Here is a 288,358-nt window from a genome sequence, read left to right as displayed (position 1 = left end):
CACTTTAAATATGTCCTCCCACTCCCTTCTGGCTTGCAAAGTTTCTGCTGAAAGATCAGCTGTTAACCTTATGGGGATTCCCTTGTATGCTATTTGTTGTTTTTACCTTGCTGCTTTTAATATTTTTCTTTGTATTTAATTTTGATATTTTGCTTAATATTTGTCTTGGCATGTTTCTCTTTGGATTTATCCTATGTGGAACTCTCTGCACTTCCTGGACTTGATTGACTATTTCCTTTTCCATATTAGGGAAGTTTGCAACTATAATATCTTCAAATATTTTCTTAGTCCCTTTCTTTTTCTTTTCTTCTTCTGGGACCCATGTAATTTGAATGTTGGTGTATTTAATGTTGTCTCAGAGCTCTCTGAAACTGGTATCAAGTCTTTTCATTCTTTTTTCTTTATTCTGTTCTGTAGTAGTTATTTCCACTGTTTTATCTTCCATGTCACTTATCCGTTCTTCCGCCTCTGCTATTGATTCCCTCCAGAAAATTTTTAATTTCATTTCTTGTGTTGTTCATCATTGTCTGCTTGCTTTTTAGTTCTTCTAGGTCTTTATTAGATGTTTCTTGTATTTTCTCCATTCTATTTCCAAGATTTTGGATCATCTTTAGTATCATTACTCTGAATTCATTTTCAGTTAGACTGTCTATTTTCTCTTCATTTGGTCTGGTGGGTTTTGCCCTGCCCCTTCATCTGTTGTCTGCTTCTCTGTCTTCTCATTTTGCTTATCTTACTGTGTATGGGGGTATCCTTTACACAGGCTGCACATGTGTAGTTCCTGTTGTTTTTGGTGTCTGCCCCCAGTGGGTAACGTTAGTTCAGTGGGTTGTGTAAGCTTTCTGGTGGAGGTGACTGTTGCCTGTGTTTTGGTGGATGAGGCTGGAATTTGTCTTTCTGGTGGGCAGGACCACGTCTGGTGGTGTGTTTTGGTGTATCTGTGAATTTATTATGATTTTAGGCAGCCTCTCTGCTAATGAGTGGGGTTGTGTTCCTGTCTTGCTAGTTGTTTGGCATGGGTGTCCAGCACTGCAGCTTGCTGGTCCATGAGTGGAGCTGGGTCTTACCGTCGAGACGGAGATCACTGGGAGAGCTCTCGCTGTTTGATATCACATAGGGCTGGGAGGTCTCTGGTGGTCCAATGTCCTGAACTTGGCTCTCTCATCTCAGAGGCTCAGGCCTGACACCTGGCCGGAGCACCAAGACCCTGTCAGCCACAAGGCTCAGGAGAAAAGGGAAAGAAAGAAAGGAAGGAAGAAAGAAAATAAAGTTATTAAAATAAAAAATTTAAAAAAATATTAAAATATAAATTTTAAAAAGTAATTAGAAAAAGAAGAGAGCAACGGAACCAATAAACAAATCCACCAATGATAACACGTGTTAAAAACTATACTAAGATAACCATAAATATCAGAAACTAGTCAGTCACATACAGCAAAGCCGAAGCATACAGTTGCTCCCAAAGTCCACCTCCTCAATTTGGGCTGATTCGTTGTCTATTCAGGTTTTCCACAGATGCAGGTACATCAAGTTGATTGTGGAGATTTAATCCGCTGCTCCTGAGGCTGCTGGGAGAGACCTCCCCCTCTCCTCTTTGTTCGCACAGCTCCCAGGGTTCAGCTTTGGATCTGGCCCCGTCTCTGCATGTAGGTCGCCCGAGGGCGTCCGCTCTTCGCTCAGACAGGACGGGGTTAAAGGAGCCGCTGATTCCGGGGCTCTGGCTCCCTCAAGCCGTGGGGAGGGAGGGGTACGGATGCGGGGCGAGCCTGCGGTGCCAGAGGCGGCGTGACGCTGCACCGGCCCGAGGCGCGCCGCGCGTTTTCCTGGGGAAGTTGTCCCTGGATCCCGGGACCCTGGCGGTGGCGGGCTGCACAGGCTCCCGGGAGGGGAGGTGTGGACAGTGACCTGGGCTCGCACCCAGGCTTCTTGGAGGCGGCGGCAGCGGCCTTAGCATCTCATGCCCGTCGCTGGGGTCCGCGCTGATAGCCACGGCTCACGCCCGTCTCTGGAGCTCCTTTAAGAGGCGCTCTGAATCCCCTCTCCTCGCGCACCAGGAAACAATGGTCTCTTGCCTCTTAGGCAAGTCCAGACTTTTTCCCAGACTCTCTCCCTGCTAGCTGAGGCGCACCAGCCTCCTTCAGGCTGTGTTCACGCAGCCAAACCCAGTCCTCTCTCCGGGATCTCCCTTCGCAGGTTTTTAAATAAGCAGAACCTCAGTGGTCAACTTCTATGACTTTAGAGTTAGATCTGGAATTAAATCCTAGCCCAGCTTTACCCATAAATAAGTATGCAGTCTTGTAAAATTAGCTACACTTGCTGAATCCAAGTTCCCTCATCTATGAAATGAAGACAATAAAAATTCCTATCTTGTTAGATACTGTGGGAAGCCAGTAATAGCATAAACATAAAGAGCTTATCAGGGGCTTGAAAAACAGAAATAGTTATCACTAAATAGCTACTATTTCCACCATCATCACGATTTTCATTATTACACTAGATTTACCACACCACTTTACAATGTGCTGAAATTTGTTAATTAAGATAGTAGTTCCATCTTAAGTAGAACTAAATGTACTCCAAAATCCTTTCATGCAGTGACAGTTCAGTGTTGAGTGCACTTGGATGCAGGTAGGACACTTCAAAAATACTGCCACCTAGGGCCACCTCCAGAAATTCTGAGCTAAGTCCTCTAGGGTGTGGACCAAGTGTGTAATAAGCTCCCAGGCGATTCTAAAATACCACTAGGGTTGCGGACTGCTGCTTAAGATCTTTGGAGTCTAAGTGATCTAGTGTGAGGTAGTTTGATGTTGTCTGACATATATATTTATTATATATATATATATGTATATATGTGTATACATATGCCTAGGCTATCTGAGAGAAGTCAAAATGCTCAAAATCAAGTCCCATTAAGAGGATCATAAGATATGGGCAACAAATCTAAAAAAGAGGGCATTTATGTATACATATAACTGATGCACTTTGCTGAACAGCAGAAAGTAACACAACATTGTAAATCAACCACACTCCAATAAAAATTAATTTAAAATAAAAGAGGATCATGCACAGCTCAGGTAGACTTCCACGGCCATTCTCTCTACTTTAGTAAAGAGAATACATAGACGTTTTCATTATCAGCAAAGAACCTCTCATGTCTAATGTGAGCTAAAATACCAGTGAGTTCCATTCGTGTCTTGTGAATAGAGGTAAAATGAATTAGCACTCTAAAGGACTAGCATCCTGAGGTCAGTCGAGACCATGCTACTCAGGAAAAAGAGTAGCGTTATCTTCTCTCTCAGCTACTTATCTCTAAGTGTGTTACATATTAAGGATGGATATTTAAAAAGAAAGGGTCTTGCAGCTCTACTCTACCTATTCCACCAGCATGAGCCGAATCACCAAGTACCGCTGTGCTTCATATGTTCTCTTCTTATTCCACTTGATGAATGTAAGACATTTCTGCTCAGAATGCAGTTAGGGGTAATAAATAAAGGTCTTTACAAACATCCCAGTCATTTTAAAGCTCCCCCTAATTACAACAGCAACATAATTAAATACAAATTTTAAAAACATACAGCAGAGCAGCAAAAGTATTACTCTAGGACCTTCCTGGCCTGTTCCTAACTTTATGGCTCATTAACTCTACTTGTGGTTTTTTTCACATAAACATAATTTGAAGTGCTTCTCTGTGATTGACTCCGTGGGCTGTGACCACACTCGCCTCTGCTCACCCCATGTGCATGGAAGAGAACAGCAAAGAGTTGACAAAGGAAATGTTTCAACTGTTTCCTTCAGCTCTCTTTAAAAAGTATCCAAGTGTACTGTTAGAAGGAAGATGTAAGCAGTTCACGAAGCTCCTGTGCTCTCAAGTATGTTTTTTAACTGTTAGTGCTTTTCAAAGTCTAGCTTTTGAGTTTTACAGATTCAAGGACAATACTATATCATAGCTACTGAAGGGTCTGAATAATAAAAATAAGTGAATTTTATTCCATTCCATATAAATGGGTATAAATACACAGATATATATTTCTTTCTGGAATTTTATTCTCATATATATACATATATATCTAATATATACTTTACAGAGAGATATATAGATATAATTCCTTCCTGGAATTAGAGCCAGGCTATCTATTAAGAAGGAACTGAAATAAAAGTGTGGACAGGAAAACCTGAAGTGATTTCTCATGTGAGCAAACATCAGAGAAGACGGTGCATGAAGTGGGAAAAGGTACCAGGAATTCAGGATTGGGCCTGGGTTAGTGATAGTGAATTCTCCAGAAGACCATTGACATTAACAAAGGTACCCATCAATATGTTTTTCTTGTGTTTCATTAAAAACAAAACATCTTGGGATTAACAATGGATAGATAGGTAGATAGATATAGATGCATATATATAATATATATGTACATGTGTATATATATATATTATATATATATTATATATATATATACATATGACAGGTAAAAATGGTTGGTGGGTGCGAGATCGATATTGTTTCTTAGGCGTTCCTGACAAACTCTTCAGGCTGTTACACTGCTGAATCATCATTTTGGACTCCTCAGATGACAAGAGCAGCACCACGGCTCCCTGCGGACAAGATGAGGACATGTAGTGGAAGGGGTGTCACTGAGCCCTGAATCCATTTCCCTCCTGCTGACTTTCACGGGGCTTGACGTGAGGCTTGCAGGCCTCCAAGGCTCTCCTCTTGAGACACAAATACTCGGGTAAAGAAATGGAAAAGGAAGCAGGAGCAAAAGGGAGGATACACATCTCCTTATCCAACTTCCTGCAGATTGAAGCATGGAAACTCAGTGCCCACGTGTCACTCACGGGAAAATACAGTTGCCTCTCTGGACCTTGAACATTCAAAGTCGCTGGCAGCTGTGGCCATGCACTGCGCTTTCTCATATCCGTACACTGCAGTTTACCTTAACCACATCTTCGTTTCCTGTAGTCCCATCCATCTTCCTAGGACTCTCTTCCTAGCTCTGCTTTGCTAAGTCTCAGCTCTACTTACCTCCTGGAAGGAGGAATCCCTGAATCCTTCCCTCCTCCTGTATGAGCATCTTCCCTGTCCCTCCCAGTCTGAGGTCAGTCACTTTTGCCGTCTCTTTCTTTCAAATGTGGGCCCTTCAAAGGCAGAGACAACATTTTTCCTGCTCAGGCTATAGAACTATTCATGCTTAAAACAGCAACATTATACCTGCTGTGCTGCGTAGATCACAGTAGGTGATGCCACTGAAGTTTTACAACAAGCCTGTGCGTCTCGTGCTCAATTTTCATGGGGAAAATTCAACCCTGCCTCCGAGTGTATGGTCTCTGCTGGGAGGCATCGTAGACCTGGGCTCACATGCACCTTTCCCAGCTACGCTTCACTGAAGGACGTGTGATGGAAACCACGGGGAGGGTGTGAGTGCATTTAGCTGATGTTGGCGATGTGGGGGCGGTTTGATCTTTCCCAGTGCCCTCAATTATCTCAGATGCTGTATCCCTTTCGCAAGATAACTTTTGTTCACAGTGATCCTTTTCAAATGTAGGTTTCCTCCTGAAAATACTTCCTCTAGTGTGCGGAATATGAATTCTTTCAAGAAATGAAGGGCAGCTTAAAATTTGCAACGTGCCTTTCCTGAAAAGAATTCCCATAGATTTTAACTGTGCTGCTGCAAATCCATAAAATGTGAGTCTGTGTGTTTTGCTTTTGAAGCTCTGGTGCTCTCACTTATAGAGATGTCTTTGCCTCCAGTGCTCTCTGCTTATTGAAACTCAGGCAGAGGACCCCGAGTTCCCTGGCAGAGACAAGGCTGACGTCTCATCTCACTTGCTGCTGAGCTCACACTCAGCGTGTAGTGGAGACTCACAGAGAAACCAAGGAGGTGTGTAACAGCCTGGCATTGTCTTGGCGTGAGACTTGACTGGGTGAGAGGAGGTAGGGGACTTGAATTCTCTCTACATAAATGTGAAAGCTCATTTCTTAGTTTTCCTGCACCGACCCCTACACCCAAAACATTGCATAGAATGATAAAGACTGTCAGTTCTTCATAAGTACATTTTAACTGATTGTTAGTCGAATGATAGGATTGCATTCAGCAACCGTAGGAACTGGTTCAATGAGGGTCGTGTGACCAAAGCCAGGCCAGGAAGTCCTCCCGCTGACTTCTGCTGCGAATATTCGGAAATAACCGTTCTCCTTGTGCTGGGGCTCACTCACTTTAGAGAATGTAAGCTCAGAATTGCTGACAGACATGGATGCTATGCTCGGATAAGGTCTGCGGGAGAAGAATCTAACCCGCAGGAACAGTAATGACGGTAGCTGAGTGCCCAGAGCCATTGAACTTCTACCTCAGACGTCTCAGTTTCTTGGTTTAAAACATTTCCTGTTTTGTTTAAGCGCAGTTGAGTTGTTTAATGTCATTTGCAACTAAAAGAGTCCTGACTAACACACTTTTGTTACACATCCCTCTTTTGAACCAAGATAAAGCAACTGTAATTGGTCTCTAGTTCAGTTATTCTGCACCTTGGACTTGGTGTAGAAGCTATGTCCTGATTTCTCACTGGGGATTTGGACTTGCACCCAAGTTACTGGTTTCCATAGTTAAGTATATCCTGAAGAGTTTATTTTATTCTAGGCAGTTTCTCGAAATGCAAAACTCCACTCTTCTGGCTGCCCTATTCCTATGAAAGAGGAGTATATGCTAACACATCCCAAGGGCTCTGGGACTATATTTTCATAATCAATTGATGTCATAGCTATAGAGTCTTAGAGATATGTGTTCTGAGTTCTCTCTGTCTTCGCTCTCTCTCCCTCCTTCTCTTTCTCCCTCTGCCGATTGTGAAGGGTGCCTTAGCTTTCTAATACACAAATGCTCTAATTGTACTGCTAATGCTGCAGGTATAGCACCTGAGCATGTAGTCTCTTTCCCTTACACATATATGAGGGCACACTCCCTTCAGTAACCCTGACACAGAAAAATAAAATAAAATAAAAGGCATACAGACTGAAAAGAAAAGAAAAAAAAAAAAGCTGTTCTTATTTGCAGAAGGTATGATCGTCTATGTAGAAAATCTCAAGGAACGAAAAAACTAAAATTACTCCTGGTACTAATAAGTGAGTTTTGCAAGGTCTCAGGATACAAAACCAACACACAAAGATCAGGCACATTACGATACGCTAACAGTGAACATGAGATCCTCTCTCTGTCCGCCCATTCCTGGTACATTTCTGTGTCCTCATCTCTTTATTAAGACACCAGTCAGATTGGATTAGGGCTCGCCTGACAACTTCATTTTAACTTTATCACCTATTTAAAGGCCTTGTCTTCAAATATAGTCACATTCTTAGACACGGGGAGTTAGGGCTTCAACATGTGAACTGGGAGGAATACGATTCAGCTCACATTAGTCATCAGGGCAAAACAAACTAAAAGCACAATGAATATTCTAAGAAAGTAGTTCTCAAATGTTTTCAACAAAACACACACACACACACACACACACACACACAAATGGTAACTATGTGATGTGATGGATATGTTAATTTGCTTGATTTTGGTTATTATTTCAAAATATATATATATTGATAGATAGCTATCTCAAAACATCATGTTGTACACCTGAAACATATACAATTTTTATTTATCATTCATACCTCAGAAAGCTGGGGAAAGATCTCCAATGATATATTATTATACACCTATGAAGATGGCTAATGAAACAGTACCTACACCAAATACTGCATGGTGAAGATGCTAATACATTGCTGGTGGGAATATAAAATGGCACATCCACTCTGGGAAACAGCTTGGCAGTTTTTCTTATTGTCGTTTGACTAAGCATGCTGCTACCATATGACCCAGTCATTGCATACTTGGGCTTTTGTGCCAGAGAACTGAAAATGTATGGCCGTACAAAAACCCATACGCGAATATTCGTAACGGTTTAGTCATAACGGCCAAGAAGGGAAACAGCGCACGTGTCCTTAAACAGGTGAATGGTTAAACAGACTCCAGTGCAGCTACACCCTGGAACACCACTCAGCAGTAAAACAGCAGACTGTTGATGTCTGTGACAACCCGACTGCATCTCCTGGGAATTGTGCCGAGCGGATAAAACCAAGCCTAAACGGACTGTAAGTAAGTTTTCATTCATACAACGTTTGAAATGACAAAGCTGTGGAAATCCATTGCCAGGACGAAAGAGGGAGGTAAGAGTGAGAAAGAAGTGGGCGTAGCTGTGAAAGGGCAACCAGAAGAATCCTCATGGAGATGGAAGTGTTCCCGATCTTGACCATGTCCATGGCCACATCCTGGTTGTGATTCCGTGTAAGAGTTTCCAAGATGTTACCCTTGGAGAAATCTATGGAGAAGGTAGAAGGGATCTCTTTATATTATTTCTTACAGCCACATGTGAGATTGCAGATATCTCAAAATTAAAAGTTTAGGGGGCTTCCCTGGTGGCACAGTGGTTAGGAATCCACCTGCTAATGCAGGGGACACGGGTTCGAGCCCAGGTCCGGGAAGATCCCACATGCCGTGGAGCAACTAAGCCACATCTCCTGAGCCTGTGCTCTAGAGCCCACGAGCCACAACTACTGAGCCCGCGTGTTACAACTACTGAAGCCTGCACGCCTAGAGATCATGCAACAAGAGAAGCCACCGCAGTGAGAAGCCCGCGCACCGCAACACAGAGTAGTCCCCTCTCACCGCAACTAGAGAAAGCCCGCGAGTAGCAACAAAGACCCAACGCAGCCAAAAATAAATAAATAAATAAATAAAATAAATTTTAAAAAGTTTAGTAGAATATTCTTGCAAATAAAAAGAACTACTAAAGAATATATTTCATCAAGGAAGAAATTGACCCCAAATAGAAGAGAGTATTTTGAAATATTTCAGAAATAATTTTTAGCAAGAAAAGTATATACTTATCAACTATGAATTTGAAAATAAAAATTTTGCTGTGGAGGAATTTTGGAGATTATTTAAACACTTTTTCACCAATCACAAAAATAATCACCACTTAGAGTAAATAATTTTACCAAGATCACACAGCGAAGAGGCTGCCAAGTGGGACGAGGTCTGCTAACTGCCTCACCAGAGTTCTTTCTATTGTTCCACACTGCTGGATCTAGTTGAACTTGAAAAATTAACCATTGCTAAATCTAGTTAAGAAAGCATTTTTTCAATTAGCTGATTGCCTAGATAGTGGATTTGTCTGAATCAAGCCTGAGATATTTTGATGGAGATCAGGGAAATTAAAACAGAAATTCCACAGTCTGCCTGGTGGGGGACCTGATGGGAGGTGTTGAGGAACGTACAGGTAAAGGGCAGATGCCACGGTAAGGGCCTTGGGGAGTCACTGGCACGAGGTGCCGAGGACCCCGAAGGCACGTGGCTCCATGGCAGGAGAAAGCCCCTCCTTCCCTGGGGCTTCAGCCCCCTCCATCCTGAAATGAGGGACTTGATTGAGATCTCAATTCTTGACATATTTTCTTGTTTCACACTAACGTATCTTACTTTTCCACTGCAGACTCCAGGGAGAGGAGGGAGAGGACAAAGGAAAGAGGAGAAGGCAGTCCCACAGCTGTTACCTGAAGGGAGCAGTAGATCCAAAAAAGGAAAAGGAGAAATAAACTTTACCTGCCTGTGAATTGATGGTGAGTGAATGTTGACCTCTATAGGCTTTGACGTAAGGTAAAGTTCTTATAATTTTACTAACCTCTCCCGAGTAAAAAAATTATACAGACCTACCTCTACCAGGTATAGGGAAAGCTAAGATCCTTATGGTCTCTACAAAGGATGCAATGCCCACATTCTGTGGAGTAGAATGTTCTGGGATTTATACATAAGCTCCAAACTTGGAGGTGTACTTGAGTAGAAATTTGGCATATATGGGATCTGCACAACCTTGGATTTGAACACAGGTAGGATTTGTACATAAGCTCCAAACTTAAGAAAGACTAGCCTCCGTTCTTTCTCCTCTCATAGTTGCTATTTCATAACTCTTGTTGGTGGGCAGTTTATTTCTGCTCATTTTTCCTTATCAGGACCTTGATCTTAAATAAATGGAGAATAGTCTGTTACTCAGAGGAACACAAACACACATGCACACATGATTAAGAAGTATTTACTTCTAAAATCTTTTATTTACTAAATGTGCTGTTTCAAACATTTAATGAACACATAAATTGAGGATGTACGAACAAAAGATTGAAGAAGCTGATTAATATTTATCCATTTATCCATTCATGAGAACCAGCTCAGGAGTCCATATTAAGAGCATGGTAGGGTGAAATTAATTTTAAATACAAGGAAACTAAGACCTAAAGAGGCTAAATACATTTATTAGTAGTAGTATTATAAGCAGAAAGTAAGGGGTAAAGCCAAGTCTTGAACACTTGACCACCTGTTCCCAAGACCACCTCCTTCCACTCTGCCGTGATGCTTTCATAACACACACTGAATAAGTGTCTCATGTGTAGGCTCTGTCATATCAAATTACCTCTCTCCTACTTCAGCTATTATCTGAGCAATACAAACAAAATTCCTTGACTCTTATTTTCTCTGAACAAGATGTAAGTGGATAGGTTACAGAGATGAAAAAGGAGTTTAAAAATTACCTTCACTCTGTACTTTCACTTGCTGTATATGCATTGCAAAATGATATTTTGTGACATAATTATCTGTTTCATGATTGGCTTTTCGAGCATTAAAATTCTTTTAAAATATAGCCTTGTTCATTATCTTTGAATTAAGAATAAGTTTTCCATACCTTTTTTCCATTATCTATCCTTTAATATCAATCAATAAAAAAACTCAACCATTAATATATTCCTCTTATAAGAAAATAATGACAAATCTTTAAGTGGTTCATTAAATGAACATATAATGCTCTTTTTCACTGTTTCTTCTCATTTTGGAATACGTTACGTATAAAATGCATTTAAATGGTCAGTTTTATTGATTATGCAGTATTTACACTTGAGGGAAGTGATGGATTTCGTCATGGTGACTGTGACTCGTTCACGGAACAAAGTTTAGTGGCAGGTAAATGGGTATATAGCACTTTAGGGGGGGAAACAAGCAGGTTAAGAACCATAGAGGAAAGAGGAAATTTGAGTCATATTTTGTGGGCCAAAGTTTGACTTGAAGTTACCCAGTCCCCTGAGAGCCAGCTGAGTTGTACCTGTACTCAGACCTGTAGGTAACTTTATGGATTAAAACAAAATAGTCCTGTGAGGATGAGGGGGGCAGAAATCCCTTGATAAATATTTGCTATTCGGGTAAATTTTTCGAGCTTTGGATAACCATCCTCAGAACGCTCTGTCTCGTCTCCCACATTGTGAGGTTGAGCTTGGCACAACTTTTCCTCTCCACACGTATATTCACTGTACTCAAATCTTTTCTGGAACTTTCCTACCACCATGGCGATGCACAGGCTCTCCTCCCCGGCCCTGCCTGAAATCCTCTCCCTCCTCGTCTCCACTCATCTTCCAAAACAAGCTCAGACTGTTCTTGTCTCTCTCTTCTCTCAACTCACCATCACTCTTTACATCTGTCGCCTAATGAATGCAGACACTGGATTTTAGTGGGTTTTGTGTGTTTCCACACTGATCTCTTTAGAATTCTGTCAATTCTTCAAGAAAAAGAGCTATTTTTTTTCTTCTTTCCAACATCCGCAAGCACCTAGTGGAGGATCAGTTATTTTAAGTAGAATTTAATTTTTAGATTGTAGATTAAGACTCTGATCTTATTCTGCCCTGACACAGAAGTACCCACCACCCTATTCCCTTGTTCATTTTAGTCGGCCTTAAGGAGACCTCCTCCTGCCCTCTGAAGCTTAACCATCTCTAGGTAGGAGAAAATGGAAACCCCAAGCTATGTGCACTTGGCCGGAATGCTGAGGACTCCAGGAGAGCCACAGCAGGACACGACTTATCTGGTTACGCCACACGAAAGCCAAGAATATCATTTGGCGGCCTGAGTCTTTGAGTGGGTGTGTTCTTATCTAACACAGGGTGACCAGCTGGGTGATCTCATCAGCCCTTGGGTCTAGCTTATCTTCTAAGACAGTCAGAGCCCCTTAAACATCATCAGTTCACAGCTTAAAAATGATCTAGCAGGAAAGAAAATACTCCAAAAAAACGTTCCTTGTTGCTTTTAGTAAGAGTTACATAGAGTCTGTGAGGGAGGATTCGGCAAAGGAGGAGCACTTCGTGCCCTGTGATTAATGTGGTTTTTGTTGGTGGTGTTTTTGTTGTTGACACACAGATCAGGAGGGATTCGTGTCCAGAGAATGACAAATGCAAAGGCCAACCATTTTCTGCACTTCTATCATATTCACTTACACATTCTTTTCATAAACACACTAGAGGTTATGTTTGAAAGAGATCATTGAATGCAACCATTTATATCTCTCTTAGACTATTCACAGGGGCTGGTTTTAAATGTTTTGCTCTTATTTCAGAAGCCTTTAGAAAATAAATTAGAATGCCACAGAGTTAGAAGGAGCCACAGAGTTCATCTGACTTAAACTTCCTCTCAAAAATGAAGGTGTAGGTTAAAAATGATTGATTACAATATAAAATCCTTTCTTCTGAAAGTGGTGGAGAAAACTGCAGAGATGGAAATGCACGTGCATATTTTCTCTAATGCAAAAATCTCCAATGTGTAATTCACATAATAACTCGATTGCATGTTATAAACTTAGATGCCACCTGAAAAGCTGTTTTTATTTACTTATTCAATTTTTTTTCTTGGAAAGGCATTTTATCTTAAATATACCAGTATGTACATGTCAATCCCAAACTCCCAGTCTATACCTGCCCCCACACCCTTCCCCACTGATAACCATAAGTTCTTTCTCTAAGTCTATGAGTCTGTTTCTGTTTGTAAATAAGTTCATTTGGATCATTCTTTAATATTCCGCATATAAGCGATATACAATATTTGTCTTCCTCTGTCTGACTTACTTCATTTACTATGATACCTAGAGATTATCGTACTGAAAGACTGTTAAGGGAAAAAAAAAGCAAAATGAACCATTGAATGCAGCAAATAATTTTCTTCATTGATTTAATTTTTAATCTGTTAGTTAAAGAGAAATCCAAGAACACTTCCGTGAGGCACATTTTGGATGATCAACTTGAAGTTAGAAATAAAGGGATGGAAACTAATACTGAACATCTATGAATTAGACTATGTCCTGGATGCTTTTATATACATTACCTTATCAGGCATAAAGGATTCATGTAAATACAAAGGAATGTGGGTTTCTTTCTATAATGTTTATCTGTAGTCTGTATATTTTATAACCCAGATTAAATAGTCAAACGGAGGTTTTCCAATCTCACTTTGTTTAATATGGAAATTAGTGGCAGCTTCTAAATATTTTATTTTCAATAGCTTATTAATATTATATTACCTACAATTTGCTTTACAGCCACTATTTTATAAGGAAATGAGGTAGAAAAAAATTTTCCTCCTTTATAAGCTACCTTGTTTAGACTACAGATCTTCTCATAAAAAATCTATTCCAACTAATTGTGTATTGTTTACATTAAGAATTTGTACTGATTATACAAGAGAAAACTTTGTATATGAAATAATCAGTGTTTGATACAGCTTGGGCTCAGAAACAGGAGTGATTTCAATATTCATACATGGAATAGGAATGGAATGGAATGGAATAGGAACCCCAGGACATGGCAATGCTGCACCCGTGCTGAACCAACACTCTCCAGCCCTACAAACCGGTGTAGCTCTCAGCCATATGTACTCAGAGCTGTGTCACCATTGTGTTCTTATATGCAACACGCATGTCCCGTGTACTCTTGTATACCAATTGCTTTGTTAAATGCTATGGATGCAAATTAAATCAAGGTAAACATAATTTCTGGGCTTTGAGAATTTACAGTATAATAGAAAATGAGTAAGAATTTGGGTGAAAAGTAGCTAAAATAATTGCTCTAATGGAAGTAGGTGCATATGCAGGATGGTGGACCTGAGAGGCTTCATGGAGGATGCAGTGCTTGGACTTCAGTGAGGGTTCACGCTATCACCATCACCACAAACACCTCTCATTCCTGCTTTAATTTAGGTAGTCCTCCTTAAGTCTGTGCAGAAGGCATCAAGACACCATCCTGAGAATATAAGGGTTGCATCTTGTGTAGCTTGACTTTCCTGGATGCATCTGGCCTCCCTGAGCTAACTACCTTTGCCTTTTCCTTCCTGCCGAATTGACACCTCCCGTATACCTGTTCCCTTGCCTCACTTGAGCCTCTGCAGAACATCCCTGCCTATTCACTCAAGTACTCCTTCTCACAAGGGCCAGATTTGAACCTCGACTGGGTTCTGAATCAACTCCGCAGTATTTCCTGGGCAGGCAGTTTTTCAGGGCCCCAAACTTCATCTCATGTCAGTGTCAGCTTCTGCAATTAGGCAGTTTAGGCTGACATCACTGCTGTTCTCTGATTCAATGAAAGGAATAGGTCTCACATCTGTCTAAGTCAGCTATTCTTGTTCTCAAAACACAAGAGAGAAATAATTTTGCTTATTCAATAACATGCATCCTGTGTACAGTACAGGGCTATTCAGAGAGGTCCTTTCTCTTGACCCTGGAGGTTCTGGAGGAAGATACTTCCTGTGATTAGATGGTGTAGGTGTGAGGGCATATTTTAAATGACTGAAGCCAGGAAGCTGCTGATAGGGGGTCCGATTTCTTCATGGATATCAAGATATGTTCCCGATGGAACTCTGACTAGAAGACAATGGCTCATCTCCCAAACTGAGACATCTTGGGGAAAATAAACAGCCTTTGCATTAGACAGGGAGTATGGAAATTAAAAGGCAGGTCAGTGGCTAAACAGTTTCTCTGTGTGGACAGTGGAATCTCTGAAGTGTCTGTAAGGAGTAGATAGCCATCGTGCGTGCCCTGTAAGCACATTGCAGACTGAAAGTCAGCAAGTTAACACAAAGGGATCATTATTAATGTTCTTTACAGAACTTATTTATTTTGATCCTAGCTATATTCCTAGGAAACAGGTATTTTTTAAATACATATATTTTTAATTTTATTATTATTTTTTAAATTTTTATTTTATATTAGAGTTGATTAACAATGTGTTAGCTTCAGGTATACAGCAAGGTGATTTAGTTATACATATGCATGTATCTATTCTGTTTCAAATCTTTTTCCTAATTAGGTTATTACAGAGTATTGAGCAGACACAGGTATTATAAATGCATTTTTAAAGATTTAAAAAACAGAGGAAAGGAAACAAATTATTTGATGTTATAAATATATACACTACATATCATATATACATGCTATTTATAGTGTATATGTAGCGTATACATATAGTATGTGTGTGTACATATGCATAGTGTACATATGTGTATACATACACACACAAACTCACGTGGCTGGTATATGCTGAAAGGGCAGCATTTATCTGTTTAACTGAAGGTCTGTCAGAACCTTTCAGCACAGCACAAATTACACCAAAGGCCCCAGCAGCCCTGAAATGTTTGGCACAGAAATGATGGTGTATTTTGCACTCTTTTCTTCTATCTACTTGGGAACTGTTCCTAATAATCAAGATGTTAAAAGAACACTTTAAGTTGCCCTAATCTTAGAAAATATTTGATAGGGGTGTTTATTTTGAAATGTACGATATTCTTTAAAATTATAGATGATTTATGCCATTTGCTCACCTCATCGGAAAGAACACTACTCCCAGGAAAGGGAATTGATGCTCTATTTTCCATTCTGCTTCCTTAGACCACCTCTTGCGTCTATGCACAGGAACGCTGGGCCCCTTTTACTCCTTTTCTGTCTCTGAGATTCTGAGCGTTCCCACCCTCTGGCTGCCCATTTTCAGAGCCAGCACCCACTGAGTCTGCATGTAGTATTTGCAAGCAGCTGTCTTTCTCCTTTATCTTGCTGAGGGTCTGCGCCCAGCAGCACCGTCCTACTTCTCGGATCGTCTTTCACTGCCATCTCCTCGCTAATGGATATCAATATATGCTACACATATCAGTTAAATACATCATCCTGTTAAAAAGATGTGATGTTGCTGGAAAGACGGCCAGCTGTGTGCGAGGTCGAAAGATGGCCCCATCTGTTATTTTTTTAAAATCCTTCTTTATTACCCAATAGGGAGATTCTCAAGTGCCAGCCTCTACCTCACTTAACTATAGATATTTATTTCTAATAGCGTCTTCATTTAGACACTCAAAAACACCCTTAACTCACAATTCCAAACGGTAAATCTTAACAACCTGTCAAAATACCTCCTTTTCCAATTAGATCGTGGCTCTACCACCCATTGCTGTCACTCAAATCAGAAGTCTCTCTTCCTAATGTGTTCCTAAAGGCCCTCCCTTCTCTCACCTTTTAATAATTTCATTGTAGCCTCCCACCAAAAGAATTCATGAGTTTTATTCTACTGTTTAACCTCATTTACTTATCAGGTCTGCTCTTCTGTACTTTTTGCCTCATGTCATCAAAGGCCAGTCAACAACATTCCCAGTTTCCTTTTTTTTTTTTTTTTTGCACAGGAGTTGCTGTTAAAAATATTAAATTGAACATACACATCTCTTCTACCTAAAAACGTCTTGATTCCTCGTTGCTCACAGTATAAAGTTTAAACTCCTAAAAAAAGCGTACAGGCCCTAATTTGCACATGTATCTCTAGCCACTCTCTCCTCTGAATATCTTATTCTTCATCCATCTACAGTGAAAAGCTCCTTTCCTAGAAAATGGATAGCGCTTGACCATCTCCGGAAGGAAGGAGACTTAGCAGAATTCTAGACATGGGGCCACTAAGTAAGTGTTTATGAAGGTAAATGGTGTATTGGAATTCTCCACCACACCAGCTGCCCTTGACCTCTCTCTCCCAAATTCACGCTGACTGGGGGCTTCGGACCCTGAAGCCGGCAGAGTGAAAGAAGCTCTCTGTGCACCTCTGAACAGGTGCTGGCCATTGATCCCTGTGGCCGGTGACGCCTGGTCTCTCATGAATGCAATGGGCTGACGTGGTAAAACAGCCAAGGGAGGAGAGGCTGCGAAGGCAGGTGTTCAGAGCCCCCCCTGTGCGCCTGGGAGAGTCATCTCGCCTTTCCTCGAGCACCGGGGGCCACTGAGGCCAGTAGTGACACTAACGAAACCCACATAGGCTCAGGGACTCAGCGGTACGTAAGTGGTGCTACAACCACCCTATGCTTGAAATCAATGGAAGTTGAACATAAACCCTGGAATCACCACCGAGGTTATTATAAGTCCTGGAGAAGTCTTAACTACTCATTCTCTTCCTGATTCCTAAAATGAACTTGGCGGTTATAATGCTCATCTCACGGAGTGGCCATGAGGGTTACCAGATAATGCCCAGCACACGGTAATCATGCAATAGATGCAAAAGACTGCTGCTTTGAAACATGATTTTCTCAGGCCCTTGCGTATGTATATGTATAACTGATTCACTTTGCTGTACGGCAAAAACGAACACAACATTATAAAGTAACTCTACTCTAATAAAAAATAATGAAAAAATAAATATTTTTTAAAGGAAAATATAATAGAATAAAAGCTTATTTTCCAGGAATGTTAACATGAACATCATATTTTAAGAGCCAAATTTAAGCTATTGAATCCAATAACCATTTAGTTAATGTGCATATTTTCAGAGACCCACATCGGAAGACACAAATTAGATTCAGTAAAACATATCTAAGAGTATTTATATATAAACTTGCATTAATAAGTTATCTTACATGCCAGAAAGTTAATTTTAATGTGTTTCCACAAATTTAACAGTAATTCAGAATTTTTTTAAAACACTTAGTCTGTTTTTTAAAGAAGCCAGTACAAAAAAAAAAAAAAAAATAGGTTTAGAGTTAGAAAAATCTACTAAAGTTAAAAAAATTTAACTCTACTCCTTATAAATATGTGTTTAGTCAAATAATTTAACTCATTTTAAAACTGGGATAAGAATGCATTCATCACTGAATAACTCTGGAAACAAAAAATTTGCCTGGGAATTCCAAAAGTGAGTATTGTCCATTTTCCACCCATTCTGAATTACAGTTCTCAAACAGCTATTTATAGGTTTTTTCTGGAGAAAGAGTCTAGACATATTTTGTAGAAAAACAATAGCGTAGGCTTGGGCAGTGGTAACTCTTAGCAGATACCCAAAATTTCAATAGAAATGTAACTAAAAAAAAAAAAAAAGTCTCTTCCGGATTTCAATATTTACTGTTTAATTTTATCTGTAATCATTTTGATCCCTTAGAACATATCTTTCTATTGTTTAGTTACCAAATTTTAACGTTGTTTCAGGTAAGAACACAAAACCAAATTGATTTCTCCTTATCTCTCCCACTGTGAGGATATTGACAAAAATCACTGGCGGTAAAAATTTCTCAGACGGAGTTTCATCTTCCCATGTGTTTTGGCATGTTGGAGAGTGAACATTCTACACGGCTGTATGAAGGGTGCTTTAGCTCGTTAGTCAGACTGCCCTGACATAAACCAAATTATCTTAGTTCAAAACAAAACAACAGCAATGAAAGAGAAACGAAACAAAAGCTCTTCATCAAGTGTCTGTAACCTGGACCGATTACTTGAGCTCTCTCTGTGCGTTGGTTTTTTTCCTCAGTGCTTCTGTCTTAGGTTGTCCTAGAACTAAAGGAGTTCATTTCAAAGTGCTTAAAGGAGCTCATGACACCAAATCAGCATTTAATAAGTTTGAGCTAAAATACCAATTTGAGAGACATCAATTGAGAGATATTGCTTTTATTTAAGGTTTGCTTTTGTCTTCTTTTTAGCAGTTTTCCATTAGAGGTGTTTTTTAACTGTGAGAGATAAACTAATAAGTAAGCTGATGGTGAGGGTGGAGTTTAGGCTCCAGATGAGAAAGGAGAAGAGGTCTAGGCTTCTATTTGCTATTTTAGGAACACATATGTAGATACTTGCTATCATAGAAATGTTATTTGTATTTGATGGATAAACACCCTAAACACACAGAGGCTTGGAGGGTGAGTAGCATAGGGGACAGATGTAGAATTTAAGTCCAAGTTTTATGATGTTAGGTCAAGTTTTCTTTTACCCTTGACCATGGCTGCCTCTATATACATGACTCTCTTAATCTGTGCATGTATTGCATATTATTTTCTACCTATATAGGTATATTTTGGTGATGAAAAGTTTACTATTCAGCAGGCCACAATGTGCACAATTTAATTCAGGTAAAAAAAATACAAAGTAATAAATAACAACATATTAATTAATATGATATACCAGAGGGAAAACTTTAAAAATTCTTGAGATGTAATAGAGTGGATGAGCTTTCTACTTTTATTTTCTAGTACTTGCATGCATTTTAGATACGGGAATTACATATGTTCTAAAAATATCATTAGCCATGGGTGTTCTTACTTGTATGCATTGTGTTATATTAGTAAGTAGCTTAAATCACGTCAACATGCAAAATCATGTCTATCCAGTTAGCTACATGATCCCTTCTATTAAAATGTCTAAAGACACATTAGTGATATATTTGATTCTGCATCCTCCATTCCCCATGTCAAATGACAGACATATCATTGACGTGCTCTCTGAAAGCCTGCTTCTTTCTTTTTTTTTAAACATCTTTATTGGAGTATCATTGCTTTACAATGGTGTGTTAGTTTCTGCTTTATAACAAAGTGAATCAGTTATACATATACACATGTTCCCATATCTCTTCCCTCTTGCGTCTCCCTCCCTCCCACTCTCCCTATCCCAGCCCTCTAGGTGGTCACAAAGCACTGAGCTGATCTCCCTGTGCTATGTGGCTGCTTCCCACTAGCTATCCACCCTACGTTTGGTAGTGTATATATGTCCATGCCACTCTCTGTTTGTCACAGCCTACCCTTCCCCCTCCCCGTATCCTCAAGTCTACTCTCTAGCAGGTCTGTGTCTCCATTCCTGTCTTACCCCTAGGTTCTTCATGACCTTTTTTTTTTTCCTTAGGTTCCATATATATGTGTTAGCGTACGGTATTTGTTTTTCTCTTTCTGACTTACTTCACTCTGTATGACAGACTCTAGAGACCTAAGGAAGCAGGCACTGCATCAAGGCAGTGGAGAAGCATACTCTCTCTTTACTTCCTCCAATCAAGAAAAGGTAAGAAGATCAAGATGTAAGGGAAATTGATAGGGAATCTCTCTGGTGATGCTGAAAATAATCTGAAGTTAACCTTTTGGCAGGCTCACATTTTTGCATGATTCACTCTCCCTTGTTGAAGCATGCTCAGAAATGAAAGGTTCATGATATTAGACAGAGTAATACTTTCATGGTGCAGATCATACTTCACTCCAATTTAAAACTCAGCCAAAGGCTGCTCAAATAGAGGTGGGCTTGAAAACGAACATCTCTCTCAAATGGAAAGTAAAATAAATCTGATTTTAAGTTGGAGACACAGACATTGGTTCGAAAATTAATCCCTAGTTGCTTTTCCAAAGAGACAGATTTAGGTGAATCAAAACATGCTCAGCTTTTACAAAACTTGGTCTCGGGTAAAATGAATTGTCTTAAAACAGGTCCTAGCCCTGAATTTTTTTTCTTGTCTATTTCTTTCAGGTATTAGATTTGGAAAGTCCTTGTACAGAACTGACAATGAAATTGTATATTGAAACCTAGTACCTGAATGGGTTTCTAAGAATGGCAATGCCGTAGACGATATAAATGCATAGCAGTTATTTACTACACACACAAATATGATTGTGTTTCATAACATTTTATCCTGGAGATGATGCTTACCTGTGTAAAGTGTGGAAGCCAGATCCAAAATTTAAGTCATATTTCCAAGAATGAAAACAAAGCCCTGACAAAGATAAGCAGCCCAGTGGATCTGGTTATACTAGCCGCCAAATGGCCTGATTCTAACTGGGTCATTAGGTTGCACTGAACAGCCACCAATCACAGAGTGGTCCCCAGACACCAATTCAAAAGCTACAAAAAAGGTCAAGTCAGTATCCAGCTACGGATACAGATTAAATGACACCCAATCTTATACCTGGATGGTTTACTTTGTAAACATAACAATATTTAACTTTACCATCTTTTCCAACCGGAGGGGCCACAACAGTGAGAAGCCCGCGTACCGCAAAACAAAACAAAACAAAACAAAACAAAACAAAAAAAATCACAGACTCTTGCTATCTTCCCAAATTTTGTAGATTATTTTGAACAGGTATTTCCTCACTTGCTGTTTTTCCTTAGGACCATTTCCAGACCCTTTGGGTGGTTGTTTTTAGAGCATTTTTTGTCAGTTTTACTAGAGAGCGGGTCAGTGTAGTTCCTCATGCTGTCATGCTGGACCTTGATTTGCTGGCCACTGTTGCTTGGAGGACCCCAGGGACACACCCCTCCACCATCGTTGTTTTCCTGCAGCCTCTGGGGAAAGCCGCACTGGGCACTTTATTTGCATGAGAGAGAAGACGTTTCAGTAGTAGTTACGGTCAGTTCATCTGACTTTGTAAGAATGTTTCCTAAGCAGCAGCCTGCCTTTATATATAGCAAAACAGCATTAACTGAGTGGCTCATTTCTCATAGCTCCGGACAGCCCCAGGGCTCAGCCACTATGTTTTAATACTGCTCTGCAGATAATGATCTTCATTTTGGCAGAGCCTTAAAATGACCTTGATGTTTACAACAGCAGGAAAAAAAATGGTGAGATGGCTGATGGCATTAAAACCAACAATTAATGGCAAAGAAGAAAGAATTCCCTCTTCTTTTCATGTACACATATTCTTTAGTAAAAGTAAAAATTCATAATCCCTTACTTAAAAAAATGTATGCTACTTTCAACTTCTCATCTCAATATATTTTACAACACTGGAAAGAGTGTTTTCCAGATTTTAAACACATAAATGATGCTCCTTTTTTGAAAATTGAAGTTGAACATACAGAGCTAGAAAAATATAATTTAAAATAAAGTATTATATGTAGATTGTGCAAAATAGGATATTCATTTCATAACTTTAAAGCAAGGCTTTTTAAACCGCCTTAAAAGCCTCCCTTAAAGATTAAAAAATAAATTTTCAAGTATTTCTTTAGAGTTTCTATTTAACTTTCTAATTTTATTTTTTATCCAATAAAAGAGATTCTTAAAACTACCCATAAATTACCGCAGGAAGGCAAAACCACCATTGACCATATAAATCAAGCGAGGATGAAATCACGTTTGGTTATTCATAACAAGTTTTGGCTGTGCATTATCCACAATGGAACTAACATACACTTTGACTTTTTTTCTGGTGTAATTTATAGAAATGTGTTCTTTTTATGACTTCCATAGCTTTTATTCTTTATTTTCTATTGATTATAAGTCAGCCCAGTTTGCCTTGGGATACGCAGTTAGCGATGATTCAGATTCAGGCCTGCCACCGCTGTATTTAGCTAATGTAAAGAAAATAAAACAGATGACTGTCAAGTACTACTGGGAAAGCACCAGCTAACCTTGGCTAATTATGCTTGTTTATGATGTATTGTGGTTTTGATAATAAAAGCCATTAACTAATGCCCACTCAGCTGCGATCACCATATATAACGGAACACATCTCAGAAAAGCTTGCACTCTCTCTACGCAGGTCATGTCCTAGAAATTAGTACAGCTGGAAGAACAAACCCCTTTTTGTAAACTCAATAGGTCATAGATACCTATTTATAAAAATACTAACTGTATATTATAGATTATATAGGTTGCATATGGAGAGATTATATAGAATATATAAAATTCATAGAATATGCTATAAACATTTTTTAAATCTAGCTCTGCAGTATCTCAAGAGCTTGAAAAATCAAGATCAACAATGTTAAGGTAAGAAAAGGTAGAGAGAGAATCTGTAACTATATTATCAGTTATGGTAGAATTTGGGGCATTAATTGCCCTAGCCATCACCATTCTGAAGAGTTCAGGAGACAAGTCAGTAATATCAGAATCTCTTTTGATCCTTTCTCTTATGTGAATAGATGAACATTATTAATAATTTCACTCACATAAATACAAATAAAACAACTCACTGTTATTGCAAAAGGAAAATGGAATCAGTAATGTAGTCCAGAGCTATTTGAGTTTTTCTCCATTTAAGAGATTATTTTTTAAAAAAACTGGTACTATACAAAGACACCTGAACAATTTATGGCCCCTATTTTCATAATGAAACTTCATGTGACTCTCCTAAACAACAAATACAAATATAGGAAAAAATTATGCAAAAAATGTGCATCTCACCTTCATGCAGATTAATAAAATATTGGAAAGAGCCTATGGTTCCAACTGTATGAGAATGACTAAGTATATTTTGATGTTTCCATTTACTGGAGTAATGTGGAGAAATTTTAAAATAATATTTATAAAGAGTTTACAGTTGCAGAGAAAATATATATGGTATATGTATGGAAAAGTGCAGAAACACAAATCTTTAGACAAATTGATAACTGTCTAAGCACTAATGTTATAGAAATACAAGAAAGAAATATTTGCCTTTGAGTAGTGAGTTATGGATAATTATTTTTGTCCCTTTCTGTGCTTTTCTGTGTCTTGAGAGATTTCAAAATGAGTATATATACCTTTTGAAGGGGGGGTGGTTATAAGGATTTTGTAATTCCGATTAGGACATAACAAGCCATTTGTTCTAATTTAGAGAGCCGCTTAAAGTCAGGGAAATCAAAGTGCTGCATATGGTTCAATTCATTTCAGTCCCTCAGCTGTCCCTCATGTACAATTACAGCTACAGTGTGGGGCCGTGCATTGCATGGGTACCACAAACTATAAACTAAGAAAAATAAAGGAGGGTAGGAATGGAAAATAAAGTATGGGAAGAGAGTTGCCCTTTTATAGCATTGTGGAGAAGGCTCTTACTGAAGGCATATATCCTATGGAAGACAATTCCAGACAGGAAAACAAAGTCAAGTGCCCTGGTGTGAGAGCAAACTAAATGCAGGAACAGAGGGGATCCAGGGCAGGACGGGTTAGGTCTAGTTGGAGTCTGGGAGCAGAGCTGAGAGTAGGATAGCCTTCTGTGGAAGAACAGATTTTTGAGTTAATTCCTATAAAAATGAGCGGATTTACAAAACATACACACACACACACACACACACACACAGAGAGAGAGAGAGAGAGAGAGAGAGAGAGAGAGAGAGGGGAGGGGGTGGGTGTTCCAGGTAGGGGGTGCAGCACACACAAAGGCGTGGGGCGGGGTGCAGCACACACAAAGGCGTGGCGCAGGATGCAGGCGGACCTGAAGAAGCAGTCTTTGCGTGTGGCTGGGTTGTAGGGTCTGTGCAGGAAGGAGGAGAGGAAAATAGGGGGAGTGTGGCTTTAACCAGGAAGCTGAGAGTTCACCCTATAGGCAGTGGGAAAGCACTGAAGACCCATAAGACCACAGGCAGCAGCGTACATGATGTTGAGATCTGCTTCGGGAAGCAAGGAGAGGCAGATTCTCAGGTCAGTTTCACAGTAATACAGAGAAAGGTAAGAGAAGAATGGTAATAAGGGCCAAAGCCGGGTAGCACAGGAAAGGATCTGAGAGTCATTAATGAAATGCAACTTACAGCTCTGAGCAATCAAGTGAATACTCAAACACTGAGAATGAAGGAGAGGATGTAGTTCAGGAAAAGAGGGAGCTCCGCGGGAATCTGAAGTATATGTCTAAGTTCGTCTGGAGACCCAGTGAGCCTGAGTTATTTTTCCCTAAGGTGTGAGGGTCAGAAGGCAGAGCCCACTGGGGGTGTCTCACGTAAGAGCATCGCCCATAAAGCTGGGACTCTTTGTGAGGACAATCAAAAGTAAACTTCCGGGCTTCCCTGGGGGCGCAGTTGTTGCGAGTCCGCCTGCCGATGCGGGGGACACGGGTTCGAGCCCCGGTCCGGGAGGATCCCACATGCCGCGGAGCGGCTGGGCCCGTGAGCCGTGGCCGCTGCGCCTGCGCGTCCGGAGCCTGTGCTCCGCAGCGGGAGAGGCCACAGCGGTGAGAGGCCTGCGTACCGCAAAAAAAAAAAAAAAAAAAAATTACTGGAATGATATAACAATAGTAAGTGTGCGTGTGTCTAATACTATATCTTTAAGGATATGGTAGATACTACTATATCTATATTATATTCATCTATTTATCATCTATCATCTGTCTATCCATAGGCCGACAGAAATGCAATGAACCTAGAAGTATAATTAATTCAATTCTGCACGTGGAAACCAATTGGGGAAAATAGGCATTTTCCATCCTTACTGCCCCGAGACCGGACGGTAAGGAGATGTGCCCTGAGAGAAGGCACATCTAGTGAGAGCAGGGGGTCAAGACCCACAGGGTTCAGGAGAACTTCCCTGGTAAAGGAGAAGGGAGTGAAATGCTCTTAAAAAATGGAAAGAAAGTCAGTGAGGTCAGAGAAAAGCACCCACCACTGGGGGTGCTATGGGAGAACCCAGGCTCTCCTTCCCAGGGCTGCAGCTCTGTCTCTGCTCTAGCTGCCCCCCATGCCTGGACCCAAAGGGGGCCCCCCTTCCTGACCTTGGCCCTCCCCACGGGTAGGCTGGTTCTGCCTCTTCTTTGGTGCTGGCTTGCATCTGGGGACGTCTTGGACCGGGCAGTGTCCACCCTCCTTTGACAGAAACACAACCCATTGTACCACCAGGACAAGGTCCATCTCGCCTCCTCAGGGACAGACAGCTTTGCATCTGACCTTCCCCAGAAGCAGCAAAGGCGTTTCCAGTCTCCGGGCCTGGACGTCTTCCTGCCCCTCCCCAGCCGCGAAGGAGCCTCGTGACTTCTGGAAGGCGTCGGATCCGAGTCCCCCTTCTCAGCAGCAGCCGATCAGCACCTGCACGCCTGCGCCACCAGGGGGTGCACCTGAGTGAAGCCCGCCCTGGGTCTGGGGTCCCAAGTTCTCAGCGCTGTGACCTCGGCCCACGCTGGGCACCTCAGGCCCCTGAGGATGTGTTGGCTGCTTTCATGGATCGGTTTCCCTGACTTGCTGTAGGAGTTGCTGAAGGCAAACAGGGTCCTGCACCCCGTCTGTCCGCGGTGAGGCTTGTCAGCTCCGCAGTGGACTAAGGTTGTCTGCTGTCCTGGATTAGATTGTTCTTACTCTGTGGGCGTGAGCCACGTTTCCTGGCTGTTTTCTACAGCCGGATCCTCCCTAGACGTTTATTAAAGGAAACTTTTCAGACATCAGGTCCCTCATTCCTCATTCATAAATTCAGATTCTTTGTATTAAACACATCTGAACATCAAGACCAATTCTGTGCTGAAACAGGCTGTTTCCTGAGAGAATTACTGACCTCCTACGGTGTTCTATGCTCCCTCAGAAGACCTGGAGATGCCTGGATGTCACCAGGACCCAGAAATATTCTCAAGCCCACCTTCTAAGAGGTCCCCAGTTATGAACTGCCCTCTTTGCTCCCGTTCCTGGGGGGTGAGGGTGGAGTTGGGGGCGAAGGGCAGCATTTTCTTCGGTGCAAAAGGGAGAAATCTTATAAACGCTCAGGTTCTTTTGACTCAGAATCCAGGGTGGCCGTGTCATCTGCTGAGGCCTATACTGAGTCAAAAGTCACTTCGTTCATAATAACTCACATGCATTGACACACCTGGTTGTGTCAGGCTCCCCACAAACGTTTTCTCGGCTGCAAGGAAGGCAGAGTTACAGCGACTCTTCTGAGACGCAAGGGTGTCAGGATTTGCACACGGATGTCTCTGCCCAGACGCTCGCACCTGGTAAAGCCGCCCTCACTCGCTGCCCTGCCTTACGACAGGGGCACCCAATCTGGGGACTGAAGTGGGTAAGGGGCAGGGCTGAAGCCCAGCTGGGTCCATCTAAGCCATTGCCAGTAAAAGCTGGCACCCCTGCCTCCACAAAAACCCTGCCTTTCCTAAAAATCGTAAAGAAAGAAAATGAAGCAGGTTGTGTTTTTCTTATAAAAACAAATAAATGGCCACAGATAAAAGGCTTTAAGCTCTGCACTTAAAAGCTAAGGGGAGGGAAAGGTTATATTTTTTCATAGTCATGTGTCCCCATGGTAACGTGAAAAATCCTTTCTACTCTGCAAACCACCCTTGTGCTATCAAGACTCCCCAAGAAATGTTTGCCTGTTTGCAATCGTAGGTTAAAGGAAAATAGACCTATATATACAATGCTTTCGGAATGTTTACATTTGAGAGCTTTTATTCTAGGAAAATCAACTGTTATCTTGCTCCCTGCTATCTCTGTCTCAAGGGGAGATAAAGGGGCTGCTACAAACCAGCTCGGGGCCAGATGATTAACATCTGGAGGGCACTGGGCTGTAAGAGGCCTGATGGCTGCAGGGCTGGTGTTTGTCAGCTTCGGGTGTTTGCCCTGGAGAACCGTGTGCTGCGTCTCCAGTGTTAAAAATGAAAGCACCAACTTGGATGACACACAGAAAACGGGATTGCAAGAATTCCGGGAATTATTGGGAACATAAAGGAAAAGGTGCATTTGAGAGAGACGTCCCTTTTTTCAGCAAGTGTCAGCAGTCCTGTGCAGCCCAGACTCATTCTTTAGAAGTCCTAACAATCATGTTGTCTACAAATACGTAGAAGCTAACATAGCCGGCAAGGAATGGATACAGAGGTATTACTTTTGGCTTACTTAAAACAGTCTCCTGTTTTAAGACAGGAGTTTAAGACACAGTTTCAACTGTGTCTATCTTTGTGTACCTTATAAACCAACAATATATTTAAAAAAAAAAAAAAGAGTCAAGGGAGAATCTTCCCATGAACTGTAAAGTCCTGATGGTTAAATCTTTCTAACCTCTATCAGGGCTGTGCATTAAATAAATAATAGCATAAAGCAATAAAGAGAGGAAAGGGAGGCGTATACAGTCAAGACCACACTCTTCCTAAGACGTGCCTGCAAATGAATCGCCCTCTTTGTGACCCCACAGACTCCACATGCAGAGGACCTGATGTGGATCATGAAACAACATCATGAAAACCCCAAAGTCTCAGGCTGCTCCCTGTGTATCTTCCGATAGCCAGAACTCGGCATGTTACCCAGGAGGTGGTGGTTCCTTGGTCATCGTAAACGGTAGTACAAAAAGAATTAAAAGCAGCAAATGAGAAACGCAAGACACACACCCCGAGTGGATTTTGGTAACAGGCCCATCATATGAAAGGGAGGAAATTACAATCTCAGGTCCCGGGCTCTCTGCAGACATTACGCATTTAACTTGAGCAGCCCCGTGCGAAGAGAATCATCGGCCCTTTTATCAAAACGAGGAAACCGGGGGTCAGAATGGTCAGGCGACACGGGACCCAAGGTGAGTGACAAGAAGAAGGGGGTCGGCTGCAGAGGTGAAGACACACAGACGTGCTTCTGGCCAGCGCACAGAGGACCCTCTGAACGCGAGAATGTGCGGAGGAGAGCTGGAACATCAGCTGAGTTTGAATCGTGGCTCGTTCGCTTACTGACTGGGATTTCCAAAAGTTAAACAACCTGTGTTTTCTAGGCTCTCCGTTAAAATAGAGAAAGTATTATTTACCTCAGAGGGTGTTCAGTAAATGAGGTACAAAGTGTCTGCTTGATACATTGGGACAAAGACAGTACTTAATAAATAGTAAGCATTAGTCACTTGCTCAAGTTATTATGATCACAGGGGTGCCATCTAATCCACAGGTGAACCAATCTACGGAATGGGGGATGTGGTGCAGTGACTAGTTTTAGTGCAGATCTTCACAAGAAAGGCATCTGTGTTGTATAATATTTGTAATGAACATTGTAAAATAACTCCCCAAATTCTAAATGTAATAAAACCTCTGCAAGTCTACTCTGTCAATGGACGTGCAAATGTTCCCTTGTTTCCTGGTCTGAGTCCAGGCTGGTCATGAGACCAGATGTTTCTATGAGTATATTTTATCGTGATGACACTCCAGAACCAAATGTCATATTTGACACTTGAGTCATCCCTTGGGAAGGATGGGTTTCCAGGACACAGTGGGATGGAAGGAAACCTTACTTCCACTGGCTCATCTTTCCTACCTGTATACATCACAGAGCACCTAGTTAATAAGTTTTACACACTAGATTATTCTCTGTTAATTAACAGAGAAATGTAACAATATTACCATGTCCTCAGTAAGAGCGTGGCAGAATCCAGATTTCTTCCACTCACTCTTTGTTCAGGTTTTGTTAGGGTCCCACTGTAGACAACAACAGCCTAAAACCCCAACTGACCAGTAAGACTTTTTAATTACAGATTTATAGCCCCCGTTATTCATTTTATGCTTTAACCTAAATGGAGATTGTGAGCTTGTATATTTAACATGTAAGTATATGTATGTGTAAAATGTATTGGTGGATGGATGAATGAATAGTTAAAATCTAGAATTTATGTTTTTTCTTTACAATCTAAGTAAACTGAGACTAAACGTTAAATGATTCAGGTCAAGAGACCAGATAGACTGTTATAGAAAAATCAATTTAAGAATACTAGGTCATAATGATAGTACATGTATTTATTTTTAAAATAAATGTACGTAAATTACATGGTGTGAACCAAAGATTTTTTTTTAACCAATAAAGTTACATGAAGTTTGGAGATAGTTGCCTAAAGAGATGGGCAACATTCCATACTGATCCAGAATATTCCATAATGATCCAGAATATTCCATAATGATCCAGAGTAATTTGCAAATGGCTCAGGTCACCCTAAAGCCTTATTCAACTCAGCATTCCTAGCATTGAGCATCACATCTAGGAAGAATGGCTGTTTAAAAATTAATTATCAAATGTTAAAATAAAATAGGTACAGTTACATGATAAATATTTGCAATAGTTTATATTTTCTTTTTAAAAAAGATACTTGAGGAGAGCAAAATTACTATTCTAGATTGTCAGTAAAATGAAAACTGAAATGACTTTAATAAAAAGAGGCAGGTATTAAGTCTTCCAAAACCTATGTATATATTTATATAAACAACATAAAATATTGTCACTAGGTTCAACAGTTAAAACTTTATCAAGCATAGTTTTGTATCTTCTTTCTTTTTTCTCTTACAGTCATTATTTAACATCAAAATCATGTTTAAGTAATTACTTATTTTAATTAGGCAATGAAATATATTTATACTTTTTAACTACAAATTCTTAATTGGCATATTAATCAAAAGATGAATAATTTACAAGTTCAGTAAGGGATTTGAATTATTCTAAAAGAGGCCTTGTCCATAAGGAGCCTGGAAAGTTTATCAATTTTTTGAGTAGTTCCTGGGCATCTAACCAAGAGTACCACTAACTATTCAAAGGGCTATGAAGAAAAATGAGAGTAAGCATTTCAATGGATCAAGGGCATTTAGAACATCACCCAAGCTCACTCTCTGATATCTCGCTTGGCTCTGTCTGAAATCCAAAGCAAAAAGGAGAAGCAATTATCCCCTGCTTATCCTTGAAACCATGACCCAGCAGCACCCTGAGACAGTGAGATAGATGGTCATCTACCTCTACCAATGTACACCACGTTTAAGAAGACCAGTTTAAGAAATCCAAAGCAAGAAGGAGAAGCAATTATCCCCCGCTTATCCTTGAAACCATGACCCAGCAGCACCCTGAGATGGTGAGATAGATGGTCATTTACCTCTACCCAATGTACACTGCGTTTAAGAAGACAGGGGTTGCGCTCAAAATGAAGTTCGTTCATTTAGTGCCTGTGAAAGCTCACTCATAAGAGCTGAGGACAGATGTGGCTGAGATTTAAGACAGGATGTTTTCCCTGTGGTCCAGTGTCAAACTCTGCAGGGCCTTACAAGCCGGTAGGACAGCTTCTCATCCTCAGACGTGTTTTTCTATCCTTAACAGAGTAAAGCATCCCAAACAATGTATACGCAGTTAAACAGTAGCATGCACGCCATGACTGTGTGTATGAGAGAGTGTGCGTGTGTGCATGTGTGTGAGCTGAAGGAGAGATCTTTTCCAGTGAAGTATTATATTTAGAAGCACAAAAATTAACGTAGAACAGGTTGATTTTGGACTGAACTGAGGGTCCAGCCATACCTCACCTTACAGAGCCACACTGTGATTGGTACTGTGACGTTCAAATAAGCAGCACGTTTGACCCACATAAGTGGTGGGTGCATCTTTGTCCTGGTTCTAGACCTCGCTCAGGTATTCAGAACGGACACCCGCTGACTTTAGAGGACTACTAGCCTTAGAACCAAGGTCACTTAGAACCAACAAAGGCGCACTCAGCAGAAATTCTTATCCTGAAAATGGCAAGAATTCTTAAAAGTTGAGGCTGTGCTTGGGGTCAAAGTCACATCGTGAGGCCCTTGGATGACCCCACTAGCCGCTGCCCATTGAATTCTCCCACAGAGACAGGCTTCTTAGTGGTTCACACAGTGTGCTGCCCGGCAGACGTGAAGCCCAGCCGGTCCTGGTCTCCACAAGGCCAATGAACTGATGGCACGGGGTCTGGCTCTGTCTTCCTGCAGGACAGCTGAGACTGGTGACCCGCTGTGACAACTGCTGGAGTTTCTAAGAGAACCCTGCTTTGCTCATCCAGCCCAAGTTTGTTTAGAGCCAGAGTCCTGAGTTTCTCTCCTCATTTTGTCACCACATGAATTTTTTTTTGAATTACTGAATTTTATTTATTTTTTATACAGCAGGTTCTTATGAGTTATCCATTTTATACATGTTAGTGTCTACATGTCAATCCCAGTCTCCCAGTGCATCCCACCCCCACCCCCCCGCCACTTTCCCCCCTTGGTGTCCATACATTTGTTCCACATGAATGATTTGTGCTCTGTGCTCCTTGCCCTTGGACTTGGGAAGAAAACCCAAAGGAACTCTTCCTTCTCCCCTGTGCGAAACCCTGTGGCTGATGTTGACTTTCTGCTCTTCCTTCAGCCTGGCTTTAAAGATGCAGCTCCTCGGGTCTCCCTGGTGGCACAGTGGTTGAGAATCTGCCTGCCGTCGCAGGGGACACGGGTTCATGCCCCGGTCCGGGAAGATCCCACATGCCACGGAGCGGCTGGGCCTGTGAGCCATGGCCGCTGAGCCTGCACGTCCGGAACCTGTGCTCCACAACGGGAGAGGCCATGACAATGAGAGGCCCGCGTACTGGAAAAAAAAAAAAAAAATGCAGCTCCTTTCTTACTTTCCTGTCCACACTCACTAAGAACACAAGCAGGGGGCCTCCTCTCCATGACCTGGAGGAAAACGCGGAGTCACAGAGGAAAACATTCTTGGGACTGTGCCCTCATGATGAACCAATGTGATGTCTACACACACCACACACACTCCACACACACCACAGACACACACCACACACAAACACAGGCACACACACACCAAAACCACCACACACACCATGCACACATCACACATACCACACACACACACACACACACACACACACACACACACACACACACACACCAGACACAAACTCTCTAGGAGATTTTTAGCCTTATGTTATTGATTCAGCTCTCATGGTGGGGTTGTCAAAGCGAATCTCCTTATGTGTGACATGAGAATCGGAAGCTCCTGCCCTTCCTCCTTGGATGTAAGACTCAAGTGTTCCAGAAGTTCTCATCAAGGAAACGTTCCACTCCTGAACTCTTCGAATACTCTCTGGATGTTTTGGGGGAATGTTCTCAGCAATTTTCCTTTAAAAGTTCTACAGATGGCCCATCTCTCAATTCATTTTGGTGTTTTCTATCCTAGTGCCTCAGTCAAAGTTGGTAATCTAGCATCCTGTGACAAATGTTGTGGGAAATGCACAAGTGGTAATGGAAGGGCCCAGGAGGGGCTGCTGCTGGAGATAACGTCTCCTGCTTTCTGAATTGTTCTCTTCCGAGATGCTAAGAAACATCTTGCTCCAGATGTGAAACATGGTAGAGGAGTAAGCGCACTCAACTTGCTACCACCAGAAACTTCCTTTTTCAAAGAATGTTCATTAATGTACGCTGTCACATCAAAACAAAAGATGACCCTCAGATATTTTGGACACAGGAATCAGCAAAGAGAAACTCAATTAATTCATTAAGATTTTAGTGTTGAGTGTATTTGATTGCATTTCTTAGAAAACAGACGGACACTATGACTCAGTGAAACTCGATCTCTTTATTCATGGGAGAGACTCACATAAATTTTAGGGCAAGTAAGATAAATAAATACAAATTTACGGGCTTGAGGCAAAACATTAAGTGTTTTCAGTATAGGAAAAAAAATAAGTTATTACATGAAGGAGACCCAATTTTGGCACTCCACTACAGAATGACATCTGTTTAACATGCATTATGTTGGTGACAGAATAGACAAACTATAATATATAGCAATTTAACCAAACATGTAAAGCAACATAAATCATTGTCTTTTACTTGCAAAACTCAAGCCAGAACAGGCTATAGCCAGATACATCTGCCATTTTTCTTAACCAACATATTTATGAGACCTGATTTCCATTGTGATGATGTATTTGATTTCTATTCTGTGATTTGGAATAGATCATAATAATATCCTCAGTCATTGTTTACATAACAAAATGCTGTCTCCACAGTTAATTTTAGGGAAGAGTAAACATGAAATCTACATTCCAAATCCAGGGAAAAACTTCCAACTCAAAAAAAAAAAAATTCTGAGTGATTCAGAAATATTTGGTCATTTAAAGTATGTCTAAATGCCTTTTAAATACTATAGTGGCTCCAAAAAACTTTAATAACAAAGGGTTCTCTAGACCTTGCCTTTTCTGACCTCTCACTCTTGGGCCTTCTAGGGAAATAATTATCCTCCTCACCTTGCTAACTTACATCTTGTATGTTCTGATCTCTCCTGAAGGGTGGAGAAGATAGGAACCCAGGCAAGCACAGCGGGCAAGTGATCGAGAAGTGTGGTTCTGCATAGCCCCTTGGAATATCCTGGTAAAATTTCTTTCTGTCTGCCTACCGTATTTCCATCTGATCTCTGATGTGCTCTGCTCCCCTTCTCGGTCTGTATAGGGCAGGAAAAGAAAAAAGTTCCAAAGTTAGACTCTGTAGGTTTCTTATTTAGTCCTGACAACAAACTGGTACTGTGACCCTCAGGTATTGGGGGAGTGTGACTTGGGGTAGGAGGTAATTGTTATTAGCGCATTTTGAAGATGAGGTCCCTGAAAGTCCTCTCTAGGTACATCGTTCAGCAAAAGAGGAAAATCTGGTTGCCGATAAATATTGGCCAAATTTTCTACTTCAAGTACAAATTTAAATATCCTTTTGATGAGCCTTACATATTTAAATTAAAAAATATGTACCTTGGGGAAAATGCATTTAATATTTTAGGGACAGAATACTTCCTACTTATATATTCATCACTTACCACTTGGGGGGGGATCACTTTTATGAGTATTCTTAGGATTTGATCTAATTTTTAAACCAAGAATCTAATACAAAGAAATACAGTGAATTCAGTAATCATTAAGGAAAAGTAAATGAAAACCTCCCTGACGGCAAATACGCTTTTCAAAGAGTAGGTCTTAACTATATTTTAGAGACCATGAGAATGACAAGCATTTGGTGTGATTACGGGGAATATTTTTTAAATGTTTTCATCTACATAATTTCATGGTTTTCAGAGTCCTATGGCATAGGTTGAGGTAGATTTTTATATTTCCTCTTTCATGTGTAGGTAATGAAAGTTCAGAGGGGTAAAGTGACTTGCCATGGTCACACAGCAAGTAAAAGTTACAGCTGGGACCTGAACCAAAGTCCTGAGATCCTAAGGAATCTGCTTTTTCCCTCTAAGACACTGTTCCCAGACTATAGCACACCCTGTAAGAAGGAAGGAGAGATGGTTGCAAAGGAAAGAATCAGTTGAATTAGAGATTAGTTCTCAGATCCTTGAAATTTGTAAAGCTTTCTGATTCTTGGTGTTTATTAATTTGTCGGGGAAGAAGCACTTTCGTGCACTGAAGGCAGGTGTAGAGACTATTACAACATCTGCAAAATTCCCTTTGGACAAAGTTATTAACTGTAACATTTATACCCCCTTCTTACCTAGAAGTTGAACTCTTAGAACTTATCTTGGGGATTTACTCACTTGCATTCTCAATGAGACATGTCCAAAAATGTTCATTGCAGATTTACTGTAATTGAAAAAGAGTGGGAAAAACCTAAATATCCTTTAGCAAAAGTCAATTGCAATAAATTATACTGTATCTATTCAGGAGATTTAGTGAAAATGAACTAGGTGGACCTATGTGTTTTTAAAGAACTATACCCAGCACGCAGTCCTACATGAAAAAATATTTAGGCAACAAGATTTGTAGAATAATCTCATTTGTGCAAAAATATATATATAATCCATGAATCTGTCTGTATATTATTTTATGCCCAGTAGCTTAATATGAGTGCAAATGCTCTGCTCATATTTCCAGATCCTCTCTGTCCCTTCCTCCACTCTGAGCTTTGGCCTGGGAGGATGACCTGTGTGGAGGGGGGCCCTGCCCTCTGACTTCCAGGTGTGTTTGGCCACAGGGGATGTCCTGCAAGAGATGGGAGGGATGACGGGGTGGGATCGGGGAGGTCAGGATGTTTGTTTCTCCAGCTTCCCTGACCAACAATGCTGTTCCTCTCCGTGTTCCCGCCCTCTGCCCCTTGAGCCTTGGGGGCTGTTCCAACCTGTCTGGTTTTCTTATATCCCCCCCCCCCGAGACCTTTGCAGACAGACCCTGTATTAAATCCTCCTTGGAGGACCCTAGTTTAAGGGTTCCATTTGTTTCCTGCTGAGAATCTGACTGCAACTATATATTTAGCTCTCTATGTGGGTTTATATTCATACACCTGTGCTTTATAGTGGGGGGCATTGTGTCCCCCCAAAAGATATTGTTCATGTCCTAGACCTCAAAACCTGTGAATGTGATCTTACTTGGAAAACAGTCTTTGCAGATGTTATTAAATTAAGTATCTGGAGATCAGCTCCTCCTAGGTTTAGGGTGTACCCTAAATCCAATGACTGGTGCCCTTATAATAGAAAAGCAGAGAGAGATCTGAGCCACACAAAGATGGGGAGATGGCCATGTGAACAACAGAGACGGGGGTGTGGCCATGAACCAAGACACACCTGGAGCCACCAGAATCTGGAAGAGGAGAGGAAGCAGCTTCCTCTCCGGCCTCCGGAGAGAAAGCGGCCCTGCTGAAATCTTGATTACAGACTTCTGGCCTCCAGAACTGGGAGAGAATAAATATATCTTATTTTAAGTCATTCTGCTTGTGGTAATTAATGTATGGAAGCTATAGAAAATGAATATGTACCTAGATTTGTCAACACTTATATATTTTTAATATAAGCATAGAACATTTCTAGAAACATAGTTAGCACTTGCTATGTAGTTTTCCTCTGAGAATGGAAGCTGTCTGTTCTTCATTGTGTGTATATGTGCGTGCTTAGAATGTGTTTACTTTGATAATTTATAATAAAAATACACTAGAAAAAAAAAGAATTAGAGCCTAAACTCCCCTTGGAAAAGTGTTCATTGGATGTCAGCTGCAGCGCTCAATAGAATGAGGGAGTCTTCTCACGGCACTGAGAATCCCCTTTCCTGCCCACAGTGTGAGTGAGGTGTGAGCACAGGATAGAAAATGCATGACTTGCTTCTTTCCTTTCTTTCTTTGTTTTTAAACATCTTTATTGGAGTATAATTGCTTTTCAATTATGTGTCAGTTTCTGCTGTATAACAAAGTGAATCAGCTATAATTTATGTACATCCCCATATTTCTTCTTTTTTGTGTCTCCCTCCCACTCCCCCTATCCCACTCCTCTAGGTGGACACAAAGCACTGAGCTGATCTCCCTGTGCTATGCGGCTGCTTCCCACTAGCTATCGATTTAACATTTGGTAGTATATATATGTCCATGCCACTCTCTCACTTCATCTCATCTTACACTTCCCACTCCCCATGTCCTCAAGTCCATTCTCTACTTCTGCGTCTTTATTCCTGCCCTGCCCCTATGTTCTTTGGAACCTTTTTTTTTTTTTTTTTTAGATTTTATATATGTGTGTGTGTGAGTGTGTGTGTGTGTGTGTGTTAGCAGATGGTATTTGTTTTTCTCTTTCTGACTTACTTCACTCTGTATGACAGACTCTAGGTCCATCCACCTCACTACAAATAACTCAATTTTGTTTCTTTTTATGGCTGAGTAATATTCCATTGTATATACATGCCATATCTTCTTTATCCATTCATCTGTCAATGGACACTTAGGTTGCTTCCATGTCTGGGCTACTGTAAATAGAGCTGCAATGAACATTGTGGTACATGACACTTTTTGAATTATGATTTTCTCAGGGTGTATGCCCAGTAGTGGGATTGCTGGGTCATATGGTAGTTCTATTTTTAGTTTTTTCATGAACCTCCATACTGTTCTCCATAGTGGCTGTATCAATTTACATTCCCACCAACAGTGCAAGAGGGTTCCCTTTTCTCCACACCCTCTCCAGCATTTATTGTTTGTAGATTTTTTGATGATGGCCGTTCTGACTGATGTGAGGTGATACCTCATTGTAGTTTTTGATTTGCATTTCTCTAATGATTAGTGATGTTGAGCATCCTTTCATGTGTTTGTTGGCAATCTGTATATCTTTGGAGAAATGTCTATTTAGGTTCTCTACCCATTTTTGGATTGGGTTGTTTGTTTTTTTGACATTGAGCTGCATAAGCTGCTTGTATATTTTGGAGATTAATCCTTTGTCAGTTGTTTCATTTGCAAATATTTTCTCATTCTGAGGGTTGTCTTGCTGTATGGTTATGGTTTCCTTTGCTGTGCATAAGCTTTGAAGTTTCATTAGGTCCCATTTTTTACTTTTGTTTTTATTTCCATTTCTCTAGGAGGTGGGTCAAAAAGGATCTTCCCGTGATTTATGTCATGGAGTGTTCTGCCTATGTTTTTCTCTAAGAGTTTTATAGGTCTGGCCTTACATTTAGGTATTTAATCCATTTTGAGTTTACTTTTGTATATGGTGTTAGGGAGTGTTCTAATTTCTTTCTTTTACATATAGCTGTCCAGTTTTCCCAGCACCAGTTATTGAAGAGGCTGTCTTTTCTCCATTGTATGTTCTTCCCTCCTTTATAAAATATAAGGTACCATATGTGCATACGTTTGTCTCTGGGCTTTCTATCCTGTTCCATTGATCTATATTTCTGATTTTGTGCCAGTAACCATACTGTCTTGATTACTGTACCTTTGTAGTTGAGTCTGAAGTCTGGGATTCCTCTAGCTCTGTTTTTCTTTTGTTCTAGTTCTGTGAAAAATTCCATTGGTAGTTTGACAGGGATAGCATTGAATCTGTAGATTGCTTTGGGTAGTATAGTCATTTTCACCATGTTGATTCTTCCAATCCAAGAGTATGTTATATCTCTCCATCTGTTTGTATAATCTTTAATTTCTTTCATCAGTGTCCTAGAGTTTTCTGCATACAGGTCTTTTGTCTCCTTAGGTAGGTTTATTGTTAGGGATTTTATTCTTTTTCTTGCAATGGTAAATGGGAGTGTTTTCTTTCCAATTTTTCACCATTAGTGTATAGGAATACAAGAGATTTCTGTGCATTAATTTTGTATCCTGCTATTTTACCAAATTCATTGATTAACTCTAGTAGTATTCTGGCAGCATCTTTAGGATTCTCTATATATAGTATCATGTCATCTGGAAACAGTGACAATTTTGCTTCCTCCTTTCCAGTTTGGATTCCTTTTATTTCTTTTTCTGCTCTGATCAGAAAAGTGATCAGAAAAGATACTTGATATGATTTCAATTTTCTTAAATTTACCAAGGCTTGATTTGTGACCCAAGATATGATCTATCCTGGAGAATGTTCCATGAGCACTTGAGAAGAATGTGTATTCTGTTGTTTTTGGATGGAATGTCCTATAAATATCAATTAAGTCCATCTTGTTTAATGTATCATTTAAGGCGTGTGTTTCCTTATTTATTTTCCTTTTGGATGATCAGTCCATTGGTGAAAGTGGGGTGTCAAAGTCCCCTACTATTATTGTGTTACTGTCAATTTCCTCTTTTATGGCTGTTAGCATTTGCCTTATGTATTGAGGTACTCCTATGTTGGGTGCAAACATATTTATAATTTTTATATCTTCTTCTTGGATTGATCCCTTGATCATTATGTAGTGTCCTTCTTTGTCTCTTGCAATAGTCTTTATTTTAAAGTCTGTTTTGTCTGTTAAGAGAATTGCTACTCCAGTTTTCTTTTGATTTCCATTTTCAAGGAGTATGTTTTTCCATCCCCTCACCTTCAGTCTGTATGTGTCCCTAGGTCTGAAGTGGGTATCTTATAGACAGCAAATATAAGGGTCTTGTTTTTGTATCCATTCAGTCAGTCTATGTCTTTTAGTTGTAGCATTTAAACCATTTACATTTAAGGTAATTATAGATATGTATGTTCCTATTCCCATTTTCTTAATTGTTTTGGGCTTCTTATTGTAGGTCTTCTCCTTCTCTTGTGTTTCCTGCCTAAAGAAGTTCCTTTAGCATTTATTGTAAAGCTGGTTTAGTGGTGCTGAAATCTTTTAGCTTTTGCTTGTCTGTAATGTTTTAATTTCTCCATCGAATCTGAATGAGATCCCTGCTGGGTAGAGTAATCTTAGTTGTAGGTTTTTCCCTTTCATCACTTTAATATGTCCTGCAACTACCTTCTGGCTTGCAGAGTTTCTGCTGAAAGATCAGCTATTAACCTTATGGGGATGAGGATTCTCTTGTGTATTATTTGTTGCTTTTGCCTTGCTGCTTTTAATATTTTTTCTTTGAATTTATTTTTTGTTACTTTGATTAATATGTGTCTTGACATGTTTCTCCTTGAATTTATCCTGTATAGGACTCTCTGTGCTTCCTGGACATGATTGACTATTTCCTTTCCCATATTAGGGAAATTTTCAACTATAATCTCTTTAAGTATTTTCTCAGTCCTTTTTTTTTTTTTTTTCTCTTCTTCCTTTGGGACCCCTTAATTCGAATGTTGGTGCATTTAATGTTGTCCCAGAGTTCTCTGAGACTGTCTTCAGTTCTTTTCATTCTTTTTTCTTTATTCTGCTCTGCAGTAGGTATTTCCACTATTTTATCTTCCAGGTCATGCATCGATTCTTCTGCCTGAGTTATTCTGCTATTGATTCCTTCTAGAGAATTTTTAATTTCATTTACTGTAAAGTTCATCATTGTTTGTTTGCTCTTAATTCTTCTAGGTCCTTGTTAAACATTTCTTGTATTTTCACCATTCTATTTCCAAGATTTTGGATCATCTTTATTATCATTACTCTGAATTCTTTTCAGGTAGACTGCCTATTTCCTCTTCATTTGTTTGGTCTGATGAGTTTTTACCTTGCTCCTTCATCTGCTTTGTATTTCTCTGTCTTCTCATTTTGCTTAATTTATTGTGTTTGGGGTCTCCATTTGACAGGCTGAAGATTTGTAATTCCTGTTGGTTTTGTTGTCTGGTCCCAGTGGATAAGGTTGGTCCAGTGGATTGTGTAGGCTTTGTGGTGGAGGGTACTGGTGAATGTGTTCTGGTGGATGAGGCTGGATCTTGTCTTTCTGGTGGGCAGGACCACATCTAGTCGTGTGTTTTGGGGTATCTGTGAACTTATTATGATTTTAGGCAGCCTCTCTACTAATGGGTGGTTTTGTGTTCCTGTCTTGCTAGTTGTTTTGCATGTGGTGTCTGGCACTGGAGCTTGCTGGTAGTTGAGTGGAGCTGGGTCTTAGCATTGAGATGGATATCTCTGGGAGATGTTTTGCTGTTTGATATTATGTGGGACCGGGAGGTCTCTGGTGAACCAATGTCCTGAACTGGGCTCTCCTACCTCAGAAATTCAGGCCTGAAACCCGGCCAGAGCACAAAGACCATGTCAGCCACATGGCTCAGAAGAAAAGGGAGAAAAAGAAAGAGAGAAAGAAATAATAGATAAAATAAAATAAAGTTATTAAAAAAGAGAAAGTATTAAAAATAAAAAAGTAATTAAAAAAAGAGAGAGAAAGGAAGAAAAGAACAACCAAACCAAAAAACAAATCCACCAATGATAATAAGCACTGAAAACTATACTAAAAAAAAAAGATAGCCAGAGCCCTAGGACTAATGGCAAAAGCAAAACTATACACACAATAATCACAGAAAGAAGCCTACACATACACATACACACATACACACTCACAAAAAGAGAAAAAGGAATAAAAAAATATATAGATTTACATATATAAAATTTAAAAAGAAGAGAGCAACCAAATCAAAAAACAAATCTACCAACGATAATTAGCTCTAAATACTAAACTAAGATAAACATAAAAACGGAAACATATTAGATGCAGAAAGCCAACCCCAAGGCTACAGTTGCTCCCAAGTCCACTGCCTCAGTTTGGGCTGATTCGCTGTCTATTCAATATTCCACAGATGCAGGTACATCATGTTGATTGTGGAGCTTTAATCAGCTGCTCCTGAGGCTGCTGGGAGAGATTTCCCTTTCTCTTCTTTGTTCCCATAGCTCCCGGGGTTCAGCTTTGGATCTGGCCCCGCCTCTGCGTGTAGGTCGCCTGAGGGCATGTGTTCTTTGCTCAGACAGGACGGGGTTAAAGGAGCAGCTGATTCGGGGACTCTGGCCGGGGAGAGGGAGGGGCACGGATGCGGGACGAGCCCGCGGCGGCAGAGGCCGGCGTGACGCTGCACCAGCCTGAGGCGCGCATGCGTTCTCCCCGGGAAGCTGTCCCTGGATCCCGGGACCCTGGCGGTGGCGGGCTGCACGGGCTCCCAGAAGGGGCGGTGTGGACAGTGATGTGTGCTCGCACACAGGCTTCTTGGTGGCGGCAGCAGCAGCCTTAGCATCTCATGCCTGTCTCTGGGGTCCACGCTGATCACCACGGCTCATGCTGTTCTCTGGAGCTCCTTTAAGCGGTGCCCTTAAACCCCTCTCCTCTTGCACCCTGAAACAATGGTCTCTTGCCTCTTTGGCAGCTCCAGACTCTTTCTTGGACTCCCTCCCGGCCAGCTGTGGCGCACTAACCCCTTCAGGCTGTGTTCCCGCCGCCAACCCCAGTCCTCTCCCGGCTTCCATCCGAAGCCCGAGCCTCAGCTTCCGGCCCCGCCCGCCCCGGCGGGTGAGCAGACGAGCCTCTCGGGCTGGTGAGTTCCGGTCGGCACCGATCCTCTGTGTGGGAATCTCCCCGCTTTGCCCTCCGCACCCTGTGGCTGCGCTCTCCTCCGCGGCTCTGAAGCTTCCCCCTCCGCCACCCGCAGTCTCCGCCCGCGAAGGGGCTTCTAGTGTGTGGACACCTTTCCTCCTTCACGGCTCCCTCCCACGGGTGCAGGTCCCGTCCCTATTCTTTTGTCTCTGTTTATTCTCTTTTCTTTTGCCCTACCCAGGTACATGGAGAGGTTCTTGCCTTTTGGGAGGTCTGAGGTCTTCTGCCAGCGTTCAGTAGCTGTTCTGTAGGAGTTGTTCCACGTGTAGATGTATTTCTGATGTATTTTGGGGGAGGAAGGCGAGCTCCATGTCTCACTCCTCCGCCATCTTGAAGGCTCCCCATAGGTTCTAAAGAATCTAAGATTCTTTAGATCTTTGAAGACATAGGATTTTATAGGCACCGCAGAAAGCCAATTTTGCTCTGCATTTCTCAGTGTGTGGGCCGCTGGCCCGTGGGGCAGTGGCTCCTCCAGCTGGGAAGCTGCTGCTTGCACTTGGGCCGCAGCAGCGGTGCCACCGGGGCTGCTCTGGGGCTTCACCTTCTTTCCTTTCTTACGTGTGATATTTTCAGGGCAACTCTTCTCAGATCTTCAGGAATATGGGTCCAAAGAACCTGGTTCAGGGCTTGCAGTAAGAAAGTTCTACTAACTACATTCTTAGAAATATCTACATTTTTAACTAAAAGAAACAAAAGGCAGATTGTTCATGTAGTGACATATCAAAAAAGTAGATTATGAACCATTAGCTGCATTAAACAATCCAGTATGAGGTTGTGTTTCTCTGTTATTGTCCCCCATTTTTATTCTAAATCAGTGCAAGCCTCGGAGTTATTGAAGAATCAGTATTCATTGCCTTGTGGCTTTGTATGTATGATGGGTCTTCTTCACAAAAAAAGTCCTGGTGTGCAATTTTGCAGCAGACTATAATTTAAGGAGCAATAAAATGAAGTCCAACATTTTTATAAAAAACGAGCACTGTTGTGTTCAACAGGAAATAGCTCTGGCACATTGTAGACACTTCTGTTTACTTACATGTAATAGACAGCCAATTTCAAGTAGAAGAAAAATGTCGTACAGAAAGAGAATTGCACAACAAAAATGCTTTTTGTCCACTTGCCTGAAAATAGTGCTAACATCCCTAGCCACTTAATCTTCCCCATGCATCCTCTTTCTTTCAAAAAAGCATTTTTTACATATTTATTTCACATTCTTCTAAAGAAAAAGACTCATTTCAGTCTATTTTGAAAGGAAATTTACTTTGTGCTGGTGGTGCAAAGATGAGGATATGGTGGGTATAGGTTTAAATGCATCATTGAATTGGAGATCATTAAGGAAACAGTGGTTAGAACGTTAGGGAAACACAATCCATTCCTGTAAAATTCCCAAACATGGGATTGAAGAGAGAAAAAGATCAATCCACTGGGTGTTCTTCTCAGCCTTATGTTAAATAACGTCTTTGATATCTTTTCACTAAGCTGATTTTTTTTTTTTTTTTTTTTTTTTGCGATACGCAGGCTTCTCACTGTTGTGGCCTCTCCCGTTGGGGAGCGCAGGCTCCGGATGCACTGGCTCAGCGGCCCTGGCTCACGGGCCCAGCCGCTCCCCGGCATGTGGGATCTTCCCGGACCAGGGCACGAACCCGTGTCCCCTGCATCGGCAGGCGGGTTCTCAACCACTGCGCCACCAGGGAAGCCCTGAGCTGATTATTTTTTGCTTGATGGTTGTTTCTTTGTTTTGTTTTAATCATTCAATTGAATCGATGTTGATTTGGTTCATTCATTCCTTCACTGTTTTCTTTTTTAATCACCTGTGTTTTCTGGTTCTTCTGCCAGACACTGAGGAAACAATAGTGAGGGAGGATGAGCAACATATCATGCTGTCTTTGCCAAGGAATTTCTGAAATGCCCTGTCCTGCTGCACCAATTACAGAATAAATGGGACCTTAGCACCAGCTCCTCAACCTCCAAAAGATCTTTCTGTGTCATAGTCCCAGGCCCACGGGTCTTTAACCTGCAGGCAAAGTAAGCCTCACTTTTTTTTGTTCACGTAAGGATCGTAGACTCCTCAGCCACAGTGAAACTCCTGCTAGTGATATAATAGGAACTGCCCCTACTCTAGGCTTGTCTTGTTTTAATAAACTTTAAAAAAAAATTAGAACAGTTTTAAGTTTCTAGGAAAATAATGAAAATAATATAGAGATTTTGCCCATGCCCTGCACCCATTTTTTCCCATTATTAATGCCTTACATTAGTAATGGTGCATTTGTCACAATTAATAGAAAGCCAATGTTGATATATTGTTATTTACTAAAGTCCAGAGTTTATACATGTTTCCCGACTTTTACCTAATGCGCTTTTTTCTGTTTCAGGATTCCACACTACAGGTAGCTGTTATGTCTCCTTAGGCTCTTTAGACTGTGTAAAGTTCTCAGATGTTCCTGTTTTTGATGACTTTAACAGTTGTGAGGTGTACCAGCCAAGTATTTTGCAGAATGTCGCTGAATTGGGATTTGTCTGATATTTTTGTTATGCTTAGATTGAGATTATAATTTGCGGGGAAGGAAGACCACAGAGGTAAAGTGCCTGCCTTTCTCATCACGTCACATCCAGGGTACATGTTATCCACACGACTCACCACTGATGATGTTGGTCCTTATCACCTGGTGGAGATGGTGCATCTCTCATCTCCCTCATGGAAGATGTGCCATATGCATTGAGAAACTCTGACTGGAGAAGGCTGGTGATTTTCTACAGAGGAAACACTTTCTTCACTTTTCATTGTTTGCTTTGGCTAAGACTGAAAGTACCCCTTGGAGACTCTCTTAACATTTAAGTTTGGAAAATTCAAATAGCACATTGAGAATAAGCAGAAAACTAGCCTGGTCTATTTTTCAGAACAGTAACAGCATTGAAAGATGTCTACAGGTATATTACTGAAAGTTGGCTTTTCAATGCATTCTCTTCTACAATTATTTTACTCTTAATAAAAAGGGGAAATGATTTTATATCAAAATAATATGTAATGAAAGATTTGTGATCATTATGTAAATATAATAAGAGAAAATAATACCAGTGAGTATTTTTCCCAACTTTGCTTATATTTATTTGCTAAATATAGGTATCAATTTGACCAAATATTTTTTTCTCTAAATAAAACCATGAAGTGGAAAACCTCATTTACTAAATTAGATTGCAGTCACATTACAATCAGGGTATAATCATATTGTGATGTAATATGTAGCAGAAGATATAACATATAAACTTTAGTTGCATATTTTATTGGACCATTGATTTAAGTATACTTTCATCTTACTAATGACATAGTGTTGTTTGGAAAGAACCTCAAAATAATTGTACATTGTCCTTTCCCATATTTAATGGTAAAGGGATTGTTACAGTAAAATCTCATGAAGAAAACATCTCTCTTAAATATCAGCTGCGGGCTTCCCTGGTGGCGCAGTGGTTGGGAGTCCGCCTGCCGATGCAGGGGACACGGGTTCGTGCCCCGGTCCGGGAGGATCCCGCGTGCCGCGGAGCGGCTGGGCCCGTGAGCCGTGGCCGCTGGGCCTGCGCGTCCGGAGCCTGTGCTCCGTCCGCAACGGGAGAGGCCACAACGGTGAGAGGCCCGCATACCACAGAAAAAAAAAAAAAAAAAAAATATCAGCTGCTTTGAGATATACAACAATGTCGCTATGACATTTAATTAAAATCTGGGCACATTCTACTAAGACTAAAGCTGTCAGAAGTGAATTTAAAAAGCTAGTTACCTATTTATTAGGCAGACATTTGATACTGAGGTGGAAATTTGAAGCAATGTCTTATCACCCATTAAGGATGTTATTATCCCTATTTGCCAGAACAAAGACTTTCCTCCATTCCCTACAACAAAATGAGCCTTGGGCATCAGTATGTCCCACAACCAGGTTGAGAAATCAGAACCAGGAGGGCTGACAGGACCCTCACACCAGCAGTAAAGGCAATGTCATAAGAGCTATCAACATGGTTTCAAGACATACCTGTGTATCAGTATTTCACTTCATTAACGCCAAATAGTATTCCATTGCATGGATATATCATATTTTGTTTATCCTTTCACCAGTTGATGGAAATTTGGATGGTTTCCACTTTTTAGTTATTATGAATAATGATGCAATAAGTATTTGTGTACGAGTCTTTTGTGGACATGTATCTTCACTCAGTAGATTCTTGAAGTAGACTTGCTGTGACTTGTCAAATTTTTAGGAAACTGTTTCCAAAGTGGCAAAACCATTTTACATTCCACCAGAAATGTTTGAGGCTTCCAATCTTTTCAACAACACTTGATATTGTTTTACTTTTTTCTTATAGCCATTCCAATAGGTGTGGAGGCAACTTACTGTGGTTTTAAATTTCCCTAATGACTGTTGATGTTGAGCACATTTTCATACCAAGTTTTTTGTCCAATTTTTATTTTTGTTGTTTGTCTTCTTTCAAATGAGTTGTTAGCATTATTTATATATTCTTCATATGAGGCTTTTATCTGATATATTATATGCCTATTAAGTCTCCCAGGGCTGCTGTAACACAGTACCACAAAATGAGTGGCTTAAACAACAAATGTATTGTCCCCCAGTTCTGTAAACTGGAAGTCTAAAATCAAAATGTCTACAAGGTTGGCTTCATCTGAGGGCTGCAAGGGAGAATCATTTCCCAACTTCTCTCCTTGGCTTGCAAATGACCATCTTCTCCCTGTGTCTCTTCACATTGTCTTCCCTCTGTGTGTCCATGTCAAGACGTCCCCTTTTTATATGAACATCAGTCATAATGGATTAGAGACTGCTCTCATGACCTCACTTTAACTAGATTAGCCCTCTAAGGATCCTATCTCCAAATAAGGTCACATTCTGAAGCATTGGAGCAATTAATACATTGCATATGAATTTGGGGTAACATGATTCAATCCATAACAATATTCAAGTGTTTTCTCCCAGTTTTCTATGGTCTGAATATTAGTTTCCCCTGAAAATTTATATGTTAAATCTAACCCCTAATGTGATGGTATTAGGAAGTGGGACATTTGGGTGGTGAGTATTTCACAAGGGTGGAGCCCTCAAAGGAATTTTTTCCTTTATAAAAGAGACTCCAGAGAGCTCCTTCACCCCTTCCACCATGTGAAGTTACAGTGACAGTGACAAGGGCAGTGGGTTCTCACCAGATACAGGACCTGCTGGGCTCTTGATCTTAGACTTCCCAGCCTGCAGGACTGTGCGAAATAAAATCTGTTGTTTAAGCCACCCAGTCTCTGGAATTTTGTTATAGCAGCCCAAATGGATTAAGATAAAGTATATGGCCTATTTTTCATTATTTTAATGGAATCTTTTAAACTGCAAAAGTTTTATTTTTAATTTTAATAAAGCCCAATTAATCATTTCTATGCTTCTTGCTTTTGATATCTGGTCTAAGAAGATTTCTGCTTAATTCAAGGTCATGAAAATTTTCTCCTATATTTTCTTCTACAAGTTTATATTTTGAGTTCATATGTTTAGATGTATGATCCTTTTTGAGTTACTTCTGTTAATGAGGTGAGATAAAAACTAAGTTTATCATTTGTAGATGTATTCTTGATGTATCTGTGGGGAAAGGTGAACTCCAGGTTCTCCTATTCCACCATCTTGACCCTGTACCTAAGTCAGAAAGAGAAAGACAAATATCATATGATATCACTTATATGTGGAATCTAAGAAAATAAGGGTACAAATGAACTTATCTACAAAACAGAAATAGAATTACAAATGTAGCAACTAAACTTATGGTTACCAGGGGGTAAGGAGTGGGAAAGGATAAATTGAAAGATTGGGATTAACATAAACACACTACTATATATAAAATAAATAACTAATAAGGATCTACTGTATAGCACAGGGGACTCTACTCAATATTCTATAATGGCCTATGTGGGAAAATAATCTAAAAAATAGTGGATATATGTATATGTACAACTGATTCACTTTGCTGTACACCTGAAACTAACACAACATTGTAAATCAACTATACTCCAATAAAAAATACAAAAAAAATTATTTCTTTTCTTAAAAGATATCTAATTTTCCCAGCACAATTTTCCAAAAAAGTATGCTTTATTTCTTTGGACTGTTTTGGCACCTTTGTCAGAAATCAATTGACCTTAAATGCAAGGGTTTATTTCTGGATGTTCAATTCTCTTCCATGGATCCATATGCTGATCTTCACGACAGTGGGACACTGTCTTGGTTACTGTAGGTTTATAACATATTTGAAACTGGGTAGGACATGTTCCATGACTGTATTTTTCTTTTTAATAATTGTTTTGGATATTTAATTCCTTTGCATGTTCATACAGATTTTAGGAACAGCGTTTTAATTTATTTACTTTTTTAAATAGTAGGATTTTTAAAGATATTGACTCTGTAGCTCTTTTTGGGAAGAACTACCATTCTATTAATATTGTGTCCTCTGATTCATAATCATAGATATTTTCTCCTTTTATTTTGTTCAGTTTGAAATTCCTCTTCCATGATGTTTTGTAATTTTTAATGTAGGAAGCTTGCTCTCTCTCTGCAAGATTTATCCCTAAATATTTTCTTCTTCATTATCTTACTGTGAAAGGACTTTCTTATTGAGATAGTCATGTGTTTTGTTTTATATCAGACTCCATTTATGTGATATATTATATTGACTAATTTCTAGATGTTAAACTAACCTTGCATTCCAAAGGTAAATTCCATTTGATCATGGTATATAACCTTTCTTATGCTGCTGATTTTTCTTTGTTAATATTTTGTTAGAGAATTTTGTGTCTATGTTTATGAAGGATATTGTTCTATAATATTTTTTCTCATGATCTCTTTGTATGAGGGTAATGCTGGCATCAAAGAATGAATTTGGAAATGTTTTTTACATTTTCTATAATCTGTAAAATTTTGTGAAGAATTGGCATTATTTCTTCCTTAAATATTTGATATAATATGCCAGTGAAACCATTCAGCTTTTTGGGAGGGGAGGGATTTTTAACTACTATTTTATTTTTTTCTGTGTTAATTATATATTCATAAAATTAAATTCTCCTTGAGTGACTTTTAGCAATTTGTAGAAATCTATCCATTTAATCTAAGTTGTCTCATTTGTTGATATAAAGTTTTTGACACTATCTCATTATTATTATTTTAATTCCTGATTTTAGTCATTTGTTTCTCCTACTTTTTCTTGACTAGTTAAAGGTCTTTCAACTTTGTTGATTATTCCAAATATCAACTTTTGGTTGAATTGGTTTTCTTTATTATTTTACCTTTTGCATTTTATTGATTTTTATTTTATCTTTATTATATACTCCCTTCTACTTATTTTGGATTCAGTTTGCTTTTTCTTTTGAACTTTCTTAAGATTGAATACTAAAAAGATATAAATTTTCATCTAAGCATTATTTTACCTGCTTCTCCTATATTTTGATATATTGTGGGGTTTTTTTCATTTATAAGTACTTTTTAAATTTCTTTCATAATTTTTTAATTTAACCCATGGATTATTTAGAATTAATATTTAATTTTCATATATCTGCAGCATTCCAATATTTTTTTCACTTATGGATCACTAAATTTAATTATGATCAGAGAAAACACTTTGTAGAACTTCAATCTTTTTAAATTTATTAAAACTTCTTTTGTGGCCCAGTATATGGTATACCATGGAAACTATTTAATGTATATTTCACCGTAGTGTGCATCATACTATCATTGGGAAGGATATCCTAGAAATGTCAATTAATTCAATTTGATTGATTGTATTGTCCAAGACTTCTAAATTTTGCTTTGTTTTGGTTTGGTTTGGTTTTTTTTGTTTGTTTTTAATTTTATTTATTTTTTCATACAGCAGGTTCTTATTATTTATCAATTTTATACATATTAGTGTATATATATCAATCCCAATCTCCCAATTCATCCCACAACCGTCACCCCCACACCCCTGCTTTCCCCCCTTGGTGTCCAACTATTGTTTTCTACATCTGTGTCTATTTCTCCCTTGCAAACGAGTTCATCTGTAACATTTTTCTAGATTCCACATATGTGTGTTAATATATGATATTTGTTTTTCTCTTTCTGACTTACTTCACTCTGTATGACAGTCTCTAGGTCCATCCACGTCTCTACATATGACAAAATTTCGTTCCTTTTTATGGCTGATTAATATTCCATTTGATATACGTACCACATTTTCTAATCCATTCATCTGTTGATGAGCATTTAGGTTGCTTCCATGACCTGGTTATTGTAAATAGTGCTGCAACGAACATTGAGGTACATGACGCTTTTTGAATTATGGTTTTCTCAAGGTATATGCCCATTACTGGGATTGCTGGGTCATATGGTAATTCTATCTTTAGTTTTTTAAGGAACCTCCATACTTTCTCCACAGTGGCTTTATCAGTTTACATCCCCACCAACAGTGCAAGAGGGTTCCCTTTTCTCCACACCCTCTCTAACATTTGTTGTTTCTAGATTTTCTGATGATGCCCATTCTAACCAGGGTGACGTGACATCTCATTGTAGTTTTGGTTTTCATTTCTCTAAGAATTAGTGATGTTGAACAGCTTTTCATGTGCCTCTTGGCCATCTGTGTATCCTCTTTGGAGAAATGTCTATTTAGGTCTTCTGTCCATTTGTTGCTTGGGTTGTTTTTTTTTTTTTTTTTTTTTTTTTTTTTTTTTTTTTTAATATTGAGCTGCATGAGTTGCTTATATATTTTGGAGATTAATCCTTTTTCTGGTGACTTGTCTGCAAATATTTTCTCCCAACTGTAGGTTGTCTTTTCGTCTTGTTTATAGTTTCCTTTGCTGTGCAAAAGCTTCAAGTTTTATTAGGTCCCATTTGTTTATTTTTATTTTTATTTCCATTACTGTAGGAGGTGGTTCAAAAAAGATCTTGCTGTGCTTTATGTCTATGTGTGTTCTTCCTATCTTTTCCTCTAAGAGTTTTATAGTGGCCAGTCTTACATTTAGGTCTTTAATCTAATTTGAGTTTATTTTTGTGTATGGTGTTAGGGAGTGTTTTAATTTCATTCTTTTACATGTAGCTGTCCAGTTTTCGTAGCACCACTTATTGAAGAGACTGTCTTTTCTCCATTATATATCCTTGCCTCATTTGTCATAGATTAGTTGACCAGAGGTACGTTGGTTTATCTCTGGGTTTACTATCATATTCAGTTGACCTATATTTCTGTTTTTGTTCTAGTACCATATTGTCTTTATTACTGTAGCTTTGTAGTATAGTCTGAAGTCAGGGAGTCTGATTCCTCCTGCTCTATTTTTCTCACTCAAGATTGCTTTGGCTATTCGGGGTCTTTTATGGCTCCATAAAATTTTTAAGATTTTTTGTTCTGTAAAAATTACATTGGTAATTTGTTGGGGATTCCATTGAATCTGTAGATTGCTTTGGGTAGTATAGTCATTTTCACAATATTGATTGTTCCAATCCAAGAACATGGTATATCTCTCCATCTGTCTGTGTCATCTTTGATTTCTTTCATCAGTGTCATAGTTTTCTGAGTACAAGTCTTTTACCTCCTTAGGTAGGTTTATTCCTAGCTATTTTATTCTTTTTGTTGCAATGGTGGGATTGTTTCCTTAATTTCTCTTTCTGATCTTTCATTCTTAGTGTATAGGAATGCAAGAGATTTCTGTGCATTAATTTTGTATCCTGCAACTTTACCAAATTCATTTATTACCTCTAGTAGTTTTCTGGTGGCATCTTTAGGATTCTCTATGTATACTATCATGTCATCTGCAAACAGTGATGGTTTTACTTCTTCTTTTCCAATTTGGATTCCTTTTATTTCTTCTTCTCTGATTTCCATGGCTAGTACTTCCAAAACAATGTTAAATAATAGTGGTGAGAGTGGACATCCTTGCTTTCTTCCTGATCGTAGAGGAAATGCTTTCAGTTTTTCACCATTGAGAATGATGTTTTCTGTGGGTTTGTCATATAGGGCCTTTATTATGGTGAGGTAGGTTCCCTCTATGCCCACTTTCTGGAGAGTTTTTGTTTGTTTGTTTTTTTGTTTTTGTGGTACGCGGGCCTCTCACTGTTGTGGCCTCTCCCATTGCGGAGCACAGGCTCCGGATGCGCAGGCTCAGTGGCCATGGCTCACGGGCCCAGCCGCTCCGCGGCATGTGGGATCTTCCCAGACCGGGGCATGAACCCGTGTCCCCTGCATTGGCAGGAGGATTCTCAACCACTGTGCCACAGCAAAGCCCTGGAGAGTTTTTAATCGTAAATTGGAGTTGGATTTTGTCAAAAGCGTTTTCTGCATCTATTGAGATGATCATATGATGTTTGTTTTTCAATTTGTTAATATGGTGTATCACATTGATTGATTTGCATATATTGAAGAATCCTTATATCCTTGGGATAAATCCCACTTGATCATGGTGCATGATCCTTTTAATGTGTTGTTAGATTCTGTTTGCTAGTAGTTTGTTGAGGATTTTTGCATCTATGTTCATCAGTGATATTAGTCTGTAATTTTCTTTTTTTGTAGTATGTTTGACTGATTTTGGTATCAGGGTGATGGTGGCCTTGTAGAATGAATTTGGGAGTGTTCTTTCCTCTGCAATTTTTTGGAAGGGTTTGAGAAGGATGGCTGTTAGCTCTTCTCTAAATGTTTGGTAGAATTCACTTGTGAAGCCCTCTGGTCCTGGACTTTTGTTTGTTGGAAGATTTTTAATCACAGTTTCAATTTCATTACTTGTGATTGGTCTGTTCATATTTTCTATTTCTTCCTGGTTCAGTCTTGGAATGTTATACCTTTCTAAGAATTTGTCCATTTCTTCCAGGTTGTCCATTTTATTGGCATATAGTTGCTTGTAGTAATCTCTTATGAGGCTTTGTATTTCTGTGGTGTCTGCTGTAACTTTTCCTTTTTCATTTCTAATTTTATTGATTTGAGTCCTCTCATCTTTTTCTTGATGACTCTGGCTAAAGGTTTATCAATTTTGTTTATCTTTTTGAAGAACCAGCTTAGAGATTTATTGATCTTTGATATCATTTTCTTTGTTTCTATTTCATTTATTTCTGCTCTGATATTTATGATTTCTTTCTTTCTAGTAATTTTGGGTTTTGTTTGTTCTTTCTCTAGTTCCTTTAGGTGTAAGGTTAGATTTTTTAATTGAGATTTTTCTTTTTTCTTGAGGTAGCACTGTATTGTTATAAACTTCCCTCTTAGAACTGCTTTTGCTGCATCCAATAGGGTTTGGATCATCTTGTTTTCATTTTCAGTTGTCTCTAGGTACTTTTTAATTTCCTCTTTGATTTCTTCAGTGATTTCTTGGTTATTTAGTAGTGTATTGTTTAGCCTCCATGTGTTGGGTTTTTTACATTTTTTTCCCTCTAGTTTATTTCTACTCTCATAGCTTTGTGGTCAGAAAAGGTGCTTGATATGATTTCAATTTTCTTAAATGTACCAAGGCTTGATTTTCCCAAGATGTGATCTATCCTAGAGAATGTTCCATGTGCACTTGAGAAGACTCAAGTCATTGCCAGACTCCCAGGTTGGGAAGCCTGATGGAGACTCAGAACCTTCACTACAGTGGGTGGACTTCTGTGGTATAATTGTTCTCCAGTTTGTGAGTCACCCACCCAGTGTTTATGGGATTTTATTTTATTGTGATTTCTCCCCTCCTACTGTCTCATTGCAGCTTTTCCTGTTTCTTTGGATGTGGGGTATATTTTTTGGTGAGTTCCAGTGTCTTCCTTTTGATGATTGTTCAGCAGCTAGTTATGATTCTGCTGCTCTCACAAGAGGGAGTGAGCACAGGTCCTTCTACTCCGCCATCTTGAACCAATCAAGACTTCTAAATTTATCACAATATACTTCAGCATCATACACATGTAATTCTGGTAAAATATAGCAACTTTGTTCCAGTATATCTTCTTTTGATTCCCCTCTCCTTTTTTTGTTATTGTCATAGAAGTTCTTAATATCTACATATGTCAAAAAATCAGCATTACAGTGTTTAATTATTCTCTTATGTAATCTTAATACTTGTAAAGAAAGCAAAGGAAGAAATGAATAAAATGTATTATATATATTTTATAATATATCACATATTTATAATGTATTTTATAATAAAAGACTCTCTCTTATTTTTTTTTCTTTTCTTGTTTTTACTTTTAAGCCTGATTTCCTAGGAGTTGCCCCTGTTTCTGCAAAGCTTAGTGTTCAGCCAAAGATGTCAAAGGTTGTGCTCAAAAATCCTGAACCAGTAAGGTTTCCACTCTCTGCTAATGAATCTGTGAATGGGTTAGGGAGCACATTATGAATACATAAATAAGTCATCACATTTATACATAAATAAATGAAGCCTCAGAGATTTTTGAAAGTTACCAAAGTCATATAGTTACCAATTGAAATAGTCTGCATTAAATTCCAATTTCTTAAAACTTTGGAGTTGGAGACTATAAAGAGATACACACTGATAAATTAAATCCTTCCCACTTAGCTTGAGTTATTCCTTCCCCATGGTACAGGAAAAAATGAATGTCAAATTTCAGAATGACAAGATAAAATATTGAAAAATATTCAGTGAAAGTGATTTCTAGAATAAAATGAATATAGATTATGACAATTGCAACAATGTGAAAAGAAAGTAAGCCAGAGAGATATTTTTCTATTAGAGTTGCAAGTTCATATGCATATATGTGTGTATGTATGTATCTATACATATGCAAAATACATTCATTGTTTGCTTATGTAATTTATATCTAATTAATTCCAAGATAAAAGTATTTTAACATGTTAAAATTACAATAAATTATTTAAAAATACACTAAAACATCATATTAAATACTTCTCATTGCACTAAGTAAGAATTTTTTTTTTACCGAAGTAACTTTAGAGGTTAAGTTAGAAAATTGAAATTAAAAAGTAGAATTATGAATTGTTGGCTTTCTTTCCATAAATGCACAACTGATAATAAACATAGAAACAAAATGTCAGTCATGACAATTAGTCTAAAACTAATTGTGTGTGTGTGGTGTGTATATAAGAGAGACAGAAAGGGAGAGAAAGAGAATTTTTCCAAAACTCATGATCAAAGAATTCAAGGTTTATAAATTAACTTTCCAATTTTAAATGTACCCAGAAGCTAACAAGCAGTGCAAGCTACTGAGTATACAGTTCTAGCACATCATGTTCTAAATGAAGAGTATTTCAATCAGGTCTGGGATGTCTTTTCTATTAAACTTGTGCCTTAGATAAAGCTAATTTCTTCACTATTTCTTTCTTTACTTTCAGATATTTAGTACATGTAAAAATTAGCTATAATTTCCTTTTGACACACATATGTGTCCTAGAAGTAGATTATTTTACATTTGTCCTGTTCTTTAAAAAATATAATTACTTATGAAGATCACAAAGAAAAAAAAAGTCCATGAAATTAGTCATTTGGAAATAAATCTAGCAGAGAGAAACTATCTCCAAGAATAAAATATATGTCCTGCTGATCACAATAGTAAATGCACAAACTCATTCAGGTCTTAACAAAGCTTATTATTTCAGCAGTTTGAAAGGTCCACTAACTTTGGATTTTTTAAGTATTTCATGAACAACTATCCTGAAAAAGAAGCAAATAAAAAATCATCAGTAACTTGTTCATTCCTTTGTCTGTTTTTCACTTGTGCTAAATGATTTGTGTGTCAAAATATATTCATGATATTTAAATAGTTCATTTTCTCTATAGTTACTTCCTGCTTTGCCTTATCTATGTCCACACTATTCCCTAAAGTCCACAGACATAAGTAAAACCATTTACTTGCCCCCTTCAAAGGTGTTCTGCTGAAGAATCTCAAATCTACATGTGTATGTCCTACTAAGGCACCTGGAGTGGAGAAAAACAATGCCCAGTGGGGTCAGGCAAAAGACTAACTTCATAAACAGCAGCTGGTGAAATGTATTAGGAGGGTTATAAGACAGGTATATACTTATTTTCACATTTTAACAGTTTATCTGCTTTCTATGTTTTCTTTGCTATTAAATTCCAGAACAGAAAGAAGTGGCTTCTCCAAATGTCTCTCTTCTCTCAGGCTAACATGGAAGAATATAAATATTTTGAGTTATACCATGGCTGGAAAATCTTGTTAAATGTATAAAATAAATGCACTGTTAAGTCACAGTGGCTGCATTTGTTTAAATCAAACTTCATTTGAAAAGAACTGCACCTGAAAGGAGAATATATAGATCAAGTTGTTGCCTACTCATATTTAAAGTAGCTGAGTTGTAGACCTCAAATAGAGTTTTGGATGGGAACATAGCTAGGTCCTGCCACCTAGGAGCACTTCTGGGTGCTGCAATGATATATAGGAGCCTGAGGATGACCAGAAAGTCCGCATAAATGTGTTTCAAGCAAACGGATTGCTTTTCTACCAGGTGTTGTTATTAATGCAGAATCTAAATATATACCTGTCTCTTGAGACAGATTAGGAACATTCACAGGAACTATGATCCAGTACAGAAGTGCTTCTCAGATTTTAATATACATGCAGAACACCTGGGGTTCTTGTTAAAATGCAGATACTCATTCAGTAAGTCTGGCATGTGGCCTGAGAGTTTACATTTCTAACAGGTTCTTAGCTGATGTTAATGCTGCTGGTCAGCTGGCAACACTTTGAGTAGCAAGAATGTAAAATATTACAAAGGTTTTCCATAGTAATTCGTCTATGAAATCCGGTATCCATAGGGTTAAAAAAATGCACACTAAAGAATTTTGTTACCCCCAGTCTGTGAAATGGATGCATATCTACAAGATTTGTTACAAAGTTAACTATGCCAAATTAAGTTGTTTTTTTCAATAATGCTGTTATAAAAAAGACAAATTTCTTGGGAGGAAAAGAAAGACTTCTTACATGTAAGGAAATACAGCAGAATTTTAGGAAAGACATTCAAAATTTTCATTTAATCTAAAAAAAATCAGAAATGATAAAATATTTGCAATTTTATGCAATGTCTTAACCATAGTCAATATATTAATAACATGGCACTTTCTAATAAACAACTGAAAATATCCCACCAGTAAAGAAATATCGGGTATAGGGATTATGGTGCTATGGAAACACTGAAAAAACTCGACAAAATATATAAAAGAATTGTTTTTAGATATTGGACAAGAAGCAATGCTAGACTGTAATTCCTGAGATAAGAGAAATTAATGATGTGAGACAAAGAATTGTCCCAGCTTTCTGCCTGCAGGAAATTTCTGGGCAGGGCTTGAGGAATGAGGAGTCCCAGCAGAGACTCATCTTCTCACTGATGCAGAATTAGGAGAGCAGTGAGGCTGTGGAACTTGGAATCTGTATGGCCAATATCAAAGAGAACAGAACTACAGAGAAAAGAAAAGACTCCATAAATTTGCATAAGGTTCTTATGGTGCCTTGGACTAAATACTGTCCTGCTCCCACATAGAGTAAAACTTCACAAGACCAGGCAAAGGGCCACTGCTGAGTGGGTGTCGGGAGAAGATGTTAGACATTGTCACAATCAAACCCAGAGACTGTGTTGAATAGACAAAGTCAGTAGATATTCCAGAATGGCCTGGAGAAAAAGCTACTGAAGAACTTCTCCAGCAGACCTGAAAAACAAAACTGAAAGGACTAAGTTGATCTGAAAGGACCTTCTAAATAAACTTTAAATCTTTAAAGAAAGACAGTAAAATCCAATCATTCAACCATGTTGCATTCAAAATCTCAGGAAGACAACAAAAAATTCCAAATAAAATATCAGCTGAAGGTAACTCATAACTTGCAGAAATATCAATCAATAGAATCAAACTCAAAAATGAAAGAGATGATGGAATTACCAGGCAATAACTTTAAGACAGCTACTATAAATGAGTTTATTGATTTTTAGAAAATGAACATAATGAGAGATAAAATGCAGGATAAAAACTGAATGGCACTTATAGAGTTGAAATGTGTAATATTTGAAATGAAAAATAAAACAAATAAAATTAGTTACAGAATAGACACTACAAGAGAAAGAAGAGAAAGAATTTGTAAACTTGAAAGCACAGCAGTAAAAGTGAGCCAAACTGAAGAAAGAAAAAAAAGGCTGAAAAGCAAACAGAAAATGAACAAAACTTACGTGACTAGTAGAACACTATAAAAAGGTTCAACATCATTTAGTTTTCACACAAGATGAAGAAAATAGTGAGAGGGCTTCCCTGGTGGCACGGTGGTTGAGAGTCCGCCTGCCGATGCGGGGGACGCGGGTTCGTGCCCTGGTCCGGGAAGATCCCACGTGCCGTGGAACAGGTGGGCCCGTGAGCCATGGCCGCTGAGCCTGCGCGTCCGGAGCCTGTGCTTCGCAACGGGAGAGGCCACAACAGTGAGAGGCCCGCATATCACAAAAAAAAGAAAAAGAAAATAGTGAGAAAGTGACACAAAAAAATTTTGAAGAAATAATGAATGCCCAACAGTTTTTCAAAGTTCATGAACACTCTCAACACACAGATACAAGAAACAAAACAAACTCCAAACAAAATAAACACAAAGAAAGCACCAGGAAGGTATATCAAACTCAGATTGATAAAAATTAGTGATAAAGAGACAATATTTAAGAATGCCAGAAAAAAAAAAAAGATGTATATAGGTTGTATGTACAAAAGTGTATAGTGTTTATATACAGATGAAAAGCTATAGGAATAACCTTATAGCTTTCAGCAAAAGCAAATCAAGGAATAAGAAATTTGAATATAATTTTGAAGTGCTAAAAACGGATTGTCAATTAGAATTCTACATGGAGAGATGATATCTTTCAAAAATTAAAGAAGCAATATTTTTTCATTAAATCAAATGTGAGAAAACTTGTCTCCAGCAGATCTTTATTTCAGGAAGTGTTAAAGAAAGGCTTTCCAGTAAAAAAGTAAATGATACCCAAAAGACACACAGATCTACATTTAAGAATGAAGAACACAGTAACTGGGAAACAAAGGTGTACATATAGATGTAAATATATTTTCATACAAAAATATAAAACCACTTTTCAGATTTTAACTAAAAATAAATAATGCAAATTCTCACCTTAAGAAATCTGGGATGATGTTTAAGGTCAGAGCAAATAACTTTCAGAATAAGAGATGTCTCAAAAGATAATCATTAACATTTCATAATGTGAAATGGTTAATAAATTAAGAGCACATTGAAATTACAAATAACACAGATACAAAATATGTGAAGTAAAACTCATAGAATTGAAAGAAAAAATAGAAAAAAAATCACCATTACAGTAAAAGATTTCAATATTTCTCTATCAGTGATTTATAGAACAAATAGATTTTAACAAATTCTTCAAGGTACAAAAGACCTGTAAAACACTATTGACCAGCTTTACTTAATTAATATTTATAGAACACTGAACTCCAAAACAGAATAATATATATATTTTCCTATACATGGGAAAACTAACTAAGAGTTTGTACTAGGTCAGAAAACAATTCTTTCTAAATATATACAAGTTGAAATCATAAAGAAAATATTCACTGACCATAAAAATATTATATTAAAAAGTAATAAATGAATTTGGAAAAATGTCCAAGTATTTGGAAATTAAATACACACTTCTAACTAACCCATGAGATGAAAATGAATATTTAATAAAATAGAAAATATTTTGAATTGATTAGGACTCCAATGGAGTTGCAGACTGGATAAGGTAGAGAGGTAAACATGAGAACAATCACAGAGTTCTGATTCACATGTTTGAGAATATTTGTTGTGACTTGGGCTGTGGACAATAATGCAGTCCATAAAAGCAAACCTGGAAAAGTGACTTGGGGTGAGTTCAGGAGAATCTTGAAGTTAACAGTGACAAATGTGTGTTTATTCTGGAGGTGATGAGAATTATTGGTTTTAGAAGGGAGACATGTCATGGACCTTTGCAACTAAATTTCTGATATCAACAAGCACATTATTATATTATACCTTGGATGACTAATCTGTTTCCATATTAATGTTTTCCATATTTCACCAATGATTGATATGTCCATTAGTGTCTTATAGAATACCCAAATTATGCTGGTAAATAATGGCAGAGTAAAACCACAGATGAGTCTGCAGGGGTGTTTGTATCATAGGCATTAACTGATATTAGGCATGAAACAAAATAAGGATTCAAAAACCCCATCAAAGCTATAAACTAAGATAAAATCATTTGCTTCAGTGGATTCATGTTAAGAAACAAATACTTTTTATATTAAAGAATCTTTGATTAAATATGTGTTATGCTACACTTTCCATGTAATTGGACATTAATTCAGCACATTCTATATGCTAGACATTATTCCTGGCCCTGTTTATTAAGACTTAAGTTTAGATGCTTCATGGAAAAAACTTCTAAACTTTTCAGGATTTATTACTATTGTTTTCTGAGATAAGAAGTACATTGTGTGCTATGTTTAGTATATGAATAATATTGAACTGTTTATTGACTTTCATTATGTCCAGAATGTCATAAGGGAAGAATTAACATTGGAAGGATTATGTTGAGTGTTTTCCAGATTATGAATGTCTAATATCAAAAAGTTAAAATAAGTAGAGCAGGCACTATCATTTCATTTCAGAGGTCTAGAGATGGAAAATTCAGTTCTTACCATAACTTTCTGCCAAAGATTATAAATATGATTCACCTTTCTCCTTAAATCAATGTGGAATCTCTCCATCACTGTCACTATTCTCTTTCTAGCCCATTGAGATACAACTCAGTTTTAAATAGTAGAGATAAAAATACACAAAAAGAGTTTGTTGACATTGATTTTTTTTTTTTTTTTTTTCGCGGTAGGCGGGCCTCTCACTGTTGTGGCCTCTTCCGTTGCGGAGAACAGGATCCGGATGCACAGGCTCAGCAGCCATGGCTCACGGGCCCAGCCGCTCCGCGGCACGTGGGATCTTCCCGGACCATGGCACAAACCCGTGTCCCCTGCATCGGCAGATGGATTCTCAACCACTGCGCCACCAGGGAAGCCCTGTTGACATTGATTTTAACTCTGCATTTATGGGGTAAGTAAAATCATGGATAAATATATATTTAGAAACATCCCTGCTAGCATAACCCAAACACATATTAAAGAATCTCATTTGTACATTGTCAACGTAAGGACATAACTTATTAAAAGGTTTAAAACCTTACTGATCTTTCTGGGTAACAAATGTAGAGCAGATATTATATATTAAGCTCATTAATTCCAAAAAAACATCTTATTTGCATGGACTTCTGCCTTGCAATTCTCTAGCTATTGCTCTAGGAAGCATATTCCCATACAAGGTGACACTTGGGGATCCTCCCCATAATGTTAGCAGTGCTGGTGAGACCAGAAACTTAGCAGCCACCGTATCAGGGTTGGTACAGATTTTTTTTTTCATTCCATGTAATTTCCCCTCACAGTGTAAAAGAAAAAAACTCAGTATTTCAATGAACCTGATATTCTCACCAAATTAACTCCATTCTTTATCAAATGGTGATTACTCTGTGGCTAAATTACAGGAAATTCAATTATTAACTAGCAGAAAAAATAAAAACATTGTGAGGATAATTTGAGTTTGAAGTTCTTACTGGCTTCACTGTGATTTCCAAGGAGACCTGCTCACCTATGAAGGCATAAAAAGCGTTGCTCGGCCAGTCAGTCATGACCTCCCCATGCTGGAAACAGCAGAGAGAACCCCTTCCCCTGTCTGGTCTTCCTTCACCACACAGAGCTCATTGAAATGCTGTCTTCTCCAAATCATAGCTCAGATTCCCTGGCTGGGGCCATCATCCACCCAGCTCACCACAACACATGAGACAATTGCCTTTTTTAGGTTCCACATGTATCTTTTCAAATTATGGTTTTCTCTGGATATATGCTTAGGAGTGGGATTGCTGGATCATATAGTAGCTCTATTTTTAGTTTTTTAAGAAACCTTCATACTGTTCTCCATAGTGGCTGCACCAATTTACATTCTCACCTATTTACAAAACAGAAGTAGACTCACAGAGGTAGAAAACAAACTTATGGTTACCAAGGGGAAAAAGGGGAGGGATAAATTGGGAGATTGACATTGACATAAACACACTACTATGTATAAAATAGATAACTAGTAAGAACCTGCTGTATAGCACAGGGAACTCTACTCATCACTCTTGAAGACCTATATGGAAATAGAATCTAAAAAGAGTGGATATATGTATATGTATAGGTGATTTACTTTGCTGTACAGTAGAAACTAACACAACATTGTAAATCAACTATACTCCAATGAAAATTAATTTTTTAAATTGCCTTTAGTTCCCTCCTCTTTCACCCTATTTTCCTCTCTGTGGTAATTGTCTACCTCAAACGCAATGTTCATTTCTCACCTTGCCATTGAAATACATAATGTCAAACACCAATGGCCGGTAATGTTAGATTTCAGGTTACTGAATTAGCTCTCAGAAACTGCTTGGATTGATCTCCTTCAGCACTAAGGTTCTTCCTCAAGTCATTGAAATCTATGTTTAGAACCACACTAGGCTTTAGCATTTTGTTTATGTTACTAAATCATACTGGTTTTTAAGAATGTATTAAAGTCTTATGTCACACAGTACAAATTTCTCCTAAATTCAATTTCAGGAAGTAGAGCTTGGATGACAAGTGATTTGGTCTTTCGTTTCTGAATCTAAGTCTAATTGGCTATCAAATAAATTGACTTGCTTTTAAGCAAGTCAGTAAATCAAATGGTCTTAAGTGTTCAGATGTGTAAAAGTGATGACTCATAGGAGTGATGTCCCATTGCATTTGATTTAAGAAAGTGTTGATGTATAAGTATTCTCTAGTAAAGTCATGCAGTACCACTTCTGCTCAATGATGAGTCATCAATTTTAGGAAGTATCTGTGATCTCTGAATTATGGAATATAGGGAAATCTTGTTCATGGATGTTAAAACATGGATGATTTTTGTAGTTGTTCTCCATGCCAAACAACGGGATATAGTGGGACAAAATAGTATAATATTTATCAAAAGACTGGATTTCAGTCCTAGATCTGACAACAGTTTTTCATATAACCATATTAATCAGAGTTCAATATGAAAATCAAAAATATCCTAGGTACTCTTAGCAAAAAGGGTTTTATATTATAAACATAATTTAATTATAAACATAATTTATGTCTATAAATTATGTATTTACAGAATAATTGAAGAGACTTGAGTAATTGAAATTAGAAAGCCAGTGCTTGAATGATTGTTGAATGAGGTTATTATTCAAGAACAGGGCAGAGGTTCCCATTGGTTCTTAGCAAATATGAAGCAGGTGACAATTTTACTGTAAAGAATCCATCTCTACAAATGTCTATGGTTTCTTATATTTGTCTCTGGGTAATCTTTATTCTACTTCTGATACAATTCTACTTCAACTTCTTGTGACCTTCAACTAAATTATGTTAGTCACAGTGGCCATGGTTTGTTCTACATAGAAATTGAAAAGGAGAGGCAACCAAAGAAAATTGTGTGTGTGTGTGTGTGTGTGTGTGTGTGTGTGTGTGTGTGTGTGTGTGTGTAAAATATAACAAAGGATAGTGTATGGGAGAGAGAGTGCTCACTCAACGCAGTGTTTTTTGTGTTCCTGCTTCTTTTAGGCTCTTTTGATTTAGGTGGAGCCATATAACTATTTTATGGACAATGGGTTGTAAGCTGCAGTGGTGAGTTGCACTTCTAATCCAAGATACATGACAGCTGGTGGGAGTTCCCCATATTCTTTCTTCTTTTCTTGTAGCAAGTCTGGAAGCCATGTGTGCCAGGTGCTTACAGCTGGAAGAAGCCTGACAGGCAGTTGTCTTGGTGAACTGTTGACATGCATTGAACTTGGCATCAGCCAAGTGATGTATTAAACTACTGATATTTCCAGGAATGGTTTTGTTCCAACCAAACCTGGTCCTGACTAGGTCAATATTATAACTTTCCTATCTGCTACCAATCAGGAGGCGTAGCTTTCTACCATTACTACCTGTTTTAATGTGCCCTTTGCCCTCAGCCAATATTTAGGCTGAGCAGAATTTTTTATCTGGTAAGAGGGAGAAAAACTTCATTGCTGAGACATCCAAGTCTTTATTGCATTGATACTGTTCTATGAATTTTTACCATTATAAAGTACCAAGAAGTGCAGACAATTACCCCAGCAGTTTCCTTGGTTTCCAGATGTAGACTTCCTTCTCTACCTTATATAGCAGCAAATTATTTCTTTTGAAAACCAGGATCAATAATTCCAGAGAACTCAGTAATCTCCTTTTAATCTCAAAATAATGAGATGGTAGTCCTAACTTCTAGTTTAATGAGATAGTTATTGTGTCTCCTGGTGAATGTATTTTTCCTATGAGCCGTAAGATCTCTAAACAAGCAGAGCATGAAGTCACAGAAGAGGAATTATTGTTTGCAAGTGGATTATTAGGTGTAATCATGAGAGATGTTAAGTTCATTCCTGCACTTTAGTTCTGAATCCATATATCTTAGGAAGAATAAACATAACAGATTGGTCAACAGTTTAGAGCACATTAAATACCTTATGGGCATCACTCCAGACATTAAAATGCTGTTTCCAACCAGCATCATCACTGAGTCTTCACTAGTTCACTGTTCTCTAAGGACATTTACATAGGGGTGATGGAGAATGTGGTCAGCAGTGAATCTCGTGACTTCTACCTTCTACCTCCCTACTTTTGCAGTGAGATAAATCACTTGACCAGGGCAGTAACATGCGGGATAATTGGTGATGAATAAGGCATTCAGAAAGTCCACAGGTGGTAATACCATTTGAAATTCACCCCTGGAAGGAATTCCCCCCTTACCTCCCCTTGGGCTTGTGTAGTCTATAACCCTGTATTGTTTCATAAGTGCTAGCCTATTGTACAGAACTACTCATAAACTAGGCTCATTTTTTTTCAATAATCCATTCATAAAAGTATTTCCATGATATCATAAGTATGGGTTGAGAGAGAGATCTCAGTGCAGCAGAAGTCGACACAGTAGGTCTAGACATTGGTGAGAAGTCATGATGACTCAAGTCTACTCATCTATTTTAGCCCCAAAGACAGTTGAGTGCTTCCTCTTATCCTCTGAGACTTCTGGGTAAATCATCCTCTTTGAAATTAGCAAGGCTATTTGAATGGCAATAGTGACATTCTTCACTCATAACCTAAAGATAAATAGTAAAGTGTTTCTAAGGATAATGACTGTCCACCACTTACCCCACTTACCAACCTGCTTCTTAATGACTCTGTGAAAGAATGGTTATCTGTATCTCTTTGGGGTCAACAGTTGGTGGATGGGTGAATCCCACCTATTTCCTAAATGGTTTGTGTTATTACTCCACAATGAAATGAGAATATCTGGCATCTCAACCTCAAAAACAGTATGTCTCCCTAGAGTCTAGGTTTCAACCAACAACCAAGAACAAAGTGAGAACACACCCAGGTGCTTGAACTAGTGTATTAAAACTCTAATCTCTACTGAAACATCCTGTTTATGCCAATATGATCTCAAATTATGTTCCTTCTTCACTGCTGCAGAACATTTACAGCCCATCTGCACACGTGTTACCCAAGTTTCTGTGTGTGTATAGATACAGGCATAGATATGTGTATGTTTATGTATGCATCTCCATTTTATAGCCAAGGAAGTATTGATGCATTGATCTAGATATATAGATAGATTGATAGATTGATAGATAGATAGATAGGTAAAGTTTTGGTGTGTTAGCTTTCTTCTTTACTGGGTGAGAAGTTGTATTTTTGCACTGGGGTCATGCTGAGACCTCGCTGTACTTACAAGTCTGGAGACAGAAAAAGGGAGAAAAAGATATTTTTGCAAAAGGATAATTGGCATGCCTTTCATGATAACTACACCAGGTGAGGTCATCATAGGATTTGAGCAATATCAGAAAGGCCTCATTAGACATAGGAAGATGGCTGGCTTTGCTAACAAAGGGTCATCAGTGGAAGTGAGTGTGAAGAACATGCAGATTTATTTGAATCTATTAAACTGATATTATTGAGCTGAACTTGGGTTTGCTAGGCCAATGTGCAGCGAAGTCAACTTATTGACCCTGGGTTGTGGTGAAGGAAAGTACAGCATTTATTGCAGATGCCAAACAAGGAGAATGGGCAGCTAGTGCTCAAAAGACCCAAATTCCCTGATGGCTTTCAGGGAAGGGTTTTTAAAGGCAACATTAGGGGTGTGGGTTGCAGGTTGCCTCATCTGCTCCTGGACATTCTTTTGATTGGTTGGTGGTGATGAAACAGGGTCATGTTTTGGGAATCTCAATAACCAACTTTCTGGTTCCAACTGGTCTGGGGTCTATGTACTTGATGTCAGCAATTTTCATCTGGTGGGAGTCTGGTTTCTGTATAAACATCTTAGGAATATGCACCAGACATTATTATCTATGTCCTTCAGGGAGAAACTAAAGGCCTGTGACTCTGCTACATGGCTGATCTATTGTTTAAATTGTTACCAGTTTCCTGGAAACACTATTCTTTGTTTCCACATGCTCTCATTTCCCTCATCATTAACTCTTGAGCCAGCCTTTTGAGACTCAGGGGAGGCTTGAAGCAAAGCCTCTTACTTTAAGAGACAGGAGACACAGGGGTTGGGGAGCTCATATACCCAAGAGAGTCCAGAACGGTCCTGCTTGGTTTCATTGAGTCTGTTCAAATTTCCAGCTTCCCACTTGTTTTCATTCAATGCACTTGACATAATGTGCTTGTGAAATCAGTTCTGGACAAATTGATCTCTAAGCTGCCTTAGATGCTCCATGATATGTACTGTAAAATAAAGCATAAAAAGTGGAAATCATAAGGGCTTTAAACAAAAATCCACCCTTAGGCGTTCTTTGTTTAGTAAGACTATTTCATGCATCCATTTTAAAGTATTTATTTGCCACTTATTACATGTAATGAATTCTATGTAATATGCTACTTTACCAATTATTTGTAGTTTGTAGACTCTCTTATTTAGACAACTGTTGAAATATATCTCAGAATGCAGAAAATAAAAACATATCGAGGGCAGCAAAGGATTTTAGGAAAAATAATTCAATTTCAAGCAGATGAATAAAACATCAAAGTGTCACACTGGATGCAAATCACCAAACACAGCTGATAGAGTTTTCCACTTGATGATATATATCAAGAGGGCTCAGAGAAAGTGAAGTAGGGCAGAAAATTAATATTGTTGGATAATGTTGCTTTATATTAATGCATGTTTCCTTATGTAAAACTCCATATTAAAAAATGTATTTTCCATGATTTTTTCAAGAATCTTCATACAAGTGTTTGCCCTTTATTGAAATATGAATTATTTTAACATGCTTATGAAACTTAGATTAAGTTGACTTTAACATATTGGAAAGTATAATTTTACATCTTTGCACAATATTTAAAAATAAAATTTCTTCCCATTTCCTTCACCTCCCTCCCTCACCCTCCACTGGTAACAGATATTCACTTTCATGTTACAGGAATTATTCTTCCTCTAATCTTGCTTATTTCAAATGTAATGTTAGGAAACTCAACACTAAATAATAAGTTGCATGTTTAAAACCTGAAAACAAACAAGAATGTAGATTTATAATGCACATTATATTTGGATGGTCTAATTTCAGCAAAATCAAGGAATATTGTTTAGTTGGTGTACACAGGTGTTCAAAAACAAAAAATAAACAAATCCCTTTTAATGAGTGTTCCACATGCTATGTAATTCACACCTAATCTGTTAGAACCTAAAGTCGCTTAAAGAAATATTTTGAGCATTTAAAGGATATATTTAGCTAACAATCCTATTGTAATTTAAAACTTAGGACGTTGTATAATCAAAGTACTCTATGTTAGAACAGATTAGAGGCTAAACATTTTTAAAAGATAAAGGTCACCACCGCATTTTTTCTATTATGTTTTTATGTGATTAACAAACTAGTATTTCATTTCATTCCTTGAAGATCATTTGATTTAGGAAATTTATCCTTAATGATGTTTAAAATAGCATTTTTATTTTTCTTAAAGATATATTTTAATCCAATAATGTTTACTGATTTGACGATATAAGTTAAATACTCCACAATTGTATTTTGCTCTATTATGATAATAATAAAAATAGGGAAGAAAATCAAGAATGGCATTGCAGGGCTTCCCTGGTGGCGCAGTGGTTGAGAATCCGCCTGCCGATGCAGGGGTCACGGGTTCGTGCCCTGGTCCGGGAAGATCCCACATGCCGCGGAGCGACTAAGCCCGTGAGCCATGGCCGCTAGGCCTGCGCGTCCGGAGCCTGTGCTCCGCAACGGGAGAGGCCACAGCAGTGAGAGGCCCGCATACCGCAAAAAAAAAAAAAAAAAAAAAGAATGGCATTGCAGTGTTTGAAAGAATGGTCATATGTGCTAAAATAAGATGACAGTTTTTTGGTGAGAAACATAATCCTATCTATAGTGGCCTAAAATAAAAATATCAAACATATGAAATATGCCATAAATATCACCTTGAACAAATATCAGTAAATTTAAGGTGAATATAGTAAACGTTTTCAATAAATATTATAAAGTTTGAGATTATAAGGTCTTTCAGTAAATAGATCAACTTCAGGAAGCTGTATGGGATTAATGGGTTATTTTATTTATAAAGCAAAAAATAGAAAATTTGTTGAAAATAGAGCCAGAAGGGTTAATAAAATAACAGTGTTTACTAAAGTGTGTGCCAGTTTCCTTCCATGAAGATTTTTTGGTATAGCTGTTGCATGTGAGACATTTGTGTATACTGACTCTGTACAATTGGAAAAGTAAAATGTGAATAGAAAATTCACATTATTTTTTTAAACAGTCACCACACTTGGGAAAAAAAAAAATACTAAAAGTGATCTCAAAATGTCCCCTATTCTTAATGAACAGATACTAAGATCACAGACTTTCCTTCTTTTTTTTTTTTTTTTTTTTTGTGGTACGCGGGCCTCTCACTGTTGTGGCCTCTCCCGTTGCGGAGCACAGGCTCCGGACGCGCAGGCTCAGTGGCCATGGCTCACGGGCCCAGCCGCTCCGTGGCATGTGGGATCTTCCCGGACCGGGGCACGAACCCGCGTCCCCTGCATCGGCAGGCGGACTCTCAACCACTGCGCCACCAGGGAAGCCCTACCATATTATATCTTGAAGTGAAGAAACATCTTCAAATAGGGTATTAACTTCCATAAAATCCATTTGATGGAGAGAACTTTAAAAATCCACATAAATCTCAGAGTCTATGATTTAATGAAAGAGATACTAATAACTACCACTTGTACTGTTTTACAGTATGCTTACATACAGTGTATGTGTATATATATATACACACGTATTCAGTCATATATCTATTCTTTTTCAGATTATCTTCCATTATGGATTATTACAATATATTGAATATAGTTCCATGTGCTGTGCAGTAGCTCCTTGTTGTTTATCTATTTAGAACAGATATTCATACAAGATATGGAATACGGCCATAACAAAAATCTAAGGATATGGCTATTTCTTCAGGACCAAATGGCAGACAGAAGGGAGAAGCGTCTTGTAGACACTGTTAGAGCGAGCTTGGTATCCCCTCAGGATGCTCTTGGTGATGGTTTAAAAGGCAGTGAAAGAAAATTTACTGGGGACTGGAGGAGAGGGAATCGTGCTACGCAGCAGTGGAAAATTTAGCAGCAGTACGACCTGCGTTTATATGGGAAACGAAAAATATACATAGTATATGTATTTACATATCATGCATATGCTTATCTTTCCTAAATGTAACCTCGTGTAATTCTGATGATAGCTATGTACAATAAATGTCATTGCATTTTACTGATATCTAATAACAATTATGGGAAATAAATACAGCTGCATAAATGAGTACATGCCACTAAGCAGGAGTAGGAAACTAGACACACAGTCAGTAATAGTTGAGCGAGGCACTATAAGCACAGATATATCTGACTTGATGCCCATGTCTTGAACACTGTAGTAGAAATTCTACATGAATTCAAAATATATCTACAAGCTAAAATATTGGAAAAATAAAATGTGAACTAAATACTAAGGATTAAAAGAATGCTTCATAAGTGGAGTACGCATACACGTTTCTTAAAGATCTGTTGGAGACATTGGTGGCAATTGTGTTCATCAAACATGTAAATTCTACAGGATGTCCAAAGAGATTTCTCCCACAGCTTACCCAGCCCAGAATCCAAAGCAAGTGGTAGCATGCTAATAACATCTAGAAAACAGCTCGTTGCTCTGGGTTGCTACGTGCCTTAAGGCAGAAAGGAAATGGTGAAAATGAAATTGCTCGGAAGCATAAGCATTAATAAAATCATGCATTAATAAAATGCATTAGTAACATCAGGTATTTCTATAAGATGCGGCTGTGACTTCCGAAAGGACTCATTTCTAAAAAAAATTATGTCTCATTTCTGTTTATGTTTTCTCAAAAATTTTTACCCCCAGACCTATTCACATAGAGGAATGAAATAACAGCCATATTTTTCCTTGTTATTCCTTTTATTTCTCCAAGTCTCTACAAACTTGATATATTAGTAAACCCTCATTTCAGAAAATGCTGGTCAAACGTCAGGGTCCAGTACTACTGTACTCTCCCAGTTAGACTCCATTAAATCAGGAAATGGCAGGAAATTTGGGGAATAAAGTGGGATGATTACAAGTAGTCACGAAAGAAATGATGTATATTCATCGTTTTTTCAGTGAATAATGTCATGGAGCTCTGCTTCCCACTGTTAGAGAAACGAAATAAAACTCAATCACTAACTTTTACCGAATGAGAACAAGGTTTTTTGAGCTCTGAATCTCGTTCTTTACTCTCACCCAGCCAGTATGTTTTCTTTTTCTTACCTTTCAATTTCTCCCCTTCACAAATCAGAAATGTCAAAATACTGTTATAGTTTATTATCACTGAATCTGAGAAAGGCAATTGTTTAGCAAGTGCTGAAAATAACTCTCAAATATCTCTTGGTTTGACAAAACCCTTGAATCATTTTTCAAAACCTTCGCTTTCTCAGTTAGAAAAAAAAAATCTGTATTTTAAGGAAAATTTAATGTTTCTGCTTGATTTATATTTACAAGATTAAATAATATTTTGTAGGGGCCACTTGATCTAGTGAGACCCGTATTTATTTTCTATGAAGACTATTTATTTGTCTTTAAACACTGTTTACTGCCTTGAAGGAAAAGGGAGCAACGCTATGGATTTTAGCACATACACCAACCCTGAAAAATATGAATTAGTTATAAGCTGGGAAGTCTCTGCTCTAAACCTTAGTAGAAATAACTAGCAAGAGGAGGCAAGATGTATAGAGTAATTACTTAGAAAAATTAAAACAAAATAATACCATATTTTCCACTATTTAAAAGTTTGTTACCAGAAAGCTGTCTTCACTACTCACAACTTTTATTTAGCCTTAGCTGAAACTGGAAATAATTTGAAAGGCTGCCTTTGAATTTTCTTACGTAGCATGGAGCATTCTAAGTGTCTGCGCCTCTCAGTGTGTACACTTCTTACCAGCAGCGTGAGAGAATATACTTATGCCAAACAGGGACACTTATACAAATATTCTCTCAAGCCTCGTCCCCAGCCAATCATTCATTGTTTGAAACTCGAACAAAATTTTCCAGTACTATTTCCCAGGATGTGCAGAAAATGTTCCGTCTCAGGGAGAAGTGTAAGTGGAGGTCTCCAAATCTCAACGGAGCACTTCCAGCCAGGCAGGCAAGAGATTGTGTTTTATGGCATCGCAGGCAATTCTAACCCACCTGGGAGCCCAGCAGACTTCAAATCTGTGAGTGGATTCTGATACCGACCCTGACTCCTACCAGCTGTGATTTCATTTTAATAAAATTAATGAAATGAACACATTGTCTGTTCTAAAATCCAAAGCTTACCATGCAAAATATTAGTGAGGAAAAATAAATAAAAAGAGTGTCATGTGGAGCCTGTAAATCTAAAGGCAGGAGGTGGAGGCTGACAGTCACATCTGTGCAGGTGAGTGACTCTGGGATGGCGGGACGTACGTGCCCAGAATGAGGGAGCACACCAGTGTAATGCTCCTGGCCTGTCCAATAGTTGCCTCTGTGACTAGTTAGGAAGTAATGTAACACGTTTAGTTACTAGTAAGTTTAGTTACTAGTAAGTTGTAACACGTTTAGTTACTAGTAAGTTGTAACATGCTTAGTTACTAGTAAGTTTTTGCCAGACCCCAGCATTTCTGACGCCACAGACAATGTTTTATCCACTACTTCCTTCCAACTCTTGATTAGGAATGCCCTGAGGTTGAAGTACATTTTAAGCTTGGTGAAGTATAAACCTTCAACTAATGCTTGAACAAAGCTTTCTAGACTCTGTGAGGATGTTTTGCAGATATAAGCATCGGGGCTAAGGCTCATTTCAAAAACAATTGCTTAAACAATATCTTTTAAGGGAGCTCCTCTGTCACCAGGAATTTAAAATTTCATGCAAATCCTCTCTACAGCTTAAACCAATGGTGCTGAATTAAGAAAGCATTGCTTTCCTATCAGTATTATTTTATTGAATTTCTATGACTCTTTCTGTACGAGCTCAGCTGACCAATCTGGATATCACAACTTTCTCCTATAATATTTAACATGTAATACTATATATATAATATTTAATTCCGAAAGGACTATATTCAGAACCTCAAAGGTAGAAGAACTGCAGAGACTTGTTGTGCTATAGGGAGAAAAGGGAAGGTGGACTAAAATTAGACAGGAACTTTCAATTCCCACCCAAACAAAGGAAACAAAATAAACACCATACGTGTTTTATCATTTACTTCATTTTATAATTTATTTTACTTATTTTATTTTATATTTACAAATGTATTATCTTATAATTGCCAAAATAAACACAAAACATTAAATAAAGAGAATATCAATATTTACACGACATCCAGCAATATCTCTAATTCATCAACAATATTTCACTCTGTAGTTTGTTTATGAACAAATGTGTTTATAAATTTAAGGACAGCATAGCATCCTTGATTAAGATCATAGGCTCTGGGTCAGACTATTTGGATTTGAATCCAAGATCCACAATTTACTGCCTATATAATCTTAGACAATAATCTGATTTCTCTAAGCTTTGTTTCACCATCTGTCAAATGTGGATTACTGTGAGGATTTAACAGAAATAACCCACATAAAGGATATAGCTAATAACCAGATACAAGGTAAGTGATCTTATAGTTGATAATGTTACTATTAATGGTAGTATTACCATAGAATGTGTTTTGTCTTGGAAATCTGGATGGCACACTGGATAGAGGAAAAAAATGAAATGATGCAGGATTCATATTATCTTCAACAAAACAAATCTCTAAGAGCATTCTGCAGGTGAAAATGAGATGATACAGGAGCCTTTCCTCATTAGGAGTTGATGGAAAGCATATCAATTACAATCCAACCATAACACTTTTGTAACTAGAAGAGATTAGCAATCTGGGATATACCATATGAATGTAATATAAGTTCTATGAGAGACATGAGTGTCTGTTGGGTTGACTAAATACTTTTATAGACACTCAACAAATATTTTGAATTAATTACTGACCCTACACTTGAATTGAAAACATGCTCAATGCAAAGATGTTAGGTTTGACAGGATTTATTTGGTTATGACACCAATCTAGTAACAATTATTAGTGTTTATATTCTGTCTTGGGCTTCCCTGGTGGCGCAGTGGTTGAGAATCCGCCTGCCAATGCAGGGGACACGGGTTCGTGCCCCGGTCCGGGAAGATCCCACATGCTGCAGAGCGGCTGGGCCCGTGAGCCATGGCCACTGAGCCTGTGCTTCCGGAGCCTGCGCTCCGCAACGGGAGAGGCCACAACAGTGAGAGGCCCGCATACCGAAAAAAATAAATAAATAAATAAATAAATATATTCTGTCTTAGTTTGTGTAGATGCAAACTAAATATAGTGATTAAAATGGCTGAAGATTAAAAGATTGAAAGTTGTATTTCCTCAAAATCCTAAACCAGAGTCACCATACGACCCTGCAGCTCCACTGCTAGACCAAGAGAAATGTAAATGCATGTCCCCAAAAAACTGTATGCAATCGGTGATAGTATCTAGTAACAACCCACATACCTGTCAACTGATGAATTAATAAACAAAAGATAGTGTGTATGTGTGTGTGTATATACATACATATATATATAGTGTGTGTGTATATATGTGTATGTGCATATATATATATATATATATATATATATATATATATATATATATACACACACAATGAAATAATACCTGGCAATATAAAAGGATGAATAATTGACAACATAATTTTAATTTACAACATGGATGACCTTGCAAACATGATACTAAGTGAAAGAAGCCACAGCCATAACGAACCACATATTACATTACTCTCTTTATATGAAATACCCAGAATAGGCAAATTTCTAGAGACCAGTAATGGTTACCTAGCATTTTGGTGGAGGGAACAAGAAGTGACCACTAAAAGTTTTAAGCTTGATAAAATTGTTCTAAAATTAGATTACTGTGATTAAATTTAGGTTTAAAATTTACTAAAGTATATAAAATCTGCCTTATAAAAATTAACTTTATAGATTTCCTAAAACCCATTGAAATGCATACTTTAAATGGGTGAATTTTATAGTAAATAAATTGTATCTTGATTAAATTGTTTTTGAAAAGGAAAGTTAAAAGCATGTAAAAGTGTACCTTCAAAATCTGTGAAGCAGAAATGGACAGAGTAAAAAAGAGAAATTGGAAAATCCATCATGCCAGAGGTTCTTATAAATCTCTCAGTAATTGATGGAATGGAATAATGCAAAAAAACAGGAAGATATAGCAGACCTGAAACAATTTGATTTACAGTCTCATTATAACAAGTGTACACATTAACAAACCAAACGGTTGGAGAGGATGCTTTCTTCAGAGAACACAAGAAACATTTACGGAAATGGACTGATTATTAAGGCGTAAAGCAACTTTTAAAAGTCACTATCATTCAAAACATACTTCAAACAAATAGCTACTTTTAAAATAAATAATGTAGGGCTTCCCTGGTGGCGCAGTGGTTGAGAGTCCGCCTGCCGATGCAGGGGACGCGGGTTCGTGCCCCGGTCCGGGAAGATCCCACATGCCGCGGAGCGGCTGGGCCCGTGAGCCGTGGCCGCTGAGCCTGTGCGTCCGGAGCCTGTGCTCCTCAACGGGAGAGGCCGCAACAGTGAGAGGCCCACGTACCAACAAACAAACAAACAAAAATAATAATAATGTAAACATTTGTTAGTGTACATCAGGCTACATGGAGGGCTCTTTAGACTCAAGTTTCTGTCCCCTCCACCATAGATTCTGATTCAGTCAGTATAAGGTGAGTCCCAGTACATTTCCAGCAAGTTCCCACGTGATGCTACGTTGCTGGTCAAGGGAACACGTTTTAAGAATCACAGCTTTAAGCTATACACTCAGAGACTTAACAGCACACTTCTAAATAACATGTATTATATGTGAAAGAATAATTAAAATGATAAAATACTTAAAATTAAATAATAATAAAGGTGATACCTACCAAAATCAGCTGGGTGGATGTAGCAGATAAAGAGGGTCTTATGAGGATATTTAAAGGACCCGTGCTTATGCTGGGGGATAAGAGAGGCTGCAAACTAATAGGACAAGTATTCAGTACAGGAAGTAAGTAATATAGCAACAGAGTAAACTCAGAGATGTAGGAGAAAGGACATAGTAAGTATGAAAGCAGAGATTCATAAAATAGAAAACAAAGATGAAATTCGGAGGATTCACAATACTACATTCGTTGTTTTGAAAGTGTAATAAAATTGATAAACCTCTAGCAATGCCAGTCGAAAAACGAAAAGAGAAAATGTGCAAATAACTAATATTACAAATGAAAATGAGTAATTATCATTATATGTAATAAAGACTAAAAAGATAATGTATTCTAAACTGCATGCATTTATTTTCTTGCAAAATCATCAAGTATTTGCTCAGGTTCCTAATTCAGACAGGAAATAAAATGACATCTTTATTTGAATGGAAAAAAATCATATTTAGTTCTATATGTTGATTTGTCATGGCATGCACTTCTAAGCAGAGACATTTTTCTGAATTGTTGAAATGCATTCTATATCCTACATATGAATTTCTTTACTTTGCAGTATTATATGAGTTAAAGTGTTATTATAGAAGATTGGATGTATACAGATGTAAAGAGAATTTCTCATCATTTCTAAAATGAGGTATACTAGTAGTCAGCCCTTATCCAAATTGTTACTTTAAAAGTCTATCTAAAAGTTTCTCCCAATGAGCTCAGTCATTTTCATGATCATAATTTATCTCTGAGCATCATATATTAAAACAAGATTCTTGGCACCCTGTGCAACTAGGCTTAATTTTTAAAATACCTCATTAATCTGCAGTAATGAGATATAATGAATATTTATGGAATAATAAATATACAGATAATGGTTTTATTTGTAATTATTAATTTTCCATGATGTGTCACTGATAAACCAATCCTCTAAGCTGAAACCAAGAAATGGCAAAGTGAAAAGCATATAAAGTAATGCTTTATAACCACCTCCTAAGATTGCAACACAGTGTAAAAGATAATATGTTTTCTGCAAATGAAAGTGTACTGTATAATTCACTGATACACTGCAGGGAACTAAGTAATTTTCTCTGCACTCACAGTTTATTACTTTTAAATATCATTGCTCCCTCCTTCCTCTCCCATTTCATCCATAAGGTGGAAAAACAATGTCTTTCTTCAGCAGAACCCGTTGTCTTCACTTTTAGACCTTGGATTAAAGACCATTTGGATTGCAGATCAAAGAAAAGGGCATGTCTGAAAATCTTCAGCATGTTCTATTGAGAGGTCTGAGAAGGGATTTCGGTCTAGTTCACCATCAGCTACTCAATGGTCTGAGAGCATTCTGCTGGGGTCACTGCACCTTCTCAGTAGCTGTAGCACCATGCATGGTCACTGGGCAGCTTTCACTGTGCACTTTCTTCATAGTACCTTCATTTGCCTCAAAACACTCCCACCAGTTTACTACAGAAAAGCAAATTTAAACATGCTGGACATCTGAACATTTTCCTGGTTGATGAGTCATGAGGATAATTCCTTCTTACATGCCGAGGTCTTAAACCTATTAGCAGTTTAAAACGGACTAACATTTCAGCCCTATTCAACTTAATCGTACCCTCAAGTGCAGTTTATTGTTCTAACCAATCATTGGGGTCAGGGTTAGAACTCTCAAAAATCTGTAGTAAGATGCTGTAAAATTGTGATCTTCAGGACATAAACTTTTTGTTATAATAAGAACATTTTCACGTAAGTCAAAAAGATCTGAACTACCAGTTGTAAATCGGAGATACTTTTACATTGATTTTTAACTTTGCAAAGTAAGGAATCTATAGGTTAATTTATTTTTATTTCTGATCAGGAAAATGTAAAACAATTGGAAGGGACTTAGTGTCAATTTTGAAATATTACTGTAGTAGAGTTAAAGCTTCGTAAAGTTATTTTTTGCAGTATGATTAAATAATTAAACTGCCCTTATATTTTATAATAAAGAGATTAAAATATTGATTTAATTTAGACATTGACATAAATTGTCAAAGCTGGAATTTTAAAGTTAGTTTAATACCCAGTAAAAAGATAGAATTTTGGCAGAGAGCACAGAAAACAATGAAGAGGATGGAATGAAGGAGAAGGTATCAATCCAGAAGAAGGCAAGATACAAAACAGGAAGAAAATTAGAACAAAAAGAAAATTAATTAAATTAAATAGGATTAACTTATTCATTTATTATAATCTATGCACATGAACTAAATCTTCCTGTTTAAAAAAAAAAAAAAGAGTTTGGTAGACATACCTAAACATATGAAGAAGAAGAAGAAGAGGGAAAGAGGAAGAAGAAGGGATGAATTAAAGGTATACAGGGCAAATGCAAATAATCGCAAAACAAACAAACTGATATATCTATTTAGTAACTAGCACTTTGGACTTTGCAGTAGATAAACCACATGCAGATAAACAGGAAAATTTCCTCAGGATAAATGCTTCAGTAACACAGGCAGATATAACAATAATAACCTTGTAAGCACTCATAAAATATATCTTTTTATCACCAGGTAGAAAATATAAGAAAAGAGAGCATTTATAACCACAAAAAAGGTTGAAAAATAAGAATAAAATTTAATATGTAAAACTATCATGATGGAAATATAAATGTATCTGAAAAAAAACACAAGAATAAGCTAAAACAAATGGCAAGCTATCTCACATAACATATAAGAATGTAGGTTAAAATTATAAGGAAGTGAGATTTCCAGTGTCAAAGAGAAAAGCAGATGTAGACATAACATCAGAGAAGTTAAGAAAATATCCTGCAATGTTGTGTTGGAGTTTAAATATGGCTATAAGTTCAGGTTCTTTCATAAAAAGTAACTTTCTAGCTCTCTCTACCAGAAGGCCCTGAAAGAAATAAACCTTAGAAGCAGTGAGACACAGTGGAATCTAAATTATTGTTTCTAAATACCATTTTCCAACAAAGGAAGTAAGAAACACTTGGAGAAATTCTGGGACAAGAAAGGGCAAAGTTAGCCTGAAATGACTTGTGCAAGAAAACAACAAGGTCCCCAAGACCAAGGAGGGTACATGTAGAAGACAGAGAAGTTAGGTCGAAATTCCTCTTATTGGCCAAATATGGGATAATTACAGCATGAAAAATGAATGTTCACTGTAGTTTATTGTACCATATTGAATCAATAAAAACCCATGTGTCCATAGTGATGTGAGCTTGGTGTGGGGTGGAGGGAGTACATCATCATTTGGCATCATTATTGGTGACATATAAAAGTTTTTCCTGCTTCTTTAGGCAGACCCAGTAGTTCTTTCTCACTGCATGAGAAGTCTCTCTTTTTACAAAGAACAATTTAATAAATGTGGAAGGAAATAGAAAACACCATGTTTCAACCCCAAAGAAAGTAATTGACTCAGTCAAGCATCATCAATCATTAATGGATACTAAAGTCATACACTGAAGTTACGTTGGGGAGGATATTTCCAAAGTGCCAAAGGTCAGTTCCAGTAATCACGGGTTAATTGGAAAGGAAGAACAACAACAACAAAAAAGCAAGAACCAATGCAGCAATGCAACCTTGACCAGTATCGAACTCAGCTTAGTAAACAGTGAGACATCCAAAAACATGTGCTTTGAAATGTGGTACAATTTCACATGCACAGCATTGTCCGCTTAGAGCATTAGTTTCCTAGGGCTGCCTTGACAAAATGCCATAAACAGCTTTGCTTCAATGCCTGGAATCAAGATGCCAGCAAGGGCAGGCTCCTTCTGACACCTATCAGACCACCCTTTCTTCTCTCTTTCTAGCTCTGGGGGCTACTGGCAGTTCTTAGCATCCCCTGGTTTGAAGCTGCCTCCCTGAAATCTCTGATTTAACATCACTTGGCTTCCCCTGTGCGTCTTTGTCTTCACATGGCCATCCTTTTATAAGGACACCAGCCATATGGAATGTGGGCTCACCCTGCTTCGTATGACCTGATCTTAACCAATCGCATATGCGAGGACCCTTTTTCCAAGTAATGGTACATTCCTAAGCACCGGGGCTTAGAACTTTAACATACCTTTTTGGGGGGACACTCTTCAACCCATACCACTAATGAAGTATTCTTGCCCAACCCGCTAACTTGATCCTAACCAAATAACCTAACTTCAAGTTTATAGGAAATAGAGGGGTTAGAGAAATACCCACAAAAACACTCAAACTCAGGGTTAGATATTCTGTAAGACAGTGGGTCTGGGCTCTTCAAACTACAATAGCATGCAAAAATAATTATAATTATAAATAAAAATGGGAGATGTTCTAAGTTTAGTCTCTAAAGAGAAATAACAATCAAATGCAACAAATGAAATTTAGACTCTTGTTTATAAATATAAAAGCAGGCATGACATATATTTTTGTGTAATTGGAAACATTTGAATACAGCCTGGATATTGTACATTGTAAAATAATCATTCTTAGTATTCTACGGTTTAAGAATAATAATGGGGTAACTGTAGGTAGTCATTTTATTTTTAGGTATTGGCTGTCATGATGTATATAATTTGATTTCAAATGTTTCAGCAAAAAAGAAATAAAATATATACAAATAGATCAATAGGCAGAACAAATAGGGCCAAATATTTTGAGTTGAAATCATAGGCAACTTTGTTGGCTTATTCATTGGACGCTTTCCTCAACTTTTCTCTCTGTTTTTAAGTTGGAGAAAAAAGTAATCATGATTTTAATGCATATGAAATGGATTTATGCTACAGGTAATGTACCTCTGACTGTAACACTAACAATTATGTGAGGGAAACACTTCTCTGTCCTATCCTGCATCGCCAGTTGCCCTGGTGACTCCCAAGAATATTTAACCTCAGGTTCAGAAATTACAGTCCTGAAGACATTTTTGGAGTTTGTTTAAGGATTATGAAATAATTTAAGACAAAAATCCTGATATATGTGTTTTTATTCTAAAAGTTAAGGAGAGTAGGCCTATTGCAGTTTAACCTCCTGCTGTTGGAAAGGTCTGTCTCCTTTAATCCATGATCTTATTTAATTCTAACAATTTAGAGTGAGGTTGATATGCTTTTTCATGCAGGAGAAACTTGAAACAGAGAATTTAAGTGAGATGCCAATGTTCACCACCTAGGAAATGATAGACATGTTCACCATTTTTGAAATCCTGAACCCTCTGGTTCCAAAGCCTCTGACATTTCTCGGATTTGTGCTGTGCAGCGACTGTCCTGCCATCTTTCTCTCCATTGTCACCACCTGCTACTTCCTTCTGTCTTTCTTCCCTTCATGTATTTCTGAGTCTCATTTTGTATTTACACCTTTCTGTGTTAAAATAATGAAACAAAAGTCAGTCCTACTATTTTGTTAGCATGATTCATGTATTTATATAGATTGAGTAATTTAATTCCCATCTTTTATTTTGTAAATTTTATGTACAGATTTGATTTTTTCATAGTTTTAACTAGATTTTCATGATACTTTGTGCATTTGTTTGTGACTGAATTTTGGTGGTGTTAGTGTCATTACCTAGCACCCTGATTTTTTAATATAACCAGGGTTTCACTATATGTCCTTTTCAACTGAAGTATGACATTTCATTAATATATTACAGTATAGTCATCCATTTCTAACTGTACATAAGATGAGGACAGATCCCATACATGGACATGTCTTAAATAAATGGGTTGCTGTATTTTAGAATTATAAAGATTTTTCATTATTGGAAAGTGTAGTGGGGGCCTTCTGCAGACTGTTTAAAACCAAAACCACCATGACACAGTTTTTATAGTGTCTGTATATTTGTGATGTAATGGTCTTGTAAAGGTTTTTACTGAAAAGTATCATTAGCCAGTCTTTCTTACTGACAATAAATTATTAATAAAAAAATATATTTCCCCTCAATCTTTCTCTCTTAACCCAAGATGGGGTCATCTGAATACACTACTATTTCTTGATACCTCAGCAGACATACCTGTCACTTCACCTAAGCATTGCAAGACACACAGACATAGCTACATATGTATGAAATGTTATTTGCATCACCAATAAGTAAGTGTATAATTATTTGCATAGAACCTGTTTTAAGGGAATGACAGATGCTAAAAACATATGGGCATAGGGTTACATTCAATGACTTTTACAGCTCAGTCATCTGGCCTATTCAGTAGACACCCTCCAAGCCAGGACTTTGAATTCACACAAATGTGGTCAAAGGCATGTGGAATTAGTCTTGCATAGGAAGGCAAAGTTGTCAAGAAGGAAGGAGCCGTAGATCTCTAAACACTCTCAAGATTGATAAAATCATGTATTGTTAGTGACAACCCTAGATTAAAAGAGGACACGTGACAGATTTCAGAACTTCTAGTTCTGAGAAGCAGAAACCCTGGCCCTGTGTGTGCAGATTTGCTTCACATACCCACCATCCATCTACATGATGTTCACATTTGTTACACGAACAGACATTTCGAATATCTTCTCTGTAGATGTCATATCAATAAGTGCTGTGGGGCATAAGGGAAGGACCCCACTCTCAGAGAATGTTAGCCATTGTTTAATTAATACAAATTTATTGAGCTTCTATGGTATTTTGCTACGAGTCCTAGCAAAAACCAGATGTGAATCACAGCATAAATTTCAGCATGTTTTTAATCTCTTCAAGCCTTAGTATGCTCATTAATCAAGCAGGAATAGAAGCAACACTGATGTCATGCAGTTGTCTTGAAGACTATATGACAGAGTTGTATGCAAAGCCTGTCGCAAAGCACCTGGCTGATCAGAAGGTTTCACTCGATGTCTCAGAAGGTAGCGAAGAAGAATGTGATGATGCCAATGATGAGCAGGAGGAGGAGGCTGGAATGGTCGTGACCTATAGACTCCACCATGTTCAGTGTTCCTTGTAGTGACGTTTGCATAGTCCAGTGATGATGATGATTGTTCCATGAGATACAAGGAAGAAGAGGCTACTATGGAACCAATTTCAAAACAGTGTCTGAAGCAGATGTGGTCAGGAAAGTTTTCCTGGAGAAAGTGACCCTGGGGCTAAATTTTCAAGGCTGGGTATAAATTAAGTTAGGTAAATTTATGTCAAGAGAAGATGTTTGGGCTAAAGGTGTGTGTCCTCCCAAAACCATATGCTGAAGCCTTAACCCTCAATGTGATGGTATTTAGAGGTGGAGCCTTTGGGAGGGCTTTGATGGGCCCCTCATGATGGGATTAGTGCCCTTATAAGTAGAGGCGCAAAAGAGCTTGCTTCCTCTCTCTCCCCCTGCCATGTGAGGGCACAGGCAGAAGGTGGCTATCTTTAAACCAGGAAAACAGCCTCCCCGAACATTGGATCTGTGGTACCCTGGTCTTGGACTTCCCACCTCCAGAATTCTGAGAAATGAACTTCTGCTCTTTCAGCCACTCAGTGTGTGATACCTCAATTTATCACACTTCTCTTTATAATTTTTTGCAGATTTTTTACGAATTGAAGGATTGTGGTAACACTGAGCTAAATCTATTGCAGCCATTTTTCCAAAAAAACGTTTGCTCACTTCATGTCTTTGTGTTATATTTTGGTAATTTTCCAAATATTTCACACTTTTTCATTATTATTGTTTTATCTGTTATGGTGATCGGTGATCAGCAATCTTTGATGTTACTGTGGTAATTGTTTTGGGACACCACAAACCTTGCTCATATAAGATGGTGAATTAATTGATAAATGTGTGTATTCTGACTGCTCCATCACTAGCCATTCCCCTGTCTCTCTCTCCTCAAGCCTCCTTACTCTCTGAGACACAAAAAAATTGAAATTAGGCCAGTTAATAACCCAAAGTGTTCAAGTGAAAGAAAAAGTCCAACATCTCACACTTTAAATCAAAAGCTAGAAATAGTTAAGCGTAGCGAGGAAGGCATGCCAAAAACCGACGGGTCAAAAGCTGGCATCTTGTACCAAACAGCTGATTTGTGAGTGCAAAGGAAAAGTCCTTGAAGGACATGAAAAGTGCCATTTCAGTGAACATCGGAAGGGTAAGAAAGCAAAACAAACTTATTGCTGAGATGGAGAAAGTTTGAGTGGTCTGGATGGAAGATGAAACCAGCCACAACATTCACTGAAGCAAATGTCTAATCCAGAGAAGGCCTAACTCTCTTCAATTCTGTGAGGACTGAGAGAGGTGAGGAAGCTGCAGAAGAAAATGTTTGAAGCTAGCAGAGGTTGGTTCACAAGGTTTAAGGAAAGAAGCCATCTTTATAACATAAACGTGCAAGGTGAAGCAGTAAGTGCTGGTATAGAAGCTGCATCAAGTTCTCCAGAAGATCCTGCTAAAATAATCAATTAAGGTAGCTACACTAAATGACATATTTTCCATGTAGACAAAACAGCATTCTATTGGAAGAAGATGCCATCTAGAACTTTCATAATTAGAGAGGAGGAGTCAATGCCTGGCTTCAAAGCTTCAAAGGACAGGCTGACTCTCTATTTAGGGGTTAATGCAGCTGCTGAATTTCAGTTAAAGCCAATGCTCTTTTACCATTATGAAAATTTTAGGGTCCATAAGAATTATGCTCAATCTACTCTGCTTGTGCTCTCTAAATGGAACAACAAAGCCTGGATGATAGCACACCTGTTTACAAGATGGTTTACTGAATATTTTAAGCCCACTGTTGAAACCTACTGCTCAGAAAAGAAGAAGTTCCTTTCAGAATATTACTGCTCTTTGACAACGCACCTGGTCACCCAAGAGCTCTGATGGAGAAGTACAACGGTAGTAATGTTGTTTTCATGCCTGCTAATACAACAGCCATTCTGCAGCCCATGGATCAAGGAGTAATTTCAACTTTCAAATCTTTTTTATTTAAGGAATACATTTCATAAGGCTATAGCTGACATAGACAGTGATTCCTCTGATGGATCTGGGCAAAGTAAACAGAAAACCTTCCAGAAAGTATTCACCATTCTAGATGCCATTAAGGACATTCATGATTTATGGGAAGAGGTCAACATACCAACATTCACAGGAGTTTGGAAGAAGTTGATTCCAACCCTCATGGATGAATATGAGGGGTTCAGGACTTCAGTGGAGGAAGTAACTGCAGGTGTGGTGGAAGTAGCAACAGAACTAGAATTAGAAGTGGGACCTGAAGATGTGACTGAATTGCTGTAATCTTAGGATAAAACTTGAAAGGATGAGGAGTTGTTCTTATGGATGAGAAAGTATGTCTTTGGGATGAATCTACTCCTGGCGAAGACACTAAGAATATTGTTGAAATGACAACAAAGAATTGAGGATGTTATAAAAACTTAGCTGACAAAGTATCAGCAAGGTTTGAGGGGACTGACTCCAATTTTGAAAGAAATTCTGCTGTGGGTAAAATTCTATCAAACAGCATTACACGCTAATGAGAAACCATTCATGAAAGGAAATCAATTAGTGGGGCAAACTTCATTGTTGTCTTATTTGAAGAAATTGCCACAATGACCTCAATCTTCAACAACCACCACCCTGATCTGTCAGCAGCCATGGACATGGAGGCAAGACCCTCTACCAGCAAAAAGATTATGATTCTCTGAAGGCTCAAGTGATAGTTAGCATTTTTTAGCAATAAAGTATTTTTAAATTAAGGTATGTACATTTTTTGATATGCTATTGACACTTAACAGACTATGGTATAGTATAAACATAACTTTCATATGCACTGACTCAACAAAGTGAGTCAACATTGTATGATTCACTTTATTGCAGTATTTCCTTTATGGTAGTGGTCTAGAACAAAACTTGCAGTATCTCTGAGGTGTGCTTAGATTCTGTTGTAGCAGCCTGAGCAAACTGAGATAGAAGGTATGCCAGGACAATGGCTCAACTCACCCATGCATATGACTGGAGGTGAAAAATTTAAAAAATATACTTTTTGAAAGTGACCTAAGAAGCAGCTAATGATAATAAAGTTATACACTTACATAATAGAAACTATGGTTTAGATCTGGAGGATCACCCTCTGCTAAGCTAAACAGCTCAAGCTAGGTTGAAATATGAGATAGTCATGGAAGGACACATGTCAAAAATGAAAATTACAGAATGTTTTGATTCCTTTAACTTTTATTTATTCCCATAGTCTCAGACAATTTGTGTGAGGTGTACTGTTGCCACTGCACTATAATGTCTTTGAGTTGGGTGCATCTTTTTTACTGTCTCCTATTTGTTTATTATCATGGACATGTTAGAGATATAGTAGCAGGATACAATGAATATCACCGCAAAACACACAACAAAACTGACCATATAGGCAACGGTAGTCTCATTGTTCTTAGCTCTGACAGTGAAGGCACAGCCTCTTTTGCAGGCAACATTACCACATGGGTGATGGTTATAGGGAGTGACGAGGTAGGAATTATAGACCGACCAAGGAACTTCTCAAAAAAGCAGCACCCTTTGCTTTGGCAGAAAACAGCTAAAGTGAAAGACAAAGAGGATTGTTACAGTTGAGCGGTCCGGTCCTATAACAGAAACGTTGGCTTTTCAATTCATTTCGTAATCAAAGAGGTCGGTCACCTCTTTGTTTCCAAGACATGAAGGTCTCCTTTGGCTGACAAACTCCTACAAAATCATAATAAAATAAGAAACCTTTCCAGGCTGGAGAAAGGCTAAAAAAGTGAAGTGAGCTGGACATTTTGATAAGTTATAATTTTACAGCAGATGGGGAAAGCCATCACCTCCAGATAACTCTTAGCCATGTGCTGTCCTAGGAGTTCTATCAAGAGCTCATGTGAAAATAGCTACATTTCCCAAAGTAAAAATTAAAGCAACTTCTTTGCAAAAAGAGCAAATGTTGAAATAAGGGGTTTACCCCTAAAGTGCCACACCACCAACAACCTTGGTGGATATTGTATAACAAGATTTTCAGGGATAGTAAACATTTGATTCAGTTGCATTTCCACAGTCATGGTGTCTGTATTCTGATGTCCAGTTTGAAGCTGCAATATTTAACATTACACATCCATTCTGCTTGCCTAAAAAAAGAAAATTACAAAAAACTACATGCGTGAGTGAATTTATTCAGTAAGCAAGTGTGTTGAGATTGATCCTATTTCACTTGTGAACCACCTGGTGTATTTGAGGGATTTGGCTCACATTCCACACACGGTGATTTTATATGCACAGGAACTCTCTTAAGCTCTGTAAGGCTCACCGTGAGCAGATGAAGATGATTTATATGTTCCTTTGTGATAGTAAGACGATAGGTCAGAGAACTTCAGAGCTCAATGAATGCTGCAAATTTAAGAGACAGTAGAAGCCTCCACATATGTAGACTAAACCACATGTGATGGGTAATTTTATGTGTCAGTTTGACTGGGCCACTGCACCCAGATAGTCTTGGCCAAATATGTTCCTGTGAAGGTTTTCTTTTTAGACAAAATTAACATTTAAATATGTAGACTTTGAATAAAGTAGATTGCCCTTCCTAAGGTTAGTGGGACTCATCTATTCAGTTGAAGCTCTTAACAGAACTAAGATTGACCTCCCCCGAAGAGAAGAGAAAATGGAATCCTCTCAGCAGACAGCATTTGGAATCCTCAAACTGGGACATCAACTTTTCCCTGGATCTTTTTTTTTTTTTTTTAACATCTTTATTGGAGTATAACTACTTTACAATGGTGTGTTAGTTTCTGCTGTATAACAAAGTGAATCAGCTATACATATACATATGTTCCCATATCTCCTCCCTCTTGAGTCTCCCTCCCACCCTTCCTATCCCACCCCTCTAGATGATCACAGAGCATGGAGCTGACCTCCCTGTGCTATGCGGCTGCTTCTCGCTAGATGTCTATTTTAGTCCCCAGGATCACGTGAGCCAATCCCTTAAAGTAAATCTCTCTCTCCCTCCTCTCACTCTCTCTCCCTCTCCCTCTCCCTCTGTCTCTCTCTGTCTCTCTGTCTCTATAAGCATAGATAGAAAGACAGGTAGGTAGATAGGTAGATATCCTACTGTATCCTATTGGTTCTGTTTCTCTGGAGAAGCCTGACTAGTACATCACGCACCCTATTTGGTTAAAGGAGTGGAAAGAGAAGCATTTTTGATAAGTATATTTAGACCAAACCCTCTCCTGTTGGACGCCAGTGACCAGAGATACGTTCATATTTGTCTTTGACACACAGGAGAAAGTTTCATTCAAGCTGGGTCCTGTTAGGGGTCTCCTTGCTTGCAGTGTTCACAATTCCATTTGCACAGACAACCTCCTTGTCCGTGTCACCCTCCCCACTGTTGTTGGAGAAGCTTGAGCTTTAGAGAAAACAAACAAAGCAAGACGGACAGCTGCCGCTGGAGGCGCTCAGGCATCATTCTGGGGGCCATTTGAAGTAGGTGCTGCATGTTGGAAACAAACTGCCCTGGCCTGAAGTTACCAAGAATTTCTTTTTAAAGCCAATATTTCTGAATTTACCTCAGAGCCTGGTGGATCGGCCCTGAGGATAACACAAAGAACATTGTTTTCAAAACCCCCAGCCTAGCTTCTTATAGTCACATCTACACCTACTGAAAAGGTTCCACACTTGAGTTAAGAGTGCCTGGGGCCATGGCTAATTCCACAAATTCCAGCAAAATTCTATAAACCTGCATTTCTCCAACCTCTGAGCCTGGGAGACTGTCTTACTTATTTCGAGTGAATATAAAGGGAAATCTGTATTTAAAAGTGCATTTTTTTAAAAAAGTTAGAAAGCTCAGTCTTTACATTCCTTACTAATTTTATTGAAGGGTATGTTGGTGATATGATTAGAATTATGGCTCTAGAGAGGGCTGGACAATGAGAGCTAAGAGGAACAGAAGGATACGTATTTGAGCTAGACAACACCATCTCTGCCACTTCCGAAGGTTGCCTGAGTTTGCCCATATGGGCCCATCCAGTCAGCAGCATTATTTGGGGGAGGAAGCATGTGCTTGGGGTCCAATAGCCATGGGTTCAATTCCTTTACTGCCACTCACAGCCATATGATTAATTAAGACAAGGTATTGAAATTGAGCAGGACCCTGTGGGGTTCTTGTGTATAGAAGCCTTTCTGTCCTCCTTTTCTTATTTGTAGGGAATAGATTCCAGCCTCCATGACCTTCCCTGAGTTCCAAAGGGCAGATTGAAACAGTTGCTAATGAGGGAAGGCAGGGGATGGGGGAGGATGCAGAGAGAAGGGAGGAGACCACCTGAGGCCAGATTAAAGGAGTGCAGACCCTGCACACACCCTGATCCTTATTGGTAACTCTGCCCTTGAACCATTGCTATAAAACTTCTCACCAAATCCTCCCGGGTTGGGACACACAGATTTTGAGGCATAAGTCCTCTCTTTCCCCCTTCGCCTGGCAAAGGAATAGAGCTATTCTTTTTTACTTCACCCAAAACTCTTGTCTCCGAGATTCGATTCGGCACCAGTGCACAGAGACTGAGTTTTTGGCATCAGTATCTAGAGCCTTGAGACATAGATTTTTTTCTTTTACAAAATGGGGTTAATAATTCCTACATTAGAGGGTAGTGTGCTTATGAGTTGGATGAGAAAATGTGTGTCTGTGACACTGAATTGTCAAGAAATATTAGAATCTTTCCACTGTATTTCCTGGGGGTGTAGGTCTTGAATAATAGACAACTCGATCAATCGTCTAATTTCCTGTTTATCAGGGAAACTTTATTCACACAATGATCTGGAGAAGGATGTAAGGTAGATTTATCACCGTAGAGAAGTAGAAACAGAGATATTCTACCCGATGAAAGTAAGCTGATTAGTTACAGAGGTACCAGGTCCGCATGATTCTTCCTCTATAAGGCTCTGCCTTTTACACCATAGGCACTAAAATCTCTTAGTACACGCAAAGCACAAGGCAGGTACTCCGTAAGATTGCTTATTAATAACTCATCCTTGCACAGAACTCTCCCATTTAAAACATGGGGTTCGGACCCATGACCCTCAGAACAACCCCTGAAACAGGTGTGATTGCTGTGGATTCTGTTCGTTTCCTTCCCAGTAGCTGTGACCACCCTGCTCTCATTACTTTCTTTTAGTTTCTGCAGCTGTGTGTTTCCTGGTAGGCTAAGGTAACCAGATTCCCCAGGGGTAAATCTTGATTAGTTTAAACCTGTAGTGACAAAACCATTCCCTTCCTGTGGTCACTTAAGCATTGAGTATATGATGCAATTCTGGTGTCTTAGTATAGTCTATTCAGGTGGCTACAGCAAAATACCCAAGACTAGGTAACATAAACAACAGAAAGTTATTTATCACAATTCTGGTTGTTGGAAGTCCAAGATCAGGTGACAACATGGTTGCGTTAGGGCCGTCTTCTGGGTCTCAGACTTGGTGAGTCCTTACATGGCTGAAAGTATGAGAGAGCTGTATGGGGTCTCTTTCATAAGGGCACTAATCCCATAAAGAAGGGTTCTACCCTCATGACCTAATCACCTCCCCAAAGCCCCATCCTTTGGCACTTTCACATTGGGGGTTAAGTTTCCACATATAAATGGGGTGCTGCACAAATATTCACACCAAAGTGTCTGGTCAATAGCAAATTAGATCAAATTGCTGGCAACGAAAGAGGAGATGCTGATTCCTAGAACGTTTTGCTGACCCTGCAGAAAACACACAAGGGACATCCTCTCTTCTTGTCTTCAGGTATTGCTGGGTGAGAATTAGTTTCCAGGAGGTGCTGCAGCCATATTGTAGCAGTGAGAGAAAAACTTGAGGATAAAAAGAAAAACATGGAGGATGGCGGAGAAAAAAAAGACAGAACTCTGAAAATGCTACTGAGCCACTGAATTCACCAACCCTAGAATCCAGCTGTACTGGGGAGCCTAGCTATGTAAGGTCACATTTCCTATAACAAAATTCCCATCTTTTTAAGTCACTTCTAGTTTCTGATTGGGTCAGGAAAATTGTCTATCACATCCACCATTCAGCATTCATTCTGAAAACATGAATTAAGCACCAGATGTGTGTCAGATGTGGAGCTAGATGCCAGGAAGTATGAAAATAGCATGTAATCCATATCCTAAAAGAATGCCTTGGGGTTTTGTGTGTGTTTTACTGTGTGACTGCTGTGTGCCAGGAGCAGTGCCCTAAACTTCTGACTGGCCTCCATATCTGTAACCATTACCACCCACAATCAGCCCCTCACACTGTTGGTTGAATCATCTTTTCAACGATTTAGGTTCCATCATGTCCACCTGATATAAAAAATTTGCTCCCCCAATTTATCCAGCATCAGAATCCCATGACGGACTTGTTAAAACACACATTAGTGACCCCACCTCCCAAATCCCTGATTCAGCAGGTCTGAGGCGGAGCCTGAGAATTTTCATTTCTAATAAGTTACCAGATCATCCTGATGCTACTGGTCTAGGGACAACATTTCAATGACTACTGATCGATAGGATCAAGTCCATATCATTTAGCAAAACATACTTGTCCCTGACCCCATGGGTCAAGCTTCTGTGTGTTTTCATATATATATCACTCCGGCTAGAATAGGTTTTCCAGCTTACACAAAAACTGATTTTTTTCCCTAGCCTTTTATAAAGTCCCAGATAAAGCATATTTTATTTAGTGTAGATTTCTCATTCTCTTTAATCGTATATACATATTTGTGGTTAATTAATAGGCCCTTCTGTATGTTCTCTTGTTATTTTTTTTACAGTTTCCATATGGCTTTGCTATGCTATTTTGCTGTTTGGCTTCATCACTTGTGAGTAAGCTGGATAAGAAACCCAGCTTATTCACCGCATTAAAAACAGGCATTTATTTAGGATATGAATCATGCAATCTATTTTTGAACCTCTATATCTAGATGCAGTCTATGACACATAGTCTGGCTTAATGTTTGTGAAATGTATGGTAAATTGTGTAAGCGATAGACAAGAGTGCCTTCACTTTAAATTCTGTTTGAAGATATAACTGAAATGTTGAAATATAGTTTAGAGATATATTTTTAATAATAATAGACCACAAAATTGTTGACGGTAGGGTAAATCTAATAACTGATCAGGAAACAAAAGGAATTAGTCTCTCCAAGCAGTATCAAAAACATCGAATTTAACATAAAAGCCTTTCTTTTACTTAATTCACAATATCTTTTTTAGCAGAGATTTTCATTGTAAAGGTCACCCAAAAGAATTTCAAATAAGCTATTTTACTTTATTCTCCCAGAACTGTTCAATAAGAATGTGGAATTTGTTAAAACAAGATAACTTTTTTATTCACAGTTCTTTTTTTTTTCCCCAAGGAATTAATAGTCTCCAAAAGTCAATGAGTTCCATGAATTTTATTAATACAAGTTGTGCTAGATTGCCAAATAAATGCACATATTTGTCTATTTTGTTATATTTCAATCTAACAAAATATGTTATCATTTAATTACAGTTGACCCTTGGACAACAAGGGATTGAACTGGGTAAATTCACTTCCTCAAGGATTTTTTTCAATAAGTACAAAATACAGTACTACATGATCCAGGATTGGTTGAATCCCCGGATGCAGAACCACAGATACAAAGGGCCAACTGTGAAGAAAGACAAGCTCGCACTGGGAGAATATATTTGCAAATCACCTATCTGACAAAGTTCTTGTATTCATAATACATTAAAATATCTTTAAAGTTGACAATAAACCAACAGTAAAATGGGGGAAACAGTACTAACTTCATCAAAGAGGATATAAGTTTAAAAATAAACATGGGAAGGGTGTTTAACATTATTAACCATTAGGGAAATAGGCATTAAAATATAATCAAATACTACTATCCACCTATTAAAATGGCTAAAATTTTTTTAAAAAAGAAAGAAAGAAAGAAAAGAAAAAAACAACCTGATAATACCAACTACTGGTGGAGATTTCAAGCAACGTTTAACTCCCACAACTGCTGATGGGAATTTAAAGGTATTCTGGACTAATTTTTCAATTTTGTAAAATGTTAAAGTTTCACCATATGACAAAGCAATTCCTCTCCAAGGAGAAATGAATACTTATGTTCACTCAGAAATACCTATACATAAATTATGAAGAAAGCCATATGATTTCATATATAGGATATTCTTTAAGTAGCAAAATTATAGAAATGGATAACATGCCATTGGTTGCCAAAGCTTATGACTGGGGAAAGCTTAACTACAAAGGGTCAGCATGAGGAGATTTTTGGAGTATTTGAACTATAGTACATTCTGTTTGTGGTTATGGTTCCAGGTGTGTAGGTTGTAATACTCATAGAATTGTACTGAAACAAACAAATCATATATGAAATTATTCATGAATATATACACATATATGCATTTTGTATAGTTAGTAAATAATACTTCAGTAAAATTGTTCAATAAAACTCTTTGAGGCTATAGGAGAGCAACTAGAAATACAAATGCCAGGACCAGGGCTTCTGAAAAAAAGGAACCAAAGAGCGTTACATCAGACAAAGCAAAAATGGTAGAAACCAAGGAAAAAAGAGACAATCTTAAATGTAGCCCTAGGGGGGGAGACAAACGCAAATCTTTGAATGAACAAAAATAAGATGGACAGATGAATTTTTACGGGAAGGATGAAAGATCAAAAAAAGGAAAAGGTTTAAAGTGATGGAAAAAATGTAACTATCAATCTAAAATTCTCTACCCAGTAAAAATCACTCTTAAAAATGCAGATGAGGGAGATCCCTGGTGGTCTAGAGGTTAGAACTCCAGGCTTTCACTGCTGTGGTCCAGGTTCAATCCCTGGTTGGCGAAGTGAGATCTCGCAAGCCATGCAGCGTGGCCAAAAAGACAAAACAAAACAAAAAATCAGGATGAAACAGAAACATTTTGTATAAACACAAACTGAAAAAAAATATGTATCACGACCAGAATCTTAGAACAATAAATACTAGAGAGAAGTCTTCAGTCAGGAGGACAGTGTCTTGAAGAGAATACTTAAGAAGTAAAGAGCAATAGAATGGGAAAGTAATTAGGTAACTAGTGATATCTTTAGGAGTTTAAAATATGTGGAACTAAAATACATGGCAAGATTAACATGAAAATGTAATGGGACTAGGGAATTCTAATGTCCTAGTAAATATTATTAGAATGAAAGAGAAAAACTAATTGGCATTACATTGTAGTAAGGTAATGATGCATACTTCCATCAGTTAAGTAACACTTAGATGAACAGGAATGAGTGACCTGTGGTCTGTTCCTGCTAGTGAAATCACTGGAACATACAATGTTTGAAATCATGTTCTCAATAGCATGTATTATTTATATATATATATATATATATATATATATATATATATATATATATATACTAATATAGTCAGGTATAGAAAGTATCTGCTTTGCATGAGATAAATATAACTTCTGAAGTCATGGAGAACAATTTTAAGAGTTGATGGGTGGGAAGGGAGGTGGCCAGGATGGCAGAGAAGGGAGACCCTGAACTCACCCCCTCCAATGGACACACCAAGATTACAACTACTCACAGAGAAATTATCTATGAGAACGACATGAAAACTAGCAGAAAAGAATTTCCACAACTGAAAACATAAAGAAGGAACCACAATGAGAAGAGTAGGAGGGGCAGAGATGTGGTATAGTCAGTCAGGACCAACATGCAGGGTCGGTGACCTACAATCAGGAAGAATGTCACCGTCATAGAGGTCCTCCCCAAGGACTGAGGGGTCTGAGCATCAGGTCAGGCTCCCTAGCCTGGGGGTCCTGTACCTAGAAGACAAACCCTCAAAACTTCTGGCTTTGAAAACCAGTGGGGCTTATGTTCAGGAAAGCCAAAAAGATATAGGAAACAGAGACTCCTAGTGTAAAGGGTGTGCAAAAAATCTTACATGCTTTGAGTCCCAGCACAGAAGCAATAGCCTGGAAGGAACTTGGGTCAGACCCACTTGCTGATCTTGGAGAACCTTCTGGAGAGACAGGAGGCAACTGGGACCCCCCTAAGGATGGAGACACCAGTGACAGCCATGTCTGGGAGCTTGTCCTACTGCAACCGCATGGGTGTGGGCAAGGGCCATTTTAGAGCCTTCCCTCTTTTTTCTTGTAAAATTCTGGCTGAATTTAATCATACGAACTAGTGAAGTAAGTTCATATGTCTAATTAAAATAAGTTGTTCATTTAATGCCAGTTCACCTTTTAGTTCTCATTGCTACAACTCTCTATGATCCGGATAGCTCTATCAGTATGCTTAGTGAACTTTACCCCTGCGTGTTTGTGTCGCTCAGCTGTCACTGCCACACACTGCTTTTTCCTGAGTTACCCCCTGTGTCCGTGTGCAGCATCTTCATGAGTTAATGACACCTGTTTGAAGCACAAGCCATGCTTCTTACATTTTCAAATACCCTGTTATGCCTGGCTCAGTGTTTTATGAATAAAATATTCTGTATTAATATTTGCTGAAAGATTCTAAAATAATAACTTATTATCGGGTTTTAAAAGCCATGATATCATTTGGAATTTCATTAGAAAAATTAAGTGGGTTCATTTCAGGAATGGAGTTGGATAAGACTCACTCTCTTGGGTTCTGTACAGTTCTACGAATTTTCACTTTTAATGTCCAAGGGTCAAAACTTTTGACAAGTTTCTGAGCCTATGCTTTTCTATTCTCTGGTTTCCTCATTTAACATTTGTTCAGATTAATGCTCAAATGGCTTTTGAAATATTCTAATTATACATATGCCATGACCTTCCACAATTCCTGCCTTATCCTTGTGTGGGGTAAGGGAAGATGTGTGTAGTAAGGATCTAGCCTAAAGCACATTTCAACCCATGGTAGGAAGAGGGAATTGGCAATTAACATACATTCTAATTCATTCACTAAATTCTCTAAATTTAGCAAAGGAAGAATTAAAGCAAATTTCAGTGACATATGGGAGAGCGAGAGAATTCAAGAACCCACAGTTTGTCAACACAGAGCAAACTCTTGAGTCTCCAAGATTTGTTTCTTTCCTTCTCCTGCCTGGTCTGCCTTTTCCCCGAAGTATTGTTGGCAAATTCCTTCAAATCCGTTCAGACATACCTGAAATAGCACTGCTTCTCCAGATTCTACATAGAGGCTCTACAGTTTGCACCCAGCAGAATTAATTGCTCTCTCACTTGTGCTTTTTGCCCCATTGCGTATATTTCTAATATAGCGTCCAACACATTGTGATATTTTCATGTACTAGCTCATTATTATTTCCACAATCCAGCGAACTATCCCTAAAGACAGGAACCCTGGCTCAGTGTAGTGTCCTTGGCACTACACCATCCCTAGGCACCATCCCTAGATCATCATGTGTGTCAGCAAATGCTTGTTGGATAGACATTTTACTCCTTTGAGGAAATTCTTATATGCTCAATTCTACTTCCTTCTCAGGCATTCTCTGACACTGTAAGGTGTTTTTAGGAAGAGGGAAGCTTGGCTTTTAAGTACTTTAACACAGTTTATGATATACTACTCCTTGGATATCCACAGTAATAGCTACGCTTGCTGATCCAGATGATTTAAGGGAGTAGAGAATAAGAGAGTACAGATCAAACCAAATTCACATCTGTTCTTCATCCACAAGATGCTTTATCCAAACCTGATCAGCTCCCAAACTATTTTTGCCTACACTCACAAAAGCCACGTACATGTATTTGAAAGTTTTTCCAGATAATCACTGGTGCATAGGATTCTGTCATTATTTTAAAATGTGGTACCAGTGGATGTAAATTTCATAAGTAAATTTATAATTTTCTTTTTAACGTGTCACTGAGGACAAGGTTGTTCACCTTGTCACCTTTGTAAAATGACAAAATCAGCGAGTGTTACTTCTATGATTAAGCATTTAAAAATCAAGAGATCCTTAGGTGAAAGTTAATAATCCTTTTTTACAACATTAAAAAGGAAGTGAGGTGTATTAGAGACAATAATTGTAGGATTGGAAATCAGGAATGTGGATCCTTGACCTAATTCTTCTCTAACTCTGAGATCTTGGTCAATTCTTTTGACCTCTGTGGATTTCAGCTTTTCCATCTACATTACTGGCTTTCTCTCTACACATATGGTACATATTTGGTGAGCATTCTTTCTTCACCAGGCAGGTTGGACCTGTGCCACAGTGGATACTGATATGAATCCACCAGAGATCTTGCTCTCCAGACACAACATGGCAGATGAAGCCTGCATGTAAGTTACTACATAGCTACTATGAATGTTAGTAAATGCTACAGACCAGTGCAGATGACATGCTGGAGGGGTTCAGGGAAGGGAAGACTTTCTCCTTCTAGGGACAGAGGAAAAGGACAAGTTCTATAGGTGAGCTTTTTGAGAAATTAGAACGTTACACTAGATAATCTCACAAGTTCATTCCAACTCACAGATCCAATTCAGTGGACTCCTGGAAAATCTCAAATCAAGACTGCCCAATGGGCAAGTCTAAGCTGAGATAGTTAGTCTTTGAATAATGGCATCCATTTCTTCAATTTTCAACCCCTCCCACTTTTGGAAAGCACGCTAAAAGGATTGTCACTTGTTTACAATTCTTGAACATAGGGATAAATAAGTACTGTCTTTGTTTTCTCAGGTGATAAAATGGAGCAAGCCCAGTTGAAGAAACATACTGTATTTGTGGATACAACTGTGTCACTGAGTTCATGCAGATGGAATAGGCAATTTATTTGCAAAAGAATATGGGGAATGCCTTTATGTAATTTTATCTTTCAGGGAATCTTTACACTTAGGTCATTTTAGGGGAGTTCATTAACATACTTCCTCTGTTTCTTCTCATAAAACTGTAAGCTCTAATTTCACACATGTCTGATGAAAATATCTTCAGCATTAGCATAGAGGAAAAAAAATCACTACAGGGAATCTGGTTTTAGATGTAAACTTGTAGATCATACTTAGTGGATTGTGGGCACTTAATGTAAGTTAACAAGTGGGGATATTGGAAAAGGTAGGCCACAAGTTTTGCTGTGAACTAACAAGGTTTCAGGAATGTCAGAGGATCTAGCATAGGTGCAGGCAGGTACAGTTGCTGTCCACTGCCTAGAAATACTACACAGCAAGTAGCTATAAGATCTGGTTAAGTCACATACAGAAAATTTAAAAGATATTAAAGACTGATGATTAATAATACAACATAACAATGCCTTTGGCATTTAGTTATGATTCTTTAAATTATTTGTTACCTGTTATACCTAATGAAGACTTTTGTAAAAACCCATAAATGAACACTAATTTGTTTGCTTGAAGGGTTTAAGTCAGCTTAAGCTAGAAATTGAAAAGCATTATTTCACCCTGACATGCACAATTTTTTTTAATGTGGTCCCCCATTTTTTTTAAAGTGATTTTTCACTCTACTGGTGCCTCACCGTCACCACCAACATCCTATTCTTCAAGGCCAATCTCTTGAAGGAAATTTGATATCTGGTGTTATGACCACTTCACATCCTGTCAAATCCTGATTCTGTTCCAGGCTGCTTTGCCCTGCACTTGAGTGTAACTGTGGAGAGGCTACCAATGCCCTTCTGCTCCTAACTCAATGACTTTTTGTAAGCCCTCCAACTCTCTAACCTCTGTGCACTTCTGTCCTCATTGGCTCAGTTCCTCCTCAGGAAGTGCTCTCTTTCTTCCCTTTGTTTGACATAATGTCTCCTGTTTTCCTTCCTGAAGAGACTCACTCTGTTAGATCTTTCCTCCTCTCACAAATGTCTGTCGTGTACTTCATTCTCTTCTATTTGTCTTAATTCCATTCTGATCCCTAACTCAGCAACCACATTATTTCTCCCCTGAACTACTGTAGAAACTTCCATGTAGATAAAAATGAAGAAGCCTAGAAAAACATAAAACTTGAGCAAAAAACTAAGGCATTAAGTATGCCTTCCAAGTGTGATGAGGAAAGCTAGCTGGTTTTCATCCTCTCTTCCAAACACATAATGGGTAACAGAGGAAATCTGATAATATCCATAGCTAAGTCCAGCAGCTCACATTCAGGACAAGGTTGATGCAGATCTGCAATCTATAAAGCAGGGAAAGGTGCTTTTGGAGCCTCTGACTCATTCTGTTTAAGACTGAAACAAGAACCATGGTCTCTAGAGTTTCTCTCTAATTCTAAAATAATATCATATTTTCCAAAAACAAACAAACAGAAAAGTAGAGGGAGAAAATGTTGAAAGAAGCCAGAAGGAAATAATACCATTTTAAATAAAAAAATAACTGTTTTGGGTAACAATAGTAACAATGTATTGGGTGGTTTTATAAGAGAAATAATTGTGTAAGAGAAATAGAAACATATGACAGCAATATTACAAGGTATGGGAGGGAGTAATTAGGAATACTCTGTTATAAAATATAAAAACATGAAGCAATATAGTGTTTTTTGAAGATGGATTCAAATTGTTAAAACGTTAAATTTCAAACTCTAGAACAGCCACTAAAATGTTTTTAAAAGAAGTACAATTGTTATGTTAAGGAATGAAGATAAAATCGAATCATATAAAATGCTAAGTTAAAATCAGAGAAGGCAGAAAATGAGAGGTGTGGAAGAAAACACCACAGAACAGATGGAAAACATGCACAAACATGGTAGCTATTAACTCAGATATACTAATAATCACTTTAAATATAAATTGTCTAAGTACACTAATTAAAAGACAGATTTTTCAGAGTGGACAAAGCAACAGGAACCAACTATGTGTTGTCCCTAAGAAATCTATTGTAAATGTAAAGATGCAAATAGGTTAAACTAAAGGGAAGGAAAAAAATATACATGCTAACTGACCCAAAGGAAGTTGAAATAGTTATATTAACCTTAGACAAAACAGACTTCAGAATAGGAAAATTTATCAGGGATAATCAGTTGCATTATGTAATGATAAAGAGGAAAAATTTCCAAGAGGACATAATACTAAAAATGTAAGCACCTAACACCAGAGACAAGAAATGTAAAACAAAAAAAGTGGTAGTAGAACGTCGAGGACAAATAGAGAAAGACACTATTGTAGTTGTAGACTTCAACATTTCTCTATATTAGTAATTGATCTATGAATCATTCAGAAAATAAAGATATGGTTGGCCTGAAAAACAAAACTGATCAACTCAATCTAATTGATATTTATGGAATACAGCATCCATTAATGCAGAATGCACAATCTTTTCAAGTTTACACAAAACATTCACCAAGATAAGCCAAAGTTTGGTCCATAAACATACTTTAAATTTTAAGAAAGAGAAATCATACAAAATATGTTCTAAGATCCACTTGAAATTAAATTAGAAATCAATGACAGAAAGATAGATGAAATAACCCCAAATATTTGTAGATTAAAGAATATATCTCTAAATAATACATGAGTGAAAGAAGTTTCAAAATAAATTTTTAAATATTTTAAAATAAAAAAATTATAAACATTTTGGAGTTGCAGCAAAACAGTGCATTGAGGGAAATTTATAGCATCTTTGAAAAAAAAAAAAAGAGAAAAGAGAAAACAGATCCATACGGTTTCACTAGTCAATTATAGTAGAAGTTATTTAAAGAAGTATTGATACTAATTCTCCATAATATTTTCCTGAAACTATAAATAGATGTAACAATTTTTAGCACATTATCATTACCTTAATAATAAACCAAGCTATATACATTACAGGAAAGGAAAACTACTGACCAAATATCTCAAGAACATAACTAATTGAATCTAAAAATATATACAGATACTTCTACATCACAACAAATTTGGACTTATTCCAGATATTCAAGGTTTACTCAATATTTGAAAATCAATCAATGTAATCCAATACATCAACAGGCTAAAGAAGAAACATCACAGGATCATATCAATTGATCCAAAGGAAAGCATTTGCCAAAACACAACATCCATTCGTGATCTCATCAAACTAAAAATAAAGGGTAATATCCTAAACTTAACAAGGAACATCTATTAAAAACCTGTAGTCAACATCATGTTTACTGGTGAGAAACTGGACTATCTCTTCCTAATTTTGGGAATAAGGCAAGAATGTTCTTTCTCATCACATAGTTGCAACATCTCACCAGAAGTCCTATCTAGTGCAGTAAGGCAAGAAAGAGAAATTAAGGAAGTACAAAAAATCCCAAGAAAACCCAAAATGGGGGATATGCAAATGGACATAGTAGCCCCAATTGTCAAAGCTAGAACGCCTTGAGCAACCATGTAAATAGTTTGTATTATAATCCAGAGTATAAAATAAATATACATGAGTTAATACTAACATAAATAAATCATTAAATAAGTAAAAAAAAAAAAAATGGGAAAGAAGGGAAAAATCTCCTGTGTAGAACAAGCACAGCTAATTTATATGGCTACTTCACCATCAAGGAATTGGAACCCCTATTCCTTACATGTGGACTGTGCATAGTGACTTCATTCCAAAGAGTGCAGTATGGAAAGGGGGGAATAAAGAGTAACTTTACAGTGGAGGAAGCTGATATACCTCACTCAGCCATGTCATCAATATTAACAGTGATAATCGTGTTGACAGAGTGTACCTTTGATATTCCATGATTTAAAAAGGTACTTTATCTATGTGGTCTTCCTCCTCAAACCCCATTATTGGAGTCTAACCATGAGAAAAACATCAGACAAATTCCAAAAAGGACATTCTACAGAATATCGGACAAGTGTTCCCCAAAGCTATCAAGATCATCCAAAACAAGGGAGATCTGAGAAACTGAACAACAAAGGAGAGCCTAAGTAGACATGACAACTAAATGTAATGTGGTGTCCTGGATGAGCTCCTGGGACAGAAGAAGTACAATGGTGAAAGCATAAGAAGTCTGGTAAAATATGGACTTCAGTTAATAATAATGTATCAATATTGGGTCATTCGTTGTGTCAAATGTACAATACAGATGCAGGATGTTAACACCAGGGGTTATTAACTGGTGCTGGGATTGTGGGGCCTCTATAAGCTTTTTGCAAATTTTCTATGAATCTAATACTGTGGCCCTTCAGAGCACTGGAAAAAAACTGATCATTAATAAATGATGTTGTATCAATTGTATTTCCTTACATTTAACAACAACAGCAGCAAAAATCATCTTGGCCTTTACTTCACACAATACACAAAAATATATTCCAGTGGGATGGAAAATCTAAACATAAAAATTAAAACAGTATAGTTTTTTTAAAGGATATTATAAAAGACTATCTTCTTAACTATAGGATGGGCAAAGATTTTCTTACACAGAATGCAAAAGCACTAATCATTAAAAAGTCTTGATTTTGACTACATTAAGAAATTTTGTTTATCAAACTTCAGCGTAAAGAGCATGAAAGAACACATCACAGAGTGGGAGAAGATATTTGCACTCCACATAATGGACAAATGACTTACATCTAGAATATGTAAACAGCTCCTACAATCAATAAGAAAAATTCAGACAATCCAATAGAAAAATGCGCAAAAGGCTAGAACAGGCATTTCATAAAATAGAACATCAAAGTGGACAATAAGGAGATAAAAAAGTATTCAACCTCTTTAGTCAACAGGGAAATGCACATTGAAACCACCACGAGATACAACAAACACACAACAAAATGGCTAATATTAGAGACAATAATTGTCAGAGACTGATAATATCAAGTGTTGGCAAAGAATGTGGACCAACTAGCAGTTTCACATCTTGTTTTTGGGAGTGTAAATTGGTGCAAAGTCTTTGGAACTCTGAAAATATTTAGTACAACTGAACATCCACATATGCAATGATCCAGCATTTTTACCTCTGGGTTACCTACCCAACAGAATTGGCATTTTGTGTATGTGTACAGAGCATTGCTCATAAGAGCCCCAATTGGAAACAACTTAAATGTCCAGAGCAATAGAAGAAATGAATTGTCCTATATCTGTAAGCTTTAAGGATGACATACAGCTACATATGACATGATTTACTCTCACATACTATATTGAAAAATTAAAAAACAGACTCACAAAAATATACATACTGTAAATTTCATTTACATAAACTTTAAAAACAGGCAAAACTAATTTACAGTGTTAGAAGTCAGAATGGTGGCTGCCTGTGGGGAGGACTGATCAGCAGTGATGGCAGGGGGCTCACGGGGATTCTGGGGTGCTGGTAACACTCTAGCTCCTCATCTGGTGATGATAGCAATCGTATCGGAGTGGATCCTGATGTTTTATTGAGCAAGACACTTCTGACGTGTGCAGTTTGCTTCATGTATTAAACTCCATTTAAAATTTCATTTAAAATAACATTAAGAGAAAACCTTCCAATGTTTCTCATCACACATGAAATTAATAGTCACACTCAAGACGACAACTTCACAAGCCCTGACTCCTCTGATCACCATTTGCCTGCCTTGTGTTTGTCAATTCATTTCTGAACATCCTAACTAAGCAGCCTCCTTTCTCCTTCCATCCCCATCCCTTGGCTCTCAAAACCCTCATCCTGATTCACCTGTCAGTACCGTACTTAGCACTGGATGAAAACACGTTGCATCCTCATTTGTTCGTCGTCCCTCTTCCTCTGCCTGATGCAGGTTACAGGAGAACAGTGGCCACACCCATCCTCTCCTTGCCCCGTGGAAGTGCCGGGAGGAATTCATTGAAATTCATTTCTCTCCTCTGTGCAGAGGAGAGAAAATCCATGCCAACCAGAGCTGATGGAGACAAACTCCCACGCGGAGAGACAAGTGAGCCAGGCGTACAGGGATAAGTGAGATTTCATCGGTTGGGAAGTCAAAGAAGGAGCACACCAAGGTGAGAGTTCCACATGGACAGAACGGTGCCTGTGTGGGACTGGTGTCTGCATAGCCATGTGCTAAGGAGCGGTGAGCATGGGGCTCGGAGCCCGCACATCCTTGCTCAGAGAGGAAACGTTAACAGACGTCCTCAAAGGACCCGGTAATGACGGAGTCATTACACATCTTATAGGGAATTTGTCAAAACGGGATTCCAAAATTCTGACTTTAAAATGCTCAGGAAGGAAAATCTAAAGTCTCTACTGGAAACCCAAGAACACTTGAACGAGACTGTGAAAATCCTCCTCATTTCACCCATTTATGATAAAGTGGGGAAGAGGGCTCACCGCCACCGCAGGCTCCTCTCCAGCCCGAGGGACCCAGGGAGCTTATTTCATTTTCTGTGCCTGTAAGCACGCTGCCACTTCTATAGCGTCCTGTTTATGAGAAGATAGCTGTAAGCCATTTATAAATAAGCCTGACTCTAAAAAGCTACGTAGTTTAGAAAGTAGTCTATTTTTTTTCTTACATTAGAAAGGAATGCTGGTGCTATTTAATGGTTGGGTGCCCTAGCAAACCAGAGTCGTAAAAATATTACCAATTATCCTCACTTCAGGTGGCATGAGGAAGTCTGAAGACTTTTAATGCCCATGACTCCAGAATGCCAAGTGTGGGTAACACATTAAAAGCTATTTTTAAGTGAAGGACAAAAGGTAAACCAATACGTCTGGAGTCTTATAATCCTAGGTAAATGGCAATTATGACTATAAGCGATCAGAAATTTGAAACAAGCCTTTTTGCTTTCAGCACATAAAAATTCTATATGAATTACTTATTTTGATAATATAATCCTAATTTCTCTTTTATTAATAAAAATCATTCATAATTCTGATAAAGTAACACCGTATAATAGATCATGATTTCTTCTGAAGGCTGTTAAGAAAAACACAGATATGGTTTTACTGATTTTATTCCACAGTTCTGTGTGTATTACCTTAAATATTGCAGGAAGCTGGCCATTTAAGCATAACTCTACATTTTTTTCTCTTTATCATATCTTTGCCAGACTATTACAGCATACTATTTAGTTACCGTCACAAAACTTCCTGAAAAAAAAAAAAAAAAAAAACTCTTACCATGCAAGCTACATGACAGATCATGGAATGTGTTACTTTTTGGTGGCTTCTCAGGCTCCAGTTTTATCATCAGAATTCATAAATAGAAGCCAGAAGTTAGGTAGTCATGGAAAATGAAGTAGAGTCCTCTGCTAACTTCTGTTTGCTATATTCTTAGTCAGATAATTGTAAAATAAAATAAAATGATAGTTTTTCCCTCAAGTTGAGTAAAGGTTATAAACTTGACCAAGGAATTAGGAACTGGTCTCCTAAGGTTTCATACAAAGGAAGCAATGATCCATAAGCATCACTTATTTACTGAATCTGATACATCTGCACTCTGCAAACATCAATGGGTATGAAATGTAAACATATATATACACACATACACATATGCACAACTGCATGTCACTTAGAACAATGAAGTGTCCACTCATAAGCCCAAGTGTTGTAATTAGTCTCCTTTAGGTCATGCCTAGGAATGGTTATGTGAGCAGGAAAATAGGCTGAGGGCCCCCATGGCCTCTCACAGTGGGACTGAGGCTGAATCCAGAGTATAGAGGAGAGCTGAGCTGTCAAAGGGAAGCCCTGTGCCGGCTTCACCCAAGACAGAGGGTGTATCTGCCCAGAGCATTGTCCACAGATCGGACAAATGCTAGTCACGGAGTCTTACACAGGAAATGCCCCAGGAGGACCTGTGGAGCTGACTTGTGGGAAAAGATTGTCTGGAAGAAATTCAAGGAGAGAAGACCATGGAGCTGGAAGAGAGGCAGAAAAAAAATAGAAAAAAAATTGTAAAATTAGCAAATGTTCCCACTTTTTATTTGAAGAAAACATGGCTTTACCATGTGCCAGGCCAGTGCTAAGTGCTGCATATAGAGAAATGTGGGGAGAAAAATAAACAAGGACCTGTGGCATTTAGGACACAGCAAGCGTAAGACTTTGTTCAGGGAGACATCCACCAGGTCATTTGCTAAAGCTGTGGGAAACAAGAAACCGGTTTCTTCATGTATAGTACAACATAGCTCACAGACAGTGTCACTGTTTTAGCGGTAACTTTGCTCACCAACTACTGGATTTCCTAGGATACATCTCATTTTTTTAAAAATTGTATTTTTGTAAAAATTAACTCATCAATTTCAGCCACCAAAGGAATTTGCCACTTTTACTGACAAAGGGAAGCATGCCTTTAAGCTAAGTGATTTATGTGCACGCTCTAAACTGATTCTTGAAACAATCCTTTCCTAGACTCAGAGCCAGTTACCTTGCCTCCCAGAGTATTAGTTAGTGGGACAGCTAGATGAACTGAGAAGTCCCAAATATGCAACATTGTGCCACCTTACAGAATGATGACCGATATTTAGTGACATGGGAAAGGACTTGAGAAAAAATCTGAATATAAGATTATAGAAAATAACAAAACAGAAGCTAAATTATATATATAACAATTTATAAATTGTAAAACTCCTAGAAGAAGCTACTCAAAATACTAACAGTAAATTGTTAGCTTTAATGTGTTGAGAGTATAGGTTTTGTTTTATTTTCCAAAGTTTATGCACAAGAGGATATGACTTGTATTGTAAAACTATACACGTGCAAAGTGCACGCACAGACACACAGAAACACATTCACATGCAAGGACTGCTTGTTTGGGTTTTAACCTTTTATTAGACGTTATTTCACATTTACTGAAGTTTCAAGAATAGGACAAGGAAGTCTAAAACACCTTTCTTGTATATGTACATACACAGAGACACATACACACATATGCCTACTCACATACATACGTCACACATGTGTGCATGTCTCTGCACGGATATTACTTTTCTAAATCATTTGAGCATAATTTTAACCCATTGTGACCCCAGTACTGCAGTATGTATTTTCTAATAAGGATATCCTCATTCATAACCATAAAACAGTTACTATAAAACCCAGGCATTGAATATTGAAACAACAAATATTTTCTAATCTTCAATCCATTTTTAAATTTTCTTGATTATCCCAGGGATGTCCTTTTTAAAATATTTTTTATAGTATATTTTTTGTATTATACATTTTCCTGGTCTAGTATCCAGTGGTTGTTCCTCTGTATCGTCTTTAATCTGGAGCAGCAATTCACACAGGGAGCTTTTAAGTAAACACAGCAGCACATGTGGGTTTGTATAAGTTTGTCCTCTTCCAAGTAATTGCCCTAAGAAATTATACCCTTATACCAACTATGTTGCCTTTCAGTTAAAAGTTTCTAGGATTTTTCTCAGAAAATCTCTGTTTCAGTTGTCTTATTAACTACACCACGGGTCCCCAACCCACAGGCCACAGGCCTGTTAGGAACCCGGCTGCACAGCAGGAGGTGAGCAGCAGGTGAGTGAGCAAAGCTTTACCTGCCAATCCCCATCTCTCCCCATCTCTCTCCATCTCTCCCCATCTCTCTCCATCTCTCCCCATCTCTCCCCATCACTCCCCATCTCTCTCCATCTCTCCCCATCTCTCTCCATCTCTCCCCATCTCTCCCCATCTCTCTCCATCTCTCCCCATCTCTCCCCATCGCTCCCCATCTCTCCCCATCGCTCCCCATCTCTCTCCATCTCTCCCCATCACTCCCCATCTCTCTCCATCTCTCCCCATCTCTCTCCATCTCTCCCCATCTTTCCCCATCTCTCTCCACCTCTCCCCATCTCTCCCCATCGCTCTCCATCTCTCCCCATCGCTCCCCATCTCTCCCCATCGCTCCCCGTCTCTCCTCGTCACTCCCCGTCTCTTCCCATCACTCCCCATCTCTCCCCATCGCTCCCCATCTCTCCCCACCTCTCCCCGTTGCTCCCCATCGCTCCCCATGTCTCCCCATCGCTCCCCATGTCTCCCCATCGTGCTCCCTGTCACTCCATTTACCACCCCCCCACCCCATCCATGGAAAAATTGTCTTCCACAAAAACTGTCCCTGGTGCCAAAAAGGGTGGGAACCGCTGAACTACGCGACCTGACTAGGTATCATTGCCTTCAAAACTCAACTCTATTTCCTTCAGCTGTAATCACTCATCTTTTTGGCAGTCTTTGCTCAATGTCTTTTGCTGTTTCCAGAAATCATACCCATGCTTAACAACAAAAATAATTTGAAGATGTGATCTCCTTCAGACACAGAAATCATTCATTCTGATTTGAATTCCTGAAGAGGAGAAAATTATCCTGCAAAATCAGAAGAGACACAAAATGCTAGGAAACAATTCCCAAGGTGAAGCCTTTCAATTCTGTACTGTAATCTACACAAGTATATTTTCACCAGAACCTATGCATTTCTATAGAACAGACTGTGAGAAGTTGAGCACCCAAACTGTGAGACTTTAGGGTGGTAAAAAGAAAAATCCAAGAAAACAGTTCTTGTAATTCTAAATAATATTCAGGCTGATAACTTTAATTTTGCTAATACTTCCCCCAAATTTATAAATTACTCTTCCTCTTTTTTTTTTTAATTTTTAGAGACTATTTTCCTGTCTTTGTTCTTCTTTTGCTTTATCTTCTTATTCATTGTTAATTAATTTTCTCTTTCATGAAGTGTAGGATGCTTTGTAAATTTAAATATTTAGGAATAAAATTTCATATAAATAAATGATTAAGTTAATCACAATGAAAGGGAGAACTTTTCTGGCAGCTTGCTCAATGAATGAATTCGACATTAATTTAATTTCCACATCTGTAATGTGTATTCTTGGCCTGTTGCAGGCATTCTTCTGGGGAAATCTTCTGGAATACTCTATCTAGAAGCTGTCATATCATAGCTTGGCTTTGTTAAATATCTAGGCACATCTACAGCCCATTGTACAAATAAATTATATGATGTTGGAGCAACTTCCTTCTGTAGTTTTATCAGGAAATACCTCCTCTTATATTCTTCAAACTCTCTGTAGATTAGAAATCTACTAATTTTCCAGACACAGGAAAAATAATTTAAACCATATGTTCAACAAATGTTTTCCGGACTCATAATCCTTGACTTGAGACTGAGATTTATTGCTATTGAAAACTGTCCAGGGGCTATGACAGGTGATGCCAAAATGTTTGAAAAATATGACGGGCGCATGGAAGCTGAGAGAGCCCAAGAAGGTAGAGAAACACAAATGCTGGGCAAACAGAGCTGCAGATAATCCCCCTCAGTCAGGTTAATGGTTCTGGAAGTCACTGCAAAACAACAACAGGCTTTGGCTTGTCTCGACTATATTCACTTCTATTCCTGGCTCTGGCCATTCATGATCTGTTATTTTTTTCAGTGATCAGTTACTCCACCCTTTCTAGATTCAATCAATCTAGCATTTCTGTTGTTCCTTCTTTTTTATTCTTATCCATTATTCTCATCAGAGTCTGGCCCGTAGAGAGCAATGCTTACACTGTCCTGGAAGGAAGAACGTGGACCCTCAGCTCCACTCCCCCCCCTCCTCTATTGCTGGGGATATATCTGGCACAGGTCAGGTGCTTCTTTGAGATCTGTGATTATACATTTCAAGCAAGAACAATTGAAATGGTTGTGAGAGTTTTCTCCAGCAATGTTTAGCTTCTTGGTATGAGAGGATAATTAGGAGGCTTTGCATTGACAGGAAAATATGTAATCAAAGGAATGTGTAAGGAAGTTTAAGATGTTTTTAAGGGAGTGGTTTATGTTCAAACCACAAGGTCTCAGAGGGGCCAGAAAGAATGTGCAAAGGTAAGGATAATAAGCAAGTGAGGGATGAAAGCATCAGGGATTGAGGAATAATCGGAAGGTTACCCCAGCTGGAAGAATGAGTTGAAAAATGACGGATTTAAAAATGCAGATTTCTCAAAATGAACATTTCAGAAATGGCCCAGCTGCTGGTAACTGCAAGTCGGCTGTCTGACCTGAGACTGAGTTGCTGAGGTGGAACTGGGAAGGTCCAGGGAGCAGAGAAGATGGAGACACAGAAGCCTAGTGTTGGGAGATCACGTGTCACGTTGAAGCACTGCGTGAATAGGTTTTAGTTTACACCCTGCACGGCTGTACAGTTGTCCATGATACAAAGACGCCAGCCTGCTCCCCAGTTATTGCAAATGGTGGGTCTTCTGTCTAGAGGAAGAGCTAGCTTCCTCAACCATCTGAGCACAGAGGAGCAATTTTCTAATTTACACAAAGGTGATTTATAAGTTGTTTGTTTATTTAATCTTGTTTAAGTTTTATAAGTTTGACCTTACGCAAGGGTTCAGGAGGACATTACATATGAAACTGGGAGTACGTCTAAATTAAAGCATGACCTTCCACTCTTCTAGAGCTGTTGAACATCTTGTCTTAGACAATAAAACGAATATTTGCAATATTGGATATAGCCCATCATATTTAAATACATCTTACTATTTTTATAGACTTTTAGAGCAGTTTTAGGTTCACAGCGAAAGGGACCAGAAAATACAAAGTGTTCCCATACATGCACACACCCTCAGTCACTATCAACATCCTACAAGAGTGGAACGTTTATCATAAATGATGAGCCGATATCGATAAGTCATTACTAACTAAAGTCCGTGGCTTACATTGGGCTTCACTCTTGATGTTCAGTTTGGGCGAATGTGCAATGACACATGTCCACCATCACGGCATCATACAGTGATGTTTCACTGCCTTGAAGATCCTCTGTGTTCTGCCAATTCATTCCCCCCTCAGCTAGTTGTATCTTGATATAAAATAAGGAAAACAGCAAATGTTTATAAAGAATCAAGAAAATTTCCTACATTGCAAGAGCACAGTCCTCTCACCATATCACCTTGTTCCTTTTGTGGGACAGAACATGTGCTCCCAGCTCCCCTTCCAAGAGGGACCGGCTGGCTCTCAGCTCCTTCAGGGTTTTCCTCAGCTGCCCAGAGCTGCCTTGTCCAAGGCACAGGTTCACAGGGCCACCCACATCCAGGCTCTGGTTGCAGAGGGGTATAGATGGCCAAATCACTTAGGCACAACTGTGACAAGTGATGTCTGCTACAGAACTCCCAGTAGGCATGGCAAAGCCTTATGTTGCTTTCATGGATTTTCAACTTCTCTCTCTGTCTGATCCTGCTTCCCTTATTCCCTGCCAGATGTTCACCTACAATAAATATCCTAAATGCCACACTCAGTCTCCACAGCTGCTGGAGAGAATCCAACTGGTGGAACATATTGGGGTGGGGAGATTATCTCCCACTTCTCATATTTTATATTGAAGAAGCTAGGTGTCAGAAAACTTCAGTTAAAGATCAAGATTATGTGGTCAGCAAGTGGTAGAAGCATTAGTGGAAGCAGGAATCTGTGTTTCTTAAAATATCTTTAAAGGACGCCTCTCCTGGAGACCTCAGAGCTGAACAGCAAGGCCAACATGTTGATATATCTTACACCTCTCATGTCTTCCTCAGGAATTAATGGATCTTGAGGACTTTGCAGGGTCTGGAAGAGAAAAGAGAAGCAACCATGAAAGAGGTTGAAGACTTTGCATACTGTGACCCTGAGCCCCCAAAACCAAAAAGCTGATCTGAGCTCTCACCACTGTGGTGCAACCCATGGAGTGTGCATTCTTGACTTTCTGCAACACTCCATGAGAAAAAAACAAAAAAGCAAAAACCAAAACATAGATTGGAATTGCTGCTATTTCAAAGACTGGTAACTAATCCAAAGAGAGGTTGTTTTCTAGGTTAAAAATATTGTGCCACCAAGGCCTTGGAACACGGTGGTGTAGAGCTGCTGCTCTGTCTGCATTAGAGCGTTCATTTGGTTACAAAGTTAAATCAGCTGCCTAAGGAACTCATTCTGGTGTCCTTACCAAAGGTGACCGTGTAGTGGACAGAAGCTGAGCAGACCATGCTGAGTTCTTGGGACACTTTATGACCCAGGTGTTTCCTGCCTTCTCCTGCTCTGGTGATAATGGCTAAAAGTCTACTCCTGAGGACTAGGATATATCAATTCCACAAAGCATCATCGAACCCAAACTGTCTCACTTGAAATGTGTAATGCAAATCTACAAAGAGTCATTGTCACATAATAATGGTAAGTATATAAAATCAAGTCTCATACACACTCAGGACTTTATAGTTTGCAAAGCAGTTGTAATGATAATAACCTAAGCCTGGCTGAGAGCAAGACCCTATAAAATCAGCCTACACAGGTCAGGCCAAATAGATAGGCATATGGCCAAGGTAGATGATTTCTTTGGTGTAAAGAAGGTATGTTACCTGGAAATCCAAATTCTAGCATTACCAGACTTTGAAAGCTTATTTTCAATATTCTGGTAAATCCTATTGAAGTGCAAATACCTTGGAATGACTGAACACCTTAAGTCATTATATTAGCACATATAGATAGCCTATCACTGCTGAATATGATGGAGCCACACACACACACACAAACACACACACACACATCTACACACAACACACACACACACACACATTTGCTAAATCACAAAGAAGTTGCCCTAGATTAGGAAACAGTCCAACATTAATTTAACAGTGCTGTCAAAAATCTAGATCAGGAATAATTGATATCAAGATCTTGGCAGCTAGATCAGGAACGTGACCAGCTAAAACTTGGTACTCAAGATGCAAAAGCATGCAAGAGGGTTAGGACAGTAGAACAAGGAAGGTGACCCAAGACATAGATATAAACACCATTAAGTAATGGCATATAGAAATGTTTTTGTTTTCTCAGACATTGCAACAATGTTGGCAAATCTATAAATAACATTTAAGAAAAATTATAAAAAATATGTTCATGGGGTCATTTCACCTTGTGAATACCCAGGTGATCCTAACAACATGATAGCAACATGATTACAAGTATGATTTTAGTCATCTTTTATTTAGTTCCCCTCATGAAATAATAACACAGCAAAGATGAAAATAATTCTAGCCCATGATTCAACTGACAAGAGCTGAATGATTTTTTTCTAGTAAAAGTTATTTCTTATTTCTAAGTCTAACAAAATGTAAAAGAAAAAGAACCTAACTTTTTACATGTGTAAACACTTCAGTTGTGGTGTTCTCTCAATGTCTAAATGGTGATAAGCATCATAATGATGGCAATGATGATAATAAAAGATGAGACATGCCCTCTGGTGATGCTTTTTCAGGTTCCAGCTTGTAATGGGCCCTCCCCTGGCGGAGGACGTGTTATCTGAGGGATCTGTAGTGACATGCTTCACAATAGATGAGCATCTAGGCTCCTCTCATGACAACAGCCTTCTAAACTCTTTTTCATAACATATGCTTTTACATTTATCACATTATTCTTATGGGGATACTCTGTTGGAATGATAGAAAGGTGAAAGACACTTGATCCAAGGTTTCAAAGCATACTTTTCTTTGGATGTTGGCAATTTTCAAAACATTGTGTCTGCAGGAATTAAGGTTTCATATGTACAGAAGAAAATTCGATAGAATTCAGAACTAGACAGGGGCAGTTCAGAGCCCTGGAGGGAAGTGCTCTGTGTCTACAAGAACTGATGGCTTTATTTTAACTTCTGATTCAGAACCAGAGAAACAACGGATGTTGAGTCATACACTGACCCATGGGCCCGTGCTTACAGTGATGGCCACGGTGGGTGCAGTTGTGACTCTGGAGTCGAGAGCCCCCTGTAGTCACCTGTTGTCCCCAGGCACTATGATTTCAAAGAGCAGACCGACAGTGCTTGTGGCCTGACTCTTACTTTTTAGAGGTGGGTGAGATGATTGAAGTGAAGCTGCATTCAGGAAGCTCTACAGAAGCAGAAGCAGGTTAAGGAAGGTTAGAGGAATTTTTTCCTCCTCAGAAGCAGTGATTTGCTCATCCATGCAGAAGCAGAGTTTCAGCCACACCTACTCACATGTACAAGACATGGTGCACAGGTGATAAATGTACCCTGGTTCCATGGTGATAGAAAGAGAGAACTTTTTTTCTGGGGCTCCCAGGTTATTGATGGCCGTATTTAGAGAAAACCCCATCCTAACTCTTCCTGGCTCTCTTCATAGGAGGAAAAAAAATCACTGGAATAAGGAAATTTTGAAAGTGGGAAAGTGAAATTAAAAAGAAAAATAAATCTTGGCAGTAGTATAGAAGAGGATGAAAAATGTTATGCCTTAACATTTCTTTCTAATTAAAAGTAAAACAGGTGCTATGTATTAAGATGAAAAAAGTAAAACTTTAGCAGTAATACAAGTATTAAAAAGTGATAGAAGTATTGGTAAATTTAGTATAAGAATGCTAATTTTATGGACTTCTTCCTTCCACTAAGCTTGAGTAAGCCCACTGGTCAGTAAGACTTGACTAATCCTTCCAGGGGGTGATTTCTCTTCAGTTAACATGTGAGGCCAGTTCTACACTGTTTCCTTAGGAAATGTAAGCTTGACTAGCCTCTGATAAATCCAGATTTCAGGAATGGTATGGTCAAATTTCTCCGGATTAGGAGACTCCTGTAAAATTTTAGACTAGCTGGATTTTCTTCTTAGTGTCAGTTGTTTAAAAAGTTCATTTTCAGTGGACATTGCTTTATCATTGTTTCATTTTAGGCTGACAAGGGAAGTTAAGGAAAGGTCCAGGATGAAATAGCACCCAATGCTTTTGTATTTTCATGCTCTACTAATACTTATGGAATAAGAAAATTTTAAACATATAATATGCCTTGGAGATAAATCAGCTCCACAGCGCTTCTCATACAGTTTTAGAAACTGAGGCTCAAAATTTTAGGTGGCATGTGTTCCCAAGAACATGTAGGGAGGAGCAGAATCTCATCTGGAATCTCCGGCAACAGATGGCTTCTATGATGGGGACCTCCCAACATAAAGACCTTGTATGTGATCCTTCCACTGGCACATAATCCACTCACAGGGAAAAGAAGGTATGGAGCATTCTCTAAACAAATTAGCTAACAGTATTCATGTTTAATATAAATATGATACCCATTTTAATTCTAATAAGTTCATGTATTAATGAGTGAATGAATGAATGAAAACATCCTTAATGAAAATAACTGTTTAAGGTCCTAAATATATTTTAAAATAAGTTTAAGAAAACTTAACTCTAGCAAACCACAGGAAGCATAATTTTATTAGAAGGGAGTTAGGAATTTAATCATATAATTTCTTCCCAAAGTCTACATATTACCTAATGAAATAACACTCACATAAGGGTAGTTGATATGAATAAAAGAGAATGGTGAGAAGAACAGGTGTATTTCCAATATTGTACCAGATCTGGCAATACTGAAATATCCAAAATAATGAAAATATACAAAAATATATGAAAAAGTGATATATCCCCAAAGGACAAATACGTGAAAGTGTAAAACAAGAAATGAAAATAATAATACATGAAGCAAAAGCTATCAACATTATGGGTCATTTAAAATATTATTTTAGAGGTGTGTTACATAAGTTGATTTGTGATCATTATTATTAATTAGGCAATAGGTTAATGAGTGCATAAAATATGGTACATTTATTCTCACCTTCCTACCCAACCCAATATCCTCTTTTTTTTTTTTCCTAAAACCAGAACTTGTTTGGAGTACATAATATATTTACTTACTCAGTAACTCAAAACCTTCAAGTTTTCACTTTTAGACACTATTTCCACTTAATAAAAGATAAAGACCTCAAGTCTTGTAAATGGGTTAATAATAATGTACTTTTAGGTCTCCATGTTAGGTCATGGAGCAAATCTGGGGGGGAAGTTTATTCAACCGCTGTAATGCACATCACTTCCACAGGGGGTGTTCTGGTCTTCTCTTTCCTAAGGTACTTTCCTGGCTCAAACAAGATATGTTAACATTTGCATTAACAGAGATGACAAAATATTTCAAATATGTGGATTTTTTTATCACTTATCTCCATATGAACAAATTGACATATTCTGGACATGACAAGGTGCCCATTATTCTCAAAGCTAATTTTTACTATTAAAAATTAACTAGTCCACATTGATTTTTAGAATAAATCAGCTGTCATTCATCTAATCTCTCATGAATGAGATGTGTCTTTCCCTTCATTATGGTTACTTTTAGGGTTTGCTCTTTATTTTGGGTTCTCAGCAGTTTGAGCCTTATGTGCCAGTATGGGGGTGTCCATGCATTTGTCCTGCTTTAGCTGTGCTGAGCTTCCTGGATCTCTGCATCAAGACATTTCATTAGAGAATACGTAAAATTGTCATGATTTAGAGATGGCATAGCTGTATATTCAGAAAATTAAAAGGACTTGGAGGACCTTCAAGATGGCAGAGGAGTAAGACGTGGAAATCACCATCTTCCCAACAAATACATCAGAAACACATCTTCATGTGGAACAATTCCGACAGAACACCTACTGAACGCTGGCAGAAGACCTCAGACTTCCCAAAAGGCAAGAAACTCCCCCACGTACTTGGGTAGGGCAAAAGAAAAAACAGAGACAAAAGAATAGGGACAGGACCTGAACCTCTGAGAGGGAGCTGGGAAGAGGAAAAGTTTCCACAGACTAGGGAGGCCCTTCACTGATGGAGATGGGGGATGGGCGGGGGAAACTTAACAGCCACGGAGGAGAGCACAGCAACAGGGGTGCAGAGGGCAAAGCGGAGAGATTTCCACACAGAGGGTCAGTGCTGACCAGCATTCACCAGTCCCAGAGACTTGCCTGCCCACCCGCTGGGGCAGGTGGGGGCTGGGAGCTGAGGCTCTGGCTTCGGAGGTCAGACCCCAGAGAGAGGATTGGGGTTGGCTGTGTGAACACAGCCTGAAGGGGGCTAGTGCGCCACTGCTAGCCGGGAGGGAGTCCGGGAAAATGCCTGGACCTGCCTAAGAGGCAAGAGACCATAGTTTCGGGGTGCGCGAGGAGAGGGGATTCAGAGCACCGCCTAAAGGAGCTCCAGAGATGGGCGCGAGCTGCTGCTATCAGCGCGGACACCAGAGACGGGCATGAGACGCTAAGGCTGCTGCTGCAGCCACCAAGAAGCCTGTGTACAAGTATAGGTCACTATCCACACCTCCCCTCCCGGGAGCCTGTGCAACATGCCCCTGCCAGGGTCCTGTGATCCAGCGACAACTTCCCCAGGAGAACACACGGCACAACAACGGCTGTTGCAACGTCATGTTGGCCTCTGCCGCTGCAGGCTCACTCTGCACTCTGTACCCCTCCCTCCCCTGGGCCGGAGTGAGCCAGAGGCCCCTAAATAGCCACTCTTTAAACCCCTCCTGTCTGGGCAGGAACAGACGCCATCAGGCAACCTACATGCACAGGTGGCTTCTCTTGTTGTGATGCATGGGCTCTAGGTGCGCGGGCTTCAATCGTGGCTCGCGGACTCTAGAGCGCAGGCTCAGTAGTTGTGGCTCACGGGTTTTGTTGCTCCGTGGCATGTGGGATCTTCCCAGACCAGGGCTCAAACCCGTGGCCCCTGCATTAGCAGGCGGAGGATTCTTAACCACTGCGCCACCAGGTTCCTATTCACATCTTAATCACTACCAGATGCACTTTTTAAAAATGAAATGTAGGGCTTCCCTGGTGGCTCAGTGGTTGAGGGCCCGCCTGCCGATGCAGGGGACGCGGGTTCGCGCCCCGGTCCGGGAGGATCCCACGTGCCGCGGAGCGGCTGGGCCCGTGAGCCGTGGCCGCTGAGCCTGCGCGTCCGGAGCCTGTGCTCCGCACCGGGAGAGGCCACGGCAGTGAGAGGCCCGAGTACTGGAAAAAACAAAAAACAAATGTTTAAAGTCCCAACATATCCTGTCGGAATTTAGAGGAGAATTGAGAAATATTGATGTTACTTTTTAATTCTGTGCAACGTGTACATCTTAAATATCTTGTTTTACAACAAAAAATGTGATTTTTGCTTCAAGCTTATCCTATTCTTGTGACACAAACTTAAATGAATATTTCATGTAATGTGCTGTGACCATTACAGGTAAATAAGTAAATAAAAAGCGTTTGTTGCTTTTTTTAACCTTCAGCTTTTCCAGATGTTCTGAGTGGTCTCATAGAAGGCTCTTTTATTATGAATAACAGGAATCCTTACATTTAGCCACTTTATATACCCGGAAACATTTTCCTCACCTTTTCTCAGGGCCAGCAAATTAAAATAAAGGACTGTTGGTATTCCTTTATAGCTTAGAAGTATTTGATGTTTTCCCCAAATAAAATACACTAACATTTTCCTCAGTAATTCCAGATTCTTAACTCTTGTGGTTTCCCATTTGTCTTAATTTTAGATTCTCATAGTGTGCTCAGAGCTCATACTTTTTATCACACATGCATCCATGAATCCTTCAGCACCGTTTCCGCGGTGAGGACACTTTCTCTTGGTTAGAGCAGGCCAGCATGAGTCAAGGAGGTTTCGTGGTTTCTGCATAGTTTCAGCAGCTTTATCTGCTGATCCTTCCATAAAGGGGAAGCCAGCTTCAGAGCTAACATACAGCTGCGGTATGTCACTCAGCTTTTCCTTTTATATCTCCTTCCTTAGAAGAAGAATTTGTTTATTGTTTTATTCTGTAAGTTCTAGCCAGCCTGATGAGAATAATTGCCACGGAAACATGCACACAGTGAATATACCACGTTACAAAACAAGCAACGTTACGCCGAGAGCAGAAAGGACGTCTTATCCCGGCTTTTCAGGGGCACCTGGTAGCAGGTCCCCCCAACCCCCACACTTCTGATCAATCAACCCCTACTCTCCTTCACCCCATCTTCCCAATTCATTGCCAGGAGGCGTGTACCTTTCCCGGCATGCATTTCTCCCTAAACCAGGGAACTTGCCTGGCGCCAACGTATCTGATCCAAGCAATGAGGCATGAAGCTGCTCCTCGCAGGAGCTCCGAAGTGTCAGGGGCTGATGGGCATTTCATTTGTTAACTCCCAGGGGTCCTTGTGCCTCTCTGGGTTCATATAGAATTTATTTTAGGCACTCATATTTCTCATCTGTGATCTTCACACCATATGTACACAGAGAAACAGCATCCCTGTGAGAGTCCCTTGTGAAACAGAGAAGGAAGGAAACATTTCATCTCAGTTCAAAAGAAAAAAATAGGAAGTGCGATCTCTTACTCTAAAAGGTTGACTTGACTATTGTAAGGATGTTGGGAACAGAAATGGCTTTTAATCCAAAAGGTGGTTCACCATAGCATGCCTCACTCCCCCAACATAAATGAGGGAAATGGACCCTTAGAATAGAAATCATTTAAATGTATTTTCAATTAATGTTAAGTCAAAAACAAGCCTGGCTTCTATCTAAAGTAATAGTAGAATGATAGAGATGCTCCCTCAAATGCAAGCTTCAAAACTGGGTTATAAAAAAATTATGTTTGATCTAGGCAGAGCTCCCTCATTTTCTCAGTAATTAGATGCTGAGACAACTAATCATTTGTCCAGTCAGTAGAGAGCAAGCCCATCAGTTGTAGACCGCATCAAGATAACCCGTAGGATCCAAGGCTTCAAGACTTACCTTGCGAATTGAACTCACTTTGCCATCTTAATTTTTTGATTTATGATGAGCTAGCCCTCTGAAAAAGTATCTGAGGAAACTTATTTTTTTCAAATTGCTACAATTTCTATTACAGGTGATTTGTAACCAGAATTTAAAAACTTAAAGGAAAGAAAAGAAAATATCCTCCCTTTCTTAAGTATTTATTAAGTGAGACGGTATTAAGAAAAACTATATAAGTATCAGGTTCCTACTATGTGCCAGACTCTACATAAAGGTTTCTCAGATAAATCACCTACTTTAATCTTTACAACAGACCCAGAGAGCTGAGATTTAGATCTCAGTCTGCCTCTAAATATGAGATCTTTGGAAGAATTACTTCTTAACGTTCTGCAAACACATTTTTTAAGTGCCTCTGCTAGACACTCCTTTGTAACGTGAAAAGAACGTGGAATAAGATGAATAGTGTCTTACTTCTTGGACATAAAACTCAAGAACTTAAGACCAAGTTTATTAAAAATGTTAAATCTTTATCTGTTTATGGCCAGATCTTAGAAAAATGCCAGAAATACTGATTAACAATAAAAAACAAAATAATATGATTTGTGTTTATAATGGAGTGGTTGGGAGCAGAGAGAAGTTCTAACAGACATAAAAATATATTATAACAGTACTCTTGAAGTAATCATTCGGTACTAGTATATGAAAGGGGAAAGCTAGTAATAACCTAAAATAGAAAGTTCAGACAGAATCCCACATAGAAGTTAAGATTTAGTGGTTTTTTCAATGTAAAGGTGAACATACATATTATTGATAAGTGGTATTGAAAAAACACAGTAGATTCCTACAGGAAAAGTGATGAACATTTCATTGTAAATAATGAAACATGACAGAGATAAAGTTAAAAAATTTCCCTGCTAAATCCCGGAATCCCATTCCCTTAAGGAAGTTGGAATTGTATCCCAGTGTGCCCTATTTAATAGCTGTCTTGATATGCCTTAAATATATATTCTAATGTATACATGAATATGTGGATTTGACTTTCATTTATTACAATATTGTACAATACTATATGCATTATTCTACAATTTGCTTTCCCAGTTTATATGGCTATGACTTGAGGTCAATAGGTACAGAGATAATCCATCTGAAATACCTGCATGCAATTACACAGTATGAATTTTATATACATGAACACATGTTTTCCAACCCTTTCCCTACTGACAGAGAGTAAGGCTGCTGCTGTTCAGCCTCTGTACACAATGCTGTAACAAACATCCTGGTGAACGTTTCCTGACATCCTGCTGCAATAAGGTCTATAAGAGAGCTTCCCAGAACGGAAGTGCAGAGTCAAAAAATCTGTGTGTTTTCCACTTTAATAGTTGTTCACTTGAAGGAGCTAGTCCTCAGGGAATAAAATGGAACCTCATGATCTTCATGGATTTTTGCTTTGTTTCTTAATATCTTTGTGAGTACCAAGGGCAGAATCAACCCTTTCTTTATACTGATTTCTTTACAAACACCAGAATGCAGTAGCTATTTCTACTACTATACTGTATAAATACTATGCTTTCACCTTCATTGCTTATTATCCCCTCTGGGTCAATCACTGAAATAAATTTACTTTTAAAACTTACAACATGCCTATTGAGATTTCCAAATTTTAAATGTCCAATGTTACACAGCCAGTAAGGAGAAAAACCAATGTCAAGGTCCAGTCTTCCTTGATATACGGCTGCTCCTGTGAAAACGGGTCAACATGGAAACAAGCCCTCATATGGTCCCTCCCTGAAACAAAACTTCATCTCACACACACAAAAGATCCACAAAGTTTCCCTGAATGATGATGAGAAGGAACGCCTAATGCACGGAGTGACAGACAAGCACCATTGACAGAAGAAGCCAGATGTGAGAAGCCCCGGAGGAGAAGCAGAGGTCGCCCCTTCCCAGGCAGACAGCGGCGGTGTGACTGCAGAGCTGGTAGGAGAGAGAGCTCGAGAGGTGAAGAGGGAAACTGGGATGAGGCTGGGCAGGATTTTGCAGAAGCTGCTAAGGTTTGTACAATGAATCTTCTGACTGACCTCACTCTGTAGGACAGACTCCAGGTCCATCCACCTCACTACAAATAACTCAGTTTCGTTCCTTTTCATGGCTGAGTAATATTCCATTGTATATATGTACCACATCTTCTTTATCCATTCATCTGTCAGTGTCATTCGTCTGACACTTAGGTTGCTTCCATGTCCTGGATATTGTAAATAGAGCAGCAATGAACATTGTGGTTCATGACTCTTTTTGAGTTATGGTTTTCTCAGGGTATATGCCCAGTAGTGGGATTGCTGGGTCGTATGGTAGCTCTCTTTTTAGTTTTTTAAGGACCCTCCATACTGTTCTCCATAGTGGCTGTATCAATTTACATTCCCACCAACAGTGCAAGAGGGTTCCCTTTTCTCCACACCCCCTAGAGTCTGTCATACAGAGTGAAGTTAAGTCAGAAAGAGAAAAACAAATACCGTATGCTGACACATATATATGGAATCTAAGAAAAAAATAAAAGGGCATGAAAAACCTAGGGGTAAGATGGGAATAAAGACACAGACCTGCTAGAGAATGGACTTGAGGACGTGGGGAGGGGGAAGGGTTAAACTGGGACGAAGTGAGAGAGTAGCACTGACATATATATACTACCAAATGTAAGACAGCTAGTGGGAAGCAGCCGCATAGCACAGGGAGATCAGCTCCGTGCTTTGTGACCACCTAGAGGGGTGGGATAGGGAGGGTGGGAAGGAGACGCAAGAGGGAGGGGATATGGGGATATATGTATATGTACAGCTGATTCACTTTGTTATACAGCAGAAACTAACACACCATTGCAAAGCAATTATACTCCAATAAAGATGGTAAGAAAAAATGAATCTTCGAGGAAATAAAAGCCCTGGACGGCTTTGAGCAGTGGGGTAGTGTGACTGGACGTGACTGTCTATTCTGGGGTTGTCGTCTGAAGCATGACTACAGGGCAGCGGGGCGTGCGGGCAGCGGGGGCAGGAGTTTGGGGCAGCCCAGAGGGACCTGCTGGGTGGGAGCCGCTGTGCCAGAAGAGAGCTCTGGGCACTATCAGCGTTGACATCACAGCCGAAGCCTTTCCACAAATGAGATCCTGCAGGGCGGGACTAAGGGGGCGCGAGAAATCTGTGAAGTCTGAGACGCTGTCTACCCTTAAAATCAGCAATTGTGAAGAAGAGGTTAGCAACAGTAACAGGAAAAGAGGGAAAAAGGACCGAGACAAAAGAAAACTGAACACAGAGTCAGGGAATCAGTCCCCAGCCTGAGCTGGCCTTACTCTGGTCCCTTGGAACACATTTCTCTCCTTTTGCCTCCTGGCAAACTTTAATTCATCCTTCCGGGCTTGTCCTACAAATCAGTTCCGTGAATACTTTCCTAAACCTACTCAAAGTAAATTGCTCCCTTACCTCTGCTTCTGCGCCATTTTGTACGTACATCTGCTAAAGCGATACACCTCTTATTGCATGTCCTTGTGATGTGCGTCCATTTGTATTGTTGATTGCGAGTTACCTGAAGTCAGGGGGTACTGTCTTACTTATTCCTGTGCACTCAGTCACCAAACCAGACATTCAGGAAGTTTGTACTGGTTTTGACATTTATTAAATCTCACATCCACGCTTTGTCTCAAGCACCTAATATACCCTACATCCCTGTGATCTGAGCTCTGTGATTTCCTCTGTTCTCATGATAAATGTCAGGTAACATAATATTGTCATAAAGAATGACACACACGGACACCTTTATTGGAAACGTATGTGCTTGTGATTTACTTCCCTCGGAGAAATTTAGCCACACTCTCACTTTCTTCTCCCTAAGCCTAAGTGGAGTTCTGTGTAGATTCTGTCCTCCACGCTTGGTGACACACATCCAAGAATTCCTCAGGAGGCAACTAAGGATTTACCAAACGATATCAATAGGTCATTTACAATACATGGATCAAACATCGGTCCACTAGCTCTATGTGCAACATGGGGCTAGAAAAATAGAATGTGAAAATAACTTTGTAAAAGTAAATATAAAAATAAATCTGAGTCCAGGGACATTTCCAAACAGTGAAACCTATTTAACTATGAAAACGCTTTCCCAGAAGGAGTGGACAATATAATCTTGGAGATATTTTAAAGTACTTTAAAATGAGCTTGTCCAAGCCAGAGCTGGTGAACATTCTCACCAAGTCAAGGGCAAGTGAGGCAATGGAGAACGCAGGCAGACCTCCCCGTCTGGTTTGGTCACCTCCTGTACAAACTGTAATCAAGGCAGCAAGATGCCAAGGGTGATACTGACTTCTTCCTCATCCATTATGTAAGCAGAAGAATGGAGTGTGTGAATTGGGCAAGGTGGTGATTAGAGGGAAAGAAAATAGAAGCCTGTGTTGCCAAAAGGCGAATCCACTAAGCGAAACTTACTCCCATGTCTTTAACAGAATTCCTTACTTAAAACAAAAAGAATTCTCATTTCCTTGGTTTAGGGTAGCGGTTGTAAAGGGTATGAGTGGACAGAGTGCAAAGTACCATTGGAACCTGTAACTTGACAGACGTCCACTATTTGACAAAGCTATAGTGCCCAAATTATGTTCAGATTACCCTGCACATTGCAAGTAATAAAACAGAGTAATGACTTGAGCTCTGTTATTTACTCATCTTACACTGAGTCTGAAAAGCCATAAACCTTGCACTGATAGATGTAAATCGTCTCAGCCAATTAGTTCCAATTGTCTGATAGCAAATTTGAACTCTCTGCAGTTTAATAATCAGAAAGCCTTTGAACTCAGATGGAAGTGAAGTCGGGGGAAGAAACCATGATGCTGCTTCCAAGGCGAAGTGTAACGACCAGACTGCACCCGAAGAGCAGTGTTAGAAATATAAATCTGCAACTCGGGACATCTTACCACAGACAAATGTTACAAATCAAATATAGATGGGAGGCTCTTATGTGTACTACTGGATGGTAGTAAAATTCATGCTTTAAGTAAGCACAAGTGTTTTCTCTTCCATGAATGCCTCACCTAAGTTTCTTCCAGTAGGTAGAAGATGCTGCTTGGAGAATAAACATCTTCTGCTAGTCTTAGGAGCTAGTGAAACACAAAAATAAAAGGTCTCTGTGTACATATCACAGTCCCCCAGATGTGAAGCTTCACTACGACCCTAGTGCAGATATTTTCCAGGATGTTCTGCACTGACCAAAACTGATAAATGTGTAAAATATGTAGGCTCACTTATGGATAGCTTATGTAGTCATAGCATTTTAGATGAGGAAAACATTTTAGATCTGTGTTGTTCTAAGATTCTATTTTATAAATGCAGAAAATGATGGCCTGAAGAAGTTTCAGAGTTTTAGATGGCAATGCTTAGGCTAAACCCACACCTGAATCCCAGGGTATTCTCCTTCAAAGCATATATACACTCACAGGGTTAAAAAAAATAAATAAAATTTACCCATCAATGCATTGGATTGGACTTACTAGATACGGTGAAAAACAGAAGGTGGAGAAGTAATCCCTACCCACGAAAATTATTATAGCACCTCAGTTTACAAGAACCCTAAGAGGTCATCCATTTCAACCCCCATTTTCTGTATAACTGATCCATAGGCACACACACACACGCACACACGCACACGCACACACGCACACACAGGTACATACACACACTCTCAAACAGGTACATGATGTTTAAGCGCCCCTTGATCCTCCCTGTCATCCATGAACTCGCTTATTCTGAGCAACTTCAGTGACAGGAAGTTGATTTCCTCCTGAGACAGCCTAGTCCCATTCGGGAAGCTCTAACTATTAGAAAAGTCATTTCACTGGGAGAAAAAATCGGCCTCCCTCTAGTCAGAGCACTAAACTCAAGGGCCCGGGAGAACCTTTCAACCCCATGCCTGTGACAGCCTTCACAAATCTGAAGACAGCTCTCCTGAATCACTGAAGCTTCTATTCTCCAGGGTAAACTTCTCAGATGCTTCAGGCTTCCTAAAGCATGTTAACTCTTCTCTGGATACACCCCAACTCTTCTGTGTCTGACACTGTGGCAGCCAGGAAGGAATGTAAAATGCCAGGTGAGGCTGCCCATTGGACAGTAGAGAGGGCTGATTTCATCTATCCTTCTACTGGATTGGCAGAGTGCTTGCTATGATATGGTTGCCTCAAATAGCTATTTAGTCCTATATTATTTTTAATCTGTTTCTATTATGCCATGATTGTTTGGTATTTTAGAACCAAATATAAATATATATATGGAATATATAGCATGGTATATGTATTATGGAAATACATAAAATGTGTGTGTATGACAATGTCTATATCTATACGTATAGCTATCTATAGAGGTGCAGATACAGATATGTAGATGTGGACTTTTCTTTCATTACCTCATTAAATCCTCCAAGTAATGCTGTCCCTATAAGCTTAGAGTCATCCCCCAATTCAAGTCATGCCTCTCCCACATTCACGCAAATCATGATAAGGGCTGAACAGGACAAAGACCTTCTAAGTTTCTTTATAAAATTTTATTCTAAATTCACACTGATGTATTAAAAAGTGAGCTTGTAATCCTGCAGGCATTTCCCTCCAATGAGTATTATATTTAATAATGAATTGTCGCCAGATCGCATTTTCCTATTGCTTTGGAATCTGGCACACTGTGAAAGGTTACAAATGCTGAGAAGTATTTCTGTGTCCTTCCAGGAGAAGGAGAAGCCAAAAACAGTTTTGATTTTGTGGCTTACCTTTGGCCAGGAAGAACTTGCCTGGGGAGTTGTGGAGCAGGGAAATAGGATCAAGCGTAGGAGGAGGCTCCCTTGAGGGTCCATCTACCTCTCTGCTAATGTGGGGTTGTCTTCCCTGCCTCTGTCCCAGGGTAGCACAGCCATGTGGAGCTAGAGCAGATGATGCCAGGAGCCGGGCTGTCAGACTGAAGCCGAGCCAGGGCCAGGGCAACCAGACAGGGGGACAGATGATACAAAGAGGATATGAGCAGTGAGATCTTTGATCTTGCAACTCAGGTTACTCAGATTAGGAGGAAACTCCTAGATCATCATCAAAGAAAGAAAGCACCTGAGAAAATTAATGCAGTGCTCATGGGCCAGAGGCATGAATGATGTATCAATAAAAGGAAAATAAGTTAACAAAATCTGTCAACGAGAACAAGAGCATGAAGGTTTAGTCACCTCTTTGGCAATAATTTACATGGATTGCTCTGTGTGTGTGTGTGTGTGTGTGTGTGTGTGTCTGTCTGTCTGTCTGTCTGTCTGTCTGTCTGTCTGTCTGAAAAAGAAGAAAGTGAGCCCCAAGCACTGAATCAGGAGCAGGAGTGTAATATATGAAGTTTGGACACCTGTGTCTGCCGAGATAGCCAGAATTAGTTAGAATGCTTTAAACAAGCTATTTAGTGAAATGTGAGTTTATTTAACTCATGCTGTGATTTAGTTTTTCTTTGGTAATTGCTTAGTCTCTGAAATGCCCATCTGAGAACTCTGCTTAGTAATTATCTAAAGTAATAGGAACCCAGGTGAGCCTCATGACCATCACATTCCCCTGGCAAGAGTCAGTTAGAGATGGGGACAAAACTGGTGCTCTAGCCATGGCTAGGGAATTGCCAGCCCACATCGAGAACATTCTAAACAGGCCACAGAGCAGGGAAGCAAGTGTACACATTGTACCTCAACTCCTATCTGCTGTCAATCATACTGTTGGCAGGGAGACCGACCAATGACAGAATTACCCGATTGTAGGTCTCGCTTTCAAGACACCATGCTGTCAGCTGTGAAATGGGTGCAAGCTTTGTGGACACATAGAACATCAATATGCTCAAGAAAGTACCAACTACACAGACTTTTGAAATTCTTCCCAGTCACGTAATTGTTTCAAGTGGGCTTTCCTCTCTCTCTTCGTTAAATGCCAATATGCAAAATGATTTTTCATGTGAAAAGGAAACACAGCCAATAAAATAACCCAATATTGACTTATTTGTTTGATGTTTTATTTAGGTTTGTTTTCTTTTTCTTATATAATTAAGTTTCTGCATTTCTTCAGGTGTGGTATCTAGAATATTTTGTCAAATAAATGAGTTACTGAATGAATAAATCACATTCTAATGTTTGTGTAAATGATTACTCGAGTGATCATACTGACTTCCATAAAGATAAACAGAAGTTATCAACAGATTACAACTGCCAGTCAAATACTTTACTAACCAAAAATCAAAAGGCCTTACATTTGTAAGGTAGTGTGAAGGAATTTGAAGAGTTGAAGAATAGCTCACTTTGAATTCTAACTTGCATATTTGTACAGAGTTACATATTAATTTATAAACATAGGAAAACTTGAAAATATGTGGAATTATAGATTATTAATTTTGAAAAGGGCTTTAAGGAACATGTCCTTTACATCAGTGAGAATACAGAAGACAGAGGTGTGCTGTGTTCTCCATCTCCAAGGTCATTGACTCCAAAGACAGGACTAGACACAACATTGATTCCATCCACTTCAGTTTCCTTAATTTCTGTTTTTTAATTAGAAGTGTCCTCTAATTCTTAGAAAATGTTTGCATTTTCCTCAAGAAGTTTAACCATAGACCTTCTTACACCAAAGGGAAATCTTTCCCTTTATTTCCTAACTTGTCTGAGAAAATAAAAATACCTGTTTACAAATCCTGACAGCTGGGAGATAATAAATGAATAAATGGCTTTAGACTCCTTTCTGTACTGACGAATGCACACGGGATGTGAGGCAAAGAGGCCTGAGTTTAAACTCGGACTTTCTGAGCAAAATGGATGTGACCTCAGGCCAGTGTCTGTAGCCGTGCTTGACTTCCCTTATGTATGAAACGGGGATGGTAAGAGTTCACTCACAGGGTTTTGAGGAACGATCAAATGGCATGAAGACTGTAAAAACACTTTGTAAATCGTTAGAAGGTAGACACAGATTAGGTTCTGCATCTCTCTCGCCAAACATCACATGGAGGAGGTTCATTTCAGTTCCAAGAAGAGACTCGTAACCTTCCTCGCAGGCGCCCCCAACCTTGTAAACAGCAGTTTATAAACACCCAAGTTTGCACAGGTTTTCCAAAGCAGACCCCACCATGTGACACAAATGTGGATTAATAGTGTCCCATCTAGAGAACTCAGACGGAGTACTATTAGGTGTCAGAGTAGTAATTAAATACAGCGACAAAGCAAATCAGGTCCTCTGAATGTTAACCTCATTATCGCCCTCTCAGATTCCTTGCCAAAAAGTTAACAACCGTTAAAGCTGTGCTGCTCATCCAATCAGAATATTAAAATAATCAGCCTGACCCTGACACAAACATCACGGATGGAGTTAATCCTTTGTGTTGTACATATCTAAAAGGATATGTGGAAGCTTTGGGGAAACTTGCAAAGTATTTTTCACCATTTTAATTATTTCATGTGGTTGTAGAGGCAAAATAATAAGACTTTGCTCCCCTCCCTTACTCTGCTTCTTTACTCAAAAATCATTGACAAATTCCTTTTTTTGAAACCTATTTTTCCTTCACAGATGGAGATATTGCTTCACAAATCTTGATATGAATTAAAACAAGGAAGGCTGCAAAGTTACCATGAAGCAACAAGTGTCTAAGTTTGGAAATCTCCCATTCTTGCAAAAAACATACACGTTGATGAACGCAATCTTTGCAAATAATGAATATGCTGTCCAAAATTGCATCCCTTTTCCTATTTCTGTATCTACCTGTTGTAGTCATCTTTATGCACATAGGGTACCTGGGCAAGGTGCAATTCCGCTGGAGAAAGTAATACATCATCTTGTATATCTTTGCTAATAAATCACATTGCATTCTCAGGGAGGAAAAAAATGCCCAAGTGAACAAAACACTGTTTGACAGAGGTCCTTGCCCTGGTTCTGTTATGATAGTTGCAGCTATGTCATGATCCCGTCAGCATTAATTATGCCTGAAAGATAAAACGTGGACACTCATCCACTGGGCTGTACTTCTGTGCTTACTTCCATTTATTTATCTGGCATAATCTGCATTGGTCCATGTTGACTAGAATAGAATGGTTAGCAGTTTAGCGAGCCATGGAACCCTAAAAGGAGTGAATAAATATTTTCCTTTCACGAGTACTTTTTCCTAGGAACCTTGTACCTGACTGTCCATGAACTAACATTGTAAGAATACCATATGGACAAATCATTGCTGCTTCCAATCTGTAGCAAAAGCCCGGAAAAAAAAATCCGTTCTACAACTGTTCTAGTCTACTCATGTTCATTGGCTAAATGTGCATATTTTCTGTTAATTGTGATTCTGAAGCTAGAGAGGGCTTCTTGGAGGTGACAGACAAACAGTAGGATATCATGAATATGTATGGTGTGTCTGAGAAAATAAATTAACAGGGGCCAGCCACTCTGGTGACCCACTTATGTTGACAGCAGTGAGTGTGACAGTGAAGGTCTGTATTGCATGAATTTGCAGGACAGAATTTCCTCCCGATCAACTCATTTACTTCATGCATTTGGATTATTCTCAGCACTACACAGCAGTCAGATAATTAATTACTAAATCACCAATACTGACATTAAGGAACAAGCAATACATTACTGCTGATTACCACTTAAAAGCAGAGCTGGTACAGCTACATCTCAGAATATAGGAGAGAAGGAACGGGTCTAACACATGAATTCCCTTGGGGTGCATTGATCTGGGTGTTGCTGAGAATTGGACAAGCTGGTGAAATTCCTCTCCTCATCCTGAACCGTCTCACTTCAGTTCTGAACCTTATCTTTTTAAAAATGTATAGTCATTCTAAGTGAGACATATTACCCCAGCCTGGAGCAAAAAATAGAAATTGTCTTGATAACTGTGATAAAAATAATTAGTTAATACCTAGTTATTTAGGGTCAACATACTTTGTGGCCTGAGTCACCAGAATAATTTATACAAATACCTCCCAAACATAATAGTTCTAGAGTTTAATGATATAAATTACGTTGTCACCAAATTTGTAGAATAACCAAAATTGATACCTTATTTCTTATATGCGTTTGTGATTTATAACTCTCTCTGTTATTCAGAGGGCAGAAATAATGTCTTATTTGCATTTCTACCTCTAGCATCTGGCCCAGCTCCTGGTAGCTGTAAGCCCTGAACAAATATTGGTTCTATCAACTTTATAAAATCAAGAGAATTAGGAATAAAGTATATTATTCAAACCATACACAAACTATTTGCCCACAGGAGGTGAGGTGATAGGACTAAGAACCTGCTTAGACTTTAAACTGAGACAGCTTTATGAATCACAGCTCCCAGACAAGGAACTTAGTATTTTGGAGCCTATTTTTTCCTCATCTTCTGAATCTCTGGACTGTCTTATCATCTGTACCACAGAGAGATTAATATTTGCCTGAGAGGGCAAACGCAAAAGTAAAAGTAAAATGCTAGCCTAGGGATTGGCTCATATTAAGTAATTAACACATTGTAGCTATTATTAGTAGAGCCCTAAGTATAGAAAAGAGGAAAGGATCTAACAAAATATTTGGGAGACAAAATCCTTAAAACTTTGTAATTCATGGAACGTGGGGAAAACAAGACAGGACGGAGCCAACTGTGACCATCAGCACATTGGTTTGAGACTAGATAAATGGTAATTTTACCAACCAATGTAGGGACATAAGGAAAGAAAGACATTTATGGAGAAATATAATTGGGTTGGACAAAATGTGAAGTGCTTAGAAAGAATTCAGTGGGTGAAGACTGGAGGTGAGTTGCATGTGTGTCTGCAGCCTGGGAGAAAACTCTACTCTGAAGACATATCTGAGAGACGACAACACAGGAAACAAGCATGACAGTGGCTGTAATCACAGGGGACAAGGTATACGGTAGAGGGACAGGGGCTAATTGAGAACTCTGAGCAACGCACAATTAGGAGGGTGGCTATAGACACACAAGGGTCGCTAAATAAGCAGAATGAATGGCTGCTGATATCCAATAGGAGCCAGCAGACGGTGGCAATCCAAAAGTAAGAAAGTTGAGCCTTTCAGAAAGTGGGCGGACTATGGTATCAAGTCTGTCTCACAAAATAAAGACCAAGAATCATGCGTTAGAGTTGACAATAGACCCTCAGTGACCTTGATGAGAACAGCAAGGCAGAGGTCAGATTTCAGTGGGTGGAGGTGATGGATAATAAATTGAATAGTGGACAGGTGAGAAGAGTTAGTTTAGAATGTTTGATGGAGGAATGGATAAAGAAGATGTGGTACATATACACAATGGAATATTACTCAGCCATAAAAGAGAATGAACTAATACCATTTGAAGTGACATGAATGGACCTAGAGATTGTCATACTGAGTGAAGTAAGTCAGACAAAAACAAATATCATATGATATAACTTACATGTGGAATCTAAAAAAATGGCACAAATGAACCTCTTTAAAAAACAGAAATAGAGTCACAATTGTAGAAAACAAACTTATGGTTACCAAGGGGGAAAGTGGGGAAGGGGTAAATTGGAAGATTGGGACTGACATACACACACAACTATATATAAAAAAGATAAACAACAAGGCCCTACCATATAGCACAGGGAACTATACTCAATATTCTGTAATTACCTATATGGGAAAAGAATCTAAAAAAGAGTGGGGCTTCCCTGGTGACACAGTGGTTAAGAATCCACCTGCAAATGCAGGGGACACGGGTTCGAGCCCTGGTCTGGGAAGCTCCCATATGCCACGGAACAGCTAAGCCCACGCGCCACAACTACTGAGCTTGTGCTTTGGAGCCCGTGAGCCAAAATGACTCAAGCCTGTGTGCCTAGAGCCCATGTTCCACAACAAGAGAAGCCACCGCAATGAGAAGCCCGCTAACCACAACGAGGAGAAGCCCCCGCTCGCCGCTAGTAGAGGAAGTCTGCGCGCAACAACAAAGACCCAACACAGCCAAAATAAAAAAATTAAAAAATCAAAAAGAGTTGATATATGTATATGTATAACTGACTCGCTTTGCTGTACAGCAGAAACCAACACAACATTGTAAATCAACTATACTCCAATAAAAATTAATTTTAAAAATGTTTGAACATGAAAATTGGTGAGAAACATGGGGTCAAGACTGGCGGGGGATCAGCAAAAACTTTAGGTACCACCTTTGTGACCAGGGGTGTGTTGGGTTCTACTGGACTTCAGAGAAAAAAAGGTACATGAGGGGCTAGTTTTATATGTGTTAAAAATGCTTATGGAATGCTTACAGGATGCCAGGCCCTGTGGGACAGTGACCTCCAGCCCCAAGGGCCTTTCTCATCATTCGTTTTTCTGCTCATGTTTTCCTTCATAGGCAAGCACGTTGCTCCCAGTGAGAACCGTGACTTGGGATTCCCATGTTCGGATAGTGAATGACAGTACCTCCTTTTGATAAATTTACCCTATAACCCCGGCTACATTTTAGCAAAGCATAATGAATAACGACATATAGCAGGTTCCACAGCCATGAATATATGAGAATCAGAAGCTGTGTTGAATATGGCTTAATAAATGGAGTTCTAATGGAAGTGGGCTTATAGCTGCAGCAAAGTCCACAAAATGTTGTGCAGATACTATTTTTGGTTAACTGGTTTAGTGTTGTCATTTTATCTTTGCTCTGTGACTTTGCATTGCACTGCAGTGGGATGTACATTTCCCCATATCTTTGATGTTGGGCTATGACTTATGCAATGTTACCAGCTGTGCTTTCTTTATTTATTTATTTTGTGGTACGCGGGCCTCTCGTTGTTGTGGCCTCTCCCGTTGCGGAGCACAGGCTCCGGACGCGCAGGCTCAGCGGCCATGCTTCACGGGCCCAGCCGCTCCGCCGCACGTGGGATCCTCCCGGACCGGGGCACGAACCCGCGTCCCCTGCATCGGCAGGCGGACTCTCAACCGCCGCGCCACCAGGGAAGACCGCAGCTGTGCTTTATTTATTTATTTATTTATTTTTAAATTTTTTTGTGATACGCGGGCCTCTCACTGTTGTGGCCTCTCCCGTTGCGGAGCACAGGCTCCGGACGCACAGACTCCGTGGCCATGGCTCACGGGCCCAGCCGCTCTGCCGCACGTGGGATCTTCCCGGACCGGGGCACGAACCCGTGCCCCCTGCATCGGCAGGCGGGCTCTCAACCACTGCGCCACCAGGGAAGCCCGCAGCTGTGCCTTAGATGGAAGCTTCAAGGGTGCCCTTGTGCTCTGCCATTAGAGAAACACACCCCACGTAGCTGCTAGACCAAAGAAAACAGGAGGTAGGGTAGCAGACCTGAAAGCAATCCACAGCCAGAAACAAGACCAGCTCATCCCAGGAAGACCAGGGGAGCTCCTGCAAACCCACAGCATTGAGAAAGGCGATCAATGTTTGTGTCGTAAGCCATAAAGGTTTTTGAGGGTTGATACTGTGCCATAAAAAGTGATCAGCACAGATTTAATTACATTAAGATAAAATAGGCAATGTGTTGGTGACTAAATACGACAGAAAGAAGACATATCCAAACTGCACTTACATGAACTTGGCAAAGCAGGTTGTGATGACAAAATCATTGATAAGGCATACTGATCACTGTTCGGTTTTTAAATGTGGGACATAAATTGCATTTTTTCCTAAAGGAAATAGAAGAGGTTAACTTATAGCTTCCCCTTATGCACAGTTTCACTTACCCATGGTCTGAAAATGTTAAATAGAAAATTCCAGCAATAAGCAATTCATGGATTTTAAGTTGTGCTCCATTCTGAGTAGCATGATGAAATTACATTCAGCCCCTCTCTGCTTAGCCCAGGACGGGGACCACTTCTTTGTCCAGCACACCCACTTCCTAGCCGCATGATTAATATAATTGTGGAGATGAGGGTTGGTAAGGCTCTGAAGTTGATTCAGTGAAGCCTCTCCTCGTTTGGCACCATATTCCCTCCTATAAGGTCACCAGGTATCACCCAGCCTGCCAATTTGCCACCTCCAAGGCCCTTTTAAAAAGTTCATCCTTATGTTTAAATGCAAACATGTTTCCCAGTATTCGTAACCATTTTCCACTATTTGAACTCCCACTCAGAACACTTATTTGGAAACAACAATCATGAATTCTTGGGTCTTCTTTTCTTTAAGGTAAATATTCTCAAATTTCTAAAATATTTTTGTGGCATGTCTGTATTCCCAAGCCATTGAGTTTGGTTTCTTTCCTTTCTTTCCTGTTTGCAATATCATGTGATAGTTTTTCAGATCTCCACCTTATTATAATATCTGTATTTATGTGAGGGTGGTTCACGAGTTTTCCATATGTTCTGAATAGCATAAATAAACTATGGAGTCTTTTGAGTGTGGATGTTTCTGTTCCGTAAAAGAGCCAGCTGTTTCTCCTCTGTACACTTTCCCTTGCTTTGAATCAAGTTTTAAAAAACAAAAGTAGCATTGTGTTTTCTCTTCGCTGTGTGATATACAGGGTTCTTTTTACACTTGATCTTAGCCAAAAGACCGAGAAGCGATACAGGGTTCTTTTTAAAGAATCTTTGATGGTCTTATAGTCTCTTCTTTTCTTGTATGCACACCCCACTCTTTTATAGCTGGTGACTGTGGTGTTACAGGCCTCGGAGAAAGCATGAGGGTCAATCCAGCTCTCGCCTCACAGCCACTGTGGTAGGAAACATATCTGAGGTGATTTGATGAAATTCAAGAACTATCACAATGGTATGGCCTCAAAAATTAGCCTCATAGCATGTCATCTATATAGTAAACAGATTTCGCAAGAAATGTCTGCTGTGCTGGAGTCAGGTCCTGCCGATTTGTGAGACCAGGTTGTGGAAGCTAGTTTTTAACTATTCAGGAATTTTGGAACCATTTCATAAATAGTTGGTAGATTAGCATCAGTCATGGTGGAGTATTTACACCATGGAAAGTGACAGATGCAACCATTCCAGGCCTTTTTTTCCTGCCAGAGGGGATTGGTTTACTAACTTACCACTGGTTGTTGAAATATATTTCAATAATTATAAACATCATCTTTCTCCACTAGACAATTCAACCTAATGCCCTGAAGCATCCACTGTACGTAAGGAACTGATTTCTCTCCCATGCACTAGAAAATTACTACCTATATGTCATGTTTGGAGAATTGAGAAAATAATCATTCAAAACTTTTTTTTTTTTTTTTTTTTTTGTGGTACGCGGGCCTCTCACTGTTGTGGCCTCTCCCGTTGCGGAGCACAGGCTCCGGACGCGCAGGCTCAGCGGCCACGGCTCACGGGCCCAGCTGCTCCGCGGCACGTGGGATCATCCCGGACCGGGGCACGAACCCGTGTCCCCTGCATCGGCAGGCGGACTCTCAACCACTGCGCCACCGGGGAAACCCCAAAACATTTTCTGATGGCGTTTCTTTTTTGTTTTTTGTTTAGGTAGAACCCTGGTTGAGAAAAGCTGATGGACAGGTCAAACAGAGACTATAAGCCAGTGGTTCTTAACATTGATACACGCTAGAATCACCTGGGGTTTTTTCTATTTGTTTGTTTGTTTTTTAATGAAGATGTCTAAGCCACACTCCAAACCAATAAAATCAGAATCTCTGAAGTAAGCATCAAAATCCCCAGTACTTTTGAGAACTGCAGCCAAAAACACTTTGGAAAGAAGGGATGGCAGATCTGTATGTTTTCTCAAAGGATGGAGTGGGCTGTGGGTATAGATGAGGATTCAACACATGTTGAGTAAACACTGACCACGTGACAAGCTCTATTGAATGTATTTCTGCACAGTTCTTTGGAGCAGCAATGTCTCCCTTCCTATCTCACAGCTGCGTCTCGGAATGGGAGCCCAGACTGGAATCGGAAAACGAGTCACTGGCAGGTAGAACCATCCTCATCAGCAGGGGTAGCAGTTGACGTCTCCGTGTCTCTGCAGGAGGTTCCCAGCAGCACGTCGGGTCCCAGAGCACCTCAGTCCTTCACAGCAGGTGCCTTATATGTGAATTCCTCTTCATTTCTCTTTTCTCCAGGTCTGCTTAAATTCATACTCATTCCTCATGACTCGCCTCTGGTGTCAACCTTCCAAAACTCTTTCCTACTTGGCCTCTTTTCTTCTGACTCGCTTAGAAAACGTTTGCATGGCTTTCAGGTTCCACAGTGAATATCCCGCTCATGGAATGTTCTACAGGGCTCTGTGCAAACCTTGAGGGTCAGGACTGCATTTTATCTCAGACTCTTCAGGACGGAGCCTAAGCCATCCACAGTATGTGCTCACTAGCTGTATGTTGAACAAATTAGTATTTGTTTCACTCTAAAGAGCTTATATTGATAAAGCATTTTTAGAAGGGAATATATATATATATATATATATATATATAAAACATCATTATATGTATATATTACGTCATTACACTTATGTATATACACTTATGTATACACTTATGTATACGTTTATGTATATTCATTTGATAAAGAATGTTTACTATGGTAAAGAATATTTGCTTCATTGGAAAAAGAATGTTTGCAAACCATAAGACCAAAACAATAATGACATTTTCTGACAAACGAAATTTAAAACTCTAAAATGTTTACCACAACTCTCATTAGTGCAACACTTAAATAATATAATCAGGAAAAATAAAAATTGATCCCAAAAGGGAGAATGTGTTGCCAGAAGAAAATGTGAGTCAAAAAACCTGGCGAACGTAAGTAAGTGCAAACAAACATTGACTTTACAATGTTAAAATAATAAATTAACTTTGTGGCTAAGAAAACACAGTGGAATTAAAACACTGGGCAAGGATAACATTTTAGACAAGAAAATCAATACCGTACTGAATACATTCTCTTCAAAAAAGGTTATTAAATTAAAAATGAATAATATAAAGTCTAAACAACATACAGTTGCAAGTTTTCAAAACATATTTCTACAACAGTCATGGATCAAAGGAGAAAATGAAAGTTTTTAAGTAGTAGTAATAAAGAGGGTAATGACAATACCACATATCAAACCTGTGGGATGCAGCTAATGAGGTTTATAGTGAGAAATGTATCATTATAAATGTTTCCATTAGAAGAGAAGGGCTGAAAATTGATGAGCTCAGATTACAACTCAAGGGGTTTGAAGAAGAACAGCAGTCTAAACCCCAATAAAGGTTAAAAATAATAAAGAATAGCAAACAAAGACACCGTAGTTGAAGATTCACATAGCCTAAACCTCAGCAACCCAGCTCCAAATATTTAAGGAACAGAATTCCCCACAGGGCTTTCCATGCCTCTGTTCAGGCTATTTCCTACCACCTAAAGTCCAACTAGGATCCCTACATATGACTCTATTCACATCTGTTTAAATATAAGTATTTTAGAGACAACATTTCAATATATTTATAAATGAAGACAGATTTTATTTTTTGTTATGTATTTGTGTGCGTGTGTTTGCATGACAACCTAATTTTGCAGCACTTTAAATATATTGAGGTGATTAAAGACCAGGAGTTCCATTAAGGACTAGGCTTCTGGAATCAGTCTTTGATAAGAGAGACACGATGTTTGCTCATTAGAGGACGTGACTTTCCGGCTGGGCATCATACCCTGACCTCAGGTGGAACTTGATGCCATTGTGGTCTCCCGTTGCAGGAGGTCATGGTCAGCAAGAAGTTCACGAAGAGGGTGATGAGGCTGGGGAAGCGCGGACTGTCTTGCCATCTGAATGAGCAGGGAAAGTAGGAGTGTTCAACCGTGAGGTTAACCTCATAGCTGCCTTAAGATGCAAAAGTCAGAAGGGATGGTAGGCTTTCCCTGTGGCTTCCAGGTCACAGCTGGCAGTGAGGATGGAAGTGACAGTGGGTTTATGGTAAAATTGAGGAGTTGGAGAAAGAAATAGCTCAGGTCTACACTAACCAGCTTTAAGATCATAGAAAAATTACTTAAATTAAGCCTTTGCTTCCTCTTCTTAATAAAAAGAAAATACTTATTTTGATGGCTTGTGGAGGGGTTGCATGAGATTAGACATAGGATGTTTAGCACAGAAGCAGGTACCAAGTAATGTTCCACATATTCTCCCTGAATTTCAACAAAAAAGAACCTCACAAATTTTGTTTCCGCCAGTCCAACAACATAGAATCAACTCTGAAAAACTGGTACAATCCTTGTCAATAACCAGGTTTGAGTTGCCTGTATGTTCAGTCGGTTTTTAAAGGCATTTATAACCTTGTTCAAAAAACCCTCAAGGCCTAACTTTTACAGCAAAACCATTGGAGAAATTATTGACACAAGAAACGTTTGTACTCTTCTAAACTCTTGAAATTCACTTCCTTCTTTGGCAATTTCTTACTAATTACTGCCGTTAACACCAAAGCCAAGCTAACTTCAGCAAATACTGGTCTCCGTTTAACACTCTAGACCAGGGTTTCTCCATCTTGCTGCTATTGACGTGTGGGACTGGGTGATTCTTTGCAGCGGGTCTGTCCTACGCATGTAGAATGTTTAGCAGCAGCCTGTCCTGTACCCACCAAATGCCAGGAGCCCCTCTTCCAGATGTGACAATAAAATTGTGTTTCCAGACATTACCAGGGTCTCCTCTTCCCAGGTGAAAATCATTGTTCTAGACTAGCAAGAACTCATATCGTTTTCCTTAATTCCTATCTGATATTGGGTTATACTGAGATTTTACTGAAAGTTTGGAGAAAACAAAATAACAACAGTCAAAAACGCACCATGGAATTGAGTTAATCTATTTTAAATGCACGTGGTTTATTCAAGTCCATCTTGAAGCCCCTGCAAGTTCAGGGAAGGAGACTTCTTTCATGATTCCCAGCCTAAACTTTGGAGTAGAGGCCATGTGTCCCCACCACATAGAAACATCCTCAAAACCATCCAGACTATCCCCCAATACTGGATCAAGGACCAACATGAGACAGTGTTTCCTGTCCCACTTAAAGTCGGTTTCAAATTACCATTTTTGGTAAAGAATTTTCCTAATTTCCAGTGATCAATGCCAGAACTTTCTATTGGGTTGTCCAAAAGGTTCCTTCATTTTTTAAAGTAAAAATAAAAGACACATTTTTCATTTTTACCAAGAACTTTACTGAAAAACATATTCACTGTTTTGTTCTACTACCTTCTGCCATTTTTCAGGCAACTTTATAATTCCATCTTCCCAAAACTTTTTGTCTTTTTGAGCAAAGAACTGTTCCAGGTGCCTTTTACAGTCTTCCAGGGAATTGAATTTTTTTCCATTAAGAGAATTTTGTAAAGACCGAAATAAGTGGAAATCTGAAGGTGTAATGTCTGGTGAATACAGCAGATAAATCAGAACTTCCCAGCCAAGCTGTAACAGTTTTTGCCTGGTCATCAAAGAAACGTTTGGTCTGGCGTTATCCTGATGGAAGATGATGCGTTCTCTGTTGATTAATTACGGATGCTTTTCATCGAGTGCTGCTGTCAGTTGGTCTGACTGGGAGCAGTACTTGTTGTAATTCATCATTTGGTTTTCCAGAAGGAGCTCATCATAGAGGTCTCCCTTCTAACCCCAGCACATACACAGCATCGCCTTCTTTGGATGAAGACCGGCCTTTGGTGTGGTTGGTGGTGGTTCATTTCGCTTTGCCCCACGATCTCTTCTGCTCCGCATTGTTGTACAGCATCCACTTTTCCTTCCTCATCGCAGTTTGTTTTAAAAACAGAACATTGGGGCTTCCCTGGTGGCGCAGTGGTTGAGAATCCGCCCGCCGATGCAGGGGACACGGGTTCGTGCCCCGGTCCGGGAAGATCCCACATGCCGTGGAGCGGCTGGGCCCGTGAGCCGTGGCCACTGGGCCTGCGTGCCCGGAGCCTGTGCTCTGCAACGGGAGGGCCACAACAGTGAGAGGTCCGTGTACCACAAAAACAAACAAACAAAATTAAATTAAAAAATAAAAACAGAACATTTTCATTACATTTAAGTAGAAAATCGCATGAAGAAATACGGTCAAGAAGATTCCCCACCCCCGACCCCACTTAACTTCTGTGGAACCCACAAAGCCATTAACATAACCACGCTGGCACAAATGATTTTCAGCGCTTGATTTGGATAGTTTGAGTATGTCGGCCATCTCCTGCGTGGGATAACGTTGATTGTCCTCAATTAATGTCTCGATTTGGTCGCTATCAACTTCAGCTCGTCTACCCAACCCTGGAGCATCGTCGAGCACGAAACTTCTCAAATCACTTTTGACACGTTCGAGCAGTCACAGCGCCTTCTCCATACACTGCACACATCCTTTTTTTTTTTGCATTTCAGTTGCGTTTTTACCTTTCTAAATAATAAAGCATAATACGCTGTAAATTGCTTTTTTTCTTCCACCTTCAATATTAAACTGGCTACACAAAAATTCACCAATTTTGGTAAGTTTTTTTTTTTTTTTAATGTGCGCTGATATGGCAGCTGTCACAATACAATCTAACGGAACTGTTTTGAATGAGTTATAGACAACTAAGTGCTACTGCAGCCATCTTACAAAAAAAAAAAAAAAAAAAAAAGAATGTACTTTTTGGCCAGCCTAATATTTTCCTCATAAAAATTCCCCTTTGCTCTCCTTTTTCTCTGTGACATCAATGGGACAAATACTTGTGGACATTATGCGACAAGACTCTTTATTCTTTCAAGAAGTGCGCCCTTAAAGAGTGACAGGGCTGAGGAGGAATTGTCTCCCTAGAGACCCTGTACCCCTGTACTGGCAAAAAAATGGTATATGCTGAGTCACCTTCTGAGTCTTTGCAAAAGTGTCACTTTCAAGTGTCTTCTGGTTCATATCAAGGTTTTCTTAACAGTCCAGACGAAAGTGTTTACTGTTACTGTATATGCCAGCAATCTGGGTTAACACTTTAATCATCATCACATATCTTGAATTATGAAGGTGCTAAAATTTTATGAACATGGCCCCATCCCAATACCGACATCTTGAAGCCTCTGATCGTAAGGTCCTCTGTTATCAGGTCCATCACTATGTGAGGAATGTTAAACTGATAGATAGAGACCGACTTACTTTCTTCAGAAAGTGAGTTATTTTTCACCTGTTTTTCCAAACATGGTTAATCACTTTCAGACACACTGTTGTACTGGACTGAAGGTTGTGATGTTCAATTTGGTTTCTTAGTTTATGCAGGAAATAGAACAACCAATCTAAAAATATATTTTTCCCTTTAAAAATTTTTTAAAATAATATATTTATTATATATTATTAATTATATTTTTATATAATTAATATAAATTATATATTTTAAATAATAATACATTACCTAATATAATGTGTTATTAATACATTAATATATTTAATGTTTGAAATAGCAAACACACTGAAGCCATTGGGAGCCAAGTTACTCAAACGTTTTTCAAATAAGCTGCTCAGAAGTCTTTGATCCTGTTAGCTGACAGCACAGTGGTAGCCATGGCGCTGGCCTCTTAGGACTGCATGCGGGGCGTCTGCTGCTGCACCCCATGCCCTCTGGCCTGGGAGCCTCCTTGGGAGCAGAAGTCAAACAGAGGCCCTGAAAGGGACACTTGGGCTGCATTATAAGCCTGACATTCAAGGAGAGAGAAACGTAGCCTTTCTACCATGTTGGATGACTGTTAGCCATTTGCTGAGTTAGCCAAAATTTACTCATGTTGGCCAAATCAATTCATTCAAAAAATAGTGTTTGAGAAAAGCACTCTAACCTCAAAACCTAGATCAAACAAATGGTACTGAGAAAAGAAAGTCTGGAGCCCTCCTTGCCCTCCTCCCCTCATCCACCCTCCACCCCTTGCCCTTGGCTGCCCTGTACCACTCTACACACGCCTTGCCTGAAACCTCACCCTCCCCTGCGTCCCATCCTCCCAGCACCCTGCATTCTCCTGTTCAGCATCCCTATCAAGGATTCCTGGACCTGTTTCTGCGTCTCTCAGAATCCTCTGGGACAGACTGGGAGGACCTCAACAAACCAAATCCAACCCAAAGTTAACAACTAATAACAGATGAATCTAGGAATTCGCGGTGAGAATTGCCCCTCTGTGGCAGGAGGGAGGGAAGATGCCACACACCAGGTGTGTGTGGTACTTTGAGGTACTCCACACACCAGGCATGTAGGAACACCCACCCGCCTGCACGTCCCGCACAGACAGCTCCAAGTCCACCACTAAAGCTTAAAGCGTGCCCACCCAGCAGCAGCGGAACGGAACAGCCTACGGGGGGCGGAGGCTGCAGTTTATCATTTGTCTGTAGCATCATGTCTTGAAATGCTGGGTGACGCCCTAAAGAGAGTCCGGAGGACACCCCTCAGCATGCAGGGCACCTCCAGGGCGTGTGGTCATTTGTCTTTCACCAAACAAACGCACCACAGTGCGGGCAGTGTGACAGCGGCTCTATAATTCAGCTGGCTGCTGTTTTATCACAGCTCTCAGCAGCTCTCCAATGGCTATTTCCGTATGCCTGTTTCTGACTGATAATCAAACTCAGAACAAGTCCTAGTTGGGTTTTCTAGTGATAGAGAAGTGTCCATATTAGCCTGGCAAATGTCCCACTAATGTTAAATTAAAAGTACAAACATGGAAAGCTTAAAAAACATCCTGCTTTGGTTGGGTCTTAAACATATACAGAGAACAGAATTTATGGATGTTCACATGTTCAAACAGTTTTTAAATATGGTCTGTCCCCAAACTGTAAAGTCAGCAAAAATGCCTGCCACGGGGCTGTATGTCTGACTGCTAGGAAGGTGAAAAGTAATCAGAAATTTTCAGGGAGAAAAACAAAGAAAACACTGGTTACATTTATTTATTATTTTTAACTTTTAATTTTATATTGGAGTAAAATATTTCTGAATATTTCCTAGCTGGGTGTGTTACCGTTCTTGAATCATGAATGTAATTAATCAACCTCTTGCTCTCACTGGCAGCCTCCATCTTCCATGGCAAGACATTTTTCGGAGAGAAAGCAGTTTAGGGAACTTAGAATAAAGGAAGAAACCATAAAAATTGCATCTCTCTTTGCCCTTCACTGTGCCCTTTAAAAGACTTCACTCTTGGGCTTCCCTGGTGGCGCAGTGGTCGAGAGTCCGCCCGCCGATGCAGGGGACGCGGGTTCGTGCCCCGGTCCGGGAGGATCCCACATGCCGCAGAGTGGCTGGGCCCGTGAGCCGTGGCCGCTGCGCCTGCGCGTCCGGAGCCTGTGCTCTGCAATGAGAGAGGCCATAACAGTGAGAGGCCCGCGTACCGCAAAAAAAAAAAAAAAAAAAAGATAAAAGACTTCACTCTCATAACTGTGATGCTTTAATACATTCATTTGCATACTTGTCTCCAGCAGCAGAAATTGGAAATGTTTGAAATTGTCATTGTAGCCCATGCCTATGACACTCTCTGGCCAAGAGTATGGCCTCAAAAATGTTTGCTAAAAATCGAAGGAGTAAGTGGGACACAGAGGAGTTTGGAGGCAGCAAGACTACTCCGTGTGGCATTATAAAGGTGGATACTTTTCATTATACGTTTGTCTGAACCCACAGAATGCGCAAAACCCAGAGGGACCCTAACGCAAATGGTACACTTTGGGTGACGATGGTGCGGCAATGTTGGTTCGTCAACGGTACAAATGTACCTCTGGTGGGGAGGGTGGTAATAGCGGCGGCTGTGCAGATGGGGGCAGGGGGTATAAGGGAAACCTCTGTACCTTCCTCTCAATTTTATTGTGAATCTAAAACTGCTCTTTGAAAAAACGATCTGGATAAAAACAGTTGGCAGCACTGAAAACAATTGAATTAACAACAATTAAATCAAAACACAAGTAAATTCATTTCCATAGTGAACTTTACTAAATTGTTTAAAGCCTTTGATGAAATGGATGTGTCTGTTTTTAAACTAACATCAGAAATTCCCAGGTCTAAAGGAGTCTCAGACAGCACGAGATTTAACATTCTCTTTTTACACACGCGAATTTGGGGCCCTGTGGATACTGGCGATTTGTCATTGGTCACACAGTGTGAAACTAGAACTCCTTCCTTGTTACTCTGATGCAGCGTTCTTTCCTGTATCTGTCTCATGTCCTGGACAGCAATGCAGTCAGAAAAGTAAGACGGGCCCGTGTGTGTGGACGTGTCCCCAAACATCTGTAGATCTCACCCTCAGGCCCCCCCTTGCAGCTGAGGTCCGTCTGAACAAGAAGAAAGTCCATCTTCCATCCCTTGAATGTATCAAACTCACATCCTCTTGTTGTTCACTCAAATGAGGTGTTGATTCTTCATTTACTGGAGGACGTGTCGTCACCTCTCTGACTGAAGCTTCCTCCACCGGGAATCTTTACTTCATCTTTAAGCCAAACACTTGAAAAGCCAATAGCTCTCCGCAAAGCCCTGGGGCTCTCCTGCCCCATCCTTGCTTCCCCGGTCACCCTCCCATCTCATCCTCAGAGAGAGACCAAAGCAGAGGGGGGGTGCTCCCGGGGCCTCTCCCCGCTCTGGCCGGTCTCAGACCTGGGGCTGCTACCACTTCTCTGAGGAGTCTCGGACCACAGCTCACCTCCTTCTGTGGAAATTGTAACCTTTTCTTCATACCCAGGACCCCACGATGAAGGCTTCGGGAAATGTCAGCGGTACGTGGTCTCTGTGACCCTGAGTGTTTTGTTGTTATTTTGAGCCACTGTTACAATATTTTCCTTTTGGAACCTTTGTATTTTTTAACCTGGGTATTTGTCTTTATCTCCATCACTATAATGTCTTTATAGACTGGAGAGATCCCACATATTCATTTACATAGGGCTGATTATTTGAATTATTTAAAACTGTTTTTGCAAGAGCACTGAAATATGAACAAGATCCTGGACAGCCTGGATGGATGATAAAATCACCGAACAGATTCCCACCAGCTAAAGACCAGACCCGCTCCTCTCCCCGGAAGCGTCTAGCACCATGTATTTCCATACAAGACCATAAACTACAGAGACAGATTTGTGATTGGCTCTCTACCGTTTCATTTAACATGGTTGGATGTGGCCATTGCAGACGGAGGAAACGCTATTTTGGGCTTGCTCTAGCCTTCAGTTGTATCCCGATTTCATACTTTATGATTCATTTCAACACGTGGCCTCTCAGATGTGGGTAGGCAAGCTGTGGACAGGCGGGTCACGAGGGGAATGTTAATCTGACGGGGACACAGTGTCAGAAAGCCCAGCCGTGGGCCCGCTCCGCAGGGCCGTGGCAGTCTCACGGATGAGAGGGCCTCTGAGAATGTGGGCAAAGCTACAAAATCCACTCCACCACTGCCCTGCGCACGTGGCCCGCGGAGGGTAACCAACGAACGCATGGAAGTCGGAGACTGGAAAGCTGGCTCCTCCCATGAGTGTGTGGCTCACGTAGGGCCTGAGACTTGCATCTCCCAGGCCTGGGCCCCAGGAGGAGCTCAGTGGAGTCTACTTGTCCCACGGCACCTGCAGCCCTGCCGCTCTTCTCCACGCAACCAGGCTGGCCTGTGTTCAACATGGAGAAAAGGAGAGAGTCGAGCTCTTTGAGTATTGTAATATTTCTTCACCGATAAACATAAAAAATAATGTGAGCTGCAGATGGGTTCAAGAAAGGAAATAACAAAAAGGAATCAACAAGATGTAAGAGATCCGTGAGCGGGTCAGAGCCTAGTAGGCAGCACCTGGGCCGGCCGGCTGTCACAGGAAGCTCAGACCAAGGTAATGGGCTGCAAGTGGCCCTCCTGGCGCTGTTTTGTCTGGTTTGGCCAATGTGTGTTACACGTCTGGCTTCAGTTTTTATAACAGCAAATAGATACGTCTGGGTATTTTCAAAGGTCTCTGCAGGATAGATTTAATTTGATGAGATAACTTTTATTATTACTGTTAAAAGAAACAGAAGGATATCTTTTCTTTATTCTGAATGGTGTTTAAAAGCTTTGAAAGCGCGTATGTGATTTGCCAACTTTGTCTTAAACTGCTCTCCGTACCTCATTGCATAACAAACATTGAAGAACCTAACAGTATAAATATGAAAATTAACTAAAATCTGTTTTCTATCACCAAGAAGAAACATCTTCTTCTGGGATATTTATTAAAATAGCCCAAGAAGAGGGACAAATTATATTTCAAATCACCACGACTTGAAACATGATTAGTTATTAGGAGTTCAGAGAACTGCTCTAATTAATAACTGCTTCAAGAGTGGCTCTGTACATCCCATATCCCATGTGTGAGGCACAGATTAAAAGCCTAAAGTAGCTTCGCATTTGTGATTTCTCTGTACTCGGAATACGTATTTTAAGCCACTTTCTCAATGTCCTCTAGATCGAGATCTACCTATTCATTTCCAGCATGAATTTTAAATATAGATCGTATCCCACATGCTGCTGTGTTCTGGCACACGTCTGCCTTTTTCTGGCAGCAGAGGTGTTGGCCCCAGCTGCGGCACTGACGCTGAGCTGGGTTATTGGAGAGAATCACTTGGAACTGCTTAGCTCCCTGCAGCTCCCCCGCTGAGAGAATTTTCTTATCAGCTTCTCCCACCCACATCTAATTCATGCTAATCCATTTCAGAAGATAAGCCCTGCCTGGATCAACTCTGTGAATGGAATTCATAGATGAAATCTTTATTCAAATTTTCTAAAGTTTACAAAGCAATGGGAGCACACCTGCAGAAAAAGTAAACCTCTAGAAAGGCAGAGAGAAAATAATATATCATTGAGGAAAACGTGGAAGATGGAGCTCATTTTCTGCCTGGCGGATAGTAGATGACACAGCGTTATGTCTGATGAGTAGGGAAGAGAGTGCTCTGGGCTGCTTGGCAAATGCTGGGGTTCTTAGCTGCGCTCTGTCCCACAGACTGCACGCCCATCGGGCTCTGCATTTCTCAGCGCCTGCCGTTGGCAGCCAGGAAAGTCAGTACTTCCCCGACTTTCCGCGTCCCCGTGCCCATGGAAGAATTAAGGTATTTGCATAAAGTATTTGCACCAAGTTAGCCAGGGACCTGGCTGCCCCCTGAAGAATGAGAGAATTGATACTTCTGTATCGATTAGTAATACTGATTGAAGCGATGCAATTGATTGGAGTAACTTACCCTCTCACTGCGTACCCATGTGCACACACCAAACTGTGAACCCAAGGAGTACCGTGTAAAGAATTTGTGTAGAGCCAACACACCTCCTGAGAAAATAACTGAAAATGAGCCTTCAGATTCTGAGTTTTCAAAGATGTCTTTCTGTGTGGGGAATGGTATGTGTCCATCCTGAGACTTTTAAATACAACTGTCCCAACTCACATGATTGCACCAGATTAAAATCTCAGGGCTTACCCTGTAACAGCCCTGATGATACCTGGGGACTCCGCTCTTCCCGGTGGCATCTCCCTGGTCACTGGCACCTGCCTTGATGCTACTTCAGGTCCTCATCCTCCTGGCTGCCACATACCAAAGGATACCTGTGCTCCTGGCCCTGTACCATGAACTTCAAGAACTTTATGGCATCGACTTCACAAAAGACGAAAGTAGCCTGTTCTCCCTCTTACAACTGAGGAGGCAGGTGCTGACTTGATGCCCTCAGATTTAGAGAGCTGATTGCTGGAGGCTGGTCAAACCCCAGTTCTGTTTGTTCTCCAAGCCGGTGACGCTAATTCGGTGGACTTCCACCATCTTTCTACATTGCCTCATTTGGGCAGCGGCATTGAATGGCTTGCCTCACCACTCACCTCCTATCTTTCCACTTGCCCACAAGTGAACCTTCCCTTTTGAATTCCCAGGTAGGAGGTAAGGTGAATAATCTTACATAAAATAACTTTTCTGTTGCTTCCATCTTGAGGGGACCCACAGGACTCCCTCCTCCTCACCTCAATGGGATAAGAAACAGTCAGCGATGTGTGTCTGCTCGGTTAGAGAAAGATCACCAGTGACATTAGAAAATGAGAAATGTTCAGAAACTCTAATTTGAAAAGATACATGCACCCCAGTGTTCACAGCAGCACTATTCACAAAGTCAGGACATGGAAATAACCTAAAGATCCCTAAACAGAGGAATGGACAAAGAAGATGTGGTACATATATACAATGGAATATTACTCAGCCATAAAAAAGAATGAAACACTGCCATTTGCATGAACATGGATGGACCTAGAGATTATCATACTAAGTGCAGTAAGTCAGACAGAGAAAGACAAATACCATGTGATATCACTTATACGTGGAATCTAAAATATGACACAAATGAACTTATTTACAAAACAGAAATAGACTCACAGTCATAGAAAACAAACAAGGTTACCAAAGGTTAAGGGGGTGGGGAGGGATACATTAGGAGTTTGGGACTAGCAGATATAAACTACTATATATAAAATAGTAAACAAGGAACTACTGTATAGTACAGAGAACTATATTCAATATCCTGTAATAAACCATAATGGAAAAGATTATATATATATATATATATATATATATATATATATATAAAAATAACTGAGTCACTTCACTGTACACCAGAAAGTAACAAAACATTCTAAATCAACTAACGTCAATAAAAAATTAAAAAAGAAAGAAAAAGAAAATGAGAAATGTTCTCATTGCCAGTTATTTCAAAAATTAGGAGTCTACTTTCATTCAAAAATCACTTATCAGGGACTTCTTTGGTGGTGCAGTGGTTAGGAATCTGCCTGCCAATGCAGGGGACATGGGTTCGAGCCCTGGTCTGGGAGGATCCCTTATGCTGAGGAACAGCTAATCCCGTGCACCACAACTGCTGAGCCTGCCTCTAGAGCCCATAAGCCACAACTACTGAAGCCCACGCGCCACAACTACCGAAGCCTGTGTGCCTAGAGCCCATGCTCTGCAACAAGAGAAGCCACCGCTATGAGAAGCCTGCGCACTGCAACAAAGAGTAACCCCTGCTTGCCGCAACTAGAGAAAGCCTGCGCCCAGCAACAAAGACCCAACGCAGCCAAAAATTAATTAATTATTTTTTTAAAAATGACTTATCAGGGGACCTATATACTTAAGAATGTGCTTTCCTGTATATTACTCACCAAATCCTGACTACCACCCTAAGAATATAGTATTTTGCATATTTTATGTATGAGGAAACTACATCTTAGATGCATAGATTGTTAAGCTGGTGAGGTCAGTATGTCGGAGGTGGGGATGGACAGAGATCATGGATGTGTCCCGTGTAGACAAACCACCAGACAAAGGCAAAGGGTCATGCACACTCTAAGCACTTTTTAAAGTGCATTGTTCTCAGAGATCTTATATAACAAACATTTATTGCATCAATCCGCACAGATTCTAGGTAAGCACTAACAAATACCCCAAATCCCACCATTTCTCACTCTAATTCTGGGTTAAGTTCTTTTAAAGCTTCTCTATATACGTGCACATTCTCCTAAGAAAAGGGCAAATGTTAAGACCCGAAATGTTACTGTTTCCCTTCTTCTTCCTTTCAAAAAGCACTAGAACAGTGGGTGTGCCCTGGAGGCGTGGGCTGTGGAGGGAGCCCTGAGTGTGGGCAGCCAAGAACCCCTGTCTCCTTGGGCATTTGCTCCGAGCAGAGCAGCGGCCACCTGACGTCAACTGCTTGAGGACTGCAACTGACAGTGATGTTTATATTTAGAACGAGGTCAGATCCCATGACCTTGACCAAAGCGCGTGCACTTGACTTCGAATGGTTACAACCTCTCCAAGGTGAGTTTCAGAACCCTCAAAGGTGCAGCCTCCTGCTGGGCCAGAGGTCTAGCCATGGCACCTGGGACAGGCCAGCAAATGTGCCCTTTTAAAGAAATGCAAATGCTCCTGCTGTTTTGCTTTGCCAGTCCCAAGTTTCCTGTCACTAGGTCTCTCCAGGGGGTCTCGCTCAAGTCCCTGGTGTTATTTTCCTGGCCCAGAGTCTCATCTTTTTGTCCTGGTTTCTCCTGCAAATCTGCAGAGCTGGGGATTCCTACTGACTTATACAGGGATAAATCAACTTGTTTTTTCTCCCTCAAATTCCTGTGCTTAAACCCCGTGCATATTTTCATTCAGTTAAAAGTCCATATTTTGAAAATAATTTCAAATATGGAATTCTGGAATAGCCTTATTTGGGGTTTAGAAGGAGGATACTAAAAACGATAACTCAGATTCATATTGGTGTTTCAAGAAATATCTAGTCAACAGGATCTGATAGGTAACAAAAACTAATAAGTCCCCATCACCAACACTGAATGACTTCCACTCAGGATGTACATCCTGGTGCCATATCTGGTTGTCACATCCAAGCTAGTTTCCTGTCCCCATACAGGTAGATTCTAGCATTAGAGCAGTGGCCCAGCTGTAAGTGTTGCAAAACAGAACTTACAAGTTAAAGTCAATTCAATCACTACAAGGAAATCCCCACCCCTGCTTGTGCCCCACAAGAAAACAGTGACAATTTTTTTGTGTTTTGATACGATTTTTGAAGTGTCATTTCAGCAAGGAAATAGGGTGCTGGACCAGTTTACTGCATCCCCTGGAGCTCAGTTTCAACCCAGATTGTCACGAAATTGAAGGCGCTTCAAGGTAAAACAAAATGAACCTCACCTCGGTGCAAGGCGATACATCTATGAAGTGGCAAATCAGAGGTACCAGCACCTCGACATCAGACCCCAGCACAGCCCAGTGTTCATCTGTGTCTGGGGCATCAGGGCTTTTCTTTTTTCCTTTTTAAAGAAAGAACGGGCTTCCCTGGTGGCGCAGTGGTTGAGAATCCGCCTGCCGATGCAGGAGACACGGGTTCGTTCCCTGGTCCGGGAAGATCCCACATGCCGCGGAGCAACTAAGCCCGTGAGCCGTGGCCGCTGCGCCTGTGCGTCCGGAGCCTGTGCTCCGCAACGGGAGAGGCCACAACAGTGAGAGGCCCGCATACCGCAAAAAAAAAAAAAAAAAAAAAAAAAAAAAAAAAAAAAAAGAACCACTTGATTAAAGGTAAGATTTCCTTTACTGAGGAATATTTTGTTAAATATATTTTGAAATGTATTTCAAAGTTAGCTGCGGTATGTCACTTAATTAGCAACTTCTAAAACATCACACCCTCTGAGTTGAATCCCTGAGGAAAAGATAGTGAAGGAAATGGGGATCTATCAGAAATGAGAGAACAAATCCCTTCTTGACCTACCTCTGACCAGAGGTGTAGAATTGTAGGACCTCGGAGCCAGACAGGAAGAGCCTCAGGCGTCTCTTAGCTCAGATGAGGGGGTCCTCTCAGCTCTGGGAATCTCTGTTTTTCTCCTATGCCCAGGGACCCTTATGGCAGGACATTGTTTATTTACTGAGCAAGCTGGACTTACTAAGTAATAATTTGCTTGGCATTACAATACAAATATATATATATATATATGTCTGCTAGTCAAAGCTCTTTCTTGTCCTGAGATAACCGTAGCAGTTTTGGTGATGGAGGTGCAGGAGGCCCCCTTCATGCGGGCCCTGCGTCCGCCCCAAGCACCCTGCTCACCAGTGGGCACAGGCCCTGCGCTGGGCACTGGCCCTTTGAGAGCTACCTCACCTTTCTAGGCCTCAAACTCCGTATTAGTAAAATGGCAACTCACCTGAGAATTCAGTTCACTTTTTGTGAAAACTGCTCCGTATATAATAACCTTCCTAAAAGCTAATTTCATCAGAAATGTTTTTCAGCAAAAATTTAGTAGAGAATGAGCTGTCCTGTGGCTACAGCAAGAGTCGAGATGCCCTTTCAATCTCCACGTGGAGGAAACAGGTACTGCTGGCTCCTGGGGTTCGAATTGGAGCCACCGGAGGGGGGGAAGGGTAGGGCTGAGCCATGGTCAGGTGACTCTCACGGTCTCCGCCAAGGCCTTCTCCCTGCAAGGTCCCTAAAGGAGTTTTCCAATGGAGAAAATTCCACCTTAATTTGCAAAACGCATTACAAACCCAATGTAATTTGCTTTATGTTGAGCTCTGCAGTAGGCTGGACAGCTATTGTTTTCAGATTGGACAGCTGAGAGCAGGAGGTGCCAGAGGGCAAATTGCACGTCCCAAGTCCATGGCTGGAAGGCAGCCCAGGTCATGCAGGGACACAGCCTCACTCCCAGAGCCCTCCCAGTAACTAGCTGCATGGATCGACACAGGTACCCACAGCCTCTGATATGCAGTTTCTTCAGAGCAGTACAATGACATCTAACTTATGAGGTTGTCTTGAAAATTACTACTTAATGTCTAGAAGCGCCTTCCATAATATTCATATTTGATAAACTGGTATTATATTGTTATTGTTATTATTATTTATGCCCAACTAGAACTACAACCTGAATGTCTATACTCTTAGCTTTATATTTTTTCTGATTAACATGTTGTCTACCTAGTAAATGATACTATGTCTTGGTTACACACTCTAAGTCGGTGTATTTGCATAGTTGGCTATTAAGTAGAAGAACAAAAATAATAATTAGATATATGTGTGTGTATGTGTGTATTTGTGTCTGTGTATGTGTGTGTATATGTGTGTATGTGTGTGTATTATGTATGTGTGGTCATGCGTGTATGTGGTGTGTATGTGTGTACACATGTGTGTGTGTGTGTGTGTGTAGGGAGGCTCATATTCATCGAGTCCCTGACACCAGGCATTTGCACACATGAGGTGGCTTAATCCCCATGCTATCTCCCTGACATAAAATTAATATTATCAGTATAAATGATTAAACGGACACAAGAGACATACAACCTTGCCAAATGCTACTCAGCCAGTAAGAACCTAAGTCCATGTGTTTGATACAATGTGTTTTTGGTTCACAGACTCTAATCTCAAAGTCCCCCACACACCTGGTACTTCCTGAATGCTCATGATTTGTGGAAGAAATAAATGAGCTCGGATTCAAATCCTTATCTGGCCGACTCATCTCACTGCCATTATGACTTCCTGACTCTTCCAGTAAACTCTGTCTTCAGCGGTCCTCAGTCCTGATTGTGATTCTTTTTTTTTTTGGCTGTGTTGGGTCTTTGTTTCTGCATGTGGGCTTTCTGTATTTGAGGCGAGAGGGGGCTACACTTCGTCTAGTTTTCGTTGCCGTGCACGGGCTTCTCATTTTGGTGGCTTCTCCTGTTGCGGAGCACGGGCTCTAGGCACACAGGCTTCATTAGTTGCAGCACGTGGGCTCAGTAGTTGCAGCACATGGGCCCTAGGGTGCGAGGGCTTCCGTAGTTGTGGTGCACGGGCTCAGTAGTTGTGGCTCGCGGGCTCTAGAGCGCAGGCTCATCAGTCGTGGCGCACGGGCTTAGTTGCTCTGCAGCATGTGGGATCCTCCCAGACAAGGGATTGAACCCGTGCCCCCTGCATTGGCAGGTGGATTCTTAACCACTGCGCCACCAGGGAAGTCCCATGATTGTGATTCTTAATCATTTGTGAGGTTTTTTTACGAGCCTGGCAGCACCACTCCCTAGACATACGGAATTAGACCTCCGTTTGTGGAGTTGGGCACATGCATTTTTCCTCACCAGAGATTATGATGCTTCGGCAGGGTTGATCACCCAGTGGACCTACGTGTAGAGGGAAACTTCCTCTGGGAGAGAATCCAGAATCTGTAGAAGATTCAGTTCAGTCCACTAGTTGTACACAGTTGGAATTTTATTATCCCTTTGTTTTCAATCATGAGAATTAGGCTTTTTCGTGTCATTTTGATCCTGATTAGACTACTTTGCATTTCACATTAAGTTTGTAAAATTTACTATTGGTCTTGTGGGAAGGCAATGGCTCTGCTGCTATTCGGTTTTATTCACACAAGGTGAGTGAGTTAGATTAATAACTATTTTCTCCCTTTTAGAATCCCTGGAAGAAAACAGGCAGAACAAAGACATGTTTGTCCTTGATTAAGTAAAAGCAATAAGACTTCATCATATCCAGAACAGGGCTGCATTTGCCCTTGGAAAGCTAACAACATCCAAGTGGCACAAACTAGTTCAAAGACAAATGCTTTGAAGTGATGTCTCTGCAGACTTCCAGGATGGACATCTACCCCAGGTCCTCAAATTCAGGTGTAAAACCTCTACCCTGGGGTTCTCACCTCTAAGCTGCTGTCTGAATCCCAGGGTCTCCTGAGGAAAGAGGCACCACCTGTCCTGAAATTTGAGGGCACTTTTAAGTCATGTAAGACTTCACCTGGGCAGGGGACAAAGAGAACAAGGACACTGTTTTAGCTCAAACATTTTGCTCCTGGAAAGTAGGTGGCTCTTTGAAAATAGATGTTAAACATTATGCTAAGAAATTAGAAACTCAGAAGTATGGTGAAAGCAATCATTTTTTCCCCAGAAATTCTAAAATCTGTTCCTATCCAGCCAAGTATTTTTACATAATTGAAATCTTATCGCATGTACAGAGTAAAGTACAGATGATGATAACAGATTTCCTCTATCTAAGTCTCTCACTTTGGTATCAAAAGTCAGATATTAGTTCTGACTCTACTGATAAGTTATGTGACCTTGGAAAAGCCAAAACTTCTTAGATATCACATATAAAATTACTAGATATTGTCAATGATCTTTTCTGCCACTGGTAAAATATAATTTTGTAACTGTACAATAATATGTATAATAATTTACTTATCACTAACAGCACAAATACTAAGAGAAATCTGAATGCCAGACATTAAGAACACATACAAACACAATCATTGAGAGTAAACAAATTTCGCTTAAAATGAGAGCAAAAGTCATATCTCAAATAGACTTCATACCTAGGAATTCTTTTTTTAACTCTAATAATGCCACAAGTTGTGCATTCTGTGAATACATTATTTGCAACACATATGACAGTTTAAAAAAAGATTTTTTATCTCTCCCTGAACAGTCTATTTTAAAGGGCTTTCTATTATTCTAAATGTATATTTACTTACTGTACTAGCTTTAAAAAAAACAGAGATTTTATAAAGACAATATAGGACAGATAATGCTCCCCTTCTCTGGTGGAGTAAAAATATTCCAAAACTGGCTCCTCTTGGAAAGCAATGAGAAACATAGAAAAAATGTTGATACCAACTTTTTCAGATCTCTGGAAATTAACAAAAGGCTTATAACAATCCAAGGAGTGTTTATTCAAGAAAAATTATGTTTCTTCAAACATTCTTTCTGCCTCTTCTCTCCCCTTTTTCTGGGACTGTTTCTATGTGTGTTTGCTTAGTATAGAATTTTGGTTGAGAGTATTTTACTTTCAGGACTTTAAAGATGTGGCTTCATTGTCTTCATTATTTCTAACAAGAAATCTACAGTCATCTTTATGGTTTTCTCTCTTTGCAATGCACGGTTTTTTCCTCTGGTTGATTTTAAGGTGCGGTTTTTCTCACTGGTTTTGAGCCATCTGACTATAATGTGACTCAGTGTGGTTTTTTTAATATATCTTGTCCCGGGGTTCATTGGACGTTTTGGATCTGTGGTTACAGTTTTCATCAAATTTGGAAATGTTTAGTTATTAATTATTCAAATATTTTTCTTCCTCTTCTTTTTGCCTCTTCTTCAACGACACCAATTATATGTCTATTAGGCCTCTTAGAGTTTGCCCACTACTCCCAGTTGCTAATTTCAGTTTTTCAACATTCATTTTCTCTTGTTGCTTCATTTTCGATTGTGTCTTTTGCTATGTCTTCAAGATCACTTCTTTTTTTGTCTCAAGCATCTAATCTGTTGGTAACCCCATCCACTGTATTTTTTTATCTCAAATATTATAATTTTCTGTCTAGATGTTCAATATGTTGTCGGGTTTTTTTTTTTTTTTTGTATCTCCCATATCTCTACTGAACTTGAATGTGTGGAGTACAGTTATAGTAACTGTTCAGTGTCCTTGTCTGCTCATTCCAACGTCTGTGTCAGTTCTGGGTTTTGATTGTTTCTTTCCTCATTATGTGCCATACTTTCCTGCTCCTTTGTATGCTTGGTAATTTTTGATTGGGTCCCAGAGGTTGAGTAACTTTCCTGTGCATCAGCTAAATGTGACACAGCCAGGAATTGTGCCAGAATGTATTGCCATAGTGTTACCAAACTCAGGTTCAGCTGCTTGCTGCCTGAAAGCCAATACTTGAGAGGCAAATGTTGGTAGGAAAGGAAAGGTTGCTTTTTCAGGAGGTCTGCAACCTGGAGAGAAGGTGGACTGTGTCCAAGAAAGAATTCTCAGCTTCCAATCTGGGGACACACACTTTTAAAGGGGAGTTTCAGGGGTATATAGGCAGAGGGAGGGAGCTATGTGCAGAACAGCATAGTCAGCTCTGATAGTCACCTTGAAACTGGTCACGCAGTGGTCCAATCAACATCATTTTGATTGTTTTAAGTACAATTAATCTTCAGTTTTCAAGCTTGTCTCTTATTTCTTTAAACATAGTAAACATGGTTATTTTTTATGCTTTGGCTAATCAGGCTAACACATCAAAACTTGATACGATGTTTCTCTGAGTCTTGTTTGCTTGATTCTTAATCATGGTGTCTTGTTTCCTTGTATACTAATTATCTTTGATTTGTGTTGTGATTATAGGTATAATTTGAGGGTTATAATGTCCTTTTTTTCCACAGATGATATTCACTTGCATTTATCTACCAGGTAACATTGAGCTGTGTCCTTTAATGTTGATTCTGTGTTCACATCAAAGAGATGTGAGCAGTGAAATTAAAAGTATTCTGGGAAATTTCATATTCATGAAACATTGAGGACCATTCTTCTCATACATTTCTCAGTGAGCATTTCTGAGCACTCACCCAGGACAGAATACTTGGCATTTGAAACTAGTCATCAACTACTTTCCCACCCATCTTTAGCAAAATCTATTTTAAAAAGAAGTGTGAATTTTCTATATTAAAATGTTATTATAAGGAAATGTCAGAGACTTGTAGTTTTAATTATATTTTAATTTAAGACTTGGAGATCTGATGTCCAAGATGGACACCAATAGAATTCAGGGTTTTGTGGCTGCTTTTGCTTGTTTATATTACTAAAGGGAAGTGTCCATCCACTAAAGTGAAAAGTATTTTCCACATGTGATCTTGATCAAGTTTCTTATCTACAAACAGAAGGAAGGTCCTAGAAGGCAGTGGATGCCACTTTGTGTCTCACTGTCTAGAAGAATGTCTGTATCATAGTAGATGTTTTTTTTAAAAAGAATCATTCAGAAAATAAGTATCTGGCTAGTTGAACAGCTAACTACTATACAAATGAATAAAGAACTAATTATCAAAATTCATTATAAAGTCCTACCGTGTGCCCTTACATTTCATTCTCATTGTTAACACACATTGGAAAAGCTGGCATTACAAGTAAATAAAGACACGGTCTACAGATTCACACTTACAGGTAAATATGATTGTCTAGAACTGTTGCTCCTGCCCACATGCCATGATTAGAGGTGAGATAGACGGGCAGACACTTACAGTAGATGGGGTAATGGAGGAAGCTGAGAAGAGAGTACCAACAATCGCAAGATGTCTCCTGAACATTTCAAATTCTTGCCATCCCTCAGAAGCCTTTCATAGCACTGAGGAAACTTTGTTTTTATACTAGAATGGTGGAGCATGGGTTACAGGGACACAGAGAAAATAAGTTCAGTGCAAAAATTGTTCCTGAAAACGGATCAGTCTCTCTCAGTATTAACTCATGTTTAAGGTGGTCTTAGTTCACATTAGTTTTAAGAAACATAGATTCCTCAAAGATTCTTATAATCGTGTTTTCCATTTTCCAAATGTCAACCTTAAGCACAATACTTAGTTCATGATGCTGAGTCCATCTGAGGTGAGAATAGATCTGATCTCATGTTATGTAGCCCTATGCTGGAGATTCCGAGAGTCGGTGTGGTGTTTCTGGGCCTTGATCCAAACCTCTCCCATGACTGTTGTGATGGTTCTGAGAACATCTTCACTCTTGTCAGAGACCCTGAGGTAGATGCCAGGCTGGGAGCCTTGACTGGCATAGAATCCATGGAGGAGAGCTGGGACTCTGACCTCAGTTGTGGGTCGGACATGAGCATAATGGTCCCTGGAGAACCTGAAGATCAGATTGAAGGAGAAATAACAGGACCTGGGGGAGGAGGAGCTCCTGAGTAACCGAGCCAATCAGAGCACGCGGGAAACAAGAAGAGGAAGACGGGGAAATAAAAGGAAAAAATGCATCAATAGGAACATGCTGGCTCGGCAGTGGGATCTGCTTATGAAAGCGTGATCACACAAAGCAAACATTTTCTTCCCGGACAGGGCGGGACAGATACAGTGGAAATCCATGCTCCAAAGGGGCTGCTCCTCAGAAGGAAGGCAAGTTCAGCACCACACAGCTGAGGGATGGAGCTGAGCAGCAGATACCAGAACAGAGGAAGGTGGAGCTGGGCAGAGATGTCTGAGAGACGCCCCGCTCCAGGCACCTCATTCAGTAATGGATGAGGAAAGATATTCTGCAAGGTAGACGGGGATTAGAGCATCGAGATCCAGAGTATTTCTGCAAAGATGTCCATTGTTTTCTCTGATAAATCAGTTATGTACGTAGAAATGAAAAACTAGATGCAGCCTGTAATTGGGTAACAAGTAAGAGGCAAAAGAATTTTAGACACCATTAAATATGTCTTTGCAAAGAGTCTTAAGGATGAGGGAAAATAGTTGTTATATGATATTAAGTGAATACAAACAGAACAATATATTGTATGTATAAATATGAACTTATTTTATGTTTTCCACCAGGCAATGGGCACAGATGCCACACTTAATAAAGTAATCACCATTAAAATAATAGAAAAACCTACAAAAGGCATCCTAGCTCAGACACTGAGGACTGGGAGAAAGGGCAGCAAGCTTTTTCATGCCTTATTTTGTGCTGTGTACCTGGTAAACACTCCCACATCCACTATAGGAGGGCAGGCATCGGGTGCTCAGACACTTGCTACTGGTTACGGCTCATATCCTTGTTTCTCATAAGACAATGGAAGGCCGTGCTTTTCGGGCAAACCCAGATGCTGTTGCCTCCCTGCCCACCCTCCCTTTCTACCTTCCTGAACCTAGTTCTGGGCAGCAGTGGCTAGAAAGGATTAGCAGCACAGTCGGGCAGTGAAGGAGTCTGGAGGACTGGCCCATTCACCGTCACTGGGCTGCAGGGCCTCGGGCGTGTCCAGCATCACTCTGTGCAGTTGACGGGGGTTAGAGAGCTGGTCCTTCCCCCATTGGTTTTCTTCCTTTTTCAGGAATGTGTTGCTTAACAATGTCATGGAAGGCTTTGTGGATATTGAGAGGTAGGTCCTTGGCACTGGTTGCAAAGCTGGGATGTTGTGTTTCAGAGCTGGGATTGTCATTTCTTTTGCTTGTTCCTTGGTGATTTTCCTCAAGTCCATCAAATCAAATTTCCCTTGTTGGCCGCAAGAATCATCAGGAATGACTCCTTGCCTGTGACGCATAAAGCAGCCTGGTGGAAGGGGTTCATGTGTTCAAAGCCAGCCTTGTTCGTGACCAAATACATAACGAGGAAGCTGTTCATCGTCTTGTGTTCTGCTCTCACCTGGCACAGAATTCCTCCTGCCGGGCTGAGTCCGGAATGGAGCAGAAGCTTCCGGAGCCTCCAGCTGACAGGAACACTGATATTACTACCCTCATGAATTGTTAAAGACTGAGCTGGACCAGCAGGAGCCTGAGCGTCCCCTGGGGGTCCCGGGGTGGGGCGCGTCCAGGCTGCATCCTCAGGACCCCCTCCAGCCTCTCATGGTGAAGAACCAAGAACAGCTCTCTATATGATTCTAAATTATAAATATAATTTCCTTGCCATGTGTGTGTGTAAAAACTTCTTTTTAAAATTTTGGTGTACTCTCTAAACTTTCGATAATGCCATGTATGAATTTAACAATATAAAAAATAAGTTTATAAGGCTGATCAATGTCATTTTTTAAATCCACAGGTGAACTACAACTTCCTTGAATAGAAAGAAAATAAGTTTAGCCCCCAGATTGGTTTATTGGGAATTAAATCTCATCCATTTCTTTCTATTTCTGGAATTCGGATTATCTATTTTGTCTTTATCTCTGAGCAGCTCTCATCTTGGCCTGTTTAAAGTTATCTTTGTGGTGCATGTGACATGTGACCATTGCCTAGACGCCCTTGTCCATTGTGCATAAGTGTGATGGAGAAAGGGAGAAGAGGGGGTGGTGAGGACAAGTCTGCTTTGCTCATTGACTGCCACAGTGGCAGAGCTCCCCCTCTGCACAGCCAAAGCCAAGACTAGCATTAAAGAAATTGAAAACACCATGACCTTGATTTCTAAGAGTCTTGTTTCCGTAGGAAAAGCAGTCACTGGTTCAATGTGAACTATTATTGGCCCCTTTGGCCAAGCCCAGTGCCGTGGCGCTCTTGTGACACAGCTGCACCCCTGCCAGAGCATGAAGGACTAACTGTATCCCTCTCACCTGATGCGGCATCCCGACCCACAGTGCGCCCGAGCACACACTTAGTAGGCCTTGCCATTTGCTTCTCTGTGATGGTTCTTTTTCCTGATGTGCCTCAGCGAGGTCCTCTGGGCTGTATTTTATTTCGGGGTGAGCCCCTCCATGCAGAATCATTCCCTTCGTGTTTTGATCCCATGCACTATGTAAATAAGAGAATGGCCTACGAAATCCAGCCAGAAGAAAAGAGTTGGCTAATTAAAATGCTAGCCAGTTGATTGAAATGGTTCCATTATGAGAAGACCATATTGTAAGTTCACAGGGAACAAAGCTTTAGCACAAAATGTCTTCTAAGGTTGAACATTCTGCTAAAACATGTTTGAAGTAAGCAATAAATAAACACAATCTCTGCTTCAAAAAGCTAGAAGCGGGGATTAGAAGGAAACAGATAAATGACCCCTTTGTAGAAATGATGCTTTCTCCCCTTTCACATTGACTAATTGACAGCTATGTCGGTCTTGTTTTTTCCTTTCCAGAGGGAAGAAAAGATTTGAGTTGGCTCCGATCCCATTAGCACAACTAGCTGGAGACAAGCCATCTGTCACAGCTGCTGCTCTGCTTTCACTGCCACTCTAATTGACAATGAACTCAGAGGCCTCCAATAATTGTGGCTGCCCAGTGACTTCGGCAGGTAATGCCTTCCTTTTAGGATCCATCAAGCCCCATCTGTGCCTGCTCGGCGCCTTTCTCCCGGGACTCTGCTCTCCGCGAGGCTGCAAAACTCTGCTCAAACCCAGGCTTTGCCTCATTAGGGAGGCTCTGTGGGCCTGGGGGACGGCCAGCCCAGGATGAAATCGAAAACCTCCTACAACTTGTCCTAGGATTTTAATGCCACCGCCAGGCATTCACAACATCTGCCATTCAGCCTGAGCTGTTTGAGGGAGATTTGCACCAACTGCTTTTGTTTGTACTTGTTTTATAAGAAATATTTATTTCCATGAGTTTTCTCGACCAGTGTGTTTTGGTAAATTTTCCTTACATTTTTTTTCTTTTTATGTCTGGTTGCCTTTAAGGCAGGCAGGGGGGTGGGCGGGGAACTGCATGCTCATTGGAGACTGGCCTGAACATAGCGATGAGGTCAGCAAAGACAGTGTATTTCATCAACCGGAATCACGTGCTGACTTGCACCCGGGCAAGTAGCATGGGACACAACTTGAATTCCACGCACTGGAGTTGATTTCCAGAGATATTTCCTTGAGAGTTGACGTTACAGCTTACAAACATTCCTTCTCTTGGAAAGTGTCGCTGTTGCCCCGGTGGTCCTGCTGGCATTTCTTTCCGAGCTTTGTGGTGACGCAGCAGCAGCGACCTGGCGGGAAGGCTGCCGTAACAGTGGCCAGGAAGACCAGTCCTCGGTGCCCACTGAATGGCAGGCGAGTGTTCTGTGTCTTTGCTCCCTGATCCAGGCAGAGAAGACTCCATTCACGTTTCCATTCATCTCAGCTGCTACCTGCTGCTTTCACTTGGAAAACAGAAACAAAAATAAAACCTGATTACCTGCAGCACCCCTTCAAACCATGCTCTGCTCAGTGGGCCGGAAGCATTTATTAAACAAAGATCCAGAGCGGCAGGTTCTGTACTTGCGTCTCACTGGGGAAGTGAAACGTAAGGAGGAACGTCACGTGGTCTCTGGGGCTGGCAGGCTCCATGATATGTGTATAACAACGAACAGCAAAACACAGGGCTGCCCTCGACTTTAGGCCACAGCTCCCCCATGCTGCCTGCGACGTCACACTTGGGAAGCTGGTGAAAAAGCAAAGTCCGGCTTCACTGGACCTGCTCAATCAGAACCCCTGGGAGAAGGTGCCAGGAGTGTGTGCTCTTCAGGAGCCTCTTGGGTGAGCCCCACTCGGGGAGACCAGCCAGTTCTGCAAGGGAGTGTTGGAATCAGGGTAGACTCTCAAGAGAAGGATGAAGCCTGTAGGAGCCTAAGGGGAGGACAGATCAGGCCCTCTTGGCAGGATCACACACGCTGGAGCTGCGAAGTAAGAGGAGATCGGGCTGAACTGTGGGGCGAGATTTCGATTGATTGAGACGGGGGATGAGTGTTCTAAGGCTCAGGGTCTTAGCAGGCTGACTGTGCAGGAATGGGCCTGGAGGATGGGGAAGGGTCCAGGAAGGCAGTGTGGCTACTGCCAAGTAAATAAATGGAAGGAAAATAGGCAGGCGCCCTCTGAGCAGTCGGGTATGATCCCCGATGGAGCTGGAGACCCCTCTTGACATGTCACTGAATTTAATCTGTGTACGTCAGGTTCCTCCTTTATTATAGAGACACTCTTCATTAAGCTCTCAAAACTTAGCAAAAATAACAATCAAGGAAAGGCAAACAGCTCTCGTCAGACAAGCCAGGTAGATTTCTTAGAGCAAGCGTAACGTGAACATGAGAAAAATACAACGAAAGGGAAGTTCTTGCTTTGGCTGGTCTTACTTTATTTAATTGTAAGAGGAGAGAAGTAAAATTTTAGACAGAAAGCCCCTTTGCGCTGAGATAGTAAACATCTGCTTGTTTGTTTGTTGATCCTGAAAAATGATGTGATTCCTTCCGGATCAGACCTCAGATTGAACTTGTCCTGAAACCAGGCCTGCGGATCAGGGAGGTCGCTTTCCGGCCGAGCAGGCTCTGTTGGTTTGCGGATCACGTGTCAATGAAACTCACCATCAGGACATCCTCGCACGGACGAACTCTCCCGACCCAGCTTTGTCTGCTCCTTCTGCAGCTCTGAATTCAGATGCCCGTTTTCTGGCCTCACAGGCTGCATTCTAGCGTTTACAACCAAAGGGCAATAGATGACTCCTTTCCACCAAAACACTGCTCCTTAAAATGGGCTACTCTAGGGCTCTGCTGAGTCAGGTGCCAACATCTTGGCTCTGTCAGCACCATCTCGGAACATTTGGGGATAATTTCCTCTTCAGTCCTAGTATTTTAGGTTTTACCCCCGATTTCATGATAATTAGCTCTTCTCGCTCAAGGGTCTTCCCGCCCTTGTATTTAAGCTGCAACCCTCTCCCTTAGCCAGAGCTTAGCCAAGCTGAGGGCTTGCTACTGTTAAGTTTTTCCCCCTGTAAGCCAATTCTTCCATCTCCTTAATCATTATCCTTGCAGTCTGGAACCCTTCCAATTAGTCTACATCTTTAGGAGCTCAGAAGAATCTTGGCGCTCTGAAGAGAAGCGAGGCTTTCTGTTTCTGAAACCTCCCCATAGCGCGCACGGCCCAAGACTGGTTTCTAGTTTCGTCTCTTATTCTCTCCGATATCTACCGTTCCTTATACTTTTGCCTTTTTACTCATAGACATGCATAATTTTTTAAATTGATTTTATTCAAGTATAGTTGATTTACAGTGTTTTGTTCATTTCTGCTGTCCAGCAAAGTGATTCAGTTATACACGTATCTACATTCTTCCTCATATTCTTTTCCATTATAGTTCATCACAGGATATTGAATATAGTTCTGTGTGCTCTACAGTAGGACCCTGTTGTTTATCCAAACATGCATGATTTTAATTTATTCATATAATGAGAAAATCTTGGAAGAAGCTATCTAAGCATCTGTTTCTGAGGACAATCTGTTGGGGGAGAAAGAAAAACACGTTTTTCACTGGTTCCATTCTGTCACTGGTCAAACGTCTTATGGGTGGTACGGCCTCCTATCCTTCAGCAATATCAGGGCAACCCTGGAGAAGGGGCGAGATGTGCACTGGGCTTCAGGAAGCCAGTCTGAGGAGGGCACTGTGCAGTTCTGCCTGGGTACCACCTGTCAGGGCCTGAGCTGGGACAAGAGGCTACGGCCGTGCAGGTGGGGCACCCAGGGGCACGTGCAGAGGAGTATAAGAAGTGTCTGATGCAGCCGTATTACTGTCTAACGGAGGAAACAGAAAAGCTTGATGCAGAAAGGTGAGTTCTTTGACCAGGAGACGCATGAGATGGTCTGGTAAACCCAGAGGGACAGCTAATTCAGTCTCCAGGAATCCAGGAGGAATCCCCAGCTGGAGTGAAGGCGAAATAGTGATGTGTGTGAGCCTGCATGTGTGTGCAAAGGAAAGAAGGACGGAAAGGGAGATGGGAGACATCAGAAGAGAACACTGAACCCTGCAAGGGAGAGGGGCAGCGTGTTCAAGTGCTGGAAGGCAGGAGAATCGATGCTCTTCTCCTTATTTTTTTCACAGTTTGCAAACCTTCACGGTATTAATACAAGAAAACCGGACGGGTCAAGTCAGCTGTCCTCTTTCTGGTACGCAAGTTTTCCTTTACCTCATTAGGTGCTCTAGTTCTTTTGAAACTTGGAAGCATCACGATAGTGAACATTTTTTTCTAATGTATGTAGACCCTGAGATTACAAGCGTCATTGAGGATTCTTCCCTGCTTCCTTTTTTTTCTCATCTGTAACATGAAAAATAACCTATTTGTATAAGGAAGAGCTGGTTGTATGACTGAGAAACTGAGCTCATTCCTACCTCTGGGTCTCCCTGCAGAGAACATTACCAGGGAGAGCTCAGCCACAAGCAGGAAGGAGAAACCTGAGAGGTCCCCCACTTCCCAATTTCCTTTTCCTGAGATAAATCCTGCTTCCCTGATGCATTTCTGGCACAACTGTCCTTGTCAATACCTCTCAAGTAAGATAAGTAAGATCTGATACTTGCCATTGAGTCTTTATGGTGAAGGCATCCAACTCACATTTCTTTCTTGTTGCAACAGTTTCAGGCACCAGGGAAGAGCCGGAAGGGTCTCTGCAGCACCCCTCCCCCCCCCAGGCACCTGCCCAGACACCACACCTAAGGCCAGCCACGTGACAACGTGAGGACAGATCGTGGCACTGGGGTTCATTCTGGAGGCATCCTGAATCAGTACAGAAAGCAGTACTTTTTTTCTTAATTTAGTTTTCTCCCCTGCATTCATTCATCTGCAGACACCTCTTCTAAATCAGGCATTCTGCAAATAACCTTCGTTTCTCAGGACTGGTTGACTTTCTTAACCGATGTATTTGAAATGTGGTCCCAGCATGAATGTGTGACTTCAGGTGCCGTCCTGGGGGGTCCACCCAGGTGCAATTCGCCCTGTCACTCAAGAATCAGTGGTCATTTACATTTGTTTACACTTTAAATATGTGTTTAAATCTGTATGTATATGACCTTAGGTTGTGTTTACTGTGTTATAGTCTACTTTCTCAAGTCAAGAATATTGTAAATACGTTCCCGTGTTTTTAATATCCTTTATCATGATTTTATTGACTACATAATATTCCATATTTCATCTCATGCCCACAGTATCATTTATTTAAACAGTTCCCTATTGTGCTTTACCCTGTTTAGTTTATTTTCAATGCTTCATTGGTTCACTAAAGATTTTAATATAGAGATCTTTGCTTTCATGTGAGAATATTTCCTTACATAAACAGTTTGATTTAGAATTATTGTGTCAGAGATTTCTATTTTGATATATATTTCCTAGGGTGCATTGCCCGTAAAACCCCTAGGAGGTATTTTCATATAAGAAGGATTTGTTGGACATCTGTGATTTGCAGAACACTATGCTGAGAAACATACAAACAAAATATAAGACACAAACCTACTTTTAGTAATTTATAACCCAACTAGGGAAATCTATTCATTTCCATATATGTCACATGTATACATTCACATATAAACATAATATGACATGTATATGATTTGCCCTCATTTATATCATATATAAATATATATGTTTTTCCTTCAAGTTAGAAAAAATTAAAGCATCAACAAAAAAGTCACAAATGGCCGAAGAGGCGCTCATGTTCTGTGCCTTACGTATTTCTAAGCATCCCTAGGCACCTCTCTTTCTTTGTGATTAGTAGGCCCACAATACACGGTCACGCGTGTTTATTTTACCAGCCCTTGTCTTTCATCTGTCTCGAATGCCCTGCATTCCTCTGTCCACCAGGACAGCTGTTCGTGTCTCACAAACTATCTCTTGATGCTCAGTGAAGGTTTTGCTCACCGAGGAGCCCCAATCTATAGCGTTTTTAGCCTTAGGGGGTCCTTGAATAACTTTCAGAAGGAAACTTGAATAGAAAAGAATACTTTTTTTTGCTGTACGCAGACCTCTCCCTGTTGTGGCCTCTCCCGTTGCGGAGCACAGGCTCCGGACGCGCAGGCTCAGCGGCCACGGCTCACGGGCCCAGCTGCTCCGCGGCACGTGGGATCCTCCCGGACCGGGGCACGAACCCGCGTCCCCTGCATCGGCAGGCGGACTCGCAACCACTGTGCCACCAGGGAAGCCCAAGAATGCTTTTTTATGTCCACTAGCCTCCAACTGAAATTGACATTCAGTAAATACCCCCAACAGATCCCAGGAGCTTGCACATTCTTGTGATTTGGTCCCCAGCACGGGTATGTCACAGAGATCTTAAAATGGGGTTTCTGTCCTCAAAACTGTGGTAGTCATAGGAGACACCGCTAAATCTCATTAGTTAAGTATTTAATGCATTAATAAAGCAGCCCACATATTTATTTACCACAGATTTGTTTTTTAAATATTTTGTACCTGGATTTCAATGTAATATAATCGGTTTCTTTTGAAACCCGATCATATGTGTGTGAATATGCGTACGTGTGTGAGTGTTTGTGTGTGTGTGTATTCTAAGAAGGGGTAACTAAGCTGTGCCGAATTTCCTGCACGGATCCAAGGTACACAGAAAGGCAAACAGCTCTGTCCTAAACAGCCGCCTTCCTGCCCTCCCTCTATGACGCTTCATACAGACATTCTAGCGTTGCCCATCGCGTGTTTTACTGCTGCTACCGCTGTCTTCCCTGCTAGACTGTAATGTCCTTAGGGTGGAGACAAGTATACATTTTACGTCTTGAACCCACAGTTCAGAGTCAAACGTGAATTAAGCATATGAGTGTTTATTGAACTAAACGGATGGAAGCACATCTTTAGGAAAGGCTTTGAAGTGAGATGGGGCTTATCATGGACCTTGGAAACAGAAAGGATTTGGATTAACAAGGAGCATCAAAAAGGAGATGTAAAAAAGAAAATGTCATGTAAAGACAAAGTTACAGCTTACACATAAGGTAAAAGAGGGTATAGACTAGGGTAACAGTATGCATCCTCTAATCCTGAAATTTAGCTAAAAGTGATGAGAGGAAATTAGCTCGTTGTGAATGGTCATGCATGCAAATTAATGCTTCAGTCCACATATGAAGTAGAATCAGGGCTAACTTTCACGTCTCTCTGAGCTTCATATTATTTTTTGGAAGGACAAAAAACGATACCACTAGTATATTTTTAAAAAAGACGAAAATGACAATGGTCCATAATTGCCACCTATAAAAAGCATTATTAAAATATGTTCAATGGAATAGTCTTGATCATGAAAATTGTTTGTCTTGAGCAATTATCCGGAAAATGCTGGGTTAAGATAGGAAAACAGAATTCTTTATATTAAAATCCATTAAGTCTTATTTGTGCTAAGGTTTGTGGTAAATCTCTAAGGAAGAGAGGATACACACAGCCTCATTCATGTTTACCTGAACCAGGAAGACTTTTATCCCTGGGCATCTCTCCAGGCTAGTGCTTCTTAGAATATATTTGGGCAATGCCTGCCTATACCTACTTTTTCCCCGTCTTAACATGCTAAATATGGAAGTGCGTATTTATTTATAGAATAGTGATGCTTATTCAGCCAAGGAAAATGCAGACAGTTTAAAAGCACCTCTCAGCTGTCTCTGCTGGATTTAAATCCTGCAAATCATTTCTCACTCTAGTCTCTTATCAATATTTCCTGACATGTCTTGTGGACTTTCTCTACTTAAATCTTGGGAATGAAATGACTAATAATTGGGGAATTACTGTATTCATTTCATGCAGAAGAGTGTCTGAGTTTAGTTATTAGTGGGTCATAGAGAGAGGACCACCACCCCAATCAGAGGAGGCAGCAGCTGGGTTTTCTTTGGAAACCTCCCATCTGGGTTACTTGATCTTTCAAAAGACACAGATGGGAAGGAAAATGTGAGCACTTATCACCAAGAACAGGGATCTGATTACTGGTTCTGGAGAATTCTATCTCCTAACTCCATTTTTCCTGGAGTGTAATTATAGGCTAGTTACTAAATCTTTGCTGTCATTGTCATTTTAATCTGGCAACGATTTGGTAAGGACTGTTTGAAAGAGAATGTTTGAATGACTTTTAAAATATGTCATATCTACCATGACACTGTGCTTGCGGATGAGAAATGACTTGTTTACCTTCTTCCTTAGAAGGAAACATCAGAAGCAGAAGTACATCTGAATTTAATTGTTTGGAAGCTCCATCCGAACTTTTTCGAAGGATATGTACATAGTAACACCCAATAAAATCAAAAACATAGTTTGTAAGCTCTTGGCTAAGGACTGTCTAGCAGGTGATAATCAGAGCAGCTATGATTCCAGATGGACTGATCTAATCATCTATGACAAAATGATATAGTAAGCTTAAACCAAGAGGACTCAAGAGAGAAATAGACTTCATATAGTTTATTATCCTTTATTTAAAAAAATAAATAAATAAAATAAAACTAGGTGTTCCTGCGGATCAATGACGAGGCTTTACATTATGCCTGTATTTCTATTAAGAAAAGCAAAAATGAGTAGACCAGGACAGGTATAGCTTAGATAATACCTGTGTGGTTTACATGTACCGATTGTTCTGGAAATCCCTCCCCACCCATGTGAGGATGTACAGAGGCCCAGGATTTACATAGTTTATCCTAAATTTCTTAGACTTACCCTACATCCCACTTCCTTCTTCTATTTCCTACTTCCGTAGTCTTTCCACCATTTATACGTCCAGGTAAGTCCTTCTAAACGAACATACAATTGTGTTTCTTCCATAATTTTGTGCTTCATTCTAGCCTCTGCAGAGAAGACTCAGATCCATCTGGGTTTTGATCCTGGCTTCTGTAATAAACAGCCCTGTGACAGTGAAAAATTGTCTCAAACTCTCTGAGTTTCAGTTTCATGAAACATGGGGCCAGTAATTACATCAGAGGTTGTTGTGGAGTTAAATGAGATGATACCTCTATGCTTGATAAATGGTATCTATACGTTACCCCTCCCCCCATGGCTGTGTCTCGTTATCTCCTCCCCACCTGTGTCCATGGCTTCATGCTGTGATCACGCTCCCTGCTTGGACCTCCCCCTCCCCCATCTTCCTCTGTCCACTTCTTGTGCTTCATCAGACCTTAGCTGGGCGCCTTCTCCAACCTCCCTGGAGATTTGCATCTCACCTTATCCTCTTAGGCCTCTGGGTGCCTTATGTAGCCTTTTTCACAGTTGTCCTTTTTCATTTAATCTCACGAGGCTTCAGATTCCACAAGAGGAGGTTCTGCTGTCTCAACCCCAGTGCCTAGCACGGTGCCTGGTAGACAGTAAGCCAGATAATTGGTTCCCTAAAGGGATATCTTGTAAATCTATGATTCTTTGAACGACCTTCTGAGTAAGGTCCTTCCCCAGTGTATGCTCAGACCACGCGAGAGGGCTGTCCTCTTGCTCTCTGTGCAACCCCTGCCGGACAAGTGCCTGCTTCTCCGACTCCCTATGCACGGGACTGAACATCTACATACTTGTCCCTGGCCCCAGCTCGTGACTGTTCTTATCAAAGGGGCCGTGAGGGCCCTGCCCCTCTGCTGGTTTCCCTGGTAACCGATAACCCAACCTGACATAATTCCCCCTATAACTGGCAATCTTCCCTTCCCTCCCCACCCCCGAGAGCCACGTCCTGCTCTCTGTCCACCACACAAGGTGGGCTGTCGCTCCAGGACCCTGCTTCAGACTTGTAAGCTCCTTGTGCAGTAAACCACTGAAATCTCTGTTGCTGACTCCGGACTCTCTCTTCAGTCTTAAAGCTGGGCAGGCACAGGTGGGTGCAGCACGGCACCCACCAACTCAAGCCCTTTCCTGGAGGGAAGGACTCTAGATACTATCCCTAAGCCGTTCTTCCCACCGGAGCCGTCAGTGCCTGTGGTGCCCGACGAGAGATCCGTCATGGAGGGAGTGAAATTGTTCATAAGAGAAGGAGAAAATTGGGAGCGGTTGTTGGCTCAGAGTCTTCGAGTTGATGAAGGACAGTATTTAGAAAAAACGCGTCTAGAAACGTGGCCCCAATCATGCATAGCAATCGTTTGAGTACCAGGTTGCAAACTGCGCTTTTGGGGACCATGAAACAAGGCAAAGCCGTCTACAAGAACAGGGGAGCTCAGCATAAGAAATGCATGCATCAGAAGGTGGTGGAAGGCTAAAAAAAACATGGGAAAGTCATAGATCAAAATGGCATCAGGGGGCTCCCCTGGTGGCGCAGTGGTTGAGAATCCGCCTGCCGATGCAGGGGACACGGGTTCGTGCCCCGGTCCGGGAAGATCCCACATGCTGCGGAGTGGATGGGCCCGTGAGCCATGGCCACTGGGCCTGCGCGTCCGGAGCCTGTGCTCCGCAGCGGGAGAGGCCACAACGGTGAGAGGCCAGCGTACCGCAAAAAAAAAAAAAAAAATGGCATCAGGGAATCAAGGTTGGCTAAACACCAAAAGGAGCCAAAGAAGCTGAAGATCAAAGAGCCATTAGGCCAGAATCCTCGGACGCGAGGCACCAGGAAAACTCAGAAGCCCCACTGGGACTTAGACAAGGTGTCTTGTCAAGGGCCCCCTTGTATTCTGACAAACCCACAAGCGTCCTTTCCCAGAACAGTCTCCCCCTGGCCTGGAGGCTGGAGGCTGGTGTTGGTGCGGCCACTTTGGAGGTGGCTGCAGCAAGGTTTTTGTGTTATTTCTCAAATCCCTGCATTTCCATCCTCTTAGAGTCAACACTTTTCACAGATAACAATACTGAGGCTCAGAAAGAGTATTTGATTTGCCTTAATCATTCATTTAAATCTTCAGCAAAGACATGTATTTATTGAGTTCATTCTATGCCAGAGACTGTCCTCCATCCTGCAAATACAGTGAAAAGCAAGGCAAACCTAACAGTGGACCTCATGTGTTTGGGGCCTCTATGCCGATCAACAACAGGGTGAAATTCAAGTTTAGGACTTTGGGCCTTAACACCTAAGGGCACTTTCCACACACACTGTGCCCCATCCCCACTATATTTTATATCCTTATATGATTCACTAAACCGGTAATATTCCAAATACTAATTTTCATAAATCTTGACTTTTCTGCAGGTATTTCAGAGGATTCAGATGGTTAAAAATATGTATTCTCCCTATATGAAATTGTCCAAGTTGGTGTTTAAAAGGCTTATATATTTGGGTCTCCTTTCCCTCCCTCGTACGCAGGGATACATTTCCCTGTGTATATTTGAAATGTACGTTAACCGTAATGTGAGCCAAGAGGAGTGACCCAGAGAAAAGGACCTCCAAGGCAGAGTGCAGAGATTTTTAACAGCAAGAGTTTATCTTAGTATTTTCTGAAAGTCCTATTAATGGAAAAAAACAGCTTGTCTGTGTGACAGATATCTAGGATAGCTGAGATTTATATTAAGGAGACTCTAAGTCTTGCTGAAAGAAAAAATAAATCATTTAATTCTTCTCTATATTAAAAGAAAAAAAAACTTTCAGTAAAGATTAATATTTCAAATTCAAACCAATTATAACTGTCAGTGGTTCCTATCACCCAAATGCTGCCTCAAAAGTGAGATGATTATCTGGTTGAGATTATCTGCACATTTAAATGATTATTGATTGAGCATTTGAGCCAGGCCTTAGGTAAAAATGGATCTTTGAAAACGCAGCTTGAAAATTGAATCTGTGCCATTGATTAAAGAACCTGCTAGAAACAAAATTAAGGTTTTGCTTGGTCTACTGATTTTTGACCTGAGTTCTGTGAGCCACGGATATTTCTGTCCTGAGATTTCAGCAGGGAAGTGAATGCTGTCATGAATATGCTCCCTTGTTTATACAAGAACGTAAAGCAAAATGTGCTCTTTTCCTATAATGGAGCTGGGAATGATTTTCACATGTTTCTGCAATAATATCACAGGTATTGAAATGTGTAACTAGGCAAAGTTGCACAGGTGATTTAAATGAGTAATTCTGATTGCAGGCTGTTTATTAATAAAGGTCATTATACATGGTTGATAAAAGCGATATTGTCTTTGAAATAGCCTTAAAGTTGAAAGCAGCATAAAACATCTGCGGCACTTGTATAATTTATGTGGCCCTGATTGTTGTCTAACGATGTCAATTGAAATAAACTCACATTCCAGAAATCCAGCAGCATATTCCTTTGTATAGAGTTGAGCGTAAAAGAAACAGAGAGAAAGTGCTTTTCCAGGTCCCCAGATTTCTCTGGCCCAAGAACATGAATTATTGAACAAATTTTTGAACCCATGGAAACTTCGATTTACTCACTTGTCTAGCCTGAGAAATAATGATTGTTGTTGAGCGTATTCATTGCATAATATATTGAAGAGGGTTTTTTGGGTTTTTTTTTTAACAAACAAAAACGTTTGTATATCAGAATTCTGTTAGTCCTTATTCTAATCTAATGTAATATAACTGCTTCATATTCAAGTAGTTATTTTTCCCATGGAATCCTAGTAGCTAGTGATAGAACTGCAAGGAAAATCCAAGGAGGGGAGACTGGGGACATATTCCCCCCTTGGCTGCAGCGGCGATAGCCCAGGAGGCTGAAATTCAAGGTCAGGGGGCAGTCCTGGAGGCGCTCTCCAGAGGAAATAAACTGAAATCACGCGATCTGGGAGCTGAAGCCTGCGTTTAATTCTTGTCACAGGCCATTGACCCCAGTCGGGAAGAGGGGTGGATTTGGCAACTAGGAATGAACAGTCAGTAGCAGACAGACTGGGGAAAACCTCTTGCTGTGCTCACTTCAGGAATCAAGTTCTCCCTCCACAGTGGCCTGAAAGCGGCCAAAACTGCCCACTTCCTTAGACAGCATATAGTGAGCCTGCGCACGCGTGTGTGTGTGTGTGTGTGTGTGTGTGTGTGTGTGTGTGCCAGGACTAGTTTAATGCAAGTGGACATTTGAAAAGAGGTAGGGGAATGCTGATTTCTTCCAGTGGAAGGACAGTTTCCTCTAAGAATTAAATATATATCCTCTATTCCCTTCTGTTTGGGTGAATATTTTCTGTGAAGTTATTAGACTCAATAATGTGACATGTTGTTAAGTGTATTCTCAGGGTGAGTAAGTTTTTATGACATAGCAAAAAATCCTCTTTTATTATTTTTGTATCAGGTTTGATAGTTGTGACATCTGTCCCTCAAATAATAATATATTTAAGTAGATGCTTTATAGCTAGAAAAGATCCCAGTGTTTTCAGAGACCAAAATGTATGCTCAGTGCAAAATAAAAGCAAAACGAAACCCTTCTAAGATGAATCGGTATATGAACTGCAATGTTTTTCTGCACAAATGGATCACCGAAGATCTGACAATGATTTCTAAATAGCGCTCCCAAATAACTCGTCTAGTTTTATTTTTTTTATTTTTTAAATATTATATTTATTTTATTTTATTTTATTTGGCCATGCTGCGAGGCATGTGGGACCTTAGTTCCCCAGCCAGGGATGGAACCCGTGGCCCCTGCAGTGGAAGCGCAGCGTCTTAACCGCTGGATGGCCAGGGAAGTCCTCCATCTAGTCTTAGATGTTCTACAGCGTGATAAGGTCCACAAAGTATCCTTGGTTCTCCTGAGCTGCTGTGACTCTCCGAACTTCTGCGATCACCTCAAATCCCTGGAGCTTGAGCTGGGAGATTCTGTGTCTCCCAGCACCTCAGTTCACTCAGGAGCTCACCCAAGTTTTGGGTGTGCCCTCCTTCCTCTGCAAGGGGTAAGGTCCTGAAGAAAAATTGAAGGGGAAAGCTAGCATCTGAATAGATTGCAGCGGGAAGCCTGGGGTGGCCCGAGAACTTCCTGGGTATGAGGAAGGGGGTCTCCACTCAATCCCCGTGGATACACCCTGAGCTGGCAGAGATGAGGCAGCTAAGATTATTTTCAAAGTGGAGGAACCAGAGAAATCCTGACTTGCATGGCTTTCCATGGGGCTCTGGAATTTGCACTGCTTTTCTTTTTTTATGCTAATCAAATCTTTTTAATTGAAATACAGTTGAGGTCCAATATTATGTTAGTTTTGGGTGTATTACACAGTGATTTGACATTTCCACACATTATGAAGTGATCACCACAATAAATCTAGTGTACCATCTTTAATCAAGTCTTGAGATAAGACCCAGATCAGAAAATGTTGAAATTGGAAGCAGTCCAGGTTTAGTGAAAAGATATCCAATGGAACTTGGAGAAAACTTCTAAAATGATACAAATGAACTTATTTACAAAACAGAAACAGATTCACAGACATAGAAAACAAACCTATGGTTACCAAAGGGGAAAGAGGGGAGAGAGGATAAATCAGGAGTCTGGCATTAGCATATACACACTACTTTGTATAAAGTAGGTGATCAACAAGTACCGACTGTACAGCCCAGGAAAGTCTACTCAGTATCTTGTAACAACCTATTATGGAAAAGAATCTGAAAAAGAATACATATATATATACATATGGACTGTCTTTCTAAAGACCAAGCAAAGTGACTTCCTCCCTCGCCCACAGATACATCTATTCAGGGAACACCACAGAATCTCTGACCACGAGGACCCAGAGACTTTCCAGTTTGATCACTGTATGTAAAGCAGAGGCGCACTCAGGCCCAGAGAGGGCAGGTGACTGAGGGCAGGATGGAGCCACGGGCCCCCTAACCTGGCACTCCCCACTCTCACGTGGCCCTCATTTGGATGTGTCAGTGTACAAAGAGTGGTGACGGCTAGCACCTATGGAGCGGGACAGCAGGCAGAGTCCTTAGCAGTTCTGGGGATGCTCGGTTACTTAACTCACCTAAATACCCACAACAACCCATGAGAACAAGCTTGCCGCCACCCCACTTCGGACACCAACATCGCCCGCTGCATCCAGAGTGACCAGGGTGAGTAATGTTTAAGGCAGTTTAAGCGTCAAAATCTCCTCCTAAGTCACCTTCTCTTCTACGATGCATCATTCCTTGCCCTGGCCCCTGAGTTACGGGAAGATGGAGACCCTGCCTCACCCACCTTCAAAGAGTGCAGGAAGCACAGGCCACTGCCCCGGGCTCCTGCCCTTGAGCTTTGACGTGGCCACCACACCTTTACCAGGCAATGTGGTGCCAATACTAAGATATTTACGATAGCCAAGACACCGAAACAACCCAAATGCCCATCGACAGATGACTGGTTTAAGAAGATGTGGCACACATATGTACACACAATGGAACATTACTCAGCCATAGAAAAGAATGAAATATTGCTACTTGTAGCAACATGGATGGATCCAAATATCATATCAAGTGAACTAAATCAGAGAAACTTACATGTGGAACCTAAAAAATAATACAAATGACTCTATGTACACAATAGCAATAGACTTACAGACAGAAAGCAAACTTACTGTTACCGAAGGGGAAGCGTGGAGGATAAATTAGGAGCATGGGATTCACAGATACACACTACTATACACAAAATAGATAAACAGCGAGGATTTACTATAAAGCACAGGGAACTCTATTCAGAATCTTGTAATAACATATAATGGAAAATAATCTGAAAAAAAAAAAAATATATATATATAACGGAATCACTTTGCTGTACAACTGAAACTAACACAACATCGTAAATCAACTACGCTTCAAGTGAAAAAATAAAAATCAGAGCAACAAGCAAGAGAGGTTAAGAGCAAGTGATGGTAAAAGAGTTTGATGGGAAGAGAACGCAAATCTGCGTGCCCTGAGGGCTAGCGCAGGGGCGAACTCTGATTTTAAACATCTCTCTCAGTTTCCTTAGAGCCCGATATAGATGGTTAATCTTACTGGCTTGCTGATGAATGACTTCATTAACTACTGCAGGGGGGAAATCTCCTTCTGCAGCTAGATTACAAGGCAGATATATGTAGTCCTCTGTTCTCTGTGAAATTTCTCACACTTGCAGCACTGTTATCCTATATCATATCCTCCTTATACTCATTATTGCCTTTAATGTTGTTGGGTGTCTTTGTGGCATTTCTACTGATCGTATTAACTCATTCACTCCATGCATATGCATTGAGCTTCTACTCTATTCCAGGATCTGTGGACAGAGACAAAGAAGAGAGTTCCACCCCTAGAAGTCCACTGAGTAAGATGTGTACATAAATACTTACAAAAACATCTTCTAGGCGATGGGGAAAGAACGCATGAGATTTAAAGCAATTCTAAATGCTGACCAGAAGTCGATTGCTTTTGTGGAGAAATGGGAGCTCATTCTTGGCAGAGACCAAGAGGTGAGAAATAACAGAACGTGTGAGAAGAATTAAAACGAGCTCAGTCCTCCCGGATCACAAACAGTGAGGCAAAGGAAGGCCCACGGACACCGGGGGAAAGTCAATGGGGGTCAGAAAAGGGGGAGCCTTGCTTCCTATGAGAACTTGGACTTCATCTTTTGACAGGATTAAGGACAACTGATAGCCCTGCAGTTGTGTGTTGCTTGTGTCCAGACCTTCCTCCCCATTTCACTTGAGTGAAATGCCGGTCTTGGGCGGTGAGGGTAGCATGAAGCCTCCAGAGGCTGCATCCCCACCTGGAACAGGAGAGAGCCTCTGATCTGCTCTGACATCCCCTCCCCCACTCACCAACCAGCCTTCGTGTCCAGCCTGCAGATCTTTGCCCAAAGAAAATGTTGTCAACATGGGAATCACGTTCTGGTTTCCGAAGGCTCCATCCGTCAGCGTGTGGGAGCCAATTCTGCCTGGAGAAGCTGACTTTGGGAGGCGTATTATCATAATACAAGCCAGAGATAAATATTTAACCTTTCTGACGCTGAATGATTTAACAGTTGTCTCTGCCATGTCTGAGGAAATGTGCTCCTCCAGGGCCTAATAAAAATAAGCATTGTTTCCACAGGAGTACGCAGCAATAGGAGAAATAAGGGCTTCTATTCATACTGGCTGAGTGTCTTCTGCGCCCTGGATAGGTCCCGGCAGAATCTGGAAATGAAAGGGAAATGACCACCACGTACACCCAGCCCATTAGCACTCACAGTCTTAAGGCTTGAGCTGAGGCAGCTAATTCTCCTACTACCGTATGGTTCATGGCCCAGATGTTCCTGAGGACCGTTTACAGGATCCCTTTTAGTGCATATGATAGATTAGCATCCCATTTTAATGAAGTCCATAAATAAAAGATGAGGAAATGCCAGTGTTTTGCAAACTGTGTAAGGTTAGATTTATCTCACAATCTGGCTGTAAGATTTCTGTAGCCAGCCTTTTCTTTTTCCTTCTTTGGCTTTATTTTCTGAGATGATGTTCTTGTATTGAATGTGTAAGAAAAGAGTGTCACTTTGGTTACAAAAGGTTAGTATTGAATCCATTCTTTCACGTGGCCTAAGTTTCACCTGTCACACTGGGGAAATTGATCAGCTGAGGTGATCTGTCAGAGATATAACATGCTGTCCCCTTTATATATTTAGCTGCACCCCAGTTAACTGACCATAGAAAACTATTGGCAGAAGAGCCAACTCTAGGCAAAAAAAGTGTATTTATGCCTTTCTAAGGAAGCATTCAATAAATGATTTTTATTATTGGATGCATGTTACTTCTTAGAACTCAAAAATTATTTGCAAATAGAAATTCAGTTACACAAGTGATTGGAAAACGGGGTGTCTTGGGTATTCGTACATTTAGGAGCTCCGTAAACTGGCCCATGAATTATTAGTGCTTACAGAATAGGGCATGGCCTTAAACTATTGATACCTTAAGTATAGGTTGGTCCTTGTGGTAGGTAGCTGCTGAAGGTGCCCCAGTGGTCCTCACCCACTGCTGGTCACACCCAGTGTGATCCCCTCCCCGGCAGTGGTGGGGTGCCCTTCTGAGCCGATGTTACAGCACTGGGACATGTGTCTTCTTGCTTTGGCTCCCACTTGCTCACTGAGGTGAAGCAGGGCTCATGCTGTGAGCCCCCCTGTGAGAGGTCCACTTGGCAAGGATGTGAGGGCTCTGTCCAGCATTCCCCAGGACCCGAATCCTGCCAACAGCCACCGGGCGAGCTGAGACGCAGAGCCTATCTGAGGTGAACCCTGGGAGGACTGGGACCAAGATGACACAGGTGATTTGACTGCATCCCATCCAAGCCCCCAAGTCGGGAGATCCAGCCATGTTTTCTGACCTCAGAAACTGTGACATAATAAATGTGTGTTGCTTTAAGCTACTAATTTGTTTCACAGCTATAGTTGATAGAATCGTTAACAAATTACTCTAAAGAACTTCCAAACTGACACTGTCCAAAGGTCATCCTGAAAAATATATTTCATTAATAATATACGGAACAAGGATGGAAATAGCTTATTGTTCATTAGATAGATAAAAGTTGAAGAGTTTAATATCCAAGACCCTAGATCAGAGGTCTGCAAAATATGGTCACAGCTGGCCCATATCCTGTTTTTGTAAATAAAGTTTTATTGGAACATAGCCATGAACATGTATTTGCATGTTACCCTCAGATGCTTTTGCTGGAAACCTCAGAGATAAGTTGTTGCAACAGAGATTGTATGCATTGCAAGGCCTAAACTATTTATTAAAATATCTGGCCCTTCACACACACACACACAAAATTGCTGACTCCTATTGTAGCTTAAACTTACTCAAAGAAACTTCACTCATTGCAAATGAAGAATACCATCCTATGTGTAAGCATAAAGGAAAGTCAAGCTCTGGGAACATATAATAAATGAAACATGAGCGTGTGAAATACCGTTAGTATTTAAACATCACCATTGTGATCTGGTGGTGGAAGCACGAGACCCTTTTGTTTATAATAAATAGTACCCACCAACTGGTGAAACCAGCTCCATTCTGATCATATCTGCATTCAGGAATTCTAAATGTTTTAACAGAGTGTTGCTTTGTTTCATCTCGTATTTCCAACTGAATTGCCAGCTCCTAGAAAGAAGAATTTTAGAGCAAAAATGGACCCCGTAGCTCATTAAGTCTAACATCTTCCCTTGACCAGTGAGAAAGCTGAAATCTGCATGCATCCTATGACCTACATAATAGGCTCACCACTTAGCAGTAGAAGCTGGAATAGAAGTTCTTTTTTCTCCCTTTTAATTTCCTATCTTGCTGCCATCAGAATCTGACATAGTAGTCTATAGTCTACAAAGCACACGCCTAGTCTTTTCTTCTTGCTAAATTCACTAAATACTTCAGTGCAATAGTTACTGTTAGTGCTCACCAACTGGCCATGTGCTCTTGGCTTCACAGGACCCCTTTGAGTTAAGTTGGGGCCAGGAGACTGGGGTCAGGCCAATGGGAAGTAAGCAGACACAAAGCCAGCTGCTTACAGGGTTGGCCCTCTTCACCATGCTTTTGTCCCAGGGAACTGAGGGTTCCAGGTGGCTTAACTGCAAGAGGAAGCACCTTGGGACTATTTTGCTAAGAGGAGAGCCCACAGGAGAATCCTTAACCCTGTCCAGACCAGGATATGAACAAGAAATAAACCTTTGCTGTGTTGAGACACTGATATTCCAGAGTTTGTTTGCTATTATAATTAGCCTGCTATTACTGTGATTGTGTAAAGATCAACAGTTTGGTAACCTTTTTCGATGAGAATAAAAATGGTGGAGAAAGATATAAGCCAAACAAGTACTCTGAGAAATAAAAACAAATATTACAAGGTCACTCAAGGTCATTCACTTTGCCCATAAACCAATTTGCTGCTTCTCCAAAGCCAAGTAACATACTCTCTGTGCACCAGTCTAATGACTCCACATAAGTGCCATGAAGCAATGTTTTGTAGTAGGTTTTGTTCATGCATGTATCCTCAATAGTGAAGAGTAGACACCAAAGAAATATTTGCAATAAATGAAACTAAACTTGATGATGTGATTTCCCAGCCAGTGACATCTTAAACGGTAAAGGGGAGCAAAAATATGAGTATAATAACAGGGAGCAGAGAACAAAATTAAATAAGAGAGCTCCAAGGGCACTGCAGGTGGAGTTGGCTCCACGTGTGGCACCAGCCTGTCTGCATGATTTTGTTTTAGACTAGGATAGTGGTGGATGTTACGCCAGCTCTCTCAATGATTTGTGTCTGTTTTATTTGCTCAGTTCAGGAAAAAGTGAAAAACAATTAGTCCTTGCCATCAAGGAGCTCTCAATGTAAATAGAAGAGTAGTGCTTAGGAGGTAAAATTTGGAGTGTAAAGGCAAGGAGGACACAAAGGAAAGAAAACCCAAGTCTCACTTTGAAGAATACATGTGTCTTGATGTCAAAACTAAAGAATGAGAAGAACTGCCTGGTCAGAACTGGGGGTGAAGTCACCACGGGAAGAGAGACTGAAAAATGGATCTGAACAGGTAGATGGAGACTGGAAGGCTCTGGATGGACATGTGTAGGACTTTGGATTTTCATCAGGACAATGAGGATTGACAGATGAGTTTAAAAAATATAATAGGCCATAAAACAAATGTTAGAATGCTTAACTGTGACTACAGCATAGAGGTGGGTTTCAGAGGGGTGAAAATGAAAGTTGGAAAAAAAGTAGGGTTCTAGAACAGTCAGGTAGGCTGACGACAATACAGAATTCTTTAAAGGCTGGGCAGTGAGAACAGAGACAGTTGAACTGAGTGAGCCAACCCCTAGGGCAAGAAAAACGTTGGGGAGACAGAAACAGAAGGCACAGGCATTTCCTGAATGCTCCACATGGGGCAGGTGCTGCATTAATTAACACCTACAGGGGCTGTTCCATCCAAATACTCACACTGATATGTGAGTGAGATATTCCACCAGCAACATAAGTGTGGCCAGGATTTTAAAATAAGGCACATTTAGGTCTTTAATCCATTTTGAGTTTATTTTTGTGTATGGTGTTAGGGAGTGTTCTAATTTCATTCTTTTACATGTAGCTGTCCAGTTTTCCCAGCACCACTTACTGAAGAGACTGTCTTTTCTTCATTGTATGTCATTGCCTCCTTTGTCATAGATTAGGTGACCACAGGTGCATGTGTTTATCTCTGGGCTTTCTATCCTGTTCCATTGATTTATGTTTCTGTTTTTCTGCCAGTACCATACTGTCTTGATTACTGTAGCTTTGCAGTACAGTCTAAAGTCAGGGAGCCTGATTCCTCCAGCTCTGTTTTTCTTAAAATCTCTTTGGCTATTTGGGGTCTTTCGTGTTTCCATACAAATTATACTTTTTTTTGTTCTAATTCTGTGAAAAATGCCATTAGTAATTTGATAGGGGTTGCATTGAATCTGTAGATTGCTTTGGGTAGTAAGGTCATTTTCACAATATTGATTCTTCCAATCCAGGAGCAGGGTATATCTCTCCATCTGTGTCATCTTGATTTCTTTCTTCAGTACCTTACAGTTTTCTGAATACAGGTTTTTTGCCTTCTTAGGTAGGTTTTTTCCTAGGTATTTTATTCTTTTTGTTGCAAAGGTAAATGGGATTATTTGCTTTATTTCTCTTTCTAATCTTCCATTGTTAGTGTATAGGAATGCAAGAGATCTCTGTGCATTAATTTTGTATCCTGCAACTTTATGAAACTCATTGATGAGCTCTAGTATTTTTCTGGTGGCATCTTTAGGATTTTCTATGTATAGTATCATGTCATCAGCAAACAGTGACAGTTTTACTTCTTCTTTTCCATTTTGGATTCCTTTTATTTCATTTTCTTCTCTGATTGCCATGGCTAGGACTTCCAAAACTATGTTGAATAATAGTGGCAAGAGTGAACATCCTTGTCTTGTTTACTGATCTTAGAGGAAATGCTTTCAATTTTTCACCATTGAGAATGATGTTTGCTAATTCAAAAAGAGTCATGTACCACAATGTTCATTGCAGCACTATTTACAATAGCCAGGACATGGAAGCAACCTAAGTGTCTATCGACAGATGAATGGTTAAAGAAGATGTGGCACATATATACAATGGAATATTATTCAGCCATAAAGAGGAACAAAATTGTGCCATTTGTAGAGATGTGGATGGACCTAGAGACTGTCATACAGAGTGAAGTAAGTTAGAAAGAGAACAATAAGTATCATATAATATCGCTTATATGTGAAATCTATCAGTAGAAAAATGGTACAGATGAACTTATTTGCAAAGCAGAAATACAGACACAGACCTAGAGAACAAACATATGCATACCAAGGGAGGAAGAGGGTTAGGATAAATTGGGAGATTGGGATTCACATATATATACTACTATGTAAAAAATAGATAACTAATGAGAAACTACTGTGTAGCACAGGGACCTCTACTTGATACTCTGTGCTGATCTAAACGGGAAAGAAATTCAAAAGAGAAGAGATATATGTATATCTATACCTGAGTCACTTTGCTGTACAGCAGAAACTAACACAACATTGTAAAGCAACTATACTCCAATAAGAATTAATTTTAAAAATAAATTAAAAATAAAGCTTAAAAAATGTTTAAAATAAAATAAAGGCACAATTTGTAACATAACGGTTACAGCCTGAAGCAGCCTGACTCCAAACACACAGTCCTGTGTTTAAAAGGCAAACAGGTTTCTAAAAAGCCAGTTACCTCCTTCTCCAAGGGGACTGTATCTAAGTACAGACCAAAAAATTAAAAATTAGAAATATAAAAGCAATTTATTTAAAATAAAGACAAGAATAAATAAAGGTCACTTGACAAATAATAATCATGTTATCAAATGCAGTATTTCTAAACTTTCTTCCATTCCATTAGAATTCTGCGTTCCCATCTGAGATACTCACCAGTGCTGACAGTTACTTGCCAGTGTGGTCTAACTAGCCCATGGTTATAGGGCAGCCAGATACAGCGATTTGCCCAGGAGTTCAGGATTCAGGTAATATATTAACATTACCTTTCTAGTCCTAAAAAGTGTCCCCATCTGGATAATAAATCATAGAGTCACCCCAAATCCACAGCTCCTGACTAACTAAGCTACAACTTTGCCATTTTCTCATGACTACTCCAAATACCCTCGTGGTCACCATACCCTAGCATGTTCTAGATTTCCAAGCAATGCAAAATAAAATGAAACAAGCATGCAGCAATGTGAGAGAATTCAAATTACAAGGAAAGCTGCAACCCTCTCTGCAGATGCAAACTCTAGAAATGGATAGATTTTTCTCTCTTTGTAGAAAACCGTGATAGATGAGGCAATATATGTCAGCATGATTTTTGAGATCTGCATTTTATTGGCTCCAGACCTGATCGCTAGTGTGTCGCACCCATCAACTTACAGACGTCTGCTTTCAGAGTCAGTGTGGAAGCGTTTCAAGCTCTAGCTGATGACAAAAGATGATATTACATGATAATAAATATCCTCTGTCAATTACAACAGCTATATAGGTGAGAGTACTCCATTATATCTAATGCTGATAATATTAGAACCTCAGTTTTTTCACATACTTTTGTAGAAATGAAAACTGCAGTCATAGAAGAAACGGTTTGTTGACTTTAAAAATAAAAGTTGGTTATCCTACCAGCAAAATGAATTTATTTGGGAATAACAGAGAATTGCGATTGGGAACAAACGAATAATGGCAAACCATAGGTAAGTCTGGAGAACAGAAGAGAGGCTCTGGCTTTTTCAGAGGAAAGGAGGAAATTGGGAGGCTGCGGTGCTTCTTCACTGGCTGTAGGGTGGGGAGCTGGTTGTGGCTGGGAGAGAAGGAACCCCTTCCTTTCCTTGCCCGGGGTCCATAGGCGGTGATGGGTGATGCCTGTGTGAACACTCCCCTCAAGGCTTCCCAACTCCATTTTCAACAAGGTTTCCTTTTTTCATTTTCACAGGTAGAAGGGTTTGGAAAGCTAATATGAAAAGAGTAACTTTCTCCCTAATTTAAAGAAAGAGCACTTTAAGAACGGGTCCCCATCCGTTGCATGACTGTGCTCTGTGCAGTCTGTCCAGAGCCAGGGAAAACCGTGTCCCTTCCGGAGCCATCCACGGAGTCAGGGACCGTGGACCCTCCAGGAGCACTGCTGGTGTCACACCTGCCTTCGGTCACGGTCACTCCTGATGGAACAGCATGTTCTGCTGTCGCTTTCTATCCCCTCCTTTCTTCCCCTAACTGCGCTCAACACTGATTTTTATGAAGTTTAAAAAAATTTTTACTGCTCTGTTTCCTTCCTAATTCAGGGATAAAGGACTTCTTTCCCAAGCAGGGACATGATGCCATGTGAGCTAGGAGATCTAAGATGGTCGCAGGTGAGGAGTGTTTGTGGCTCTTCAAAGCTGCCGGAACCTGGATCCTTTTCCAGCGTCTCCCACCCGTCACGAGGCTGGGGTCCTTGCCAGGATGAGTATGGTGCACAGGCCACCAGCCCACAACCAGGGAAAAGCTGACCATTCTCCCCTGGTCAACCCTCCCGGGTAAGGTCTGAAAGAAGGGAGGGTGGAAACACGTCCCGTGACCCCAAACTCATAAGCTGTGGCTTGGAGCACAAATGTCAACTTCATGTGGAGCAATACTTCCCATCTACTCCATGTAAGACCTTGAACTCAGAGGTCAAGGAAGCGCGAAAGCATGTTAGCCATTTCATTCCAAACAGTGAGTTCCAAGGAATGCTTAGGAGATTCCTCTGTCCCTGATCCCTCTGTAGGCTTGGAGACTGCAAACCAAACTGTCCTAAATCGCCAGCCGATTCTGAATTTGTTTATTCATTCACTCAACAATGATTTATTGATGACCTCTCATGCACCAGATACTATTCTGCACATGAGTTGTAAGCAACTCAGTCGAGGTGGGGTTTCTATTTGTAATGGGAAGAGAGAAAGTAATCAAAAAACAAATGAACAAGATGGTTTCAGCTGAGCTGTCTGCAAGGAAGAAAATGTGTATTGGGGTGGAGTGGGGTTTCTGGAGACAAGCTAATTTAGATGGCACTGCTGGGGAGAGAGAGGACACTGGAGAGTTTGGAAGGGGGCAGCTTGTGCAGACCCTCGGAGGCCCTGGGAAGGAGTATGGGCTTTGTTCTCAGTCACTGGTCACCCACCAGGGGGCTTTGAAGAGGAGAGGGAGGACGCTGGAGGGAAGAAAGGTGAACATGTTGTGTGTTAAGAAGGTCATTCTGAGTTGCAGAGAGCAAATTAGAAGCAGGGAGACCCATTGGGATGTGTCTATAACCGAAAACCACAGGCTAGTGGTTTATAAACCACAAGACGATTTCTCACCATTCTGGAGGTCATCCTTCCAGACACTGAAAGTAACTAGTTGTTATTTTTCACTCCAGAAAAAATTTGGTGTGGTGATCAGATGGCCTTCAAGGAAGACATCGAGTCAGAAAGGTCTGCATACAAGACTCTGAGCAAAGAGTAAAAACAAAATTGTTCAGAGAACAAAGCCTTCACTGATTATGGAAAGCTTTCTCACCGCGATACTCTCATACTCACTGCAGCTTTTGCTTTTCAAGTTCTAGCCTTCATAATTCTTGAAAAGAAAAGCCAAACCCTTGTCATTAACCAGATCCCAAGGATTCCTGAATCCTCAAAATGTGCCCCAGAATATTTGGGAGGAGCTACGCAGTTGATATATATATATATATATATATATATATATATATATATATATATATATTTTGGTGTATTAGCAGAGCTTTTGGTGACAATGTCACATGTGGATGGAAACAGGGTCTCTGGAAGGGTCTGTGGAGAGCCTGGAGTTGTTGGGATAGCTAATTGCTCACAAGTATGTGTCTCAGTAGACAGGATGTCTTAACACTACTGTTCCCTCACCTACGGATCCTGGCTTTGCTGAAGACTGGAATGTAAGAATGCCCAGAATGTCCTGGGTTTCTAAGGAAAACATGTGCAAATACATGTGTTTTGATTTTCGAATAAATCATATTCAACACCTTTCAGCATGAAGGTTTCTGACATTAATTTCATATAAGGAAGGAAATAGGCTAAAATATTCCATCTTCTCAGTAGGCTCATGAAAGTAAGACTGAATGTCTACCCAGTGGCAATCTCCTCATTAAAACAAGCAGTCTGGAGCCATTATTTTCACAGCAATGTATTAATACAAGTCCATTAAATAAACTGGGTGTTCTTTGTGAATGGGTGATGAGATTCATTTCAGATTATGAATATCATACTTACTGCTGTTTTAAGTTTAATACTCAACTTGATGGCTAATACTTCCTGCAGAAACTCATGGTGAGGGCCATTAAAAAGGGTTTTCATTTTTTCTTTTCTTCTACAATAGGTGAAATGTGACCTAATTTTTATGGGCATTACTTCTCTACTTAATAAATACTGAAAACTTAGTGAGTGTACAGAAAAACCTGTTATGTCTGACATTGTATTCAGAGTCGCTGTGATTAAAACCCCAGTGTTATTTCCATGGGTCCTGTTTGGGACTTTTAGGATTGATCTAGGTGTCAGATTAAGTAGCAGGCTGTTGGGTGTGCAGGAGATTTATTCCCTTGACATCAGAGAGAATTGGAATATGCCAGGAAGATCCTGGAAGATGAAGATAGCAGCTTGGGAGCCAAGAGGTGGTCAATCTGGGGATGCTGAGCAGAGTCGAATGGGAAAACCCAGGAGACCCAAGAGAAAGGCAGATGAGAGAGAAAATAAGCCAGGAATAATAGCCTCACCATTTAAGTAGTCCTTAAAAATCATGAAACTCAAACCACAATGAGATATTGCTTCACACCCATCAGAAATGACTGTTGTAAAAAAATGCAACCAACCAACCAAACAAACGAAAAAGTGGAGAAACCAGAACCCTTGTGCCTTTCTGGTGGGACTTTGAACTGGTGCAGCCACTGTAAATGATGGTATGAGAGTTCCTCCAAAAATTAAATATAGAATTATCATATGATCCAACAATTTCACTTCTAGGTCTTTACCCAAAAGAATTCAAAGTGAGAACTCAGATATTTGTACACCCATGTTCATAGAAGCATTATTCACAATAGACCAAAGGTGGAGACTACCCAAGGGTCCACTGACAGATGACTGGATAAGCAAAATGTGGTATATTTATACAATAGAATATTATTCAGCCATAAGTAGAGGAAATTCTGACTAGTGGATGAACCAAGGACAGATACTGTGAGTCCACTGATGTGAGATCCCTAGAGTGGTCACATACACAGAGACAGAAAGTAGGACGGTTGTTTCCAGGGTCTGGGGAGAGGAAGGAATGAGGAGTTAGTGTTTAATGGGTGCAGAGGGTCAGTTCGGCAAAAGATGAAAAAGTCCTGGACATGATGGTGGTGGTGGCCGGGCACCAGTGTCAATATACTTAATGCCACAGAACCGTACACTTTAAAATGGTCATGATGGTATACTTTGTGTTACATGTATTTTACCACCACAACAAAAAGAATCATGAAAAAGAAAAAAGATAAATACTTTCTTAGGAAAGTAGGGACCTGACATGGAGGGGCAAATCATAAAATTCTTGAAACACTCTCCTCTCCAAACCTAGATGTACTATCATTTACTAGTTTGTGTAACTTTTCACCAATTTCTTAACCTCATCAAACCTCCGTATATTTATCTGTAACATGGTGATGATAATTCTTCCATCCCAGCACCATAATGAAGATTAAGTAGGATAAGGTACGGTAGACTGTTTATTCCTGTCCCTGTCTTTCAAGTGCCCTTGCTTCCCTTTCTTTCCATTTACCACTTCTCTGGTGGCTTTACCTTCAAGTCCTTCTACAGTTTGTATTAAGGCCATCTCTGTCTGTGTCTATGTTCTTCCCTGATTCCCTGGCTTTCAGATGGCTCATCTCCATCTGGTCTGTACACTTTCTACTGTATAAGTCATGCTTTGCACACAAGAGGTGCATATATGTAATACGTGCTCAGTGAGTAGAATTTTCTGGGACCACAGATGGTGTATCTTCTCTCAGTGAATCATTCATTCTCTTCCATGGAGATTGTTATTCTTCATTCTCTAAATATTTTATTCTTTAGTTTTTAACATGAGAGTGATAAATTTTAAATATGTCCTGTAATTAATAAACATATAAATAAACACAACCTTTTAAAAACATGAGGACTATTCATACTAGGCATAATTTTTCCTCATTTTCATTGTTCAAGAAGTAATTCATAATTTCTAATCACAGAGTTTTGGGTTTATAAAGAAACGTAGAGGTACTCTGCCAACGTTTTGCAACAGGAAAGCCATTGACATTTCAGGTCCATCGGTCCAGGGCCAATGGTCCAGGTGGATTTTAGAACGGGCGGCACCCTGGCCCCCGAACACAGAATCTCCTAACCATTGTGACAAGCAGACAGCTCCAAGCATCCTAGTTTGAGAAGCATCACAAAGAGCAAGGAGGGCCAGTGTCCCACCTGGAGCACAGAGGCTATGCGAGCAGAGCTACGATTCAGACTCTGGCAGCTCCAGTCCCCACCCATGTCCTGTCCTTCAGGACTTGCTGTTTCACTGGCTGTTATCAAGGGAAATAGGATGTTTGCTCATAGTGAATCGTGCACCTCTGGGGACAATGCTGGCAGCACCCTGAATTTCACTCTGTGTCATTCGTCACTCCAGCAACTGGCACACAGAATAATGCTGGTGAGGGATGGGCGGTTCATACCACGCGCCCCGTAAGTGAACATCGGGCTCACAAACGCCAGCCCGTGCCCAGGCGTGTGTGCGTGTGCGTGTGTGTGTGTGTGTGATGTTTGTTTGCGAAAACCCTGGAGATTCTGGGAGTGGAAGGGACTGACAGAAGGCCTGGAGGAAGAGGAAGAGGAGAAGAGGAAGCACCATCGAGAGAGGGGACGGGAGAAGGAGCTGCAAAGGTGAGGACGAGGGAGGTTGGGGCGGAGGACCAGCTGGCTGTGTGCTCCTGGGGCTCTTCTAAGGCTCCACGGAACCGAAACCTCTGCAAAATCCACACTTGCAGAACCAATCGATCAGTGTGAGGATAAACAAAACTGACAAAGAATACATAACCCTAAAAAAACAGTTCCTGCTAATACTTAGTTTTCCTACGGCTTTTTAATATTAGCCTATACGTTTTTAACCAAGGGAAAGACTTGATGGGAGAGAGAATCTTGAAAAGAGACTATAAAAATTATATTAGGAGCTATTGCCACCTAAAGCTCCATCATAAATTAATGTAAATTATAACACAATGAATTCATTGAAGATGACTTAACTTATTGAATATGCACTAATATAAGCACAGTAAAAAAAAAAAAAAATCTGCGACTTTGGCTGAAAGAATGACATATCGACTGGCTCATTTTTCAGCTGATTAGAAATGACAATTATCGCAACTCTCTCCTAGAAAAGAGAGACTGTTCTCTGAAAGCTCTTTCTACAACTATAAAGCACAATATAGATGAAAGTAGCTGTTATTTTATTACCTTCAGACCAGCAGCTTCAAATACAATGCAGTGAGAGAGGCTGCTGAGAGAGACAAATAAGATACTACACATGGAACGTTTCTTAAAAGCTGACTGTTTTTCTAAGCACCATTTGGCCAGTTCTCCTAGGGTCTTACTAAAGCATTGTGAGCAGTCAGATTCCTCTGAGCTGCCCCAAAGCAGAGCCGCCACCTCGTAGAGCGGTATTTGGAGATATCAGCTGTGAAGCTGTGGGTTATTACATTCCGGATGACCACGGATAAGGATGTTTGCAATTGCGATTGTGTGAATGGGATTTAAACGAGCAAACGGCAGCCTTTATCTCAAATAGCTCTCCACATCAAAGCTGTTAAAGCAAACCACTTTCCATAAAAATGTGTTAAGAAAGTCCCCGGAGCCACAGCCCAATAGGAAGAACAAAATTTATCAGCGAAGTTGTCTGAAGAAAGGAACTGCTGTGCTCTGTGATGCCAAAGCAGAAGAAAACCAAGAAGGATTACCAATCCTCGGGGGAAGCAGCAGAGGGAATGCTTCCAGCACGGCACCTGGAGCTTCCAGAAGGACCACGCGGCCTCGTCTATGAGAACTTGCTGCAGTGATGGACAGGTTCTGTACCTGCACCGCCCAGTCGGAAGCCAGCAGACACATGTGGCCACTGACCACTTGAAATACGACTGCAGCAACCAAGGAACTCAAGTTTTCATTTTCTTGCAATTGTAACTAGTTTAAATTTCAATAGAAACACAGGGCTTGTGGAGACCATACTGGATAGAGGTCGCAGTAGCATCGGGAGACAGAAAGTATCTCCCATCAGCTGGGTATCCATGTATTCATTCAACCAAGCAGAATTCACTGGGTACAGCAGCCCCCACGTTATGTACCGGGACTCAAGCATAACAGACAAATAAACTTTTGCCCTTGGAAGTTTAAAGTCTAATAGGGAAGGAAAGCAAATACAGTACATTTTTTTCATGATAAAATGTGAATACAGAATGAAAGACATGCACAAGTCTCTGTGGAGGTAAGAGAGGTGAGTGGATGGTAGGGCCGGGGAGCAGGCTTTGCAGACAAAGGGCTGTTGCTGAGTCTTGAAAGGTGAGTAGGAGTTTATCAAATGAAGGAATCGAGATAGAGCATATTCCAGACAAAGGAAATGCTTATAGACGACTGCCAGGATAAGGCAAATAAAGCCTGTGCCGTGAACCACATTCCTCCAGTTAACTGTGCGTCTCCTGAACCTGCAGCAAATACAGACCACGATGCCCGCAGCTCACCCATCTCCCAGCCTGCAGGCTTCTCTCGAGCCCCAAAGATATTTCCACTGTTTTCAGCTGGCTTATTTGTTTACCAAGAGGTCACTCTTGTTATCCAATTCACAACCCGCTTACCTGAGGGGTTCTTGTTATACTGTGATGTAATTATAAATATCAAGGAAACCAATTGAATAGGAAGAGGAAAGATACAAATTAAGTGTGAGCAAAACCTCTGTTAAAGTTTGAGAGAAGTCTGCAAAATTTGAAGAATTACGCACTCAAACTTTGGTGCGTTCCATTTTAAAGTACCAATTCAGGAAATTATACAGAAGGCATTATGTTTGTGGTTTATCCAAGAAAATTGACACGTAACTCTGGTCAGCCAATCTTCACTCAAAGAAAAGTGTTGGGCCTTACATCAGAACATTGGTAAATGCATGTAAATGTATATCTTTTATGTTATAATATAATATTGAAGACGTTGTATCGGTTTTCTGACTCACCGTTTACTCCAATTTTTCAACTCCCTCTCTGTTTGCATAGTGTGAGGCCTCTGTTGCAGTTCAGGGTGGGAGAAGCTTAAGCTGGCAGCGGTGACGTGAAGGGGCTGAGGATGCAGTGGTACCCAGAATCTTGATGAGGGCCTAGCATTCCCTGCCGGGCCCCAGGATGCTACTGACTTAGGAGCAGAGGAGAGCAGAGGGTACGCTTTCCAAGCAGCGATCATACTGGCTTGTAAGAGGATGAAATCACAGCTACGCGAACTAAAGAAATGGTCTAAAAGTGTTGTAGAAAAGTGGACCCCAGCAGATATCCTGGTGGTCACAGGAAAGGGTAGCACAGTCTTGATGTTCAGAAACCCAGACCAGGCTGTGGTATGCTGTAGAAGGTAGAGCAGGGGCACAGCCTTCACAGACATTCAGGGGGACAGGGGCTCTGCCTTTCCAATCCACGGGGCCTGCAGATGATAAGCTTCAACTTATAACCGGAGCACAAACCCTGACTAACCCTGTGAGAAGCCGGGGACGACCATGGGTGACAACCGGCTGTTACAGAGAAAAGGGAAAGAGGGAAGGAATGGAAAAGTGACAAGGCCTGTCTACCGAGTGATCGCGGACGGTGAGTTAAGGGGTGACTCCGGAGTCTGCAAATACACATGACTTTATAAACCACTGAACTCGTTCAAACACATTTCACATGTGGATGGGAAGGCTACTTCTTCTGTGAAGTGAGGGTAAGAATGGGGTCACTTAAACATAAAAGTAGACATTTTATATTTATGTAGAGTAGACCTTTGTGGCAGGATTCCCTCTTTTTCTGTCTCAAAGTTTATAGCGCAATGTTACAACAGGGAGGAAAAATACATATATATATATATATATATATATATATATATATATATATATATATACACACACACACATATATCTTATATATACACGATGTATAAAGTTATATATATTATATAGATTTATATAGCTATATAGTTATATTTAGTTACATGTATATATTTATATTGAAATATGTTATATAATGGGTTTTTTTCCAGAATCATGCTACCCAACAGCTTCCCATCAAATGGATCAAGGACATCTGGGTCCTGGGAAAAGGATAGAAACATCCTAGAACAAAGAACTTATTGCACAGCTTTCTTTCTACATTAAAGTTGATGTGCTCAGTGTATAGCCATCAATAGTCTTGAAAGCCAAACTTTGTTAAAAGAGAAAGGTTTTTACTTCTTGTAAATTCCTAATACTTATTTTTAAACCCTGGGAACTTACCTTTGGAGAACCACAGGTCCTGGAGGGTGGGGAGGGCACGGCCAGGAAAGGATCCACTCCCTGAGGGGCCCAGGCTGGGGAAGGAGCAGGGCGCGGCCTGGGGAAGAAGCCAGGGGCTTGAAGGTGCAGTTGTGGACCTGGAAGAAGCAGGAAGCTGGAGGCACCTTCCTCGGGACGCCACTCCCAGAACAGCTGCGTTCTCAAAGCTCAGCAGCCGTGAAGGAACAGAATCCAGCATAAGAAAAGGCCCATGTGGGAAGCTAGGTGTGGAGGTGGCGGCTCTGATGTCCTCCCTGGGAGGGGATCCTCAGGGCTGTGGGACGCAATCAGATGTTTGGAAGCGTGAAGTCCACTTACTGGGCGGGTGGGTTGCAAGTTCCCACGATTTAGTCTCAGCTAAGTGAATGTTACCAGCTTTGTAATCACAGTCTGTGGCGGTCTGCCATGTCTCGGACAGACTCAGCCTGACTCAGCAGAGGAAGACTCAGCATCCTGAAAGCCCCACCCGAGAGCCGGGGCAGCAGAGGGGACTGTCTGTTTGCACCTGATCTCTAAAATCTGCACACAAGTCCGAAATACGCCCATCAGAAAAGCAGCCCGCTGTTTTTGTCCCTCACTTGGTGCACGGGCTATTAAATCTTCAGAGACAGAATCTCTTGTTAATATGCTGAGCACACCTGAGGTACGCCTAGTGCCTTTAGGTCAGAAGTTAATCACAGTTAATCTATTTTTATACAAATACTGGCATGGCTAAATTTTCAAACACTTACGTGCAATATTTATATAAACAACCAAAAATGAATCTACACAGCATCTCTAAATGTGAGGTGTATTTTTCCCAATAAATATTTTATATTGAGGCATATATATTGTGACAGGGTATAAACTAAAGTTATAATGACAGCATGTGTAAAGGATACACATACGAAATTTGGAAGATGAAGTGGGTTGTAGAATCAGTGAATATGTCAGAATGCCTTTTCTCTGTTTATAAAACACAGTAAAGATACATGACATTTTTGTTAGCCTTGATTTTTAAAAGACTAGAGCCTACATTCAGAGTTCTTGTATATTATTTTCTATAATAATCATAATTGCAAAGCTATAACATTTGAGAATATGATTTATTATATGATAAAATAAAAAGAAAGATGATTTTCATTTAAATCAAGTCCCCTTTGGGTGTCAGTGGTGGGTTCAAATTCCACTTGTTACGTGACCTTGGGGACATAATAGCTTTTCAAAGGCGCAGTGTTCTTATCAGCCAAAGGAAGATAATGAAAGCATGTACCTCATAGGTTTTTGTGAGACTAAAAAGTAACACATCACTGGCTTCCCTGGTGGCTCAGTGGTTGAGAGTCCGCCTGCCGATGCAGGGGACGCGGGTTCGTGCCCCGGTCCGGGAAGATCCCCACGTGCCGCGGAGCAGCTGGGCCCGTGAGCCGTGGCCGCTGAGCCTGTGTGTCCGGAGCCTGTGCTCCGCAACGGGAGAGGCCCCAACAGTGAGAGGCCCGCGTACCACAAAAAAAAAAAAAAAAAAAAAAAAAAAAAAAAAAAAAAAAAAGTAACACATCACATAACTATTTTGCAAAATAACTGGTACCTAATAAGAAGCTGACAGGTGTTAGTCATTATAATCATTGTTATCATTACATCGAACGGAATTATTACGTCTAAGATCATTATAAAGCATGGAAACTACGTGTTAACGATAATAGTGAAGGCCAAATCCGCGTCTTAGTTTCCAAATATTTGATATGTCACAGCAGGCCATGAGGACCCGATTTTCAAATGGACCTGGGACACCATATTATTCATGTGAACGACAAGAACTTATTAAAATTGCGTTATTACGTAAACTTCGGGATGGTGAGCTGAGCCATTCCAAAGGAGTTTTCCAGTCACCTGGCCACTAGTAAAGCATGCTCTGGAGTAGCAAAGAGTCACTCTCGAGAAGGAAACCAAAGGGTTCTCTCATTGCCTCATCCAGAAATGGTACAGGGATGTGTGGAAGGCATCCTCTGTAGCCTTGGACAGAATCACTGACATTCGCTTGGACGTCAGTGTTTGAGAAATGTATAGATGATTTTTTAATCAGAGGGGAAAATTTGCAAGAAAAGGCTCATCTGTTGAGTTCCTCCAAGCGCTATGGTCACTAAAATCGGGCCATCGGAGTTTGGTTTCAGGACCGTGACCAGTTGGTGGCCGGGGGGCGATGCAGAGACAGGGCATCAGCGCATCACGACAGGTGATGGAGAAGGACAGCTGCTGGGAGGGGGACAGACAGCCACTGCAAGGCTGGGCCTGAGTCATAGGGAGCCCAGGGGTGGGGTGGGGTGAGCCGTAATAAGTAATGTGGATGTCGGCTCAGGAAGCCCACCCTGATGGCCACAGGAGCCCTGTTTGTCACCAGGTTAGGAAGAGCCTCAGGGAGATCGAGAAAATGTCCACCTACATTCCCAAACTGGTTGACTATAAGAAAGCCATTTATCTGGGACCCACGAAATGATTGGGACACAAGAGAGAACTGTGAATCTAAACAGAGATTTACTTCATGTTACGGAACATATTTCACGGCCATTAGGCCATGTACTATGGCTAGCATGACCATCTTCTAAATTTACAATCTTGGCACATTGATGTTTTAGGCCCAAATAATTACTTATTGTGGGCCCTGATCTGTGCTCTGTGGGATATTTAACAGCATCCCTAGCCTGTACCCGCTAGATGCCAATAGCAGCCCACCCCTCTCCAGAGAGGCGAGCAAAGATGTCTTTGGATCCTGCAAATGCCTCTGGTTGCAGGGAAAATGGGGACACAAAAGAACCCCCAGCTGAGAACTACAGCTTTACAACAATGACTTTCCATCTTTGTCGGGGAGCATTTGCAGGGCAACTCATGGAGTTTGGAAAAACATCCGAGGACGTTGTGATTCCTGTCTCCACTCTTTCAGATGTTATAGAAACGGGTGATGGCAAATTTCATCGCCCACTATGACAACGCATACACCTTGGAAGTTATTCATTTAGTTTCTGTTCTCCTATAACACCATGTCAGTACATGAAGCCCACTGCACTGGGATTACTCACCTGCTAGTCTTTAGCTGTGGGTCCTGCAAAGACAGGGCTACATCTTACCCACAGTTATATGCCTGGAGCCTGGCAGAGTGCCTGGAAAATGGTATTTTCTCCATAAATATTTATTGGCTGACTGACTAAAATAACAAATGAATGAAGCAAAGGGACATAAGGAAATGTGCACTTTCTACCCAATATGAGAGAATTTACACTAAGGGCAAGGGTACAATACCAGCTCTATCACACAGTGAATTCTTCTGAAAGCAGCAAGTTTAGAGGATCAAACAATGATGCCAACGTTTACTGAAGCTGAGCTGAATAAGTAGAGCAGAGTGGCAAAAAACCTTTTGCCCAAAATGCAAGTCAATGCCTAAATCCCTAAGCCATGGGTGTGCAAAGCATGGGAGCAACAAACCCCAGACATTCAGGGTGTCTGCGCATTTATCTGCACATTCTATGTGCTTGAGAATAGCCAGGACAGAGCTCGTCTTTGTACTGTCTGTGCTAAGCCATTTGCTGCTCGGTAGAACGCGTCATTCTGGTGGACGCGGCCTTCTCTAGGCAGCTGGGCAGCCCCTGAGCCAAAAGGTTACTATCCCTCTGAAAAACGAATGGGGCATTCTCCAGTACTGTTGGAGATTATCAAATCAATCTCCATGCGCTATCAAGACTGATGCCAAGGAGAGTATAACCTGCCCGGCCCCAAAGGCTATCCTGCCCCAGGACCCATTCAGTAGGTGTTGGGCGCCAAACACAGCAAGGATAGCTTTTAAGGCACAATGAAATTTTTAGCCAAGATTAACAAAATCAAACTTTTATAAAATGGCCATCAGAGAAAAATAAATAAGCTGTGAATAAATAGAGGCTATTTATACCTTGTACTCCGGGGAGGGGCATCAGGCTACCACACCAGTTTGAGTCACGTGCTTGGATCTTTATTTTATGAATAGTGGGTATGCCCTCAAATTCTGCCGTAAATGTCACTGGGGTTATTTTAAAATGCATTTTAATTCAGCTGACATTTACACATTTTATTTTATTTTTACACAGCACACACATGAACATGCAATGATGTCACCCCCAGCCTAAAATTCCTCAGTGGTTCTTTTCATCATGAAATCTACACTTCCTACTAGCATCTCTGTGTCCTGGCTTCTGGCATCCACTCACTCCTTCTCTGTAACACAACAGGACTCTCCTATAGGGACTTCTCTGACCTTGGCAAACTCGTTCCTATAACCTTGCCTTTGCTTCTGGGATTTTCTGCCTACGACAGAAAACGTTTCCCTGAGAAATAACTATTATTCCTTCTAATTTAGTTCACCCTTTGCTTTATCCCTTTCCTGGTGCTCCCAGCTAATGAGTCTTTCTCCTCCTTCCCTCCGCACTCCTGTGTACTGTTCTCCATTATGTCTGGTATCGTAAAGCATCACGATTGTCTGATTATATCTGTTCCCCAACATTCAGTAAGACATTTGAGGGTCGGAAACGTGAACTTCAGAATGGCTATGTCCAGTGCTTGTCTCTGTACCCGACAAACAAGAGGCCCTCAGGTAGGTGAGGGAGAAATACATATATACCTCGTTCCCTTCAAAAAAAGACCACATATAAGAAATCAATATGACTTAAGCAAACAGGAATAGACTGCAAGATCATGGGAAAGAAAAACTCAAAAAATGCAGACCAGGAGCGACACGACATTTAGTATGGTGGAGCTTTATACTCGAAGGTAATCCTGTTTGTTGCCAGGGTAAAATGTTAAATTTATAATTCTTGGTTGTCTGAGAGAAAGGGAAAGTTTGTTTCTTGGAACAAGCAGGGCCTTTTCTGGCCTCGAGTTGCAAAGGACATTTCTCACTGATGGCTTCCTGGGCAGGGGGCAGGGGGCTCGGGTGCAGCCTAGAGAGAGAGCACCATTGGCCGTGAACTAGCCTTAGAAGTCATAAACCATCAAATCTGCCACAGGAAAAGTGGGAGCCGTCAGTCTCCTTCCCCTTAAAGGAGAGGTGTCAAGGAACGGTAGTGTCAAAACTATTGCCATCTGAGAGCTTTGGCCAGCAGTCCAAGCTGAAGCCAGTCCTTGCAAAAGCACTATACATCCACGTGTTTGCTGAATTCCACGGCCTTCTTAAAACTGTGACACTGAATCACATAGGCACCCACCTTTCCTGTCTATGTGTAATGTTGTCCACAAAGCCATGTGATCAAACGAATCTGTGAAAGTTCCGTAAGTACCAGAGAGAGACTTACCTGCCAAACGTGCTTCACGTTCAAGGTCAGTTTTGCCTGACTAGTAACACATTTTAGAGTGTATTTAGAATTTATAGCATGAAAGTCCTAGCTCATGTGCACTGCAGAATCTAGCTTAATTTCTCCCACATAATCTTATTGTCTCCAAGTACTCAACTCCTGTATTGAATTATTTAATCTCACCTTTTAAAGGCACCACAGGTTAACCACGCTTATTTTAACATTAGGATACAAAGATAGGAGGTGGTCCATTCAACAGCCGAGACTTCTTCACACCTCTCTCATTCAGATGCAAAACGATGGCCCGAGTTCCCAGGTTTACAAAGAAGATAAAGATTAAGGGGAAGAAGAAAAAGAGGAGGGGGAAGAAGGGGAGGTAAGCAGAAAATATGGAAAACAAGAAGGGCCTAAGAGAGAAGAGGACTGAGATCCTGGTGAAAGCAGTCACTAGACAGAAATTGTTTCAAATTGTTCCGTTCCAAGGCTTAAAAGTCATCAGAGAAGTCTTATCTCTGGTGACTCCTCAAGCTCTCCTCAGAACTGATGCCAAATTGGCACAGAATTTTTCATTTCTGCTCTTATTTGCAACGAAGCAGCTTCATTGTCAAGTGAATTCCGATTATGATTGAAGATGTGAGTGAAATGTGTAGACAGGTAATAGAGTGGAAGTTCAGTGTCCCTGTGATGTCTTAAGAAAGCTACGTTGCAACAGAATGTAGAAAACTGAGTATAACAATATAGCACATGCAGAGTGTTCATTACAGCAGCAAAGGACTAGATTTGTTAAATTATAATTGTTTTTATGTTTACAATTTCGCCAGCAAATTAAGGTTTAGTACACTAATTAGATTGTCTATTACAGTACCTGCACGTGCTATCTTTTGCTCCCTCCGCAGCTGGCAGATGGTGTAGAGCAGGTGATTCTGCCATTAGGAGCCCCAGAATTTTAGAGACAAGTATAATTGCGTGCATTGCTTTTTTTTGCTGTTCCCCTAGACATGTGTATGCACATCACAGCTTCAATATTACCGCAGTGCCTTTCTTTTGAAAACTGCTCATGTTTTTTTTTTTTTTTTCATAAAATCTACGTTGCTCATTATTCCAAAATGTTAGAACAAACCACGCTGTATAGACAATCATGTTTTGCTGTAGACCATTTCAAGGCAATTCACGATAGACGATGAAGTCTATTTTTCCTTCTCCGTCAGCTGGAGGACTGGATCTAACCGAAGTCTCTGTATGCTCACGCTGACTTCGAGAGACATCCTGCAGATTATTGAACATTTACTGACCGACCGAATTCATGGCTAACAGAACAGAAAAACGAACAGACGCCACGGAAGTGCGTGCGGATTAGCGAACTATAACTACTGCAAAGTGATAAAATCATGAAAAACGGATATAGGTGAGGGGTGGTTTAACAGAGTCAGCACTGCCTGAGTCACGCCCGGTGTTGTCAAAGCTCGCTGCAAATTCGAATCCTCCTCAGGGAAAATACGTCCTCTTGTAGATGGAGTCCTAAGCCAACGTCTTCGCACACGTGTGAAACTCTCCAAGGGCAAAGGAAGCCCAAAGGTGAGGAGGAAGCCGCGCTGCACCCTCACCTCCCCAAAGCTGCCACGGGTGTGGCCGAAAGGCTTTTCACAAGTGGTAGTGTAGTCTGCTTTTCTGTATCTTGGCAATTTGACAGAAGTCAAAACTTGTATGTGATTTTAAATGTTTCTCCTTGAATGACAGTGCAAATCATCTATAACTCGAACTAACAGAGTCAGAGTTTACATAGTTTTTACACATGAATAGAAAGTTGAGTCAAACCTTTTTAAAAAAGGAAAATGTTTTTTAAAATAGTTTTATCTATATATATAAAACAATCTGAACTCAAGGCTTGGTTCACTGAGAAAAATAAAGATCACAGCCAGGGGGCTTCCCTGGTGGCGCAGTGGTTGAGAATCCGCCTGCCGATGCGGGAGACACGGGTTCGTGCCCCGGTCCGGGAAGATCCCACATGCCGCGGAGCAACTAAGCCCGTGAGCCATGGCCGCTGGGCCTGCGCGTCCGGAGCCTGTGCTCCGCAACGGGAGAGGCCACAACAGTGAGAGGCCCGCATACCGCAAAAAAAAAAAAAAAGATCACAGCCAAATTTGTGTTTGCAAACGATGTTGACATTTTTAACCAGTCCATCTAAGAGCACAGGCCTTTGTCTTACTAGAAGCTAATTCTTAAGGCTCTTCAAATAAAGCTGTGCACCTTCCCAAAACAGGGGGGAAAGTGATGGTGAGGGCCTGAGAGACAGTTTGACGAGTGAGGTCCACAGTCTGGGCTGCATCCCATGATGGCAACTCTGACTCCTTTCCCCCTTTTGGAAAGACATAAACCAGCTGTGGGTTCAGAAGGTCAGGATTTGACTCAGTCTCTAGTTTACTACATAAACCTCATCAAGTCTATTAACCTCCAAGTTTATTCATCTGAAATAGGAGTAATCTTCGTGGCTTCATCATGATGTATGAGGATTCAGGACCAATCTCAGGTTCATGGCCTCTGTGATTGTTAAAATCTTATGCAAATATTAATTATTGTAATTATTTATATTTACGAAATTAAATATATCCTCCTTACTTACACCTGGATGAAAAGCCAAAACTTAATTTCTATCAAACTGATTTTTATTAAGTGCTGACCTAATTAAAGCAACTGCCATAACATTGAGAATGATTTGTATCCCTCAGACATGCTCATTAACCTGAATAAATGCCAGTTGGTAGGTGGGTAGGAAAATATATTTCTGTTGCAAGAGGTCTCCTGGTTCTCACCTTGTGATGAGAGACCACGATGGAGCCACATTTCCCTCCCTCACTCTTAACTCTCATTCACCAGCACTGGCGTCACCTCCAAATACACCCAACAAGAAATTGGCCACCAGGTCCATCAGGAGGTGAAATACAAGAAACATGGGAATTCCCAGCAGCACCCCATCCCTCTGGTCTGGTGCCTACAGGTTTACACTTACCGCCTGCGAATGCTTTTATTGATGAAATTAACAGGTTTTGCTACAAAGTCATTACTGGGAGAGAGGAGGATGCCTGATATATCAGTTATTTAATATTTTTAAGTTAATGTGTGTGTGTGTGTGTGTGTGTGTGTGTGTGTGTGTGTGTGTGTGTGTGGACACCCAATAACAGAACAATAGCTTGGAATGGTCCTTAGAGTCATGTATGAATTTCCCCCTCTAGTTGGTCAGATTAGAGAGTACATTAGATAGCAGCAGATGTATTTTATTATTTTGGCTTCTTCAATATCATAATTCCCACCATAATAACTTAATATATACTCGATAAGTTAACCAAACAGTCATTTTTACCCTTAATATAGTAGGGACGAAAGAAATCCGGAGGGAATAAGTGATTTGCCAAACCTAACACCATTAGCAGGGGTCTGAACAAAAACCAAATTGTCCCAAGTAGGTCTGCTTTACATCACACGTAGTACTTGCAATATGTCACATAATAGTTAAAACATGAAAGGAAGCATGAGAACAGCCAATACGTATGGAGTGCAGGCTATGTGCAGTAAGTACTTTAATCCCAAAGCTTCCTGCATCCCAAAATAAAAGGGAGAACACTGGTTCAAAAAAGAACAATGAATTAGCTGTGCCAGCTTCTTTCAGTAGCTTCAGATGAACTGAGGTCTGAGAGTGAACTTTGGACTTAATGATAAGGGGGGTTGTCAGTGACCTTGTCAGGATCTGTTTGCTGGAGCTGAGTCTTGGAGAAGGAAGCCTGAGCCAGGGGGACCCAGGAGGTCATTGATTGAGGGGGATTGCATGAGAGGCACAGGAACGTTGAAGACAGTCTGTGAAGACAAACGTTGGTTGGACACAGAGAAGCTAGGAAGACTGACATGACAAAGGCAGGCGACATCCCTTTTGCTTCTTTCTAAGAGGAATTAATCAGTAGAGACAGAGAGCAGGACAGAGAGGAGACATGAGCTGCAGGTTTATACCTGAATGGGACCAAGACGGAAGCCCCAGCAGCAGGACGGGACTTAGACAAGAAGACAGTTCATCCATCGGGTCAAGAGAGAAGCCCTTGTGTGTGGTACAAATCCAGGTAGGTTAGGGGATGTGATAGGCACATGGGTGCAGGTGGAAAGTCTCTGCAGATTGCTTGTAATTTTACAAGAATGAGGAGGAGGGAGGGGGTATCTGAGGCTTTAGGAGAGGGGAGGACAGGTGGGAAGTAGTCTCTAAGAGCCTAGAAAGTGGCTGGACTGGCCAGCCATTCTCTGTGGTCTGCAGACCCCTGGGTGCCAAGACAGCTACAGGATATCAGCAAGGTCAAAACTGTTTTCCTCAAAAAATTAATACGCTACTTGCTTTTCTCGCTATGCTTACATTTGCACTGAAGGTGCAAAAGCAACGGTGGGCAAAATAGCTGGCCAAGCAGAAAGCAAAGCAGAAGCACCAAAGTGCTCCAGCAGCCATGGCGTTCTCTGCGTCATGCCCTTGCAGCTCAGTGCGTGTGTGCGTGTGTGCGTGTGTGTGCGTGTGTGCGTGCGCACGTGGGTGCACGTGCCAGCTGCACCCAAGAGTGCCCTCAATAAGGATGCAGGTACGGTTAACTTTAATAAATGTCAGGCTTTATGTATGTGCCTCCTCTCGCCTCTGTGCGGTGAGCATAGTGCCCACATAAGGCGCTTCTACTGGATACTACGGATCGATGCTTTTCACACTTGTGTCAAGGAAAAGAACTTGTCACGCCTTTCAGCTGCTGGCTGAATTAGCTGCTTTTTTCATAGGACAGCATTTTTATTTGAAAGAATGACTGACAGAAAAACTGGTCACTCAGACTGCGGTGTTTGGCAGACATTTCCTGGAAAATAAATGAAGTGAGCCTGTCACTACAAGGCAAACGACGGACTGCATTTGTTGCCAATGATAATATTAGAACTTTTCAGTTGAAAATTAGAAATATGGCAGACTTGTATCCATTACTCTGAGCTTGACAGCTTCTCAATGCATAAAGACATTTCTATTGAGCTAGGTGGTGATAATAGCAAACGTGATTTTTTTTCCTATTATATAATGATGTGTTGACATGTGGAAAATCTGGATAATTCTGAGAACTGAAATTTTCCAAACAAAACAATGCATAATGTTAAAAAATCCTGCGTCAGTGAAAGATCCCAAGTACAAGATAGATCAGCACAACAGAGTCCAAAACGTTCACTGATGTGGGTCCAGATTCCACACTGCCACTAACTTTTAAGAAACAAACACTGTTCAAGTTACGATGTGCTATCAGAGGAAAACATACACAATCACCTGAGAAGGCTATTAAAACACTGATCTGTGCCTGAGCCTCTACTTTAACCTAACAATTTACTGCAACAAATAGATGCAGAAGGAGAGATGAGAATCCAGCTACTTTCTACTAAAACTGACTTTGACATGATTTGCAAAAATAGTTGCCACGCTTCTCAATAAGTTTCATAAGGATATGTTATCCGCACCGTGAACTTTTATTATTTGTAAAATTATTAACTATTCTAAAATTTCTCTCTTAATTACTAACAGAGTGCATATCAATAGATATAACCCACATAAACTCACCCTCTTTGCTGTCCTCAATGATATTTAAGGGCACAAGGAATTCTGAGATCAAAATTGTTGAGAACTGATAGATCATGGAAAGAACCAGACAGGGACTGATGTCTTGTTCCCAGGGTTGATGAGTTGGTCATATTTTCAAGTGTAGTTGGAACAGAAATAGAATTCGCTTCATTCATAGAGCCCATACTTAATGTCTGTATCCATCATGGTGTTTAGTTGTAAGACACAAAATTAATATCCACTAATTTGAGTGTACAAGAAATTTAGTTAGGTCACAGAATACCCCAAGATTCTGTAGAGTCAGACCTTGAAGGACAGAGACGACAAGAGGTAAGGTGCCCAGAGATGCAGGCAGGAGCCCCAGGGCTGGAATGGGCAGGAGAGGGCGTCTCTGCCTCTGCCATAAGCTGTCACTGCCGGTGCCTGGGTTTCAATGGAGACAGATCAGCCCAATTCCCGTGTCCTGCTTGCTCTGGGTGACAACTCCTAGACCAGAGCATGGGATTCATTAAGCAGGAGTCATGTACCCCCAGAAAGTCAGAAAAGTGATTATTCTGCCCTTGTTTATGGTGTGGTAGGAAATAGTCCCTGCGTCCTACTAAGAAGCAGGACCTCTTCAACACAGGGAAGGTTCAGATTTTACATTAAAAAATAAGCCCCCCATTCCTGCAAACCCCTTTCTCTGTCGTGTTCACCTCGTCCCCACACTCTACCTTCCATTAAGGTCTTGGGACTTTGTAATGTTTACACCGAAAAGAAGTCTAGTACCTCTGCTATTGGTTCTGAGATAATACAATTCATAACCAGCTTCCTGGTTAAATTCTGGGGAAAATCCAAGGAAAAGGGAAAGGAAAGGCAGAATACAGTGGAAACTGACACACTAAATTCACATTAATTATTACCTTGGGACCCTTTCTGTTCTTGTGACCCACTGTGGCCAAGCCAACCTGGGGTCACAGCCGCAGCCATTTGTCCTTGGATCTAATACATATGGAAGCATTCTTTGGTTTAATTTAACGTCCAAGTTCCAAAAGAACCAGGATCATTCATTTGTTTGTTTGGTTTTTGTTTGGTTTTCATAATAAAGTGTGAGAATGTGTGGCCAGAGAATGTGATTTTAAGGCTGAGTTCTGCTGTGGCTTTAATCTATCCACATAGGAAGATACCAAGATAGTATGTATTATTTTTTTAAGTGGCCAAATTTATAGGAAGCTTCTTCTTTAATGGAAAGGACAAAGATGATTCTGAACGGGTTATGAAGCCCTATTTAGGTATGGTATATGTTCTATAGTTTGAATGATCCAAAACACTCTCCCAAAGAATGACGAAGTTAATAAGTTAACATTTAGCATCTGTGATTTATATGGCCTTTCAGTCACAAGAGATTTTCTGTACAACGCAGACATAAACACAGACATAATTCTGGAAAGATCTTTTCATCTTTAGAACCATATCTTATTAGTTTTCTTCATTTTTTAAAGGTGCATTCCTTTTAAGAAATGATGAAAATGGCCAGAAATAAACCACCCAGAATCATGCCTTTTTTCTTAGCACCAAATCTGCGCTGAAAGATCGGGTCTCTATTGATCGGTGTGTCTTGCTGTAGAGGGGAAGGCAAAGATATTAGGTTATTTTGGGGGCGTTTGAGGCCTCCAGACACTCACATCTGTTCACGTAGTAAATCATGTTTGCCTTTTCCTAACATCTTTTTAGCACTGTACTAAAAACTTGATTTTAACATACACAGTTAGCGTTTGGGGAAAATTATTATTGTAGGAAACAAGAATGATCAAAGCTTAAGATCTCCTGTGAACAGATGAAGCAAGGGGAAATAATTTGTTTTTTTTCTAGCAGATGCTAGTGATGATGACACATAGATAGATGATAGACACATAGATGGATAGAGAGATAATAGATGGGTAGACAGTTTAGATAGACAGATGGATAGATAGACATGTGGATGATAGATGATAAATAAATAATAATACAAAAATAGACAATAGATAGATGATAGATAGAGGATGGAGAGAGAGATGACAGATAACTTACTAGGCAATATGTATGTGCTAGAAGGTAGACCATCACTGGGACAACACACTAATTGTCTCTAAGGCGACAGAGGAGAAGTCCTGCAATGATGATACAACCACATTAATTTTCACAGATCCATTAAGTTTGAGCTTTGGAAGGAATATTACAAAACCGTCTGGTCCAACCCCTTTATATTGGGAAAATGAAGATTCAAAAGTTTTAAGCCAGAGCCAAAAATAAATCCAATTCTTCTTTTTCTTTGCCATTAGATCATTCTCTCGTGCCCTCACACACACACACACACACACACACACACACACACACACACACACACACACACACAAGCACACACCACACATACTCACATGCTAAGACCACAGATGGCTAAAAAAGACAGGAGAAAATGTGTCTCAGGCAATTGGATAGTGTGTAAGGGTAATAGATCTAAATCACAGAAGCTGAAGAACAAAAGAAAGACAGAAAGTCTATCTAAATTTCTTATAATGTTTATTTTTTTATCATTTTTAAAAGCAGCATCTTGGTTTCATATAAATTGGACACCAAAATTAAAAAATAAACTTCCTCTTATCAAAATCTAAGCTTTCTAAACTAAGCTCTGTGTGTTATCCTGATAAACTGAGGCTTAGATTCTCTGTTAAATTATTTGACATTAAGCATGAACCATGCTTAAGACATTTGGTAGGGGGGAGAGGGCAGAGTACAAATCATTACTGGCAAAACTAGTGCTTTAAAGCAACAAACAAACTAGACCTTTTCTTAAGAGTACTTAAATGCTTATTCTAACTCTTTATAATAGTCACTGATGGGAAAAGCTTTTTTTTTAAAGCACAACAATATTGAGATTGAGAAATGCATGGTTCATTTATGTGCCTTCCAAAGTGCTTTTCTGTTTCAGCCATTTCATATCAAAATATGCTGCTGATCTTAGCCCACAAGCCATGTAGAATATTCATTTTTCTTTGTATCATATAAATCTTTCATTATAAACAAAAATTGTGGAAAATCACAGTATTTTTATGATTCCAAATATAGAATCTGCAGGCTTGAGAGTGGCATTAAATTTGACTGTATTCTTTTTCATAATCATGACCAAATGTTATCATTAAAAAGATTTTAAAAGACAGGATCGTTATGTACTGTCCACTGGCATGGGTTCATTTGATGGACTTTTCTGGAAAAAATAGCTGACAAGAAAGGTTCAAGATTGAACACGTCTTTTAGCCAGAGTCTTATCTACTTTTCAGACCTCTTTAAGTTAATGAAGCTTAATATAAGCATATCTGAAATATTACAATGGATTGATTTTATCACTATTTGTAGAGCTATGAAACATTATGTAGTCACAGGCAACAATTTTTAAAGCAAAGTGTTGTATCTGCACTCTTTAAAAATGTGATTCTCTTGACATACCAAAATAATGTCATTGTAGAAAGATTATGGGGTTCCTTACTAAGGTCAATATCCTCCATTGGGCTGTTTACAGCCAAGTGGTTTAAAGCATCTGCACCCTCTGCTTTCAGCGGGACTGAGCACCCCCTGGTGGATTTGCACAAGAGGTCTTGAACACTTTAGTTGTAAGTCTGGTAAGGAGGAGAAGGGAGCTTTTTCCTACTCTGCATTTAGTAAACCCCTCTAACTTGCCTACATTTTTATACTTGGCTCTGTAGATGCAAGCTGTATGACAAGACCACATAGCAATTCTCCTAAATCTGAAATCGCTGGTCTCCAAAATGAAAACTACAGACTTTTTTATTTGGGATTCGAGCCAATGTAATTTATTGGCTCACCGGTGTGAAAAACTAGCAAATTTTGTGGGCTTTGTGACACGGATTTTGGAGGGAAGGTGACGAGAGATGACTCTGAACTTGTTCAGGTTGTAAAGAAACCACCCCTGAGGCCTCTTTGTTCTGTCCCACCCTGAGACAGTCACAGGTGAGGCACAGAGGACACCGCCCTCCACCACCATTCTCCGGGATAGCAGAAAGTTTAAGGTTTGTAAAACGACCAATTTCCGTCTGCAGGTGATAAAGTGATTTATGAACTTAGATTTTTACCTCGTCTAGCCTCTTTCATAGGTGAGAAAATCCAAAGCCCAGGCAGAATACAAGATATTTCTGGTTTAGACAATCGACAGAACATGAAAAAAGTGCTCAGAGCCCTGGAATGACAACATGATTATGGGTTCCTTGCTGGATTTATCTTGATTTTATTTTCTTTTGAAAATAAAAAAATCCACAGAAGTTTCTTTGAGAATCTATAACCCACATTTCTCATTTCTCTCTAGAGAAGAACACTGATGGATTCGTGTCCACTGCAACAGAGGGGGGAAAAAAAAAAAAGTCTGCTCTGGCTTTACAATTTGGAAAAAAGGAGATCAAACACTGAAATAAGCTCACTGAAATGGTGTCTTTCGCCCCCAAAAGACCACATTTCATAAACATCAAATAGGAACACATGGTTTGCCAAGGGGACACTGCACCTGGGATCAGGGTGTTCTGTGAAATCCAGGACACTGAATGCCTCGTTCTCAGAGTCACCAGCCACCGTCCCAGGGAGGCATTTCGTTGGGACAAGAAGAAGCTTGCTCTTCAGTAAATGGGGGTGGGGGGGCGGGCATAAGAGAAAGGATTAAACAGGAGAGTCCAAAAGCTTCAGGAGGAATGCAGAGGGCTCCTCCTCCCCAAGGAAACAATCAGCTGAATTCTCAGAAACCCCGAGGCTAGGATTTGGAAGTGGGCAAGGGCGCTGCTCTGCTGTGTCTCATAAAATGAGTTTCCAAGTTAGTTTGCTTTCTTCTGCTGAGCTTTGGGCAGGTTTCATTTACTCTGAGAGAAAAGGTAAAGACTGCTGAGCTAAAAGAAGTTTGTATTAAGCAAAGACATATACTTTGCTCTTCGAGTCTATATTCCACATTGTCCAACGGAAAAGGAAAATTGAATATCTGAAAATACAATGGTATCTTCCCTTTGAAGAGCAACTGAATGCGTGATATAGCAGTCAGTGCTGAATTGAGTAGGACGCTGAAGAATTTTTTTTTAATCTATAATTTTATTATATCCCTTGGGGAAAAAGTATCACGAACGTTCTAATTTGTTAATATAAAAATATGAGAATGTGGCAGTGTTTAAGGAATAGATGCCCACAAAGTATTTTTAAAACATTAAGAGTCCAAAGAAATGAAGGATGGCATCACTGAATAAATATTTTTGAGGAAATTAAAATACATGGATTATTTCAAAATATTATTTATGAAGATATCATGGAAGAATAGAACGTAAGTGGGAAAATAAATCAAAGAAACAAAGAGTAGTTCTTAGTAATGTGTTGCAATCTTGAAAATGTGTCTTCAATGTATAAGGGTCTTAGAGACCAAGCCCTAAGACAGACGGGAAAGAGGGCTGTGGGTCTCTGCTGAGCCTGACCTGTGCTGAGTCAGCAGAAACTGGGGGGCCACCTGGCATTCTGAGCGTCCCCTCACCTCTCAGGGGTGCTCAGTCACAGTGCAGGGTGACTGCTGCCCTATTCCATTTCTCTCCCTTTTCCTTGCAGACCTTTGGAGACTTCTGAATACCTGAGGTCTATCTCCTCCTTTAGGGTCTCACGTTTCTCCAAATAACCTGCAAATCTGTCCACTACAGAAGAATTCCAACTTACATTTTTGCTTCTTCAGCTATGCCTGGATTACGTGTCCTTACATGCTCACCTATTGTTTGGGGAAGAGACATCTTCTGATACTTTCAAAAGCAGCCTAAAGAAGGATATATGTATAAAGTGTATTTATAGAGAAACATGCCTTTATGAGAAAGAAAGCCCTTTATTACTTTGCAATAAAGAAGGACTAGAGCCTCCGTTGAAGTAAAAGTAAAATACATCACAGTAACTTGCTCCCAGGCTGCACAAAGATTGGCACTGAAACTCATAAGGAAACATTGCAGCCTTCTGCATCGGGCCCCGCAAAGAGACTTTTGAGAGATCGTTTTGCTCGCTAAGTCTGACCCTACAGTGCCAAGGTGTAAGAATACATTTCCTGGAGCTCTTCACAAAAGACTTCAGATTCAGGGTGAACTAAAAATTCATCAGAGGCCCTCTCTCTCTGTCTCTCTGCACGTGACCACTTTGTGGATGTGACATAGTAGAAATGGTCTCATGGAGGTGCTGTGCTAGGGAGATGTGGCTTATTTTCAGTGAGGGAGACATGCACGGTACAAAGCGTTCTACTAGGAATCAAAGAAATCATTCTGGAAAACATTTGCCTTTTCAGAATGAGACGCAAAGGTTATGCAGAAATATAATTCTCTCAGGCTCCAGAAGAGCGCGGGGGCTGAGGCAGGTCCTCAGCAGGAGGTGACGAGGGACAGAGGAGAGTGGGGGGGAGAGGAGGCGGGTGGAAGGCAGAGCAGATGAAAAGGGTACAAACCCCTAGAACTTACAGCATGCAGAGTGAATGCCAGTGCAGACTGTGGGCTTCAGGGGATGAGGTGTCTGCATAGGTTCATCCATTGGAACTGATGTCCCGCTCGGGTGGTGCAGGGGGAGGGTGGGAATGGGGGAGGATGTGCTGGGCAACGGACAGGGGTTGCACAGGAGATATCTGTACCTTCCTCTCAACTTTGCTCCAAAAGATGCAACCTTTTGAAAAAAATAAAGGCAAGGGGAGATATGGGGGAACAAAGGAGATGGCAAAGTAGAAGCTGGAGGAACCTGTAAAGAGAACATAAATTACATTTGTCAGGGTACAGGTCTCCTAGCTCTAAAACACAGCACCGAATAGAAGTCCGAGGCCCTCCTCCAAACTTCCATCTGTCACTGACGAAAATGTCAACTGACGCCAGCTTGAACTTGGGTCGCTGACCTAGTCTCCAAACGGCACCTCAGGACTCAGCGCTCTGGTTCCTTGGAGATGAAGTTTTTCTTCATCTCCACCATGTCCTACACACTGACAGCTTTGCCCAGCAGCTGCCCACACATAGGTCCTGCTCTCAATGGGTCACTCATCATTCCTGACCAGTGAGTGGACACGCAGAGGTTCCCGGGTGGGAAGGAAGCGGCAGGCTTCTTAGACTATCAAACCCTTGAGAGCTCCAACAGGAAGACCAGCTAGCTTCTTTATTGTTTTTCCTGATTTTTTAATTTGAAGTATAGTTGATTTACAGTACTGTGTTAGTTTCAGGTATACAGTGATTCGGCTATACCTATATATATATATACCTATATATATATATATATATTCTTTTTCGGGTGCTTTCCCTTATAGGTTGTTACAAAATATTGAATATAGGTAGTTCCCTGCGCTATGCACTAGGTCCTCGTTGGTTATCTGGTTTATTTATACTGATACGTATATGCCTGCCAGCTTCTTACCATGGCATTTCCCCATTCTTTGGGCAGTTCAGGTCATAGCATAAAATAAAATAATATATAACAGTATAATGAGAATATATGACATTATTATATTATATGACAATAGGCAATATTATCATAATGCAAATACAATATCCAACATCATAATAAAATAGGAGAGCACAAGAGGCTCTCTGCGCGCACATGGATCTTGTCAAACCTCTAATCAGGTGGGTCCCTTAGAGACAAGTGCCTGCCCCTCTCACAGCCTTGGATGTTCCGCAGCTCGGCACCTGCTCAGAGCTGTGATCCTTACAGCTGTGGTGTGGCGTGTGTCAGGGGGATTGCTGTGGGTGTTACGGCTGTTCTGCCCTGGTGCCAGACTCAGTGGGAAGAATTTTAATACTCTGGGAGAGAAGGTCGGCTCCTGTGGCTGCTTGAAGAATACTGAGCCAGAGTAATAAATCTGGAATCATCCCAATTCTCATTCAGTCCACAGACCCCTGCTGGAGCTCGTCTGCATGTGTCAGACACGCCCCTTTTGATCCGCTGCGCTGCCGCCTTGTTTGTCACCCTGGAGCTGGAAGGAATGCTGATGAGTCGGACTTCCCTGCACTCTGCTTAGCAGAGCGACTTGAGAATATGCAGACAGCAGTGTGTTTTCCTCTCTGTCCCCATCCGCCTTAGGTGAGTAACCTCTGCACAGCGACCTGAGGCTTGCTTTTCTGCATCCAGGCAGGGGACAGCTTTATGTATGAGCCAAGAAGCCAGCTTCATAGAAGTTGTGAGGTAGCACCTGACGCTCAAGGCAGAAAGCTCTTCTACAACGTCCCCAAATCAGAGCTTTTCTTGCCTTTAAAATCCTTGAAGTTGTCAAATTCATGGTTTCATAGGGAAGCTCATTTGGTTTTTATAAAAATTTAAATACTAGAAAAGTCTTCTTTATATTAAACCAAAATCAGCCTCTCTCTACCTGTCCCTCTTCATACCTGCACAAGGTAAGTCTTCTAAACTTTACTCCTTCAAATATACAGAGATGAGCAAACCATTGTATTTGCTATAGTTCAAGTTAGGTCATCGTGCTGTGTCCCTCAGTGGTTTATACGTATCACAGAGACGCACAGTGATCCCTCGTAGCCAGTCCGGCCCGGAAGCAAATAGGATCGCCAAGCCTTCTTCTGGACCCCATTCTTCTTCTATCTCAGTATCTAAATATGATTTGACAATTACCGTGAGGCAGTAACTACCTCAACTTTCTAGTAGAAAGGGCAGCCACAGTGCTGCTTACACACACACACACACACACACACACACACACACACTTGCATTACCTCAACAGATGGCTGGGATGGGTGGGTGGGAGGGAGGTCCAAGAGGGAGGGGATATATGTATACGTGTAGCTGATTCACTTCGCTGTACAGCAGAAGCTAACACAACGTTGTAAAGCAACTGTATCCCATTAAAAAAAAAAAAAGAAAAAAAATCCCACCTTTAGCATATCATAGGATTGAACCACAAAACTGGAGACTGTTGTCTAGTTGAAATGTACATCTTATTCAAACGACAAAATCTCCCTTTTCTAATCTAGCTGTCTACCATCTTATTATTATTTTATAATTTAGAATCTAATGCAAACGTTTGTTAACTCAAAAGCTTTCTAGGGACAGAAAACCCCGGGGGGGGAAGGTATACAATAAAGATAGTATTGATTAGGATAAGTTAGTGATTAATGAAAAGAAGTATAATGAAAAAAGCACTGGCTTTGCAAATGATTTCCTTTGTGAACCTCCAAAATCACTTCTTTCTCTGGGCCTCATTTTCCTCTTAATAAAATCAGAATATTGAACCCATGAACTGAGCTCTTCCTTTCCGTTTTTAAATACTCTGGTTACTACAATAGCCTACATTTCAGTGGGGAAGATAAAGAACCACAGAAGAAAAAGTAACATGTGTAAGAGCTTAAAAAACTACTTGCTGGATGGATCCATGAAGACAGTGGTAGACTTCCAAGTTGCATTGAAAGTTAGCCTTCCTTTAATTATACATAAGGTATGAGGTAATCCAGTCCCTCTAGGACAATTCTCTGCATCCCTAAAATGCCATTCCTTTAATATCAATTGCCAATTGCTGAAACACTTTGGAAATTTTCTTTTTTGTCTTGGTCATAGTTTTATAAATACCCTCTCTGATAGCAAATGGCATCCCATGTGGATTTGACTGGGCAGGAAGGATAACACTTACGGAGCAAGATTGTGGATATAAATTATGTTTGGTTATTTGGCTGTAATTATTTAATAGAGTCTGAATAAGAAAAAAAAAAATTTACATGGTTTTAAGCAATGATGATGGCAGAGTTGAAACAAGTGTTTTACTCTTTAAGGGCAGGGACCGTATCTCAAACTGTACTTCCCTCCATGACATCGCGTATCATCTCAAAAGATCCAGCTTCCAAAGACATGATACTTGAGAAGTTGTCCTTTTGAATGAATACCTTTATCGGTCGGCTTCAGAAAACCTCAACTGATATACAGATCGTGACGACATTTCCTTAACGAAAAGTTGTGAATACTTTGGCAATCACAAATGAAAGCATTTGCAAAGAGAATATTTGAGTCTAGAGCTCTCTGGAATCTATGATTGCTACAAGATTATTTTCATTAGTAACCATACTTCTATTAGCGTCGGGGAGAGGGTAGAGTTTGCAGATTTGGTATCTTACTGGCATTTATGTATCTTATTAATATGTATGTGATGAACAACAAGTTCTCACATGAGATCGATGTTAGCAAGTATACGAGACTATTTTTATCAACAGCAATGTGTATAGTTAATAACATTTAAAAGAATGTTTTCTGCATAATATTGTGTTTCAGGTAAAGTGATAATAGAAAAAATAAAAGCAAAATGCCCCCCCTCAAAAAAAGAAAACCCCACATGTTTAATCTCTAGCATTCATGCAACAAAGTCAGTCGGGGAATAGAAAATGCTGACAAGCAAAGATGTTAAAATGCCAACAACAAAAACAAAAAATCATGTCTGTGATGGAGTGGCCTTCGAGGAAGTTGTGAGCTGTGTGCTTGTGTCCATTGGAGGAGAAACGGGCCCTGGAAACACCACCCTTCTCCATCCACCACACCATCTCCCCCGCAAAAGCCTTCACAACCAGAAGTTCCTGAGTGTGACACTTACTACAAGCCCTTAATGACTATTTTGTTAATGCACTGTAAAGATCCTCCCGGAACCCTGGAGCTGGGCTGAAAAGGTACCCTTCCCTGCCATTCAGCCACTGGGATGGAAAGCCCCTGTTGGAGCCCACAGGGCAACATCAGAGCCATCAAGTCCCCACTAAACCTCCCCTGGGAGACAAGGCACCAGTCTTTGTGCCCCCAAACCTCCTGCAAGGGCCAGGCCCCCCGCTAAATCCTGGCCTGGATCTGGACGTCTGAATGCGACAGGGCTGGAGCTCATTTAGGCACCTGTTTCAGGAACCCTAGCTAATATTTCCAAACACCAAACCAAAAGACCACCCTGCCCTTCTGTCTGTAGCCCAAGTTATAGAGACACATGCTAACCCAGGTGATAAACCCAGTTCATCTAAACTTCCTGACATCATTGTGGAAAGGACAACAGTACACAGGGCACAGGAAAGAGAGGGGGTGATGAGTTGTATCTTTTAGTTGCAGCAAAATAAGTTAGTAAATAAATAAATGAAAGCACAGAGATTCTTTTCCCTTAAAATTGTTTTTAAAGAGAAGATCATACTTACACAGTTTCGTGGAAATCACACTTGGGATTTTAAAGCTAAATAAAGTTGTATACTGCTTCTCAAATGTGGGAAAAAGATGGATAGAAATAAAATTTCCAAATCTTGCTACACTAAGACAATTTATCACATCCAAGCAGAAGACAAATGTGAATATAAGAAAAGCTAAAAAAATTCTCATTTGGAAATTTGTTTGAATTTATCTACTTTAAGAATATTACAAGATCTCTGACTTTTTAAGATAAGACTCTTTCCTTAAGCTATCTGTTTTGCAAATAATTTTTAGGCTTAACCTATTAAAATTATAGGATATTATTTTGTCTTGAGCTCTGCTGAAATTAAATGCAACCGCCCCCTATTTGAAATCAGTAAAAGCCAAAAAAGTAATGGGCTTCAGAAATGCCAGATTTCAGAACATAATGGGATTGAAATTGTAACAGTCATTCCCTCCTAAAAATTATTTCTGGGAAGAGCTGGATTTCTCAAGTGTTTCTTAGAAAAAAGCTGTCGATGGTAGGCCGGTTCTTTAAGGAGTTTGAGGACCGTCCCTGAGGTGAACATGTAAATTTCTAGAAGATGTTCGATGGGTCCACTCATATGTGCCTTAGTGGGCACTTACCTGAGTGCCTTTGCAGGGCACTGGCACAGACACCCTAGGGACCCAGAGGGGATGGTAGGTCCCCCTGCCTTACAGACCTTCAAATACAAGGGGTAGAAAGATACACAGAGCAACCCTTGAAGAGGCACAGTTCACTTTTTTTTTTCAAACACTTTCAAGAATGTTTTCTTCTTCTTTGTGTCTCCAGGTAGCCCTGCAGAACAGGCCAGGAAATTATTTTTGAAGGCCACTTGACAGATGAAGGCACTGAGCCAAAGCCATTATGTGCCTAAAGTCAGAGAATACACGCTGATAAACGTGGGGTCTAGACAGTGTGGCCACAGTTACAAGTCCCTTCCATGCCACGGGCTGCCTTTGACAAGTAACAGTAAAACTCCTGACTTCGGGAGGTAAGTCGGCCCTTTCCTCTGCAGGGCGAGCCTCCCGCCACCTCTAGAAGCTAACACCCTAGCGGAAGAGGCTGCTTCTCCCTTTCCCATGGTGCCACCAGCTTTCACAGGCCTGTGATAGGTCAACTCTCCAGTAAAGACACTGGTGTAGAAAACAAAACTTTCCAACAGCTTCCAACTCAAAGTGGAAGAAAAAATAACCCATCCTTTGCTCATCCCCCACCTTCCTCCGAGAGGCTTCCACGGAGCCCCCGGTTGGGGCCCCGTTCAGCTCCTCCTGCCCTGTGGTTACCACGCTGGGCTCGTGCACATGTGTGTGCGTGTGTGTTCGCATGCTTGGGGACACGTCTGTGACCTCCCACATATCAGCCTCCAAACGCTTCCTTCCCCCCACTGAGGGACCTTTGCAAATTCTGATTCAAGCAGGAAGCCTACCAGCCAGGCCGCCCAGACAAGACTTTCTATTTTTGCTCAACTCTGTTTTTACACTGGAGTCTAGGACCCACTTCTACTTCCACAGCCGTGTCCCTCAGGCCCCATAAGGAAGGCTGGGAGCAGTCATCAGATATAGGTTAGGGAATCAGAGTGACAAGTTCAAATGCAAAAGATCTCAGTTTAAATTTCAGATGTGTGTGTCTGGATGCGTGTGTATGTGGGTGTATATGTAACGTGTGTATATGTAATATATATAAAATGTGTGTACATAATATATAAAAATATTATATATAATGTAGAATTAGAGTATTATCAAAGTATAATGATAAATAATATAACTGCATTAATCATTATATATTACCTATAATTATAAAGATATAATATAAATGCATTATATAGTATATAAGTATAGTATATATTAGCTATTAGACAATTGTATTATATATTAGATACAGGATAGTTATGTGTACACGTTATAAATTTTAAATATATACACATATATACACACACATATATATTTTAAATATATGCACATTATATATACACATCATCATCTTAAATTTTAACTGAGATTCTTTGCATTTGGCTTGTTACTCTGATAATCCCATAACAGTTATAAATTACAAATACCATGGCAGCTGTCCAGTGCAAGGGTCACCTCTCTGCAGTATCTACAGCTTACTTGGTAGTCAGCAGATGTTGCTTTGTCATTCTTGGCAGTTTGCTGCGGAGTGAATTGAAACTAGCTTGAAACTATGAAAAACTGGCTGGTTAAGGAAATCATGCATCAGGAACACTAGAGAAGAGATCAGGCGATCTACACAGTTTGGGCGTAATCGCTGGTTTGGTTGGTTTTACGCTCTCTGGCAATATTCAGTCAACACCTACTGCATCTCATCTGCCCCGCTACCTGCTGCAGATCCACGCTGACATTCGGCTCCTGGCTCCAGTGGTCACGCTCTAAAGGCCCAGAAGGAAACACGACTGCAACCCAAGGAGAAAGCCCTGAAATAGCTGTATTGATGACATGTTATGAGACATTAGAGATCAGCCTTCTTGGTTTTTCAATACACATAAGAATAAATGCATTTAAGTGTCATAAATCTTGAGTTACAATAATCTTTCTCGTGAGTATACTACAAGGACTGTCTTCCCATCCGTCCAGCGAATAAGCTACTTGCCTTACGCGTGAACTTGACAGGGGGACCTGCTGAATAATGTAGCTTCGACACCACCCTCCCAACACTCAGAAAGCTGCATACCAGGCACCAGGCAGGTTGTCAGATGGACAGTAACAGAGACATGGCCCAGTCTCTCATGGAATTTAGAGTGAGAAGAGAAAACAGATCATTAAATTCGCGGTTGTAAGAAAGTACCTAAATGCTGTCATGGCAGAATCACGGGGAAATGGAGAGAAGGAGGCATATGGGCAGACATTTGTGCCTGCCTCTTGTTTTCTTTTGGACGGTGTCCTTTTCCGTAGAATAAAACCCCTTATTTTTGTGAGCAGGTGGCTCCCCCAATACTGAGCACCTCTCCAAGCCCCCCCTTGAAGACAGGCATTGTCACGTGGAGGGGTCTGTCCCCTTGGTGAGGGGGCAGAAGGCATGTGCTCAGCTCGCAGACGCCACCCGAGAGGGCGGCTCCCTGAACGGCCCCCTCCTCCCCGCAGGCCTCCGGAGTTAAACTCCGGAGCTGCCGCCGTGGCCACATTCTCAGGACGCTGCCCCACTGGGTGAACCACGAAGGCAGGGAGAGCTAAACTTGCATCTCACTTAAGCCTTGTGTTTTGGGATCTCTTTGTTACTTAGCCAGTATCCCAGCTAACACAGAGATTGGCCCTTGGAAGGAGGGTGCTTCTATAACAAAAACAAAACCGAACTAACTGACACGGATTTACTAGTTCGATTCTGGGCAGTGTAGACACGAATATCACACACAGGGAATCGGGTGTGCCCTGTGATGTTAGGGCAAAATACCAAATATCAGAATATCATATTTATCAAATCTCAACAAAATCAAACTGAAATCACTTGAAAGACTGACAATGCTACCCTAAGAAAAGGCTGGTCAAACTCAGGATGTCGGTGTCTGTTGAATGTTCCTTGCTGCTTTTAGTGACATAGCAAACGACAGAGATGTATTCAGGTTAAAACTGGGCAGTTTTCAAGTAGAGATGAAAGGGAATACGGTTCTCCTCTTTGAAATTTCTCTTCATGTAGCCAGCAGCCTAAACTGATTGGGAGATCAGAAATCAGGGTTCCTAGACAGTGTAAAAATATCACATTGGCAATTGTCTAATACCAGTTATGTCTCAGACGCTGTTCTAGGCGGTGTAGATATATACTTAAGCTTTGCAATTAGTCTTTACTTCCATGCGCTTCACCTTGATAAGAAGAATAATTTATCTTGTAAAAGTATTGTTACGTTCAAATAATGCAAACAACCCGACACAGTCCTTGGAATAGGTAGGATCTCAAAAAAATGCATGTTTTTTTGGTCCCTATATCTGGCTTTTCCAGGCTATGCCTTGCCTTTGTCCTTCCAGCATACATAAGTCCCCGTCCTGAAATCTGATATAATAGCTGAGTTCCTACTCCTGCTTCTAGAAATATCTAACTGAAACCACATGCCTCTATGCACTGGCAGCATGCGATCTATGGGTACTTCTTTGTAACTTATCCTCAATCCCTGTCTCCAAATTCTCTGTCCCCTCGTACGCACCTATGTTCTACCACTTCTAACCTCCCGACTCTATCACCTTCCTGTAATCCTTCACACTCGGCCACGTTCTCTGCATTACGTGTCTGCCTATGGGCTGTGACTTCCTTCTATCATCGAGGAAAAAAGCACCTGTTCCTCCCTTCGGGATGTGCCTAGTTTCAGCGTCCTGGGCTCTCCTGGCCAGGCTGACCCTATTCCTACAGAGTTCTTTTCTGAGACACCGACCTCAGCTCATTGTAAGCTTTTTGAACATAAAGAATATTGGCCCAGGTCCATCTGGTAACATTGCATATTGAAAGTTCTGGATTATTTGGATAACAAGTGAAGCAGAATAAATTCATCCACTACCTAGAAACATCTGGTCCCTTTTAATGAAAACCTACCACTTGGCTGTCTGGAAACAAGTCTATTTGTATCCAACAAATATCCCGAGAGTTCTTTTAATGTTTTGTTTTCTTTCCCAGCTGCAAAGCCACATAAGTAAACATGGTCTTTCATGTAATTCCCCATTGAAAATGATCTGAAACTATTTCCCAAGTTGTCTGAATAGATTCTGAATGTTCACGGGACATTTTGCATATTTGAACCAAAAACCTACACTACGTGAAATTGGTGACTGCTCTCAAAATACCGCCTTTTGACAAATGTCAAAGAAAGCACAAATCCTATAGACTGAGACCTTGAATTGTCAATAAGTCTATGTTAACTGCCTGGTTCCCTCAGTGTCCAAAAGCAAAAGGCATTAGTCTCCTTTCATGTGACCACATTTCCGGCCTTTGGTGGTGGATACAAGTTATCACATAGGACTTCCCATGCTACAGTTTCGCATTCTTATTAAATGTTACGACTTTCAAAGCATCTCCAATACCTTATCCCACTTGACTCTCTAGACAAACGTCTGAAGTAAGCCGGGCAGATAGCATCATCGCTACACCAGAGAAGCGACAACTGAAACAAGAAAGATGAAATAACTACAGCTCCTCGCTAAGATGGAGGCAGAGTTCTCTTGACCAACCCCTCTGCTCAAGGCATTTTAGCAGGTAAAATATTAGCAGAGAATAACAGTAAGTCACCGCCTTACTCTCAGACAGAGCCCTTGCATTCTTGTGAGCCAGATGTAGAGGTCAACAGGCAAATGCAGCTGGGGCAGGACATCTGCTGGGTTTGGAGATGGGCCAGCCCCCAGGTGTGAAAGGAGCCTGTGCCCCCTCCAGTCTTATCTCTTGATGCCAGATGCCATGTGAAGTCTTTCCTTGTCTTAAAAGGAGCCTGAAAACCAAAGATGGTTGTCAATTCCACCTCCCACAATAGCTTTAAAAAATGTGTCTAGAGAGGGAGAGGACATAGGACAGTCTGACAAGGAGCAGCACCAAGACCCCAGGAGCTCGTTGTAATTGGAGAAGCGATGTTCCCAGCAACCCTGACACAGTCCCCCAGTGACAATTGTCAGCAATGGTTCTGGACTGGGAGGCCCAGAAAGACAGGCAGAGCCAGAAGAAGCTCTACAAACAGGTGAGAGAAATCACAAAGGGAGAGAGAGAGAGAATAATTAAAATGCACTCTACGTGACTACAGAGCAAATTATCAGAGCAAGTTCACCATCATTTAATGCTGAGAAACCCAAAGTAAATGATCAGAAGGAACATTCACTGTAGATGGAGTTAATTCCATAGACTATGACCTTCAGGTGAATACACGTCAGATATACAGAGGGATTAAAACTCAACTTTTGCTACAAAGATAAAGATGTTCTTAAACAAAACAAGTTTAAATTACAAGATTATCTAAACCACTAGATACTAAATTACTATGTAAAAAAACCAATTACAGGGCTTCCCTGGTGGCGCAGTGGTTGAGAGTCCGCCTGCCGATGCGGGGGACGTGGGTTCGTGCCCCGGTCCGGGAGGATCCCACGTGCCGCGGAGCGGCTGGGCCCGTGAGCCATGGCCACTGAGCCTGCACGTCCGGAGCCTGTGCTCCGCAATGGGAGAGGCCACAACAGTGAGAGGCCCGCGTACCACAAAAAAAAAAAAAAAAAAAAAAAAAAAAAAAAAAAACCAATTACAAATTTGAGGAAAAAAATGCAGACATTTAATTTTTTTCGTATAGTCAATAGAGTATTAGTTTCCTGTTGGTGCACAACAAATTACCACAAACTTAGCTGCTTAAAACCACACCTTTTAACGTATAAGACAGAAGGCCAGGTGGGCTCAGCTGGTGCTCTGCTCAGGAAATCTCAGGGCAAAATCAATGCGTCGGGAAAAGCATTCATGTCCAAGCTAACTGACGGGTCTGGCAGAGCCCAGTTTCTGGTCCCCATTGGTCGGAGGTCCTGTTTACTTGCTGGCCCTCGGCCGGGGCCACTCTGTTCCTGTCGAGGCTTCCAGCCTCCTTCCCACTTGGCCTCCTCCATCCTCTATGCCAATGATGGTACAGCAAGACCCTCTCATGCCTCAAGTATCTCTCATTCCCTCTTCTGCTAACAAGCACAGGAAACTCTTGGCTTTTAAAGGGTTCAGGTAATTCCACTAGGCCCGTGCAGAAAATCTCCCTTTAGCCAAATAATTCATAACTTACATCATTTTCACAGGTTCCACCCACACTCAAAGAGGAGAGGATTTCACAAGCGTCAGGGATCATTGTGGGCCTTTCTTAGAATTCTGCATCCCACACGGGAGGCTGGAAAGAGACACTTAGGGAAATGGAAGATAGGACTAAAATCTCATTTGAGAAAGTGGCACACAGAAACCCACAATTTATTATTTTTTAAATGAATATTAGAGAAATCAAGAAAAAGTTTCGGGTTTCCCTGGTGGCGCAGTGGTTGAGAGTCCGCCTGCCGATGCAGGGGACACGGGTTCGTGCCCTGGTCTGGGAGGATCCCACGTGCCGCAGAGCGGCTGGGCCCGTGAGCCGTGGCCGCTGAGCCTGCGCGTCCGGAGCCTGTGCTCCGCAACGCGAGGGGCCACAACAGTGAGAGGCCTGCGTACCGCAAAAAGACATTCTTCCAACAATTGAAGAATGTCTCCAACATTCTTTTAATAAGAATCCCAGAAAAAAATGAAGAGAATATCAGAGAGAGAATAGAAATAACTCCTAATTTTTATAAAGAAGTCAAGAAATATATAATTATTTTTTCAGAAAGTATACACAAGTACCATAAATAAAAATAAATTACCTCCAAAGAACTACAATTAGACTGATGGCTTACTTCTTATTAGTAGTAAAAGATGTGAGTAAGTGCAAAAGAGGGCTAGTCCTCATGCAGCCAAAGACAGGTCAGCTTACACTAGTGAGTGCAATTAATGCTCATGCAAAAGTAATGGCATGTGGAAATGTCTAATTAAGGTGAACAACCATGAAAGGAATAAAAATAACACAGGAAAGGGAACTTTGATTAAAGAACTGCTGCTGAGGAGCCATGAAGCGATTGAAATATGGAACCCAACCCATGTGTATTAACGTCAGAGAGCATACTTTGACATTATCTACTTTAAATACTTAAAAAAATCATATAACTAATAAACATCATGAGGAAGGGAGTTCAAGAACAATAATATGTTTCACTACCTTATCTTTCCATCAATAGTGTCAAAAATTCAGACCTGAAATTTTTTTTTAAATGTAAGTACAAAATAAAGATATTTTCTGATATATAATGACTATGGCAGTTCCCCTTCCTTTCTTCCCCCTCCAGGACTCACACCCTCACCAGAGAGGCTGGGAAAATGACAGGTCACCATGTGGGAGAGACCATCAGGGAGAGGGTGTGGATGAAAGAACAAGAGCGAGAACATACATTGCATATACCTGTGCTCAATTCATCCTTCAAAGAAAACCATTTCTTATTGTAAAAGGCCAAAAATAAACCTCTAAACAACAATGATGTGGTAGGAAGGGATATTCGATGAGTAAAGCAAGGTCAGGAGGAAATGCCACATAACTTTAATCATAAGCACAAAATATAATTACCTGTATCAGTGATATACAGGTCCCTTTGAAAGAAGACAAGTACATCTTAAGCAGGAAAAAGATGTAGAAAACCATCAATCCAAGAGAAGGTAGTGCAAAAGAAGAAAAAATAGAAAAATAGAAAACAACGAAAAAAGACAGGAGAAATAATTCCAAATATATCAATCCATAGTAACAATAAATGTAATGGTCTTAAACTAAGCTGTTGGAAGACAGACTGTCAAATTGGATGATTGATAAAGTTAAAACACACAGAATACCAAATGGTAAGTTATGCCACGTAAATATTAGGCAAATGTAAACTGGTGTAAAAATACTAATAGTAGGAAAATTAGAATAAAATGAATCCTATGTAATAAGGCAATTATTCTAATACCCAGAATATGTACCATCATATGTTTTACCTCCCTGACACCATAATATCAAAATACATAAAGCATAAAAAAATGAATTATAATCGTAGGAGAAGATTTTAACATAGCTACATGTGAAATGAAAAGCCAAGAGAGCCAACAAAATTGGTCAGGCCAAAAAATTTAGTTCATTTGTTCTTTTCTGATTGACACAGAACCTCATGATTCTAACAGTGAGACCATTAATCAGTTAGATAAAGATGCCAACATAAACACATAGAGGATGGAACAAGTCTGAAATGAAAGCTGGTGTGGAAATGAGAAGATGCAGCCAGCCCACATGCTCTGCTTACAAGGATAAAGACACCAAGGTCTTCTGAGGGCACAGGTGTGTCCACAATTTTAGATGAAGAAGCTACATGGGGTGAAGGTCTTGTGAGGAGCAAGAAGCTGTGCCTTTTCTTTTCAATCTTAATTTTGCTTTATGTATCTTTTCATAAATTTCCATATATTTTCTCCATTGCAGATATTTTATATCCATTAACTGTATGTCTCTCCTTTAATCAATTACTATCCGGTGGTGAGAAAATCTACAAAGATTGACCATTGACCAGGCATTCTCAGTGAAACTCAGATAATCCAAATCCTGCAAACCAAGTCCTTGGACCCCAAGAGAATATAATCGGCAACAATTATAAAAGGGTTCACGATAATAGCACCACTGACAATAAGAACAAAAGCTGATCTAGCGCTTACAATGTTCCAGGCGTTCGGTCCTCACTGCAGCACCGAGACAGGGGCTATGACTGTCCGCATCTGACTGAGGACTCAGCCGAAGTTCAGGGTGGTTGGCTCACACCGCATCTCAGGGCTGAGACCTGCTGGATCTGGGACACCCCTCAGCCATACTCGCAGTGGCCACACAGCTTCTGTTTCTCGAGGATGGGATCTACAGTCCAGAGTTCACAAGGACCTGGTGCTCTGGGTTTAAGGCTCTGCTCCTGTTGTCTTGAAATCCTTAACAATTTTGTCTGTGAATCTGAGCTTTGAAAGAGAAGTTGGTTGGTCCAACAGAGCACTTACCAGGGCCTTGGGGCCTTGACTCAGGGATGTCCTACTTCCAGCCACTTCCTGGGAGGGGATCCTGGCTGCCCGATCCCAACCCCCTGACTCACTGGATCCAACCCAGCCCCCTCCCAGCCCCTGCCCAGACTCCGCTGTTTCGGGGACAGGTGGGAGCCTACTCACAGATTCAGTGGTAGCCACCCTACCCTGGGTGGCAGCCCCACTGCCTTTGGAAGGCAGCTTGGCAGGTCAGTCTCTCACCCACCCTGACCCAGCATGAAAGGCATCCCTATGCGGAGGGTACAGTCCCTTGAGGGGCACAGAGAGGAGGTCCATGCAGCCGAGCTGGGGGATGTCAGATGACCTGCTGTCATCGTGAACCCCAAGTAGCAGAGTGGAGGTCTCAGGCACCCCCAGAGTCTGCAGTCACCCCACGAAATTCCCACTCCAGAAGGAGAACAACATTAAATTATAAATAAAGAATTCCATACCAGGTAAAGAGAGAGCTACAGAGAAAAGAAAATATATTTTAGTACCTCTAGTTATAATTTTTTCTGTTTTTTTTAAACAGCCACCTCACTTTTATTTTGCACTGGGATTATTAAATGAGGTAGCCCCTCCTCTATGCTACACTACAAAAGACCTTAAAAGTCACTGGGTTTATCTCTTCTTCCACATTTTGAACAGTCCTGTCATTCAGAGCCACACTGAATGAGTCAAATCACTCTGACATACATTGGTAAGCACTTTTTCCCTGACTGTTCTCTTCTCCAGGTAAACATATTCACCTCTTAAAATGACATCATTTTTAGGTGACCATAGACAACCCATGACCATGTCTTTAGATAGAACATCTGAACCAGTTTGAGTCATACCAAGTTATTTTCACATCTATCAACAAAAGCCCTCAAGGTGTAAAAAAACTTAAGGAAAGATGGAGGAGTTCACAGGTGACTCTTCCTGGGAGGGGAAAGTCACAGATGCCAAGATTTAAACACGGATGAAAGAAAAATGTCTCCATGACACATTCTGTCCCCAGATGGAATGGGCTGCATGAGGGGGTGGTGAGCTCCGTCCTATAGGACATGCCCAGCAGAGCTGCACAATGGCTGCTGTTGAGGGATGTCTGGGAGAAGAATGTCCCGTTGGAGTTGGACTCAATGGCCTTATAGCTCTGAGGGCTAGAAATGAATGCAATTACTGTGAAATTACATTTACGTGAGTGGACATATTAAACTCGGGTGAAATATATCATCCTCCCTTTTAATCACTAACATATCTAATACTTGGAAACTGTGCTCTGTCTATATCCCAAACTGATTACGTAAAGCTTCTTCAAAGACATAGATGAACAAGAGCAAAAAAACGCTATTAAAACCTCTGCAGATCTGAGCTAAGGAGGGAGATCTACTTAGTTATGAGCAGTAGCTAAGGAAAGATCACCACAAAAAATTAAGAGAAATACACCTTGTAACCATTAAGTACTTCATAAATTCTGCTAAGTATCAACATTCTTATATTACTCCATGGTTAGTGAATTCTGGAAATAACTACTTCTCTTCTGCCCTCTCCCTCAACAACAGAAATAACCATTTCATTCTCAAACTTACAGTTTCTTAGCAAGAAGCCAAGACTACACAATACACCAAGAGAGATGGCTTTTCTGGCAACGTGTGTTTGCAATAAAAGAAAAGTTAGAAAGGAAGTCAGATCTGCATGCTTGAGATTGCTAAAATCCAGTTAATGTTGATTAATGCACAGAAATTACCCAAGATCAGTTCACTAGGGAACATTTGTAATAGAGCCAAGGTAAGTGAGATCTTTCAGGACCTACTAGATGCCAAATACACAAATTAAAATTGCTGTAGGATTCGACAATGCTGGAAATCTTTTTTTTAATTTCCACAAGAACTTTCTTTGGGAGAAAAGTACATGAAATTTTGCTAACTGGGACCCTTCCTTGAAAGCCGCCCATCATATGGCATTTCATTATTTTTATGTCTCACCATGTATGTTCCAAGGTTTGATCTGATAGAGACTTTGTGTCAATTATCATGCAAATTCCATGCACTGAAATGAACAGAGTAGCAGTAAGAGCGACACAAAGCCGTCTGTATCAAAACGTTTGAATAAACGCTAAGTATCATTAGCAGTCTCTCTCTCTTCCCAATCAATTCCCAGAACCCTGATTTCTTTTCAATCTTTCTTTGAAAATGATCTCATCCTGATCTAATGATGCTGATTCACAGACACAGTGAGGTAATGCACTTAAGGTAATGCATCATCTCGATGGCTCACACAAGTGTAAATATTAAGCAGAATTTCAGTACAGCATTAACTTTTACTGTAACAAGAAACTGAAAACTAATATTACAGTGCAGCCACCAGCACAATGCCACACTGATAAGATGGCATTAGAAAGTAAAAGAGAGGATGATTTTTCCCTCCTCCGTACTATAGGATGTCAACTAATGTTATAGTTTCTTATTTACAAGAAAAGGGAACATAACATTTTTAGGTGGTAAATTAAACTTTTTAAAATAAAAAACAACGTGTAAATCTGCATGACCCATTGACAAACTAGGCATTTTTTTTTATCCTGCCATTTTTATAAGCACAAAGAGTTTGAGTTTGTAAATAAATTGGTATTAGAAGTACATTTGAAACATCTGACTATAGAATTAGTTTTTTACTGGTCCTAGTAATAGAAGCCAGACTCTCAGAGAAGTCTCTACAATTTACAGTTGCATTCAGATTACGTTGTGTGTATTTGTGGAGCAAACTGATATTTCTATTTCAATTTTACATGTGTAACCATTATATGCAGTATGCTTTCTCAAAATATATGAACATGAGCTGTAATGGAAAGCATAGAGTCTGGGAAAGGGGGACATAAAACGTCAGAGCTCACAGGGGTCTTAGGAATTACATCCTCTAACATTGCTGTTTCATGGGGGATGAAAATAAGATGTAGAGATGGTGAACAATGGGCAATGCATTCATGTGTTTGACGCCCTCAGATACTAATTGAAGGGGTATGATTAGTGATAGGGTTATGGTGATGAATACAGTTTGCTTCTTGTCCTCAAATAGCTTTCAGCATAGCAGGAAACTCCAATATATAAACAACCAATTATACAGGAGGCAGAAGAAACAAGTGCTGTGAGGGAAGTGCCATGGGACAGCAGAGAAAAGAGCAACTCACTGCAAACGGAAGTGAGACAGAAAGTGAAGGCTCAGTGGAAACTTAGAGACTGGGTGGAATGCGGATAATGGAGGAAGACAAACAAGAAAAAGGGTAGACCAAGGGGACAGCACACACAAAACCCAGAGAAAAGATGGTGTTGGGCGTGAGTCATCATTTTGATGGAGGAGATACTGTGGATAGTAAAGTGGCCAAGAGTGAAAGTCACCAGACTGGCAGAATCTTGCCAACAAGTTTGGTTAGAAAAATCGTTGCGAGCGCAGCAGCACAGCCCGCCAGGTAGTTGGAAGTTATTTATTGGTCCAGAGAGAATTAAAATAGAGGTCTTCTGACTCTAAAGTTTTCCTTCACTACATCATATGCTTTTGCATGAATTTTTATACGATAAAATGGTTTTGTCTGTCAAACAGCAAAACAAAAAACAATAAAACAACAAGATGTAGTGGGTGCACCACCATTACAAAGAATAACATTTTGGTAAAGATACCTTTTATTTCATACCACTTTCTGGTTTACAAAGCAGGATCATGTATATTCTTTCATTTGAACTTCCTATTTTCTCTGGGAGTAGAACAAGTATTATTTTAATTGTGCAGATGAACAAATTGTGCCTCTAAGAGTTTTCTGATCTGGGACTAATAGCCAGGTCCTGTAGACCAAGTCAAGTGATCTTTCCAATATACTATATTGCTTCTCAAAAATTACATATATATATATATATTTGCATAAAGATGCATCTAAAAGGCCAGAGTGAAGTTTGAAAAGACTGGGAGCCCAGAGTTATTTGGGAGAAGAGTGTCCAGTCAGACAAGTGTTGCCTCCCCCAGCAAAAGGGTTCTCCTCTCCCCTCTCCTGGCCCTGCTTCCTGAGTCCTGGAAGCCTGGCTTTCATTCTGTTCTTTCAGCAAATGATAATTCCCCAGGGATCAGATCCAGGGGCCTTTTCCCTCTTCCCACCCTTTGATCTCTGCAGCCTTTAAAGCTGGTCATGTCATCATTTCCTCTTCCTGGAGGCTCAAACCATTCCTTCACTTCCAGAGCTGACCTAGCCTTTTTGGACCTGACTTCCCACTTCTCTGCCTTCCCTTTCATCTCCCCTGTGGGTAACACCAGCCTCTGACCAGGGCTCGCCTGTAAGTTTGACCTTCCCCAAGGATGTGAGCTTGGTTCTCTCTCTTATCATGAAAACACCCCTGGGTGAACTCATCATTCATTCATCACTCATTGGTTCATTTATTTAGTACCTACTCATTGCCATGTAAATAGCTCCTCTGTAAATTTCTACATTGACCAGGAACGAACGGAAAATGTAGCACCATTTTTTTCTTTCAAGAATAAGCTTCTCTTTGCAACCACTGAAAACAAACCCTGGGTGAGGTGGTGGAGAACTTTCTATAGTATATTTTAAAGCTTTAAAATATATACATTAAGTGTTTAAAAATATTTATAAAATAATATGTATAAAATTTTTATTTATACATATAACCTCTCAGACATCCTATTCAAACCTGTAATTCTGCACCACACCTCACACTCCCTAACTCCCTTCTCTGATTTTCTTTCTTCAGTAGAATTAATTATATTTGACATCTATGCACTGCTTGTTTATGTTATTTTGTTATTTTGTCTCTCTACCTTGGAATATAAACAACATGAGGCGGGGATTTCATCTGTTTTGTGCATTGTTATATCTCTGGTACCTTGAACTGCAACCAGTATTTTGTGGATCCTCAAGAAATATCTGTCAGATGAAAGAACAAACAAGCTTCAGGGAGTATCCACCCAGTGGAATTTTCCACCATCACAGCAGGATCAGTTTCACAAGTCATCTGTGCTGACCTCACCTGTCCTTCAGCAAATATGATGTAAGGAAGTTTATGAGAATAGATATCTCAGCGCTATGGAGGCAGCAGGAAAGGGCTGTGGTTAGGGGTCTCTGTGATGTTGGGAGTAGAAATGGTACACTGGACTCTGGGACTCTCTGACACATTCATGATCATTCCCCAAAGTGGTAATGGAAAGCCCAATGAGAATCATGCTCAGCTTCCCCTAGGTCAAGTCCACGTCAGGGCACCTAGTGATGATCTTGGATAAGTGTTTCACGAAGTATCTGGGGTTGATCATGTGTCGGGGAGGATTTCCTTCACTCCTGGGGTTCCAATCAGAGTTGTGTCTTCAAACAGCCTTGTAAGGGCGACAGCCATATTCACTATTATTCTCTGTTGTGCAGTATTTCCGTATGCCTGTGTTTAAAAAAGAACCTATTAATACCCAAAATTTCCTCAAGGGGTAGCTAAATTGTAGAGAACAAAAATTCTTCACCTCTCTACAGAGGACAAACATGGCTTCTCTTTTTTTTTTTTTTTTTTTTAATATACCAGATGCCATTTTTTCAAACGGGCATGTAGACTTAAGCCAATTGTCTGTATAGATATTATATCTTTGTTAATTCCAAATGATAACCATTTGATACAGGGGTATATAAAATTAGGTGCCTGTCTCTCTCAATCATAATGAAACACAAACTCAATTCTTGATTAAGGATTGCTTTTTTAAAAATCAGTTCTCAAATCAGATATGATAGGACCTTTATCATAGAAACTCTTGGTGTTAAACAGCTGGTCTTCTGCTGTAGCTGTCCTGGTGCCAATGAACTGTCAGGGCAAGGAGTGACTGAATGTTGGCCTCGGTTCCCTGGATCAGGGAGAAGAGGATGCACATGGGGTGCTGGAAGCCAGCCAGGCTTGACATTCACTTTCTCATCAAAGGAAGAACTGATTTATAATGGCACCCCTAATGTAAAGAACCCCAACAAGATGATCACCCTTTTCTAGGAGGTTAGAGAGACGTGATGTCTGGCTCACCCACAAATATCAATGTGTTCTTGACCTTGCTGGAGATGAAAATAAATGAGCTAACTACAGCACGGCTGGCAGGGCTGAGGGAAATGTGAGGAAGCCTGTCTCTGTGTAGACACAGAAGAAGAGAGTGGTGGCAGGACCGTGTCCAAGAAAAAGCCAAAGGGATGATTGTAGCATAGTTTAACAAAAATAGATTATACTCAATAATTTTCAAATAATTAGATATTTTTCTTAAACTCCATTTCAGAGAAACTATTAATTAAATTACATATGTGCATAAGAGGAAAAAAATAAAATTACAAAGAACCAACTCTCTCTCAGATCTCATTTTAGTTTTAATTGACCAACCAGTGTGGAATACCCCAGACACTTACATTTTGGTTGGAGAGACCTATCCCCTTTGCTCACCAGCCACTTGAAGAGAGAACAAAATGAAGGTTTCTCTAAGGTTCCTACGTGGGACTATCACCATGGTCTTCCTTCTTTTACTTTATTACTTTTTTTTTTTTTTTTTTTCCTGTAAAGAAGAAACGCTCTGAGAGAGAAATAGGGAGGGAATGTGAGAAGAGAGAAGAGCATGCCAACAGCGCGAGGGAAGACAGGACGCAGTTCACTTCTTTCTGTCAGCGGTCAGGGGTGAGGTTTGGGGAGCACTGAGAGAGTGTTAAAGTCAAGACCCACGAGTGTCTGCAGCCAACCGCCACCCCCGGCTACCGGTCCTCTCTGAGTGATGCATGAGAAACTAAGGCCCTCCCCACTCCCAGTGCTGGGTTAGAGCCAGAGCTCTCATTTGGGACCACTAACCTTAAATGGGGGGCAAGGGAGATTGGAATTGAAACACACACACTACTCTATATAAAATAGATAAGTAATGAGGACCGACTGCATAGCACAGGGAACCCTACTCACTGTGCTGTGGTGACCTAAATGGAAAGGAAATCTCAAAAAGAGAGGATATATGTATACGTATAACTGCGTCACTTTGCTGTACAGCAGAAACTAACACCAAATTGTAAAGCAACTAGAAGCCAATGAAAATTAATTTAAAAAGGAATAAGAACAGGAAAGCAGACAGGGCTCCGTGCCTCTTGGCAGCCCATGTGCAGGTAGGAGCTGAAAATGAGAAGAGTTCTTACCCAGCTTTCCCCCCACATAAGATGCTCGCCTTGCATCACGTGTGGGATGAATGGGACCACAAAAGACACCTTGAAGCTGGGGCTGGGTGAGCACCAGGAGGTGAGGTCACACGGGCAGAGCAGGCTGGGGGGAGCCTGAGCTCTTGTGCTTGACTTTGCATGAAGTGGAAGAGGAGGGACAGAATCAGACTTAGTTGTCAAAGGGCGCCCCAGCTGCCCTGTTGGAACCCAGTGGAAATTGTCTCAGGACAGAAGTAGGGGGCATTCGGGAGGCTGAGACAATGACCCAGCACTTCTACACCAATTTTCGTGTCTTCCTATGTTTTTCCTGCACAGTTTTCACCCCTCACTCCTTCCTTTTTCCCAAAATCCACCCTTTTCATTTATTCTCTTGGTCACCCTACCAAACTGCATCCATGATAGAGCATTCCCTCTTGTATTTCTTATCTAGATAGTTGCTTTTCTTTTTTTTTTTTAATATAGCTCATTTTTTATGCCAAAAAAACTAGTCTTCATTGATTTCCAGTAAGCATTGATCAATATTTGATCAACTATATATATATTATATAATATATATATATAATCATCTTCTAAAGATGAGACTATGAGGTGAAATATAGTTTAAAAATATATAGAAATTCTTATTTTATATATGAATTTATACACACATGGAGAAAGATCAGCCTTTAATATTATTGTCCTTTCTTTCTAAGTCAGCAGAAGAGTTAAAACTCTTCTCAGTGTGGACATTGCATTCCTTGTGCTTACACTTATTTCCTCTCAGCTATACCTCCAGCCCCACAGCTCATTCTGTATCTGTCTTTCCTTGTTTGTTCTTTCACTCCCGTATTTAATGAGCATACTTAACATGGATTATGTCCCAGACATTATGCTAAATTTGAGGGATCAAAGATGAATTGATCCATCCCATGCCCTTAAGGAGTTTACAGATGAACGGGGAAGAACATTTAAAAACTGCAAACTTTGTAAAAGTGCAGAAATGTACAAAGGCACACGGTGTGTTTGAATAGGTGTGGCCAGGCAATTTCTCAAATAAAACTTAAAGGTCTGAGAGACAGAGAGCAGTGTTATGTACATAGTCCTAAACTAGGCTGTTTATAGAATACGCATTCAAACATGGGAAAACGGACTTGTAAGTTACCAAATTGTTCATATCTCGATCTTGACAAAATAAACCCAGAATTGTTCACTGACGATTTTAGATGAATTTCTTTCTATTCCTAGTATTTCTGAACCTCTGGAAGCCACACATAGCCTGACTTACATTACTAAATATGCAGCATATGAGGAAATAATGCTTTTCATCCAAAAATAAAGTATGTACTCCTTTTACCTCATCTTGATATTATTTCTAAGCCTACACAGTTCTTGCCAAGAGGGAAAAGGATGCAAATTCATTTGCATCCCAAACAAGCACTAGTTGCTCTCAAATTGTAAATCTGGTTCCTTTCAAGCCCTATCACTCCTATCAAGTAAATAAATCCAAATCCTTCATGTTTTAACACCTTGTGAAAATAAAAGATGAGAAAGGCCTAAAGTTGGTCCAGCTTGCAAAAAGAGCTTCAGTACACCGTTCTTATATCCTGTAATTCGCTGGAGCTTGGGTTTCAACTCCAACAGTACAGTGTTGGACAGTGAAAGAGGGAACACGTTAACTCCAGTTTCAGAATTAAAGCAGTAGATCCACCCCTGTGGGGAAGGCCTCGATGTCTCTCTCATTTTGCTTGCTCTCTGGAAGGAAGATGCGACCAGAGAAGCGTTAGCCTCATTTTCTGAAGCCTCAAGAGGGGGAGGTCCATGCATTTTTCTCTATTTGCCTTCCTGACGTTTATCCTGGGCCCTGCCTGCCCCCGGGCCATGAGTTTATGGACCTTAAGCAAGGTCAGTTTAACAGTTTATAACTGTCTTCCCTGGAAGAAGAGCCTTCACCTACCCAATGAGAGGACCTTGGTCCTGCCTTTCAGTCTGCTGGTTTCTGGTGTCCCAGTGGCCATGAGGACACACAAGCAGTTGAGCTGCAGACTCCTCCACCACCCTCCTGTTCCAGTTGTGAATCTCACCCATGTTATCTTCTGGGCCAAATGCTGCCCATTTCACCCAAATTGGCTTTTGAAGTCAACATCAGTCCTACTGCATCAAGAGCACCATCTCAGTCTTAAGTCCTTGCCACAAATCACCAGTATTTTCACCCTCCCAGACCCCTAGTTCCCAGCATTTAGGATCACCAGTATTGCAGATCTTACACTTGGGATGCATCTAAGACGACAGTAAAACTCCCTTGATCAATGGTGGTTCTGGAGCACCATCATCACCTGTCTCTAGAAGCATCTGTGATGGGGTCAAAGGTAGGGATTAAGGATGGATCCTACCTGGCAAGGAGTTTGAGTCCTTGTGATATGGTTCCAGCTACCTTCGGGCAGGTTCCTTAGATGCAGAGCCTGAGATAGGGATTGTTATGCAAATAATTCATTGGGGAAGCTTTCCTGGGAGCGGGGGCATATAGAAAACTTCAAACGAAACTAGAGAAAGAGGTAGTGTCTGGTGAGTTTAGACTCAGGATGATACCACAGGGAGCTCAATGGCACCAAGGAAACCAATGTTATTTTATCTTTAGGCAATACAATCTGCATCTGTGCTCCCTTTTCAGTCAGTGACAGTCTATGGGTGTGGGGTCACCCTCCATGTATCTACAGGCTGGGTTGTCAATATTCTTGTCTGCTGAGAGACGGATATGCCAGTTGGTAGAAGACCGCTGGGCAGAGCACCAACAGCTCCTATTATGCAGGCTTTCTGCAACCACAAGCGCCTCTAGGGGCTGGTACAGGGTACATTTAGTACAGCTCCAACTCTACTAGGCAGAAATAGTATTTAATTTCCCCTTTAATACGGCAGTTAGATTAGGATCTCTCTCATTAAACACATTTTTTTTAGAAACCTCATCTTACATCTGTGCAATGACATTTTTTATGCCTTTGCCAGTACATTGGACTTGTCCTTTTTTGATCAACTCTCATTTTCACACTGGTTTCGATCTCTATTCTATGAGAAACCCATGTTTCCATACAAACCAAGGGATATGTTAGGGCTACTAATCTAGAACAAGGGGATCTTAAATCCAAGGAAGGAGTCAAAAAGTGTTCAGATGTTCATCTTCCTTGCATAAGTGGAAAGGCTTCACTTCCAATATAATGTCTATTCCTGCACAAAATGTACAAGTACATGATGAAAACTAGATGTAATAGCTAACTATCAGTGATTTTACTGAGGTTTACAAGCTGACATGGCAGAGGCTCACTTCTAACCTGACCTACTATGGTTGACGTAGTGATAGAAGCCAGCCAGAAGTGACCAACTGCTCCCAACCTATGGTCAGTGTCAGTGGCAGAGACACTAGCTTCTCACCAAACTCGACTTCCTCTGCTTCCCGAGCACAAAGCTGGACAATGTTCTCAACCCCCTTGACCACATTTCTCAGAGTCAAGACAGGCTATGTGACAAGGTTCCAAGGAATGTGATGTGAGCTGTGCCATTTGAGGTCCAGTTCATAGAAGACCCGGCATGAATTTCTTCATACTTTATTTTCCTTCCAGGCCACACCCCAGGGCACATTTATATTGAAGGTAGAAGAGTCCGTGTCATCCTTGATTCTGGAATGGCAAGTGTGATCACCTTGAACTCTTTCTTGAGTGAGAAATAAACATTATGGTTGAGCCAATATCCACCTATAACTCAGCATAGTAATAGAAATCAGGCAGCACACTCAAATTAGGATAATTTGAGGATAGTTTATGTGCAAAGAGACCAATGGCATTGGTCTGGGCAGGGTGGAGGGGACCCACGTGGGACAGTGCAGTAGCCCAAGTCTGGCAGAGGCCTGAAGGATAAGGGAAGAAAATGCTGCTGGGAACCAAAAAGGGGCCTGGAGCCAGTTCTCTTGAGAAAAGTGATGTTCTGTCAAGGACACGAGCAGCCCAACATGACTCCCTAGGGAGGGAACTGTAGAATAATGCCTTGCCCTCCCTCTGGTCTCCTCTGGTCTAGATGGTCCACTCCATCTCACTCCTCTGGTCCATTCCCTCCCTCTGGTCTCCCCAGGGGCTCCCTCTTGGGGGAAACCAAAGGGAATCCAGGGGTCATGGGATTGATAGGTCAGCCTCCTGGGACAAAGGACAGGATTGAACAGGGAATCTTAGGCAAATGGACTTTATCAACAAATTGCACTTTGGGATCTGTTTGTTATATCAATTATTCTACCACAACTAATACAGTCTATAAGTAATGGGGTGAGGAAGAAGTACAGATTATCTCAGATGCTAAAAGGGATCATCTCACATGAATATTCAATGAGAGGAAGCTACTAATCTCATGGAAATTTATTATTGTTAGAAATTCTATCTATTACTGTGTCAAATCTAATTTCCTACATCTTCCATCCACTGGGCATCTACCTTCTCTGTGAGGTTACACAGAATAAATCTAAACTCTCGGGCACATTAGAGTCCTGCAAACATTTGAAGGCAGTTGTCATATACCACTCACACTGTTGTTTTTTTGTTTTTTCTCTACAGGAACTCCAGACCCTCAGTTCCGTGTACACCATGGTTTCTGAATCCTTCAATACATTGACTGTCTCCTCTGTGTGATCACTAGCTCGAGGGTCCTCCTCATAAACTGAACTGCTAAGAGCTGAAGAAAGTACTCCCGGGATGACCCACTTATTTTACATACAAAGAGTCTATTTGCAGAACTATCCCTTAATTAAATAAAGTAAAAATGACTCGAGTTTTTAAAGTCATCATGTCATAGAGTGGATCTGATTGACTTTGATAACCATGACATCCTCTAGGTCAGAGGTCGACAATCTTCTTCTGTAAACGGCCAGATAATGAATATTTTAGGCTTTGTGAGCCAGACAGTCTCTGAGGAAACTACCCCGCTCCGTGTTCCAGCAGGAAAGAAGCCACAGACCAGATGTAAACGAATGTGTGTGGCTGGCTTCCAACAATGTGTTTGTAGGAACCAGCCAGGTCACTGGGCAGATTTGACCCATTGACCAGAGTTTGCTGACACCTGCTCTAGGTCAGAGGTTCTCAAACTCCGCTACATCCTAGAATTTCTGAGGAAGATTTTAAAATCCTGATTCCAGAGCACACTCAGAACAATTCAGCCACATTATCTGGGCAGGGGAGGGCTGGCACCCAGTGGGCACGACTGCCTTGGCTCTCTATGCGCCTCCTCTGACACCCAGGAGAGCAGCTGGGGCAGCTCATTATAAGCTGGTGAGAGACAAGAGTGGAGTTGTGCCCCCCTGCCCCCCATGCAGAGTTTGCTGGGTTTGCAGGGGTCAGACTGCAAAGCTTCCTCTTGCATTTTTCTGGAGTAAAGCAGGTATTGTCTAAACATTTTCTGTCTTGCTAGGCTGCCCTTCTCTTGGTCCTTTGGCTGGAGAGAAAAGGCTATTTTTAATTTGTTTTTTGCTTTTGATTTTTTGTCTGCTCTTTGGCATTTGTAGGTTGCCAGTGTCTTCAGCTCCAAGTCTGGAATATTCAGGGCTTACATCCTTACCAGGACAGTTGCCACCCTGAGTTCCAAGTTCTCTCACTGGTCTGCTTTTTTTTTTTTTTTTTTTTTCCAGAAAGAAACACCTTTCAGAGTCCCTTATGTTTGTTTTATTTAGATCGCCCAGGGTTTTAATTCTACCTAGTGGGAGGAATCGGGAAACCTGCTCCATCTTCCTGGTAGTGAAGTCCCTCTGGGTTGTTTTTTAACATTGAATGCTGGTAGGCTTGTTTCCTTCCATATTTTACATGAGCCATTGAATTTTTACCTACGAGTAAGGCAGTATGGCCCTCAGCTAGGCAGCTCACTCCTGGAAGCAGTCAGGAACCCCATTAGATGTGGTTCTTTCGACAGGAGACTCAGGAGAGCATTGCTTGAATTTGTAAAAGTCTTTCCTGCAGACCTAGATGTTCTGTGGATCACAGGGTTGGAAGTTCCAAGCTCATCCTGCACAGGAAGACCTTCGAGCAGACTCTGTGCTCGCAGGTGTAGGATATTTTCACTATGTCTTTTTCTTCAGTATCACATTCTCTAATCCAAGGGGTCTCCAGACATGCAGCAGCTCCTTGCTAGAAACGCCATTCTTTGGCACCACCAATAACTACAGAACCAGAAACCCTGTTTGAGAATCACTGCCCTCATCTACTAACACTCCAAACCCACTAATATTATTTCGATTCATTTTACTTACTGAGTATTTTCATTCCATGGTTCTCAACTTTTTCTGTCCATTGGAATCACATGAGAAACTTCAAAGCAATCCGGTCCGCCTTTGTCACCCCTGCAGACTGTGAGTTAATTGGTCTGGGGTGTGGTCCGATTTTCAGAAACCTTTAAGGGTCCTAAGATGCAGTAAATAATTATCACTTTCCCCCAAAACCTTTCATCCCCCCTTCAATAGGAGCACCATCTTGTTTTACAATCAGTTAATTAGCGAGTGCTGCCAATTTGATTTTGATCAAGCAGATCTGGTGGACCCAGGAACTGCATTTTTACAAGAATTTCAAGTCATCTGTTGCAGAGACCTTTTCTGAATAACACTGGCTAGAAATACCTGCCTTGATGCCCAAAGGATGTGAAATAGAAATGCCTCTGGCAGAGAGAAAATCATTGACTGTCTGCATGTCTTGGAGACGATTCTACAGAACACAGAGACTCTGGGTCACCTCCGTTTGAGACAGAGTCCTTCACCGCAACGTCCTGGAACTTCCTTCAACCCGCCGCTGTGCCTGTGACCTTATTTTCCAGGACCTGTTTCTCAGAGGGCTTGTAGCTGCAAGAGGTTTTCTGAAAATAAACCTTTAAGTCAACTTGGCTACTTTCTGCCTAGGCTTTCAGTAACCTCTGGTGATCCCCCAGGAGTTGGTAGTGAGAATTAATTTGCACTAGCTTCACATCAAGACTAATTCTCTTCTGCAAACACTATATTTCATTCACCTTTCTCACTACTTTCACCACAATATTTACCAGAGGATACCTCTCGAACACGAAAACACTATAAAAACATGTCTGTACACCCAAATAAATCCCAGATGGGTTAAAGATGGAAATGTTAAAATCAAGAAACTGAAGCATATAAGCCTCAGAAATAATTCTTTAATCTTGAGGCTAGTGATCTGGCAAAACTCCAATATCAATAGCTTTATGCTTTCCTCTGGAGCCTGTCACATTCCTCAGAGAAGACTGGCACTCCTGCCCGCCCACCAAGTGGCAGTCCATAGGCAGCGCCCCCAGAACACTGGTGTCCAGACTTCTATATTCTCTGATCACCTTGCCTTTAGGGTGGGTCCAGGCTGCACTCCACCTGAGGTCTCAGGCCGGGAGACACGATATTGTAACACATGTGAGAACAGACTTCTGGGTTCCTGCATGTGGGGAATTTCAAGTGGCCCAGATGCACAGGGATAGAGGGTAGCCCCATCTAACTGTCTTAACAAGCTCTCAGCCCTTCTTCTCTGAATTCACTCCAATTTCGCAGCGTCCCCTGCTGCCGGTCCCCACAGCTGTGGAGATTGTCACGGTCAAGGTGACCCCCTCACAGGCTCCTCACTGTGGACCCAGCACACCACTCTTCAAGGTCCTATGGTCCTTTTCTCCTTCTCTACCTGTTTCCAGCTCCTGAATGCTGTTTCACTTGTATGCAACGCGCTGGCAGATTTATGACCATTTACTCTAGTTTTCATAGGATTTGAAGAGAGAGAAAAAGGAGATTTATGTATTCCAGTGGTCATTTTTACCTGGAGAAGATGATGATCTATTTTTTAGTTCTTTTAAATAGGGAATAAATACAACAGTTCTGTAAAAGGCATCGAGAGTAACTATTTTTTTAAAAAAGAAAGAAAACTTCAAAGTACGTCAAATTAGAGAAGTGTAGTCACAACAGAGAACCAATCCTCTTGAATGTCCACCTGGGTCAGAGGGTGCTCAGCCCTGCTACTAAGCTGCTCAGAGGCTGGCAGGAAAACAAGAGCTGCTCCTCTGTCCAGATAACCTTTGCTCCCAGGAAGGCCCACCCATGAACATGACCGTGGGGGGTCTCCTCCCACCTCCAGTACCCTGCAAAAAAAAAATAAGTCCTCTTGCAAAGAAAACTCTAGGTTTCCTCAGTCACATGCTACTATTTTAAAACCTATCTATCTTGGCAGAAAAATCCTTCCCTCAGTTTAAATAAAATTCTTCATGCATAAACTCAAATCTAGATTTGCTCAGTGGGCCAGTTTCTTTTCTAGCAGTCTGTTGATTATATAAAGCCTGTTATTAGGTCTCCTTTGCATTGTGTCTCTGACAAATGAAGAGTGAATAATCCTTAACACTTGCTGGTTCTTATTTCCAAGTTTTGCTTCATCTCAGTTTTTTTTTTTTTTTTTTTCCCTCAACCTCCCCCAAGCTGTGTGCCAATTCTTAAGTTGGTAATGCCTGAACTACACTAAGGTCATGGCCATAAGCTGACCAACCAGATTCCCCGTGTTCACCACACATTTACTGTTATTTTTGCACCTTAATATATTGTTGCCCAAGATACTGCTAATGAGTGTTTCCTTTATCACCCATTATGACTTTCAGACTTTCGCACCAAATTTACTCACCATTCATCCTTTGGTTAGTGTTTAAGCTTTTTCTTTCTCTCTTAATTTACAGGTACCACATCAGAGCATCTTAGCTTTTTTTCAAAGCTGAAGTGGTGATGGTAACACATGGCTTGATTGGAATCAAGGATTAAAAAGCATACTATAGAGCCAAAATATACTTTGGTTTCATTAGTTTGTAATGAATTTCATTTGTATCTATGTAGCATTACCAAATCAAATATTGGTTGGTGGGGGAGGGAGAGCTGATTAGACTTTCCTTCTTTCTAGTCAGAAGCCAGTGCTGAAGAACATCTGTCAGAGCACTGGTGGCCCAGGAGACCTGTCCTGATTGAAAGGGTCACAGAAGACAAAGCTGTTTTGACTTCATTGAAAAAAGTGCTGAGAGACAGAGAGGCTGCTTCTATGTAGCCCTGGTAAGAAATATTAGAAAAAAACTTGGGTAGTGATAAATAATGACTTAAATTCATTTAATAAAGCTGTGATATAATACCTGTTGATATAGTTGCTCTATTTTGTCTTGACTTATAATTGTAATATAAATTAAATACAATGCATAATGATGTGTATCAGTAGGTTGATAATAATGTTTATCATCCAGTTCAACATTCTTTGAGAGTGAAAGAATATACTATCCATAGTTATGCAGGGTCAACAGAAATAAACCAGGACTATCTTGGGACAATGGCACCAATTGGCCATGCTTTTTATGAAGAGTGGCATTGTTGAAGAAAGCACAATTGACTGAATTGTGCTCTAAATGCCCCAACACTGACTTGGCCATGGTGGAGGAAAATCACATCAACTTTCCCTTCCTTTGTAACTGACAGCTGTTCTTCAAATCCGAGAATATCACGGAGCAGAGAAGGACACTGCTGTGTGGGGCTGTTTTGAAATCATGAGAAGCATCACTGGGGGGCTGGAGCTAGTTTGTGGGTGGTTCGTCTTCTTCTATCGAGATCTAGTGATCTCGATATGTGGCCTGACAAGTCTGTGACTGCATGTAGCTGGAGCTCCTTCTCCATAGCTGCTGAACAGTGTTCCAAATGTACAAAGTCAAGAGAACATTGAAATCACAGATGAAAAATTAAGCAAGCACTCATTGTTTTGACCATAAGCTAATTTTGAACTTGAATGAATTATTTTTCTTCTCTGAGCCTCAATGACTTCATCTTTAAATTCAATTGAATTCTTAAAATGTGTCTGTAGTGTAATTTGAAGGAGATAATTGATGTATTATTGATACATAGTACACACATAATGCATACAATGTACAATTGTAAATAATCATACATTTGCTTTTTAAGTTTAAGATAATGTATTGATTTAATCATGATCTTCTTTGCAAGATAGAAGTCATTTTGGCTTAGCACTTACTTTATGGCTATTGCGTCTTCTCGTGAATAGATCAATCCTGTCTTGATTCACAATGGCTAAAATTGTATTGTCACAGAAAATCTTTTTAAAAACCCTACAGTGTCCCTTATGCAGTTCTTAAAGTTGTGAACAACTGGTTGTCATTTTTCTGTTATCTGTTTCTCAATAATTAAAACATATTTCTGTTAGAATGATCAAAATCATATTCATTGGAATTAAAAATTATAATATTTAAATATATATATAGGTTACTAAGCAGTAGCTTGCCTTTTAATAGGTTTGGAAGACTGAAGTACCCAGAGCTCAATTCAGAAAACAAGGGACCAAAGGATGCTACAAATCTTGTCAGAAAACAAAAAGCTGGAAAAGATGTCAGGGTACATGAAAGTGAAATGTACCCTAAAAGATCAATTTCCCATTTCAATTCACCCTACGGTTTATATTTTGTCAATTTGACAATAATTTGTAATCAAGCTGATTGTAATTGACCAAATGAGATTCATAAATAAGTAAATGAAACCATATCTTATGGTTTAATCTCTACTTTGACATAAAATAGTGAGGTTAGAAATTTTGAAAATATGTTTTCTATTTAACTTTCAGCTATGTCAATTGACGTGTGAGGTATAAGTGGAAATTATAAGGCTATACTGAAGTTTATGTTTCATAAATAGCTGTTCCTATATATTTTATATTTCTAAAATTTCTTAGGGAGTATCTCTGATCTTTCGAAGTATAACAGGACACCCATTTTTCTAGAAATCAGGCAAAGTCAAGTGGATGTTTCATCCTTCAGTTCACACCCTATGTGTGTTCTCAGAAGTGTTGGATTTCTTTTGCTCTTAAAGTCTTTTGCAGACAGGGCATTTATTTCCCCTTGTTGCTGATAAGGGAACCAAGATGCGTATAGAACTGACCAAGATTCCATAGGATCTGGTGAAGCTCCTCACCACTTGATGCCCTGTGACTCCAAATCCCATACACTTTCTGCTAAACCAGTGGCTTTTCATACTGTGCTCCTGAATTTTAAGGATTCTTCATACCATGCCAGGAGCTATGGGGAAGGTGTGAGGGGGGCCTGGCGGGGGGAGGAAGGCCGACCCGGGGGCGGGGAATGAAGCCACCACCTGACTCCAACCAGCCCTGCATTCCTACAATCTGTTCTGTAGACTGAATGTCTTAGAAGCTGACTTGAAAAAGTGTTCTGCTGCTTAAAAATATTTGAAAACAAGTGCCTTAAGTCATGCTATCTCCACGTTCTACCCGCAAACACGCAGGTGTACGCACCTACCCACATACCCAGACTGTGAAAGAGGGGAAGGCAGCAGGATTCCGAGGACATAACATCAGAGCAATGCTTCTGCCATTTGGGGAGTCTTTCTAGGGAGCTTGGCCTCTTCATGATGTCCTGCCACCGCAACTGCCCTGGGCCTCCAGGACCACATGTGTGGTCCAGCTCTGCCAGGCCAGCTCATGGCCAAAGCCTCCATTTCCACAGAATAAGGAAGAGGGAGAAAGGTCAGAACAAAGAGGAAAATCAGTCTCCGGCCTTCTCAGCCTCCATTAACTCTGCACAACCTAAGCCTGGGCTGCAGCTTTCAGGTGTGGGCAGGTGTGTCAGGCGGAGTTGTTTCTATAGAGCATCTCAAGTTGCCTCTTAGTGATGCATGGAACTGAGGTGGGTTGTTCAGGAAGGAGTCGCAGGGTCAGGGGAGGCTGTGATGCAGCAGGAAAAGAGAAGGAGACATGGGAAGCCAGGCTGGTCTGATTTTACCTAAGTGAAGCTGTGGCGAGTTTCAGCCCACTCCATCTGGCTTCCTGACCTGATTCTGTAACAGCTCTGACTTCTCTTCTAAGAAGCCGCGCACAGCAGAAGCAGCTCTGGCCATTCTTCACGCTGACACTAACCCCTGAAGAGCTCCAAAGGAGGGAGAAGCTCAGGCTGAAACGCATGCTTGGGTTTACCTTTATTTTCAGTAGGAGAGCCAAGGCCTCACCAGCACAAGAGGGCCAGGATGTAAGCCAAAGGGGTTCGCTCCAATTTCTCACACAGAACTGGTCCAAAGTAGCCCTAAAACTAACATGACTCTGAGGCTATATCGCCTCATTCAGGACAGAAAGAGAATATAACTACCTTGGTACATATGCAACTGTTCCAAAACCTGCATGAGCAACACAGAGGGCCTGCAGTGAAGGAAAAGTTACTATAATACTTTTAACTCTGAAAATTCAGAAACATGGTTCTTCAATGCCCAACAGTTATCAACTTGATGACTGGCGTACAGGTAAATTCTCTGACAGACACACCAGTTAGAAACCAGTGGTTAGATGCTGTATGCCTCTCCCAGTGTGGGTCGCGCTGGAAAATTAGCTTGGGCAGCACAGCGTGCTGGGAATAGGGGGGTGTGCTGGCAGTCCTGAGTGTGTTTTTGTTCCCTGATGTAAGTGCCACAGAGCAAGACACCGAGCATAACTGGGCGTGCATTTTCACACTTCCCGACCCGCATCCTAAATCCCAAGTCGCCAAGGACAAAGAAACACATTTTCTTACGTTCTCTCTTAGAAATTCTTTCTCTTCTCACCATGCCATTCCCAACTTGCAAGCATTTTTAGTATGCTTAATAAATATAAATAAATAAAATGTAATCTATTTAATAAAATAGATTTATTTTATTATTATAAAATAAATCTGTTTAACAGGAGAGATGGTCAAAGAGGTCCAGTATATACGACAACGTGAAATGATTAAAAAATAGGGATTAGACAGTATGTAAAAAAAAATATATATATATATATCTGGAGGTCTGTTCATCATAAATATTTTGATAACTCATTTGAGAATTATTTTAAATAAATTAAAAATATAGTTAGATAATTCTTATTAGACCATTAGTGGAATTGGTTGAAAAAATATGACCTAATCAGGAACCATGAAGCCAGTGAAGAGGTTCTTTTAGAGCTAAATAATTGTCAAATTTCCATGGATAAAACTCTGCAATTTCCAAACGTTGCAATTGCTTTTGATTTTAAGTGTTGAGGAAATACTAAGACCTAGTCAATGAATCACGGTTCTACTAGAAATTTTAAATTTTAAATTACTTTTATATTAATTTATTTTAACTACTCATTTAATTTATTTCTATCTATATATATCTATTATGTCCCTGATACTTTGTAAAAAGCCTTTAAAAATAAGGCAATTTTTACAAAATATGAATAACATTTTTGTTTAGAAAAACTTTCTGATGTCTAGGTTTATGCTTTTACGATTATTTTTAGAGAAAATAAACAATATTACTTTTAATTATGGACATTTTCAATCTAATATATATCTGTCTAGAGTATATTTATAGATGAATAGGCTTGAAGAATCAGTGGGAAAATACACCATGTTTTCTTCATTTTGTCAAAAAATTTAAAATGTCTATTTAGAGCTTGCAGTACTATTTGCATGGATGTTCTCATTGTGCTTATTTGTAACACTTTTATGAGAAAACAGAACTACTCATGAAGTGCTATTTCACAGAGAAATGAAAAATTCAGTAAAATAGTTTTGATGATAATAGTTTAAAACTGTTGTTTGTGCAGGAACACAAAGATATAGACTTCAAATGACTGTTGCTTTCCATCCATTTGAAACAAGCAACTCTCCACATGAACAGGAGACGTATGTGTATAAAACAGATGCTTAGAAATATATTTAGGTGACTGCAGATTTCTTTGCCTATATATTCCATTTAGGTATTTAATTTTTATGGCAGTATTATCCTTTAGTTTTAATATAATGTCAGTGTTTTCATGGCAGTTTTCATATTCTTCAATACAAATCTACATAAAGTCTTTCTATCCATTTATAGATAGATAGCCTGTAATATCACTTGGAAAATGACAAAAAGGTATCTGCCCATTTAAAACATGTTTCTATGCATCCAATTCCCTGAATGTCAGTAATAGACCCCAGGGAGGTTTTAAATGTGTAATATTGATCCGCTTTGAAGACTTCTAAAAAATCCACTTTCTTATTGGCCACCCATATGGGCAGTACTGGCTTTGGAGTCAGGGTCTTTCCTGCCCCCCGGAACTGTGGCTAAAACACTTGGTGGTCTGTCAAGCATTAACATGAGAAAGTGTAGTGGCTTTCTTGAAACCATTGTAATCTATTGGGTCAAAGCATGTTTCAGTAAGACAATTTTGCTTCTTCTGCAGTCAGGCAGGTCTGCCAGATCAGGCGAGACACCCAAAACTAATGAAATATTTAAGAAGGGCCTTCCTCCGTGCAAACACAAATCAGTCTTCCTAATCAAATGGCTGAGGCATTTTTAAACGTTGAGGTTGGGAAGGTAAGAAGCAAATAATAAGATGGAATCACAAAATCAAGCAAACAGAACATCTCAGATGAAAGAAATAGGTAGAATGTCTGCCAGTATATAATAATTCTGTAAATGTGTGGGTCTTATAGGGCTATTAATGATGCAACCTTATTAGTGATCTTGGGTGGTGCTGAATGAGGGGTCGGGGGGTGGAGTGTAATACAAACACAGTTATAAGGCTTCGTTCTTTGCTTGAGAAACACCCACACGGACCCTGAGACTTAGGGAGCCTGACGGTCTGTTCAAAAACATGCCTATCTAAACGATTGCATTTGTCCAAGAATTTCTAAAAGATATAAAATATCATTTGACAAGCCCAGCTTTGTGAAAACCACTGCAACGCGGAAAGCGCTATGAATGTTTCTGTCTAGTTTATACTCACCATGTTTTCTGAAGAGAGAGAGAACCAGACCAAGTGAGCGATCTTCTCCCTCTGGTCAGATGCTTCCCTGACATTCAACCTGCTCCTTGGCCTTAAGGAGCCGGGATTTTGTCTCTGTAATAGGCAAAGAGATAACAAAGACACCTATTACCTATGGAAAGCAGGAAGCATGAAGTCTATACAAGGCTGGGTTGGTTCTGCCTAGATTTCTGGGCTTTGAAAAAGCAGCAAACTGGATTTCACCCAGGCAAAGATGACCACACTAATAATGCTTTCTGTCTTTCTTCTTGTAAAATGGAAATGAGAGATAGTCCAAGAGCAGGCGCTGGCTTTCAGAAGCAGGAACCCTTGGCCACCCCTCCCCTCCCCCATGTGCCCCCCGCCCATCTCCCCTACCCTCACTCTGCATTCATTCTAGCCCAGCCGTCTTATGATAAAAGAAGGATGCCATGCAGGGTAAATTCAGTCGGATTGTCAATGTATCCATACACATTCTCAGTCTCTGTTCAATGTTCCATGACAACAAGGTGAGACGGCAGAGGTTATCCGAACAGCTGCTGCCTAAGCTGGAAATTCCAGGCATTCAGCACCATCTGCCTATACATTCACAGATGTATAGAAGAGCCATCTATCAGACTGCAGTATGCAGCTGCCTCCCCATCAGGCCTGCTTCCTTTCTAGGCGAGGAACAATGAGAGCTAGTTCTTCACTTTGTGTCACACAGAATGGCTGATTTGATTAAGTCCCCAACTCTCATTATGCTAGGTAGGGGTGTAGAATTTCAATGATAATCCATAATGCATGACCAGTTTGTCACCATGGCAACATAAATTCAAGGTTACTAGCTCAGACGCATAATTGGGTGTGCATTGAGTGCTGAGAAGGGCTGTTAAAATTCTTGTCATAGAAAAGTCGCATCCATCATACTGTCTGAAATTGCAAAGTACTCATAATCAGACAGAAAAATCCTTGGAGAAAAATGTTAATAAAATAACTATTACAGTCTAATAAAATTATTAAGTTTAACCACTGTCGTTTTTAAAGTATTTCGGTTAAGAAGAATGAAAGAGACACCTCATTAAACACTGAAGACTTCGATTTCACCTCCCCCCCCCAATATTTGCACTGAAATATGGATCTAAAGAATTTTTCTTCTCAGTGTGATTGATTGATCAAAATAAATCCCATATAATAAAATATACCACCACACATATTTATTTCATTTCTGTATTTCATATTGTATTTTTCTTAGCTGTGTGAATATTTCCTTAATAAAATGCTCTGGGGAAAACTAAATCTGCTTCTTTGCTTTAATGTACAAAATTAAATTATGCATGTTATTTGCTGTATCTCTCAAAGTAGAGACATGAAAACTAAGGTGATGACAAGAAAATGAAAAAGAGTCAAAAAGAGACAAGAATTGGTTAAATTATCAGCCCCTCCCACTAAGCGTTCATTTTGGTATTTATTATTATTCGTAATAGAATTTTTACTCAAATGTACGTGGCTAATAAAAATCCAACACAAAATAAATCGTGTACTCTATAAAAGGATTTCATCTTGGACCAAAATAATTATGGTAATTACTTGTTTTGGTGTCTGCCTTTGCCAATGAAGTAGAACCAGGCAGAGTTATAAATGAGCCCTGTATAAATGGTGGCGAATTAAGCGCAGAGTGTTATTGGAGGAGGTACAGCATGGCTCGTTGAAGGTTTCCCCCCATTTTCTTCGATCGAGTATAACCAATGCCTCCCCACGTTGTTGCCTCTTTGGATTTGAATTTAAGATGTTTGCTCTGTGGTACTATTGGCTAGGATTTTTTTCATAAAACATAACCCATTTTAAATATGTGTCCTTTCACCACATAACACAGTAGTTCATATATTTTTAAAACACAAATCTATTCTTTGTTACTGAGATTCAGCTTTTCTTTAACTCTGTTGAAGAAATGTAAGATCCATTGACTTAAGTGATAAGAGAATGCCTGCCAAATGAAAGCAGACATGGCCACAGGAGCATGGAAACACTGCTGTGCTTTTGCATAGACGTCGTAGGAAGAGAGATTACTTGATCCTACATTTCTCTCATATTATATTTCGTGTTTTCTTCTCTGACTACACTCCAGGATATGCACAAAATCAGTTATTTTCCTTGGTATCAAACCTGCTATCATTAGAGAATAACTAAAATATGAGGTAAAGGCACAAAGAAAACTAACTTTTAGGCAGCTGACGTTATGTTGTTTACATCGTTTACCTTCTAGAATTTCTTGTGCTGTCCACAATTTTCTACAAAGCCAAGTGTGATTCCATGATGTTTTAAAGTGAAAAAAGAGATTTATTCTTTAAATGAAGATCACATACCCAGGACCTTTGCAATGTTTTAAAGTCAAAAATAAGAGAAAAGCAAGAATCAAAATCAGATGACCTAATTCAGAATATAGATGTAATTTTATATTTTTCTACGTTGTGTCTAATCATCTTAATGGCTGTGTCCTTCGGAATTTTTTTTTTTTTTTTTAATTGAAGATACTTTGTGTGGTGCACTTTCATTTGAAATATGAAGGGGTTTTCGTCTGAAAGAGCTTACTTACAAAAGTCACATCTGGAAGTATATTCAGACCCAACTGCACACATGTAACTCCAATTAACATCGCGAAAGCGCAGGAAAATATACCCGCCAGCCGGCAGAGGGGGGAGGGGCGAGGAACGGAAGAAAGAGGTTTGTGTCTCTGATTTAAATACAAGTGACTTTGAGGAGAACTCCAGCATGGGTTCAAATGAACTCCTATTGTGGAGAGCACTGGGTCTCCAGGCAGACTAGCATTTCTGATGTGATGTTCAGTGAAGTGCAGCTGTAATCAGGACCAAACACTGAGCTGGGATGCCCTCAACCAGAAGGAAAGCTCTCCAAACTGCTAGGGTGTGGGTCAGATTTAGTTTTGAAAGCCTCTAAGGTAATTTAAAACTATATTATTTGAGGAGTTTGGCTTTAGTAGATTGAAGGAAACAAACTGATCAGCACTAATATATACTGATTCAAAACATCCTATTGGCTATTATTCAAAATATTTTATGCCATATACACTCATTATAAGAAAACAGCACGTTTAATTAAACCAAAAGTGTAAGCCTCGATAATATGGATTTCATTATAAAGTATTCCTTAAAAAAATGAATGGCAACCCATAATGTTTTCTGTTTATAGAATTAGAGACACAGTGGGGAGATGACAATGATCCCTTGTGCCTCAAAATTTTCATCAGAAAAATCTAAATTTCCAACCTGAAAATATGCTGCATTTAATTTGCATTTTTAACAAGCTACAATTTGCTTTTAGTCCATTATTCCAAGTCTGAAAAGATTATGAAATTAACACATGATAAATATCTATGAATAATAATGTATTAAACCTCTAAATAAATTATGGGGCAGGAAGATAGAAATTCTTGGTGTGTTTAAATCAGGAAGGGATTCTAATGCTCTCAGTACTGGTTATGTAAAAGATACATATCAGCCAAAAAGAGTAACCATATAAATGTGTCGCTCCTGGAATCCACTATGTACACACTGGAGTATGGCCTTCATTCTTCACATTATTTCCTTCTGCATACTGATTGTTGCTTTTAATCACTCATATTCTGATGCTTTGCCCTTCATTGGTTAGCTTTACAGAATTCAGAAAAACTAACACCCAATATAGCTGGATATACTTGTTCTGAAAACCTGTTAAATGTGTGAATTATATTTTTTATACATAAGATGAAGACTGGTAACAAGTTGTTCTCTGTGAACTGCACTTTAGTAAAATATGATAGTTTAAAACTTTTGGAAGCCGTTATCTATAGCACTTCCAGAGGATGTGTTATACTCAAGTTAACAAAAAATATATCCCCCAGTGTATATGCACATATGAGTATGTGCATAGTTTACCTATGCATATACGTATAAGCTATGTATGCACGCAAATCTAAGACCATTGCTGCTTCTCCTTTATTCTCAGGATATACATTTACACTTGTATCTCTCTTGTCTTAATTCTGTGGTAATTAGATAAAAAGTTAAGGGTAACAATCTGAGGAATAGTTTTGATTCATACCTGTCTCCATTTCTTTCAAGTTACAATTGCAAACTGGTATGAGTAGCCCCTGATCCTTCATTTTTTGTGTAACATTCAGTATCATCTCAACAATGTGGTAGCCAATCATTTTGTACTGGGCAAGAATCCCTGCCATGGTATACAGGACAGCTGCTGTGATAAACCCTGTGCCAATGTACCCCCTCAGAATAACAAAGTACACTTAACTACCATCTTAAACAATTATGATGCACAGTCATGCAGAAAAACACTAACCAAAAATCTGATTTTTAACTCAATTTTTTGAAATCACAAGAAAACTACAAATATATGTGATACTCTTACTAGACCATATTATAGAGATATATCAAAATTGCTGATCAATATATATCCAACAAGAACCAATTAGATGTGTGAAAGTACAGTGAATGTGTGATGAAAAGGAAATGGGTAATAGAGAGAAAGATATATTCCATATATATTCCATACTTTCAAATAATTACCATACAATAAAATCACCATTTAAAACCATGATGAGTATAGTTTATTTCCAATGTTAAAAGGCATTAAGTGTCTTGAAGAACATCTGACTCACAGAACTTCTGGTCTGAAATTGCTTCAAAGTTTATCTGCATTAGTACATTAAATGCATTAAATATTTGAACCTACTATTTTAAACCTCCAAAATTGACCCTCTAACTTATATATGAACATTTGCAGTGATGGATAACTTATCATTTCTTAAGGAAAGTCAAGACTGTTTTCATACTAACCTGGAATCTTTCTCCCAAACTTTTGGTTAATCAACCAAAGTTCTACATCTTGGCACCATACAGAATAAAATGAATATATCTCATACTCTACTATTATTCTCATATTGAGGAAAATGCCATGTTCTCTTCTTAAAAAAAAAAAAACAAAAAAAAAACAAGTATCTTCAAACATCCCTCATTTGACTTGTAAGCATATGGATATGTTTTTTAGGGTCGATATGTTAAAAACAACAGTCAAAGTACAGAACTGTATATGGAGATGCTATAATGTCAGACTACATTTAAAGTCACAGATATAGGACCTCTTCTAGTAGTTTAGGCTCCAAATCACCCACGTCTTCCTTCTGACAAGGACCCCTAATACTCTACCAGAACTCTGTTCTGGTTTATCTGCTCACTCAGTGAGGGTGGACGCCATAACCAGATAACCAAGGACTACTTCGCACCCATCACGATGCCTGGAATATACTAGCATCCAGCAAACATTACTTAACTTCATAAAAACTGATTGGAATGTGTGAATTTTTATAGCACCCTGATTCCATCATTGAAAATGTTTCCAAAACATGGCTCTTCCATTTCTCCTTGAGCTTTTTTTTCCCTCTCTTTATCCACAGGGTCTTCCCACAGCACTGCTACAAAAAAGATCGATCCCAGGACACTCCTACAACAATACTGTTTGCAATGGCCCCCCTCCTAACAGCATTCTGATACCAAAAAAATGGAGTTAGAATCTGCAAAGGACTCAATGCAACAATAGGGTTTTTAGTATTTCCCAGAATCAGGTAGAGAAGAGGAGAGAAGAATCACAAGATAAGATGAGATAACTTGCCTACCCAAGTATTCTACAGTGCTTGAAATGTTTCCAAGTAATGAAAGAGAATTAACAACCCTTTTTGGACCAAGCCCATGGAATAGTCTAGTGCATCAGACTCCTATTTTGATCTCAAATAGCTTCTTTCTGTGGGGTCACGTGCACGGAAACCATGAGGTAACTGAAGACCAGAATATGGCTTTCAAGTGTCCCCTGTGACCCACTTAACATCCAGTGTCAACTAGGGCTCAGATCCCTCATGAGGTGATGGAGGGACACGAGCTGAGCTCTGCAGGAAGCCATAGTGAAGGTGGGGGTACACAATGTAAACAGTAGTTATGAGAGAGAGTACCTAAGTGCTACAGTGGAGTAAGTACCAGGCACGGCAGCAGCAGAGAGGGAAAAGCAAAGAGCCAAGAATGACGATGCGCAGGGAAGAGGGCACAGGAGGAGCCATGAGGCCACGTGGAGAGGAAAAGAGGGAACAGGAACTCCAGGCTGAAGAGAAGGATAAGACAAGAATACGGGCGGGTGGAGAACGCCTTTTCCGTGCGAACGATTAGGAAGGAGCTGATTGTGGCTGGAGAACAGGATGAGGAGGGAGCAAGTGTGAGACTACAAAAGACAGGTTGGCCCCCAAGTGGGGCAAGTCTCAGGCAGGCAGTGAGGAGCTGGGAAACCTTTAGGCCTGTGGCTGTGGGTCATTTCCGGCAGGATCGAGGGCTCCTCCACTGCATGTCCCAGCAGGACCACAGAGCCAAGCACGTGGAGTGAGCAGCTCAATCTATGTCAATGCAGAAGAACAAGGAAGATGGTTTTTCCTGGTGATGTAGCAGCAAAGCTCTAAGATATTCTCATTTCAAAAACACGTATGCAAAGGTTTTTCACCAGGTACATCCTGAAGAGATTTAAAACTTGTAAAAAGATGGTATCGATCAAGATGACCTCTAAGTTCCCTTCCAATTTCAACAATCTCCAAGTGTTAGTTACCCGCAAGAACAGCAAAGACTTTCCCACATGTGGCTCTGTAGTCTTACTGCCTCACTGGTCTTGTCTACGCCTGGTTTTGTTCTGTTGTACATTTGAGTCTGAAAGTATTATTCTCAGAACTACAACTGTTTGCATCCTTTGCAAACTCTGAGATCGAGGAAATGAATTGAAATAAAATACTACCTCTTTTTGTTTTGCTCCTGAAAATATGTACAACTAACCTCTAGTAGTAATATAAATACATATTCTTCGGATTCAAAATTTGTGTTGCTCTAGTTTACCTGTACAATTAAAGGGTTTGGGTCTACTAAATATTTGTTATTAATGGTTTTCTAATCATTGTAATCCCTAAAAGCGTGTGGTGTTCTGCAAACAATTTTTCTGGGGAAGGATTACGGAAATGATATTTTTATTCTGTTTGGGTTCTTTTGTTTGTTTGTTTGTTTTTACCGTACGCGGGCTTCTCACTGTCGTGGCCTCTCCCGTTGCGGAGCACAGGCTCCGGACGCGCAGGCCCAGCGGCCACGGCTCACGGGCCCAGCCGCTCCGCGGCACGTGGGATCCTCCCAGACCGGGGCACGAACCCGCGTCCCCTGCATCGGCAGGCGGACCCTCAACCACTGCGCCACCAGGGAAGCCCGATATTTTTATTCTGATACTCGGTTGCTCTCCGTTCATGGTAAGGTGAATTGGTGTAGGGTTAAATTTAGATTTTCTTTATGGGTTATGAATAATAGCCTACAAAATTAACAGCCATGCCTTGTACTAATCTAGCACCTCTCATAGCACATTATCTCAGCTTTTTTATCCCATTTGTTCTCACCACATCCTTGTGAGAAATGGTGATCACTGATTAGGAAGCTGAAGGAAGAGAGTTACATTACCAAGTTGAACAACATCACAGATGAGGCTGATCTTTAACCCCAAGTACTGTCAAATGATTCTTTCCCCTGTAGAAAATGCTACACATGAAAGCTATATTCTTCGGTTACACTGTCATGTCTCCTGACACAGTTTGGCCTCCATGAGTGATTCTAAGTTAACTTATCCTGAGAGAACTTCTCCAGTGACCTCACAGAGGGGAAGCTCACATGAACTGCTTATAGCAGAAATCACAGTGTTTACATAGTTAAGCCCCAATTAAGCAATTTGTGCCTGCTGCCTTTCCCTATAGAAGTACTATCATTTCCTATGGCATACCCAAGATTTAAATACTGTAATTAGAGATCAATTACTCAGTCAGTAGTCACAGAGTGTCTATGGAGCTGAGGAGGGGATTTGTGCAGGCCCTGCTATGGCAAGAGCACTGCACTTCCAGTCTGTGTGCCCTGGACGTCAGAACCTTGAGCCCAATGGCCAGCTAGTCTTTGTTCCTCTCTGTAACAATTCTTGAAGTGGCTCCACTTTTCACTAGGTTTATAATGTGCATTTAAAAGGTTAATTGAGAAGTAAATTTCACAATGTCCTAAATAACAAAATCATAAATGCATAAACTATAATGAAAAATAAGCAGCTAGAGCTTTAGCCTGTTTCTGACGTCAGTATAAACTAAGGTGTGGGTGTCACTTCTGAAAGTTGAGTCTAAAATAAATATTTCAGCCCGTTCCTGGCTGACTCTTTCTATTCTCCTATTAAATAATTCTGAGTAGTTAGGCGATTTTCTGCATAATAACCTGGTTCCCATTCCCTTGCAATTTCCTTGTCTGAGGGCAAGTATAAACTGGACAAAATTTTCAATCTCTTTGTAAGCAATCATTGGGAGGATAGGTTTTAAAGTGCAAAGTCTTATCAAATACATTTTGACACATTTATCTATATGTCCTTGCCAAATGTGAGCTGACCGAGAGGATGGAGGAGTGAGGTTCTTCTCAATTCAGTAGGAGGTCCCAGGAATTTGTCTCTTTTTGCATAGGAGGGGTATATATTTTATATGCTCTTTGGGGAAATAGGAGAACAAATTCCAGGTTGATTTCTCACTCAAAATCTAGAAAGTTTTCTCTGGTTATATGCCCAGTAGTGGGATTGCTGGGTCATATAGTAATTCTATTTTTAGTTTTTTAAGGAACCTCCATACAGTTCTCCATAGTGGCTGTATCGGTTTACATTCCCACCAACAGTTCAAGAGGGTTCCCTTTTCTCCACACCCTCTCCAGAGAAAACCATAATTCAAAAAGACACACGCACCCCAATATTCACTGCAGCACTCTTTACAACAGCCAGGCCATGTAAGCAACCTAAATGTCCATCGACAGATGAATGTATAAAGAAGATGTGGCACATATATACAAGGGAATATTACTCAGCCATAAAAAGGAAAGAAATTGGTCATTTGTTGAGACATGGATGGATCTAGAGACTGTCATACAAAGTGAAGTAAGTCAGAAAGAGAAAAATATCGTATATTAACACGTATATGTGGAACCTAGAAAAATGGTACAGATGAACCGGTTTGCAGGGCAGAAATAGACACACAGATGTACAGAACAAATGTATGGACACCAAGCAGGGAAAGTGGCCGGGTGGTGGGGTGGTGGTAGTGGGATGAATTGGGAGAATGGGATTGACATGTATACACTGATGTATATAAAACTGATGACTAATAAGAACCTGCTGTATAAAAAAATAAATAAAAGAAAAAATAAATAACATTTTTTTTTAAAATCTAGAGAGTGAATCAGATAAAGGATTGAATTCATCCTGTAAAATGGTGGGCTTTAGTTACTGAGGTGGGAGAATCTTCTTAAATGAGAATCAAAATCCAGGACCAATAAAGAAAGAAGTTGAACTAGTTGACTACAAAGCAAAAAAAAAAAAAAAAAAAAAGACAGGTTAGGAGATAATATATAAAACATATATAAGAGATGACAATATCCAATGAATTTAAAGAGGTCTTGTGTGCAAACAAGTAAAAGACCAGAAAACAAACAAACAAACAAACAAAAAACCTAAGCAAAGGATAAGAATAGGACATTTCCAGAAGAAAAAATACAAACTAATAAATATATTCTCAGTCTCATCTTGTCAGGGAAATGCCAATTAAAAATAATAAGATGTAATTTATTTGCCTATCAGACTTATAAAAATTAACATCTTTGACAACAGCCAGCATTGACAAGAGTGTAGACAAATAAGTGCTACTGAAGAAGCTAGTTTACTGCAGGCTTTCGAGAGCAAAGTTTGGGATCATTGATTAAAAGCATAAATGTCTTCATTTTGGACCTGGAATTTTTACTTTTAGTGTCTACCCTACAAAAATTTTGCAATCCTGTATGAAGAAGCACATGTGGAAAGATGTTTAACACAACATTTATTGTAAAAGAAAAAAAAAAAAATGTAGTCAACTAAAGTCTTTTAAAAAGCAGGTGCTCAAAAAATGAAATGTTTCTGTTATGAAATAGCATGAAACAATTTAAAAGGTTTATATATACTGAAAAGAAAGGTTTTCTGAGATATACCTTTTTGGAAAGAAAAACATATAGCAGACTATTTTATAGAGTATCATCTTAATATTTTATACAATAGAAAGAAGAAAGAAAGAATAAAGTGTTTATCTATATTCCTGTGTAAAAGCCAAAGGGATGCTGCTAAGATATACTCAAAATTGTTAAAGCTAAACTCTCTGGGGAGGCAAGTGGATTGGGGCTTGTGGGAACAGTGGTGGGAGGGTCAAGAGGGGAATGAAAAAGACCATCAATTTTTATTTCGTATGCTTCCGTACTGAGTACATTGTTTTACAACTAGAAGACGAACTATATCATCTTCTGATGGTGATTGAGTTGGTTTTATTTTTTACTACCCAATAGTTCAGAATATTCACAAAACCAAGAACATTCACAAGATCAGTCAGGCCCATAGTGATAAGCTCCTGGAAATTAAAAAGCTAGTAAGAGCTTCTAAAGTGTTTGGGGAAGAATCAAATACCCTTGGACACTAAGAATCGACCAAATTCAATTTCTACAATTTATTGACAACTAGTATATTTGAGTAGATCTGTTTTGTTTATGAATAAATAAATAGAAGAGAATAAACATAAGTGAAAGATCTCAACAAAAAGAAAATAGATTGATCACAAACCTTAGTAAAGCTCAGGAGAAACCACCTTAGAGGAAAAAAAAATTACCATAATAAAAGTTTTCAAAAGTCTTGTCTTCATTGGTGAAGTCCAAGAAGTTAACAGTAGATGATTAAAAAATGTACAAAGCCTTTAAGAATCAAAAGACAGGGCTTCCCTGGTGGCACAGTGGTTGAGAGTCCGCCTGCCAATGCAGGGGACATGGGTTCGTGCCCCGGTCCGGGAAGATCCCATGTGCTGCGGAGTGGCTGGGCCTGTGAACCATGGCCGCTGAGCCTGCGCGTCTGGAGCCTGTGCTCTGCAACGGGAGAGGCCACAACAGTGAGAGGCCCACGTACTGAAAAACAAAAAAAGAATCAAATGACAAAAACAAAAATAAAAAATGAAGAGGAATAGGAAATGGGTATAATAAGGCAAATCTGCAACAAAACAGAAAATGAAGGAGCAGAAGTACACTTACCAACGATATTCACATGTCAACATCTTTATAAATCAGATACTAACACAGAGTAGGTAAATAAAAATTATGTACACCACACAATAAAAACACTCAAAGAAAATAATAATGGAGCTGGAAACACATTTATTAATAGGCAAACTCTCCACAGTTGAGCCAATCTTCATCCCCACAATCTAATTATATGCTATTTGTAAGAGACACACCTACGGGCTTCCCTGGTGGCGCAGTGGTTGAGAGCCCTCCTGCGGATGCAGGGGACACGGGTTCGTGCCCCGGTCCGGGAAGATCTCACATCCCACATGCCGCGGAGCGGCTGGGCCCGTGAGTCATGGCTGCTGCGCCTGCGCGTCCGGAGCCTGTGCTCCGCAACGGGAGAGGCCGCAGCAGTGAGAGGCCCCCGTACCGCAAAAAACAAAACAAAAAGAGACACACCTACAACTGAGTCGCAACCAATTTTATCAAAAGGCTAATGACCCAAATATGAGAGTTACAGCCCTGGTCCGCAACTGAGACTTGGAGACTGAACAAGAGCCCCTGTCAACCTGCTGAAGTATGGATACTTCTTTCCATTATATGCCCCAATGCATTTTCTCACCTGACGCTCTCCCAATAACTCTTGAATGTAGAGAAGACAGATGGTTTCCTCAAGGTCAAACGGCTAGTGGATCACATAGTGGGGGGCCCAAACCCAGGGTCTCTGATGTGAAATCTAGAGCTTATGTCCTTGTGCTGAATAACAGGAGTGCTGTCATCTCTTTGCTCGACATTCCACCAGATGTGGTGTCACGCCTGAGATTCAATGGTTCCAGAATCAGTATGCTTTCAAAATATTTCCAGGTGAAGTTGGGCCCATTCCTTACAGATCTGCAAATTGTCATATACACATCTTCTTCAGTTAGAGGGCACAGCTTGGGAGTGTGGATGAAGAATGTCACCGGAAGCCACCAAGACATCAGCCACTGTATCCGCCCGCCCCCCGAACTGTGCTCTCTGAGGGGACTCAGGATGGAGAAAAGCAGGATATCCTGGCCCTAGATAATTAAGGTGCAGAACAAAGGAATGGTTTCAATGAGCCCATATTCTTGCATCTTCCTGTACATAGAAAAGTGCTAAATTCACTAATTGGAGGTATCCGGGTTTTCTGTGATTAACAGTAGTATTTTGATGTTCCAACTACCTGGGTGTTTTGTTTGTTTGTTTTGTTTTTATTTTGCAAAAAACTCCTATATGTCCTGGCTCCTCCCTGACCTCTTTGGAGCCGTCCCTCAGAGCTCTGAGAGCCTGTCTCCCGGGCTTAGGTCCTCTGTAAGCCCACCAGATAAAATATAATTCTCAACTTTAGGTTGTTTAAAAGGGTGATGATGAGCTTCAGGCAGATCTAGGAGTGAGTTTCTCAGGTATTATTATTCACTCTGGCAAAATTACTAAGCAGACAAAATTGAAAAAGGAATATATCCTGGCATTGTTGAGATGTTCCATTGTGAAGCAGGCTGAATGTGCAAGATACACACTCTCGAGGTAAATATCCTTTCCTAAACACAGAAAGTAGCTTAGACTCAAGTGGTAGACAAAGTCCAGGTTTATCTTACTATTGTTGGAGAGGAACCTTCCCTCCTCCATAACAAATTAAGATGTTTCTACCAAAATATGGAGTTTTAGTCAAATCAGATCCTCAGTATCGACTAAACGTATAATGACTTTCACTTGCATCCTGAGTAAACTTTCTCTTAGTAGTGAAAATGTCGCTTTGTCAGCTTTCTGAATTTAACCACTCTTCCCTTTTCTTAAGACTTGGTGCTGATCCTTATGGCCAGTAACTCTGCACTAAAGTTCAAGCTTTTCTTTTTATATTTTTCTTTTAAATGAGCCCCAGCCAACCAAAATGAAACAATTGATAGTTTCAAAGAGAACCATAAAGTCTTATTTGTACTATTAAAATTACAAACATCTACTCCATTAATTTAATAGCATTTACTTTTACAGTGGAAAACAACCAAACCAAGCAATCTAGCTTCATTTTGCCAGGGGGCCAAGTCCTCCCAAGTCAAGGGAAATTGACAGCTTTTGTATGTCAATGGGCTGCATCTCACCCTAAAGCCCATTTGCATGTGAGCCCTGAAGATGCTGCCGAGTCTAAAGGTTCTAAAATCTCAGATCCATTCCTGCATGATCTAGTGGAACACATCCTTGTGTTTTCATGAAAAACAAACCCTTTATTTCAAAATAAAATTGAAACTGAGTGTTTCAAAAATGCTATGCCTTAGTCAATATCAAAGCATCACAAAGGAACTGTGCATATTTAGAAATAATCTCCTAGGAAGTCTAGCGTTCCTGCACATGAACATTCCACCTCGATTGAATCCATATCAGCAAATGTGTTCAGAGCACCTTCCCGGAGCTTAGGACAAGGATGCATTTGAACGTTAGAACGATTCAGAATGTTTTATTTCTATATGAAATGCAGTGACACCTAATTTTTAGATATTTACTTGAGCACAGTGAGAATTCAAGTTTATCAATTTTATCTGATGTCAGAAAAAGGCAAAGTGAATCACTTTGGATATACAAGGAATATGAATTTAGCAGCACAGTGTTACAAATGCCCTTACTCTGCTTTCTTTTACGTGCATCTACATCTATATCTATACCTGCATCTGTGTCTACACGCAGACGTAAATATAGTTTGTATATTACATTGCCTGCAAATGACAAGTAAAATTGGCATGTTAAGGTCATGAAACAAGGCTGATGTTTCATATTTTCTCCCATAAGGACCAGGATCAGTAAGAATTCCGATGTGTAAAATACAAGTTTCTGCAGAAAAGTTATCATGTACTTTTTAAACTTTTTGTTGTAAAGTCATGCACACTCAGGAAAATCCATAAAATGTAAAGGCATACTTCAACAAATAATTGTAAACACCCTGTAACCATTACCCACAGAATAAGTTCGAGCACTGCTGGTACCACAGGAGCCCCTGAATCTTCATGCTTCCCTTCTTGTCCTAACTCTTTCCACTGGTACCCCCACTATCCTGACTTAATGATAATCTTTCCTTTCTTTCTTAATACTCTTGCCATCCACCTGTGTATCCCTACATACTACATTTCAGTTTTGCTTGTTTTTTAACTTTGTATAAATGGAATTATACAGCATATATTTTTGCCCCTTGCTTCTTTTACTCAACAATATAGCTTTAATATTGGTCCGTGTCCCAAGTGATGCATTCTTTGCATTTCTGTGTTGAATTCCATTGTCTGAATATTCACAAGGTGTTTTCCAATTAGGCTGCTGATGTTGACTTGAATTCTTTCAAGGTTTTAACTATCTATGAACATTGCTGCAATAAACATTTTTGTACATGTATCTGGTTGTACTTGGTTATACTTAACTTTCTGCTGAGTACACATACGATCAGAAAGGGAATTGCTGGTTCATAGTATATACATGTTTTCACTCTGCTAGAGATAACCCAGCTGTTTTCCCAGCGACAGAGAGTGTGTTCGCAGAGCTCTGTGTACCTCACTCAGCAACATTTTGTTTTGCCATTTGTTTTATTTTTTCCAGTACCGTGAATATGTACTATCTCGTTTTCTAGTAACACTGAACACCTTTTCACATGTTCTTTGGACATATATTTGCTCCTCTCTGAAGTGCCTGCTTATATCTTTTCCTATTTTTCTTTTAGGTTGTTTGCTTTACAATAATAACAACGAGGGCCTCCCTGGTGGTGCAGTGGTTGAGAGTCCGCCTGCCGATGCAGGGGATGCGGGTTCGTGCCCCGGTCCGGGAGGATCCCACGTGCCGCGGAGCGACTGGGCCCGTGAGCCGTGGCCGCTGGGCCTGCGCGTCCGGAGCCTGTGCTCCGCAGCGGGAGAGGCCGCAGCAGTGAGAGGCCCGCGTACCGCAAAAAAAAATAATAATAATAATAACAATAACAATAGAATAACTTGTGAAAGTTCATTAGATATGAGCCTTTTTGCTAGACAAATTAGCTGCAAATGTCTTCCCCCATTCTGTGGCTCATTTTGCTTCTCTCTCTTTTTAATTCCTCTAATATATAAAATTGCTTATTTTTAATTTATTGCAATTTATCAGTCTTTTGCTTTAATCTTGTCCCTTTGTGTCTTTTTAAAAAATATATTTGAGGTAGTAAAATTGTCCTATATTTGCATCTCAAATTTCATCTCATTTTATTTTATTGTGCCCTTTACATTTAGGTGAACAATCTTTCTTGAGTAGATGCATATGTGAGATAGCAGTCCACATATGTTTTGTTTCTCTGTATGGACCCCTACTGACTGAGTTCCATGGATTGAGAAAACTGTCCCTTCCAGCTGATTTCCGAAGCTGCTGTTGTCATTTGTTCTGATCACATGCACTGTGGTCTATTTCTCCCTTCTTGTCCTTTGGTCTGTCTGTCTCTGGGTCAGTTACCACACTGTACTTGTTACTATACCTTTGTAAAAAGCTTTGATAGCAGGATATCACTATCTCCATGCTTCATTGTTAAAAGTGTCAAAACTATTTCGATTATGTGAATTTTCATAATCCATGAAGCTGAATCACAAAATTTGTTTTTTAATCCTTTTGGGTTTTTGTTTGGAATGACACCAAATATAAGAATTTCAGTTGGGAAAAACTGGCATCTTTATAATATACCACTACGTCTACCAGTCCAGGGGTTCGATGGGTCTCTCTCTCTATTAGTGTGCTTTAATGTCATTAATGAAGGTTTATATTTTTTTACACTGAGATCTTGCACTTTTTTGTTATTGGTAGTGGTAAAATTGTCTCTTGTCTTATGGATTTGGGGATTTTATTGTAAATGGTATTTTTTTCTCAATTTTAGTTGTGACAGGTATAGAGAAATGCAGTTTTCAACATCGATTTTGTTTTCCTCAGCTTTGGTAAAATCTTATGAATTCTTTTAGCTTTTCTATAGATCCTTTTGGAGAATTTCCTTCAGAGCATCTACAAATAATTAGTTTTATTTCTTCCTTTTGAATAATTTATTTTTCAATTCTTGTACCTTTAAATTTATTTGCTTAACACACTGGATAGTATTAATTTATAATGCTTAATGCACTGGATAGAAGCTCCATACTCTACTGAAAAGAAATGGTGATGGAGGACAAATCTCCTTCTGTTAGAACCTAAGAGGGCCAGCTAACATTTCCGCTGTTAGTAAGATATCTGCTGTTGTTTTGTTAAACACTTTTATCAGTAAAGGGAATGTTTTTCTGCTCTGAATCTGCCAAGTGATGTTTATTATGAATGGATTTAAAATTTCATGGAATGCCATTATGCATCCATTTAAATTAATGTATCAGAGTGTTCTTCTTGAATAACCAGTTTTGAATTGAAATGCATGGACAGATTTTCTAAAGATAACCCAATTTGAATTACATTGTAAACTCGATGGGTCATGCTTTAGAGTTTAGATTTAGCCAGCTAATGTTTTGTTTTAGATTTTTTTAAAATCTCTATTCATTAGAGAGGTGGTGTGTAATTTTCTCTCTTTTACCTTTTTTAACAGATTAATTAGTGCAAAAATTAAATATTCGAAACAATCATGTATAATTGGAGTTGTATATTAAATATTTGGGGAAAACTTGGTTATAAAACCGTCTGGATCTAAAATTTTCTTAGTGGAGTGGATTTTTTGTTTGTGTTTTAGAAATTTAGTTCCTTTTGTAAGGATTACTCCCATTTTCTACGCTGAGGAGAGAGCAATTTGGGTGAGTTAGATATTTCTAGGATATTTTGTCCATAACAAGTAAATTGTTTGTTCTATTGGCTTAAAGTTGTTTATAATTTACTTTATTATCTTTCTGATAGCTGCCTGATCTATAGAGGCTGATTCTTTTCGTCCATGAAATTAGTTATTTGGGTCTTCTTTCTTCTTTCCTCCACCAGTCTCACCAGAGGTTTATCAATTTTGGTCATTTTAAAGAACCACTGTTTGGATTTGTTGATCTCTGAATTTATTTTCTACTTTAATAACTTCTGTCCTGGTTTTAATTTTCTGTGTTCTCTTCTTTCTTGTTTCTTTGGGTTTATTTTGTCAGTCTCTTCTTCTCTTAAGTTTTTGAGATAGACATTTTAGTTCATTAATTTATAGACTTATTTCTATATTTAAGATTATAAATTTTTCTCTAAGTACTGCTTTAGTTGTAGCCCACAAATTCTGATGTATAGAATTTTTATTATAATCCAATTCAAAATATTTTATTTTCATTATTATTTCTGCTTTGATCAATGGGCTACTTAGAAGTGTCTTTCTTAATTTCCAAAAGTAAGCGTATTTTGTTGTACCTTTTTTGTTATTTATTTCCAACTTAATTGCATGGTTGTCAAAAAACATACTCTGTGTAACTTGAAACTTTTGAAATGTGTTGAGAGTTCCTTATGGACTAGGATGTGTTCAGTTTTGGAAAAAAGATTCCAAGCATGCTGGCAAAAAGTGTGTATTCTGCAGCTGAGTTTGATTTCTTTTCCTTCCTTCCTCCCATGTTACCTTCTCTCTTTCTCTCTCTCTCTTTCTCCACTGCATTAGATTTTTTTTGTTTAAATCTCTATATCCTTCATGAGTTTTTATCTGCTTATTCTTTTAATTATTGAGGGTGGTATTGCAAAATTTCCCATGGTGATTATGGGTTATTTTATTTTCTCTTAGGATTGTGTCAGTTTTTTTTTTTCTCTTTTCATGTTTTGAGGTCATAAAGTTGCATGAAATCTATGCATTGTTGTGTTTTCCTAGTAAATTGAAACTTTTATCATTTGAAACTTTCATTACTACCTCTTTATTTCTTGTGATACTTTGCCATAAAGTCAATTTTCTATGATAATAAAATAGCTACACAGGGTTCTTTTGGTTCATATTTCCTTGGTATATCTTTTCTTTCTGTCCTTTCATTTCAGCCTTATATTTTACATATACATTATGTTTTAGATATATTTCTCATAAATTACATATAGTTGGAATTTTATTATAATCACTCCATTTTTGCTTTTAGTTTATTATTATATTAGTTCATTATTATATTTATATATTTATTAGATACAGTTTATCTCATGGAAGGACTCAAGTAATGAGAAATCCTAAGTTGAGCAGAAAAAGAACTTCTGTATAGGATTTTCATGATATTCATTCACTATTGACTTTCCATTTGAAGAAACTAGACAAATAAATTGAGATATGGTGGAGAAAATGGAGCCTCTAGTGGAAACCACTGTTCATAGTTGACTTAGGTGAATATAACTGCTTAGAGGAAGCACCTTTTCCTAGAACTGGAAATATCAGCATTTAACCACCTCAGGCTTTTATATTTAGGAGATAATAGAGGAATGACATTCAATACATGAATTGTGGTATTTGGAAACTAAATTATATTGGGAACAATAAATATTTTAATCAAAACACCAACAATTAAATAGCATAGTTATAAAGGAGGCAAGGGAAGCAATTTCTAGTGATGTACAACAGGAAGAGTAAAACACAAAAATAAATAAAGCATATATTTAAAGCCATTCCTAATAAACATTCCATTGCTGTGTAGCTAAGTGGGTGTGTTTGGAGAATGGGAAGTAATTTAGCACAGATTCCATATCCCCAAGGCAATTTCACGAGTGCACAATTGACTATTCGTCTAGAAAAGCTTCCAAGTTGTTCAATGTCTGGGCATTGAGAATCCTTTGTAAGCTTGCATTAATTTCCACTCCAGCTGCAAAAAATAAAAATGAAAATGAGGTCTTTTTTTTTTTCTTTTAACATCTTTATTGGAGTAGAATTGCTTTACATTGTTGTGTTAGTTTCTGCTGTATAACAAAGTGAATCAGCTATACGTATACATATATCCCCATATCCCCTCCCTCTTGCGTCTCCCTCCCTCCCTCCCTATCCCACCCCTCTAGGTGGTCACAAAGCACTGAGCTGATCTCCCTGTGCTATGCGGCTGCTTCCCACTAGCTATCTATTTTACATTTGGTAGTGTATATATGTCCATGCCACTCTCTCACTTTGTCCCAGCTTACCCTCTCTCCTCCCTGTGTCCTTAAGTCCATTCTCTATGTCTGCGTCTTTATTCCTGTTCTGCCCCTAGGTTCTTTAGAACCACTTTTTTTTTTAGATTCCATATATGTGTGTTAGCATACGGTATTTGTTTTTCTCTTTCTGACTTACTTCACTCTGTATGACAGACTCTAGGTCCATCCACCTCACTACAAATAACTCAATTTCGTTGCTTTTTATGGCTGAGTAATATTCTATTGTATATATGTGCCACATCTTCTTTAGCCATTCATCTGTCGATGGACACTTAGGTTGCTTCCATGTCCTGGCTATTGTAAATAGCACTGCAGTGAACATTGTGGTACATGACTCTTTTTGAATTATGGTTTTCTCAGGGTATATGCCCAGTAGTGGGATTGCTGGATCATATGGTACTTCTATTTTTAGTTTTCTAAGGAACCTCCATACTGTTCTTCATAGTGGCTGTATCAATTTACCTTCCCACCAACAGTGCAAGAAGGTTCCCTTTTATCCAAACCCTTTCCAGCATTTATCATTTGTAGATTTATTGATGATGGCCATTCTGACTGGTGTGAGGTGATACCTCATTGTAGTTTTGATTTGCATTTCTCTAATGATTAGTGATGTTCAGCATCCTTTCATGTGTTTGTTGGCAATCTGTATATTCCCTTTGGAGAAATGTCTATTTAGGTCTTCTGCCCATTTTTGGATTGGGTTTTTTTTTGTTTTTTGTTTTTGATTTTGAGCTGCATGAGCTGCTTGTATATTTTGGAGATTAATCCTTTGTAAGTTGCTTCATTTGCAAAAATTTTCTCCCATTCTGAGGGTTGTCTTTTCATCTTGTTTCCTTAGCTGTGCAAAAGCTTTGAAGTTTCATTAGGTCTCATTTGCTTATTTTTGTTTTTATTTCCATTTCTCAAGGAGGTGGGTCAAAAAGGATCTTGCTGTGATTTATGTTGAAGAGTGTTCTTCCTATGTTTTCCTCTAAGAGTTTCATAGCATCTGGCCTTACATTTAGGTCTTTAATCCATTTTGAGTTTAGAAAATGAGGTGTTTTCAGTTTTGTGAAGTAAGTGATAGAAGCTGGTAGAGATTCAGAGCTTTCACACAGCATGTGATCAATATTAACACTGGAACTATTTTATGACTCAATAATTATCTAAAATGTGTATCACTCACTAGAATTTTTTGTAAACATTGTTCAAATGTAGAGGAAAAAACCTGAGTATGGCATAACTGAGAATAAAAACAGGAAAGAGAAGCCAGGTTGCTTTCTCTTTTCCTTTCCCGTTGGCTATGACATTCCTTCTTTTCAGAGATAGTTTGCCTCTGTTCACGTAATCACCTTCCTGTACTGACATTGTCATGGGAAGTCTTATAAACAGTTTCATTATTTCACAGGTGATACTAAATGGATGTGACACTGGATACTTTCCAATTGATGATACTACTGATAATCCAATGCACAACATTTTTTTCATGACTTTTTGCAGATCAGTATATCAGGATCTATTTAAACGCTTTCTTCATACCTAAAGCCAACTAAACTACAAAAGAAACACACACACACACATTTTGAAAATTCAAGTTATATCTCTTTGGGAAATATGAACAAAGTCTAATTTGGCAACACTCAATTTCCAATTTTATTTTTGAGCATATTCTGAATACATGTATTTAATTGTAGTTCCCAAATATTAAACCAGACTAATAAAGGCATGTTTGTCTAAGCAGCAGACATTCAGCTGACTTTTTCAAGGCTTAAAGCATAGACCTTTTTTCAGACAAGATATGATGACATACCAAATTTATAATTTAAAAAATTCTAGTAATGTTATAGAAGATGTTTTTATGTTTTTAACCAAATAATTGTAGTTCCACTTAGGAAAGAATGGTAAAATCCAGTGAAGCCAGGCCATATTTAAAAAAAAAAAGGTGAGAATGACTTTAATGTTGCTTTCAGCTGAATTTTTGTAGGTGTTATCAGTATGCATTTTGATTTTGTTCAGTACCTATAAGTTAAGAACTTCTAAAGTCATTTCCTACCTGAGAAAAAATTCTTGAGATGTCACTTTCAAATATAAAATTATACCTCTTGGCAAGCTTTTGTGAATGTGTGTGTACATGCATGCATACAAACTCATATATGTTTAAATTCTTTTACCCCTCCCCAAAGAAGTTGGAAATCTTCATAATATTACAAATGTCAGATTCAAGTCGAAAAATATACATTGGATTTAAAGCTAATAAATAAAAGCTCCAAGAAGAATTTAACCCAGATTTGTTTAATTTTATGTCACAAAAATGTGAAGATAAAATAGCATTACCTCTTTCCTACTCTTGTGTAATGTAATTTTGTCTAGTCTTGCATATTTTTATTCTAGAAACATTAATCAGTTACCTATACCATTATGAAAGGCACTCAAAGTGCTCTGCAGAATTTTCAGTAGCTAGCACACTTCTCTCATGTGCCAAGAATATTGCCGGCGCTGGTTTAGACGGTTTCTGTTGCCATCGATAAAAAATCCAACTGAAACCAGCTTAAGAACAAACAAAAAAAGAGTCTTGGGGAAAGACAGGACCCCAGTCTCAAACAGTGTCAACAGGGCAAGTTTTCCCCTGACATGTCAGCTCTGCTGCCTCTGGGTTGAGCTATCTGAGGTCCCATCCCCATAAGGAAGCTGCAGCAGTTCTAGTGTGTCCCCTACATGTTCTCTACAGAGAACAACTGTTCACTTTCCAGGGGGCACACATACAATTCTGGAATGGAGTCTCACTGGCCCAGAGAGGCTGGATTTGGGTCCTGTGTTTCCATCTGGACTCCATGACTGGTGAGGGAACTAAATGTATTCTTTAGGCCAAATGCCCCATCTTTGCAACCTTACATTTGCATTGATTGAACACAGGAGCGGGGTTGTTTTTGGAGGGCTTTTGGCACGGTTATTTGAGGAGTAATGGGCGGGTTGATGCTATGAGACAAAAATAACAGCCAGTGTCCAATCCACCTTTTTGCAAATGCCTGTTCCCATCCATTCACATCTATCAAAATGCCCTGTCCTTTTGAAACACACCACGTCCTAAATTAAGGCAAAGTTTCACCATCCGGTTAATTCACTCAGCTCTAGGTCCAGATCAAGGCTCTCTGACTGACATGCAAGTCTTTGGGTTAGTCTTAATCCAGCTCCTGTTTGGTGGTCTATGGCTAAATGATAAATTAAACAATTCCCAGTGCACCCGATACACAAAAATAGAGCCAGGCTTGTTGTGTGGGGCTGAGAGACCACTTTCCTTTGGGGAAATGGAAAAAAATGCTCAGAGGTAATTGTTCCGCAAAGTTTTTCTGGTCCATGGGGCCAGGACTCCACGGCTGGTGGTGACGTTTCCTCATTGGTTGCTTTGGCTGCTCTGACTTTGTTCTCTGGGAGAATCACCTTTGTCTGTTGTCCTCCAGGGCTACATGGGAGCTCATTTAGGTAGATATCTTCTCTGGAGCTGTTCCACTTTAACATCATCTTTTATTTTTATATAGGGTCAGAGGTCTGTAGATCGTCTTGGGGTTGACCTCTATTCTTTTAAAACCTTTTTATTTTATATAGGAGTAGAGTTGATTAACAATGCTGTGTTAGTTTGAGGTGTATACAGAGCAATTCAGTTACACATATACAGGTACCTATTATTTTTCAAAATCTTTTCCTATTTAGATTTTTACATGATATTGAGCAGGGTCCCTCCCCTGTGATAGATAATAGTAGGTCATTGTTTGTTATCTGTTTTAAACACAGCAGCGTGTACATATCAATCTCAAACTCCCTAACTAGCCTCCCCCAACCCTTTATTTTTAGCCATTCTAGGAGTTACTCCAGTTATACAGCTCTTTAAGAAACTTATAAGCCCTTAACCCATTTTTAATTAGCTTATTAGTCATTTTATTATTGAGTTGTAGGAGTTTTTATTTATTTTGGAGATTAATCTCTTATCAGATATATGGTTTGCAAGTATTTTCTCCTATTTTACAGGTTGCCTTCTCACTTGATTCATTTTCTTTTCTTTGTTGTACAGAAGCTTTTTATCTTGATGTTGTCCCATTTGTTTATTTTTGGTTTGGTTGATGGATGGACTCAATAATAACATTTTATTTTACAAAATATATCCAAAATACTTCCCCTTCAAGGTGTAAACAATATAAAAGTTACTAATGAGCTTATTCTACATTCTTATTCTTCTACTAAGTCTTTCAATCTAATGTGTGTTTTGTAATTACAGCACATCCCCATTTGGACTAAACCATTTCAAGTGCCCAATCCTTGCATGTGGCTAGTGGTACCATATTGAACAACATGGGTAGGCAATAGATAACTAAGAAGGATTTCAAGCAAATGAAAAAAATGCGGTCAGATTTCAATTTCATCTGTCATTTCTGATGGTTTGGATAGTATGAATCCATTGAGGATGGTGGCTAAAATCAACAGGAGTTGATAATTTCAGTTACAACCTTTAAGGAAATTCCCTAGTGGTCCAGTGGTTAGGACTCTGCCCTTCCACTTCAGGGGGCACTTGTTCAATCCCTGGTGGGGGAACTAAGATCCCTCAAGCTGCGTGATGCGCAGCTTGTTTATATGTATTGCACATTAGAAGTGCTTTATTTATCCCTTCATTTATGGCTGAGGCTATGGTGGAGAGGACTCCAGAAAAGAATCTCTGCAATGTTGAGTTTAGCCATCTCAGTTTAGAGCCAGTGAGCAAAGTTTTACGTACGGAAGCATTCCAAGGAGACCGCAAATAGACCACATGTATTGTGAGCTTCCCACATAACAGAGACTCTTTCCCATGTAATAGACACTCAGATTGCTCCTTGGTATTTAACTGGTAGTGGCAGGTTCAAGGTGCCCTGCACAAACCACTTTGCCTCACCTAGTGCTAGGGAATTCATGTGTTTTGAATACTTACCTCTTTCACTCCAGGATTTCTCATAGCACTTTTTTTTCTCCACCACTTTTTTTTTTTTAATTGGGGTACAGTTGCTTTACAATGTGTTAGTTTCTGCTGTACGGTGAAGTGAATCAACTACACGCATACATATATCCCCTCCCTCTTGGACCTCCCTCCGCTCCCATTCCACCCATGTAGGTCACCACAGAGCACCGAGCTGAGCTCCCTGTGCTGTACAGCAGGTGCCCACTAGCTATCTGTTTTACACATGGTAGTGTATATATGTCAGTCCTAACCTCCCTGTTTGTCCCTCCCTCCCCTTCCTCCCACCCCCACGTCCACCACTTCTTAACTGTGTGGCATTAGGCAAGTGAGTTACCTTCTCTTATTCTTTGTTTCAAACCCAGGAAACAATATAATAACACTCGCCTTGCCTGGTCCTTGTAGTAACAAGTTAGGTATACGAAGTGCCAACATCGTGCTTGGCATAGAGTAGGTGCTCACCATTATTACCAATATTAACATTAAGAGTAGTTGTAGTGGAAAATCTAAAGACTTACAAATGCTGATGCAAAATTTTCTCCAGGACATAACCTCTGAATGAAAAAAATGATCCATACACAATTCAAAGCTTAATATTGAATTGGGGAGGAGAAGAACGAGAGGAGTTGAAAACGATTTAAATGACATCTCATAATACAAAAAACAAACTGAAAAAAACCTGAATGTTGCTATATGGTATCAATCCATGTGCGAAAATGTCAAGAGATTAGTGACCTGGTTTTATAAAGAATATGGAAGCAAATACAAGCAAAAATACACAACAACACTGTGGAGAACATTACAAACCTATTATTTCTTCCTCTCTAACCATATGGCACCAGCTTGCCGCCCTCCTCCCACTAACTCCCCAGGTCCCATTCCGAGGTCTCTATGACATCATCACCCATGAGGGATGGCCTGCCGTTTGTTTACTGATTGTGCTGCAGCCTGTCACCACACAGCATGATGTCACACGGGTCAAAGAAACACACTCTGGACCTTTTCTTTCAATAGGCACAATGTTTGTGAAAAAATATATTCTTCTGTTTGCTGCTGAAAAAGTCATTGTGAATCCTGACATGTCAACACTTTTTAAGAAATACCTTTGAGCTCTTGCAGGGCATCTTCTGAGGCAAAGTGCTTCAAGGATCTTCCTCTCTGCTCACAGGCTCGGTATTCTTATTTTCCAGGCTTCTAATTAGTTTTCTAAATCCTTGTTGTAAACAAAATTTTCCAGGGTAAATCAAGGTACCAATCTAAGCAGATGGATTCTCTGTCTCTCTCTTCTTTTTTTTTTTTTTTTTAACATGAAATGATGGTAATTCTGAGTTAAGCAGTTGTATCAGAGCTGAAAGCCTGGGTGAGAGCTTCTGGTCTATAGCCAGGAACCCAAGGTGGCCTCCTCCTTCAGACAGACACATCTCAGCTCTTCTCCTTCCCTTCAGTATAGTTACGACCATTAAGGATCTGTGTGGTCGGGAGCAGATGCCTTGGGCAATAGAATCTCTCTCTCTCTCCCTGTCTTTGCCTTTCTCATTTTCTCTCATTGTGATTTTTATAGTATCTGCAATAACTTCCTTTGTACCATCCCCCCAACACCACAATATTTGAAGGTAACGGATGCAAAGTCTTACACATTGTCATTCAAATGTCACAGTGTGGCATGTCATTACACTGTGGCATGAAACCCAACATGAACGATGACAAGTGGCCACCTCATGGGCTGTGCTGTTTCTGTGGTCCCCTCCCTCCAAGTGCCAGGATCTATGAACAATGGGAACTGGCCCAAAGGACTCCCCAAATAAGCGTTCATTTCATTGCCATCCCAAATGCAACCGGGCTGCTCAGAGCCCATCCCTGTGGGCACACAGACACACACTGTTGGATCCTTGGGGAGATGTTTCTGATCCAGGATTTTGGACTTTGCATGAACAACGGGGAAGGTGACACATGAACTTCAAAATCAGTGTTTTTAAGTTTAGTAACTTGAATAACACAGTCCTTTTCTTTAAGGAGAATTTTTTTGAGGCGCACAGCAACTGAAATTCTGGTAGAAACCTGTTGAGGGTTTTCTCCTTTGCTTGTCATGACTGCTGAGGTGAGGAGGAATATCAGACACAAAAATGTGTGCCTACAATGGATGAGATGAATCTAACTAACCTGTATCTCGACTGACCATGGGGAGATCAGATGCTTTGGAATCCGAAAATATATGTAGGATTTCTGGCACGTTACCTAGGCTGTCTCAATCTCGGATCTGTGAAATGGAGATGTTATGTCCAGTCTTACAAGGTTGTCAGATCAGTGATGCAATTATCCAGCTTTCCTAAGGACTGGTTTGGTTTGTATAATATTTTGGCAGATTTTAGGTGGAACAGAGATGAACTTTATAAAATTGTACTCATGTATTTGGTCATGCATGTATTTCTTCACCTTTCATTTATGACAAATGAAATTGATTTCCTCCTCTTGTTTTATTTGAAGATTTCCTTTTTCATTCATTCTTTTCAATGAGTGAGTTTATCACACAAGAGTATGGAGAGAAAGCAAGCACCCTTATTAGGGTCCTGTGTGAAATGTTGAAATTTGAAAAAAGGTTGACACTTGGGATACGTGAAAACCCTGTCCCAGCGCCTGGAACACGGTGATGTGCTTTGTCATCATGATGTTATTACAGAGGAAATACCACGAGTCTGTCTTTAATGGTGAGATCCTTCAAGACTGATCCCATTCACAACCTCCACGGAACAGGGCTCCAGCCTGGCCGGAGGTTCAGGAGCCACGGTGGAGTCCACCCCCTCCCCAGGCCCTGCAGTGCATCCGCTCCGGGAACCTCTCAGCTCTTGTCAGAGTCACAGGGGCAGACAGCTGTGTTCTGCTCTCAAATCCTTTCTATCTCAGGTCGCAGTGCTTCCCTGAGAGGCAGAGTCGATACAAAATTTACCAGTTAATTTACCATGCTAGTGAAACAGACGATTTTTTCACAAGTTGGAGGTAGGTAGGGTTTTAGGAAACAGTGTGCCATAATGGTTCAGACCTTAAGTTTTTAGCCGACTGGAGTTAAAAATCCTAATTGTGGTTGGTTTTTTTAAAATTTATTTTCCATGTGGTAAGCAAGGCTTTTCATCCGTAAGGCTCAGTTTTCTCTTCTGCAATATCAGGCTAAAGGTTCTCATTGTACGGAGCATTGTAATAATTAAATCGAAAGATGCGTGTAAGTGCTTCACAAGGTATCTGGTAGCGTTAACTCAGTAAGTGATGACTTATCAGATGTTTTGACGTATTAGTGGGGAATTCTCATTGACAATCCAGACATATGGGCCAAACCATAGATTTCAACTCCTAAAAAAGGAGTGACTGTATAAGTATACACTCGACCTCAACTGGCACTTGGCTAAGCCTGACTGCACAACAGGCATACACAAAATGTGTACACCACGTGCACACACAACTTGCACACACAGTCAAGAAACTTCTAAGCACTGTGTCTTCCAAGACCAGAGAAATCACTGTGTCCAAGTCCTTCATGTCGCACACAAGGACCCATTACACGGAGCTCAAGTGATCTGCTAGTGTCCTATTACTTACTGGTGTTGAGCTATGGTCTCATTGAACCTACATACATTTCCTCTGTTTCTTCATGGCCTCAGGCTTGTCGAATTTATAGTCTACAAGTTATAATGTTGTTAGCTGTACATTTATTACACTCATGAAACCCATTTTGCATCTATTCTCCCATAAGTGCTATTTTTTGAAGCACAGAGCGCTGAAGAGAGATCTCAGGAACCACACTGCAGAGCTGGGCAGCCAGGTCAAGGATGTCTTCGTAAGCCAGATTAAGGAATTTGACTTTATCTTGGAGGCACTGAGGCACCACCAAAGGGTTTTAAATAGAAGATTAGCATGTTCACATTTGTTTTGAGAAGGCCCTCCTGGCTGAAGAGGGGAGATTCTACTGGAATAGTGCAAGACTGACGCAGAAGGCCAGGCAGGGGTTTCTGTACCTCAGATACGAATGACGGTGAATAAAAGACGAATCTATGGAGAAGGACAGAGTGGGCAGATTAGAAAGAACCTTCCAAATAGGATCAACAGGGCCTGGTGTTAATTCATTTGGGAGAGAAGAGAGCAGGAGGGTGGATCTACTACGTTTAAGTCTCATGACAGCACTTTTCATGATCTCACTGAAGCTTCTCAGCAATTCTGTAAGGCTGGCAGCGTCATCTCATTATTTGGTGGATGGTTTATATCCTGTTTCCTTTTGGAGAGTCATTTTGCGGGCCCAGATTCAATAGATCTAGGTGTGGAAACGCTTCACGCTTATTTAATTCCACTCTGTTCAATTCAGTTCAATGTTAATGCAAACCAAAGAAAGAAATACTGAGATGAGAAGCATCATTTCTTTTTTATAGTTTTAACAATTTGATAAAGACAACATCACATCTGTGACCGTGAGAAGCTTAATGTCTTAGACCAGCCATAAATGGTTTCTCAGAATACCCTTCACATCTTTTTAAAAGTAAATTGTTATCTTCGTGTGACAATACGTTTCTAAAAACTGTTGTGGAATCACAGTAGTAATAAGAAAATTTAAGTCAAGCCCTAGAAATATATATCTAGACTCTAGACTTCTCTCTCTCCATCCACAAACACATGCAAAATATCCATGAACTTTTCACCTCTCTATTTTCAAAAATAAGCCACCATACTGTATACATTAAGAAACTGCAATGTAGATTATCTCTGTGAGTTCAAAGTCCTAAGATAATTATTTCTTCATTGCTTCAAGGTGACCTAAATGGATTAAATAGCACTTAAGGTGAAAGGGAGCCATCAACAAGCCTATAACTAAACAAATTATCAAGTGAATGCCAAGTAAGCTTAACTTTCAGACCTTTCTTTAAGTGGAAAAGAAAAACCTTTATTATAAGTAGAAACAACTGTAGGAGTTTTTATGCACTCTGTATTGCGCAATAAATTCATATTTACTTACCCATAAGCCACCATTATTCTGCTTAATAAACTCAATTGTGAGGAAGAGGGGTAGATGTGTATTTGCAGATTTCATTGATCTCATTTTTTGAATATTGTCCATTAGAGCCTGTATAGATAGGTCTTATTGGTACTTCAAACCCACTTAGATGGGACTGAAGTCAAGTTCACGGCCAGCAGGATTGAACATCATTTTTAGTTCAAAGGAAGAAGGGATCCTGTCTCTGATCATAGTTCTGAGGAGTGGAATGATAGTCAGAGACTTAATATTGAGATAAAGTATCACAGTCACTGGGCTTCAACAAGAGAATGCATTACTGACCTTTAACAGGGGGTAGATAAATAATAGCTAACTGCAGACAGATGCTCTGTACACTGCGATGCTGTTACCAGAAACACAAATATCCTACTTTAAATCTGGAATCACCGGAGCATTTCATTTGAATGTGGAATCCCATAAACCTGAGGGAGGGGCTTCACAGGGCAGACATCAGGATTTTCTGAATGGGCCCTACCTCTGTCCTTGTTATACTGACTTCATCACCACTTGCCACCCGCCCCCCGGGGCCAAGGCTGCAGACCACAAGAGCAGAGCCAGCCCTCCTTTTGGAAGCGTCTCAGTTCCCTGACATGCGTGTGATTTTGTTTCAATAGAGCTAAAAATCCCTTAATCCTCAGAGGGTCTTACAGGGGAACACACCTCCAAACTCAACTCCAAATAAAACCCACATTAAGTCTCTTGGCTGATTTCCTTCCTTTTCGTCCTATTTTGATTGCAAACATGGAGAGATAGACTCTGTCAGCTTGAAAATATTTTGTCCCTTTTCATGTTCTGGCTTGTTCAGCACTGGACAATCAGGTGTCCTGTGTCAGAGGTGATGAATTCTTCCAGGAATTCTAGGATTCCATGCTAGCTGACACTCTTTTTTTTTACTTATAAATTTATTTTATTTATTTTTGGCTGCATTGGGCCTTCGTTGCTGCGCGCGAGCTTTCTCCAGTTACAGCGAGCAGGGGCTACTCTTCATTGTGGTGGCTTCTCTTAGTGCGGAGCACAGGCTCCAAGCACGCGGGCTTCAGTAGTTGTGGTGCACGGGCTTAGTTGCTCCGCGGCACGTGGGATCTTCCCGGAGCAGGGCTTGAACCCATGTCCCCTGCATCGGCAGGCGGATTCTTAACCACTGCGCCACCAGGGAAGTCCATGAAATTTAATGTGGTTGCTTGTTTGGGGTCTCTTTCCCTTCTACCTTTGTTGCTTGGTTCAAGATAAGATCATTATGACTTTCCCACTATTCCCTACCCTCAAAAGGCTATATTAAGAACAAGAAGATAATGTTTGCAAATCACTTGAACCTCTCTGAAGAAAATTACTATCTAGATTATACTTAATATTATTGTTAGGACTACTTCCTGGTATGAAAAGTAACCTTTCTGAACATTATCTTTATAGATTTTAGAACAATCCTTTAATAAAAGTTTTCCCCCCTCATGTCCTGTTAGATCCATAAGTACTAACATATCTGAGTATATTTTACATTGACGTTCTCCCTAACTTCATTGCCATCGTTATTCATTTATTCCAGAATTCAAGACTGCAAATAACAGATCATATTATGCTTAATGATATGTTCAAAAGTCAAGATGACAATTAAGAACCAATGAATTTTGTGTTTGGATGATATGTACGGTTAAATAGATTTAGAGATGGAGGTAGAGATATAGAGATAGGGGGAGAGATAAGAATACAGGTACCCAGACGGACATGGGTGGTAATAGGATACAGATATAGATACAGTATATGTAAGTTAGAATCAAAACACAGAAAAGAGGGCTTCCTGAAGCTTTCACATGGAATTAATCCTTAAAAGCAATTGGTTTAGAGTTTTTTTAATTATTACAAGATAATAAATGGGCAATCTACGTTATAGCGTGCAGTAGAGCACACCTGTGAGATAGAACTGGAAAGTGAGGAAGTCACTTCCATGAAAGTGGGGAGAGTATGTCCATCACTCTCAGGGATTGTTTCTCCCCCTTAACCTAGGCTGTTGTTACCTGGGTGTTGACCTTACACAATTCACTGCATTGTGCATATATTCTGTGTGCATTTCTGTGGTTGAGTTATATTTAACACGAGACGGTTGTTTTCCAAAAGCTGTTACGAGGAAACCCCTGAGACAGTGCGGGGAGCAGGTACTTGATGAGAACGTGCTGAGTACACCCAGGCTTTACTGCCGGACCCAGCTTTCTCGTACGGTAGTGTGTGCGCAACGCCTGCGCCGGCACACAGAGGGCGCCCTTACCTGGTGCACAGAAGCCAATGACACCCACAGCAAGGGGCCCCAACGTGGTGACTATTACAGCCTGCCCGCGGTGCAGGAGGGTATTGGGAATGACCGGAGGTCTGTAAAGACCACTGTAATTCAGGAACCAGGCAATGAAAAACACAGCAAAATGTGGCTCTGTGAGAGAAGAGCTCATTAAAAGTCTTTACTGGGCTTCCATTGTGCTCAATTAGATTGTTAGGTGGTATAAGCTAGGCAGAAGAATTAGAGTAGCTCCCGAAGAAGCTGACAGTTTATCTGAAGGAAATGTTGGCCCAGGAGAGTCCTTTATGAAATCACAAGTCCCTGGTAGCAAATGCAAAACAATGTATGTCAAAATAAGGAAAACATAAGTACTATTGAAGGGGCGTAGTAAAGGAAAGATTGGCATGGGATGTAACTCTGTGGCTTGAGAAGAGTGAGTGAGTGAGTGAGAGTGTGTGTGTGTGTGTGTGTGCGCGCGTGCCCACACGCGTTTTGAAGGAGGGCTCAGGCACTGATTTGCAGAAAGGATGGGAACGAGATTCCAGATGGGCTTGGGAGAGAGTCTGCGTGTCGATAAGAGAGTCATGTGATGAAAGGGGTCGAGGAAGAATATCCAGCCCACGAGAGCAGGGTTTTAGGGGGGATGAGAGGGGTCAGCAGCAGTAACTGAAAGTTTACTCCAAAAGTCAGTCCAGAGCAAAGAGGGGAGCCCGACCATGGCGGTAAAGGACTACCAAAGTCAAGGTGAGGGACACCTGGAATCAAAGACCTTCTAGAAAAATCATTTAAGTCACTGGCCGTAGTGAATGATGATGCTTGGAGTAGACTATCAAGAATATCGGAGGGGGGCTTCCCTGGTGGCGCGGTGGTCGAGAGTCCGCCTGCCGACGCAGGGGACGCGGGTTCATGCCCCGGTCCGGGAGGATCCCACGTGCCGCGGAGCGGCTGGGCCCGTGAGCCGTGGCCGCTGAGCCTGCGCGTCCGGAGCCTGTGCTCCGCGACGGGAGAGGCCGCGACAGTGAGAGGCCCAAAAGAGCGCCTTCGAAGTCACTTATTCTTCCTGCAAAGCAAAGACCCTACAGAACACAGCTTGTAAGCAGCTGCTAATAACGGATTCTGTTAATCACTACTGGCTTAGTACATGCTTTAATAATTCCAATTTTCTTTAATGACAAGATAGAGTTTACCAAACCGTGGTGGTCATTTAATACTTCAAGCTCTGTTTTATTATCAAATTTGCATAGATATCTATAAAAAAAACAAGTAGAAGGAGAGAAAAGTTTTCTATGCATCTTCCTGGGCTAAATTGCAATTTTTGTTTTAACAACATGAGGAACTATGTGGGAATCACTTTGAAATTAGCAAAAGTTATCGTCATTAAAACTGTCAAATGTAACAGGAAGAAAGAAACCACCATCCAGCCTTTCTCCTTTATCTATGCAGGATACCAGCTGTGTTCATTGTGAAGGGAGAAAAGGGAAAATGAAAAGATATTGGATTTCTGCCAGAGAAGTAAATGGAATCTCCATATTCCATCTATTGCCGTGGCCAGCTTGACTTCTACTCATAATACACTTAGTTAATGCAAATGAAATGACTTAGTCTTGGTTGGAATGAATCTTCGTATTAATGACCAGACTCAGGTTGTCAAAATTGTCATCCTCTCCCTCGAGATCCCAGATGCCTAGCTTTTTAAGTACCACTTCTGAAAGGCCTTTGGTTGCATGTATTCTTCAGTTTTAGGGTTACCAATTCCCACTTCTCTCTTGTTTCAGTTTGTGGCTTGTTTCTCGACGATCCCTGTAAAGGAAATACCCAGGGAGGCATTTTCCCCACTTCCCACTCCTGCTTTCCAGCTGGAATCCTGAATCCAATTATAAATCCATTAAAATGTATATAAACGACCGAAACCATAGCATGCCTTTGCAAGCTCGGCCACTTTTCCTTGTTTCTAGAAGAGGACCCTAGCAATGGGTTGTGTGAACTAAATGTTTGGACAAACCATCATTTTAGAATCTGCTTTCTATATATTTGATGATTTTTTTTTTTTTTAAACAGCAGACTACCATACCTTCCAGAACTATTTTTAATAAAGTTTCTTGAATTTCAAACTCACATATTTTCAGCCACACGGGAGACCAGTCAAGCTACTCTCACTTGTAAAATAAGGATGACGTAATGACAAATCTGTCAGAGCAGATCAGGGCATTAATGTAAAGGACGCTTAAAAAGATATTCAGGCAGACACACTAATTTACAGAAACTTCTTAAAGGCCTTTAGGTCAACAGAAATAGAGCTGTTTACAAAATATTTTGCCCAAGATGAATTGTTTCTCGAGTTATCTTCATAGGCAACTCATTAACACCAGTTTTCTTCTACCTGTTCAAAATAATATCTTCCTCTCCAGTTCCAGAGCCTCTAGACAAAGATTTTTCCAGGCCTTAATGAAGGAAGACAATCATTTACCTTTTCAAAAATGTAAAGGCACAATTTTATTTTTTTTCCACAAACCGTTACTGCTCAAAATGAGAATAAATCTGATTTTTGGTTGAGAGGTGCATATGCCTAGAAAGAGAGAGACCACATTAGTTTAGAAGGTGCAGGGCAGCCCACTCAGCTGGAGTGACATGTTAAACCTGGGGGACATGATTAGCTACATCAGACAGAAACACTGAAGGAGTCCCACAAACACAGCCAGCTGACGAGATAGCAGCACTGAATTTGGCCAGCCAGGTTATCAGAGTCCGTGAGAAGCGTCGCTTTGTTTTAAACCATCAGGCTTTTTTGTCTGTAGGATATATTCCAAATTTCTCAGCTCGCCATTTAAAGCTCTCTGAAGTTGCCTTTAGCCAAACTTTACTGCTTGTTCTCCCAAATCTCTTTGCAGACCATTCAGGCTGTCTTCTGATTGTGCTGGACAGATCGCTTCCAACACCCGTGAAGCTCTGCGTGAGCACATCCCTTATAATTACTAATCCTACTCATATTTCCAGATGCATCTTAACTCCTGTATCCACCCGGGCATCTTCCCTGGCAAACTTACTTGGGAAAAATGTTTGCCTTTCCTAAAAGCACTCAATAGGCCATTTGTAACTATCTTGTAACATCATTAATCACTGAGACATACTACAGTTATTTATATAGATGTCTTATTTCACCAGTAAATTACAAACTTATTAAAATCATAGCTTATATTTTGGTCTTTGTTATACACTCAATACACAGCCTCTTGCACTTAGTAGGTGATCAGTACATATTTTCTTTATGCTAATGCACCATCTTAAAGAGTCCTTTCACACCCTCACTCTATCTCTGCAACTTACAATATAAACCATTCTTCAGTTCCATCTCCTGCACGGAGCCCTTTCTTGATTCTCTAATATTGGAAATAAGCTAAAAATATGATCCAGAGCATCAAGGACGATCACATATCAGAGTTTTTATGTGTAAGATTAGGAATTTTAGGTTAATAGATTAAGGGAAGCAAGATGGCAGGGAAAACTAAGTAGGAGATAAAAACGTGAAGCTCAGACTAATTCTCAGCACAGAAGAAAGAAAGGCAAGACAGCATTTTGAAGCACACGGATGAGTTAAGGAAAGGCTTTATTAGATCGTATTTACAAGAGGAGTAATGAGGCATATGCTGAAGACACAGGCCAGAAGAAAGATCAAGTAATTCAAAATCCTCCTGGAAATACAAATGTGTTTAGAGTTTTAAATCCTATCTGAGACTTGGAAATATGTAAATATCGAAAACCCGGTATATACGCGATGGCGGAAGAACAAGTCCCGCAGTCAGGGTTCTGCATCACGTTGCACCACGTGCCCCAGCGCTACATTTCCAGCTGAGGCACAGCCAGAGCTACAGCTGAAGAAGCTGAATACAGGATCCTTTGGGGCAGAAGCTACAGCACCTGCGAAAGCTCCTAGCAGACTGATTAGAAGCAGAGAACCTGAGCACTGCATTCTAGACTCTGTTTTTCCAGGTCCCCTGGGGCCCCGTGGCAAAGCCAGGCAGAAGCGTATGTGCTCCGTCTTGCCAGCTCGTGCGCCCACACCTACGGTAGGAGCCGGTCCCAGCACCATGACACAGCTCTAAAGAATCTAAGGGCCGGGCAACACTCCTACCACAGTCTACCTTCCGGGCTGATGCCGAAGGATTTTTCTTACTGAGTGTGAAGATGAAACACGAATAAGACTTTTACGAACTCTAGTGTACTCAATTGCATTTTTTGGAAAATGCTCTCTCTGGCTTAAGTGACTGGATGAATGAATGAACACCGAAGTGCTTGAGTGAAGAATATTGGGGTCCGTCGGCTACAACACATTCTCTTATCACAAGACTCTAGGGGCAATACCGTCTCCGCTGCCATCTTTCTTCTATTCCTAATGTGGTTTCGATGTCCTGACTCGGAACACAGGCTTTCCCCTTTGGTGGGCTCTATACCCTCCTCTGCTCACCATTCTCTCTCTGCCACACCACCCAACAATGTCAAGTGAGACTGTCTGGACCAAGATAGTGGAGAGTGTAGCACAGGTCAGGTCTTCAATACCTTGTGAACGAAAAAAGGATTTATAACAATTCTATGAAACTGACATCACTGGACAAAAATTGGAGGGTTCTTTTTACTTTTGTTCAATATTTCTGATGTCACTGATATCCCAGAGTGAAAATGTAGAGCCCTTATCATTTAAAATTAGTGGAGCTGAAAGCAGGATATTTCGATTACATTTCGATTGTACTTCAGTTGTAAGTGTTTCAATGATGAACGACCGCAATCACATAACTCAGGAGAAGATTTACGTGACAATATTTAAGGCAAGAAGCTGCCCCCCTCACAGTTCTGGCTCCCACCCTTTCCTCTCGAACTCTACAGTATATTAGAGGGAGCTCCGTCAGACCTATTTTTGGAAAATTCCATTTGGTGTGGAACAGTGTGCATCCTGTTACTTCCTCTTGAACAATTTCTTTCCTCTGGTCTTTAATGTATACGTTTGTTAAAGGAGGTAAATGTTTATATTGACCTGGAAAACATTTACTCCTCACCCTTCCTCTGCCCAGTTAAAGCATCTATATAAACCATTCCTTTCCCACAAAAGTAATTGATGAACTATTCAACAGAGCACTTTGTTAAGTTGCTACCTTAAATCTTTAATGGACACTCTTTTTCTGGCTGATTTGTAGCAGGGTGTTATGGTGTTAGAAACAGGGATATACCAAGAGTTTTTTGCTTTTTGGTTTTTGGTTTTGTTGGGTGGGGGGCGGGGCTTTGAGGTTTCCAGTGGGAGGGGCCTGCTTTCTGCTCCTCCCAGGCCTGTCCCTGGGTTACTAGATGGTGTTTTTACGTGGCTGTGACGGCCAGGCGGACAAACTCACTGCCCTTGAGCTTCCCCAGCTCAAATATGGCCGCCTACCCCTCCCTCGGACATCTTCTTCCTCAAGCTCTAAGGAGGGTAAGCTGCAAACGCGACCCTCTTAATTGCAGCTCATCAGTGGCTACTGCTGTAAATCTGGCTGCTTTGGGTCTGGTTCTCCCTCGTCTTGGTGGGAGTTCTACTATTCATGGTCAGGGTTCAGAGTCACAAGGATTTTCTTTTCCTGCCTTTCCTCAGACCTGGCAATTATTAGCTACATCCTGTCCTTGGGGAAGGGCCTCTGGCTGCTGGCAATGAATTAGAAAAGCATCTGTCAGCCTCTGGGTCTCACTCGATTTTAGGAAACCACCACACGCTCTTCGGGAAGGGTCCAGCTGGCAATGAAGCAGGAGTAGACACTGCTTCCGCAGCCCTCGTGACTCTCCCCTTACCCGCCACCAGCCAGGCCAGCACCAGAGGGTTGGTAACAGGCTCCAGCTCATTTCCAACAGCACACATGGCCTAGCATCGATCTGAGCAGCCTCCGAAATTCCGTTTCCCAGCTCTAAATATCTGGACGCCCCATGTGCTTGGGCTGAAGTGCCTTGGTTCACAGGCAAAGCCACGGGCTGCCCACAAAGGCTTCCTTCCATGGGGTGGGAAGGCGAGGGGTGCTTTCACCCCTGAACCTGCGCCAGCAGTGACCCTGGGAACAGACCGGGCCTTGAGCACCGTGCCCTCCGGTTTCAGGGGGAGCATTTAAGCTCCCTGGCCACAGTGCCCCTGACCCGCCACTCCTCCAGGCGCAGGCGCAGGAGGCTGCAGCCCTGCCTCACGCGGCGTGCTGTGGGTCCGCAGTGCCCGCAGCGAGGGCCGGAGCAGAGCCAGGCTTCCACGTGGGTGTTCGGTCATTGGAATCCCGGCCAGAAGGCAGCTCTGCTCTAAGCTACTGAACTGGACAACTTGAAACAGTGGAGGGTTATTTGAGGGCTTATACTAGAAAAATAAAGGTCTTAACATTATCAGGCTGAGAACATAGAAGGACTATTTTTTTCTACTTCTAAGAGGCCATTCATGAAAAATATTTGGAACTTTTAAGACTCTTGCATTAACTCTTACCAGGTTACATCCCTCTTGTTGAGCTACATTTGCATAACGGTGCTGGGTGCTACCAGTATTTTAAAACGATCAAGTTATAATCAAAGCACAATTAAAGCATCCTGCTATTTCAGCCTCTTCAACTAGCCAACATTCTTACAAGTGTAAATGCTGGTGAGGATGTGATGAAAAAGCACTCTCATCCACTGCTGCTGAAAGTATAAATTGTCACAATTTGTTTCTTTTTTTTTTTTCTTTTTTTTGGTGGGGGGAGGTACGCGGGCCTCTCACTGCCGTGGCCTCTCTCGTTGCGGAGCACAGGCTCCGGACGCGCAGGCTCAGCGGCCACGGCTCACGGGCCCAGCCGCTCCGCGGCACGTGGGATCCTCCCGGACCGGGGCACGAACCCGCGTCCCCTGCATCGGCAGGCGGATTCTCAACCACTGCGCCACCAGGGAAGCCCCACAACTTGTTTCTGAAATAAAGTGGAAAATATATTTCAAGATACTTAAAAATATTCACATTGTGTTAAACCAAGGAATCGATCTTGAAAAAATAATCTGAAAGTTACAAAGTTTCATGCACAAAGTACTATATGGCGAATAATAAAAATCAAACGGTTTTCAGCCGAAAGAAAGAAGCTAAATGCGTTAGCGTACATCACATGATGAAATCACATGCAGTCACTAAAAGTAGGGTTCCAAATCGTCCATTCAACATGCAAATCGATCAATGAAAATATCAGAGACTATCCAGACATATATATATGGAAATTTAGTACATGATAAATGTTGAATTTATGTCAAAGATTAACTATGTTGATAGAATTTGCTATATACATAGCAATAATAAAGTTCTCTTACACCATAGTTTTTCCAGATGGACTGTGTACTCACACACAAACATATTTATACATTTAATTGGATATATGCCCACAAATTTCTGTATTTTGCATACAGAAATTTATGTATGTGCTTATGTTTACATATATACCTCTGCACTAATTAGAAGAAAATATAATTTTTTTTGTAATATTATGAACGGTGATGATAGCCTCACAAAGCAACAATAATACCTAGTTGTCATAAAGTAATAGATCAACAATTATCTATATAAAATTTAAAATATATCTGTCTCTTGCGTCAAAAGATATTATGAACAAAGTTAACCTGGGAGACAGTATGCTTTAATAGAGACAGTATTCTCAAGATAAACAAGAGATAAAAGCACCACTTCCTCACATGTAAACAGTTTTCTATACATCTATGAGAAAAAATATAAGACAATTCAATAAAATGTTGCGTAAGGCACATGAAAAAGCAATTCACATAAGAAATGTAAGCGGCTTTTAAACGCATGAAACGAAAAGGAAGCTCGATATCACTTGTAACAAATAAGGAAAAAGTTTCTTTTTAAGTTGTTTTTCTTCTGTCACAGTGGCGAACAGTAAAATAATTGCTGATCCACAAAAGGTAGGAAAAGGGTGCTTTCATACATTGTCTGGGGAGGTCTAATGTGGCACATATTTTCAGGGCAATTTGTTAACTCTATCCAACTGAGCTGACATTTAAAATTCTCAATACACTTTGACTGCAAAATTTCCACTCTTAAAGATACTTTCTCATAACTATTCCTCCAAGTATGCAAAGATACTTCAGGAATGTTTATTAAAGTATTGTTTCTAATAAGTAAATGTAATGAACCAAAATATCTAAAATAGGGAAACGGTTAAGTACATTGTAAGTCTACATATACTATCTTCCTCAGATAACTGAGAGATGTATTCATTAAGGTGATGCTAGCGGTGTAACAGATGCACCCTGTAATTTCAAGTCTCCGACACATGGAAGTGGTTCCTCTCTCATAACTCGCCAGGGTAGCAGGTGTTTCTGGTGGGCGGGAAGTTTTCCTTCACCTGTTGATTGAGAAGGAGCCCCCTGCGCCCCGTCCTTGGGGGTCTGTCACAGTGTAGGGTCCCCGAGCCCTCCCTCCAGCCTCTGAAAGGTGCACACAGCCGCCTGCACAGGGGCTACACCGGGAGGGGCCCTCCCGACTACCACTGACCGGGTTCCCTCACGTGGCCACACCCACTAGGGCGGCTGGGAACTCTGCCCCCCCCCCAGGGTCCAGGTTTGATGGGCAGTGAACGGTCCCCGCCCGAGATGCCAGCTGCCTCCCCGCCGTGGGGAGTGCCTTACTTGTGGGTCCGGGCTTCCTGGCACCAGGGGAGTCGTTTGTTTCCTTCCGCAGATGTCAGAGCATTTCCCGAACACACAGCCGGAGGTGTTAGATTGCATCAGCCGAGGACTTTCGTGTGCTCACAAGGGAACAGGTGGAAAAAACCGCAGACTGAGACTCTGGACTTTCAACCAAGCCAGGGAGGCGGCAGCCACAGCAAATTCGATGTAAAGACAATTCAAATAGTCAATGTTTTGCAATAAGCTATAATGGAAAAGAATCCGAAAAAGAATAAATATACAGGTGTATGTATAACTGGATCGCTTTGCTGTATACCTGAAACATTGTCAATCACCTGTACGGCAATTAAAAAACAACTAGTTCATTAAAAAAAAATTAAATAAACGAAACCTTCAAAATGCAAAGCAACTGTTACATTTCTTAATTTTCTGAAATATGTTCCCTGCATTGAACTGTGCAATAAGGAAGCCAGAGATAAACTTATATCAGCTTTGGGGTAAAAGTCTGCAAGAATGAGCCAGAAGGAAGCCAAGCATCAGCCAGAGTGGGTAGTCACCGGCGGGCTGATAAAATGGAAGTAAGAGAGAAAGGAATAGAGTTCCTCCCCTCCCCCAAATTGCTGTGTTATATCCTCCAAAAAATATATGTGCACCCATTGAAATCTATCATCCCTGGTAAAAAATATTTCCTGGACTTTCTTTCCTCATTTTAGACTTTTCTTTTCTTCCATTCACCTGAGGAATGTGGAGGGGTGCCGGGCACACCTTAAACATCAGTTTGTGTTTGGTCTTATCATTTGTACAATGAGATCCCTCCTTCAAATCATGTAAGCGTTGGATACGGTGGTACCTATGCTCTTTCATTTTCTTTTTACTTTTTTCCAAAAAGCCCTCATATCATGATGACACATTTTGTAATCTATAAAATCTTAGAGCTGAGGAAACATGTTGTTAAATATATTCACAGAAACACTGGAAAATAATGCACAAAAATATTAATCCCAGTTATCTGTGGGTGATGGGATTATGCACTGCTCTGTGCATTTCTTTGTACTGTCTCAATTTTATAAAATTTCAATAGAGCAAAGAAAAACTAATAAATGTTATGAAAAGCCCGGAGAGTGTTCAAAGCAAGGAATCTGGCCAGAAATTAAACAAGATTGCAGATTGCAAATAGTTGCCAGTCACTAAACCACGTCATGGCTGTGCTTTGGCTAGACACCCCCCACCCCCAGGGAAGTGACAGAAAGAACCACCCTAATTGTGCCACCAAGGAGCACACCTCAAGGTCCCGCCAGAATTACCTTCTGGCTCACCCAAAGGGCAAGGTGCCCAGAGCCACAAAAAGCAGTGCACTAAGCTGGAAGAAGAAAGGAAGTTCCACCTTTGCGGTTCTTTGGGAGCTCAGCCTGGACACCTTTCTTTCTGCTGTGCACTATCTAGAGCCCGCTGCATGCTGGGTGTTCATTCGCTCAGCCACCCCCAGACCCAGAACCGTCTTCTCCCCGGCACTGTTGTACCTTGCGTCTTGGGGTTAGAAACCCCAGTGACCCATCTCTGTTAACTTGAACTTGTTTACTGGTCTCATCCCCGGATGCAACCTGAGAAGGAAAATCTGGGCTCTTGTGGCATTGGCTAACTCTACCTTTTCCCCAAAACACGTCCGCAATTCAATAGGAAGAGACTCCAAAGGTAGGAGACTCAGCTCTGCAAGAGTTTCCTGGAGAAGATAAAACAG

The sequence above is a fragment of the Kogia breviceps genome, chromosome 11 (genome assembly GCF_026419965.1).
Source record: "Kogia breviceps isolate mKogBre1 chromosome 11, mKogBre1 haplotype 1, whole genome shotgun sequence".
In the NCBI taxonomy this organism is placed as follows: Eukaryota; Metazoa; Chordata; class Mammalia; order Artiodactyla; family Physeteridae; genus Kogia; species Kogia breviceps.
Note: the sequence above shows the minus strand (reverse complement) of the source record.